The sequence below is a fragment of the Manis javanica genome, chromosome 5 (assembly GCF_040802235.1).
Source record: "Manis javanica isolate MJ-LG chromosome 5, MJ_LKY, whole genome shotgun sequence".
Lineage (NCBI taxonomy): Eukaryota > Metazoa > Chordata > Mammalia > Pholidota > Manidae > Manis > Manis javanica.
The window spans coordinates 31,155,577-31,443,934 of NC_133160.1; the positions used below are offsets into that span (position 1 = coordinate 31,155,577).

The 288,358-nt window shown below is 41.1% G+C and overlaps 4 protein-coding genes, 1 long non-coding RNA gene and 1 other non-coding gene across 31 annotated transcripts in view; 3 read left to right on the forward strand and 3 right to left on the reverse strand.

Moving 5' to 3' along the window:
* Nucleotides 1-6,474, reverse strand: part of LOC108392436 (uncharacterized) — a 16,386-nt gene extending 9,912 nt beyond the window's left edge. Inside the window, exons 1-3 of the long non-coding RNA XR_001852007.3 lie at nucleotides 6,395-6,474; nucleotides 5,162-5,360; nucleotides 4,714-4,799 (exon numbers count right to left, since the gene is read on the reverse strand). This is a non-coding gene — a long non-coding RNA (uncharacterized lncRNA). The remainder of the gene's footprint in view (nucleotides 1-4,713; nucleotides 4,800-5,161; nucleotides 5,361-6,394) is intronic.
* Nucleotides 6,475-42,991: 36,517 nt separating this feature from the next.
* Nucleotides 42,992-165,139, forward strand: SHLD1 (shieldin complex subunit 1). 21 transcript variants are annotated; one of them, XM_073236895.1, is made up of 6 exons: nucleotides 42,992-43,105; nucleotides 48,535-48,716; nucleotides 145,976-148,742; nucleotides 155,474-155,725; nucleotides 159,549-159,679; nucleotides 162,929-165,139. In XM_073236895.1, exons 1-3 carry the CDS (start codon nucleotides 43,017-43,019, stop codon nucleotides 146,416-146,418), a joined length of 714 nt encoding a protein of 237 aa, XP_073092996.1. In that variant the 5' UTR covers nucleotides 42,992-43,016; the 3' UTR covers nucleotides 146,419-148,742; nucleotides 155,474-155,725; nucleotides 159,549-159,679; nucleotides 162,929-165,139. The 21 variants fall into 21 exon arrangements, with proteins under 21 accessions (XP_073092996.1, XP_073092997.1, XP_073092998.1 ...); XM_073236896.1 differs by having other exon boundaries at nucleotides 145,976-146,915; nucleotides 148,594-155,725; XM_073236897.1 differs by having other exon boundaries at nucleotides 145,976-146,915.
* A 4,440-nt stretch (nucleotides 165,140-169,579) lies between these two features.
* Nucleotides 169,580-181,958, forward strand: CHGB (chromogranin B). The gene is made up of 5 exons (XM_037017529.2): nucleotides 169,580-169,826; nucleotides 174,082-174,128; nucleotides 174,610-174,703; nucleotides 179,143-180,704; nucleotides 181,566-181,958. The coding sequence occupies exons 1-5, from the start codon at nucleotides 169,778-169,780 to the stop codon at nucleotides 181,647-181,649; spliced, it is 1,836 nt and encodes a 611-aa protein (XP_036873424.2). The 5' UTR covers nucleotides 169,580-169,777; the 3' UTR covers nucleotides 181,650-181,958.
* An 11,628-nt stretch (nucleotides 181,959-193,586) lies between these two features.
* Nucleotides 193,587-204,962, reverse strand: TRMT6 (tRNA methyltransferase 6 non-catalytic subunit). Of its 2 annotated transcripts, XM_017643054.3 has the most exons (11): nucleotides 204,643-204,960; nucleotides 201,887-202,014; nucleotides 200,105-200,214; nucleotides 199,473-199,564; nucleotides 199,256-199,339; nucleotides 198,871-198,995; nucleotides 197,812-198,170; nucleotides 197,341-197,426; nucleotides 196,609-196,711; nucleotides 196,402-196,488; nucleotides 193,587-195,077 (listed from the first exon to the last, which is right to left on the reverse strand). In XM_017643054.3, the coding sequence occupies exons 1-11, from the start codon at nucleotides 204,768-204,770 to the stop codon at nucleotides 194,886-194,888; spliced, it is 1,494 nt and encodes a 497-aa protein (XP_017498543.1). In that variant the 5' UTR covers nucleotides 204,771-204,960; the 3' UTR covers nucleotides 193,587-194,885. The 2 variants fall into 2 exon arrangements, 1 of the variants encoding a protein (XP_017498543.1); XR_005061154.2 differs by lacking the exon at nucleotides 193,587-195,077 and having other exon boundaries at nucleotides 196,457-196,488; nucleotides 197,234-197,426; nucleotides 204,643-204,962.
* Nucleotides 204,963-205,051: 89 nt separating this feature from the next.
* On the forward strand, nucleotides 205,052-265,788 carry MCM8 (minichromosome maintenance 8 homologous recombination repair factor). 5 transcript variants are annotated; one of them, XM_037017593.2, is made up of 19 exons: nucleotides 205,052-205,384; nucleotides 206,864-207,016; nucleotides 207,280-207,363; nucleotides 209,238-209,320; nucleotides 209,776-209,925; nucleotides 211,538-211,641; nucleotides 212,436-212,634; nucleotides 226,907-226,992; nucleotides 230,858-231,009; nucleotides 231,251-231,446; nucleotides 234,981-235,011; nucleotides 235,584-235,724; nucleotides 238,234-238,375; nucleotides 256,373-256,568; nucleotides 258,096-258,315; nucleotides 258,786-258,995; nucleotides 259,819-259,895; nucleotides 264,328-264,517; nucleotides 265,185-265,788. In XM_037017593.2, exons 2-19 carry the CDS (start codon nucleotides 206,869-206,871, stop codon nucleotides 265,275-265,277), a joined length of 2,502 nt encoding a protein of 833 aa, XP_036873488.1. In that variant the 5' UTR covers nucleotides 205,052-205,384; nucleotides 206,864-206,868; the 3' UTR covers nucleotides 265,278-265,788. The 5 variants fall into 5 exon arrangements, with proteins under 5 accessions (XP_036873488.1, XP_036873487.1, XP_036873490.1 ...); XM_037017592.2 differs by having other exon boundaries at nucleotides 205,052-205,346; XM_037017595.2 differs by having other exon boundaries at nucleotides 205,052-205,346; nucleotides 206,864-206,995.
* On the reverse strand, nucleotides 215,183-215,289 carry LOC118972296 (U6 spliceosomal RNA). The gene has a single exon (XR_005061194.1). It is a non-coding gene; the product is annotated as a U6 spliceosomal RNA (small nuclear RNA).
* Nucleotides 265,789-288,358: the final 22,570 nt, after the last annotated feature.

Below are 288,358 nucleotides of genomic sequence, written 5' to 3' on the forward strand. Positions count from 1 at the left end.
GACAGTCTCTGCGGGGACAGCCCTGCCAGTGCGAACCAGGATGGCTAGTTTACAGGCATCTGTTCTGACCGCATCCTGTCACACAAGCCACCTCCCACCTACAGGGTCTGTCAGCACCATAATATAAATGACTGTCCCTGACTTGTCCTTGCGGGCTGGCTCTGAGGCTCTAGTTCAAGATAAGTAGTGTAGGGAACATAAATATCTTAAGATGAAATCCTACTGGGCCGTGTGCTAAAAGGTCTTTGTACCTAACATGGGAAGAAAGGGTTATCTGAGGTTATGTTTTTTCTCTCTTCAGTTCACGCTAAGCTCAGGGTTGTTTATTTGAATTCTGGCAATAACCCTGGGAATTTATTTAGGTGCCAAGGGAAACATGAGGGTAGAGGGCTCCCAAAAGATTGTGTTCCAAGGCACACAAGACGGTAGGCATGAACCCAGAGGAAGATACCGGGGCCCTGCTGTAGACAAAACAAATGCCTGGTGTCTTTTGAGGGAGATCATGCATTCTTTGTCAGTAAATGTGGACATAATTCAACATATGTACTTTAGGCAGATGAGGGAGAAGGTGAAGATATAGTCTTCAAGAAGACCTTGATTTTCTGTGGTACAACACAGCCCTCTCCTTGAGATGCAGCCCTTCTCATGAAACCTTGCCCTCTCCCCCAGGTGCTGAGCTGAGATTGGTGTCTAGCCCTCCTGGAACCCCTGACAGCCCTTTCCCAGTGTCAGGGAAACAGACACTGAGATGAAGAGCCACATGCAGGAAGTCTGCAAGGAAGTGCTTTTGAGACAATATCTTTGAGGGAGTAAGGAAGGGAGCTTTGGGCAGATGGGGACATGGGGCTGTGATACTGTCTCTATAGGTCTCAATTTATCCCCTGGGAGCTCTGGAGCTGGGGTAGCCCTTCCAGGTTGTTCTGAACTGAATTCACCATTTTTTGGATGCAGGCTACCTCCAGGAAGGGCGTGTAGGCTTGGACAAGGCAGCCACCAGGGCCCAAACCTCCTGGGAGCTAGATGTGTGTCCTGGTCCTGAAGTGGGGATCTGGGTAAGGTGCCAGAGCATCCATTACAGTCACCCTGTACTGCTGCCCCCTTGTTTCAAAGGCCCACCCCATCTTGGGGAAACTTTAGCCTTCCTTGGAGATAGGAAGAGCTGTGCATCTTGCAGAAGCTGAGGGCTGGCTTCCCACAGTAAATAAAATACAAATTTACATTACAATAAATTATCCTGGTCTTCAAGTGGAGCATTTTAAAGCCTTCAAAACACTCTCATAGACATAGTCTTATTTGATCTTCGAATGAATGTTACCGTTAACAGTTAACATTACAGTGAAATTGTTCCCATTTTACAGATGAAAAAACTGAGGTTCAGAGAAGGTGAATGCCCATATGGCTCGGAGAGGAATCAAGCCTAGAGCCCAGGCCTTCCAACCTTCCTTCTAGCAGCATTTCCATCCTGAAAGAAAACAAATACCCTGAGTTGTCCCTACACTGGGTGGGGAGGCCCCCCACGATCCTGGCCTCTCTTCAGGGTTGCCAGAAAGAATGGCAACTTAAAAAACATTTTCTTTATGAAGAGGAGAGCTTTCTAAAGGCCCCATTTAAATCCAAATGCCCCAGGGAGGAAGGACTGGTACAAGATCTCTTTCCTCTGGGACAGCAGGGAGTTCTGTGGAGGGGGGACACCAGGGAAGGACAAGCATGAAGGTCCAGGAAAACTGGGCAGAAACAACCTGCATCTCCACTTGCTTCTTAAAGAGGCAGAGTGTCTATTTGTTGGGTGTCCTGTCTTCTGCATGCTCTCTGCACCCTGAATCCAGAGAGCATTACCATTAGAGAGGCTGTGGTTAGTACCTGTGTAGAGGGAGATGATTCAGGAGGGGGAACCCTGAAGCAGACTAGTGTGGGTGGGGGACATGGGTCAAGACCCCTGGCCTCTCTGTGCTTCTCTTTCCTTATCTCAGAGGCATACAGTGCTGGGAGAATCAGGCATTGGGATAACTGGGTGAATGGGAAGTTCTTTGAAGGGGTTAAGAGGGCAGGATGGGGACTCAACAGACATCCTTTGCTGGGTGTTGCAGGCTGGACCCTTTAAAGCAAAAACATGGACCTGAAAACCCTTAAGTATGTTGATAGATGGATATTGAAATGATGATGAAATGAGGCCTGGCAATTATGTCTGCCTGAGTGTCCCCCGAAACAGCTGTATTATACTGGCTGCTCCAAAAGCCATTGTTGCAGTGTGTCCGGTCCCGCTCCCGCAGCCACCTCCCCACCACCACACACGTCCACAGCGCTGCCACGGGAGTCCCCAGCCTCACGCAGCTGCATGGGATGCCCTGTCCACTGTGTCGGCTCAGAGATCGCCACTCAGGGCTGAGAGGAGAAGGAAGCTGATGGAGGCGACACTCCTGCTGGTGGGAATGCTAAGGAGGGATGCGGGGAGCCCCAGAGGAAGAGGCAGCCATGGCGGGAGGAGGATGGATAAAAGGAAAGGAGGCGGCTGCGGGCAAATGAGGAGGACTGAACGGCAAAAACGGAGAAGTTCAGCATGAGAAAGAGAAGGCTGCTCTGACCCATTCACCTGCTCGCCTTCCCCTTCGGCCTCAGAACCTAACCCGGGTCACCTTGGGGGAGAGGCCCGCTGCGGCAGCGCCACCCGCAGGTGACACTCGCCCTTCACCACCAACCAGAACCACAGCTTGAATTTGCAGCAGAGAAGAAAAGAGAACCAAAGATTCCAGGGCCCTGATTTTTCCTTAAAAGTACTTTGAAAATGAATTTTGGGGGTAATTCAAATGTACACGTTGTATTTTGTAACATATGTAACACTTTATATTTATTAGCATATCAACATGTTTTAACATGTATACTGAACGTATTGTTAGGGGTACGCCATGCTGTGATCTCAGGGGACCCAACCAGCCATCAGAGCATTCTCTGTCCTGCTTTTGATTTTACTTGTCGTGTGACCATAACCATTATAATCTCCAAGGAGAATTAAAAAAAAAAAAAGCCTTGTAAAAAGAACAGCAAAACAACAACAAAAAGTCTTATTCAGAGCATTCCACTAAGCTTTTTGTGTGTACGTTGTGGAGACCCATATGTACTCCAGAATGAGCGTAAAGATTATTTTAAGCTGAAGACATTTGAGATTCAACAGATGCAGAAAAAAGCTTCCTCAAGCCTCCCTTATCTGACTAAAAGCAGCAATTTCTGGGAAATGAAGCTACCATAAATCTCCTAGGACAGGGGAGTTTTCTGGCCCAGAAAAAGACAACAATACCACTCATACCTGTATAGACAAACTTTATCACAAACTTTCTTATCTCCCAACTGTTTTAAAAATCTGTTTGTCTTTCTTAAAGAGACCTATTTGTTTTTCCCATGGAAGCTTTTCTCTTCATTCTATTTCTCCAGAAAGTTAGGTATATAAGCCTTCAACTTTATCATTTCATAAGCCAGCTATTTTTTTCTTTTTGGCTCTGTTATGCATATGAGATAAACCTTTTTTTTTAAACTGTAAACTGGTTTTTATTAATTTAATTCAAAGTCACCAGATACTGAACATAAGAGGGTAGAAGAAGCTTTTTCTCCCCTACAATGTCCTTAGCTGTACTATAAGTAGTTGGTTTGTACAAGATGGTTAAAAGGACAAAGATCAAAGATCTTTTCACTCCATTTTTGTCAGTGAAGTTGCAGTTTATTCATTTGTTTGGCCTGACTGATATATGAGTGAAATAATGTTGTCTGACAATTAGCTGGAATTTTATTTTGCCGTATTATTGTTCTAACAACAACTGAAAGCTATAATAATAGATACTAATTATAGTAATAATTACTATGCACCAGGCATCATTCTAGGCCTTTTACAGGTATTGATTCATTTATCCTAACAATTTCATTATGTATATAGATACAAAAATGGAGGCACAGAGAGATCAAGTAACTTAACCAAGGCCACCCAGCCAGGAGGCATCTCTATGTCCAGTTGAGAAACCATGACCTTATCCAGAAGCCTCTCAGAACCAGCCCCTCAGATATCAGAGACCCCTGGATTCTAAAAACCACAGAAGCCTCTTCTCTTTTCATTGTGACCTTCCCAAATTGCAGATGTACAGTCTTTTCTGGAGTTCTGTTTTTGAATATATTTTCTTATTCTGAGTTTACAGAGAAAGCTGTTTTCTCTTCCCCTGTCAATTCCAAGTTAATCCTTTGCCCTGTAGAATTTCTTTACTCTCAATTATCTCATTCTATTGTTTTGCTCTCCTCCTTTTCTTTGTTAGGCCTGTATCCCTTATTCTTAGAGAGTCTTTCTACTTGCCCTGAGAGTGGTTTACCTGTGAAGGCAAGAATGCATGAAGTGGTCGGGAACGTAACTGTCACTTGGTTACTGGGGTTGAACTATTTCGTGCAGGTTGTGGACTGCATAAAGGTGAGGGCATTGCTATTCTTTTCTTTAGCATCTCCATCAGAGCACAAGAAACACTTATTGAATTGTACTGCAATGACTAAGTAGGGAATGAAGTCACCAAAACAGGGCTGGCTGTGCACGTGTCCTGAGGAAGGCTGGGTAAGGCACAGGTTTTATAGCCTTACCTTCATTTATATTTGATAAACGATCGCTGAGCTCACTTAGCCTTTGCACTGGGCATTCAGCTACAACCTGGAATGATTTAACACTGATAAAGTATGAACTTTACTCACTCGTGTATGAATGTATACAGTTAGTCAACTTGCATTACATTCAGAGAGTGCTCAGTGCCTTCTATGTGTCTGGAATTGCCTGAGATCTGTAGAAACAAAGATAAAGAAGGTTAGGGGCTTTCGCAGAGGAATTTACAGCCAAAAAAGGAAGACAGACCTTACAAGGGTAGGAAGCTGATGCAATAATTCAGATGAGAGTTCAAGATTCAAGAGGCTGAATCTTCTGTAAGACTCATGGAAGATACAAAGTCAAACAAACCTTTGTTTCCCTCTTAACAGTGTTGATAAGCTGTACCTTACAGTCTTGGCTAAATGACTTTCCTGTTAACAAATGATCATTGTTTCTTAAATGAAATGATAGCCCAGTTGCCCTTTCCCCTTTATATGAAATAAATGGGAAACAAAGGGAGAGAAAGACAGAGAAAACCTAATATAATAGCATACTGACCTGCAAGTTAATAGAGATTCTTTCTCCAAACTCCTAGAATTTTCCCAGAATACAAAAACTTTGTTATATTCATGGTAATTTTATATTCACATCAATACAGTCACTGGCCTAGAGTCTCTGGTGGATTTTCCTGCTGACGCAGCATTAGTGAGGGAGGAACTTCATGCTGCAAAAATCCAAAGCCCAAATCTAGCTTTCCCTGCAGAGAGAAGAGGAGAGATTCCAGGAATGTCATATCACTGATGTTTCCATTACTTCAGGCTAGAAACTTCATCACCAGAGATGATGAAGGTAGGATTTTAGTCCAAGCTTCAACTTCGGCAGTGAAAATACCATGGAACCTTCCTTCAAACAAGTCAATGACTATCCTAAGAGCAAACTGTAAAGGATAAGAAGCATCCATTGGTAATCAGGGGGCCTTAAAGGGGCCTAGACCAATTTTTATTCAACCCACTTGAAGTGGAACCGTGTCAGCCTTCACTTCTTTGTTGGCAAAGAGAGGAAACTTCTTCCATGAGAAGTTTTCTAGAAAAGATTTGGCTATATGCATAAGGAAACCGTAATGACAAAATTAAAGCTTTTTATCAGTCAGCTATAGAAAAGCAGAGGTAGAAAAGGACATTCAGTATGGCAAAATGGCTTAAAGTCCAGATAGCAAATACACCCACAGTTGGTTTAAGGATTAAAGGAGTTAAGATACTCAAGGGCATAGTGCTGGCTCGTGTTAGCTGTTCTTATTCCTAGTATCCCTTCTGTACTGGTTTCCTATGGCTGCTGTGATCATTACAAGCTGTGGTTTAAAACAACACAAATTTATTATCTTAAAGTTCTTCAGGTCAGAACTGTTCTAAGATAAACTGAGGCATTTATTTTAAAGTTCAGAGTTTATTTGAGCAAACCCTGAGTTGAGTCAGGCAACGCCCACCCGGAAGTGTTTGGGGGCACCCCATCACCAGGAACTAGGAGACACTATCACGGAGAAGAGGTGGAACAAAGCCAAACAGTGACTTGATTGGCTACAGCTTAAACTTGCCTTAGGCGGGAAAACCTCATCAGTTTTTGAGATTGGCCATCCTTAGGTTTCAATTTCTTAATCGAGGTATTTACATGTTTAGGTTTGGGTGTGCTTAAGTAGGTTGCTGAGATATTAAAGCCACCTTGGTCTAATGGCCACCTTGTTTAATTCATTTAACGGAAGTTCACAAGGGGTTTTTCCACTCCTTAGAGCCATACCTTCAGAAAAAGCCTTTGCCTTGTGGGGTTTATGTATTCACATTGTGTTTCAAACCCTTTAGTCTCTGCAGAAGAACTCCCTGAAAAACAGAGTTACATTAACATTCAGAAAATGAAAAAAAAAAAACCAACAGTCCTAGTCAGAATATTGCAAGCTCGCCAGTTCACAGAAGATGTGTCTGGCACAGCCCTCCTGAGTGCTACATGCCACTTGGTTTGAATCCTGGTTTTGTTATCTACTCACCATGTAAAACCTTAGGTGAGCTGCTTAGCCTCTCTATCAGCTGCCTGATCCATGAAACAAAGATGGTATTACATTTGTTGGCTGCATTCTTGCTGGAAAGTATGCAGAATGGTTTGTGCTGGAACATTCTTGGTGGGTTAATCCACCTCCGCAGCTGGACCACCTCAAGAAGACTAAGAGATATGAAGGCTTAAGAAATTGCCACATTATTGACTTTTTCTCTCTTTGGCATCTTGTCATTCCTTAATTTTGGCTTTCTCTTCTATTATTGGTTTATGACCTGTAAGCTCTGAAGCTACCATTAACAACTTTATATTGCATATCATATATTATATTAAATATCACAATAAATATTACACATGTTATTAATGCCATGTCAAGTGCACAGAATTTATTACAAAACTGTACACAGAGGCTGACCAAGGAAGAAAGAAAAAATCTGAACAGACTAATTACCAGCAACAAAATCGAACTCATAATCAAAAAACTACCTAAGAACAAAATCCCTGGACCAGATGGCTTCACAGCTGAATTTTATCAAACATTTATTGAAGACCTAATACCCATTCTCCTTAAAGTTTTCCAAAGACTAGAAGAAGAAGGAATACTTACAAACTCATTCCATCATGCCAGCGTCATTGTAATACCAAAACCAGGCAAAGACACCACAAAAAAAGAAAACTACAGACCAATATCCCTAATGAACATAGATGCAAAAACACTCAACAAATGTTAGCAAACTGAGTTCAAAAATACATCAAAAAGATCATCCATCAGGATCAAGTAGGATTTATTCCAGGGATGCAAGGATGGTACAACATTTGAAAATCCATCAACATCATCCAACACATCAACAAAAAGAAGGACAAAAACCACATGATCTTCTTCATAGATGCTGAAAAAGCATTTGACAAAATTCAACATCCATTCATGATAAAAACTCTCAACAAAATGGGTTTAGAGGGCAAGTAACTCAACATAATAAAGGCCATATATGACAAACCCACAGCCAACATCATACTTAACAGAGAGAAACTGAAAGCTTTTCCTTTAAGATTGGGAACGAGACAAGGATATCCACTTTCCCCACTTCTATTCAACGTAGTACTGGAGGTCCTAGCCATGGCAATCAGACAACGCAAAGAAAAAAAGGCATCCAGATTGGCAAGGAAGAAGTCAAGCTGTCCCTGTTTGCAGATGACATGACATTGTACATAAAAAACCCTAAAGAATCCACCCCTAAACTACTAGATCTAATATCTGAATTCAGCAAAGTTGCAGGATACAAAATTATTACGCAGAAATTGTGGCATTTCTATGCACTAACAATGAACTAGCAGAAAGAGAAATCAGGAAAACAATTCCATTCACAGTTGTATCAAAAAGAATAAAATACCTAGGAATAAACCTAACCAAGGAAGTGAAAGACCTATACGCTGAAAACTACAAGACACTCTTAAGACAAATTAAAGAAGATACCAATAAATGGAAACACATCCTGTGCTCATAGATAGGAGGAATTAATATTGTCAAAATGGCCATCCTGCCTAAAGCAATCTATAGATTCAATGCAATTCCTATCAAAATACCAACAGTATTCTTCAGTGAAGTAGAGAAAATTGTTCTAAAATTCATATGGAACCACAAAAGACCTCGAATAGCCAAAGCAATTCTGAGAAGGAAGAATAAAGCTGGAGGGATTATGCTCCCCAACTTCAAGCTCTACTACAAAGACACAGTAATCAAGACAATTCAGTACTGGCACAAGAACAGAGCCACAGACCAGTGGAACAGACTAAAGAGCCCTGATATAAACCCAACCATATATAGTCAATTAATATATGATAAAGGAGCCATGGACATACAATGGGGAAATGACAGCCTCCTCAATAGCTGGTGTTGACAAAACTGGACAGCTACATGCAAGAGAATGAAACTGGATTATTGTTTAAACCCAAACACAAAAGTAAACTTGAAATGGATCAGAGACCTGAATGTAAGTCATGAAACCATAAAACTCTTAAAAGACAACATAGGCAAACATCTCCTGAATATAAGCATGAGCAACTTCTTCCTGAATGCATCTCCTCGAGCAAGGGAAACAAAAGCAAAAATGACCTCATGGGACTACATCAAACTAAAAAGTTTCTGTACAGCAAAGGACACCATCAACACAACAAAAAGGCATCCTACAGTATAGAATATATTTGTAAATGACATATCTGACAAGGGGTTAACATCCAAAATATATAGAGAACTTACACATCTCAACACCCAAAAGGCAAATAATCCGATTAAAAAATCGGCAGAGGATATGAACAGACAGTTCTCCAAAGAAGAAATTCAGATGGCCAACAGACACATGAAAAGATGCTCCACATCACTAATCATCAGGGGAATGCAAATTAAAACCACAATGAGATATCACCTCACACCAGTAAGGATGGCCAGCATCGGAAAGACTAAGAACAGCCAATGCTGGTGAGGATGCAGAGAATGGGGAACCCTCCTACACTGCTGGTGGGAATGTAAGGTAGTTCAACCATTGTGGAAAGCACTATGGAGGTTCCTCAAAAACTAAAAATAGAAATACCGTTTGACCCGGGAATCCCACTCCTTGGAATTTACCCAAAGTATACAACTTCTCAGATTAAAAAAGACATATGCTCCCCTATGTTTATCACAGCACTTTTTACAATAGCCAAGATATGGAAGCAACCTAAGTGTCCATCAGTAGATGAATGGATAAAGAAGAGGTGGTACATATACACAATGGAATACTATTCGGCAGTAAGAAAGAGACAGATTCTACCATTTGCAAACACATGGTAGGAGCTGGAGGACATTAAGGTCAGTGAAATAAGCCAGGCAGAGAAAGACAAATGCCAAATGATTTCCCTCATTTGTGGAGTATAACAATGAAGCAAAATTGAAGGAACAAAATACCAGCAGACTGAGAGACTCCAAGAATGAACTAGTGGTTACCAAAGAGGAGGTGTGTGGGAGGGCCGGTGGGGAGGGAGGAAGAAGGGGATTGAGGGGTATTATGTTTAGTACACATGGTGTGGGGGATCACGTGGAGAACAGTGTAGCACAGAGAAGGCACATAGTGGATCTGTGACATCTTACTACACTGATTGACAGTGACTGCATTGGAGTATGGGTGGAGACTTGTGAAAACTTCATAAGAGTGTATATCAATCATACCTTAATAAAAAAGAAAAGAAAAGAAAAGAAAAAACTGTACACAGACAGATTTTATTCACAGTGTGGTTGAATCAACTTATTGGTGCTGTTAGCAATTTGGCAATACCAGTATTATTCAGTGACAACCAAGAGATATAAAGTCAATGCCACATTACCTGACCAGACTCTTCCTGACTTCTAATCCTAAGTGATTTGTACAGTGAGAGAATAAATTATTCTCAGAGAAGATGAAAAATCTTACTGCTTACTGTACTTTCAAGGAAGCAAAAAGTCTTGGACTATTTTTCCAAAAAGTTGGTCTTGGTCTTGACCAAATAGTTTGGGACTAAATTTTGTAAAAATTTACTCTCCCAAAAATTTTAAAAATTTTTTAGGATTTATGTGGGGAAGAGAACAACACAGGACACTTTGCTGAATGAATCCCCTTCCCACCTCTTCTCAAGTTGCTGTTTTCATGGAAATCTGTAAACCTGACTAAGTGCTAAAACTTGCTCCTGGGAAACCAGGGTGGCAGAAGGTGGCAGAAGATGAAGAGCAGGTGGATGGCATGGTACACACAGAGTGCTTAGAGCACAGTGGTGGAAAGGCAAAGCGAAGGAGAAACAGTGGGGCCAATGGTCCTAAGACTGCCAAGGGAAGCTCCAGAAGGCTTGTGAATTAGAGGGCTCCACTCCCTCATGGGGCTGAGCTGCCAAAGGAGCTCAATCCTTTCTTTACTGCAGTTACTTCCAGCTAGATATTTGCCTGGAATCAACTTAGTAAATTGAAAAGGGAAATGTGCATGTTGACTACAGCATGTGCAGGTTTTGGGGGACGTAGGTGTGTTGTGCACAGGCTAAGACATAGCTGCCTTTCCTGAAAAGAGAGGGGTCTTTACAGCTTTCCCAGTATACACTGCAGTAGGTGTTCTTTTGACAGCCTGCCCCATTGATGAAGCAAATAAATCAAAAGGCCTGCTGTAAGCAAACCCATAGTACAATTCCGTATTAGCAAAAGAACCCAACGCATTCAAGGTTGGCCTAAAATAGAACACCCCAGTAACGTGATCAGCATGGAAAAAAGACTGCATCAGAGAAGGGAGCACAGAGAGAAAAAGACACCTCTGGCTGGCAGCCCTGCAGAGACTTCCAGGAATAAGCAGGCAGCAGGCTCAGAAGTGCTGCCTGATACCTGGCATGGGAGCTCTCTCCCAGGCTTCCTGTGGCTCTCTCCTGCATTTTTGTATCCTTAAAAACAGACTCTTTGTAGCACAAGTTTCTGAAGAGAAGTTGGATATAATCTCTTTAATTAATATGGGGACTTGAGTTGCCATCTGTAGAATGTGAACTCAAAGAATAATTGGCATCTGGAGGAAGCAATGGGGGTGGGGGAGTAAGGCCAGCAGCGGTGCCCATAGTTGCTTGTCCACTAGGATGCTGAGTTGGCTTTTATTCTTTTGTTTGTCTTTAGTGGTCATGAATGAGGCTATAATTTATACTGATCTTCTGGGTTATTATTAAAAATTTTTTTTATTTGCCTATTTTCCCCTGTATTCTTAATAATATATATGTATACTCTGCCTTGGGTACACAATTATTTTGCTAGGCTTCATCAAAGACATTAATATTCCTCTGAAAGAGAGAAGGACCACCATTTCAAGCAGTGTATATAACAAGCCTATGTTTAAGACAGGACCCTCACTTTCAGGAGAATGCTTCCTGTAATCAAACACTGGGTTTCCCCATTGACTTTTAGGTATGATACCCTTACAGCTACAAAAACATTATTACTTAAAAAAAAAACCCTGAATTTTAAATGACTTAACTTTGTTACTGCAAATGTGAAATCCTTGGAACTTGAATCCCCATCATCCTATTAAAGCAACTGTTTCCCTGTTTATTTTAATTTTAAGACCTTATGTGACATTACTATCCTTGTTTTGTACACTGAATGCTTATGTATATGTAGCATACATATGTAGCACTTCTTTGCTCTTCATTCCTTGGGTGGGATCTGGGCCTTCACATTTATTCCCCTCACCCTTTGAGAACATCAAAATCACAGCTAAGTTCTATAATTGTTACTTGCAAATCAACAAATTATCTTCAAGGTTCATAGTTGTTTCTTTCAGATTAACAAATGATCTACGGGTGAAAGCAGTTCAGAGCACCATACTTACCTCTCTAGATTCTTTCTTATCTTAGAGTTTGGCTCAGTAAACTTAACTCTGTTGTTTACTCATCAATGATTTAAAGACATTTTATATTTCACTCAGTTTTTAAGTTGTCTTCAATAGGAGAGTTAGCTTGAATTATGTGGCCACCACTATCAGAAGCAAACATCAAATAATTTTTAATATAAATTTTTATCAATGTGAGAATTTTGGAAATTAACATTTTTTACACAGGAACTCTCATTGTGAATCTCTATCCATATACAACTCCATAGCTACAGGTCCCAGACCAGTTTCTTCAAATTTTCTCACTGCAACCTCCTTTATCACTTCTCTGCAGCACTCCACACAATCACCCCGTTTCTGATTTGTCCATAGGAAGAGTGGACATGACAGCAAATAATGTCTTCAACTGCTTGAAATGATGGTCCTTCTCTCTTTCAGAGGAATATTGGTGTCTTTGATGAAGCCTAGCAAAATAATTGTGGACCCAAGGCAGAAATAAGAATACAGAAACACTGTAATAGCAACATGGCTTTTCTCTGTCTGATCCCATCTCTTCTGGGAGTGGGCAGAAGTAACCTTAGGTTAGCTCACAAACATAGTTACCATGCAGCATGTACAGTTACCACCCCAACCCCACCTTCACTGTGGTTTCCTGGACTTTAATCTGCTCCAAGGTGTTCAACCTTGAAACTACTTCTGCTGCCTCTGTGGCTGCTGGCATTGTTACCATGGATACCCCTTAAACAGCTGATACCCAGCCCAGATTACCCTGAAGGAGATTTCCTTCCTGCCCCAGCCAGGCCAAAGACAGCGCAATCTGTGGGGTTGCCGGTGTATCCACACCCTCGGTGAAGAATAGATGTGTGAGCTGAGGTTGCCAGTGAAGCAAGAAAACTTCCTTCCAAAATACCTGCCCCCCCCTTTTATCTCATGCTCTCTTACAACGATTCAAAAGAAGTTTACAAAAGTACACAGTAAGACACTGTGTTCTACCTCTGGGCTGGCAAGATCACAATGTCTGATGGCCTGTCAGAAAGGTGGGGCAGAAGCAGACAGTGCAGATGAGTCTAAGCTGATACAGTCCTTTGGGAGAACAATTTGGTCATGTCTATGACAACTTTCAATGCTCCTACCTGACTGAGCAAATTCACCCCTTGTTTATTCTCCAACAGGTACAATATGGCACTGTATGACGATAATCAATGTGGCAGGGGTTGTTCAGTCAAAGATTGGAAACAGTGGTAGAGCAGACACTGTACGGCTTTTCCATATTCCCTTGGCTCACCTCTGAGTTCACCTGCAGCCAGGGTGGAGTGTTCTGTATGTACTGACAAAACTTCCTACCTCAGGCCACCGGCAATGCCCTCGATCACTGAGAAGAAAAGGTAGTGCATCATGGTCTGCTTAGGCTCTTGTAACAAAATACCATGGACTGTGTGGCTGGAAAAGCAGAAATGTCAATGCAAGCAAATTTGTGTGGCTCTCATTAAACAAAACAACCTCCCATGAAACAAAAGCAAAATTTTGTTCCCTCACAGTTCTGGACACTAGAAGTCAAGGCTCATGGTTCTGGCCAATACTGTTTCTGGTGAGGGCTCTCCTCACTTGTAGATAGTTACTTTCTTGCTGTGCTCTCTCACCTGATCTTTCCTCCAGGAAGACCTTTCCATGCAGAGGGAGAAGCAGTTCAGTATTACCTGTTGGTTAAATCTTTTTTTGGCTTCCACCCTGTCAATCAACCTGCCATTTAGGTATTTCTGTCCCTCAGTCATAAAGAAGCTTCAGGGAAACTAAAAACTTTCTGCACAGCTCAGGAAATCACCAACATTTTGTGATGATGAAAAGGCCACCTTCTAAATGGGAGAAAATTTTTGCAAAGCATGTATTTTATAAGGAGTTAAAATCCAAACTATATAAAGAACTCATACAACTCTGTAACAACAACAAATAAAAAGAACGAACCCATTAAAAAATGGACAGAGGATCTGAATAAACATTTTCTCAAAGAAGACGTGCAGATGAACAACAGATAAATGAAAAGGGAGCCAGGAGGAACATGGAAATCCAGATCTTCAACACTATGTTTAAAGGGGGAAAAGATGTAAATGTGATTTCAATATTATATAACTGATTTTGCTTTATAGGAGGCATCCTAATTTAAGCACACATTGTGTGTGTGTGTATAGTGTCTAAAAAGTGGGTTTTAGAATTCAATGGTCAGCAGCAATTCCCTTCTGCCACTTTCTCTTTGAGCAAGTTCTTTACCCTCTTTGCCTCTGTTTGCTCATCTGTAAAATGGGAGAACTACCATTATCTTTCAGAGTTGCTGAGGTTAAAAGAAATGGTTATTTTTAAGGTTCTTTGGGCAGGTTGCAAGTAAATACAATGGTTGCCTTGAGTTGCTGAATTTTGAGATACAATTTTTATGCAGTAACAGTAATTGCTATGGCAAGATATGACACATAGCTATAGAAATTAACTCTTTTCTTCTCTTCTGTTTCTGATAACCCTGAAAAACTTCCTGAGGTGCCAGAGAAAGCATCTGATAATGTTGGAGATCTATAAGGACAACATATTTGAAAGTAACTGTAAGAAATATTATGTCATATAAATGCTGCAGAGAGACGTAGGGTAGCAGGAGCCAGAGAGACAGTCATCCTTGGCAAAGCTGCAGCAGATTTTATGCCAGCAGGGCAGGTGCCCAGAGTTCAGAGCTGGGCAAAGCTGACCCAGGAAAGGACGGGTCATTCAGGGCCAATATGTCAGAACTCAGCAGGGAACTGATCCCTGGTGCTTACCAGCTTCAGTATCATTCTGCACTTGGGTAAAGAGAAGGACCAGTTTTGGCTAGTCCTGGGACTTGGAGAGTTGAGATGCAATGGTGAGTAGTAAGAATAAGAAGGAGAATCAATCACAGGATTCAATTCAAGGTGGAGTCACACCAGAGACTATTCATTATCCAAAGGAACATGGGGCATTCAGCTTGCTTAAGGTTGTGAGAATCTAAGACGAGCAAAGCCCATGGATGAGACAAGGCATCAGGTCTTTATAGAGGGTGTCTTCCTTGAAATAAAGCAAATGGCAGGCTTATTAATTCCCAAATGTATTTCCCAGAAGGAAACTCCTTTCACCTGCAAATGGGTAATTGAGGAGAATTTCATAGACTATTTACAAAGGTGTGGGCAGGTTAAGGGAGACCCAAATTGGATGGTGCAGTGCATCAAGGATAGCAAGAGAGTAGGGCCACTCAGACCCCTAGGCCTGAAGGGTCAACAGGCAGTAGCAGCTACTGTGAGGAGAGCAGCAACCTCTTGGTAGGTGCTCTGGCTTTTAGCAAAAAGATGTAGCGAACCTATGACCACTAGCAGAGTGGAACCCAGAAAAATATGCTCTCCAGCCTTATTCTCCTTCTGTCGTCACTCAAGATTGGACCTGGAGGGGCAAATTTAAGATACCCAAGGTGCCATGTCTCCTGCATATCCAATTCAGGATAAGTCACTGAGGCTGAAGCGGGAGGACAGTGGGGCCCCTGGAGGAGGTGTCTGGTTAGGGCTATGCGTGGGCTACCAGTCCTGCTTCTTGTCCCAGAGTTATTGGCTGGAAAACAGGGGCAATTTAACTGGGATAATGCCGACAAGATGAGGAAATCTGTGGTTCAGTAAGTTCCCAATAGACTAGGCTATGACACAATCAGTTTTATATCCAGTTCCTTCATTTGGGTTTCTTAAGCTTAGCACTATGAACATTATGGGTCAAATAATTATTTATTGTGCGGACATGTCCTGGATACTGTAGGATGTTTAGTGGCACCCAGGGACTCCACACTCAAGATGCCAGTATCAAAACTCTGTCCACTTGTGTCTCCAGGCTTTTCCAACTGTTCCCTTGGGGAAAAATCACCTTTAGTTAAGAATCCCTGCATTCATTCATTCAAGAAATATTTAAGGCTTCACTGCTGAATTTAATCAAACATTTGGTGAAGACCTAATACCCATCCTCCTTAAAGTTTTCCAAAGAGTAGAAGAAGAAGGAATACTTTCAAACTCATTCTATGAGGCCGGCATCACTCTAATACCAAAACGAGGCAAAGACGCCAGCAAAAAAGAAAATTACAGACCAATATCCCTGATGAACATAGATGCAAAAATACTCAACAAAATATTAGCAAACTGAGTTCAAAATACATCAAAAAGATCATCCATCAAGATCAAATAGGATTTATTCCAGGGATGCAAGGATGGTTCAACATTTGAAAATCCATCAACATCATCCAACACATCAACAAAAAGAAGGACAAAAACCACATGATCATCTCCATAGATGCTGAAAAAGCATTTGACAAAATTCAACATCCATTCATGATAAAAACTCTCAACAAAATGGGTTTAGAGGGCAAGTACCTCAACATAATAAAGGCCTTATATGACAAACCCACAGCCAACATCATAATTAACAGCAAGAAGCTGAAAGCTTTTCCTTTAAGTTCAGGAACAAGACAAGGATGCCCACTCTCCCCATGTCTATTCAACATAGTACTGGAGGTCTTAACCATGGCAATCAGACACCACAAAGAAATAAAAGGCATCCAAGTTGGCAAGGAAGAAGTTAAACTGTCCTTGTTTGCAGATGACATGATATTGTACATAAAAATCCCTAAAGAATCCACTCCTAAATGACTAGATCTAATATCTGAATTCAGCAAAGTGACAGGATACAAAATTAACATGCAGAAATCTGTTGCATTTCTATATACTAACAATGAACTAGCAGAGAGAGAAATCAGGAAAACAATTCCATTCACAGGTGCATCAAAAAGAATAAAATACCTCGGTATAAACCTAACTAAGGGAGTAAAAGACCTATACTCTGAAAACCACAAGACACTCATGAGAGAAATTAAAGAAGATACCAATAAATGGAAACACATTCCGTGCTCATGGATAGGAAGAAATAATATTGTCAAAATGGCCATCCTGCCTAAAGCAATCTACAGATTCAATGCAATTCCTATCAAAATACCAACAGCATTCTTCAACAAACTAGAGAAAATCATTCTAAAATTCATATGGAACCATAAAAGACCCCAAATAGTCAAAGCACTCCTGAGAAGGAAGAATAAAGCTGGAGGGATTATGCTCCCCAACTTCAAGCTCTACTACACAGCCACAGTAATCAAGACAATTCGGTACTGGCACAAGAACAGAGCCACAGACCAGTGGAACAGACTAAAGAGCCCTGATATAAACCCAACCATATATAGTCAATTAATATATGATAAAGGAGCCATGGACATACAATGGGGAAATGACAGCCTCCTCAATAGCTGGTGTTGACAAAACTGGACAGCTACATGCAAGAGAATGAAACTGGATTATTGTTTAAACCCAAACACAAAAGTAAACTTGAAATGGATCAGAGACCTGAATGTAAGTCATGAAACCATAAAACTCTTAAAAGACAACATAGGCAAACATCTCCTGAATATAAGCATGAGCAACTTCTTCCTGAATGCATCTCCTCGAGCAAGGGAAACAAAAGCAAAAATGACCTCATGGGACTACATCAAACTAAAAAGTTTCTGTACGGGAAAGGACACCATCAACACAACAAAAAGGCATCCTACAGTATAGAATATATTTGTAAATGACATATCTGACAAGGGGTTAACATCCAAAATATATAGAGAACTTACACATCTCAACACCCAAAAGGCAAATAATCCGATTAAAAAATCGGCAGAGGATATGAACAGACAGTTCTCCAAAGAAGAAATTCAGATGGCCAACAGACACATGAAAAGTTGCTCATCATCACTAATCATCAGGGAAATGCAAATTAAAACCACAATGAGATATCACCTCACACCAGTAAGGATGGCCAGAATCCAAAAGACTAACAACAACAAATGCTGGCAAGGATGTATAGGGGAACCCTCCTGCACTGCTGGTGGGAATGTAAGCTAGTTCAACCATTGTGGAATACAGTATGAAGGTCCCTCAAAAAACTAAAAATAGAAATACCATTTGACCCAGGAATCCCACTCCTTGGAATTTACCCAAAGAATACAACTTCTCAGATTAAAAAAGGCGTATGCACCCCTATGTTTATTGCAGCACTTTTTACAACAGCCAAGATATGGAAGCAACCTAAGTGTCCATCAGTAGATGAATGGATAAAGAAGAGGTGGTACATATACACAATGGAATACTATTCAGCCATAAGAAATAAACAAATCCTACCATTTACAACATCAGGGATGGAGCTGGAGGATATTATGCTCAGTGAATTAAGCCAGGCAGAGAAAGACAAGTGCCAAATGATTTCCCTCATTTGTTGAGTATAGCAACAAAGCAAAACTGAAGGAACAAAACAGCAGCAGACTCACAGACTCCTAGAAGGAAATAGTGGTTACCAAAGAGGAGGGGTGTGGGAGGGTGTGTGGGGAGGGAGGAAGAAGGGCATTGAGGGGTATTATGTTTAGTACACATGGTGTGGGGGATCACGGGGAAAACAGTGTAGCACAGAGAAGGCAAATAGTGAATCTGTGGCATCTTACTATGCTGATGGACAGTGACTGCATTGGGATAGGGGTGGGGACTTGATAATATGCATAAATGTAGTAACCACATTGTTTTTTCATGTGAAACCTTCAAAAGAGTGTATATCAATAATACCTTAATAAAAAAATAAGGAAATATTTAAGGAACATTCGTCCTGTGGCAGATACCATCCCACTCCTTCTGGTAGACACAGGAGAGACACACTGTGCCAGCATCCTTGCTCTCTCAAACTCTCATCTAGTGGGGGAGGCTAACATTCAATATGTAATTACACAAATAACTTCCTTTTTTGGGAAAAGTTATAATTAATAGAAAAATCTAAGTGCCCTTTTCAAGCAGGTGCCTATTCTAGAATAAAATCCATAGACACAGGAATACTAGGCTTAGAAGGAATTATTTTTATTGGCCTTTACGTTTTTTTAAGGTTTAGGTTTTCTTATACCTGGAATCTCTAAATACCACACACCTTGAAACCGAAATGTAAATAATGTCCGTTGAAATCCAAAAGTTATTGTGGTAGGTTAAAATGACTACAATTTCTTTGCCATTTTTATTATTAAGAAGTAAGGGTCTAATTTCATTTCTTGGAAACTGGAATGACCTCGTACCCGGCTTGACCTATAGAATGCAATGGAAGTGATGCTGTGTGACTCCCAGACCGGGCTCATAAAGAGATTTGCTCTCTGAGCACATGTTCAGGGGATCCCTGAACCACCATGTAAGTGGTCCAAGCTGTCCTGCTGGAAAGAGAGAAAGTATGGACAGGCTCTGAGTGATGTGGAGATAAAGGCCAGGTAGAGGAACCCTGAAGTGTAAGTAGAGAAGTGATTTTGAGTGTTCCAGATAATTGAGCCTTCAGCCTCCACATTGTTGTGCCCCAGCCACCATCTGACCCCCAGGGAAACCAGTGGAAGAATGACCCAGCTGATTCCAACAAACAGATCCATGAGAGATGATAAAATTAAAATTTTGTTTTCAGCTGCTAATCTTGGGGTGATTTGTGATAGAGCAGTAGGTACCCATGACAATCTCTAAAGTTCTACTGAAACATGAGGATGGAAATAGTCATCAATCTGTTTATTATGTAAATAATAGTTGTGTATGCAAATGAATATGATGTATCAATCAGAATTTTGCAGGGAGCTAGCAATACAGACCCAATTCAAAATGCTTAGGGAAAAGGTGGAAAGCTTTGGCTCATGAAACTCAATGAAGAGTTAACTCATCTGACTGCAAGAGTATCAGGGATGGTGTTTAAGTATTTAAATGCTACCAAGCCATTTTCTCTCCATCTCTCATTTTAACTTTCTTCTCTGTGTTGGCTTCATCCCTATTCACTGCAGATTCAAATTGTCTACCTGGTAGGAAACATAGTCAAGAACAAATCCCCAGTTTCACATCTTACAGATTCTACTATTGGAAAGAGACAATTTCTTTTTCTTAGATGCAGTCTGCACTTCCCAGGGATGAAATCTGTTTGGCCAGATTTGGTCCAGTCACTATCTCTGAGCCAATCAGTTGTGGCTGAGGGAAAAGGGAGAATCCTGTAAGAAAAAGCAGGTTCCCAAATAGTCATGTGGGTAGAGAAGGTTGAGTGTCAGATTAAGTTTTCCTATATTATAAAACCATCTCCCCGAATGATCATTTGCATACAATGCTGCTGACCAAATAGGCATCTTGTCTGCCTGGGCCCACTGAGCTTGGGAAGATGGTCTACAATGGCCTCACTCAATTGGCAGTTGGTAGGCTGTTTGGTTTGGGGGTGGGGCTAGTAGGGTGAGGCAGTTCACTCACCCGTCTGGCACTTGGTTTGATATGAGCTGGGGTGGCAGACTGAACTGGCCACATGTCATTCATCATCCAGCAGACTACCCTGGGCTTGTTCACATGATGGTATAAGAGCTCCCAGCAACAAGGTAAACCCCAGTGCCATCAAGTCTCTGTTTGCATCCTATTCACTAATGTTCCATTGGGTAAAGCACGTTATATAGGCAAGTCCAGATTCAAGTCACCAAAAAATTGATTCCACCTCTAGAGAGAATCTGTGGTATATTTAACTTTTCTTCACCTTGGTCTATCACATTGTGCGTGTGTGTGCGTGTGTGCTCGTAGGGGTGAGTGGTGGTAAGGTGAAGGTAGAGATTTTCATGGGAAGTGCTGCAGTTCAGGCAACTAATGCTGACAGTATAAATAAACTGAACTTATCCTGTAATTATCTTGAACCTCCCACTTGGCCTTAAGCACTCAATGCCCAACCACAAGGATAGTGGTATGTAAGCTTATAAACAGAGATATGATGGAATGGTAGATTCTATGTAAGCAATCCAGTAAGCCCTTTCAGTTCTCCTCAGATGTTAGTGAGAAGTAAGCCATTTCCCGGCCTTTGCATATTTCTGGTATGATCATTGTCCCAGGTTTATTTTAGAAGCCTTGGCAGCATCTGAAAACAGATTGTTTCACTGGAAAATGTTGTGCAAACCAGATCCTGCTGTCTGCTAGTCATAAACATGTCCTTTCCAAGAATGAGCTCGCCAAAACAGTATGTCCTAATGCTCCTTAGGTCAAAATTAACTACAAAAGATTAAAATTGTTTCTAACTATTGATCAGTAGATAGGTGACTCTAGAACAAAGACCTAATGCATCAGCAATTTGGCCTCTTGGAATTTTTAGTTTTAATAGAGCAGGTTATAAACACTCAATAGCACCATTGTGTAATAGCTAAGACCATGGACTCTGGAGCCAGAGATCAGAGTTCAAATTCTGACTTTTCCTCTCACTGTGACCTTGGACAATTTACTTAACCTGTCTGTGTCTCAGTTTCTTTGTCTTTAAAATGGGGCTAACAGTAGTATCTATCCCTAATAACTGTTACAAGGACTAAATGAGTTCATCATTCTGAAATTCTGACCCCTGCGTAGGATAGAACCAGACACACAACCTGAAGCATTCTTAAAGATATCAGTGTGTTAAGGAGTATGACTTCTTATGCTCCTAGTCATCATCTAAAAGGCCATCACCTTTTTCTTGCTGATTAACAGCAGCAGAAGCACTCAGAGAGAGGACGGTAGCGAAACAGTATTCAGCCTATTTGCAAATCACTGTCTGGTGCATAAGGCTGAGGGGAGGAGGTAAATGGTGTTAGTACCAAGATTTAAAGAATGTCAGAGGATTTCAATCACCCATGCTTTCTCAGTATCCTCTTTCCTTAAATTGTGATTTAAGTGAAATCAAGTGTTAATAAACTGTTATGAAAATCGCAATCTGTATCCATCAATCCTCACATGTAAAAACAGCCTTGGCTTTCCTAAGCTATCCTTCAAAAAAGCAGTGACATTCAAGAGAATAAATAACTGACATTAAAAAGAATAAGTATCTGATGTGATTATTCAAAAGGCATTATTAAATAAGCCAGTTGTCTAGTTCTCATTCTCTAAAAGAATTTCAAAGAACACAAGGTAAGGTTAAGTGACTATACAAAGGAATGAGTACACCTTGGTGTCAAGGTTGGAGCACTTAATTAAAACACAAGAGTTTGGTTTAGGTTGACTGAATCATTCATCCGCCTCACCCCAAATGCCATCTCAGCCACCATCTCTCCTTATCATCCCTCCCACTCACAGAGCCAAAACAAATATTTGTTGAATGAAAGAAGCAATAACTTCCTCCATATAACTGGCCTCACAAACACCTTATCAAGAAACAATTACTCCCTGAACTGGGCCTACAGATATTTCTGAAGGGCAGACAGAGAATTGGAGATTTAACCTAACAAAATAGATCATAAAACTATCTCAGAAAAAGGCTCTACAACAGATCCTATAGTCGCTAGTATTCTATGGATGTGAAAACCCCAGAGAAGTGAAAAATAAGGATTATTTTTTCTCCTGATTGGGTATCATCATTTGCGACCTCCCTCTCACCCTTGTCATCAGGTTCTGACCCCTCCCTCAGTCTCCCCTCATCAACAAAAAGGGGGTTCCCCTCTTGCTTTGTTGCTTCACTGACCACATTTTACAAAAAGAAATTTTAAGACAAAGACTAAGTCTATCCTTTCAATTGGGATTTGTTTCCGAGTTCTATGAGGACTCATGAAATCCGTAGATCACTGAACTCTGATCACATGAATTGCTTGGAAAAGATGAGTTGCACTGGAGGAAGAAGGATTCTTCTGGATTAGATTAACAGGGTTGAAACATTTGTTATTCTTAAGAAACAAGCTGGAAAAAAAAGCAGTAAGATCCAAGCATCTATTTTTGAGTTTGCCGGCAAGTACGCCTACCTCCTTCTACATCTGTTTCTACCTGAGCATTTCAATTCTTGTCACTGAAATACAAATTGTACCAGGTTTAGTAGCATAAAACAACAATCATTTTATTATGACTATGGATCCTGTAGGTCAGGAATTCAGAAAGGGCACAGCAAGGACATCTCATCTCTGCTATGCAATGCCTGGGGCATCATCTAGGAAGACTCAAATAGCAGGGGGTGACTTGACAGCTGGAGGCTGACATCACCTGAAGGTTTACTTACTCACAAGTCTGGTGGTACTTGCCGACTGTTGGCTGGGACTCCAACACATGGCCTCTCCATGTGAGGGTTTCCTTACACCAAGGTGGCCTGGTTCTAAGAGTACCCCAGGAGAACCTGGGTGAAGCTGTGCTATTATGATCTCAGCCCTGGAAGTCACACATAGCATCAATTCCACCCTAATCACAAACCCATCCAGTTCAAGGGGAAGGAACACAGGCTACAATCCTCAAATGTTAAGTTACATGGAGTGTCAGTTACTTTGCAAGAAGAGGGGAAAGGGAGAGATTCTTGTGTCCATCTTTGGAAATTACAAGGTGCCACACTGGGCATAAAATACATTAGCATTTTTCTCATCTGGCAGTGTGGAGAGGGAAATATCTCTAGCCTTTGAATTCACTTGCTTACTTTGAACAAAATGAGTGAATATTCTTTTCTCTGTAGACTGGTGAGGTGGAAAAATAACTCTTTGTTTATTAACACAGACACAAAACAGAGAAAGTGAGAATGATAGGTATGTACACATACTTTGATAATAATGACTCCTTTTTGAAACCTGATACTATATTAAATCTAAACAAGAAGTGAGTGGGAGAAAAATGCTCGGTCAATTCATTGGCAGCCCCTCAGAGAAGCTCGGGAAAAATCAAATTTGGCAAAGCCAAGTATTAGTGAAACAGGAAGTCTCTCTGGAGAAACTGACAAATGAGTCCTTGGGTTTAATGTAACACTAATGTCTAACATCCATTTTTCCCTTCTAGAGCCAAATTTTGTACATAGAAGGTTGAATGCAACTGCTCTTTGCAGCTAGCCTAAGCAATTTCTCTGCCCTGACTTCAACTCCTTTTTCTTCTGCTTCCTCTGGCACCCAACTTTATCCCAAGTTCAGTCTCAACTCCAAAAGGGCAGGTACTTCTGGTAAATTGCTAGGAGAGAGTACTCTTCCATTCCATTGCATTTCCCACAAATTTCTGCTGGTAGACTTGAGAGCCTTCCCTGAACACTATAGGGGGGACCCTACCATCACCTGGAAACGTGTACAGTGATAGAGATCCTCCTTCTTAAAGATTTTTGGGTGTTTATAAATTGTGGTATCAAAGGGATGACCCTGGTGACAATGTGGTAGGCAGAAGTATGGCCCCTCAGAGATACAATACCCTTAGTCCTGAGGCCTCTGACTATGTTATCTTATATGGCAAAAGGGACTTTGCAGAGGTGATTAAATGAAAGATTTTGAGATGGAAAGATTTTCCTGGATTACTTGGGTGGGACTGATACAATCACAAGGGTCCTTACAAGAGGGAGGCAGGAGGGTCAGAGTCAGAGCAGATGTGATGATAAAGGAAGAGATCAGAGAGAGAGAGAGAGAGAGAGAGAGAGAGAGAGAGAGAGAGACAGAGAGAGAGAGACAGAGAGCTGCAGATCTTACACTGCTGGCTTTGAAGGAAGGCCAAGGAATGTAGGCAGCCTCTTGAGGCTGAAAAGGTAAGGAAACAGGTTCTTCCCTAGAGCCTGCAGAAGGAATCTTGACCCATTTTAGACTTCTTACATCCAAAACTAAGATAATACATTTGTGTTGTTTTAAGCCCCTAAGTTTATGATAATTTGTCTTAGCAGCAATAAGAAACTAATACAAACAACTTATTTTTGTTGTTTCAGAAACAACAATGAAGCTTTTGTTAAAAGCTGTTTGGGGAGGAATTATTTCTACAAATCTTTATAGACTGAGATTGGATTGATGTGACAAGAGTTTAAATGAAGCCCTGGATGGTGACTTCCAGAAGCAACACATGAAGATATGGAGAAGAACAAAATCTGAGACATCTCGGTTCTAAAATCAACTTTCCTTCTGCTCAACTACTCATAACTACTCACGTGAAATATGACAGAAACATTTTACATTTGATGCTTGAACTGGTTGCATTTGTTATACTAGGCCCCAATCACATTTTTGGAAACCAAAATATGCTAAAAATTTATCCAGGAATGAATTGATACTTCTGACCCCAGGTTGTAAGAAACAGTGGTGAATGCCAAGTGCTGATAGACTATTTGAATCTCATGAGTAATGCTGTGAAATTGGTAGGCCTAAATGATACAACTACCTATAACTAAACAAATGGAATAATTTATTTTTTCTTATCTGTGTTAGGATAGAAAAATTATGAGATTCTCTTGAGAACTGTCTGAACCATGTCTTCATTTATCCCCTCAGATTTACTTGCTACCCTTCTCCACCCTGGTCTCTGCCCTGGGAGGCTGGCATAACATGGGTCAATCCAATAGGCTTCTTGGGCTTCCTTGTCCTCTGGATTGAGGGTTTGGCAGAGATCCCCTGCCGGGGACCAAAGGGCCCTCACCCACAAAATGGCGTACTTCCCGCTTCTCTTCCGGGACCTCTGCTCCCGCCGGCGCCAACCAAAGCCCAATCACCCCTCTACACGTTCCCGCCGGCGCCACCTAAAGTCCAATTATCTCCTGACCCACCCTTTACTTGCTAACCTGTATAAATTGAGCCTGCAAACAATAAACTGTGCCAGCTTGATCAGACACCCTGTTTTGCTGGTCGTTCTTTGTGTCCCTTGCTTGTTTCATTTCTGCAGGCGTCTCCGGCTATACCCCACGTTCGTCCCGCGGGACGGGACAATCCCCAGCAGGTGACCACAGAGAGTAAGAAGGGAGAGGTGGGAGTATATGTTCTTCCAGATTCCTCCTAAATAAGCTAGTACTCAAACCCTTGATTCGGAGTCTGTGTCTGGGGAAATCCAGTCTGTGACAGCATGTCTGGGAATTGCTCGTGCCTTCAGGACAGGCCCCTGCAGCCTTGTTTGAACTTCCCGTTGTTGGCTAGGTCCAAATGCACCCATCAGATTCTCCTTCCCTAGAATTTTTTTTTTTTAATTTTTAAAAATTTCTTTAAATCAAAGTATAGTTGATATACAATATACAATATTATATTGGTTTCAAGTATACAGCATAGTGATTCAACAGGTATATATAGTATTCTAGAATCTTGTACTGGAACATAGAGAATGTTGATCAGTGTCTGCAGGAGGCTGGGGCTCCCACATGTGAACTCAGGAGCTTTGCAAGGTCATAGAGCACCCATGGGTAGAAGCAGAGAAAGCCAGTCAGGACAGGGCAGGGGGGTCTGCAGGGAAGACACATGCAAAGAGAGTCAGAGGAATGGAGGATGGCTCAGAGAATCAGAGAAGAGAGATGGCTTCCTTTTCCAGGGTCCCTCACTTCCAAAAGCCCTTCTACATCCAGCTCCTGGTCTATGAATTATGCCAATACCGGTACAAATTGCCCCTTGTCTCTGAAACTAGCTCAAGTAACATCTATAATACCCTATCAAAGAGTCAATCAATCCAGAAAAGTATCATAAAATTGCACTCCCAGTCTCAGTGAACCAAAAAGTTCTGCTCCACTACACTCATGAGGATTTCCTTCTCACAACCATGTGAACAAGGACAATGATTGTTAATCTCCCCACAGGTGAATGAACAAACCTCAACTACCCTCCGGCATTCACAAAACCTGGCCTGAAGGCCTGGTCAGCACACAGAACACAGTGTTTGTGGCCCAAGACAACCCAAAATGGAACTATTTATTCCCTAATTAATCCAGCAGAAGTGGAGAAAGCTCACCATGCCACCCAGATTTACAGATATGGGGCAGTAGGAGGGCATCAGAGGAAGTCAAATATGCAGGAGCAGGAACAGACAGACACCATTCTGCAAGCTGCCCGAGTCCTACTTGCTGCCTGGCAGGGCTTGGAACTCACGGCCTGGCTACTCACATGTGAGGGTGTCACAGGCAGTTCCCTGCATGATGGTGCTACTAGGGAGCAGCACTGCTCTGACCAAAAGTAGCCTCTCTCTACCAGCCTGCTGCATGCATAAATTCTCATTATTGAGTTGTTCTTTTGGTTGAGGTATTATTTCCAGAATGTCACTGCTAAAGCACAGATGTACTATAACAATACTTTAAAAAGACTGGATACACAGTCATTACCGATTGGGCTCTGCCCCTTTGGGTGGGTTGTGGAGCAGCTCAGCGACCTCAGGTTTAGTGACCAAGACCCTCACTGCTACCCCTGCGTCCAGATATCCATTCACACAGACCTTTCCTGGTGAGGTCCTGCCACCTCCTAGGAAGTCTTACAGGGGCAGGGCTGGATCTACCTCCACTTCTCCCTGCAAGAAAGTGGGGTAAATGTGGCCAGGGTAGGGAATCCAGCATCACCTTCCACCTTATCCTGGAAAGAGAAAATTTCCTTCTCTTCCCTCTCTGGGACAATCAGTATCATTCCTCTGATGGGCTAGCCCTTCTAAACAAAGACAGGAGAACCTGGAATGTCTTCAGCTCCTATGTTCCTGGCCAAAGGGACCTGGAAGCCTGTCCTTGCTGTTCAGGGCAGGGTGGCAGCAGGAAGATTTCTCTCAGGCTTTTTTTGGTAATCAGAGAGAGGATATAAGAAAGGGGCTGGGGACAGAAGCATGAAAGGACCTTAAACTGTTGGTATTAGATTTATTTGTTGAACAAATGTCTGTTGACTGCCTACCCTAAGAATCGGGTGCACAAAGACAGACTCCTCCTTTTATGAAACTTAGAGATTAAAGAAAAGGATGGATAAAGATCAATTTGTCACTGCATAGTGTTTCTGAACTAAGGACTATTTTGCCTTCCAGGGACATTTGAGAATGTCTGGAGACATTTTTTCCACAACTGGAGGTGTTGCTACTAGCATCTACTGAGTAGAGGCCAGGGATGTTGTTTGACCTCCTACAATACACAGAATGACCTCTCCACGGTAAAGGATTATCTGGCCCAAGATGTCCACAGGGCCGTTGTCAAGAAACCCTGTGCAAAGGCTGTGGTTCTCAAAGTGAAGTCCCTGACAGGCATCAGCATCATCTAGGAACTTGGTAGATGTGTAAACTCTAAGCCCACTGAATCAGAAATTTTGGGGGTAGCCACCAGCATTCCATTTTTAATTAGCCCTGAAGGGGATTCCGATGCCCACTAATGCTTGAGACCTACTGAATTGAGGAATGAAGGAATCTATCCTTACAAATGGAGGCACATGCCCTGAGAGAAAAGAACTCTACGGATGCTCTCAGTAAGCCATCTGCCCACCCAACAGCATCAGCAGCATCAGGGAGCTCGTTAGAAACACAAATTCCTGGGTCCCACCCTAGGTCTACTGAATCATCGGGAAGGATGCGGGGGCCAGATCAAGAAAACTGCTGGAGACCAGTCTTAGCCATCAAGGCCTTACTTGAAGGGTCATTGGAAATCTCTGAATGATTCAGGTTCTGGCAATCAACAGGGATTAGGTTGGATTTAAACAGGATTAGAGGTAGGGAAGCCAGTTGGAGCTTGTTGAGGTAGCTCCATGGGCATGTGAACTAAGGTGGAGACACCAGGGATAGAATGAAGGAAGCACATGTGAGGAGAAAGAGTGTACAGGATGTGACGTCTGATTAGATTAGGGAATGAAGGTATGTCAGGAAATCTTTTGACTGCAAGTTAAAAAGAAAAAAAATAACACTTTAGAGTGGCTTAAACAAAAAGCGGTTTATTTTTCTCCCATGGTAAGAAGTCTAGACTAAGGCAACTGGTGCCTTTGCTTCAGTGATTCCACAGTATCAAGGCTGGTGTCTCTGTGATTCTCTTGGCCTTTCCTTAATATTTGTCACCTCATGGTTACAAGATGGCTGCTGCAGCTCCAGATCTCTTGTCTGTGTTCAGGGAAGAAGGAGGAAATAAGAAAAACAGGGTCTGTTCCTTTTAATGAGAAAGCAAAAGTTTTTGCAAGACCACACTCAGACTTCTACTTATTGGCCAGAACTGTATCACATGACCACGTAAAGCTACAAAGCAGTGTGAGAAAGCATTTATCATCACTATCTCAACAGTAGAGAAAGAATTGGACATTGGTATTAAGCCATCCAACCTAGAGTATCTGTAAGGAGAAAGGAGTAAACTAGAATGACTCTGGCTTGAATGAATGGGGCATACTGGCACCATTCTCTAGAATAGGAAAGATACAAGAAGAACCCAGTTTGGAATAGGAAGAATATTGTGGTAATTGTCTACTCAATAATTCTGTCCATCATTGTGTATATGACCCTTTTCTGTGTGACTCTGTTGTGCCTTCCATCAAGAAGTAGAATTTATTTATTCACCCTTTGAACTGGGGTTTGGCTAGGTGATTTGGTTTGGCCAATGGGACGTTAGTAAGGGTGACCAAGCAGAGCCTGGAAATGCACTTGTATATTGAGGCTTGCTCTCTTTCAGCCAGAGTTGGAACACTAGAAGATGACATGCATAAACCTGATGAGCTATAAAGAGGAGAGTTGAGATGCCCCTGCCAGGACCCAGCACCAAGCCCCAGATATGTGAATGAGGCCATTTCAAACCTTTGAGCCCCAAATGAGCCACCACCTGACTGGAGCTGCATCAGCAAACTCCTATGAGATCAGTAGAACTGCTTGAGTCAGCCCAAATTGCTCCTCTCAGAAATATCCCAGTGGAAATGCCCAGCAGCTAACCTTTTTGACCTGAAGCTGGAGATAGTTAGGAGTTATCAAGCACATAGGGAGCATCTGAAGTTGTGAAAAGTGGTGAGGTTGCCTTGGGGACAATCTCAGGAACACCAGTGAGGGGCGGAAAGTATAATGGAGAAGAAATAGGCAGAGAGTTCATAAGAGGCCAGGAGAGGAATTTCCAGAAGAAAATGTTTCAACAGTGTCATGTGCCAAGGAAGTGTTAGGAAAGATGAAGAATGAAAAGAGAACATTGGATTTGGCAACTAGTAGGGCATGGGTGATCTTGGCCAGAGCAGTTTCAGGAGACAATAAATAGGAACCAGAGGTCAGGTTGCAATGAGATTACAATGGGTTGAAGAGTAAGCAAGAGAAGGGAAATTGACTATTTTCCCTAGGAGTTTGGGCTGTGAAGGCAAATGAAGAAAGAACCTGGTAGCTTGATGAAAGCACATAGGCAAGGGAGGTCTGAACCTCCATTTTTTCTGTTAAGATAGGGGAGGCTTGAAGGTGGTTAGCAGTGTTAAGACAAAGAAGATATTAAGAAAAGTCATAATAATCATTGGGGCTTGTTTCCTGCGAGGCAGGATTTATCTTAACCAGGAGAAAGGGCACCATGAAACAAAGAAAGAAAACAAACAAAAAACCTAGAGAATAGGTGGTGTTGGGGTGGATGATGGAGATAAGGTTGCAGATGTGGGGAATGGGAAGCTGAGGTGCCCATGCGCAAAAGCTTCCATTTCCTCTGAGTTGTCAGAAATCAGAGAGCCAGGACAGTGGCTTCAGAAGAGTAGTGAAGGCTTGGAACAGCCTCTACAGAAGTGGAGGAGGCACCAGTGCAGGTTTAACTGGGGTACTGAGGTCCACCTGAGGCTCGATGACCACTAATTTGACCACTGCCTGTGCAAGCTGTGTGATGCTTGGCAGTCTGTGTACAGGGACTGGAAATGTGAATCCTGGCTCAACCCATGGATTTTCTTCTAATTTCATTCCCTGCCACACAAATTCTTCTTTGAATTCTTCTGATGATATGCTGTGGCAGAGACTGCTGTCTGACCTCCTTTGTTCATTCTCCCTCTTAACTGTGCTCAAGGCTTTCTTGAGCAAAGATTACATTTTCAAGCTTCCCTTATAGCTGGATGTGACCATGTGACTAAGTTCTCAGCAATGGGATGAGTGCCAGTAAGTATCCTTAAAGGATTGGGCGTGGCCATCCTTCTCTCTTTCTGCTTCTTCCTGGCTGGAATGCAAATACAATGTCTTGAACCTGAACAAGTATTTTGGATGATGAGGGAGAAGCCATGTGTTTAAATGGCAAAGCAACAAGATAGAGGAAGTCTTGATCCCAGATGATCATGGACCTAAAATGTCAGCACTGGACTAGCTGCCACTGAACTTCCATTTACATGAAGAAAAAATCTTCCTTTATGCTTAAGTAAAATTTCTGTTCTGACTGAAGCTAATTCTAAATGTCCATACTCACTGCTCTCTTGGAAAGTCTCACGTACATTGATAGTCTGTCAATTCCATGTGCCTGTATCTTCCTCAACATCCTGTTTACGCTTCCTCTAAGGTCTTTTTGAACACCTACCTCATGGTTTGACTCGACATCAGCTCTGCTTGTTTAAATCTCTGACCTAAGTCTTATCACATTTGAGGCACTTCTGCTTATATTTTACTTCTGATTAAATTTCAGTGGAAAGCCCCTCAGTTCTTCTGACTGACCTAAGTCTTATCACATTTGGGGCACTTCTGCTTATATTTTACTTCTGATTAAATCTCAGTGGAAAGCCCCTCAGTTCTTCCTCAGCTATTTTTAGTATTGTACCATTTTCACAATGCTATTAATAACCATGCCATCGTATTTTGCACATTTGCTAACTCATTTATTTAACTTTAATCAACTTATTGATTGATCATCTTCAATGTGCTTTGAAGTGATGGACATATGGAGACACAAAGATCAGTAAAGCATAGGGTCTTCCATCACAAATTTGACAATCTAGTAGAAGAGGAATATGAAAGCAACTAGCATAATGAAAATAGAAGGGAGGAAGCCATATTTTGCATGTTTGGGGCAAGTGTGCCGCATATGAAATCCTTTTCTGAAATCACCGCTGTAGTCTGTAATAGTGGAATTACAGCTAGAGTTTCCTGATGCCCAATATTCCAGCCATAATATCAGATTCCATCCCGTGTTTCATAAAAACAGCTTGAAAATCAAAACCTTATGTATTTAAAAGTTTAAAGTACAGAAAATAAGAGCTTTGAAAGAAATAAGAGTTAGGTTTATTCCTGTATTTACTATGTGTCAGGCTCAGAGGTAGATGGTGAGATAAAATGGAAACAAAATAGATGTAGTCCTGTCTTCCTCGATATTTTTTTTTAAATCTCCCATGTAAACATCATATGCTAACTGTGATTAAAATATTTCTGAGGGGAGGTGAATGGTAGCCAGAGAGGATGAAACAGAAGCATTGGTTTTAGTTAGGGAAAGCATGGAAGGGGCTGGGCTGTGGAGGGAAGGCAGTTGTAGACTAGCCAAGGGCAAAGCAGGAGGGAGGTCCTGAGCAGGGGGGACTCCCAGAGGGACTGAAAGTCAGTTTGACCTGCCATCAGCTCTGCGTGTTCAAATCTCTGGCCCAAGTCTCATCACATTTGGGGCACTCTGCTTATATTTTACTTCTGATTAAATTTCAGTGGAAAGCCCCTCAATTCTTCCTTAGCTATTTTTAGTATGACAGTGGTGGGGATGACACCTAAGTGTGCAATCTGATATTATGACCAGAATATTGGACATCAGGAAACGCTAGTTATAATTCCACTGTTATAGACTATAGTGATACAGTGAGTGGTGATCTCAGAAAAGGATTTCACATGCGGCACACTTCCTCCAAGCATGCAAAATATGGCTTCCTCGCTTCTATTTTCATTATTCTAGTTGCTTTCATATTCCTCTTCTATTAGATTGTCAAATTTGTGATGGAAGACCTATGCTTTACTGATCTTTGTGTCTCCATGGTGTCCATCACTTCAAAGTGCATTGAAGATTATCAATCATTCAGTGGAGCTCAGAGAGCAAGGGACAGAGGAGGTGGGAGAGGTAAATGAGAGTTGGGCTCAGGCGGCAGAGGGTCTTACAGACCATGTTACAATTTTGGCTTGTTTTAAGAGCAACAGGAGGCAAGTGAAATAGTGATTTCAAATAGATCGCTCAGGCTGCTGAGTGAAGACTAGAAAATAGGGGGTGGAGGTGAGAGTGGGAAGCAGGGAGACCAGTTTGCTGGCTATGGCAGGAGCCCAGCTATGGTGCGGATAGCCCAGATTAGGGTGTGTGGTGGGGAGAACAGACTGACAGAAGAAGTCTTTAGGAGGCCTTGGTAATAGCTCACATCTGGGATGTGAGGAAAGAAATATGAAGATAGACAGTTGGGGGCCTGGATGTCTGGATTTCTCTACCTGATAGAAGGTGATACTATTTGGTGAGCAGGAAGAAGACTACTCAGATTGGGGGATGAGAGTAAAATGACATAGGTCTTTCTTGAGTCCAGTTTTAGACATGTTGACTTTGAGAAGCCTCTGAAACACCCGTGTGAAAATATCATAAAAGGGGTCGGAAGAAGGGGTCTACATTCACTTAGATGTGAGAACTGGGCGGGAGATCGGTGTTTGTGAGGCATCTGTGGGCAGGTTAGAACTGAAACTGTGGGCAGGGAGAAAGAGTGCAGATGGGTTAAGAAGTGAGCCAGGGAATCACGGTGCTGAACGGCCTGCCTGGGTAGCACAGGCAACGGCCAGGGTGGCTAGGGAAGGAGGAAGAGGACCAGGAGGTGGGAGAGACTGGAGGCCCAGCAGGACAGCATTTCCAAGAGTGTCCAACAGTGTCAAAAGCTGCTGGGGTGAAAACTGCCTGTGGAATTTAGTGCCACGGAGGTGACCCAGGTTCAAAATGTACTGATAGAACCACAAGGGAGAAAGCCAGGCTGGAGGGGATGGAGGAGTGAATGGAGGTAAGAAATGCAAGCAGAATGTAAATAACTTTTTTGAAAAGTTTCACTGTAAGGAGGGGGAGAGAGCTAGGGCAAAAGCTAGAGAAGGATATGAGATTGAGGGAAGGCATCCTTTTTTCCTTTATGGCAGATACATGAATAGAAAGAGCAAACAGAAAATACACAGACTCAAATACACATGGAAATTTAGGATATTAAAAGGTGGTATCTCAAATTCCTGAGGCTAAAACTTTCTAATAAACAGTGTTAGGATGCCTAAGTGGCCATTTGGAAATTATTAAATTGAATCCAAACCTCACATCATATATAAAAATAAATTCCAAGTCTAGATGTAAAAAAATGAAACCATACAAACTCTAGAAGAAAACGTGTGAATTCCTTCATGTCTTGAGGATGCGGAAAGGCATTTCTAACTCAAAATCTAGGTGCCACAAAAGAAAGATTAATAAGTGTTAATATTTAAAAAGGAACTTTTGCATGGTAAAAAAACATAATAAGCTAGCAAAGAAAAAACATCATAAACAGAGTCAAAAGACAAATGACAAATAGGAAGTATTTGTGATATGTATTATATATATTATATGTGTTATAAGTAAAGGAACGAATATATAGATACAGATATAGAAAAATCAGTTGGGAGGAAGCAATTGGCTGGAGAAGATAAAGGCAGGGAAGGGAAGAGCAATAGTGTGAGTGCCCTTTAAGCCAGGGCAGGGGATAGGGCACAGAAAGACAAAAGGGACTGTTAGCAACTTCTGTGTCACATGGAGGAGAAAGAGGAGCAGGTGGGCCAAAAATTTGGATGGGTTTGGATGTTTAATCATTAGGAAGCAAGTCAACAGCTGAGAGAGAGAGGAGAGAAATTTGGAATAATCCTGGTGGAGGGGAAGGCCTGCATTAACCAGAGAAATGTCTGGAAAGCTGAGAGCCTGTTGAGTGAGTGCATTTGGTAAGAGTGAATTTACAAAGGAGCCAATTGTGCCCATGAGTGACTGTTCCCTGCCAGTTCTTGAGAACTGAGTTATTTGACCTTTTTATTGTCCTGTTGGGGAAGGGGGTTCCTTCTAATTCAATTCTATCATCATGGGACATTTTTTCCCACAGATCCAGGAGGAGAGAGGGAATGAAGGGACAGTCAACAAGAAGCAGTTTATATATTCAAAATATCATGTCCAATTCATTAGGTTTGTCCAGTAAAACAGGTGAGCAATGTCAGACACAGAGAGAAGCAGAGGAACTCAGAAGATTACGAGAAGAAAGTTAGGGATAACTGTTAGGAAAAGGGTGGTGATAAGTTTATCTTATCACCTTAATTCGGAGCATCTTCTCAGTGCCTTTGGAACATGGTCAGGTGAATAACCCCTTGCTCAGAGTGCGAAGTTCTACTGCTTCTTACTGCTATTAATCTCTGAGATGATTCTCTGAAGGGGCTGTACATGGGGTGTCCTGTCTCTTGACTGACTGTGGGTGCAACAGACATCTAAACATTTGCAATTTGCTAGTTCCTTGCCTACCTCACCCCCTAGTCCCATACTGTCTGCTGATTAAATATGCATTAATACTTTTCTGTTATGAAAACTTCATCATGCCCAGGGCTGGGGGGAATAGTCCTTAGATTCACATTGTTGGAGTTTAGGGGGGTTAGATAATATGCTAGTGAGTTCTTTTTGCAGAGGGGTAAAGGCATTCCTGTTTAGGACCCTGGGATCAGAGCAGAATACTGACTCATTCTCCATGGAAAGGATTAGAAAACCCATAATGACAATATAAAAAATGAAAAAACAAAAACAAAAAACAGCCTTCTGGGGTCCAGAGGAAGGAAAAGTCTCCAGGTATCCTGCCCAGAAAGCTCCTATCTACATCTAAGCACAGCCAGAGTCCAGCTCTATGGATCTTACAGGGTCTCAAACCAGAAGAAATGATGCCAGCAAGTCACCAGTCTGCTTTCTTGGTGGCCATTTGTGGGGAAACTGCTGTTCCCAGGTGGGGAGAAAGTGACTTCAGAGGGAACCAGCCAAAGCTCGAGGTTCCTTTCAGTTGGGAAGTGGGCTGCCAGCCTGGCTTTGCTTACGTGGGACATGCTGACTTGGAAGACTGAGAACCCTCAGCATCCTAGGGTTGGTCAAGGCAAGATGGTCTGTATCTCTCTCCTGGGAAGTCTTCTCAAACTTCCTGACCTGAAGGCTGGAGGACCTTCTAGGCATTACTCCCAGCAACCCATGTTTAAACTCACTTGCCCATATACAGAGCTGATCTGAAGGTATTTTCATTCTAAGGGAGGCTGCCTCACAATTCAAAGAAATGCATTTCTAATGGTGGCATTTCAAGTACATAGCATGACAAAAGATATCTTGGAGCAGAATGTTCTACCTTGTGCTGTTCAACCAACCTATTAGGTAACTTCCCTTTTTACCCTCTTGAGAGGTTGGCTCTGCTCTTTGGAACTTCAGAAATATCATTGTTTTCCTTGGGGGTCAGTGGATTTAAGTCTGTTCCAGGGACATACTGATTATGGGCATTTATAACCCAGTGTTATCAGTGGACAGTAGGTAATTGCTTCTATCTTTCAGAGAAAAGGGATTGAGCTGTGACAATCGCTTCAATAGAGAAAGGAGAGGACAAGCACTTGGGGGAAGATAGTTTTACCTCCTTTTTGTAGAACAGGAAGGTCACAAACCCCAGAAGCTGTGAGGCTGCTGACTCCTGAGTGTCACCACAGATATGAAACGAGTCCTCTGCCCATCCATAACAAAAGAGGGGGCCAATTTAAGATAATAAGCCCAATGAAAGGGATGTCTTTACATTTTTATTTTCTACATCAATCAGTTTGCAGTAGTATTTGAGCTTTGTAATTACACACTTCTCCTCATTTGTGCTTTTGTTAGTGGTTTTCCCTCTAGTGGCCTTTGAACAAGCCTCTTTGACGGGCTTTTATAGCACACACACTTTGACGGGTTTTTATAGCACACACGACGGATGTTTCTAAAACACAAAGGATTTGGGTCACAGATATCCAGTACAGGGCTGTGTCTTCTCTGTTTATTTCAGTAATGTTTTTAAAAAATAATTTCCAATAATGTGTTCCAGTTTAATTCTTTTTTACATGAAAACTTACTTTCAAATCATTTTCTAAAGCTGGGAATAGTAACTGATTCTTTTTAGGACAGACTCTTTGTAGTTTATATATTTTAATATCTTGTTAGCTAGCCACTTACGAGCTCTGTCAAAGGTTACCTACATTCTCTGGGTGTTGGTTTCCCCCTCTATAAAATGGGCATGATAGTCATACCTTACTTACAGCATTGTTATGAAAATTAAATGACCAAATCCATGTCTTTAATGCCTTTAGCACACCCCAGAGTATGCCCGCAAGCTTAGTTATCACTAGCATGTTATAATTGTTTTGAATTGCCAAAGTAACACGTGCTTGGTATAGAAACAAACAAACAATATAGAAGTTTACAAAGTAAAAAATTATAGTATCTGCTCTTCATCCAGCTCTACGCAAATTAATCCTAATTTCTGGAGATAACCACTGTTTACTGATGCAATTTTCCTATGTACATTCATGCACCTGTCTTAGAACCTTTGGTGCCTCACCTAACAACTGACCATGGACCTCCTTCCAGAGCACGTCTCCTGGAGCCACCTTGTCATATAATATGGATATTAGCTCCGTGTCTGATTTGCTGTGGCTCCAATATGCATGTAGGGGTTTTTCACATTTCTGTGTAGTCAAATCTTCACTCTTTCCTTATACCCTATGCCTCTGGGGTTTGTATAATCCATAGGAAAACCTTCTCAGAAGCCAGCATTTAGAAATAAACTTCTCAGGATTGGAAGATGAAGACTTGCACAACTCTAGAGAACTTTTGGAACATACATCATTAAAGTTGGTGATTCATGTGTGAATGTATTTTGCTTGGAGGTATTGAACTGGAGGAGTTCAAAGGGCTGAAATCCTTTTAAATGTCATGGAGAATGCTACCTCCAGCTAAAGATGAGAAATGCAGGCTTGAGGACATCCCATAATCTACATAGGCCTCTTCATTGCAACCCACAGGCTTCCTGTAGGTCATGGTGTGCGTTGTAGGGGAGGGGAAAGAAGGTCAGTAATTTAGTGCTTAAGGTAGTTAAGTTGTGATTTAACCAGCATGGAATGTAAAAAGGTCATTTTACCCGATTTCCTTGTTTCAGAAGGTCACTGTTGAAGATAACAGCAAAATCATTTGGAAACTCAAAAGTTACTGATAAAGCCAGTAGAAGCCAATAGTCCTTAGCAAGTTCTATCAAATTCTCTGCATACTTACATCTAGGCATTGAGACACACTTAAAGGTAGTTGTTAAAAAGACAAAAGGGTATTTAAAAAGAAAAAAATTTAGTGACTGCTATATCTTTGACAGTGAGGTATATCTATGAATATCTTATTACTCATGCTTTTTCCTACATTATTCTTTTTTCTCAAAGAACACATACCATGTCTATGTAAAGTCAGTACAATTAATTGAAAAATAAATAAATCATGTATAATATTTGGCTTTTAGACTGCCAAAAAATTTGATGGTGCAGTTGCAAAAGAAAGGGTTATTTTGAGGCCTTATAGACAATACTACATATATATATGTATATATACATATATGTATATATACACATTTAAAAATCCAACAAAAATTTATTTAATGCCTACTACTTCAAAATAATTTTGTTAGGAGTTATGGCAGTTTTTGAAGATAAAGATAGTCTCCACTTACAATCTAGTTATACTTTATTGTTTCCTAGCCGTTTTCAGGAATAATTTAGAAGAATACCAAGCAATTAGGAACAGGTTATTTTATATTTTATGGCAAGGACAATTCTGTGTGTGGTCTGTCATGTGAGTCAATCTGTAGGCTTCTAAGAGACTGTTATTATTTGCTATTATTTTTAAAGCACTGCATAGCAGTCAGCCTCCAGGGTGGCCTCCCATGATCACTGCCTGTGGTATTGTCTTCGAACCCCCCCCACAATGAATCAAGCCCTATAAGATCAATAGAATGCAGTGGAAGAGACAGTGTGTGACTTCTCATGCTAGGTCTTTTCCACTAGACGCTTTTCCCCAGTGTCATGAAATGGCCACCGAACAGTATTTTTAAATCTTTACCATTGGCTAGTACTAATTTTAGAAATAAGGTCTGGGCTTATGTTCATTATAAGTATATACTTCCAAGTGAAGTAGGGCAAGGACATGGGATGAGCATCATGATAAATTTTCCTGCCTATGATGAAAAATACTGAGATATAAATAGCATAGTAAGAACAGGAGGGACTCCCTCTTAAGGCTAAGATTCTATTTTAAAAACCACAGAGTTACAAGGTAAGGTTCCTAACATGTTTTATGGTAATCAGCCAATAACTGACCCTATCTTAAGGCAGGGCAAGCAGTCCTAAATGATATGTCCCCACTACCTGAGGGTAACCACTATCTTGGAGAAGAACAGGATCAAGAAATTCTTTGTGTTAAGTTTATCTTACAGAATATCTAGAGGAAAGACTGTGGATGATGACAAAATATCCCTTACTAGAGACAGACATCATGAGACCACATGTCAGCCTATGCAACCCTCCTCTCCTCCACCCTCTGCCCCACTGTTGAAAGCCTTAAAGGACAGAATCTTAAGCCCTTAAATGTGCCTCCTCTGAGGTTACCCAAACTCCCCTTTCTCTGAGTGTGTACTTTTTGCCTGGAGTAAAGATTCCTCACTGCTCAACTTACTGCATTTTGTCTCCATGCTCTTACAGTGATAAATGTTTTTGTTACTTCACTACTTCATTCAGTGTTCTAGACTTAAGCACAAATCTTCTCTTCCTGTGTCTTACTTCAGACAAGCAGGGAAGGGCTACTGAGATTCTTTGATTTGGGCTTGCAAGTCCCATTGCCTGGGTGATCCAGGCTGGACTGCAGCTGTATGATCATACTCCTTAGTAGCCTGCCTGAAAATCTCCACTCTTTGCTTTGAGGAAGTTCTCAGGACATAACCCATTCCATCCAGCACTCTGCAGCTCCCCTCAAATCCTGGGGTGATAGGTATGGGCTTAGTTCCCATGCCATGCAGATTCAAGCAGACACTAGATGCCAGGTGACCCTGGCTTCAGGAGTAGGCAAGGGATTTGCTCTATGCTAAGCAGGAGTTGGCTGAATTGTCCCTTCCTTCTCCACTCTTCCTTGTGCTGTACAGCCTGCACAGTTGCTGCCATTTACTACTACTCTTGCCCGAATGAATTCTTTCCTTACCTACACTCATCCAGCCTGTTTGTGAATGCTTTCTTGATCAAAGTCAAGAACACTCTCCTGGGTTGAGGTCTAACCAAGCACTCAGGGAGACCTCCCTGGATTGGATTGCTGGACAACACAAGTACTGGGTATTCATTGGCAAATAAAATCCACACCTCCACTTTCACAGATCTCAAGTCTAGTCAGGAGCTTACAGTCTGATATATTTTCCCTTGGTTATCTACTTATTGTTGAATTATGGCTTTAGAATATTGCATGAATGAAAAATAATAAGCTTCCTGAGACTCATCAATTACCTAACTCTTGAACTTTTGTACAAGTTTCTTTTCTTCTTTCTTAAAAATTAAATCCCCAGATGAGTAATTAGATCAAGGTTCAGAATAATGAAGACAGATAAAGTAATTGCAAACAATTTCACCCCACTTTGAAAGAGATATTTGGGTCTTTCACCTAAAGTGACTTCTTTCTGCTGAAAGAGATTTGATTGAAGTAGCTGGTTTAGCCAATGGAAGAAAAACCAACCATGAAATATATGGGTTTCATATGATTGTGACATAACCCAATGTATACAGCCATTATATAATCAATGGCAAAACAGCAGGGGCTCTAAAATAATTTTGTATTTCACTTTTGGGATGCAATAAACTTTACTTCGCTGTCTCTGCAGATTTAAGTTCCAAATTATGACAATTTTGTTTTGATAATGACTCTAGTTCTCATTTCTTGTGCACTGACAACTGAAAGTGGTAAGGACAGTCAGAGGCATGCTATGTAGCAAAGTTACTCCAGACATCAGAAATTTCCTCCAGGAAGCACTTCAGAAAGATAAGCTTTATCATGGAAAGGCCACAAGAGAACAAATGAGGGTTAGTTTGTAAGCAAAAAAACTTGCTTTTCAAGGAAAGGGTAACAATGGCAAAAAGGCTCCAGGGTTTGTTTCACTGATAACAGAGCAGGAAGAAGTTAGGTTTTTGATATTTCTCAGCCGGCTCTAAAGGTTGAGCTGTGTGGGGGAGGAGAATGCGGGGGTGGGGTGGGGTGGGGTGAACCTGGGAAAAGATTTATCTATTCATGCATGTAACAGTGCTTTTTAAACATGTATATGTGAGTCACTGGGCTGAGATCTGGACTACAAGTATACAAGTATAAAATAGACATGGTCCTTGCCCTCAAGGTACTTATGGTCTAGTTGGGGAAACAGAAAAGGCAAAGGAATTTAATCAGAGCAAATGTAGGAATCTGAACATTTCTGACTAATTTGACAAGTCAGAGGTTTCTTGGGAGAATCTCCTGAAGCTGAGATCTGAAGGATGAGGAAAATCAAAGATGTGAGAAGAGTACTCCTAAGGGAGGAAATTGTATGGGTAAAAAGCTTAGAAGTGAGCAAGCATGGAGTATTTAAGGAGAAGAAAATAGTGTCCAGGTCCATGGAGAGTAATGGGAGACAAGGGGTAGGGGTCCTTTAAGTCTGGTTAAGAAGTTTGAACTTTAGCCTGAGTGCAAGGGAATGGTACGATCAATTTTCCTTTTAAAAAGAAAACTGGCCACAGTGGACTTGGAAAACTGTTGTCATCCAGGTGGCAGATAATAGTGGGCTATCCTCAGGAAGTTGCAGTAAGGATGGAGAGAATGAAGAGATGATCAACAGATTCTTAAGAGAAAGAAAGAATCAGCAGAAGAGAATATGAGGGTGGGACAAAGAAGGAAAAAAAGTTTCTGACTTTGGCAACTAAATAGTACAATTCACTGAAACAGGAGACTCTAGTGTAGGAACAGGTTGATTGAGAGGTGGGAAGAGGTTGAATTAATAGTGGATGTTGACTTGAATCTCAGGAGGAGACTAGGTTTAGAGGTTTGGGAATCATCTGCACAGAAGGGAGAAGAAAAGATTCAAGACAGAATCCTGAGACAGGCCCACACTGAAGAAGAAGAAGAGCTTGTAAGCAAGATTTACATGGACTTTTGAGAGAGGAAATAGAAAAACCAGATGAAGGGATTATCAGGGAAACCCAAGAACAAGAGCTTTCCAGAGGGAGGGAGTGATCAACAATGTATGGTGCCATTGAGAACCAGGTGGAGGTTATCAGACAACTCAAATTGAGGGATATTCTACAAAATAATTGACCTGTATTCTTCGAAGATGTCAACACCAAGAAATAAAAAGACTGAGAAATGGAGATTAAAAGAAACCAAAGAAAGAGATATGAAAACTGAGAGTGCAGTGCATGATCTGGAATTTCCTTTTGCTATATCATTTATCATTTTTAACAGTTATGTAATAATTTAGTCTGTCATTTATTTAATTTGTATTTGAGTTTATCATTTTCTGGAACAAACAGTAAAGTAATGTAATGTCATTCTAGGCTTTCTCTAACCACAGTCTATCATGTTATTTTGGAATAGAGTTTTTATGAGATAAATTACATGAAAAAAAGTGAAAATTGAAATTATATGCTTTATCAGTGTACAAAGCTGGAAGAAAAAGTGAAATTTACTGTTGATGTACTAGGCTTGTTTGTGAAGAAAGGTTAGTTTTACTTCTAATTGTATCTTTAAAGTGTGCCTTCAAAAGGTCACCACATCTCCCAGGGAATCTTAAACGCACAGTGTCTGGCACGTGGTTGTCCAAACATCAGCTAGTGTTTTTTAAAATATTTAATCTCAAGTGCAGGACTCCTCATTTATGGGGTCCTATGCCAATATAGGTTATTTAGGAGGTTGTGAGTATACAGAACTCTTTTAAGAAGATGGTAAAATGGGACAATAACATTTAGTCTCTTTCCCGTGGTCCTGCAGGTCTGGCAGTTGTGTACAGCTGAGTTGCACAGAACATATTAAAATATTGTCATTCTCCTTGTTAATCTCTCTCTACTTTGCGTAGTGTTTTCTCAAACGTACACATTAAAATTTCTAAAGATTTTAAATGTTTTTCCCGTTCCCTTTAGAGTCCACCAAGCGCATTTACCAATAAGCCTCCTCCAGAAATTGCCCAAACTAGCCGTGTGCAGAAAGTTTCACTGACGGAACGAATGCCCTCAGTCAAAATGGCTGCGATTACCTTCCATTGCCCTTGCTTGCCCACAGCAAAGATGGTTCTGGTCACTTCCTTTCCAACAGCCTTTTCCCATAACAAATATGGCGCTTCTGCTTCCGGATTCTGGGCTGCTGTTGCGCGGCGGTGAGTGTAATGGGGCCTTTCGTTGTTTCTCGGCCGGTTACCTCCATCGACTGAGGAATGTCTTGGAACTGGGAGAAGAGGGGTCGCCGCAATGCATCACATAGTGATCTCACAATTGGGAAGTTATGGCGTCTTCCCCTAACGCACGCCCAACTTCCCCTCCTCCACCGCAACACGCGGCCTCTGCAGCATCGGCTGTGGAGAATCCCCTGAAACTGCAGGCTTTTCGTGTAGATAAGGTACGGGTCCCTTCCTCCTCCGTAAGATCTTAGGTTCCCCGCCCCTCCGCCTATTAAGGTATAATTCACAAACCACAAAACTCTCGTGTTTGAAGTAAAATTCAGTGATTTAAAAAATATATCCAGAATTATGCATCCATTGCCACAGTATAATTTTGGGACATTTTCATACCCTGTACCCATTACCAGATGTGGGAGCCTTTGTTATCTTTGATAGGGCAGTTGAAGAAGTTCCTTTCTGCTGGATTCTGTTTCTTTTGTCAATTAGGAAATGGTGATCTTTTGAAAAGAGGAAGGTGTGTTAGTGATCACGAAGGACTGAAATGGAAAATGGAGAAAACATGAATGAGTCGAGGAGAGAGGGAGAGGGACTAGACATCTCAAGATTGATTTGGCCAGAATGCCCATTCCAGGTTGGCCTTAATTCATTGGGACAAGTCAGTCTGCCCTATTTGGGGACTCTTGCAATCTAGCACATGCAGAGTGGGTAGATAGTTGGGTTCATCTAGGCTGGGGTTTTGCCAAAGGGACATGATAGAAAGACAGAATGAGCAAAGAAGGGACGTTTAGAATACTAATGAGGTCATAGACCATAGAATATATTGGTTCAGGATGAAAGAAGCAAGATGGCTATTGGGTGCGAAATTGAGAGGCAAATGATGGGAGGTAGTCTAGGGAAATAGGAGCCTATGAATTGTCTTTTATCATTACTATTTCACTTATTAGAGTTAGTCACTATCAAGCACAGATACAGTCCTAAGTATTTTACAAGCATTCATGTAATTCTTAACAACAATCCTCTGAGGTAAGCATAGTCATCAAGCTATTTTTATGGATGAGAAAACTGAGGTTAAGTGACTTGCTCAGGGTGACACTGCTAAAATCTGAGAGCAAACGTTCAAAGCTGAGTCTGTTCAACTCCAGAGACCCAGCACAGTCCTGGACATTTCTGCAGGGTTTCCCAGATGGGCTCCCTGCTTCACGTGCATCCAAATCAGGTCCATGCTTCATTCAGCTAACAGAGTGAGCATTTGAAAATGCAAATTGACCATATCCTACACCAGCTTGGAAGCTTTTATTATATTGAAATTTAAATGGAAATATATATAAAAATAAGATGAACCGATGGATGAAGAGAGAGTTGGATAGATGGGTAGTTATGTGTTAAAAGAAAATCATAGTAAAATGTTAATTGTAAAATCTAGGCAGTAGCTATGTGGATGTTCATTGGATTAATTCCATTTTTCTTTAGTCTGAAAATCTTTATCTAATATACTGGGAGGGAAGAGGCTTAATTGAAAAAAAAAAAGTAAATGAAGTTAAACAGCTATTAATACCAAAAACCTGACTGACTTGGTTGGATTTGTAGGTCTGTAAAACTGTAGAGTAGTAGAAGAATGTCTGTCTTCTCTCAGTAAGCAGGCTTTGATGTACTGCAAGACTTCTTATGCCTGCAATCCCTGGGCAGACAATACTTTCCAGTACTGGAAAAGAATGGTTAGATTGTGTAATTAAAGTACTTTTAAGAGGAAAATAAGCACTTCTGGAGAAGGAAGTTGAACCACATACCAAAGGGTTTGGGGTCCATTGTATTCTACTTGCCAGCTTCCTCACTGGTTTCAGACCATAGGAAGAGTCTCATCTGTCCCTAATACTTGCTTTCTCCTGTACAAATTAACTGAGTCCCAAATAATGTTTTACAGGCACAGGTACTTGGTAATGAACAGGATACTGCCTCTCAGTAGCCATTTTTTCTTCTTTTTTTTTATTTGAATGCTCAGTTTGGAATGTAATTGACATTTAATGTAAGTGATTTCAAAAAACAAAAGATAAATACCACATCAATGTGCTGTTTTCAAAAAGGATTCCTTTAATTTGCATCACTGACACCCTCCACTGATTTTTGATTTCAAGGCACTTGCAGGCAGTCAGGATATGTAGATGTCCTTCACTGACCTATTTGTTCCCTTCCAGAAGCCTCCAGAGCAGTGATTGGTAACACGAGAGGAGAAGGAAGAGACACAGATGCCTGTAGCAGAGGTGTTTGCTGAAACCTCAGGCTTGGTTGGCTCATGTAACGTGTGAAAACACAGGATGTTCTTGCTTCTTTGGGAACCTTGATCTCCCCACTCCCTTCAGAAGCAATCAGCTGATGTCTTGGCTTACTCTCTGCCTAGTGAATGTCCACGACAGCATGTGACCAGGTGTCCTCAAACAAGAATGATCTTGCCAGGCTTCTCTGTTGATTTGTTTTAATGTATCTCCTATCTTTGCCTGGTCAGGTGGTTTTGGGGCTGCAGAACTTGGAGGCTGTGCATGTGGGAGGATGAGAGGTCATGGATCTGGGTTCATCCTAGGTTGATACTTTCTAGATGCATTTCCTTGAGCAGATTACTCTACTTTTCTGTGTCTGGGTTTGACTGACTATAAATGAGGGTAGTAATAGGATTACCTGCTTCATAGAGCTATTGTCAATAAAATTCTTAGCACAATGCCTGGCATCAAATAAGTGCTTGATAGATGTTAACTATTTTTATTATACTGTTCATGTTATTCTGAAATTGCTTCTTTCATTTAAACATACATCCCTGAGATCTTTCAAGTTCCAACTGTCATTTTTTTTTAAATTTTGGTAACATTAATCTACAGTTACAATGAGAAACATTATGTTTACTAGGCTCCCTCCTTCACCAAGTCCCCCCACACAAACCCCATTACAGTCACTGTCCATCAGCATAGTAAGATGCTGTAGAGTCACTACTTGTCTTCTCTGTGTTGCACAGCCCTCCACGTGCCTTCCCCCACCTTATACATGCTAATCGTAGTGCCTCCTTTCTTTCCCCACCCCCTTATCCCTCCCTTCCCACCCATCCTCCCCAGTCCCTTTCCCTTTGGTAACTGTTAGTCCATTCTTGGGTTCTGTGATTCTGCTGCTGTTTTGTTCCTTCAGTTTTTTCTTTGTTCTTATACTCCACATATGAGTGAAATCATTTGGTACTTGTCTTTCTCTGCCTGGCCTGTTTCACTGAGCTTAATACCCTCTAGCTCCATCCATGTTGTTGCAAATGGTAGGATTTGTTTTCTTCTTATGGCTGAATAATATTCCATTCTGTATATGTACCACCTCTTCTTTATCCATTCATCTACTGATGGATACTTAGGTTGCTTCCATTTCTTGGCTATTGTAAATAGTGCTGCGATAAACATAGGGGTGCATCTGTCTTTTTCAAACTGGGCTGCTGTATTCTTAGGGTAAGTTCCTAGAAGTGGAATTCCTGGGTCAAATGGTATTTCTATTTTGAGCTTTTTGAGGAACCTCCATACTGCTTTTCACAATGGTTGAACTAATTTACATTACCACCAGCAGTGTCGGAGGGTTCCCCTTTCTCCACAACCTTGCCAACATTTGTTGTTGTTTGTCTTTTGGATGATGGTGATCCTTACTGGCGTGAGGTGATATCTCATTGTGGTTTTAATTTGCATTTCTCTGATGCCAACTGTCATTTTTAATAGCTATGTAGTAATCCATAATTTAGACTATGCCTTCTCCCAAACCTGTTCCTTCTCTTGTCTTCTCTGACTCAGTCGCTATAACCCAGCCACCAAAGCTGCTACTCCTGGTTGACTCAGTTCCTCATTAGCCCCTGTATCCACTCAGCTCTTAAGTTCCACTCTCGTTTTGCCTCCTCAATATTTTTTTAACCGGCTCCCTCCTTTTGACCAGTAGTGCCCTGCCCTCGTTCATGTGCTCTTTCTCTCTCACCAGGACTGCTGCAGGTGAATGAATTCCTGTTGCTTCTGAGATTGCCTGCCACTGGGCTTAGACCCTGCAAATCCACTTTTCATCCAACTGCCAAATCTGTTGCTCTGTGTAACTCCTCTGCATGGTACATGGTGATCCATGGCTCTGCATGGTACCTGGTGACCCATGGCAGTTATGACACATGGTGTTGGCTAATATAAGATTTAGATGACAACTTACAAGGCAGAGAATAGCAGAGGATCCAAAATCTCCCCAGGCTTGCAGTTCTTTTATAGGGAGATGGGCAGGCTGGTTGTGCCGCAAAGAGCCCCCCAATAGAGAACCCATTGCCCTGAGAAGACATAGACCCTGGAAGGGTAAGGGACCATCTGATTTTTAACAAGAAATGTCCAAATGCTGAACCTAATAAACCACCAGGTAGAGTTTGTGTATCCAAGTTGCTGACAGCAGCCAAGCCTTTCTGTCCCTCCCAGAGCTGGCACAGGAAGAGGAGAGTGCCCCACAGCCATCTGCCTGAGAGCGCAGGGTCTGTCCCTCCTGTTACTTAGTACATGACTGTGCCTTGCTTGACTCTGGCTTTAAACTCCCAGCACCTCATGTGACTCATGGTTGTCCAAGCTGGCTCCTCTCTGGTGTTTGTGCTGTTCCCCAGCCCTGGCCTGGCCTGGGGATAACCTCCTCCAGAAAGCCGCCTCCCCTTTCTGGACTCTTCTCCATCTTGTCGTTGTGTTAACATGGTATATCTCTGTGTTTGGATCATCCCAAACTGAGCAACTTGAAGGAAAGGTCTATCACACCCACCTTTGTGGCCCCAGGGCCTGGCATGTTAAGTCACTGACTGACTGCAAGTTTGAGTAGGCCGCAGAAGAAAATGCGAATCTGTAATCTTATTCCCCAGTGGTTAAACCACTGAATTCATTACCACTGAAATTAATTTGGGATATACCCTTCCAGACTTGTTTTTTTCTCTGTATTTCACACAAACAAACACAACGCACACACACCACATCTCTCACACATGCTATTTTATTTTATAAAATGTATACCAAACCCTACCTATTGTTATAAAAAATGTTTCCATTTCATATAACATGAACCGTTTCCCTTCTCACTGCATATTCTCAGCCCTTGGATCGTGGTACTGCACAGTATTTCGTTCTTATCAGACACGCAGCTTGTTTCCATCTGATTTTATTAATGGTTTTCTGTGTAGAGAGTATTTGTTTCCCATGATGAAGAAACATGGTAAACTCATGCTGGGCCTAAAGTAGAGACAAGGAAGATGACTAATAATGGGCAAGTAAATAATGCTACTGTTGTTTGGCCTTTAAAATGCTAGAACTTGAGTCCTTCAAGCCGTGACTGTCATGGAAGCTCCTCTTACGCAATGCCTTTTGTATTGAATTGTTTTATTTTCTCTGTGGCAGGACTATGGCAACAGAGGAAGCCACTCCAGGCAGCCAGTCAGAGGAGAGCAATGCTCTGGACCTGCCATCTGCTTTTGACTTGAGGGATTATGTGCTGCAGAGACCCAACCAGGAGGTCAACAGTGAGGCTTTTAGTTCTGTGGAAGCCCCTTCATTTCCCTGCTCTTCTGATGTGGATCCAGGTAAGAAGCGGAGTTTAAACCAAACTAACGTTAAAAAAGCCCACACAGTTGACATATACAGGCATGTGATTGTTTCTCCTCTAATAGCAGATCTCTGAGGAATGATTCATTGTCCTGGATAGAAAAAATTCTAAGCAAAACTGTGGGGAGAGACTTCAAAGGTCAGCCTCCTGGGTGGAACCAGGACAAGGAGCTGTTTCCTGGAGACCTTTTTTGTTTGAGTTCCTTTCTGATCTGCATCCAGATGCCTTCAGGGACAGGGGAACACTTAACTCAGTAGGGAGAGAGTGGAATTATTTTTGTTTTGTTTTGTTCTTCCAAATCTTTGGAAAATAGCAGTGTGGGCCTGTTATGTTTTATAGATAATAGTAATTGGGACTTTGGTATTTGTTCTTTGAAGGATAGTCTGGAATCAGGTAACAACTTTTCTACAAGTCTCCCTGACTGAATTGCCAAAAAGTGTATGATTTGAGCTTAATGATAATTCTTTCACATGGTTAGTAACCAGCTCTTGTTGTAAAGCCCATCTGGTCCTTGTTCATTTGCCTAATCCAGACCTGGAGGTCCACACACATGGATTCATACCTCTGCCACTTACTGGCTGTGTGACTTGGGGTGTGTTTCTTAACCCATCTGAGCTCTGTGTAATTGACATCATCACTTAGATTTCTATCAGACTTCTTAAATGTGATATATCCTAAATCAGATTTCTAATTCCTATGCCCCCTCCCAGCTGCCTTCTCCTTCACATACACACACCTCCTCTTTGAGGCTTTCTCATTTCAAAAAAGTGCTTCTGTCCTTCTGTTTACTTAGGCAAAAACCTAGGCATTGTCCTCAACTTCTCTCTCTCTCTCAAATCTGACATCCAGTCCATCAGCAAGTCCTGTCAATTCTACCTTCAGAATAAATCTAGAATCGAAACAGTTTTGCCATCTTCTCTGCTGCCACCCCGGACTGAGCCACCATCATGTGCCTCCTAGATGATGGTAACAGCCTCCTAACAGGCTTTTTCCACAGCTGCCCTCATCCTCCTACAATCTCTTTTCAACCCAATGACCAGAAGGATCCTTTAAAAATATCAATCAGATCATGTTAGTCCTTGCTGCAAAATGCCCTTGGCTTCTCATCTGACTCAGAACAAAAGCCAAAGTCCTGCCCTGCCCTCAGGGCCCTGGACATGCCAGCAGCTCTGACCTCACCCCCTGCCAGGCTGCTGGCCCTCACTGGGCTGGCCTTCCGCCACCCCGTGTGTGTGCTGCCCTGCGGGAGGCTCCTCTTGCCTCCTGTGTCTTAGAGCCAGCCACCCACCCTCCGACGTTCCTTCCTTGTACCCATCCCTGGCTTTATTCTTCTCCACAGCACCAGTGCCCTTTGGCACCCTGAGTATTTGATTGTTTATTTGTTTGTCTCCCCGACTGGAATATAAATTCCAGGATAGCAGGTATGCAATAAATACTTGGGTGAGGAATGATTGAGAAAATGTTAGCTGTCATTATTATTTCATTAAGAGGCACGCCTGAATGGGTTTAGGACTAAAGTTGAACACAGCATAAAACCTCTCCATGCCACTCCCTGCTTCCCACACGCACACGTAGCTTAGGGATGGATCGCTTTGGAAAGGTCCGTGTGTAAGGAAGGAGTGGGAGTCATGGGCAGCACTGAATTAGGTAAGGCCTGAATCGGCCCCATGGCATGATCAGGGGAGGAGGAGATTGTCAGATTTCCTCTGCCTCCCAGAGTAAGTCAAAATGTGTAACTGATCGATCCACAGCAGAACATTTAAGGTACACAGAGTAAGTTATAAATTATGGTGCAGCAGTGTAAACTCTGTGCCATTACCGACAAGACAGAGCACAAGAGGCACGTGAGGTTGTCTTAGACCCTGTGAGTCCCTCCATGCTTGTGCCCTTTGGAAACCTGTTTCTTCTCACTTTCTCTCCTCCCTGCTTGGGCCTTGGCACCATTCCTCAGGTGCCCAGGGCCTTCCTGTGTCATCCATCAAAACTTCTGAAAAAACAGTTCAAAACTTAGGTAGACTAAAACACAAATGACTGATTGTAGCTGCAAGTATTTGCTTTTCCAGGAAGGTCTTTGCTTAAAAGTACTTCGCCTTAACCTGAAATAATGATTTAATTCCAGGAATCAAGGATAGGTAGGAGAGAGATTTGGGGGGTATGCCTCTTTGATGTCCCTGAAATGCATCCTATTTTGCTCCCACCCCCACAGAGTCTCACACTCCCTCTACACCCCACCCTCCAACTTGAACCTTAGCGTCCAATCTCATCTCCTACTTCTTTCCTGTGGCTGTGTCTGATTATCCTCTGCAGCATGTGTTTAAAACACTCAAGTTAGTTTGTACCTGTGTATGATCATTTTTTTCTGCATAGATGCTGGAAAGTCCTAGAATACTTGAATAATGATCACTCCCATTTATGGAGGACTTGCTCCCTGTCAGGTTTTGTGTATCTGGCTCCATGCTACGTGTTTCACAAAGGTTGCCGCTTTTAACTCTTAACAAACCAGAGAAATGGCTATCAGCTCTTTTTTATAATGGAGGCTTAGAGAAGGTAAGAGACTTGCCAAATGTCACTTAGTAAGTGGCAGAGCTGGGGTGAATCCAAAGGCAGCTTTTAAAACAAATTTTTACTGAAAAAAGCACTTTTTCTAACCTGGAAAATAACCAAGTAGATGACACCATTGAGAGAAGGAACTTCTGGAAATAAATTTTGGCAAATTTGTTAGAGTGATAGAGCAGACAACTCATTTGGGGACGGGGTAATTTTAGGGCAGAATAATTTTTTATAGTATTCAGATTTAAATATTTAAAAACAATTTTATTTTGTTGTGTACTCTTCCATTCTGTAGTACTTTTGTATGTGTTATGTCATTTATTATTCACAGTACTCATTACAGTTGTTTTAAAAATGGACCAGGTTCCAGAACTAAGTGAAAATGGTATCTTTCAGCCATCATGGGAGCAAGGATTAGGCTGGGATCAAAGGGAAGACAGGCATCCTGTTTACTTACTAGTGCTCTATCTGATGGTTTATGCTGAGCAGAAATAAATGCACTGTTTATCCACCAGAAAGGGAACTTCATTCTGATATGACTAGAAGTTTACGTAGCATGGAAGGCTATTTATTTTGTTTTCACATTCCAGAGCTGCCTTTGTGAGAAAGAGATTTTCTACAGAGTGAATTTAGGAAAAGTTGTCACTGGTAATGTAGCCATCACCAAGCAACGAACGTGAGGTGAACAGCCCTGAACTCTCAGGGAAGTCACGGCCCTAAATGCCCCACTGATTTGTTCTGCTCTGACCATCTTGCAACTCCAGTTTCTCAGAAGGGGCTAGGGGCCTGAGGTTCACATTTTCTCTTTGTAAGTCAGGTCTTCATTCCTTCCCCTCCACTGAATGTTCATAGGTATTTGTAGTTACACATTTTCTCCCTAACAGTCTTTCAGCAGACCATTGCCCACATTTTAATGGGGTTCTGATAACCCTGGATCCGTTGTTTGCTCAGAGACACAGCCTACCTTTACATTGTTATCTTGGTTTTCTTATAGTTACTGTTCTAGCTCAGATTCTTTTTTTTTTTGATATCATTAATCTATAATTACAGAAAGAACATTATGTTTACTAGGTTCCCCCCTTCACCAAGTCCCCCCAACATACCCCTTCACAGTCACTGTCCATCTGCGTAGTAAGATGTTGTAAAATCACTACTTGTCTTCTCTGTGTTGCGCAGCCCTCCCTGTGCCCCCCATGCAGTATACATGCTAATCGTAATGTCCCCTTTCTTTTTCCCCCCTTATGCCTCCCTACCCTCCCATCCTCCCCAGTCCCTTTCCCTTTGGTAACTATTAGTCCATCCTTGGGTTCTGTGATTCTGCTGCTGTTTTGTTCCTTCAGTTTTCCTTTGTTCTTACACTCCACATATAAGTGAAATCATTTGGTACTTGTCCTTCTCTGCTTGGCTTATTTCACTGAGCATAATACCCTCTAGCTCCATCCATGTTGTCGCGAATGGTAGGATCTGTTTTTTTCTTATGGCTGTGTAATATTCCATTGTGTATATGGACCACATCTTCTTTATGCATTCATCTCCTGATGGACATTTAGGTTACTTCCATATCTTGGCTATGTAAACAGTGCAGCAATAAACATAGGGGTGCATCTGTCTTTTTCAAACTGGAGTGCTGCATTCTTAGGGTAAATTCCTAGAAGTGGAATTCCTGGGTCAAATGGTATTTCTATTTTGAGCATTCTGAGGAACCTCCATACTGCTTTCCACAATGGTTGAACTAATTTACATTCCCACCAGCAGTGTAGGAGGGTTCCCCTTTCTCCACAACCTCGCCAACATTTGTTGCTGTTTGTCTTTTCAATGATGGCGATCCTTACTGGTGTGAGGTGATATCTCATTGTGGTTTTAATTCGCATTTCTCTGATGATTAGTGATGAGGAGCATCTTTTCATGTGCCTGTTGGCCATCTGGATTTCTTCTTTAGAGAACTGTCTATTCAGCTCCTCGGCCCATTTTTTAATTGGAATATTTGCTTTTTGTTTGTTGAGGCATGTGAGCTCTTTATATATTTTGGATGTCAATCCTTTATCTGATCTGTCATTTATGAATATGTTCTCCCATACTGTAGGATACCTTTTTGTTCTATTGATGGTGTCCTTTGCTGTACAGAAGCTTTTTAGCTTGATATAGTCCCACTTGTTCATTTTTGCCTTTGTTTCCCTTGCCTGGGGAGATAAGTTCATGAAGAAGTCACTCATGTTTATGTCCATGAGATTTTTGCCTATATTTTTTTCTAAGAGTTTTATGGTTTCATGACTTACATTCAGGTCTTTGATCCATTTGGAGTTTACTTTTGTGTATGGGGTTAGACAGTGATCCAGTTTCATTCTCTTACATGTAGCTGTCCAGTTTTGCTAGCACCATCTATTGAAGAGACTGTCCTTTCCCCATTGTATGTCCATGGCTCCTTTATCGTATATTAATTGGCCATATATGTTTGGGTTAATGTCTGGAGTCTCTATTCTGTTCCACTGGTCTGTGGCTTGTTCCTGTGTCAGTACCAAATTGTCTTGATTACTGTGGCTTTGTAGTACAGCTTGAAGTTGGGGAGCGAGATCCCCCCCACTTTATTCTTCCTTCTCAGGATTGCTTTGGCTACTCGGGGTCTTTGGTGGTTCCATATGAATTTTTGAACTGTTTGTTCCAGTTCATTGAAGAATGCTGTTGGTAATTTGATAGGGATTGCATCGAATCTGTATATTGCTTTGGGCAGGATGGCCATTTTGATGATATTAATTCTTCCTAGCCAGGAGCATGGGATGAGTTTCCATTTGTTAGTGACCTCTTTAATTTCTCTTAAGAGTGTCTTGTAGTTTTCAGGGTATAGGTCTTTCACTTCCTTGGTTAGGTTTATTCCTAGGTATTTTATTCTTTTTGATGCTATTGTGAATGGAATTGTTTTCCTGATTTCTCTTTCTATTAGTTCATTGTTAGTGTATAGGAAAGCCACAGATTTGTGTGTATTAATTTTATATACTGCAACTTTGCTGAATTCCGATATTAGTTGTAGTAGTTTTGGAGTGGAGTCTTTAGGGTTTTTTATGTACAATATCATGTCATCTGCAAATAGTGACAGTTTGACTTCTTCTTTACCAATCTGGATTCCTTGTATTTCTTTGTTTTGTCTGATTGCTGTGGCTAGGACCTCCAGTACCACGTTGGATAACAGTGGGGAGAGTGGGCATCCCTCTCTTGTTCCCAATCTCAGAGGAAAAGCTTTCAGCCTCTTGCTGTTCAGTATGATGTTAGCTGTGGGTTTATCATATATGGCCTTTATTATGTTGAGGTACTTGCCCTCTATGCCCATTTTGTTGAGAGTTTTTATCATGAATGGATGTTGAATTTTGTCAAATGCTTTTTCAGCATCTATGGAGATGGTCATGTGGTTTTTGTCCTTCTTTTTGTTGATGTGGTGGATGATGTTGATGGATTTTTGAATGTTGTACCATCCTTGCATCCCTGGAATGAATCCCACTTGGTCATGGTGTGTGATCCTCTTGATGTATTTTTGAATTTGGTTTGCTAATATTTTGTTGAGTATTTTTGCATCTATGTTCATCAGGGATATTGGTCTGTAGTTTTCTTTTTTGCTGGGGTCTTTGCCTGGTTTTGGTATTAGGGTGATGTTGGCTTCATAGAATGAGTTTGGGAGTATTCCCTCCTCTTCTATTTTTTGGAAAACTTTAAGGAGAATGGGTGTTATATCTTCTCTGTATGTCTGATAAAATTCCGAGGTAAATCCATCTGGCCTGGGGTTTTTGTTCTTGGATAGTTTTTTAATTACCGATTCAATTTCGTTGCTGGTAATTGGTCTGTTTAGATTATCTGTTTCTTTCTGGGTCAGTCTTGGAAGGTTGTATTTTTCTAAGAAGTTGTCCATTTCTCCTAGGTTTTCCAGCTTGTTAGCATATAGGTTTTCATAGTATTCTCTAATAATTCTTTGTATTTCTGTGGGGTCCATTGTGATTTTTCCTTTCTCGTTTCTAATTCTGTTGATGTGTGTTGACTCTCTTTTTCTCTTAATAAGTCTGGCTAGAGGCTTATCTATTTTGTTTATTCTCTCGAAGAACCAGCTCTTGGTTCCATTGATTTTTTCTATTGTTTTATTCTTCTCAATTTTATTTATTTCTTCTCTGATCTTTATTATGTCCCTCCTTCTGCTGACCTTAGGCCCCATTTGTTCTTCCTTTTCCAATTTAGATAATTGTGACATTAGACTATTCATTTGGGATTGTTCTTCCTTCTTTAAATATGCCTGGATTGCTATATACTTTCCTCTTAAGACTGCTTTTGCTGCGTCCCACAGAAGTTGGGGCTTTGTGTTATTGTTGTCATTTGTTTCCATATATTGCTGTATCTTCATTTTAATTTGGTCATTGATCCATTGATTATTTAGGAGCATGTTGTTAAGCTTGTGAGCCTTTTTGCTTTCTTTGTACAATTTATTTCTAGTTTTATACCTTTGTGGTCTGACAAGTTGGCTGGTAGGATTTCAATCTTTTGGAATTTACTGAGGTTCTTTTTGTGGCCTAGTATGTGGTCTATTCTGGAGAATGTTTCATGTGCACTTGAGAAGAATGTATATCCTGTTGCTTTTGGATGTAGAGTTCTATAGATGTCTATTAGGTCCATCTGTTCTAGTGTGTTGTTCAGTGCCTCTGTGTCCTAACTTATTTTCTGTCTGGTGGATCTGTCCTTTGCGGTGAGTGGTGTGTTAAAGTCTTCCCAAATGAATGCATCACATTCTATTTCCTCCTTTAATTCTGTTAGTATTTGTTTCACATATATTGGTACTCCTGTATTGGGTGCATATATGTTTATATTGCTTATATCCTCTTTTTTGACTGAGCCCTTTATCATTATGTAATGTCCTTCTTTATCTCTTGTACTTTCTTTATTTTGAAGTCTATTTTGTCTGATACTAGTATTGCAACACCTGCTTTTTTCTCTCTGTTGTTTGCATGAAATATCTTTCTCCAACCCTTGACTTTTAATCTGTGCATGTCTTTGAGTTTGAGGTGAGTCTCTTGTAAGCACCATATAGATGGGTCTTGCTTTTTTATCCATTCTATTACTCTGTGTCTTTTGATTGGTGCATTCAGTCCATTTACATTTAAGGTGATTATTGAAAGATATGTACTTATTGCCATTGCATGCTTTAGATTTGTGCTAGCTCAGATTCTTAACATGTCCAGCTCCCAACCCAACAAGCATTCTTAATTTATGTGTTTACTGCTGTGTATTGTCAGGACATTGATCTTCTAGAGGTTGGTGAAGACAGCCAAAGGTTTGCAGTTGGGTAGTCATCCAAGGCATTGGACTGTAATCACCCTTGTACTCACCCACCATTGGCTGAACTCATATAACTTGTGCTTGGCTTAAAATAAAGTTGACTATCTGAAGAACTGGCAGAACATAGCAGGTTGCTTACAGGGTAATGAAGGTCTAAGGGTGAACCTAGGACTTGGCTACCCCAGCTAGTGGGTGAAATAGGAGCCAGGAGCTGATCACTAGGATTCAGTCAAATTACCCCAATTGTCAAAACCTCCAGTCCAAATCCAGACATACAGTTGGCAAGTGATGGTATGGAATAGAAACCCAGGCAGGTGGCATGCAGTGGGCAGGTGGCTTATCAGCAGGTAGCAGGGTGCCATCTTCAAGGTTGGAGTCAGTGTCATAGTTCTAACCCTTGGAAGAATAGCAGTGAGAGTGTCCTCAGTTTTAGGAGGTGGCAGGGACCACTGCCAAAGCCAGGTTATAAGGACATGGGCCCAGGCTTAATTAAGCTAACTTTTGTAAAGCATTCCCCATTTCACCTTGCAGCTGCCTCTGTCTGTGGGCCTGTCACTAACTGCACTGGTCTTCCCAGCCGGGCTTTTGGAAGGGGTTGCCTTCATTCCACTTCCTCTCGCTGTGGTCCCTCATTCCCAGCAGGTGACCTCCACCTCTGCTGTGCACTTAACTAAGCCTGCCCTAGCTCAGAGGCCAGTCATCTTCCCCAGGAGCTAAACCTGATGGACCCTTCTCTGCACTTATTAAGCCCAATGGCCATATCACTGTCCATGCCCTAGAGGAGGATTTTAGTAACAAGGAACATGAGATTTAAGAACACTTTCCAAGAAACTAAAGAGTTGATAAGAATCCAAGAGTGCTAGTCAGAAAAACCTCAAAGCCTTCGTGATTTCCATACGGGTACCCAAAGGCAATCAAGGCCGGGCTTTATCTATATATAAACAGAGCTCATCTGTGTTGAAGTGACCAGCCACTTCTCATGACATGCTGGTGGAGCAAACTATTTGTCACCTAAGCCAGGCACAGGATTATGAAACTCCCTCCTGCCCTTCTTGGTGAGATTGGGCAGAAGACCAACATGGCCAAAAACATCTTCCCGAAATACCATTTCCATCGCGTTCCTCTGAGTCCCCTTGAAATGTTGTACATTTCCACTTCTCTGACAACTTCAGTCAAAGCTCCCATGCCTCATTTTCAGGACTCTGTGTATCCTGGTGTGCGAGGTATTTGTTCAAAATATTCAACAACCAGTTCAGCATTAATGCAATATTTTAACAACTGGCAAGGCTGTATGGGTGCATGCCAGCTGAATACAGGCCCATGCTGGTGGCTAACTACTCATTAACACAGGCCTGTCACTCCTGTTGGGCCTGTTTTTTGTGCTGAGTCAGGCCACAAAGTCTCAGCTCCATTGTTCTCGTCCTTGATATGTGCTCCCTCCTCCCTGGTCAACTCTGCCACACTCCAGAGACTGCTGAATCGAATCTGGTGTTTACTCCCTGCCTCTTCAATACTTGTTTCCTCTTTCTTTTGTTTCTGGGCTCAAGGAAAGCACAGAGTAAACAGAATAGAAGTGCCCAGCAAAGTGGCAAATGGTCTTGGATGAACCTCTCAAAAGCAAGGTCACAAAGGTTTCCTGGAGGTGAAGTCCTACTTGTACTACTGCTGCTTGATAAAATCTTGGTAGCTCGTGTGGCACATCTCTTCTGAGCAACTCTGTAACCTTTGTCCTGGAAGGCAGCCACGGTGCATCCTAATAAGGAACAAAGAGTTTCTCTGAAGCTATTGCTTAGACATTGCAATATGGAGGTGGGAAATCTTAGCCCTTTCCTCAAACTAACTTCTAAGAGCTGTTGGAGAAATTGGTTGAATGTATACAGCCAATTGAATGTTACACACAGTAAGTCTTGGATGAGTAAAGGCACTGGCTGATAAGTGGCTATAAGTGTAAAGAAAGCAGTGGTCTAATGTCCCCCTTATTCTCCTTTTGGAATCTGTCAGTATCCCAATCTTCAATGGCCATTTTATAATCTGCATATTTAAGTATTTTATCCAAGTAATTTAATATTTAAAGGCATATAAACAGGTCTTTTTTTCCTTCCCTTGACTCATGTGGTCCCTATTTGTTATTCTCGAAATTTTTATTTCCATAAGATTAAGCTTTGAAATCTAAAATCTCCAAACAGAATTTATATCATAATTATGGAATTCTGAATGTGGAATTATTGTTTTAAATAGGAGTCAGGGTATATTTTAGACATGTAAATGCTAAAGACATTTTCTTTATAGGTGCATTAAATGATGCCCAACCTGTGGCTCATGACCCAGCACCTTCTAAGCACACTGGACCTAAGATACAGTGGTGAAGGGACAGAGGGAGATTGAGGAGCCAGTTCTCTGATAAATCGTAGAACAAAATCTGTACTTCCCAACACATAGCAAGTTGATGGGGCTTAATTTGGAAAGTTTGCATGTTCTGTGGCTCCACGTTTGTTTCCAGTTCCTGGATTGACTTATGGAGATTTAGACATCAGACTGTTTTCAGGTCCAAGGTGGCGTTTTGAACTCTTTGCTTCTTACTGTTGGAAGACACCATTGTGTCTTCATTGTGTGGCCCAAGTAGTGAAGGCTAAACCATAAGTTTATATGACCGAGGCCCACAGATTTAGGGAATGTTACAGCTTTTGGGCCAGTGGTTTTCAAACTGTGCTCTAGGCAGCCCTTTAGGAGCTATAGGGTCGGGACTGGGAAGAAGAGTGAGGGGGGTGGGGGTGGTCCCTGGCCTCCCCAGTCTTGCTCTCCATAACAGCTTATTTATCTGTGGGCTTCTAGATAAGCATTCATTGGAAGAAAGGATGTCAGGGCTAAAAAGGGTTTGAAGACCAGCAAGCTTACTTAGTTGTCTCATTTTCTACCAGGGCAAGTCAAACCCCACGGTAATAAAGAAAATCACCGGAAGTCACATAGCAACCTGGCAACTCGTTTCCTCCATGGCCCTCTGTACAGACTACTTTCCATGGCGACTTTTCCATTCCCTTTTTTAAAAATCAAAAATTATAGCTAAGATTTAGACTACTAAATTTTAGATTTCTATAATAATATAGATAACATTATGTAGACATTAGAGATGATATAGTTGAAGAGTATAAATATTTTTAGAGGCTCAAGACTGTTATTTGCCATCTGTGACATCTTTCCTTGCTCCTCACTCTCAAATTGAAGAATTTGGCAGAAGAGACTGGCTGACTGCTGTGTATTTTGCCTGCAGTTACTGTTTTAAAAGGAAATCCCAACTGAGTTGAAAACCAGACTGAGTTCTTGTGGAGAGCCACACCTCCAGGCATTTATCTTTTCAGTCTGCGTGTACAGCAGCGACCCTGGTCTGACCCGATACTGTCCTCAAGGGCTTCTCCAAGTGAAGATTCATGACTTGTCACCCAGTTGTGTCTTCTCAAGATATGAGAAAATAACTTGATCAAAATAGTCAAATATTAACACCATCACTAGTATCTTTCACTGTAGGTATTCATAGGACAGGGGAAACTATACACAATTGAGAAGATGTGAGAAGACAGAAGAATTAATAGTTTATCACTTAATATACACGTATATTCCAAACACTGTGCTGTGCATTTTATATGCATAGTTCCTTCTGATTCTCATCTCCACCTCCAATAAATAAATACTGTTATAATCCATGTTACCCATGAGGAAATAGAGCCTTAGAGAGGTGACATACTAATATGTTACCCAAAGAATGGTGGAAAACAGACTTGTGGATCAGTCTGACTTCAAAGGTAGAACTTTAAAGAAATACAAACATCCAGGGATAAATGAGTACTAAGTAGTAAATATAAGTCTTAAATATTTGCAGTTTTTCCATTTGGTCTCTGTTAACTTCCTACCAACTCTACTAACTGAATCTTTTCAACATCAGCACCCTCCCTTTCTGGGATGACAAGGACTCTGGTTCATTTGACCAGTGTTGTGCCTACTGCCCACTGGGCTCCCTTTTGAACCTCTTGTCCTCTCATTGTTGAAGAAGCTCCAACTACCTGCAGACTAATTGGGAAGAAGGCAGTGCCTTCTCAGTTAAATTTCTCACACCAGGTAGGATCCAACTTCCTGTAAAAACCAAGGGAAGAAAACAAGTTAGCAGTTTTAACTCTGCTGGAATACATCAACCCTTGATAGCTTTTTCTCTCTGGAAGAAATTTTCTCATCTGGCTCAGGGAACTCTTCTTATTCTTGGCTCTCTGCCCTTTGAAGTTTTAAATCATGCTCTTTGCCAAGTGGTTGCCCTTTATGACCTACACGCTCCCTGGAGTTTTTGGTAGAGCTGGGTTTTGCTAACCTGCTTGAAGTTACAAAAACCCAGCTTATTGGAACAGAACTTTTAAGGTAAGTGCTTTATAGTTCATCCCTGGGCCCCCCATCCCCCATGCTTGCTTGTAAGGATTCATATTCTGCCCACTGCCTGGTCTGATCACACAGTGCCTGCCTGCAGCTGCTGCCTTCTAAAACTGACCTGTGAGCAGACAGTAGGGGTAGGGCCTGTCACATAGGGCCTGACTGACTAAAGGCTGGTTGAATGAATAAATGAAAAGCATATATATAAGTGAAATTTGATGAAATTTAAAAATAGATATAAAGTATTACAGTACCTTGATCACCAGTTTATAATTTTGGGACCACATTTAAGCTGCGAATGATCTTATGTGTACTATAGGCCAAGAAAGTTTCTAACTTGAACAGTATATAAGCCCTTGCATAATATTATATAAGCCTCTTACATAAACGCTGCAGCTTTGCTTAACTCCCATTTGGAAAGTCTTCAGATCAGCCCATACTGGCCTGTCTCCAAGGCCCTGGCTTTTTCCCTTATAAGAAAACAGCAGAGAAATGAACATCTATGAGGAGATACAATGTTCCTGAGAGTAGAAAATTATCACTAAATTTCCTCATTATGAAGAAACTGTGCTCCAAATAGAGTTGTTTCTTTAATTAATTTTTTCAGCAAATAATTTCTCAAATTACAGTGCATGAGATTATGGCTTTAAAGATACCCCTAAAGACTGCTTTTAAAAACTGTTTTCTTAAGCAAACTATATTCTCATTACATTTTGTAGTATTGAGAGTTTTTTTCCTGCTTACAGAGTAATACAGTTGAGGGGAAATTTTAAGTCAATTCTAAAAACAAGCCAAGAGATTTAGTTCCATTTCTTCAGAATATGTTCAGCAGTTGTCCAGAATTTTCTTCTACAAAGAACTCTTGGAAAATATTAGGGAATGTTAGGCACAGTATAAATAAAAGGATGAGGAAGTTGCCCATGGGCCAACACCATTTTAGAATTAGAGTTTGGTGGAGAACGGGTTAAAATAATATCCCGTTTCTACCTAGTAAATACTTAAGCTGCTGCTCTGCGTCTCCAACCTCGAGGTGGTGCCAGGCAGTCACTTGTTACGGAGTAGTGTTTATATCTACTGCCCTCTAGTGACTACTTTTTATATATTCTTGAGCCTAACCAAGAAAAAGAATTTAAATGCATCATATGTAAGTAAGCCTTTGTAATTCACTGTTCGCAGTTTTGTGCCTATTAGAGACGGAATTTAAAGTTGTTAGAGGATTATTTTACTCAGCTGAAAACTTAGAAGCTAATTTGTCTTAAGGCTACCAGTGTTAGATCTAGTTATTGCATTGATGTAACTTAAGGATACCTTTTCATTTATCTTACTTTATTGATTGCAGACTGGAATACAAAGAATGATAGCTGATTTTTCTGTGCACAGTTGCCAAGTAAGAGTTGTGCTTTCTCTGTAAAGATAAGACCAAAGGATTTAAATTTGCCTTGTTTGATGAAGTAATAGTAGCATTAAAGGGTAATGAGATTTTTTAAATCTTTTGGGATTTCTAATCTGACAAGACCCATTTCTCCCTGTTAAGTATGACTGTAAACCCTGGAAATCCAAGAGGCAATCAAAGGAAAACCCTGAGCTGTGGTAAGAAGAACAAATTGGTTTGGGGCCCCAGAGCTGAAGAAACGATATAGAGGTGGGGTATCTTCTATCCTCCCATGCAAAAGAAGAAGGTGACTGGGACCTGGTATATCCTGATCTGTAACCTAGCAACCAGAAGGGGCCCCAGGAAGGCTCATTTCTCCCCAGGACTGAGCAGCTGTCCACCCAGCATCACCAGAAGAGCTTAGCACTCAGCAAGGGGAATCTGTAGGATACCCTTAACAACAAATAAGTGGCTGAGGGAAGAGCCCTCCTCCACTGAACCTGAAACTCTGCTCCTCTGCTAAGCCAGACCTAAGTGGCCAGGAGACACAGCAAGTTGGCAGGGTTCTACCAACACAGTAAGTGACCTGGGCTGGGAAGTCCTGTCGTCCCCATGGACCTGAGACCCTATGCCTCCTCCTTACACTCACTGGGGCTGCTGGGGAGCAAGTGGAGGGTTCTGGAAAAGGTGCACCCCACCATAACAGGCAGCCCACCTGAGAGTCCTCGTTTGCCCAGGGGGGCCTGAGATCTGCCCTCAACCAAGAGATATTGAGGTCAGGCCAGTCCCTCAATACCAGCTGGGACCTGTAGAACATGGCCTTAGCATATGAGGTAGATGAAGCAGACAAAATAAAGAGCAAAGGCTCTGAAAAATCACACTGCCATTGGAACTGCAGCACACACCGTCAGGACATGACCTGCCCACAGAACCTCAGCTGGATAACTGCAGGCTGAAAGAAAGGACTTCAGTAGGACCAAGGTTCTCTAAACACAATCAACAGAATGCTCAGGATACAACTAAAGATCGCCCATCACACCAAGAGCTGAAAAATCACAACTTGAATGAGAAAACAGGCACAGATGCCAACACTAAGGCAACTCACACACTGGAATTATGTGATTAGGGTGTTAGAGGCGCCACCGTGCGAGTGCCTCAGCCGTCAGCTACAACTTCTGTTGAAACAAGTGAAAAAAGAGAAAACCTCAGTGAAGAAAAAAAGTTATAAAAAGAAGCAAATAGAAATGGTTGAAATGAAAAAGACATAGCCAAAAACTGATGAACAGGACCTCATCAAAATTAAAACCTTTTTGCTCCCTGGAAGCCCACGTGAAGAGCATGAAAAGACTGTGGACACACACACGGAGAAGGTAGTTGCAAATCTGATATCTGACAAAGGACTAGTGTCTACATTATATGAAGAACTGTCCAAACTCAGCAGTAAAAAAATAAGCAATCCAATTAGAAAATGAACAAAAGACACAAAGAGACATTTCTCTGAAGAGGCTACCCCAGATGGCAAATTAGCATGAGAACATGTTCAACATCACTGGGAAAAATACAGATTAAACCTATACAAACTACAAATGAAAATCATAATGAAACCTGTAAAAATGGACACCGCAAAATGCTGGTCAAGAGATAGAGAAACTGGATCACTCATACATTGTTGGGGGGCATGTAAAATGGTACAGTTGTTCTGGAAAACAGTTTGGCAGTTTCTTATGAAACTAAACATGCAATTACCGTATTAACCAGCAAATTGTATTCCCGGATATTTGTCTGAGGAAATGAAAACATATGTTTGTGCAGAAACCTGTTCACAGCAGGTTCAGAATGGCAGAAACTTGAACAGTCCAGATTGCCTTCAACAGGAGGATGCTTAAACAAATGTGGTGCCTCCTTACTGTGGATGAACGAACTAGTAGTATGAACACCAGCTTGGATGGATAATCTCCCAGGGAATTATGCTGCATGGAAAAAGGAAAAAAAAGCTAAATCCCAAAGGTTACATACTGTATTCCACTTAAATAATATTTTGAAGTGACAATATTTTTAGAAATTGGAGAACAGATTAGAGGATGCCAGGGGTGGGGTGGCGAGGCAGGAGGAAGGTGGGTGCTTGTGGATGGGTGAAGCCACACGTGTGATGAATTGTACATACACACAAATGAGTACAAGTAAAACTGGGGAAATCTGTATAAGATTGTTGGATTTATCAATGTCAGCATACATTGAAGTACATTGGAGGAAAGTGTGTACACAGGATTTGTCTGTATTATTTCTTAATACTGCATGTGAACCTCAATTATTTAAATAAAACTTTCGATTAAAAATACCTGTCAGGTACCAAATAATATTGATCCCTTTTCTTTTGGAATGCTTGCCAGATCACTTTTCCTTGTTCCTTATTTTTCTCTGAACTTTAAAAATCATTATACAAATAAAGAGTTTCCTGTCTTCGATCATTTTCATTGTCAAATGTTTTGCTGTTGTAAAGGGCTGTGTTCAACATCAACATCCTGGCTGAGCCCTTGTATGTATCTGAAATTCCTCTTCAAGCTAAATCCCTATAAGAAAAGTTGCTATGAAACATGGAAAAAATTTTGGTTATACTGTTAGTTTGTCCATAAGAAAAGGGTGAAAATCACTTTTCCCAAGACACTTCTCATCACAACTCTATTAGTATAATTTTTTAAAACTTTGTTAATTATAGGCAGAATATTTTTATTTTAATATGCATTTCTCTGATTTCAGTGTAAAGAAACATTGTGTTTTTTGAACATGGTTTTTCCCCCCCATGAATGGCCTGCTTTCTATTAGAATTTTCCATCTTACCACTTTGTAAGGGTTCCTTTTTTCTACATAAAGAACACTAACTCGTTATCTTTTTTTTGCAATTATTTTTCCCAGTTTCGCATTCTCTGATTAAAACTTGTTTTCACTAAAGGGACCAAAGTAATATGTATGCTTTTTAAAGAAGTAAAAGACTACAGACTGAAAGGAAGCAGAGAGAACGCTCTGTATTTTCACCCTCCCTTTCTACTTCCTGGTGATAATCAGTAGTGTTGTGTATATCTTTACCCATAAATATATCTCATTGTGGGTAAGTGTGTGCATATAAATGTATCTATTTTTAGTACAGTTGTATATGCACACCTTTTAACTTGTCAAAAGCTCAGGAAGAAAACAGAAGTAAAACCAATGAATTAATGACGTAGTACTCAGTAAAAGTTTACTGTGTACACACCAAAAAGACAGTTTGCAAACCCAGAGAACTCAAACCAAAATGTGGGATGAGGCTCAGGGGTACATAACAATATAAAGCAGTTTATATAGTGTAGAGGTAGTGATTGTTCATTCTTCCCAGTCATTGGTTACAATATTAGAATTTTCTTAAGTGAAAGGGAATTGATTAGTGGTTACATCATATCTGCTTTGGGGAACAAGTTTTGCTTGTGATTTTCAGAGGTATATGCAAGAAGAGACTCATCTCAAATTAACCCACTCATTCTGCAAAATAAACTAAATTAAGCTTTGCTTGTACAACTAAACTGGTTTTGTCTGCTCAGGGAATTTTCAAGTCTGGTCTCCATTTACATTTGATTTTTTTTTTGGTACCATTAATGTACAGTTACTTGAACAACATTATGGTTTTTTTGTTAATTTTAGGCAGAAAATTCCCCCCCACATACCCCATTATAGTCACTGTCCATCAGCATAGTAAGAGGCTATAGAATCATTACTTGTCTTTTCTGTATATACTGCTGTTCCCGTGTTCCCCGACCCCGCTACATCATGTTTGCTAATTGTAATGCTCCATTTCCCCCCTTATCCCTCCCTTCCCACCCATCCTCCCCAGTCCGTTTCCCTTTGGTAACTGTTAGTCCCTTCTTGGGTTCTGTGATTCTGCTGCTGTTTTGTTCCTTCAGTGTTTGCTTTGTCTTATACTCCACAGATGAGTGAAATCATTTGATACTTGTCTTTTTCCACCTGGCTTATTTCACCGAGCATAATACCCTCTAGCTCCATCCATGTTGTTGCGAATGGTAAGATTTCTTTTCTTCTTATGGCTGAATAATATTCCATTGTGTGTAAGTACCACATCTTCTTTATCCATTCATCTACTGATGGATACTTAGGTTGCTTCCATTTCTTGGCTATTGTAAATAGTGCTGTGATAAACATAGGGGTGCATATGTCTTTTTCAAACTTCAAATCCTGCATTCTTAGGGTAAATTCCTAGAAGTGGAATTCCTGGGTCAAATGGTATTTCTATTTTGAGTTTTTTGAGGAACCTCCATACTGCTTTCCACAATGGTTGAACTAGTTTAGATTCCCACCAGCAGTATAGGAGGGTTCCCCTTTCTCTGCATCCTCACCAACATTTGTTGTTTGTCTTTTGGATGTTGGTCATCCTAACTGGTGTGAGATGATATATCATTGTGCTTTTAATTTGCATTTCTCTGATGATTAGCGATGTGAAGCATCTTTTCATGTGCCTGTTGGCCATCTGAATTTCTTCTTTGAAGAAGTGTCTGTTCAGCTCCTCTACCCATTTTTTAATTAGCTTATTTGCTTTTTGTTTATTGAGGTGAGCTCTTTATATAATTTGGATGTCAACCCCTTACTGGATATGTCATTTATGAATACATTCTCCCATATTGTAGGGTGTTGTTTTGTTCTACTGATGGTGTCCTTTACTGTACAGAAGCTTTTTAGTTTGATATAGTTCCACTTGTTCATTTTTGCTTTTGTTTCCCTTGCCTGGGGAGATATGTTCATGAAGAAGTTGTTCATGTTTATGTCCAAGAGATTTTTGCCTATATTTTTTTCTAAGAGTTTTCTGGTTTCATGACTTACATTCAGGTCTTTAATCCATTTTGAGTTTACTTTTGTGTATGGGGTTAGACAATAATCCAGTTTTATTCTCTTACATGTAGCTGTCCAGTTTTGCCAACACCAGCTATTGAAGAGGCTGTCATTTCCCCATTGTATATCTATGGCTCCTTTATCATATATTAATTGACCATATGTGCTTGGGTTTGTATCTGGGCTCTCTAGACTGTTCCACTGGTCTATGGGTCTGTTCTTGTGCCAGTACCAAATTGTCTTGATTACTGTGGCTTTGTAGTAGATCTTGAAGTCAGGGAGCATAATTCCCCCTGCTTTATTCTTCCTTCTCAGGATTACTTTGGCTATTCAGGGTCTTTTGTCATTCCATATGAATTTTAGAACTATTTGCTCTAGTTCATTGAAGAATGCTGTTGGTATTTTGATAGGGATTGCATTGAATCTGTATTCAGATTGCTTTAGGCAGGATGGCCATTCTGACAATATTAATTCTTCCTAACCAAGACCATGGGATGAATTTCCATTTATTAGTGTCCTCTTTAATTTCTCTTAAGAGTGTCTTGTAGTTTTCAGGGTATAGATCTTTCACTTCCTTGGTTAGGTTTATTCCTAGGTATTTTATTCTTTTTGCAATTGTGAATGGAATTGTTTTCCTGATTTCTCTTTCTGCTAGTTCATCATTAATGTATAGGAATGCAACAGATCTCTGTGTATTAATTTTGTATCGCACAACTTTGCTGAATTCAGATATTAGATCTAGTAGTTTTGGAGTGGATTCTTTAGGGATTTTTATGTACAATATCATGTCATCTGCAAGCAGAGACAGTTTAACTTCTTCCTTGCCAATCTGGATGCCTTTTATTTCTTTGTGGTACCTGATTGCCATGGCTAGGTCCTCCAGAACTATGTTGAATAAAAGTGGGGAGAGTGGGCATCCTTGTCTTGTTCCTGAACTTAGAGGAAAAGCTTCTCACTGTTAAGTATAATGTTGGCTATGGGTTTGTCCTATATGGCCTTTATTATGTTGAGGTACTTGCCCTCTATACCCATTTTGTTGAGAGTTTTTATCATGAATGGATGTTGAATTTTGTAAAATGCTTTTTCAGCATCTATGGAGATGATTATGTGGTTTTTGTCCTTCTTTTTGTTGATATGGTGGATGATGTTGATGGATTTTTGAATGTTGTACCACCCTTGCATCCCTGGGATGAATCCCACTTGGTCATGGTGGATGATCTTTTTGATGTATTTTTGAATTTGGTTTGCTAATATTTTGTTGAGTATTTTTGCATCTATGTTCATCAGGAATATTGGTCTGTAATTTTCTTTTTTTGTGATGTCTTTGCCTGGTTTTGGTCTTAGAGTGATGCTGGCCTCATAGAATGAGTTTGGGAGTATTCCCTCCTCTTATATGTTTTGGAAAACTTTAAGGAGGATGGGTATTAGGTCTTCACTAAATATTTGACAAAATTCAGCAGTGTAACCATCTGGTACCGGTGTTTTGTTCTTAGGAAGTTTTTTGATTACCAGTTCAATTTCTTTGCTGGTAATTGATCTATTCAGATTTTCTATTTCTTCCTGGGTCAGCCTTGGAAGGTTATATTTTTCTAGAAAGTTGTCCATTTTGTCTAGGTTTTCCAGTTTGTTACCATATGATTGTTCATAGTATTCACTCAATTCTTTGTATTTCTGTGGTGTCTGTAGTGATTTTTCCTTTCTCATTTCTGATTCTGTTTATTTGTGTAGACTCTCTTTTTTTCTTGATAAGTCTAGCTAGGGGTTTATCTATTTTGCTTATTTTCTCGAAGAACCAGCTCTTGCTTTCATTGATTCTTTCTATTGTTTTATTCTTCTCAGTTTTATTTATTTATGTTTTAATCTGTATTATGTCCCTCCTTCTGCTGACTTTGGGCCTCATTTGTTCTTACTTTTCTAGTTTCATTAATTGTGAGTTTAGACTGTTCATTTGGGATTGTTCTTCTTTCCTGAGGTAGGCCTTTATTGCAATATATTTCCCTCTTAGCATGGCCTTCGCTGCATCCACAGATTTTTGTGTTGTTGAATTGTTGTAATTTGTCTCCATATATTGCTTGATCTCTGTTTTTATTTGGTCATTGATCCATTGATTATTTAGGAGCATGTTATTAAGCCTCCATGTATTTGTTGGCTTTTTCATTTTTTGTGTGTAATTTATTTCTAGTTTCATACCTTTGAGATCTGAGAAGCTGGTTGGTACAATTTCAGTAGTTTTTAATTCATTGAGATTCTTTCTGTGGCCTAGTATATGATCTATTCTTGAAAATGTTCCATGTGCACTTGTGAAGAATGTGTATCCTGTTGCTTTTAGATGGAGTGTTCTGTAGATGTCTTTTAGGTCCATCTGTTCTAATATGTTGTTCAGTGCCTCTGTCTCTTATTTTCTGTCTGGTTGATCTGTCCTTTGGAGTGAGTGGTGTGTTAAGTCTCCCAAAATGAATGCATTGCATTCTATTTCCTCCTTTAATTCTGTTAGTATTTGTTTCACATTTGTAGGTGATCCTGTGTTGGGTGCATAGATATTTATAATAGTTACATCCTCTTGTTGGATTGACCCTTTTATCATTATGTAGTGTCCTTCTTTGTCTCTTGTTACTTTCTTTGTTTTGAAGTCTATTTTGTCTTATACAAGTACTGCAACTCCTGCTTTTTTCTCCCTGATAGTTGCATGAAATATCTTTTTCCATCCCTTTACTTTCAGTCTGTGTATGTCTTTGGGTTTGAAGTGAGTTTCTTGTAGGCAGCATATAGATGGGTCTTGTTTCTTTATCCATTCAGTAACTCTGTGTCTTTTGATTGGTGCATTCAAACCATTTACATTTAGGGTGATTATCAATAGGTATGTACTTATTGCCATTGCAGGCTTTAGATTTGTGGTTACCAAAGGTTCAAGGGTAATTGCTGTACTATCTAAACATTCTAATTTAACTCCCTTAGTATGCTATTACAACACAACCTGAAGGTTCTCTTTTTTTATTATTATTCCCCTCCTTTTTCTTCCTCCTCCTCCATTCTTTGTATGTTATGAATTATATTCTGTACTCTTTGTCTATCCCTTGGGTGACATCTATTTAGCCTTAGGAATACTTCCATCTATAGGAGTCCCTCCAAAATGCACTGTAGAGGTGATTTTCAGGAGGTAAATTCTCTCAGCTTTTTCTTATCTGAAAATTGTTTAATCCCTCCTTCAAATTTAAATGATAACCTTGCCATATAGAGTATTCTTGGTTCAACACCCTTCTGCTTCATTGCATTAAACATGCCACTCCCTTCTGGCCTGTAAGGTTTCTGTAGAGAAGTCTGATGATAGCCTGATGGGTTTTCCTTTGTATATGATCTTTTTTCTCTTTCTAGCTTCTTTTAAAAGTCTGTCTTTATCCTTGATCTTTGCCATTTTAATTATTATATGTCTTGGTGTTGTCTTCCTTGGGTCCCTTGTGTTGGGAGATCTGTGGATCTCCATGGCCTAAGAGACTATTTCCTTCCCCAGATTGGGGAAGTTTTCTGCAATTACTTCCTCAAAGACACTTTCTATCCCTTTTTCTCTCTCTTCTTCTTCTGGTACCCCTATAATGTGAATATTGTTCCGTTTGGATTGGTCACACAATTCTCTCAATGTTCTTTCATTCTTAGATCTCATTCTTTCTCTCTGTGCCTCAGCTTCTTTTTATTCCTCTTCTCTAATTTCTATTCCATTTACCATCTCTTCTACTACATCTAATCTGCTTTTAAATCTCTCTATTGTATGTTTCATTTCAGACATGGAATTTCTTAATGATTCAATCTCCGACTTAAATTCATACCTGACTTCTTGAATATTTTTCTATACCTCCATAAGCATGTTTATAATTTTTATTTTGAAGTCTCTTTCAGGAAGATTGGTGAGTTCAGTTTCATTTGGTCCTTTTTTTTGGGTTTGTGAGATTTTGGTCTGAACCATGTTCTTTTGACATTTCATATTTCTGAGTGGTGCCCACTAGTGCCCAGAAGCTCCAGGCTCTGGAGCTCCTCAGCCCCTAGAGTGAGATTGGGGGTCATAGGGGAGCGGAGCTGGTGCCTGCGGGCAGGAAAGAGCTGTTTCCCGATTCCCGTCTGTGGTGAGTGTCTCCAGTATCAGAGCCACTGGGCCGAGGATACAGGTGGAAGCCTCTATGCTTGGAGTCTCTAGCTGTTGTAGGCTGAGCCTCCCTCTGGCTGGCCTGACGCAAGCACAGTGACTGCCAGTTTGCGAGTCAGTGCCATCAGGCTAGGAGGGAGGCTCAGCAGGCTGTGTGTCATAGTGGGGGGCCTCAGAGCTGAGTAGGCAGCCAGGGGGATGGAGCACCTGAAGCTCTGCAAAGCTCCCAACCAACTGGGCAGAACACGCCCAGACAACCTTGTCCAGCTCTCCCTTCTCCTGTGCAGCAAGCTTCATGCAAACCTCGCCCCTTCAGCAGCCCTCTCACTGACTGCTAGGATGCCTCTCAGACCGCCTGCCTTTCCTCTGTCACAGAGCAGCAGAATGTGGATCCTGTCCTCCACAAACAGCTGGAGTCTCAGTCTCTCAAGCACTCCGCCTGTCCGAGCTCCCCAACGTCTAGAGCACCACACAGTATAGGTTTCTGCTCACAAAGCAGACCTCCAGGGCTATATGTTCAGCAGTACCAGGCTTCCACCCCCTCCCCGCTCCGTTTCTCTTCCTACCGCCAGTGAGCTGGGGTCGGGGAGGGGCTTGTTTCCCGCCAGATCAAGGCTTTCGTAAGTTACCCTGTTTTGTGAGGTCTGCTCTGTTGGTGAGGTCTGTGTGCAGTCTGGTTCAGCCTTCTTTCTTGTTACTGCTTTAGGGTTAGTTGTATTAATTAACTATATTTTTGTACTATTTGTGGTTTTGGGAGGAGTTCTCCATCTCACCTCTCACGCTGCCATCTTGAATTCTCCTCTCTGTCCATTTGCATTTGATTTTAACAAACCAAAAAATCCTAACAGAAACATATTGTTCTGTAACTTGCCTTTTAAAATTCCACATTCTATCACAACCATCCTTTAGATGGTAGTATCTTAGTCCTTCTAAGGTCTTCATAATATTCGAGAGTACAAATACACTATAATCTTTCTAATTATCCCCCTTATTAAGGATCATTAGTTTGTCTCCATGCTTTGGCAATTATAAGTAAATATGTTGTGTTTTTTTTTAATGTATAGTGATTTTAGGTTCTTATGTAGTCAATTTTATCAATCAGTGCTTCTGCTTTCATATAATATTTAGAAAATCATTCTCACTTCCAAGATCATATAATCAGTCACTACCTTATATTTTTACTTTTTTTTACTTCATAATCATAATTTTGGTGTGAGGTGTGAGGCAAGGTGATAGCTTTATTATTTTCCAAATGGCAGCCAGTTGTCTTTTTTTTTTTTTTTTTTCAGTTGGAAAACAGTTATAGTGATCCCTCTGCAAAATCCATGGGAAACTCTCAAAAGTTTATAGGGACAAACTATCCCCCTACCCCTGCCATCACCATGTCCCTCAAGGTAGAGTATCACAAGCCAGAACTTTCCAGTTGTTTCAGCTCCCTAAAATCAGGTGTAAGAAACAACCAAAGTCATAGCAACTTGAGGCTTCAGTGTGAAACCATCGGAGCTCTCTTAGAAGGTTTTCTCTCTGAAAACAGCTCCCCTGGCCAGAAGAAGGCTGGTGCACCTTTCTTCCAACTAGTTAAGAGGCAGTTAAATGCCTCAGAATGCCCGATGAGGACCCAATATTCAGTCAAGGAAGCATGAAACAGGCTGGATACCTTCTTCTAGGTGTGATGAATATCTGAGTGTTGATAAAGACATTGAACTCATCATGGAACCCGTGGAGAACAGAGAGAGTAAAGCATGCAGAAAGTCTCATGCAATAGGAAGTCTGAAACCAGCACTTCCTCCCATACCAGTCCTTTCTAGGCTTTGTTAGAAGAAGGTGTTTTTCTGTGTGTTTCAAGTTGGGGATTTGCCCCATTGACTTTAACCTCTGAGCAGCTTCCTTCAGATGTTTGGGTTGTAGTGGTGGTCTTTCTCCCCACTTCTCACACACATCCAGTGCTGCTGCTACCACCTCCCTGAGGGAAACCTTGGAAATACCAGGCATAACAATAACAACATCCTGAGACACACAGGTGCCACTGATGGACTGACTCAGCCTGTTCATGGCTGCCTTAGGGAAAGCCGACCAATGGTACATTTCATAATGGATCAGCTGCTCAGGAAAAGAAGAAACTGGGGTTTGCATCTTTTCAATCTCATCTTCATCCACTTTCTGCTGCTTTTTTTGTTTTCTATGGTATCTGTTTTCATTGTTTGGCAGCCAGTTGTTCTAATGCTGTTTATTGTATCATTTTTCTCTCTGGTCTTAAATGTTGCCCTCGCTTTTTTGAAAAATGTTGCATTATTTTTGTTTTGTTTTGGAGCCAGACTAGTTTGGGTTAGACCTTGATTGAACATCTCTAGCTTTCTGCTCTTGGCCATGTTGCTACACTTTGCATTGCTCAGTTTCCTCATCTGTAGTATGGAAATGATAAAATTGCCTGCTTCCTGGACTGTCATGAGGATGGTGAGGCACCTGGAGCTTACGACACTTAGTCAAGACTAGCTGGCATTATGCTGCTGTTAAAACTCCTAGCGCCATTGGGTTGTTTCTAGGCTTCCACTTTTTTGTTGAATTCTTTTCAGGAAGAGAGCAAGCCTTCTAATTATGTTCTGGAAGTATGTACTGGGCAAAAAAGTGATCTGTGATGTTGGCAGCCGCGCTCAGAAAATAGCGCCCAATGCAGGGCAGCCGGAAGGCCCCGAACTTCCTAATGACAAATCATCCCACACCACTAAACTACATGCTAATTGCGCCTTGGCATAAGGACCAATGAGACCCACCAAATGGTTATGCTAATAAGGCATATGGAGCCGCACCAACCAGGTCAGAGCATGAGAACTATATAAGCAAGCCTCTCCTTCCCCTCTGGGTCCTGCCCAACTCATTTGTTTCACAAAGAGCTGAAGAATAAAGCTTTCTGCAGAAGAATCCTGCTGTTGTTGCGTGCTGTTCTTGCCGGCGAGGACAGGGCGCGCGACACTGTACTGGGACAGAGCCTTTACAGAGAAGTTATTCTGATTACTACCCAAATTATAGAATTGCTTCCTAGCATTTGCTATTAATACACGTTTTCTGCTAATTTGGGGTATCATTTTAAGAAAACTATCTAATCCTACTCTCATCTAATCACTTGTTGCAATTGTGCTTGTCAACAGCTGCCTTCTCATTTGCAAAGTACTTTGATTTGCATTTGAAGATTTCCTATGTATTCTCTACAAATAGTCCTGTATGAAAGATCCCAATTAATCTGAGGTGGCTTTAAGCAGAGTCATGTCTGTGAGAATGTATTATATAGCATGTTTGTTAGAGGTCTAACCAGTCAAATGAAACAGTTGTTTTGATTGTCTTCTTTGCATCAAGGACTATGCTATAGTCTGAGGGTGATATTAAACAGTGGGAATACATGATTCCTGTGTGAAAAGAGTGAATGGTCTAGTTGGGAAAATAATATATGCAAACTTAAAATAAGAGGGGCAAAGTCAGGCAGTGTAAGTTTCATAGCTAGACAAAACAAACATAAATGAACAAACTAATTCAAGAAAAGACCATCTATCCAGGAAGGAGCAGATAACTTATTTTCCCATGTCAGAATTCTCTGTGAAAAGAGTAGCTATTGAAGCTATTACATTCTGGGTGATGCTACAAAATATTACTTAAGGAATAGAAATTAGCATGTTATTTTACATTTACCAATCTCTCAGAGGAGAGCAATAACTCAAAATTTAATCAGATCTTAGAGGAAACATTTTTATAACTTTATTATTAGACCTTAGAGTTTTCTTATTGTGAATACTTTCAAATTGCCTGTGTTTTAAATCATCTTTAAAAATTGCCCTCTTGGCCATAGTTATTAATATGACTGGTATGTTTTAATAAGGTATAGAGAAATAGTTATAATAAAGAACAGGTTTAAGGCAGTCCTAGTGAAGTTTTTCCTTTCATGGTACATCTGGGAAGTATCTTACAGTTTCCCACTGCCTCATCTCTCTCTGTAAACTCAGCTAAATCCCTAAATTTGGATTTGAAGTACTTTCTGAAAATGAGAAGATCACTGATCTTTGTGGCCAAGTCAGTAGCTAATTGTGCATTCTTCCTTCAAAGTATAGGTTGATTGAAATGTGCTGTCTCCCAAACTTGGACCTCATGATTATAGATTATGTGATAACTTCCTGTAAACTCCGAAGACAATAACAGTCTGAGCAAAAATAGGAATTAGCAGGATTGAGAAATTGGGAAAAACAAATTTGGAATTGGATGCATATTGATATATATATATATATAAATGAATTTTGTGGGGTCAGTATGAACTAATGATATCAGATAATCACTTACGTATTGTTTACAATGAACACAGCTATTTTATTTCCACACATGCACACTGCTATCTACTTAATGATTTTTATTCATCCAGTAAGCCCTGAATAAGTGCATACTCTGTATTGAATCCTGTGCCTGGTGTTGAATGTCTAGGAACCTTACGGAGTGGTAGGAAGTAAGTGTTTTTCCTTGTGACTAGATTGTGGCCACAATCCCTGCCACTGCCTGAAGGGTTTATGTCCATCCAGATCGAATCTTCCCCCTTGTCATCTGTTTCCTGGTTCCATCTACTGAAGAGGTGGTATGGTGTATACCCACATGGTAGGCACTCAGCAAATATTTGCAGGGTGAGTCAGAACATGGGAAGTGGGTTGAAGGATACTTGATCTCTTCCAGTATTAGACTGCAAACCTACATATCACTCTCAAATATTAACTCAACCCTCAACCAGGCACAGCAGAGAAGCTGACGCTATTTGCAGCTAACCAGGAGACTAAGGATTATTTAGTGACTTTCAGCATATTCAGAAATGTGAGGGAAAACAAAAACAGAGCTCTGGATTCTAGTTTTTGCTCAGACTAATGGCAGGAAGCGTCTTTCCATCTCACAATGTACAATGCGATTTAGAAAAAAATGTGAACTACCCTTCTTGATGAAAGAAGGCTAAAAGGAAATAAGGAAGCAAAAAAGGAGGGAGGGAAGGGGAGAGGGGAGAGGGAAAGAGGGAGAGGTAAGTATGCTTATCTCCAAAGACTATTTCAAGGATTAAAGATAATGTATGTAAAGTACACAGCACAGAGTTCACACATACTAGAAGCACAATTAATAGTCTGCCACGATGATGATCATGCAAAGTTGTATACTCTGGGGAATAGTATTTGACTGAAGTCATGTCTACATTTGTTTAGTAAGTCATATGATAATGACTCCCCCCAAACTCCTTGAATCTGAGCTGCTCTATGACTGCTTTGACCAATAGAACACACAGAAGTGAGACAAGCTTTTAAGGAGACTGAGTTTCTGCTTTGCTTCTCTGAGAAGGCTCCCTCTTGGGATTCTCCCTCTACAAACTCAGGTGCCATGTTGTGAGAAGCACAAGCCAGGTGGGTACTCCAGCTGAGCTCCTGGCTGATGACTGGCATCACCTGTCAGCTGGGTGAATGAGCAATCTTGAACATTCCAGGCCATTCAAGCTCCCAGGCACCTGCAGCCCTGGCCAACAATTAGAGTACTGTAATAGGAGGAGCTGGGAGATTGAGAGCCACCCATATGCCAGAGACAGGAGAATTAACAGTGTGCTCTATTTTAAAATTCAGAAATTGTTTAATGCTTAAAAAGTATTTAGTGTACAATGGCAATGACATAGTCTTCTCTATAAAGTGCTGTGTTCAAGATTGCTGTGCCTGGAACAGTACCTGGTGCACAGTGTGCATGCAGCAATGCTTATCTAATGGAGTGGCTGCTCTGCACTTACTGTAGGAAAAAAGCAAGCACTGTTGTTGTTTATATTATCATCCTGTTATCCTAGCTCACAGATGAGGTTGGTTTTGGAAACAAGTCAATGTCCCGAACCCTTGTAAGGTCCCTTTAAACAGTTTCTCTTGCCCAGCATGCTGGCAGCATCCAAATAATAGGCATGCCCAGCACAGGGATTCAGATCCTGAGCTTCCTTGCTGCCCAGCTGAGTCCTTATTTTTCCTTGCAACGTCCGTGACCCACCACTACGCCCTCTCAGCTTTGTGAAATTATATCCCTGGTCCACGAGGCCCTGCTGTCCTATGGATGGGTGGATGGCCTCTGTCTGCACTGGGTCTCTGGAGGCGGTTAGGAGTGCGCTCTGCAGTCAGACTGCCTCCATCCAAATCAGCCCCCACTCACTCTATAACTTAGGGCAAGTTAACTTCACCTTTTGGGCCTCATTTGTCCCATTTGCAAAATTTGAACACTACTGCCTGCATTTTAAGGCACTGTGGTGAGTAGTCAATGAGGTGGTGCTGAAAGTTCTGAGATGGGTGCCTGGCACTGTAAGCACTGATTACTGCTGTGGCTCATCACTATTGCCGTCAGCACCACCTCCCCTCCAAGCTCTGTCCTCCTCCAGCTCCTGGGACGTCTCTGGGAGGAAGCCCCATGTCCCTGCCCCATCTTCACTGGCTTGGATGGTGGGCTCTTTAAATTGGATTTTGTTCTAAGTCAATTTTCCAATATGCCAGAGTCCCAGGATATCATTTTTAGGGCTGGCTTAGTCTGAGGTTATTTCTAGCTTTTAACCCACATTGCTTCACAAAGCATTTAGTCACTGTGTGCCCTAGTTTTCTTCTCTGTTAAGTAAGAATAATGCCTTCCCATCTCCCAGGGATTTGGGTTTTCTTTCTTTCTTGGCTCTATATTTTATGCCATGTTGTCAACTTTTGTATGTCCCTTAAGCCCCCTTTGTCCTTGACAGGAAAAGGTAGGAGTTTGTTCTAAACAAACACTGAGAGTAGTGGTATAAGCACTGCAGGAGGGCCACAGCATTACAGGTATACAAGGCAGTTTTAGCCAGTTGCTGCTTTCACTGGCAGAGGACAGAAAATCCACAGCCATTTATTCTGTTCTGCTTAGAGGTGTTCAAATCATTGTATACGACACATGATTTCTATGGAAAACAATATAAGGAAAACATGGAGGAGAAAAATTTGTTTCAGTGCTTTGAAGATAGATCTCCTGAAATAGTTAAAGTAGCAGAGCTAAGCTTTTAAAACAGCTGGCTGCAAGTTTTTAAAGAGTGGAATTAACATGGATCGTAATAAATCTCTCCCCCTCAGGAAGTGCTACTGTGAAAGGTCACATGAAAAAAATGATTATAAAAGGAGTGTAAAGTCTGCAGATAGTAATCATGATTGCTGACATTTATTGAGTGTTTACTTGGCCTTATCCCAATAAGCAAAGGATAGATACTCTTTTTATCCTCATCTTACTGAGAAAACTGAGGCCCCACTAGATTATTCAACCCGGGCTGTGTGGACCTGGCGTCTAACCTCAGAGCTCTGGAGGGACCGCCGCCCTGCCCCTGAGCTCAGTGGTTCCTTCAAACCACACCCTTGTGGTGCAGCTGCGAACTTGTTACTCCTTATGCGCTTACACCTTCACAGGCTTTCCCCCCAGTCACCTGATGTGCTCCACGACCTTGCAGGGATCATTAACCTTGTCCTTTGTCCTCTCCCCTGATGCTGGTTACAGGAGGGGGTGCGGGGATGTGAGTTGATATCATCTGTGTTGCAGAACTGATTCCATATGTGGGGTCACATGAACCAAGACCCCTTGGGTGGCTCTGGGAAAACGGGGTGGGCACATAACTGCAAGAAGTTTCGAGGCCCTTCCAGGTTCTGCCCTAACCCCTACATTCCTTTGCCAACAGTATATAACGGATCCCTTGGCCTATTGGGTAAGGCAGATTTGGGAAAGGTCCCCTGCCTTCTCGTTGGACTGCCCTCTGATAATAAAGCTTTCTCTTCTCAGTAAACAGTGACTCAGAGACTGGATTACTGCACATCGGGCACGTGAATCTGGATTTGGGGGGTCAATAACATTTTTGAGGTTTCTTCTAACAGTTATACAATAAAATTCTCTGTCACAATGCTACAGGGCCAGGGCCTGGTTACATTTTGCTGTGGCTTCTACATGGCATTGTTACCAGCCCTGCCCTTCCCTTCTCACTGTCCTAGGCTCATTCTTGCCCTCAGTATACACTCAACACTTGGAATTCAAGAGGGGTTGTATTTCAATACAACGTTCTTGAAAGCTTAAAAACATTGTTCTTCATCTTGTCTGATTGCAGATCCCTTTGACAATCTGACAGAAGGAAAGAAAGCTTTCCCCAGAAAATAAAAGGGCTTCAAATGTGTCGTATGTTTTGGGGATTGGTAGGCCTTCAATTGAACATTTAAATGAATAAAACAAGAATGATGAGAGTCAGTGGTGGCAGGCTTGCCGTTTGGTAGTTGGGAGCCTGTCTGCTGCCTCCTTGATCAAGAGGAAGCTGCCTGCTCCTATGGCTGAATCAGCTGAATCAATGCAAACCATTAGTACAGAGCTAGAAAAAAAAAATAATCCAGTATACACTGTCTGCTGTGTGTTTTTTATGTGATTTTATAGTCCCTGCAAGCCAGTTTTGTTTGCCATATCCTATAATCTTTAACTGTCTTAGAACTGTTGATCTATGATGTACAAGAACATTCCAATTCCAGCCTGACATGAGGGGTACCCCAGGAGTTCCGTCACAGAAGGCGCCCTTGATCAAGGTGTCCATCAGCTGTTTCTGTCACCTAATTGTGTGTCCCCAGACCACTTGACATTTCGTGACTGGCATGGAAACACATGCTGCGAATCAAACAAGAATCTGTGTTAAGAAGCAGGATCGTATTCAATTTTGCATGAGACGTTTGCTATTGAATTGGAAACAAGTGTTTGAGGGTGGGAAAAAATAATGACAGACAACTCAGGGTGCTACATATTCAAAGACTCCTTAGCAGTTTGTGTACTGAAAACAGGGCCATGTGCTGGTGACATAATACCTTTACCCTGCCTGGGAAATCTCGGTGTCGAGTCCAGGAGGCAGGAGCCCTGGCCACATCCCATGGTGGTCAGCTGAGGGAGAAACAAAAATCTTCCATCACTAATCCCAAATGCCCTTTTCCCCTCCCAGACAATAGTATTGTCTTTGCTGAGGAAAGCTGTACCTTAATTTAATGCCCAACACTTGGCCATGAAGTTGCACCAACATGATTGTGTTGCCCCCTCAGTCTCCTTTAACAGCCCCAAACTCCCAAATTAAGAAATTAGGCCTTTCTGCAGCAGTACTTCTTTTTAAAACTTATTTAGTGTGTAATAGTTTTTTTGAGAATTTGACATAAAGCATTATATTAGCTTTAGGATTACAGCGTAGTGATTTAATATATGTATATACTACAAAGTAATTATCACAATAAGTCTGGATAACATCCATTTGATGTCTTAAAAAGGGTAAAAAGAAGATTGTTTGGGGCAGACAACAAAATAGGAATGTAAATGCTTGAACTCTCTGCTAATTTGTGATCAGACAGAGGTGAGCCTAACATAAAGGATGGACAGCTGGGCCTGGTGACCTCTGTTTCTCTTTTGAATGAAGAGAAAGTACAGCCTCTGGGGCTCAAAGAGCTTAATCACTTTTTACTCAGTGTCCTTAGTCATGTTAAAAAAAACTTCTCTGAGCCTCAGTTTTTGTCATGTGATTTATGGGGATAATCTACCTACCTAATGGGGTTGGATACACAGCAGGTGTCACAAATAATGGTTCCCACCACCACACTTTTACCTCTTGTTTAAGCGGGCTCCCCAGTCTATAATGTATGGATTTATGGATTGTACCTTCCTCCCTGTTGAAAATTAGAATATTTGCTTGTCTCCTTTTTTCCTACCATATATTCCATCCCTTGTGATGGTTAAGAACCACTGACCATTTTCCTATATCACTGTGAAGAAGCAGATTTCTACTCTTAACAGTCCAGCACATACATCTATTTGTTAGAAATACAAGTGGGATTCTACTATACATACCATTTGTATCTTACTTTTTTTCACTTACTGCTATATATCAAGGCTCTTGCCATGTAGAACTCATTTTTAGTGGCTGCATAGTATTCCATTGTATGGTTGCACCATAATTATTTAACATGATATCTGTTGATGAATGTTTAGGTTTTCCCTACTTTTTTACTCTTACAAATCCTGTAGTGGATTTGGTGAATGAATACTCTCATTAGTTGAATCATATCTTGAGAACTATATTGCTGTATTTTAAGTACAGGTTTCCCCCTGCTATCCAAAAGTAGAGTGTTCCTATGAAATCTTTCATAAGCCAAAATGGCATAAAGTGAGGAAGCAGTTACCATTACCTTACATGGAAAAAGTTTTTAACATTCTCATACCCCAAAAAATAACCTCTCTTAGGCTTTTATGATACCTTAGGACTTGTGCTAGAGGATGTACAGAATAAATCAAGATAAAGCACAGCTGCTCACAGACACAGTTCAAAGCTTGGCAGCTCCACTTGCTGCTGGGGGTGTACACTGCCTCTATAATAGCTCGCTGCAACAACAGTGAGCACAGTTTTCACTCTGCCTTCTTCAGAAAAGCAAAAATCGACTTCGGATTTCTTTTAGTTAGTGAGAAAACATACTAATGTAGGTCTTTCAAAAAAGCGAAGTGGCATAGCATGAACTTTTGAAAAGTGGGGGAATACCCAGATTAGTGATTTACTGGATTTTCTCAGAGAATATTTATAATAATAGCTGATGACTAACAAAAGATCTTTTAAAAAATATACAAAAAATACATTTACAGATGGTGGAAGTGTTATGGAAGCCTGTTTAGTTGGGTTAATCTTATTTGCTGTGAGTTAATTCATGGTAGAATATCTGTTTTAGAACATCAGATTAATCCACCATAAAGAAATTTAAGGGGGTGGCATTTCTAAGTGAGTTACCATAGTGGCAGATACAGAGCTTATGGCATGTACATCATTAGAATCTACTTCCAGAGGTGGAACTGAAAAAGAATAATTTTTCATAAGAAGAGGTGAGAAATGTTGGGGGTGGATTTTTCTTTCTAAAACGGTGCTCATAGGTGATTAAAATGACAGGTTTTAAAAAATCCCCAAGGAACTAGATATATGACTAAATAGTAGAAAGGATCTGAATGTTCATGTTTGTGCAGAAATAGGCAACTCATTTTAAGTTCTATGAAATCAGCCCTAACTACTGTTTAGAGTAAATCTTGTTCGATCAACAGATATGGCTGTCCTTCAGTAGATCCTTGGAATTAGATTCATTTGCTCTGAGTCCACACTGAAACCTCTACTTCTCTTTGTGGGCCCATCCCTGTAGTCAGGTGTCTGAACAGCAGCATCATGTAGGAAAAACTGTCCTGCTGGAGGTGGGTCCCCGGGACTATGTTCAGGTTGCTCCCAGGGGACTGTCACTCAGCCACCAGAAACGCCTCAGTGCACTAGGCCCTTGGCTGCCCCAAGCTACGGCCCAGGACAAGCTCTCTTCCTACTCCTCATATCCCATATCTTAAAACACCTGCATCCTTTGTCCCTTACTCACGTGGATGACTCGGGTATTCATAACACTGCTCCTCAGCCAGGGGCAGTTCGTCCCCCAGAGGGCACCGGACCGTGTTTGCATGCATTTCGGGTTCTCCTTTCCTCTCCTCCCTCTCCTCCTTTTTTTGAGGACCAGCATAGATTGGCCGAACTTTTTATTTTGCCAAGGAAAGATCTTTAAAAGAGCCTATACCACTAACTCCACAAACCTATTATCATTTCATAAAAGAAAGGTTGTTTTAATATCCAAAACACAAGAAGGACCTAATCCCAAAATAAAGATCAACCTTCCATGGTGATTAGTTTTCTCACTCAGCCACGGATGGGTGAGAACTTCATCGTGGCCTCACCTGAGTCCATAGGCCAGGGCTTGGAGAAATTTGGCATACGTAGTGCATAATGCAACTCTTACTGTGCCCTGGGGCTTAGTGGGCAACTGGAAAGGGGTAATAAGTAGTATTTATAACTACTGCTTAGAGATTATGAAACGTGAAATCCCAGAGGCTTCCTTCTATTTCTAAAAGTGTGGGTATCTTTGAACAAATGAATGGGTGGCCTTTTGTGACACAACAGGGCCGTTCTTTTCTGTGGATTAAGTTTTCTCTGGTAGAGAGATTTCTATAAAGTTTGTGGAGCATATTTTCAGTAGATTCTACCAAGCATCATGCTCAGTTAAATGGCTTGTCTCTGCCTTACAGAGTAAGTCATGACAGGAAGGAGTAACTTTGCCATGCATTTCACTCTCACCAGGTATGATGCCTCACCAGCAAGCTGAGTTCTGTTCTGTTTTTTCCCGTTGTATTGGATCGTTTACCTAAACCCCTGATGACTGAATTGTTTAAAATGTAGTGGATGTTGTTCATTTATCTATTCATGAAATGAGTATTGATTACATCTCCCAGGCTTGTCCCTGGGGATACACAGTGACCAGTACTGATAAAGACCTTGCCTTTAAGGAGCTTTTATTCTAGTTGCCAGGGTATCTTGCCAATGGTTTTTAGCCCCAGAGAAGTTCACTATGGATTCAGTGTGACCAAAGAAATGATAGTAGAACATTCTTGGGGTGAAAGGGTTATACCCAACTTTATTTCCACAGTGACAGGTCAATCACTAGAATCCTGTCAATTAGAGTGAGTCTGCATGCAGCAAGCCAGTCTCTACCTCTGGGCCTCTCTAACCGCACAGCCGTCTCAGTCTCTGTCCTTGGTGCTGCCACCACTCCAGCCTCTGCTCTGCTCTGTTCTCCTGCCGCCTTGCAGCCATGCAGCCATGCCACCATGTCACCATGTCACCCAGAACACTGGGCAGAGCTCTTTATATAGAGTCAATAACGATGCATTGCCCACACATGTGTAGTGAGCTAGCCAACCAGGGCCAGGTGAGAATCCTGGCCACAGGAACCTTCACTTTATCCACATAGGGTCACAGGTCGGAGGAGGTACAGAAGAGGTAAATAGACAATAAAACAAGTGAAAAGTATAGGCTGGTGTTATGAAGAAAAGGAATGCAGTGTAAGAGGTGGGGATGTGGCTTAAACACCATGACCAGGAAAGGCCTCCCTGATGGGTGATATGTAAGTAGTCTGGAAGAATTTTAGTATTAATGAGGTAAATAAATACCTTTTCTTTTTGTTTTACTTGTAAAGTTAATTATGTGATTAAAAAACCTCTTCTATACTTGTCTATGGAGAAGGAGAAAATGAAAATATTGGAAAAGAGCAATTGAAGAACTTGTCATATGATTTGCAGCACTATTTTCATAAATTACAAAGCAAAAAGAACCAAAAACAACTAAGGTAAGTAGTTCTTTGGGACTTTATACCAAGAAATGAGCCAAATTTTCAAGACGTCTGTTCCTGCTGTTCCGTGGCAGGCTGGTGCAGATCAGTCACCCAGGTGTTTTATGTTTTCCTTTAAAAAATTGAGGTTATTTATAACAGCTCCTTTCAGGTTTGTGTTTGCTCATTCCATCATCTCTGTCCTTTCAAGATCTGTTTACTGACTGATTTTCTCCTGGGTGGGGCATATTTGTTGCTTCCTCACACATCCACTAGGTTTTACTGGATGCTGGACTTCATGATCTATTCCGTTGTTGAGTGTCTGGATTTTGCTGCCTTTAAAATGAAGTTTGTTTTGGCAGGCAGTTAAGTTACTTGCTGATCAGCTCGATCCTTTCAAGGCTTGCTTTTACAAAGCTCATTAGGAGGTTTTTAGGAAGCCTTTACTCGCTGGCTGCGTAGCTTACCACCAAACGTGTGGCCTTTTTGGTCCCTACTGCATACCCCACGTGCCCACTCTGGCTGCCAGCACATGCATGTCTCCAAGCCTTCTGCAAGCTCTGGGAGTTGTTCAGCTCACAGCTGCCCTGGTTGTGCCTTGCTTTATAGAGTTTGACCCTAAATATGCACGGGTTAGTGTCCAGCAAAAGACTCAGAAGAATAATCCCTATGCTGATTTCTGGGGTTCTCTCTCTGTGGTGCATTCCCTCTCCAAGACTTGCCTTCACAGAGGCCAGGCCCTCAAACTCCAGTCTTTGTCTCCTCAGTGTGTCTTGCTTAGAATCTCCCTCCTTGCACTGTCATCCAGAAAGTGCCTCCAAGCCGGAAGTTGGGGCAATCATAGGCACAATTACTTGTTTCCTTTATCTCAGGGATCAAAGTCCTAGACTACCTGTCATTGTGTATATACTGACAGTCCTATGCTAACAGTTGTTTCATATATTTTGTCCAGTTTTCTTATTGTTTACAGCAGGAGGACAAGTCTAGTACCAATTACTCTGTCATTGCAGGGGGGCTGTTTCCTTAAGTTTTTTTCTTCTAATATTTTTCTGTAGTATATAAAGGCAGGGATCCTGTCCCCATTTTATAGGTTAGATGACACAGAGCTGCCAAGAGGGAATAAGAGTTTGAAGTCATATACCAATGTTGGTAGGATGGCAGGAATCCCAGGTCACATGGCCCTGCCTCACTATACCAGATCCCCCTTACAGAGCTAAGCATACCAGTGGGTGTTACTCATTAACACTGGCAGAGACAAAAAGCAGTGGAGAAAAAAGGAAAGAGTAAAAAAGGAAGGTGGTCAAAGAATGGGTTGGGAGAAAGCTTTACAGCTAGCTGGGTATCAGGCAAGGAATTTGGGGCTGCTGCAGTAACCCGAAGATCTGCATCAGAATTCATCCACTCACTACCCGCAATCATACAGAAATTAGGCCACACCACTTTCTTCACCCTTACCACTGTGCTGAGAGTCTTCAAAATATTCTCATTTATTCTTCAATCTCTAAAGCAGACACTATAATCCCTATTTTACACATCAGGAAACTGAGGCTCAGAAGGGTGAAGTCATGTGCCCAGAGATGCAGCTAATACTGCAGCAGTGCTGGGTCTGAGCCCGGAGCTGCGGACTCCAAAGCTTGTGCTCTTCAGCTTTGTGGTTTACCGTCAGAGGTTGCCTTTTCCGACTCATTTTTGTTGACTTGCCTAATATCTTTCCCCCTTCCACCTCATTCCACTCCTTTGGGAGTACTGTTTATTTTCTTCTGATATTAAACCAATACATGCCAGTTGTAGGAAATACTGAAACAGGACATGAAAAGGAAAAAGTAATCTGTACTCTCACTGTCATTCATTATTCCTAATCCCAAACTTTGCTTATGAACTATAATGCTCACCTTTCAACTGCTTTGCCTTCAGCAGCTATAGTAAGTGCTCAGTGAAGCTTTATTGATTCAGGCACCATAGGTACTATATAGAATATTGAAAACACCATCTAAGTTGCTAAAAATGTCACATCTTTGTGTTTATGGCTAAAGAACTAGTGGATTGAGTGGATACACAACGAAGACTTGATAGTTTTTCTAAGTGCTCCCAGCGTACACTTTGTTAGCTTGCATGGCATGAATGGCTCCTTGCACTGTCCTATACCCAGGGGCACTCAACAGATACCTTTGATTGACTGATAGGCCTTCAGAGATGGGAAGTCAATTCAATGCATTTATTTGTCAAGTATTCAATAAGCGCATATTATGTGCCAGGCACTATGCTAGCTCTTGGGGATAAAGTGTGAGTGAGATGCCATCTCTTTTGTCTTGGAATTCACCCTCCAGGGACAGCAAGCCCAAGAAACCAGCCTCTGAAACGTTCAAATTAGAAGGCATTCTCCCACAGTGATATTTTTACCTGGCAAGCCCAAATTTGTCATGGGTAGGTTTTAAAAAAGAACCATTGTGTACCTTTGCAAACAATATGGCTTCTCTCTCACTTACCAACTTTACATTTCCCTGTATGGCCCCGGAAGATGACTGGTTAGCCAGAGACGGGTAAGATTCCTCAAGGGAGGAACAACCTAAGACAGGCACAGTCGCAGGGGGGCCATCAGGTGAGAATTTGGGGATCAACAGAGGTGAGGCTCAGAACCTCACCCCCCCTGCTTTGAGAGAAATCTTCTGCATCCGTGGATGTCTTGCTGCCCTTGTCTAGCCTGGATTAATACTTAGTCCATAGGCACACACCTGATCATCTGATCATCTACATTTGCCTTCTTACAGCACTAAACTATGTTTTCTACCTTTATCTTGCATCTACCTACCACTTCAGCATTTTATTAAAAATAAAAATAATAATAATAATAGGAGAAATGTGGGATCAACATATAAATCAAGTACAAAAATCAAATGAATATTCATATTTGACCTGATGGTTTATAGGTCATATTGCATGATCAAAACCGAAAGTTTCTGTGATGACTGCCCTTGTACTGTTCACCATGTAAGAATTTATTCACTCTGTAAGAATTCGTTCACCATGTAAGAACTTGTTCGTTATGCTTCAGAAGATTGGAGACTGACGAGAATTAGGCTTGAGATGGATTAATGATTGTACATTGAGCATTGACCCCCCTATACTGAATTTTATTGTTGTTAACAACCATTTGATCAATAAATATGAGAGATGCCCTCTCAAAAAAAAAAAAAAAAAAAAAAAACATGAGGTGAGGGCCTAGCTTACTGCAGAACCCAAGAGTTGCCTGTACAGCTTTGGGGTTGCTTAAGGTTGTTGAATCTTAAAGTTTCCTATTATTCCCGATGATGATTTATTCAGTATAAGCTACATTATAAGTGAAATAAAATTTTTTAACATTATAAATTACCAAAAATTTGGAAAATAAAAAGCCCCACTAATTCTAAAAAAAAAAAAAAAAAAAAAAAAGAACCATTGTGGAAGACCAGGTTAAGTTCATAAAACAAAGAAGGGCAAGTGTTGCTTCAAGCTGATACTAAATGATAGCTTAGCCTACTGCCATACTGTCTCATGGGGAAAAGTTTTATTTATGTCTCCTTTGGTCTCATCTTCTTTTCATCTCCAGGTTTGATGTATAAGCTTTAGCCTGGGCTTTCAATTTACAGTGTTACAGAGAAAAAGACCAGGGGTGACAAAGCCAGCCAGGCCGCACCTAGGAGCCCAGTGTATTGTCCTAGATCCGGACCGGAGTGTCTGAGAGCTACATGGAGGATGTCAGCAGACTGCTCGGTAGAGCCTGCTGGGAAGGCAGCTCCTCTAAAGCCCCATATAATAATATCCCAGTCCTTCCTTAAAAATACACAGTTTATTTTAGTATTGCATGTTATGGCACCAATTTGTAGTCTTTTGGAAAATCTCTTACTATGTGAATTTAATCAGCTGAGAAAATAAAAATTATAGATCCATCATTTATAAATCTTTTAAATAAGGGGCTTTAAAAAATTCTTTGGGAGTCTGTGACCAACATTTTTGTATCCTCTAAAATACAGCTTAGTAAAAACTTTGTTGAAACATATAGGGTTTTGAGGAACAGGGAACTCAGTCATCTATTGGGAATAATAACAAATTATCCCAAAACTCTTTGGCTTAAAACACTTACTACCTAACAGTTCCTGGGGGGCAGAGATCTGAAAGTGGTGTGGCTGTTGGGTTCTGGCTCAGGGACTTTCTTGAGGTTACAGCCACGCTGAAGCTTTGACTGGAGCTAAGGGATCTCCTTCCAAGAAGGGTCACTCATGTGACTTGGCTGGGTCTTCAGCCCTCCACATGGGCCTTGCTCCACGGGGCTGCTGAGTGTCTCCAAGACATGGTAGTTGACTTCTCCCTGATTGAGGTGAGGGGGGATGGGCTCAAAACAGAAGACACAGGGCCTTTCATAACCTAATATCAAAAATGACAGGTCACCACTTCCACTGTATTCTGTGGGTCACACACAGGAGCCCTGTGGTAGCACAGAAGGAAACTAAAAGGAGCATGAACACTGGGCAAAGTGGGCCCGTGGGGGCCGTGTTGGAGGGTGACCACTGCACGGGTTATTCATCAGGCAAAGTTTCATTTAAAAGTCCATCCTGTTGGCTCAGGGGAATTGCTGCTTACTGCAATCATCTTGGGAGATATACACACCCATGGGGCTGTGTATGTGGGTGTGTCCCTAAGTCCCAGCAATGAGGCCACTTGTGTACTTCCTTATTATATTAGGGCTGACACCTGAGAGGCAGGGATTAATCACCAGAAAGGCTCTTGAGGGTGAACAGATTTCAACCTGAGCAAGAACAGAGATCCAGTACAAAGGAAAAGCCTCTCCTCGTTCATACACTGAAGGGGGCACTGACCAGGCTTATGTTGTGGGAAATCTGAGGAGGGAGCCTTTTTTCAGTGGAACATACTGGAAACACCTCAGAGCCATGATCTGGCTCCTTTTAGTCCTTGTTTTCCAGAAAGGGAAAAAAAAGGATCCCAGGCCTGGCTGCTGGTAGAGGCCTTCCTTTATTCTCCCTCATGTCAGGCCTGGGGTCTGCTCTTGGTCAAGTCCCCTTAAATTCCTCAACAGTAACAAAGCGGGGGGACTGTAAAGAGGTGATCAGCCCAGTCCTTGCTGCCGGTTCAGTCACGTTGCGACTGCTAGTTCACCAAGTATGGGTCCCTTGAAGAGTTACCTGGGCATTCAAAGGGAAAAGCTACTGCTTCCCAAATGGCACTTTATTCCGACTCAGAGCCCTCCAGGTAGCCAGTCCTACGGCGTCAAGTGGAGGGACCTGACGGTGCAAGTTTCTCCAATAACAAGTGGTCAGAGGGAATTACCAGAGGGCCCCCCCAACACACACTGAGCAGTGTGCAAATGACTTGCTTGTTTACAGTCAATGCTGCTTTTCAAAAGGCTTGTGATTGTTATAGGCATAATAGGTCTTAATTGTGAAGTATAGAAAACTTTAAAGAAGAAAGCTTAGAAAAAAGAAACTCTAGGAGGAAAACGGTGGAAGAAGTCAGAATGGCCTTCACATATATGTAGTGATATGTTTTCTTATACCTGGTAACATGAGTTAACTATGGTTGGTGGGTTCTTGGAGGTTTGCTCTATTTGTATGTTTCCTGCCTCTTTGAATACTTCTATATTTTTAAAAAGCAATGCTGAGAAAACATTCTCCTTTTTAAAACCTGGAGATTATCATGAATCATTGTTACTAGTTTTGTGATTTACTTGTGGCTTTTTATTTTTCACTAAATAGGGATCATACTCTATGTAAAAATTTGAATGCTGCTTTTTTTCCACTCTGTAGAATAGGTTTCTAGAAGTGGAATTGCTGTACCAAAGAGCATGCACATTTCCGAAATTGTCAGATAGCTGCAAAAGGCTGTACCAAAAACGTCTCAAAGTGTCTATTTTCCCACATCCTTGCTAACATGAATGAAAAACAAGAATTCATTGTTCTAATTTGCCTTTCTCTGGTCACTAATAAGGTTGACCATTGCCCTGTACACATTTATTAGACATATTTGTTAAGAAGTGCGTTTACCTGCCCTTATCATTGGCTCTTTTCTGCTGGGTTACTTGCTTTTCTAAAAAATTTTGCCCTCCATCCACATTCTCCCATTGTTAACATTTTACCACATTTGCTTTATCATTCTCTGTATATTATTATTTTCTCTTAATCATTTGAGAATAAGTGTAGATATGATGCTTTATGCATAAATACTTTAGTGCCATGTGCATTTTCTAAAAACAGGGATGCTCTCTTATGTAAGTGCAGTACAAGTATCAAAATCAGGAAAATCATCATTTATACAGCACTGTTATCTACTCCAATTCACAGACCTGATTCAATTTTTGCCAATTATCTCAATTTTCTTTAAACATTGTACTGTGAGCATTTCCTTATTTTATTTAATTAAAAAATCAATTTTAATGGCCGAAAGACATTCTGTTATGTAGATGTGCCATAATTGATTAACTGTTTTTGCTGACTATGATTTTTACTGTTACGAATAATGCTACTGTGGGCATAAACATTCCATGTGTTTTGTGTTGTATACTGCTGACACACACACCAGAGGTGGCAACTCTGAGAAGAGGTATGTTTATGGTGTTGGAGGGCACCTGGCTCACTGTCCTAATCCCCTTAAATAATATCTAGACAGACCTCCTCCACCTCCTTCCTCTACTTTCTCCTTCTGCTGGGAAACTCATTCTTCATGAGCCATCTTCTTTCAGCTGGTTGGGTGTGGTGCCTGGCTCTGTTGGGCTTCATGCTCTATCTTGCCCATCCCGCCTTATATCTTCCAGACATTCCTCCAGTTGTCATCCACTGGTGGTGCCCTGGTGCCTTCCAGCATGAAGTGGATTGATACGAACACACTTAGATATTCTGAGCCTGGTTGCAGATCCTTTCTTTAGAATAGACTCCTGAAGATGAATTACAGGGTCAGAGCATTTGACTCCCCTGGCCCTCTCATAACATGACACCTGTTTATCCTCCACCCAGCAGGCTGGTAGGAGAAAGGGGCTCCTCCTGTCCCCACATCCTGGTAGCATCCATTCATTCCAAGGTTTGGTACCCACTGTGTGTCCTCACTGAGCATAGAGCATGGGCACAAAGTGTCGTCTCATTGTTTGAATTTGCATTTCTTCACCAATGAAATGTGCTGTTTTAAAATTTGTGATGAAATACACATAACATAAAATGTGCTGTATTAGCCTTTAAGTGTATAGTTCAGTGGCATAAAGTACATTTACATTAGCATGTCACCATCACCACCATGCATCTCCAGAACTTGTAACTCTGCACCCACTAAACACTAACTCCCACCCCCTCTTCCCTCAGCCCCTCGCAACCACATTCTTCCTTCTACCTCTGGATGAAATGCAGTGGTTTTTTTTTTGTATGGGTCATTCACATTTCTTTACCTATGAATCCTTTGTAAATATCCTTAGCCTATTTTTCCTGTTGGGAGATTAGTAGTTTTCTCAATGAATAGGAAGACTTCACTAGGAAAACTGACAGTGAACAGATCAAGGATTTTAACTTTTTTATGTGGTAAAGGATTTAGGGTCTTTCTCTGCCTGGTCTCAATTCCTGAGACATTTGCCTTCTTTTATCCCCTCCTGGCTAAGCCAAGTTCTCCCAACTGTTTCCTCTCCTTAGAAATGGGCTCAACAATTTTTTATAGTCTTACTGAGGACTAAATGGCAAATATAATTGTATATAGTGAAAGTATACAATGTGATAATTTGAATGGCATATAGGTAGTAAAATGATTACAAGATAAAAATAATTAACTCATCTATCATCTCACATAATTAACGTGTGTGTGTGTGTGTGTGTGTGTGTCTGTGTGTGTCTGTGTGTGTGTGGTAAGAATGCTTAAGTTCAAATGCCTTGGGCTATGGTGCTTACACAATTATAAAACCCAAACGATAAATAACAAAACTAATAAATTAACAGCATTTTTAAATGTTATGCACTATATTGTTTTGCTGAAACTAACTTGCAGCTCAAACAATGAATATGACCCTGCAATTGGAATAAATAAAGAAATACATTTTTAAGAAGAGAGAAGGAGAAAAGAACAACTGGGCCGGGCAGCCCGGGTGGGCATTGGCACCCAGCCCTGGTCCAGCCTGAGGCTGGTTGTCATCAGCGTCTACAGGAAGCTGGGTCATTTCTTCCTCTTCTACGGATCACATTATGAGCCCATAAGCTTGCCTCTGGCTTCTTGTTTTACTGAGAAAATTCAAGCAACAGAAAAAGAATTTTCTCACCGCCCTACCACCTGCCCCTGTATACACAGGCACCCGTCTGCTGGAGTGAGGGAATTGTCTGTGCTCTGTCCTATCTGAGGCCAGTCCCCCAACAGCAGGCAGTCTCTCTCTCTTTCCTAGCCAGGGACATCACACCTCCACTTATCTCCTCTCTCCTGCATCATTGATTTGTCCCTCTTGACTGGCTTATTCTTAGCAACATGAATGCTCCTGTAATATCTCCCATCTTAAAAATAAGAAATCCTCCCTTGACCCAAAGCACTCTTTGGCTACTGCCCATCATCCTGTTCCTTTTTACAGCAATGGGTGATGTGAAACATGTGTCTAATCTGTCCATGCTCGCATTCTCCATTCTCCCCATCGTGATTTCTCTCCAACCCGTTCCAGCCGGGCTTCTGCCTCTCCTCCAGTGCTCCTGTCCACTCCCCCACCTCCATGCTCTCCACCACTGCTATTGCTATGGACTTGGTTCTGGGCCACATTTGGCCACAAAGGGGGTGGCGGTTGGGAGAGTGGGGTCGGGGCGGGGGAGGAGTGAGGCGGGGCTGGCAAATGCAACCTAGCTGTGTGCTCAGGGAAGGGGAGATCAGATTAGCGGGGACAGGTAGTGCAACATGAAGGGAAAAGGGGGAACTGTTTGAAAGCTACTATTACTTGCAGTAGGATGGAGCGGAGTGTGAATATCCCCTCTCCTCCATGTCAACTATAACTGAAGAAGGGCAGGGCACCTTTTGTTTACTTGGAACCTGGAGAAGCAGGCCCGAAAATGGGCTTCCTGCAGGCAGCCCCTTCCAACCTTAACTTAAGGAGATGAAGGTTGCTTTTTTGTTTTTTCATGTGAAGAACTGAATTCTTTATTTGTATATCCATAAATCTTGATGTTCTCTATTCCTATCCAGGAAGGCAGTTCTATACTATATCATTGTTCTGTATTTTTATAAACAACAACTTGAATTCTAATTGCATGAAAGGGCTACACACAAAAAATTTTTAATTAAGCAGAATACACAGGTGTTTTGCTTTACAACTTGCACCTAAGTACCAGTACAGCTGGTTCACTGGATGTCATGAAGATTGTTTTTTTTAAGGAAAAACATACCCGGGGAAAAATTTTATGATTAAATCTCTGATTTTCTACACTGTGGATTAAAGTTTGTGTCTTCCCGATTTTATTTGAAGATCCTACAATTTAGATTGCCTTTTCCAAATCCGAATGTTCAGATAGTATTTTTTCAAATCTCAGGTTGTGGATCAATTCCTGCGGCCCATATACGTACCTTGACCTTCATGGCCATCGTTGACCTTAGCTTCCTTTTCAAAACCACTGGGTGATTTAGGAGTAGTAAGTCCCCCTGGTGGGGTCTTTAAGGACAATCCTAACACAGCCACAAAAATTTCAGTCGGAGAAGCATATGAGATGAAAAGGTTCATGATACTCACAGGTGCCAGAGGACGGAGGCGTGGCAGGCCCAGAGCGGCCCGTGGGAGGAGCACACAGAGCCAACTCACCGAAGCAGAGGAGAGGCTGGGAGAGAGTGCCCAGGCGGGGGCCAGGGGGAACATACACAAGCGAGAGGCGTGAGGGGATTTTAGCAGTGTATTTGAGTGACACTCGGTTACAGTGAGGGGAGGGCAAGAAAAGGAACTGTAATAGGGGCCAACCTTCTCACACCCGTGCCTGGGAGCTGGTGCTCTCAGCCTGTTTGTGGGGACTTTGAGGTATCAGGAAAATAGGAAGTTTTAAAATTGACAATACACTTGGCTAAATACATCCCTTCCGAAGTACTTCACTGAATCTCTCCTGTTTACCCAGAAAAGAGGGTGTACTCCTTAAAAGGAATCTTCTCCTTTCATATGCTTCTCTGACGGTAACTTTCGCGTTTGTGTTGAATCATCTTGAAGGACCCCCCCAGGGGACTTGCTACTCCTAAGTCACCCAGCGATTCTGAAAAGGAAACTAAGGCCAGTCCTGACCATGAAGGTCAAGGTATGTATATGGGCTGCAGAAAGATAAATAAAAACCTAGAAGGATAAATAGTCACAATTGTGTCAGCTTTTCTTGGCTCCTGTTAATATGAATGTAAGGAACATCACTAATAAACAAATGTCATCTGCCGGCTGCCCCCTCTTGCACGGAAAACCCGAGGTTCACATAGTCACAGCAACCTGCCTCTGATGTCAAGTGAACTGCAGAAATGGACCATTACAACCCATCTTTACTGGGCACAGGCCCCGGCACGAGGACACTCAGGAAGAGCAGAACAAGGCAGAGGCCAGTCAGTGCGGTCACTAGCTATTCTCCAGCTCCCACGACGTCGCTGCAGGCTCCCAGCCGACGTCCCGAAGAGCTCGGTATCGGTATCGGGTTCCTCATTACAGCCTCGGCTGCGCTTGGCATGCCCGGCAGCCCACAGTGCAGAAGAAAAATACATGAGCCTGACCAAGGAGCATTTTCCCTTCCTCTCTTTCTCCTGAAGGAAAGGAAAGTGATTGCTGTGGAAGTTATTTCTGATATTAAAAGGCACATGTTGGCGTGGCTCTGCTGGCCCAAAGAAGAAGACAGCGGGAGGTGTCGTTTTAACCTGTGGTGGTGAGAGGCCGTGGAAAATAAGTAACAGGACGTGCCTGCCGTGCTGCTTGCAGCACACCTCGTTTTCCGGAGCACCATTGCTTTCACGGTCTAATCTGCTCCAAGAGACCTTAAAGGAACATTGCCGATGAACATTTCCCTTCCGGTATAAGCTTTCATTCCAAGAACCTGTGGTTCTGCCTCTATGTGGGAAGCACAGTTTACATCTTCCAGATCATTAGTGGTTGTGGTGTGTGATCCCTCGGAGAGAACCTTTGTGGTTGGGTGTGAACTTGGCAGGAGCTTATTTTCCTGTGCTATTCAGGTTTTGCCTTTGTTCTCTTTCTTTAGTCTGTGATCAAGGTGTTTACTGTTTTTAGATGGCAACAAAATATAATTGAACTCTTTATTGTCAAAAGTCCTACAGGAAAAGATTATCTAGTTTTATCAGCTCTCTAACCATAATCCTCCTTTTTCTGCATGGAAATAACTATTTATATGATATGTTTTTTAATAATGCAAGGTTCCTTAGGACATAATTACAGTTCTATAGCAGAACCACTGTCATTTATTTGGATGTGGTCATTATTTTAAAACGATTTCTGCCATTCTGATGCCTGTACCAGGTTCTGCATTGTCATTCAGGCAGAGTTTGGATGGGCAGCAAGATTTTCTTCAAAAAGCTCTACTCCAGCAATCTAGACAGATGGCTTTCCTCAGAGTTGTCACCAGTGCCTTGCCTCCTCCGAGACCTTGAATTGTGAAGTTCCTGCTCTGCCCCAGCCAGAGTGGTCAGTCTAGCACAGCGGCTGAAAGCATGACTCTGGTGCTAGACTCCTCTGGGTTTGAGTCTGACCTTCTCCCGCATACTAGCTTGGGACCTTGAACAAGTCACTCAGCCTCTCTGTGCCTCAGTTTCCCCATCTATTAAATGGGATGCCTCTCTACCTACCACTTCAGCATTTTATTTAAAAAAAATAATAATAAAGGGAGAAATGTGGGATTCACATATAAATCAAGTATAAAAATCAAACGAATATTCATATTTGACCTGATTGTTTATAGTTCATAATGAGTGATCAAAACTGAAAGTTTTTGTGATGAATGCCCTTGTACTGTTCACCATGTAAGAACTTATTCACTATGTAAGAATTTGTTCGCCATGTAAGAACTTGTTCGTTATGCTTCAGAAGATTGGAGACTGACGAGAATTAGGCTGGGGGTGGATTAATGATTGTGCATTGAGCATTGACTCCCCTATACAGAATTTTATTGTTGTTAACAACCATTTGATCAATAAATATGAGAGATGCCCTCTCAAAAAAAAAAAAAGGCCGACAAAAAAAAAAATTAATAAATAATAAAAATAAAAATGACGGTGCTGCGCCACATCAGGGCTGCAGCCATTGTCAAAAAAAAAAAAAAAAAGTAAATGGGATGCCTCACAGGAAGCTGTAGGAGTTAAATGTGTTCTGTAAAAGCCTGCGGAATAGTGCCTGGCACATGGTCAGTGTCACATTAGTGCTGTGGTCTGTGGCTAGTCGGTCATTCCTCCTCTGCCATCCCCCAACTCATCACCATCATCACTACCTTCTGTCTCCCACAGGCATCTCTGACTGTGCATTGCCTCTCACACCTTTATCTCCCCCTCCTCTCCCCTGCTTCCCCACCCTCTGCCACCTCCACTTTCCTTGTACAGGGCTATGTCCATTCAGGTCCTGGGGGGGGGACAGATAACACAGTCCAACCAGGTAATTTGAGGAAAGCTTAATAAGGATGTTAAAGGTGTGGGTAGGAGTCAGGAAACCACCTGGGGAAGCCCAGTGCCGGTGCCTGGAAACCCGGAGAGAGCATGCTCACAGTGTAGAGAGGGCTGCCTGACCGGAGCTGGAGCCGCTCAGAGGGATGCGGAGAAAGGTGGAGGGAGGCAGGCAGCTCAGGGCAAGGGCCAGGAAGGGAGCCAGGCAAGTAAGTAATCCGATCTCACCTTTCTCCCTCCTTGCATCTCTTGCCAGACCTCCCCATGGTTCTCAACTCCAAGGATGCCATTGATACAGTCTGTGTGGGCAGCTTCCCGGGGCGGAGCAGTGGGGAGCCAGGTGGAGTGTGGATGTAGAACAGAGGGGAGGTGGGAATGTCTGTGTAGTGCCGCATGGTACCCCTGGTCTGCAACCCCCCATTCAGCCTGGAGTCCTGGGCCTTACAGTCTGGCCCACACCCATCCCTCCACCCAGAGGCCCCCATTTGCCTCCATACCCACAGCTCTGGCCTCCTCCCCAGCCACTCAGCCAGTCTGCAGGCCACTCATCAAGCACACCATGACCTTTGCACCTCTTTCCAACTTTTCATGCCCCTTCCCTTTCCTGGGAGTGTTCTTCCCTCCTCCTAGGCCTAGAGAAATGATACATATAGGATCCAGCCCAAATACCCTGTTCCCTGCAGTCTTCCCTGCCTCCAGCTAGGCTCCCTTATGGTTAAGTCTGCATGTACTTCAAGATGCTTCATTTGGTGTTGGGGGCCGGAGGGTTATTTGTAAGACTGATTCCTCTATAGACTAGATCATCCACTCTTTGAAGAGATACCATATGATACTCTTCCTTCCTTTGTGTGGCCTCCAAGTGGTTAAAATAAAAATGAAAGTTCCAAAAAATTAATTGTATGGAAATGATAGGTGGAAAGATGCAATAAATATCACTTACCTGGCCAAAGATGGTGTTAGTTATGAATAATGGACTCAACACATTTAACACTGGTGGCTCTATCACATGTTCTACACAACCAAGTTACTCCTTAACCCCCTCCCCCACCCCACATCCAGATTTAGTTACTATCATATTCTCTGGGGCACCTTATATGTCACCTATTAGAATTTATCTGTGTAGTTAATTATTCCTTGTTTTACCTCCTCTTCTAGAGCTTTAGCTCCATGAGAACAGGAACCGTATCTGTGCTGTACACCAAAGAATCTCCAGACCTTAGAACAGTGTACATAGTAGATGTACAATGGTATATAATAGCTTCACAATAGTACACAATGGCTTCACAAATATTTGTTGAATGAATAAACATATTGGTCATAGTACTCTGTGACATGTCATAACCTCTGGATGCCAGTAGAGTGGGGATTCTAGCTGTGGAAGAGCCCACGGAGTTCCTTTCCATACCTGTCAAATCATTCCTTACTGCTTGAGAAGATCTATGAGCCTACTCTCCCATCATTACAGCAGCCACCCTTTCCACTTGTATGGGAGCAGGTCGCAGGTCTTTTTTTTTTTAATAGTATCACTGATATACAATCTTATGAAGGTTTCACATGAACAACATTGTGGTTTCAACATTCACACAGATTATCAAGTTCTCACCACCATCTGCCCCCATTGCAGTCACTGTCTATCAGTGAAGTAAGATGCTATCAAATCATTACTTGTCTTGGAAGCAGGTCTTATACTAAGAACAAATTCCCTTTTCCTTCAACCTCCATAGGGAATTCAGTATTAACGGAACTGTTTCTCTAAAGTTATTCTATTTCTCATTTCTCTTCCCTAATTGTGTTTATTTGAGCTTTTTTAATCTGATGGTGCCAAGCAAAATATATTTGATTGTTACTTGGACTGAAACCTCTTCACTAATTTTGAAGATGTGTAATAGGCATTATCAGGACTTATAACTGAAAATCGGCATCATTTTATATTATTCATGATTGTGATAGCCTCACCAGATCTTATTATGAATGAATGACTTCAGGAAGTTCTTTTTAAAGGTCACAAATGATGTTTAATATCCTCAAAAAGATTACTTTTTGGAAACAGGAAGTAGTGGCACAGCCTGGAAGCCTTAATTTATTTAAGCCCTTCTATTGCTCAATAATCTCTTGATCTGCTGTTTTTCTGAAGTTTAATATTCTGAAAAAAAAATGTTCTAGGAAGGAAATTAAACTTGGTGTTTGAGATAAGAAAGCTCTTATGAAGCTTAAATCCTGGATATACTAGAAAAATATCCTGATTTTTAAAAAGTAAAAAGCAATTAGTTTAGAGGGACTATAAATAGGATTGTCTAAAGTGAAAACCTAGAAAAATTGGACAGATGGATTTCATAAACTTGGGGAATATTAATTCTGGGGCTGTGTGGCAACAGGGTTTTACTGATGCATCTGTTGCAGACTAATTCTTATTTTCAGTGCAGTAACTGAAGTTTAAGTTTGGGGGTTTTGCAATAGAAACAATTAATTATAATTGTATTACAAGCTGTGTTTTACTAGACAGCTTGTCCTTTATAATATAATTTACCTTTAACTGCAGTATAATTTATTCTGCCCTTCTGGTTAACAGCCTCTTCTTTACAAAGAAAATAAGCTTTAACAATATCCATGGTGGTAATACTTTTACAGTAGTTGAAAATAGAATGGTTTGGGGGCTCTCAATCTTGGATGAAAGAAGATCAGGTTTGGACTGAGTCTGGTAGGGTACACCATCGTTAGAACTAGGGACTGGCAAAAGCAGAGATGGGCCCTTAATTCCCAGATAAACTTTACACCTATTTGTAGTTTCTCCAGAAACTACGTTCCAGCAGAACATTTGTATACCCTGAGGCCCAGTGGTTCCACTCTTAGACACGCACCTAACAGAAATACATCCTCATGTTCATGGAAGGACATGCCCTCAAACAGTCCTAGCAATTCCAGTTATAACAGCCATAACTAGAAGCTTCCCAAATGCCCAGCACCAGTAAAATGGATAAATAAATGGTTGCGTATAGGTAATGGTAAGCAGTGGACAAGAGAAGTCTGGGTGATGGATCATGTTACACTATCCGATAGCCAGACACGAAAGCCCAGTTCCTCATTCGCCGAAGTTACATCTCCAAACATGGAGAGTAAAGGAACCAAGGCAGGAACACAGGCAGTTTCCATGCTACTCATGAATCTTTTTAATATGTGGAGTGTTTCTCTCCTAGACTCACTTCTATTACTCTTAAGAATTGGAAAAAAAGGTAAGGAGCAGGGGGTGAATGAAGAGAGGAGGGCAGGGAGCATGAAAGCAGTGGCATATGATACGTCATCAGAAATAAGTGGACTGCTGCTCTGCATAACAACATGGATGAGTCTCACAGCACAAGGTTGAGTGAAAGAAGCCAGATACTGAAGAATACCTGAGGTGTAATACCTTTTGTATACAGTATAAAGAAGGCAAAGCAATCTAGGTGTCAGAAGCCAAAATGACAGTAACCTTTGGGAGGGCAGTAACTAGAAGGGGGTGCAAGAAGGGCTCGTGGTCCTGGTGCTGTTCTGCTTCTTGATCTGGGTGCTGGTTACATTGGGTATATTCAGTTTGTGAAAATAGAGCTGATATTTAGAGCTGAAAATAGAGCTATTATTTAGGCACTTTCATATACATATACTATAATTTAATAAAAAGTTAAAAATACATTAGTTTGAAAATAGGACGTGACTGTAATTTTCGAGCCAGCTTATCAGAAATGCAGAAGGTTACAGTGACACTTTGACAAATGGTTAAGGGCACACAAGAACTGCATTGTCTTTAAGCAGAATCATATTACAGAGTCTCCCCAAAGAAGCCATTGAGACACTCCATCCTAGCTGCGATCTTTCTGTGGAGAACCATGGGAGTTTATCCAAATCCCCATTTCCGTTAGCAGCCAGCTCTGGCTTCTTGGTTCAGTGAAGTCTTTCTGGGAACTCTGACCTCTGTTCTCTGCAAGTTCTGATTACAGCTGTCATCAGAAGAAGTTATTAGCAGTTAATAACTTCTTATTAATTTATTATTATTATTATTATTAGCAGTTAATAATGCTCTAGGAATTATATTTCTTTTGATTCTTTCTTTACTGCCAAGTTTGGCAAGGCCAACAGCCCTACTTTTTCATTTCTCTGCTCAGGGTCAGGCATTTGGTGGACATTTAATAAATGACTGACAGCTGACCATTGCCCTTGAAGACACAGGAGGAGGAACTGGGGCCCTGTGTGAGACAGAGCAAGCATTTGCTTTGAAGTGGCAATATTTGTGTTGCTTTGTGACTCTGGGGAAAGGAAATACCAGGGCAAAATATCTCTAAAACCAAAATCAGTCAAAGGGTGAAATAAAGCTTAAAACCCATTTTATTGCTTACAAACTGCAGTCCTGGGTCATTTCTCTGTCTTGCTCCAGCAGAAGCAAACCAGCCCTCCCCCTAACCTCTCAGGTTCAGATAAGCCCTTAGTCACCCAGGTAATTACCCAATGATATGGAGATGAACTATGCCTATCCAGCCCTGAGGAATGCCTATTGAAATGCAGATGCACTAAAGCCAGGTGAGATATTCTGGAAATATTACAGTTTTACCCACATACTTCCTGTGTATTGTCTCAACTTGATTTCTCTGATCCCTTTGATATCTCTCTCCTTTAAAATTTTTTTGTGTTTACTGTTGAGGATTGAGAGATATGAAAAGACACAAAGAAGTATGAGATAAACAACTATACTTCTTGCATTCAGAGACTCTTACTATTTTGCTGTTTTCTTTTGCCTTTCCTATAATGCCACTGCTTTCATGCTCCCTGCCCTCCTCTCTTCATTCACCCCCTGCTCCTTACCTTTTTTTCCAATTCTTAAGAGTAATAGAAGTGAGTCTAGGAGAGAAACACTCCACATATTAAAAAGATTCATGAGTAGCATGGAAACTGCCTGTGTTCCTGCCTTGGTTCCTTTACTCTCCATGTTTGGAGATGTAACTTCGGCGAATGAGGAACTGGGCTTTTGTGTCTGGCTATCGGATAGTGTAACATGATCCATCACCCAGACTTCTCTTGTCCACTGCTAACATTTTTTAGGTTGGCTTGGCTAGGGTATACATTGTATTCCAAATCACTAAAAGGGACTTAGAGTTATTCTGGAATGGAACCATTCCTTTTACCAATACTATTGTATCCTCAGTCTCACCCTAAAAGCAAGATGAAATCTTTTTATTTCTTTAGACTTCAACATCTTTTAGACCTTAAAATCCCATTAACCCTAATTCTGTGCCTGAGAATCTTAACAGAAGATTTGCCTCTCCAGGTAGAGATTTCTGGGCAGTTGTCCCAGGCCACACTGTTCTGTATGTTTCTGGAACCATCCGACATCACCTGCTGTGGGTAAAATTGTAATATTTCCAGAATATCTCGCCTGGCTTTAGTACATCTGTGTATCAGTAGGCGTTCAGAGGTGGAAAGAAGTATGACTTAAGTGCATTTGCATATCCTCAGGGGTGGAGAGATGTTCATCTCCATATCAGTGGGTGATTACCTGGGCAACAGAGGGCTTATCTATACCTGAGAGGTGAGGAGTAGTGCTGCTTTTGTTTCTGCTGGAGCAGGAAAGAGAGAGGCCCTAGACTACAGTTTGTAAACAACAAATGGGTTTTAAAGTTTATTTCTCCGTTTAACTGATTTCAGTTTTTAGAGGTATTTTGCCCTGGTATTTCCTTTCCATGGACTTACATCTGGCACAGTTGGCAGGATTCCTCTGAACCCAAAATCTGTCAAAATAGGTGCGACCTTTGGGAGGGCCACCCCTAGAAATGATGGGGAGAAGTGGCACTTACACCAAGGGACGTGTGTTTACACTTGTGTGGTCATGGAGTCACCACTACCACTGTTGGCCACATTGACCCTGGTCCGTGACCCAGGCCTAAGGCTACTGCTTCTACCACTGCTGCTCTCTTGTTGCTGGCCACAGCCTGGTCACAACTATGGAAAAGAGCAGAGGTCTGGGTCACCTTGACAGAGAAGCAGCTGGCTGCTGTGTACCACACCTTGCTGGCTACAGAGCCCATTGCCAGAACAGCTCCAACCAAGGTATTTTACCACCTATCCCATCGTGGGGTGGGTGCGAGACTGGACCCAAAGGGCATGGAGTGGTGTGGCCCAGACACCTGCTGTATATCATGTGACTGGCCACTTGCCTTTGGCATCCCCAGGGAATGATGAAGCAGATACATTGGCCCAGATGCACTGGCTAGAAAGAAAGCCTGCCTCTGATGTGACCCAATGGCTACATCAGCATTTGTTGCATGCAGGGCAAAAGACAATGTGGGCCTGTTGGTGGGGCTTGCCATTGAGCTTTGAAGAAGTCAGCCAAGCCTGGAAGGAGTGCCCTGCATGTTGTGCAGATCAGCAAACCACCAAGAGGGGCCTAGAGCATCTCTTTGCAGTCTATGGCTGGTTGCCCATAATTGAGAGCAGTCAAGGCACCCACTTTATTGGACATGCGTTGCAAGGATGTGTGCAGCAATTAAGAATAAAATGGACGTGGCCCTGGACATTTTGACACATGGACTGGAGATGGCTGGCTCTTCTGGCACCTTGGGGAAAAGGCCTGGAAGCTGGCCTCTTGTGTATTCCTGGAATAACAGCAAAGTGGCCCCCCATGATCATGGTTATTTGCTTCTACAGTCCTTGTGTCCTAGATGCACCACTTGGCTGTAGCTGCCACGTGATGGCTGGAATGGACGAGTTTTGAATTTGATCTGCATGGGACTTTGAACCTAGCTAAATCCTCTGGCTTGAGAATTATCATGATTGTATTGCTGTTGTCAAGAAAAAAATGCTTAAAGAGAGGCTTGACTTCGTCTAATGTTTGGTAAAAGTTTTGTGAGTAACCTAGCTTAATTGTTAGGAATGAGTAAACAAGTATAGAAACATATTTTGTGTTTAGTGAGAGATTGTGCTGTACAGTACATTTACTTAATTTGCATAGGCTGGATCCTCTGGCTTGATGATTATCATAATTTTATTGCTATTGCTGCTGTATGTCATTAGTTTGCTTGGAAGATGGGGAATGAGTAAGTTTTAAGGTGAGATTTCTGGAGGGGTGGTCTGTGTGTAAAATTGTAATTTTTCCAGAATATCTCACCTGGCTTTAGTACATCTGCATATCAGTAGGCATTCAGAGGTGGAAAGAAGTATGGCTTTAGTGCATTTGCATATCCTCAGGGGTGGAGAGAAGTTCATCTCCCTATCAGTGGGTAACAGAGGGCTTATCTGTACCTGAGAGGTGAGGAGTAGTGCCGCTTTTGCTTCTGCTGGAGCAGGAAAGAGAGAAGGCCCTGGGCTGCAGTTTGTAAGCAATAAACGGGTTTTAAACTTTATTTCTCCCTTTGACTGATTTTGGTTTTTAGAGGTATTCTGCCCTCTCCCCAGACTTACACCTTCCCTGCCCCAGTGTTGTGTGGCTGACATGCCTGTTTCCCTTGTCATGACAGGAGCTCCCCATCTGTCGTGCTCCAGGCTGCAAATGCCATACAGTGTTTGCCCTACGGCTTTCTCCTCCTAAAATAGCCTCTTATGGGTCTCTTTGTGACTTTCAGGAGTTTTTTTCTCCAGGCTCCTCTGAGCTTTGTCCCTAGTTTCTCTTGGGTTCCTGAAATATTTATTTGATATTAATTTAAAAGAGATTATTTGTTGGTTAGAAGAAGAAGCGCCCCTGTAACATTGAGAGACTGTTTCCCTTGCCCTTTAAAATCCCTTAATGGGGGCATTGTTTTGTTTGCTCAGCTCAGCTCTGACTGGGGGCTACATGACATTTGCAGTATCTCTAGGCCTCTGTTTAATCGTGTTGCTATAAATGATAATCCATTCTGAACAGAGTCCATTGAAAGTGAATCACCTGCTATGGGGTACGTGAGGAGGGGACAGCAGGGGAAGGTGAGTGACAGAGACAGAATAGTTACAGAAAAACTAGTTATCCACATAGTTATAGAAAAGAGAAAAGGGGTATATGTAGTTCGGATTTGCATCTTTATCATTTCCTTTTTGTCTAACCCTATGTTCAGTCAGCTGAAGTGGCCCCATAATTCTCTCTCCTGGAATCCCATTCATCTAAGACACACCTGCTGTCTTTGGCATTGAAGGGACAAAACTTGACATGTGTTTACATTTGATTCCCTTCAACTTTGTGACCCAAGGGTGAGTTTATAGACGTGATGTTTTTGTGTTATCATTTTCAGAAAGGCAGTGCTCAGTTTTGGGGAAAGCAAATGGGGAACTCCCATTCAGGTCTGAGCCTTCTCCTGGAGGCTGGAAACAGTGCTGCCTACCAGAAAGGAGGTTAATGGTAAAGCCCTTCTGCTCAGAGTGAGTGGTTCTCATAACCTGTGAGTCCTTTTCTTCAAATATAGCTTTCCAACATAAAAAAACAATTTTTTTTGATAGAGACATTAACACCGTGTAACGTTTATGGAGAGGAAGAACTAGGTAGGGAAGGGATGGTTTCTGTTACGATTCAGGAAAAAAAATATGACAAACCCTTCTAGCTAAGTTATTATTTAACCAATTCTTGAGTAAAACAGCTTTCTTTGTTAAAAATTGAAAGCCATTTATAATCCTTATGAAAAAAATCTACCGCATATGGATGGATGAGAAGCATAATAAAAATGGAAAAAAACAGCTAGCATTCATGGTGCACTCAGTAGCACTTTCCTGGATTGCATCATTCCATCCTCCTCCAGCTCTGTGGGTGAGATGCTTTTGTGCCACAGTCTACAGCGAAAAGACCTGGGAAATGTTTTTAACCCCACCATCTTGAACTCCATGGAAAATCAAGTCCCCATTTTTGTGGCGCACCTGGTACCATCCCTCAGGACACAGATGGTATTCTGCAGACAGTTTGGAAAAGGAGAGCAGTTCAGTAGTCTCATCAGCTAGGGCCTGAGTCGGGACCAGACACAGATGCCTCCCTCTAGCTTCCCAGATTCTTCCCTCTAGTTGTGTTGTGATGATTCGAAATTGTCCTTCTGCATTAAAAGCTAGAGCAGTACATTGATTCATATTGCCTCATTCACTAAAACCAGTTACTGTGGTTTGTGTGTAGCAGTTTCTCTCCTAGACTCAGGTCCATTGAAACCAGCACTGTCCGAGGCATTGGCATCTCACTACACAGGCAGGACAGGCTGCCTGTCTATAGGACAGAAGAGTTGCTGAATATTGTCCACTGAACACTGTGGGAGCTGGGCTGGGACCAGCCAGCTCTGCCTGGGGAACTGGGAAGCTTCATGGAGGAGGGGTGCAGGCATGGGTCCCCAAGGAGCAGTGGGTTCTCCTGGTGGAGAAAGCTGGTGAGGGGAGAGTCAGGACATGTTTGGCAGCATGCAAGTGGCAGGGCTCTTAGCAGGGTGGCTGGTGGAGGAGCGCAGATGGTGTTTAGAGTCAGCTCTGACTCACTCTTGGAAATTACAGAAATTCAAGGAGAAGGATTTGGAAACCCTCCAGCAAATTATATGACCTTCTAGTCTCTCAATAACCATTTGGTATCTAGCTCCTAAGTGGAAATTCTCTGCAATATAGTGGTGTATGGGAAAAGTTGGAGAATAATTTCAAGTAAAGTAAATAGCCTTGTGCTTCATCCTGTGAATCCTTGGATTTACTGTCACTGTCTTAAAGAGCATTTTATTAGAGAGTTGCCCCACTCCAACAAAGGCCCCAGGCCTTGTCCCATCTCCAGAAATGACTGGAGAAAGGTTAAATAAGACTTCCAAAGCAGGGCCAGAAGATATTCAGCTTCTGAATGTGATCATGCTTGAGATGGAAACTATATTTTCTGTCTAATGATTTTCTTGTTGCCATGGCAACTGGATGGGTTTTTTTTTTTTAAGCTTTTGATTTTTCTCAACAACATGAGCTTCCTTTGATTTACCTCAGACATGTGTACAGATTTATATCTTATTCAGAGAGTCCCTAGTGTAAGTGTTTATGAGGTATAAATTTTTTATTTTCACAATCTTCACCAGGTCAAACAGGGATAAATAATTTCACAGAACTGTTAGCCTGCCTGATTAAACAGACACGTCATGGTGCATTTTTTTTTGCCTGATGTCAAATACTGTACGAATTATTCAGATTCATTTTTACAAACTATCACTAAATATTTTAATATTAGGCTTTTTAATGTCTCTGACAAGGTCTATGTGAAATTGTTTCCATAAATTATAAATGCACATTGTTCCTCCTGTCTCCTCCTTGCTCACTCTGCTCTGACATTGTGGATGGTCCTCACCCTTGCTAAAGCCCTCTCAGGCCCTTTGCATTTGCCATCTGGACCCTGTCTGCCTCAGGTATTCACACTGCCTCCTCCCTCATTGTATTTAGAGCTCCAATTAAATGCCACCTCCTCAAAGAGGATTTTCTGAACCTTCCTGTCTAAAACAGCATCCTCAACCATGACTCTCTGGCCAGTTCCAGAGACAAGAGGGTCCATTGTTGGAAAACCTGAATGAATATCAGTCACCCTATTATGAAGTCCAGTGGTCTGTAAGTCCTACGCATGGCAAGAACTTCCAATTAGCTTTTTAATGCCTCACCCTCAAATTATGAACTCACAGCCAAATATCACCAGGTATTTGTAAAAATCCTCCATCACAAAATATAAAGACTAATAAGAAATAAAGAACTTGAAGAAATAGACAATGATAGAGCAAAAGAAGTTATCAGAAAACAAAACAGAAAATGTAGCAGAGGAAATCATCATGAAAATAATACAAGAAATTTAGGAGACCAACAGAGGGGAGACCACAGTCAACAGCCATGGGGCAGGCCTGGAGAGCAACCAGACTGACTGCTACAGGAGGTTCAAGGGCTCTCAGAGGTTAGCAACCTGGAGAAAGAAGAGGCTATCTGTCAGTTTGACACATGGAAAATTATACTGAGAGGCTCTTGGAGGATGTGGGTAGAGTTAGAGATATTGCCAAAGCATAGCAAGCAAATGCAAAAAAGAAATAACTATTAACCACAGAAGCAATAATATTGTGCAATAAAGGAAACCTTCTTTGTACATTTAGCAGAAATCAACTTTATATAGTTACATAAACACTGAATAATGATTTAATAAAAAAACTACATAACTGTATTTAGACGCTGGGGGAAGACCTCTGAGGCCATGTGCCCATATGAGCATATGTGCCTGAGACCTAAGGATACCAACATAAATGTCTAAAGCTGATAGATTTTCATATATGTTCACATAAAAATATAAGATTAAAAAAACTAGAAGGAACAGCAAGTTGAAATGCAGACTCAGGAATAGGAAGGGGGCTGGAGAGGCAGGGAACTATTGTTCATTGTAAGACTTTAAGCCTCATCTGACTTTTAAAGCTATGAGCATATATTACTTTGAAAAACAAAAATTAGTTAGGAACTAAAATATAAGTTTGACATAGCCCTTCTTCTGTGCACATGTCAATGATATAGTTTGATCAGTTTGATGTACATTTGATTAATAAGAAATTTAGTCCAGCATGTGGCTGATGTCCTTGGCTGGCAGGCTTATTGGTTTAACCAAATCCATTTTCACTTGCACACGGAGTAATTAATTTAGACTCATTATGCTGGAAGTCACGCTGAAAACATTTATTATTTCCTTCTACACCATGGAGATAGATAGATTGGACTAGGCTCGTGGTTATTGGGGCTGTATGCTCATTAAGAATGGAATAAGTACACTTGATACTAAATTGATCTTTTTAATTACTTTAGATTTAATGATGTCCTTTTGCCATGTACTTAATCTTCAGCAAATATTTACCTGTTCCAAACTGGCAGATTTGCAATTTATAACTTGTCATGTCAAATGAAGCACTTTCTTTTTCCCCTGCCCCCAGAAAGATCTCTGTTCAAATTACAGGCTTTTAAAAATAGCTGACACTTTCTCCTTTGTGGGGAACTTTCAACATTTCCATCCTAGGATTTGAAACTGGTCCTTGTCACTTCTCTTAGCCTTGGTCTGTACTTACTGATATACTTATTGTGGATACAGTTTAATGTTTTTATTCTTCTATCTGGGTCATTCTTACGGGTGCAGGGGGTGAATGGTTGGATGGATGGACAGATGGAGATAGGTAGGTAGGTGGATAAACACATCTGTGGTATAGATAGATAGTTAGACAAGCAGACTAAGAGACCAAACTGTACTAAGGATGTGTGGAAATACAGTTTCAGATAACAGAGGATACACAACAAGCTTTGGCTTCACGATTTCCAGTCCCTAAGAGCTGAATAATGGTCAGCTTTCCAAAGGAGAGTCTAAATAACCATCATCCTACTGCATACAACATAGTTTCCCCAACTTTTTGATGCAAGTGGAATCAGTAAGTTGTTCCATTAGAAAGTCCTAAAATAAATTCAGGCTACTTTTAAATGTTCTTTTAGGTTGTACCATGGAATTAATATGAAGAGCTGGGGTTGGAGGTGATTACTGAAGCCTGAGTATGTATGTCCTCAATCACTGTTTCATGAGAGAACCTTTTCAAACACACCATCACCGCCTCCACTGCCAAAATACTTGAGAACATTTTCTACACCAAAAATAATATGGTCAAATAAATTAGTAATACCTTTTTGAATTTTGAAGATGTGAAATTATGAGACTTAAAATTTTAGAGGTGATGCCAGGATTAGTGAGCACAGTAAATTGGAAGTTGCTTTTTATGAGTACAGAAGTTTGTGTGTTAGAACTGGACACCTCACTCCCATGACCTCGCCTGTGCGCTGTATTAGTATTCTCTTACATGCCTCATTAGTCTTTGGGGCCATAGCACCTGCCTTTGAATCTTGGACCTGCCACTTGGTTGCTGCGTGTTTTTGACCAAGTTTCTTAATTTCTGTGCCTCAGTTTCATTATCTGTGAGTCTATCAGTTAACCCATTCAGTGCCTATTCCAACCTTCTCCTAGCATGATTTTTTTTATCTTACAGAGGGTGGAAGTTCCCATTTCCAGAATTACTTGCAGCTAGTGTTCGGGATGTGAATTAGATCTTTTTAATCAAATGCACTCCCATAAACCTTTGAATTCAGACCTAGATTATGTGGGAAGAGAGATGGGGCACAGGACATTCATATTTTGCTGGTGTGGATAATGGCATCTGGTACTAGCCACTGTAGTGATAGCTTCCTGATTGAACAGACAGCTTCCTGATTGGGAAGCTTCCAGATTGTAGCAGAGACTGTGTTAATTTGGAGCAGCATCTGTAGTAATAACCTCCCAAATCTTTGTGTTTCTAATAGCTATAGAGCCAGCAGTCCCTTTGGCTGTTCTGTTCTGCGTATTGATTTGAGGAGTAATTCCTAAAAGCCTAGCCTACAGTCTGTTTCTGCAGCTCTCCCAAAAATAATGTGAACTGTTATACTTCTGAATATCTTTTTCTGCTTAAAGTAGCCAAAGTAACTTATATTGGCTACTCCTAAAGACCAAGAACAGTTAACTTACCTCATACGGGTGTTGTGAGAATTAATAAGGTAAGGCGTTTAAAATGTTTAGAGCGAGGGGGTCCTGGGGAAGGCAGTATATACACAGAAGACAAGTAATGATTCTACAGCATCATACTATGCTGATGGACAGTGACTGTAATGGGGTATGTGGGGGGCACATGATAATGGGGGGAGTCTAGTAACCATAATGTTGTTCAAGTAATTATACATTAATGATATCAAAATAAAAAATTATAAATAAATAAATAAAATGCTTAGTGAAGGGTCCCCACCAGTAAGATGGCAAGCTTCCGGCTTCTCTTCGGGGTCCTCAGTTCCCACCGGCGCCACCTGAAGCCCAATCACCTCTCGCCCCCCTCCCAATCCCAGCACCTAGCCAACAGCCACCAGCCACATAGAAGTGACACCTCAATCAATTCATGCCCCTTCCTATATAACCCAGCACCTTTCCCTAATAAAGCGGAACTCTCCAGTGAATTGCTGCTATGTGTCGCTCCTTTCCTTTCATTGGTGCCGAAACCCGGGAGACGGGACACCCCAACTGGGCCCTGTCTTCCCCCCGACACCAGCAGCAGCTTGCCCTCGTCCTCTTTTTCCGGTGCTGGCTCCTCACACTCACCACTCCTCTCTGGCCTTTAGGTAAGTTTTCCCCCCGGAGTGGGCCACTCTTCCCCGAGCTATTGCAGTGCCATTGACCGTGATCGTCCGGCAAGGCCCTGACGCTCGGGGATGAGGAGGGAACTCTCCCCGCCTCAGGCCTTCACGGCTGCGGCGGACCCTCAGGCCCCTCCTCCGACAGCCATAAATCCCTGCCTCAAGCCTTTATGGCTGCGGTGGACGCTCAGGCCCCTCCTCCGATAGTCATAAATCCCCGCCTCAAGTCTTTACGGCTGCGACGGACGCTCAGGCCCCTCCTCCGACAGTCATAAACGCATTCACCGTCCCTTCAATCAGTGCTGAAACTTTTTAAGCAAAATTTCCCCGGGTGGGCCGCTCTTCCCCGAGCTATCGCAGTGCCATTGCCCGTGATCGTCCGGCAAGGCCCTGATGCTCGGAGATGAGGAGGGAACTCTCCCCGCCTCAGGCCTTCACGGCTGCAGCAGACTCTCAGGCCCCCCCCCCTCCAACAGCCATAAACGAGGTGACTCCTTTGCGGATGAGAACGCTCCCTTTCCCTGCCCCCTCCTCCTTCTGTTCCATCCTCCGAAATCTGTTATGTCTGCCGAAAACGCCTAGCGCTAGGTACCTCGTGACTCCGGCACTCTGCCTTCTTAGGGAAGTCTGGGTGACAACCCACACTTCCCAAGAAATTCCGACTCATATACGAGTTTCTGCAGACCACCAAGGATCATCGGGGACGCCCTTTGTCTCCTTGCCGTCTGCCTCCGGTCCGAGGATCTCCGTTCGTCTTCCCCTGTTTGTCTCCTTCTCTGTCCTTTAGCCATGGGAGCCTCCTCATCCCTCCCGGAAAGTTCACCTCTTGAATGCCTGCTTAAGCATCTGGCTACCCTCTCCCTGACGCCTGATATAAAACCAAAACTTCTCCATAAATATTGCTCCCAAGATTGGCCGACATACCCCCTAGACAATAACAACCAATGGCCCGCAGGGGGAACTCTTGACCCTAACATCACTCGCGATCTTTTTAACTACTGCCAGTGCCTGAAAAAATGGAAGGAGATTCCCTATATCGAAGCTTTCTGCCTCCTCCTCTCCCCGCCCCCTCCCAAGTTCTCCTAGCCTGCAAGCCGCCGCCCCCGCAGAAGCCTCCCGTTCACTCCCTTCCCCTTCTTCTCCTACAACAGCCCTTCTCCCTTCCTCCCCCACCATCTCCTCCCCCATCTCACCTCCTCCACCTTCATTCCCTGCAGATTAAGCCTGAGCCTTTCAGCCCCCCTTTAACTAGGTCCCGGGGGCCTCCTCCGTCTTTGCCCTCATCACCTGTTTCTCCCCTGGTAAGGACCGCCTTTGTCTTCTCACATGTTTGTAGAGAGAATGGGAAAGCACCTTCCCCCATGTCTGAACGCAGCATGGGAAAGCACAAGCTAGAGAACAACCGGTGCAGTCCTTAGAAGTTATCTGTCCACAGAAACATATCTTGCCAAGACTCCTCACTCTGAAAATAGGGAGACCTTGAAGATGTGTAGAAACACCGCCCCTGCTTCTAAATATGCCCTTCCCCCACTTGCGGATGTGGCAGGAATGGAGAACAAAGAATATTCTGTTTACGCATTCCATAAGCAATTAACTAGAGCCCTGCTGCAGCTCAGTTAGTAGAGCATGGGACTCTTAATTCAGAGTCATGAGTTCAAGCCCAACTAGAGCGGCAGAAGTAAGCAGCTGAGCTGCTAGCTGGCGACATGTGGGTCCGATTCTATCTTTCTTTATTTTCTTTGCCCCCCATCTGCACTTCAGGACCTGCTCGACTAGGCACGGCTAGACCGCGTCACTCCCCCACAGACTGAGCCAGAACCCTTCAGTCCCCCTCAGACTCAGTCCCGAGAGCCTCCCAAAATTATCGCCCCCCTCCTGGAGGTAGCAGGATCCGAAGGCATCGTGCGCGTTCACGTCCCTTTCTCCTTAAGAGATTTAGCCCAACTAGAGAAACGCCTAAGTTCCTTTTCCACTGATCCCATGACATACATCAGGGAGTTTCAATAGACACTCCAGTCTTACAGCCTCACACATCATGACATTTTCATGCTCCTGGCCAATACTCTCCTCCCTGAAGAGCGTAGACGAGTTTGAGACTTTGCCCAAACGCAGGCTACCGAAACCCACAGGACTGACCCTACCTATCGCCCCGGCCCCACTGCTGTCCCCGAACAAGACCCACACTGAGATTATAACACCGCCATGAGTCTCCGCTCTCGAGATATTTTTGCCTCCTGCTTAATAGCAGGTCTGAAAAAGGCAGCTTGTAAAGTAGTCAATTTTCAAAAGCTCCAAGACATAATTCAAAAGAGAGACGAAATCCCCTCCAAGTTCTTAGACAGACTCACTCAAGCCCTATTACAGTATACCAGCCTAGACCCAGAAACACCTGAAGGAAGACATGTCCTTATGACATACTTCCTAGCTCAAGGCTACCCGACATTAAAGGTAAACTCAAAAAGTTAGAACAGGGCCCCGCTACCCCACAGACTGAGATCCTAACAGTGGCCTTTAAAGTCTTCCATAACCGGGAAGAGGAGAAAGACCGCCGTAAACAAAAGGCTAATCAGGTCAATTTCCAGATGTTGGCCCAGCTGATAAAACCACAACCTGGGCGCCCCTCTACAAACAAGCCCCCCCAGGAGCTTGTTTCAAGTGCGGAAAAGAGGGACATTGGTCAAGGGCGTGCCCCTCCCCCAGATCTCCTACCACCCCATGCCCCAGATGCCACAAAAAAGGCCACTGGGAGTCTGATTGCCCAACCACCTGAAGGGGAGGCTGGACGAACAACCCCCATCCTAAGCCTGCCTTAGTGGGGCTGGCAGAAGAAGATTGACGGGCCCGGGGGCTTCTCGCCCGACCATTTCCATCACCAAACAGGAGCCCAGGGTTACTTTAACAGTAGACGGTCGCCCCATCTCCTTCCTCCTAGATACAGGAGCCACCTTCTCAGTCTTGTGAGAATACCGGGGCCCTACCATGCCTGCCATTACTCCTATAGTCGGGGTAGGAGGGAAACAGATTTTCCCATTAAACCCCCCCCCTTTTTATGCACAATCCTAGACAATCCCATACCTTTCTCCCACTCCTTCCTGGTTATGCCCCAGTGTCCCATCCCTTTACTAAGACGAGTCATCCTTTCCCTCCTCCACGTTTCCATAACTATATCCACTCCCACAGCCCCCAGTACTCCCTTTCTGATGGCCCTCATAGCTGACGACCCCCCTCTACCCAATGAAAGCTCCAGTTCTGCCCTCATACACCCTGTAAATCCCAAAGTTTAGGACATTACAAGCCCCTCCGTGGCCCTATGTCCCCCTGCCTCTATCAAATTACGTGACCCGTCTCAGTATATCTGTCAAGCCCAATACCCCCTAACCACTTCAGCCCTCATAGGCCTCCAACCCATCACTCAAGATCTCTTAAACATAAATTACCTCAGACCCACTCACTCCCCATTTAATACCCCCATATTAGCTGTTAAAAAAACCAACGGATCTTTCCACCTTGTCCAAGACCTTCGCCTCATCAACATAGCCATTGTCCCTATCCATCCCTTAGTTCCAAATCCATACAGTCTTTTATTGCAGATCCCTGCCTCAGCATCCCACTTCTCAGTCCTAGATCTCAAGGACCCATTTTTCTATCCCTCTAGACCCCTGCACCTGGACGGACCCATACACAAGACATTCTGAACAACTCACTTGGACAGTTTTGCCACAAAGCTTCCGAGATAGTCCCCATAATTTTAGACAGGTCCTAGCTCAGGACCTCAAGCAGTTTCATCATGATCACTCCAAGTCCACCTTATTATAATACATGGACAATCTTCTACTCTGCAGTCTCTCGTGGGAACAGTCTCAACTTGACACTGCCTCCCTACTTAACCTTCTAGCTTCCAGAAGTTACTGAGTATCCCCCGTCAAAGCTCAAATCTCTTCCCCTCCTGTCACTTAACTCAGATTCTTTCTATCTCAACAAAGAAAGTCCATTACCTTAGACAGAAAATAGCTCCTCTCTGACCTGCCCATTCCCAAAACCAAGACAGAAATCCTTTCCTTTCTAGGCCTGGCTAGATATTTTAGAGCGTAGATCCCTAACTTCTCCCTGTTGGCAAGACCCCTATGCAACCTCAGCAAGAGCCCCCCTAAAAAACCATTATCCTCCTCACCCCAACACTCCTTCATTAAGCTCCGTCAAGCCCTTGTAGAAGCCCCAGCTCTCCATCTTCCTGATTTGTGGAAGCCCTTCTCATTATACATTCGTGAGAAGTCCAGTCAAGCTCTAGGAGTCCTAGGCCAATATTATGGCCCATCCTTTGCCCCAGTAGCTTATCTCTCCAAGCAATTAGACCCCACAGTTCGGGGATGAGCCCCCTGCCTACGAGCATTAGCCACTAGACAGCTCTTACAGAAAGAAGCTCATAAACTGACATTCAGGGTGCCCCTTACCATTCTGTCCCCATATCACCTAAAAGATCTCTTAACCTACAAAAGTTTACAGACTCTCCTTCCCTCCAGACTCCTGACCTTACTGTCCTCTTTCCTCCAAAATCCCGTTCACCCCCTTTGCCATCCATACCCGAATCATGACTTTTTCCTCCTTTACCGCTCTCTCACTTTTTTTCCTCATTCCTATTGTCTTCCCCACCACCCCAGCCTCCTTTGTATGGCAATTCAAAGTCAGAGAGACTTACACACAGCATCAAACAAAAGTTACTGCCCTCATTGCCACACCAGGCTGCCCTCTGAAAAGCTGCTCTGAGCCTTTATACCTCCACTTTCCTCCCTCCACCGAAGTGTTCACCAACAGCTACCCTTATTCTCCCTACCTCTGCTTCCTCTATGACCAAAAACAAGCCTATTGCAGTCAATAACCAGACACCTACAGGAGATGTCCCTACTGGTCTTGTGCCATTCACTACATGAGTAACTCCTGGTACCCACAGTATTACTCCTCCAACCGTTTCATGAAATATCCCAATGGCTCATTCTCCTTATCAATCCCAGATCCCTGGGACTCTCGATGAGCTGCCAGAGTCACAGCCTCAGTTTACTATGGGGGGGTCCTCGACCCCCACGGTACCCTTCATATCTCTCAAAAGTATGTTCCCTCTCATTCCCAGATCTCTCAAGTTGCATCAGATATCAGACATTCTGAAAAAGTCATTATCCAAACTCTTGACGGCGCCTCTTCATCTTCTTATCCCCGCCCCTCTTCCCATTACAGCTCATTCAGGACACCGCCATCTTTCTCAACCACACCCTTAACACAGCCAATTGTTTCTTGTGCGCATCACTACAGCGCCCACTGCTGGCCGCCGTGCCCCTTAATATTTCCAACTACTCCTTCCATGCAGAAAGACAACCCCTCTGCCCCCTGGCAGACATACCCCTATGGGAACCAGAATACGCAGATAATTTCACCATCCACCACTGTGTAGGCGCAACTCCATCCCCCTCTAGCGCACTTCACTGCCTCTCTATCTACACCCCTACCTCCGGCTCTAAGACTTTTACGCAACCAGGACACTTCTTTTAGTGTAATGGCAGTCTTTTCAACTCAGTGCCTCTCAACTCCGATACACCCTGCATTCTCGTCACCCTAATCCCACAGTTTACACTTTACAGCATGGCAGAATTTCTTAAGCTCCAACCTCCCTTGCCCTTGTGCACAAAAAGGGCTGCTTTCCTTCCCATCATGGTCGGTATCTCTTTAACCACCTCAGCCATTGGGGCAGGGTTTTCGGGAGAAGCCTTTGGTCACTCTCTATAGGCAGTTAGAGATCTCAACGCCAAACTTGAGGGAGCCCTGACATCCACTGCCGATTCCCTAGCCTCTCTTCAAAGACAGGTCACTTCGCTAGCTAAAGTCACCCTTCAAAACCGGCAGGCCCTAGATCTGCTTACAGCCGAGAAGGGCAGCACCTGCGTCTTCCTCCGGTAAGAGTGCTGCTATTACATCAACGAATCGGGCATTGTAGAAACTGACATTACCAAACTCACTGACCTTGCCTCCAGTCTCCACTCTGCTTCCAATTCCAACCCATTCTCGTCAATACTAACGAACCCCCTCCTCACCTGGCTCTGGCCCATCGCAGGCACCATAATAATCATTCTTCTCGCCTGTCTCTTCTTACCCTGTATAATAAAGTTCATCAAATCCCAAGTCAGAGAAATCTCTAATCAAGCTTTCAACCAGTTTTTACTCAGGAACTACCAGCTTCTGGCTACAGAAGATCCCTCAGCCTCACGTGACCTCCTTACCATATGCTGAGAGGGACCTCTCTCTCCACTGGAAACTGTTCCTGGAAACAATGGCCGCAGACGCCTGGCTCCTGACACCCATATCCTCTTAGCACCATTAGAATCAACAGGTCCTCGACCTATAGTTACAAAGAACCTTCATTAATTTCCAACCTGAAGAAGTCCACATCTACTCATCCTTACTGTGGGGAATCCTATCAACCCTTTCCTCCCAATCCTCAAACCCTCACTCCCTTCTTCGCCCCTGTTCAGCAAGAAGCAGTCAGAGAGAAAGCAACGTCCACAAACCCATAGAGGAGAAAGTGGGGAATGAAGGGTCCCCACCAGTAAGATGGCAAACTTCCGGCTTCTCTTCGGGGTCCTCAGTTCCCGCCGGCGCCACCTGAAGCCCAATCACCTCTCGCCCCCTCCCAATCCCAGCACCTAGCCAACAGCCACCAGCCACATAGAAGTGACACCTCAATCAATTCATGCCCCTTCCTATATAACCCAGCACCTTTCCCTAATAAAGCGGAACTCTCCGGTGAATTGCTGCTATGTGTCGCTCCTTTCCTTTCACTTAGAGCATCTGGCATTCTTTTTTTTTCTTTAATAGGCTTAGGGCTTTCTCTGGCCTTACTCAGTGGTACATGTACAACTGTGAATAACATAGGTACTTATTAGTTTGCTGGTTCACTCATTCATTCACCCACCCATTCATTGAAACAAATATTTGCTGAATGTCTCTTCTAATCAAGACATGTTCCAGCTGCTGTGGGCCAGTGGTTATCAACCTGGACATTAGAACCACCTGGGAATATTTGTTTAGAAACTTAATTTCTATGTCATATCTGAGATTTATTGAAGACAGGGAGTGTGTGTGTTTAGCTATGTTTTAAACTGAGATACAATTTCATACAGCAAAGTATACAAATCTTACATGTTACAGCTGGGTGAATTTTTACATATGTATACATCCAATTAACCACTATCCAATCAAGATATAGAAAAACAGAAATGCACATGAAAGATTTGTTGTCAGCATGGGTTTTTTTTGGCTCCTTTTAGGAGATAAAATTTCAAATGCATTTGAGATTTTGCCATTCAGAAGTTAAAAAAAAACAACTTAGTCACTGAGGATAGCTAGAATAAGTAGGTCGTTTTTCTCTTTTTTCTTCTTCATAGTCCTCTACAAGTTTGTATTCCTTTCTAGATTGATGCAAGAAAACTGTTAAATTTACATATGAAATGAAATGAATTTAAGGAGGATCTCAGGTAACAGAAAATCCCAAGTTTAACTGCTTTCTTAAAACTAAACTCTACAGCTTCTTTTGTGTGATCTCTTCAAAGAGAGTGAATATCATGAGAGAATGACAATAATTCATTTCCCTTTTTGCCAAAAGAGTGTTTAGAGCAGATAGATATCTTTGCTTGTGGACCAGTGGCTGCACAAAGAGTATTGTAGTGTTGAGGCCACTAAAGCAGCAGATGTGAGTTGAGTTAGGAAGATAAAATTAGTAATTATTTGAAAAGTAAATGAAATAGTTGATTACAAAGAGAGAAAATTTCATGTGCAAAACATTAAGAGCATCTACGTTTTTTATAAAACCAACTAGAACAGTTTTGAAGTTGAATGATTTTGAATAATTGGTTTATTACAAATGAAACTTTCAGAAACAAAATGTAGTGTGGACACAAACTACATTTTTAAGATGATCGTGTGATTTGGAATCAAAGTCTAGCATTGGAACACTGTTTAAGGATTGAAAGGAAAGGAGTGACACATAGCAGCAATTCACCGGAGAGTTCCGCTTTATTAGGGAAAGGTGCTGGGTTATATAGGAGGGGGCATGAATTGATTGAGGTGTCACTTCTACGGGGCTGGTGGCTGTTGGCTAGGTGCTGGTATTGGGAGGGGGGCGAGAGGTGATTGGGCTTCAGGTGGCGCCGGCGGGAACTGAGGACCCCGAAGAGAAGCCGGAAGTTCGCCATCTTACTGGTGGGGACCCTTCATTCCCCCCTTTCTCCTCTATGGGTTTGTGGACGTTGCTTTCTCTCTGGCTGCTTCCTGCTGAACAGGGACGGAGAAGGGAGTGAGGGCTTGAGGATTGGGAGGAAAGGGTTGATAGGACTCCCCGCAGTAAGGACGAGTAGATGTGGACTTCTTCAGGTTTGGAAATTAATGAAGGTTCCCTGTAACCATAGGTTGGCCAAGAGGATATGGGTGTCAGGAGCCAGGCGTCTGCGGCTATTGTTTCCAGGAACAGTTTCCAGTGGAGAGAGGGGTCCATCTCAGCGTGTGGTGAGAAGGTCACGTGAGGGTGAGGGATCTTCTGTGGCCAGAAGCTGGTAGTTCCTGAGTAAAAGCTGGTTGAAAGCTTGATTAGAGATTTTTCCGACTTGGGATTTGATGAACTTTATTATACAGGGTAAGAAGAGACAGGCGAGAAGAATGATTATTATGGGGCCTGCAATGGGCCAGAGCCAGGTGAGGAGGGGGTTTGTTAGTATTGACGAGAATGGGTTGGAATTGGAAGCAGAGTGGAGACTGGAGGCAAGGTCGGTGAGTTTGGTAATGTCAGTTTCTACAATGCCGGATTCGTTGATGTAATAGCAGCACTCTTCCCAGAGGAAGACGCAGGTGCCGCCCTTCTCGGCTGTAAGCAGATCTAGGGCCCGCTGGTTTTGAAGGGTGACTTTAGCTAGCGAAGTGACCTGTCTTTGGAGAGAGGTTAGAGAATCGGCAGTGGATGTCAGGGCTCCCTCAAGTTTGGCGTTGAGATCTCTAACTGCCTATAGAGAGTGACCCAAGGCTTCTCCCGAAAACCCTGCCCCAATGGCTGAGGTGATCAAAGAGCTACTGACTATGATGGGAAGGAAAGCAGCTCTTTTTGTGCGTGAGGGCAAGGGAGGTTGGAGCTCAAGGAATTCTGCCATGCTGTAAAGTGTTAACTGTGGGATTAGGGTGACGAGAATGCAGGGTGTATCGGAGTTGAGAGGCAGTGAGTTGAAAAGACTGCCATTACACTAAAAGAAGTGTCCCGGTTGCATAAAAGTCTTAGAGCCGGAGGTAGGGGTGTAGATAGAGAGGCAGTGAAGTGCGCTGGAGGGGGGTGGAGTTGGGCTTACACAGTGGTGGATAGTGAGATTATCTGCGTATTCTGGTTCCCATAGGGGTATGTCTGCCAGGGGGCAGAAGGGTTGTCTTTCTGAATGGAAGGAGTAGTTGGAAATATTAAGGGGCACGGCGGCCAGCAGTGGGCGCTGTAGTGATGCGCACAAGAAACAATTGGCTGTGTTAAGGGTGTGGTTGAGAAAGATGGTGGTGTCCTGAATGAGCTGTAATGAAGAGTAGGATAAATGGGAAGAGGGGTGGGGATAAGAAGATGAAGAGGCGCCATCAAGAGTTTGGATAATGACTTTTTCGGAATGTCTGCTATCTGATGCAACTTGAGAGATCTGGGAATGAGAGGGAACATACTTTTGAGAGATATGAAGGGTACTGTGGAGGGTCGAGGACCCCCCATAGTAAACTGAGGCTGTGACTCTGGCAGCCCATCGAGAGTCCCAGGGATCTGGGATTGATAAGGAGAATGAGCCGTTGGGATATTTCATGAAACGGTTGGAGGAGTAATACTGTGGGTACTGGAATTTACCTATGTAGTGAATTGTGCAAGACTAGTAGGGACATCTCCTGTAGGTATCTGGCCATCGCCTGCAATAGGCTTGTTTTTGGTCATAGAGGAAGCAGAGGTAGGGAGAATAAGGGTAGCTGCTAGTGAACACTTCAGTGGAGGGAGGAAAGTGGAGGTATAAAGGCTCAGAGCAGCTTTTCAGAGGGAAGTCTGGTGTGGCAATGAGGGCAGTAACTTTTGTTTGATGCTGTGTGTAAGTCTGTCTGACTTTGAATCGCCATACAAAGGAGGCTGGGGTGGCGGGGAAGACAATAGGAATGAGGAGAAAAAGCAAGAGAGCAGTAAAGGAGGAAAAAGTCATGATTCGGGTATGGATGGCAAAGGGGGTGAACGGGATTTTGGAGGAAAGAGGACAGTAAGGTCAGGAGTCTGGAGGGAGGGAGAGTCTGTAAACTTTTGTAGGTTAAGAGATCTTTTAGGTGATGTGGGGAGAGAATGGTAAGGGGCGCCCTGAATGTCAGTTTATGAGCTTCTTTCTGCAAGAGCTGTCCAGTGGCTAATGCTCGTAGGCAGGGGGCTCATCCCTGAACTGTGGGGTCTAATTGCTTGGAGAGATAAGCTACTGGGGCAAAGGATGGGCCATAATATTGGCCTAGGACTCTTAGAGCTTGACTGGACCTCTCATGAATGTATAGTGAGAAGGGCTTCGACAAATCAGGAAGATGGAGAGCTGGGGCTTCCACAAGGGCTTGACAGAGCTTAATGAAGGAGTGTCGCGGCGAGGAGGATAATGGTTTTTTAGGGGGGGCTCTTGCTGAGGTCGTATAGGGGTCTTGCCAACAGGGATCAGGGAGAAGTTAGGGATTTACGCTCTAAAATATCTAGCCAGGCTTAGAAAGGAAAGGATTTCTGTCTTGGTTTTGGGAATGGGCAGGTCAGAGAGGAGCCATTTTCTGTCTAAGGTAATGGACTTTCTTTGTTGAGATAGAAGGAATCTGAGGTAAGTGACAGGAGGGGAAGAGATTTGAGCTTTGACGGGGGATACTCGGTAACTTCTGGAAGCTAGAAGGTTAAGTAGGGAGGCAGTGTCAAGTTGAGACTGTTCTCACGAGAGACTGCAGAGTAGAAGATTGTCCATGTATTATAATAAGGTGGACTTGGAGTGATCACGATGAAACTGTTTGAGGTCCTGAGCTAGGACCTGTCTAAAAATATGGGGACTATCTCGGAAGCTTTGTGGCAAAACTGACCAAGTGAGTTGTTTAGAATGTCTTGTGTATGGGTCCGTCCAAGTGAAGATGAAAAAATCTTGGGAGCAGGGGTCTAGAGGGATAGAAAAATGGGTCTTTGAGATCTAGGACTGAGAAGTGGGATGCTGAGCCTGTATGGATTTGGAACTAAGGGATGTATAGGGACAATGGCTATGTTGATGAGGCGAAGGTCTTGGACAAGGCGGCAAAATCCGTTGGTTTTTTTAACAGCTAATATGGGGGTATTAAATGGGAAGTGAGTGGGTCTGCTTGAATGATGGGTTGGAGGCCTATGAGGGCTGAAGTGGTTAGGGGGTATTGGGCCTGACAGATATACTGAGAGGGGTCACATAATTTGATAGAGGCAGGGGGACATAGGGCCACGGAGGGGCTTGTAATGTCCCAAACTTTGGAATTTACAGGGTGTATGAGGGCAGAACCGGAGCTTTCATTGGGTAGAGGGGGGTCGTCGGCTATGAGGGCCATCAGAAAGGGAGTACTGGGGGCTGTGGGAGTGGATATAGTTATGGAAACGTGGAGGAGGGAAAGGATGTCTCGTCCTAGTAAAGGGATGGGACACTGGGGCATAACCAGGAAGGAGTGGGAGAAAGGTATGGGATTGTCTTGGATTGTGCATAAAAGGGTGGGTGGGGGGTTTAATGGGAAAATCTGTTTACCTCCTACTCTGACTATAGGAGTAATGGCTGGTGTGGTAGGCCCCCGGTATTCTCACAAGACTGAGAAGGTGGCTCCTGTATCTAGGAGGAAGGAGATGGGGTGACCGTCTACTGTTAAAGTAACCCTGGGCTCCTGTTTGGTGATGGAAATGGTCGGGCGAGAAGCCCCCGGGCCCCATCAATCTTCTTCTGCCAGCCCCACTACGGCGGGCTTAGGATGGGGGTTGTTCGTCCAGCCTCCCCTTCGGGTGGTTGGGCAATCAGACCCCCAGTGGCCCTTTTTGTGGCATCTGGGGCATGGGGTGGTAGGAGATCTGGGGGAGGGGCACGCCCTTGACCAATGTCCCTCTTTTCTGCACTTGAAACAAGCTCTTGGGGGAGCTTGTTTGTAGAGGGGCGCCCAGGTTGTGGTTTTATCAGCTGGGCCAACATCTGGAAATTGGCCTGATCAGCCTTTTGTTTACGGCATTCTTTCTCCTCCTCCCACTTATGGAAGACTTTAAAGGCCACTGTTAGGATCTCAGTCTGTGGGGTAGCGGGGCCCTGTTCTAACTTTTGAGTTTAGCTTTAATGTCGGGGTAGCCTTGAGCTAGGAAGTATGTCATAAGGACATGTCTTCCTTCAGGTGTTTCTGGGTACAGGCTGGTGTACTGTAATAGGGCTTGAGTGACTCTAAGAACTCAGAGGGGATTTCATCTCTTTTGAATTATGTCTTGGAGCTTTTGAAAATTGACTACTTTACAAGCTGCCCTTTTTCAGACCTGCTATTAAGCAGGAGGCAAAAATATCTTGAGAGCGGAGACTCATGGCGGTGTTATAATTTCAGTGTGGGTCTTGTTCGGGGACAGCAGTGGGGCCAGGGGGACAGGTGGGGTCAGTCCTGTGGGTTTCAGTAGCCTGCATTTGGGCGAAGTCCTAAACTCGTCTACGCTCTTCAGGGAGGAGAGTATTGGCCAGGAGCATGAAAATGTCATGATGTGTGAGGCTGTAAGACTGGAGGGTCCATTGAAACTCCCTGATGTATGTCATGGGATCAGTGGAAAAGGAACTTAGGCGTTTCTGTAGTTGGGCTAAATCTCTTAAGGAGAAAGGGATGTGAACGCGCATGCTGCGTTCGGATCCTGCTACCTCCCGGAGGGGGGCGATAATTTTGGGAGGCTCTCGGGACTGAGTCTGAGGGGGACTGAAGGGTTCTGGCTCAGTCTGTGGGGGAGTGACGCGGTCTAGCCGTGCCTAGTTGAGCAGGTCCTGAAGTGCAGAAGGGGGGCAAAGAAAATAAAGAAAGATAGAATCGGACCCACATGTCGCCAGCTAGCAGCCCAACTGCTTACTTCTGCCGCTCTAGTTGGGCTTGAACTCATGACTCTGAATTAAGAGTCCCATGCTCTACTGAGCTACAGCAGGGCTCCAGTTAATTGCTTATGGAATGCGTTGTTTTCTATTCCTGCCACATCGGCAAGTGGGGGAAGCGCATAGCTAGAAGCAGGGGCGGTGTTTCTACACATCTTCAAGGTCTCCCTATTTTCAGAGTGAGGAGTCTTGTCAAGATATGTTTTTGTGGACAGATAACTTCTAAGGACTGCACCGGTTGTTCTCTAGCTTGTGCTTTCCCATGCTGCGTTCAGACATGGGGGGAGGTGCTTTCCCATTCTCTCTACAAACATGTGAGAAGACAAAGGCGGTCCCTAACAGGGGAGAAACAGGTGATCAGGGCAAAGACGGAGGAGGCCCCTGGGACCTAGTTAAAGGGGGGCTGAAAGGCTCAGGCTTAATCTGCAGGGAATGAAGGTGGAGGAGGTGAGATGGGGGAGGAGATGGTTGGGGAGGAAGGGAGAAGGGCTGTTGTAGGAGAAGAAGGGGAAGGGAGTGAACAGGAGGCTTCTGCGGGGGGCGGCGGCTTGCAGGCTAGGAGAACTTGGGAGGGGGCGGGGAGAGGAGGAGGTGGAAAGCTTCGATATAGGGAATCTCCTTCCATTTTTTCAGGCGCTGGCAGTAGTTAAAAAGATCGCGAGTGATGTTAGGATCAAGAGTTCCCCCTGCGGGCCATTGGTTTTTATTGTCTAGGGGGTATGTCGGCCAATCTTGGGAGCAATATTTACGGAGAAGTTTTGGTTTTATATCAGGCATCAGGTAGAGGGTAGCCAGATGCTTAAGCAGGCATTCAAGAGGTGAACTTTCAGGGAGGGATGAGGAGGCTCCCATGGCTAAAGGACAGAGAAGGAGACAAACAGGGGAAGAGGAACGGAGATCCTCGGACTGGAAGCAGACCACAAGGAGACAAAGGGCGTCCCCGATGATCCTTGGTGGTCTGCAGAAACTCGTATACGAGTCGGAATTTCTTGGAAAGTGTGGGTCGTCACCCAGACTTCCCTAAGAAGGCAGAGTGCCGGAGTCTCGAGGTACCTAGCGCTAGGCGTTTTCGGCGGACGGAACAGATGGAGGAGGGGGGGAAAAGGGAGCGTTCTCATCTACAAAGGAGTCACCTCGTTTATGGCTGTTGGAGGGGGGTGCCTGAGAGTCAGCCGCAGCCATGAAGGCCTGAGGCGGGGATTTATGACTGTCGGAGGAGGGGCCTGAGCATCCGCCGCAGCTGTGAAGGCTTGAGGCGGGGATTTATGGCTGTTTGTGGAGGGGCCTGAGGGTCCGCCGCAGCCGTGAAGGCCTGAGGTGGGGAGAGTTCCCTCCTCATCCCCGAGCGTCAGGGCCTTGCCGGACGATCACGGTCAATGGCACTGCGATAGCTTGGGGAAGAGTGGCCCACCCCGGGGAAATTTTGCTTAAAAACTTTCAGCACTGATGGAAGGGATGGTGAATGCGTTTGACTGTCGGAGGAGGGGCCTGAGCGTCTGCCTCAGCCGTAAAGGCTTTGAGGCGGGGATTTATGGCTTTTGGAGGAGGGGCCTGAGGGTCCGCCGCAGCCGTGAAGGCCTGAGGTGGGGAGAGTTCCCTCCTCATCCCCGAGCGTCAGGGCCTTGCCGGACGATCACGGTCAATGGCACTGCGATAGCTTGGGGAAGAGTGGCCCACCCCGGGGAAATTTTGCTTAAAAACTTTCAGCACTGATGGAAGGGATGGTGAATGCGTTTGACTGTCGGAGGAGGGGCCTGAGCGTCTGCCTCAGCCGTAAAGGCTTTGAGGCGGGGATTTATGGCTTTTGGAGGAGGGGCCTGAGGGTCCGCCGCAGCCGTGAAGGCCTGAGGCGGGGAGCGTTCCCTCCTCATCCCCGAGCGTCAGGGCCTTGCCGGACGATCACGGTCAATGGCACTGCGATAGCTCGGGGAAGAGTGGCCCACTCCGGGGGGAAAACTTACCTAAAGGCCAGAGAGGAGTGGTGAGTGTGATGAGCCAGCGCCGGAAAAAGAGGACGAGGGCAAGCTGCTGCTGGTGTCGGGGGAAGACGGGGCCCAGTTGGGGTGTCCCGTCTCCCGGGTTTCGGCACCAATGAAAGGAAAGGAGTGACACATAGCAGCAATTCACCGGAGAGTTCCGCTTTATTAGGGAAAGGTGCTGGGTTATATAGGAGGGGGCATGAATTGATTGAGGTGTCACTTCTACGGGGCTGGTGGCTGTTGGCTAGGTGCTGGTATTGGGAGGGGGGCGAGAGGTGATTGGGCTTCAGGTGGCGCCGGCGGGAACTGAGGACCCTGAAGAGAAGCCGAAAGTTCGCCATCTTACTGGTGGGGACCCTTCAAGGATAGCTGGGGTATCTTAGTGAATTAAACAGACTCACATCACCAAAGGAATAGAAAGCATGAAAATTCTATGCAGTTCGTTCCTCTGCCTTCAGGCAAAAATCTCCATAAATCGACCTAGGTGGTATGAACATTGCCCATTTTAGTAACTCTTAAAGAATGAACTTTGGATATGAGGACAATCTAGCTATGACATTTATCATTTTGTTCATTTGGCAAGTTAAATGACTGATATCTTAATTTCCTCTTTCTGAAATTCCAATTAGATGCATATTAGACTGTCTCACTTTGACTTACATCTCTCTCTTTTTTTTTGTTTTTTTCCACCTTTTTATCTTTCTATGCTAAATTCTAAGTAATATCTTCAAATCTGATTTCTATTTTCTGTCTTTCCAGTGGTGTCTAATTTTCTGTTTTATCCATCTACTGTGGCATAAATACCTATTATTACAGTTTTGCATTTTTTCCGTTATTTTTATTTATTTTTCTAACTTACCTGTTCATTTTTTATAGTCTCTCGTTCCTTACTCAAACTTTTTATTTCTTATTTTATCTCCTTGGCTTATTAAGCATATATGTTTCATATTCTGTGACCATTAACTCCAATGTCTAAGGTTCCTGTGATTCTCATTCTGAGGCTTGCTCTTTTTGTTTACTCCCTCTCAATAAAGATGCCTTCCTTGTTTCAGGGTGTATTTTGTGAGTATTGTTAAAGGAAGGGCAGGTTTTCTTCTGAAGCTGGGTTGACAGTACATTCCTCTAAAGAGAATTTGCATTTGCTTTCTTTTAACATATGAGGTCACATCAATCTGGAACCATATTAAAATAAAAACCTGGCTTGAGGTTTTTTAGACCACAAAAATAGTCTTAACTCAGGCCACAAACACATATGAAATATGACTCATGTTAAATCTCAGGAGAGAGACTTCTTTTTTTCTCTCCACCCAGAGCCAAAGGCAAGACTCTTTGCTAGGTTTTTTTTCTTTTTTCGAATTCACCTCTCTCTAATAGGACTCTTAGCTTTATTCAGTGATATCCTTTTGAAAGAGCAAGCTCCCAGATTCTATTTCAGCCAATTGGGACCCGGATCCTACCTCAGCCAATCGGGACCTGGATCCTATTTCAGCCAATGGGACCCAGATTCTATTTCACCCAATCGGAGCTTAGTCTCTCTCCTCTCCAGTCAGCAAGGAGCTCACCCACCACCCTTAGACCCTACCAATTGACCAGAGCCACGACCTATCACCCCACCAACTACCCCTAGATCCAGCCAATCAGCCAGAGCCACGACCATCGCCCCACCAACTGCCCTAGAACCCCATAAAACCTTTGTGGTATTGAAACTCACTCTCTTTCTCTGGCATCTTGCCACTGCGTTGGTGTAGATGAGAGATTGAGCTCGAGCTAGCTCGAATAAAGGCTCTTTGCTTTTGCATCGGTGTTGGCTCCTTGGTGGTCTTCTGGGATTCGTGACTTTGGGCACAACACTTTCAAGCAGTCTCTCTTGCCATGACCCTAGACTTTGTGTCCTGAACCCTGTGTAGCCATTAAAGCCGATGTGGTAGGTCTGGACAACAGCTCAGGATTCCACTACCCTTTGGAATGTCCACTCTTTTTTGCTTTTGGTTTCTAAGGTGTTTGTTTACTTTATTCCAGCTCAGTCATGCATTTTTAAAGATTCTTAAAAAATATTTTACCCCTCATTTTTAGATATTTTGTAACAGGGAAGATTTTCATAATATCTACCATATTCTTTTGTCAGAAATACAAATCTATCTTTGCAATCCTACTAGATATATCCTTGTAAAGGTGGAAATTCAATTCCATTTGCACCCACTTCCAGCCCTTAATAATCCATGTTAGGAACATTTTCAACACTAGTACATCCTAAACTCCCTATGTCCCATATATTCTGTCATTCAGTCAGCCCAGCTTTTACTTCTTTGCCATCTATAGGCCTTTTCTGCATAGGTTATATTATATTATGCTATTTTTAAATTTGTGGCTTTTTTCCAGTTTCTCTGAGTTTTCTGCATTTCTGAAGTTATTTGCTTCAGAGAAAAGAAGTCTCAATACTTTGCCTTTCTTCAGATTCAGCTGTAAATGGAGTGGGGTGAGAGGGAGAGAAGGAGATTGAGAATTATCCCCAATAACGATTCTCATCCTATTACCCAGTGTCATCTTGCCCTTTAAAGTTTAGCCCAGCACTGCAGTTTTGACTCAGCCAGCGCTATTCTGTGAACCCTAGATATTTTCTGCCTAATTTACAGTCTTTTTTAAAAATGTAGTCTTTCTCCTTCTTCAATGTATTTAGTGATCTAAACTTTAACCTGAAGCTCTTTGCTTGATTTATAGTTTCCATCACCTTCCAAAAACCACCACTGCCACTGGGCTCCCTGGAGGATGAGTTATTTCAATTCCACCCACGCTGTGGTGCTGGTTCGCCGTGGGAGGACATGCTGGGGGACAGTTGGAGGGCTCCACCAGCCTGGGCTTCTGTGTGTGACACTCCCACACGTCGAAGCACCTGCTGTTCCCACCCACGCTGGGATCAGGCTTGCTCTGTTGGAGCATTCACTTGGAACCTCTCCATAGTCACCGTCCTGCTGGTGTGAGATGGGTAATGTTCACCATGACTCATCTCTGCAGCTCTGAGGCCAGGATATGGGGCAGTAGCTGTTGGTAAGGTGATGTTCCTTCCAGTCAGGAATGAATGCTCGTCCATCTGGACTTTCCTTGTGTTATGCATCTATCATTGCATACTAGATATACTGGAACATTTACAACTTTCTCAAAATCCCAGGTGTTAAATGACAAATACTTTAATACAGTTGACTTCAAGGGAATTATGTAGGTTTGAACTGCCCAGGTCCATTATATGCAGATTTTTTAAATAAATGCTATATAGTACTATAAATGTATTTCCTCTTCCTTGTGATTTCCTTAATAATGTTTTCTTTTCTCTAGCTTTATTGTAAGAACACAGTATATAATACATATAACATACAAAATGCATGTCAATTGACTGTTTATGTTATCAGTAAGTCTTCTGCCAACAGTAAGCTATTAGTTAAGTTCTACGTGAATTTTTGACTACATGGGGTTGGGGGGCCCTATACCTCTCATTGTTCAAGGGTCATCTGTCTATGCAACACCTCTGCTATTGGTGCCACTCTTGTCACTATGATAACAATTATAAAGTAGCTTTTATTTATTGAGTACTGTGTGGGCTAGGCTTCATGCTAATAAATTATTTAATTCTTAAAACAGTCCTACCATGTAGGAGCTATAATTATCCCCATTTTACAGATGAGGACATGGAGATTCAGAGATGTTAAATAACTTGCCCCAAGGTCACACAGCCACTAAAGAGTCATGCTAGGACTCAAACACAAGCCTGCTAAATCCAAAGCCCATGCTTACAATTGTCTTGTCTGTCAGGACTGAACCTTTCAGATGTCTGATCCATGACTATAAGCTTTTTGACAGAGGCCAAAACTTAAATCTACATTAGTGCTGCCCTTTAAGGTTACAAATTTGAAAGCATACACACATTGAAACCATGCTGCTGCCATTGCACAGAACTGATTTTGGAATTCATTTGTGAAAACTGCTTTCAGAACTAGTATATTAAATAAAAGAGAGGCAATCTTCTTTGAGAAATAAGCCTTGCTTTTTACCCCATGCCATGTTACCCTGCTTGCTTACCTACATTATTTATAATTTCACTCCTAATGCACCTTGACAGTTTCCAAAATAGTTCTGTTCTCTGAGGATAGAGATTTGCCACCAATCAGGACATTCAGAAGCTTCCAGAGGGAGTGAAGACCCTCCTAAGAAGTTCCAATGTGTTGTCACCAATGTCAGCATTTCAAAAATAAGATCTTGACTCACAGGGTGGTTACAGTAAAGGGGGAGCACTCAGCTACCTTTTTGCATTCTGGTGCATTTTTCTATTATAATTCAATCTGTTACTTCATTGATATATTTAAAATCAATTTGATGTGGAGTGAAATCTCTTTACACAAATATGCATCTAACAAAACTACTACTGTGTTTAGAAAAACATCAGACTTTCCTTGTCTCTCAGAGTTTCAAAAAGTCTTACTGTGATGTTAACACTGGAATTGGCTCTGTTTTGATAGGAATTCTGTTCTGTTCTGTTCCTCTTTTCATCTTAAAATGAGGAAATACTTTCTTAGGGATTTGCACAGACTGTGAGTAAGCCCCTTTCCTCTTCCAGAACAAGGATGCGATTTCTGCTTCCCCAGCAAAGGGGGATGATCTCCCTGCTAAATATGTCTCCAGTAACACTTCAAGCATAATTTTTCAAGTGCTTATTTTTTGTCTTACAGGGAAGGTTAGGTTAAAGTTTCAAGCATCATTTTAATTGGCTGCTCACATTTAACTTCACTCTGCGGAGGTAAACAGTCGTATTCAAAATAGCTATGTTGCCGTGGCAACCTAGATCCCAATCATTTGCTTTTCCTTTCTGCTCACAGATGTTCCTTAACTATCTAGGCCAGGGTATGAAACAAATCTGCTGCAACAACCCGTGTGCAACCATTTGGGGGAAAAGATTTTTAAATGATTGCATTAAGTGCTACAGTGAAACTCCTAATCCCAAATGGCTATTTGAAGGAGACTGTCTCTTGGGTTCCCTTGTCCAACAGCCTGACCTTGTGGTTCCCTCGCAGAGCCGCTCCAGGTGTAGAAGCACCTGGACAGCATCAGGGGATGGTAGTCCTTGTTTCAGCTCTCACTGTCAGGTTATGATCTGGGAAGTGAGCAGGTTGAACCCGAAAATCCCCCATTGGCATTTCTGGATATAAAAGGGTTAGGTTCTGATCCTTAAACGTGGTTATTAACTTAACAAAATGCATGTGGCTTGAAATCAAGCCACATGCTAATAAGCCTCAGTCTCATGGTAAAGAAGAGAATCGGTAAGCATTTTTAGGATCCAAGCCTGTGGTTCCTAAACTTAATTTATCTGAATCATCTAGGGAGGCTCTCAAACTCACCTACCTGGCTCATCTTAGCCAACATGTAAAGCTGTCGTTGGTCCTAATTATGCTTAGAAGATCACCTTAACCACAGAAGATCAAAAAGCAGAGTAGTCTTTTCATGTTCTGTTTGCCATCCATCCTTTCAACAAGTGATTCTGGAGAGTTAGGCTACAGTCTCAATTTTCTTGTTTGGTAAATGGGACTGAGTAAGCCAGATGTTCTCCCCTTCACTGGATGTAGCTTGGTGCATGGAGTAGAAACACAGTTATCACTCTTTAGAAGGAATAAGCTCACACTGTGAAGGTTATTTTGCCTGGGAAGATTTATCACTAAAATAGAAACAAAGCTCAAGGCCTCTCATGAAGTTTTCTGTTCACTCACATGTTCTTATCCCCTTCAGACTGGAATAATCCAGTCATGAGATTAATGCAGGAAAAGTCAGACAAAGATATTATTTTCTTTGTCATTCCCTTTGTATGCCATTAAAAAAGAAGATAGGAAAGAGACAGAACTCAATAAAAAATAGTGAAGAATATGAATAGACAGTTCACAGTATAGGAAACTGTAAGTTCGGGGAGAGGAAATCCCGGGGCAAAATAACTCTAAAAACCAAAATCAGTCAAGGGTAGAAATAAAGTTTAAAATCCATTTATGGCTTACAAAACTGCAGTCCGGCCCATCTCTCTTTCTTGCTCAAGCAGCCACTACACTGGCCCTCCCCCTCATCTCTCAGGTACAGATAAGCCCTCTGTTGCCCAGGTAATTACCCATTGACATGGAGATGAACTTCTCCACCCCTGAGGAAAGATGCAAATGCACTAAAGCCTACTTGTTTACACCTCTGAATGCCTGTTGATATGCAGATGCACCAAAACCAGGCGAGAAATTCTGGAAATGTTTCAATTTTACCCACAGAAACCCACATGGCCACTAAGTATATGAAAAGCAACTCAGCCATACAAGTAATATGAACCCAAATAAGGAGATGCTGTTTGAAACGTCTGACAATATCAGGGTTTGGCAAAACTGGAGATACAGGAAAACCCAGACGATTCTGGTGGAAGTGTAAATGCCACAACTGCTTTGGAGAGCAATTTGGCAGGATTTAGCGAAATTCAAAATACACATTCCCTTTGATTTAGCAATTCTACTTCTGGATGTACTTCCAGAGAAAGTCTTGTACAAGTGCACAAAGAGGTTTTACCAGGGGACTCACTGAAGGCTCATTTGTGATAGTGAAAATTAGACACAACCTATATGTTCATCAGCAAGAGAATCAATGACAAATAATACAGTATGTTCCTGTATTAGAATAGGATAAAGCAGACTCACATATATTAACAATGGCTGGAATGAAAAAAATCAGCAGGTTGAGTGAAAAAAAGCAAAACTTTGTATATTGAAGATAAAATGACCATATGCACAAAACAACACTGTATTGCTTATGGGTACATATACCTGTAAGGTATAAAAAGGGGTTGGAAGAAATATATTTCTGTGTAGATGTGGTCAACTTTAATTGAAATGTTTAATTTTCCCTTAATAAGAAAAAAAGACCCACAACAAATATGACACTATGTCAATTGTCAATTTGGAGTGGTGTGAATTTGGATATTATAGTCCTCTGTAATTTTCAGAACATTTTAATTTCTTAAGAAAAATATAAAATGCCAAGGAAAAAGAAAGCAAGCTTACAAATCCGACAGTAGAAATTGGCCTTACTGCCCTGGGCACCTAATTTTAGGACTTTTCACCGATCACACACATTTCTGTTTTTTTCCAGCAGTCATTTCATTTCCCAGCAGTTGCCTTTTAAAAGACCCTGTCCTCTGCCCGTGGCATCTGTTCATCATTAGGATGAAAGGTGACGGCATATGCCACCTCGCCTCCGGGTGATTCATCCAGTTTTAGCTTTCAGATGTAAACAAGTACAGACCTAGACTGTGGTTTCAAAAGCGCCTGACCAGACCACCCATCCTTTGAAGTGTTAATTAGAATTAAGTATCTTGATATCCATGCCCTGTGCCTCCTTTTTGAGTATGTGGTTTTTAACTTTAAAGGAACACTTGCAAATTCTAAAGTGTATGAACCATGGATGGCCAGGTTGCTATCAAGCAAAAGGAGATTTAGGCTTATTGATTTGATTTTTTTTGTGTCATTCGTTTTATGTTAATAAGATAGAAAGTAAGGTGCTTTAGAACTCCAAAGCTGGTGTTATTATGCCATGGGAAAAAGCCAGATGAAACTAAAAAGAGGAAGGGAAGTGCATTGCTGATGGGGTAAAGTGAATTGAGGAACCCAAAGGAGAAATAACAGTTGTAAAAAGAGGGGACAGGAGTGAAAGATCATCTCAAAAGACAGTAGAATAGATGATTTAGCAAAAAACAAATATCTGTAGACACCTTACTATTTAAACCACAGACTGGGATTCTTTTCAACATCAAAACTCAGGCCCCTAGCACATAGGGCTATGTGGTGGGATTTTCCTAGTTAACCCAGTTGTATCTGCCCCACTCCTCCAATTATCAGTTTATCTATGTGTGTATCATGGTACATGTATATATGTATGAATCATCTGATCCAGGGCCCTTTTGAGAGTGAAAAAGGGTGATGTTAAGAAGTAATTGAGACAATACATAACTAGGGTTGTCCAGGGCAAACCTCCCAGTCACCCTAGTGAGTACTGGTTATCCTAGTAATAACATACATTTATATGTTCATTTAAAATGAAAATCATCAAATAAAACATCAAAAAAATTTTAATATACCTACTGTATGCTAGCCCTGATTTAGGCCCTGGGGATACAGCAGGTAGCAAGAGAGACAAAAATCCATGAGTAAGAGAAGATGGACAATAAAAAATAAATCATGTATATTATTAGCTGCTATTAGGTTTATACAGAAATATAAAGCAGACAAGGAGATAAGGACAGCCAGTGTCTAGGAGAGTGAGGGAAATGCAATTTTAAATAGTGTGACAGGGAGGGTGTGATGGACTGAATTATTGTTCACCAATACTCTCTGCCTCCCCTGCAGGAGAATTGTTCAACTCCTTCATTTGAAATCAGGCTTGGCCATATGACTTAGCATTGGCCAATGATAGTGAACAGAGATGACAGCTTTCTCAATCACCTTGTTCTTTTCCCTCTGCTGCATTCACCAAGTAATGTTGAGATTGCAGCTGTCCCTTTGGCCTGGGCTCCAGGATAAAGGCAAGGATGATACAGATGTAATTGTAGTATGACACAGAGCTGCAAGTAGTGAGAAATAATGCTTTGTTGTTTTATGCCCCTGAGACTTGGGGCTTGCTCGTTATGTAGCATAACCTAGCCCATCCTGACTAATACAGAGGGCCTCACTGAAAACCTAACATCTGAGGAGAGACTTGAGGTGAGGGAACTAATCATGCAGATATGTGGAGAAAGCATGTTCCATGCAGAGGAACAGCAAGTGCAAAGGTTCTGAAGAGGCAGCTTGCTTGGTGTATTCAGGGATCAGAAAAGAAGCCATATTTCTCAAGGCAATGATGCAGAGCTATTGCTCCAGTCTGACTTTCATGGGGCCTGTGGGGCTGGATGTAGGACTTAATGTTTCTCATCCAGTGATCCTATTCACCCCTAGTTTCATCCACAGAGTATGGAGTCAGGTGGCAGGAGTTAGAAGAATAGAAGAGGGTATTAAGGAAAAGGAAATGAGATTTGGAGCAGGAAAGTATAGATGGGCACAGTGGGGTTCCAGACTTAAGGCCCCAGCCCCTAATAAACTAAAATTGGTAGTGTCACCCATGTAGAGAACTTATAGGGCCTCTGAAGCCTGACCACCATCATAAAGATGAGTTAGTGCATCTAAAGTGTGCTAATAAGTGACCATTGAGGCCCAGGACATGCACCCTCCCCATTCCCTTGTTCCATATCCATGACTTTCTTAGAGCCACATCAACCCAGGGAGCCTCCATCAGACAAGCCAACACAGCAGGGCCACACTTAGGAGTGTGCCATACAGTGCCTGGAAAGGGGGCAGCTTCTCCTCTGAACAACATAGGTATGAACCACATATTTCTTTTTCCTTGAATTCTGATAATCCTTCATATTTTTTAAAAGTAAGTCTTAGATATCTTTCTGCTCTGTGCAGCCCTGAAGCCACAGATCCTCCTAATTAGCAATTGCTAGTAAAAGACACTCTGGACAAACAAGGCCGAGTGAGCAGCTATTGATGCTGATGCATAAAGGAGACGGTTCTAAATATCAAATCCATTTAGGGGAAACTTGTTAAAGTTGGAGGCTAAACTGTTTTACAGAGATGAAATCCTGCTGTGCATTTATCAACCACAGAAGTAGTCCTGGAAGATCTTCTGGAAGAAACCCCTACACTCAAAATGCAATCATTAGTCTCAGAGGCTCCCTGCTAACTGCTTGTCTTGCATTACTGAACTCAAATTAGCGTCAATAACTCCTAAGGATATAAAAATATTTTTAGGTTTATAAAAACCTCAAACAGGGGGCGGAGCCAAGATGGCGGCGTGAGTAGAGCAGTGGAAATCTCCTCCCAAAAACACATAGAGCTATGAAAATATAACAAAGAAAAATCTTCCTAAAATAGAGACCACAGGACACAGGACAACATCCAGACCACATCCACACCTGCAAGAACCCAGCGCCTTGCGAAGGTGGTGAGGAAGGCCACAAACCAACAAGAAGGGAAGCTCTTCCAGCGGTCACTTGTACCAGCTCTGCACACTATCTCTATCACCATGAAAAGACAAAACTACAGGCAGACAAAGATCACAGAGACAACACCTGAGAAGGAGACAGACCTAACCAGTCCTCCTGAAAAAGAATTCAAAATAAAAATCATGAACATGCTGACAGAGATGCAGAGAAAAATGCAAGAGCAATGGGATGAAGTCCAGAGGGAGATCACAGGTGTCAGGAAGGAGATCACAGAAGTGAAACAATCCCTGGAAGGGTTTATAAGCAGAATGGATAAGATGCAAGAGGCCATTGAAGGAATAGAAGCCAGAGAACAGGAATGTATAGAAGCTGACATAGAGAGAGATAAAAGGATCTCCAAGAATGAAACAACACTAAGAGAACTATGTGACCAAGCCAAAAGGAATAATATTCGTATTATAGGGATACCAGAAGAAGAAGAAACAGGAAAAGGGATAGAAAATCTCTTTGAAGAAATAATTGCTGAAAACTTCCCCAAACTGGGGGAGGAAATAATCGAACAGACCATGGAATTACACAGAACCCCCAACAGAAAGGATCCAAGGAGGACAACACCAAGACACATAATAATTAAAATGGCAAGGATCAAGGACAAGGAAAGAGTTTTAAAGGCAGCTAGAGAGAAAAAGGTCACCTATAAAGGAAAACCCATCAGGCTAACATCAGACTTCTCGACAGAAACACTACAGGCCAGAAGAGAATGGCATGATATACTTAATGCAATGAAACAGAAGGGCCTTGAACCAAGGATACTATATCCAGCACGACTATCATTTAAATATGATGGCGGGATTAAACAATTCCCAGACAAGCAAAAGCTGAGGGAATTTGCTTCCCACAAACCACCTCTACAGGGCATCCTACAGGGACTGCTCTAGATGGGAGCACCCCTAAAAAGAGCACAGAACAAAACACACAACATATGAAGAATGGAGGAGGAGGAATAAGAAGGGAGAGAAGAAAAGAATCTCCAGACAGTGTATATAACAGCTCAATAAGCAAGCTAAGTTAGGCAGTAAGATACTAAAGAAGCTAACCTTGAACCTTTGGTAACCACGAATCTAAAGCCTGCAATGGCAATAAGTACATATCTCTCAATAGTCACCCTAAATGTAAATGGACTTAATGCACCAAACAAAAGACACGGAGTAATAGAATGGATAAAAAAGCAAGACCCATCTATATGCTGCTTACAAGAAACTCACCTTAAACCCAAAGATAAGCATAGACTAAAAGTCAAGGGATGGAAAAACATATTTCAGGCAAACAACAGTGAGAAGAAAGCAGGGGTTGCAGTACTAATATCAGACAAAATAGACTTCAAAACAAAGAAAGTAACAAGAGATAAAGAAGGACACTACATAATGATAAAGGGCTCAGTCCAACAAGAGGATATAACCATTCTAAATATATATGCACCCAATACAGGAGCACCAGCATATGTGAAGCAAATACTAACAGAAGTAAAGAGGGAAATAGACTGCAATGCATTCATTTTAGGAGACTTCAACACACCACTCACCCCGAAGGATAGATCCACCAGGCAGAAAATAAGTAAGGACACAGAGGCACTGAACAACACCCTAGAACAGATGGACCTAATAGACATCTATAGAACTCTACATCCAAAAGCAACAGGATATACTTTCTTCTCAAGTGCACATGGAACATTCTCCAGAATAGACCACATACTAGCTCACAAAAAGAGCCTCAGTAAACTCCAAAATATTGAAATTCTACCAACCAATTTTTCAGACCACAAAGGTATAAAACTAGAAATAAATTCTACAAAGAAAACAAAAAGGCTCACAAACACATGGAGGCTTAACAACATGCTACTAAATAATCAATGGATCAATGAACAAATCAAAATAGAGATCAAGGAATATATAGAAACAAATGACAACAACAACACTAAGCCCCAACTTCTGTGGGACGCAGCAAAAGCAGTCTTAAGAGGAAAGTATATAGCAATCCAGGCACACTTGAAGAAGGAAGAACAATCACAAATGAATAGTCTAACATCACAATTATCAAAACTGGAAAAAGAAGAACAAATGAGGCCTAAAGTCAGCAGAAGGAGGGACATAATAAAGATTAGAGAAGAAATAAACAAAATTGAGAAGAATAAAACAATAGCAAAAATCAACGAAACCAAGAGCTGCTTCTTTGAGAAAATAAACAAAATAGATAAGCCTCTAGCCCAACTTATTAAGAGAAAAAGAGAATCAACACAAATCAACATAATCAGAAATGAGAATGGAAAAATCACGACAGACTCCATAGAAAGACAAAGAATTATTAAAGACTACAATGAAAACCTATATGCCAACAAGCTGGAAAACCTGGAAGAAATGGACAACTTCCTAGAAAAATACAACCTCCCAAGACTGACCAAAGAAGAAACACAAAAGTTAAACAAACCAATTACGAGCAAAGAAATTGAAACGGTAATCAAAAAACTACCCAAGAACAAAACCCTGGGGCAGGACACATTTACCTCGGAATTTTATCAGACACACAGAGAAGACATAATACCCATTCTCCTTAAAGTGTTCCAAAAAATAGAAGAAGAGGGAATACTCCCAAACTCATTCTATGAAGCCAACATCACCCTAATACCAAAACCAGGCAAAGACCCCACCAAAAAAGAAAATTACAGACCAATATCCCTGATGAATGTAGATGCAAAAATACTCAATAAAATATTAGCAAACAGAATTCAACAGTATATCAAAAGGATCATACACCATGACCAAGTGGGATTCATCCCAGGGATGCAAGGATGTTACAACATTCGAAAATCCATCAACATCATCCACCACATCAACAAAAAGAAAGACAAAAACCACATGATCATCTCCATAGATGCTGAAAAAGCATTTGACAAAATTCAACATCCATTTATGATAAAAACTCTCATCAAAATGGGAATAGAGGGCACGTACCTCAACATAATAAAGGCCATATATGATAAACCCACAGCCAGCATTATACTGAACAGCAAGAAGCTGAAAGCATTTCCTCTGAGATTGGGAACCAGACAGGGATGCCCACTCTCCCCACTGTTATTTAACATAGTACTTGAGGTCCTAGCCACGGCAATCAGACAAAACAAAGAAATACAAGGAATCCAGATTGGTAAAGAAGAAGTTAAACTGTCACTATTTGCAGATGATATGATACTGTACATAAAAAACCCTAAAGACTCCACTCCAAAACTACTAGAACTGATATCGGAATACAGCAAAGTTGCAGGATACAAAATTAACACACAGAAATCTGTAGCTTTCCTATACACTAACAATGAATCAATAGAAAGAGAAATCAGGAAAACAATTCCATTCACCATTGCATCAAAAAGAATAAAATACCTAGGAATAAACCTAACTAAAGAAGGGAAAGACTTATACTCTGAAAACTACAAGTCACTCTTAAGAGAAATTAAAGGGGACACTAACAAATGGAAACTCATCGTCAAAATGGCCATCCTGCCCAAAGCAATATACAGATTTGATGCAATCCCTCTCAAATTACCAGCAACATTCTTCAATGAATTGGAACAAATAATTCAAAAATTCATATGGAAACACCAAAGACCCCGAATAGCCAAAGCAATCCTGAAAAAGAAGAATAAAGTAGGGGGGATCTCACTCCCCAACTTCAAGCTCTACTACAAAGCCATAGTAATCAAGACAATTTGGTACTGGCACAAGAACAGAGCCACAGACCAGTGGAACAGATTAGAGACTCCAGACATTAACCCAAACATATATGGTCAATTAATATTTGATAAAGGAGCCATGGACATACAATGGCAAAATGACAGTCTCTTCAACAGATGGTGCTGGCAAAACTGGACAGCTACATGTAAGAGAATGAAACTGGACCATTGTCTAACCCCATATACAAAGGTAAACTCAAAATGGATCAAAGACCTGAATGTAAGTCATGAAACCATTCAACTCTTGGAAAAAAACATAGGCAAAAACCTCTTAGACATAAACATGAGTGACCTCTTCTTGAACATATCTCCCCGGGCAAGGAAAACAACAGCAAAAATGAGCAAGTGGGACTACATTAAGCTGAAAAGCTTCTGTACAGCGAAAGACACCATCAATAGAACAAAAAGGAACCCTACAGTGTGGGAGAATATATTTGAAAATGACACATCCGATAAAGGCTTGACGTCCAGAATATATAAAGAGCTCACACGCCTCAACAAACAAAAAACAAATAACCCAATTAAAAAATGGGCAGAGGAACTGAACAGACAGTTCTCTAAAATAGAAATACAGATGGCCAAGAGACACATGAAAAGATGCTCCACATCGCTAATTATCAGAGAAATGCAAATTAAAACTACAATGAGGTATCACCTCACACCAGTAAGGATAGCTGCCATCCAAAAGACAAACAACAACAAATGTTGGCAAGGCTGTGGAGAAAGGGGAACCCTCCTACACTGCTGGTGGGAATGTAAATTAGTTCAACCATTGTGGAAAGCAGTATGGAGGTTCATCAAAATGCTCAAAACAGACCTACCATTTGACCCAGGAATTCCACTCCTAGGAATTTACCCTAAGAATGCAGCAATCAAGTTTGAGAAAGACAGATGCACCCCTATGTTTATCGCAGCACTATTTACAATAGCCAAGAATTGGAAGCAACCTAAATGTCCATCGGTAGATGAATGGATAAAGAAGATGTGGTACATATACACAATGGAATACTACTCAGCCATAAGAAGTGGAAAAATCCAACCATTTGCAGCAACATGGATGGAGCTGGAGAGTATTATGCTCAGTGAAATAAGCCAAGCGGAGAAAGAGAAATACCAAATGATTTCACTCATCTGAGGAGTATAGGAACAAAGGAAAAACTGAAGGAACAAAACAGCAGCGGAATTACAGAACCCAAAAATGGACTAACAGGTACCAAAGGTAAAGGAACTGGGGAGGATGGGTGGGCAGGGAGGGATAAGTGGGGGGAAGAAGAAGGGGGGTATTAAGATTAGCATGCATGGGGGGGAGGGAGAAAGGGGAGGGTGGGCTGCACAACACAGAGAGGACAAGTAGTGACTCTACAACATTTTTCTAAGCTGATGGACAGTAACCGTAATGTGGTTGTTAGGGGGGACCTGATATGGGGGAGAGCATAGTAAACATAGTATTCTTCATGTAAGTGTAGATTAAAAATTTAAAAAAAAAAGAAAAAAGAAAAAAAAAAGAAAGAAAGAAAGAAAGAAAAGGGGGATTACTCCTTGACAGGATAAAACTATTGGTAAATCAAAGATCAACGCATGCTTTAAATATCCTTAATGTTGATCACTTAAAGGGTGTCAGATGATCAGCTATGGAGGTACTCTTTTCTGATAATATTCCTTTCTCTTAATTAAAAAAAAAAAAAGCAGTTACTGTGTGCTGACCTCCAATGAGTTCTGCACAGTGGTATAGAGGGCATGTCAAAGTGTGGGCAAAGGGTCTGTTTGTTTCTATGCAGAAGATCAAGGCCTAGCTTGGATAACCAGAAAGTGAACTAAGATACGATATGAGGAGGAGCTTCCAGCATCAGCACTCTCTGGAGGACTTGTGCCGGGGGATGATCATCAAAAAGCCTCCACAGGGATCCGGACAATGCTGCGGTTGTGGCTGCATCCAGCCCACCATCTCCTGGACTTGCCATAGGAATGAGGAGGGAGATGTCTAGGCTGGCATGTGCATACATGAGACAACGAATTTGACCGGATCTGTACTGTTGGAACTCAACCAGGAGTTGGGAGGGGTGCAAGGTGTAGCACTCCAAAATCTTATGACTATAGACTACCTACGGTTAAAAGAACATATGGGATGTGAACAGATCCCAGAAATGGGCTGCTTTAATTTGTCTGATTTCTCTCAGACTGTTCAAGTACAGTTGAACAATATCCATCATATCATAGACAAATTTTCACAAATGCCTAGGGTGCCTAAATGGTTTTCTTGGCTTCACTGGAGATGGCTGGTAATTATAGATTTGCTTTGTTTATGTCACCGTATTCCTATTATGTTAATATGTGTGTGCAAATTAGTTAGTAGTTTAAAACCTATACATACTTAAGGTACTCTACAAGAAGATATGTCAAAGAAATAATCAATCCTCCCATGTTTCCTTCCATATGCTACATCTGTAGCTTTTCTTCTTTCTTCCTAATTATAACCCTTAAATAGAATTCGTGCCTCATATCGAATTTGCCGAGTATCGTAATTCCTCCAGGTGGTAAAGATACCTCAAGACAAGTGCTGGGCATAGAAGCCACAGGGCATAAATCTGCAAAGAAGTAAAAAGCTAACCTTTTCAAACAATATGGCTTCTCTCTCACTTACCAACTTTACATTTCCCTGTATGGCCCCGGAAGATGACTGGTTAGCCAGAGATGGGTAAGATTTCTCAAGGGAGGAACAACCTAAGACAGGCACAGTTGCAGGGGGGCCATCAGGTGAGAATTTGGGGATCAACAGAGGTGAGGCTCAGAACCTCACCCCCCCTGCTTTGAGAGAAATCTTCTGCATCCGTGGATGTTTTGCTGCCCTTGTCTAGCCTGGATTAATATTTAGTCCATAGGCACACACCTGATCATCTGATCATCTACATTTGCCCTCTTACAGCACTAAACTATGTTTTCTACCTTTATCTTGCATCTACCTACCACTTCAGTATTTTATTAAAAATAATAATAATAATAATAATAAAGGGAGAAATGTGGGATCCACATATAAATCAAGTACAAAAATCAAACGAATATTCATATTTGACCTGATTGTTTATAGGTCATAATGCGTGATCAAAACCGAAAGTTTCTGTGATGAATGCCCTTGTACTGTTCACCATGTAAGAATTTATTCACTATGTAAGAATTCGTTCACCATGTAAGAACTTGTTTGTTATGCTTCAGAAGATTGGAGACTGACGAGAATTAGACTTGAGATGGATTAATGATTGTACATTGAGCATTGACCCCCCTATACTGAATTTTATTGTTGTTAACAACCATTTGATCAATAAATATAAGAGATGCCCTCTCAAAAAAAAAAAAAGAAACAGTGCACACAGATGCACAGCCATCTCAGGCCCCTTCCTCTTCCTTTGCTTTTTGTCATTTCCTAAAGAAATTCTGTTCATGTGTAAAGCATATTGAAATAAAAAGGGAAATTCCACCCAATTTAGATAAATCACCAGGACTGCACCTTTGATAAGAAAAAAAAAGTCATCTCAAGGTCTGAGAAGGGAGGCACACATGGCTCAAATGGGTAGCAGCAAGAAGCACATCAGCCAGGGATCAACAGCAAAAGTGCTTTGGGAGTTCAAGGCAAATGGGTATATTAGAATGCAGTGGGGTTCAGCATTCACTGCCCCCTCCTTCAGAGTCCATCCATTAAGGCAGTGGGGATGGGAGGCACTATTGGCATTTTAGGGAAGAATTATGTTGTACAGAACTGTCCTGTGCATTATAGGGTGTTTACATCCTTGACCCTGCTCACTAAATGCAAGTAGCACTTTCCAATCACTGACACAAAAGTGTCCCCAGGCTGTCCCTAGGGAAGCCATTACTGTCTCCAGTTAGGAAGTCTGTAAGCCTGGGCTGTAATAACAGGAGAACAGGGTTTGAGGTTTGAACATAGCTGTGAGGCTGCACCACTGAGAAGGAATGACCGAGTTATCAAAGATCCATCATTCCAAAGACAGATACCAAATGATTTCACTCATTGTGGACTATAACAATAAAGCAAAACTGAAGGAACAAAACAACAGCAGACTCACAGAGAAGGGACTAGGGGTTACCAAAGGGAAGGGGGTGGAAGGGAGGGAGAGGGGGATTGAGGGGCACTATAATTGCAGTCACAATATAGATAGGTCACAGAGAATGCAGCACAGCATGGAGAAGACAAGTAGTGACTCTGGGGCATCTTACTACGCTGATGGACAGTGACTGCAATGGGGTGAGGGAGGACTTGATAATATGGGTGAATGTTGAAATCACAATGTTGTTCATGTGAAACATTCATAAGATTGTATATCAATGATACTTTATTTAAAAACAAATAAAAAAACTGAAGGCAAAATAAAGACCTTTACAGGTATGTAAAAAAAAAAAAAAGATCCATCATTCCATCCCCACATAGGTGCATCAGGAAAAGAGATACAACTAGCTTTATTTGCTGGCAGAGGATTCCAAGGTATCTGCAAGTACCTAACAGACACATGATTAGTGAGATGGCTTTGTAGTTGGTAGTAAAGCAATTTTAAAAGGAAATCAAAGACTGAAATGAACTGGAAGCAGAATTCAAAAGAACTGATGTAATAAATAATTCAATTGTCATTGCTCTACTGGAAAAGGGAAGGAGGGTTTCTTTGAAGATGAGTTGTAGTCTGCTTGATATTTACATGAAAAATAGAGGAGACAGGCTAGTTTTTTAGGTCCTTTTGTGGACACTGAGTTTCAAGAGTTAAATACAAAAATGAAATTCTGTGGTAACAACTGTAGTAATTTCAGAGTAGTGTGTCTTAGTCTATTATGGCTGCCATAACAAAATACCATAAACTGGATGGCTTGAACAGCTGAAATCCATTTTCCCACATGTATGAAAGCTAGAAGTCCAAGATTAGAGTGCCTGCCAGTGGTTGAGTTCCGAGGAGAGCTTCCTGGCTCGGAGGGGGCCACCTTCCCATACTGTCCTCACACGGCCATTCCTCGGCTCCTGCACATGGAGGGAGAGAAAAGAGAGAGGGAGAGAAAAGAGAAGATCTCTTCCTCTTCTTAGAAGTCCATCAGTCCTCTCAGATTAGGGCCTCACCCTTATGACCTCACTTAACCTTAATAACCTTCTAAAAGCTCCATCTTCAAGTAAAGTCCTATTAGGGATTGGGGCTTCCAAACTTGAATTTTGGAGGAACACAATTCACAATTCAGTCCACAGCACAATGATAGGCATAAATGATATTTCAAAACATGTTTAGGAAACTATAATGTGATTGAAAACAGCTGTGGTCTCTTGGTGACAGTCACAGGTCCTGCTGCTAATAGGTTTGTTGCTCACAGTTATCATGGAAGGAAATGCTTCATTTCAGGTAGAGGTTAGTGAAAACAAAGACAGGATTTTTTTCCTCATCCAAGCTCACAACCACCCTGAACTTCTCTGCTGTTTTAGATCAAGAACCCCTGACACATGCAATAAGATGTCCTTGTTTTGAGCAAACAAGTGGCATAACCCCAGGATGGAGGGGACAGATTCTCAAATCAGCTGACCCTGCCCATTGCCAGTTACCCAGGAGCAGTGAATGTAGGGAATTGAAGTAAGACATCTGCTCTTGGCTTCCTGTCTGATATTTTGGGATGTGTGTTCTAGTATTGGAATGTGTTTTGTCTTGCAGACACCAGTAACCTAAATACTGAACAAAATGATTCCTGGACCTCAGAGAACTTCTGGCTTGACCCTTCCGTGAAAGGCCACCCAGAGACCAAGACAGAGGATGATGGACTTCGGAAATCCCTGGACAGATTCTATGAAATGTATGGCCACCCACAGCCAGCCTCTGGAAATCCACTCTGTGCATCTGTCTACCAGTGCCTATCTCAGAAAATCAATGAACTAGAGGGCCAGGAGAGCCAGAAGTACGCCCTCCGCAGTTTTCAAATGGCCCGAGTTGTCTTCAACCGAGATGGCTGTTCAGTCTTACAGAGGCATTCCAGGGATGCCCATTTCTACCCACCGGAAGAAGGAAGTGTGTCTCTGGATGATGAAAAGCCAACCCCAGGACTTTCAAAAGATATTATTCATTTCCTCTTGCAACAGAATGTGATGAAAGACCTATAATTGGTGCCTGGTGGTGACATCAGGCAACATGGAGGATAGCCCTGTGGCCACTGCTGTTAACGTACCGCCCAGGTCCCCTTGGGTCTCGCTTGCTGGCTCTGTGGTACTGGAGCCAGTTCAGCCCACCTGGGGAGCCTGCACTGTCCGGACGTCTTACAGCTCCCATGGCTACCACCTCCCATCCCATCCTACCATTCATTTTGACTTAAGGTCAGTGACTGACCGTCTTGGGAATCCAAAGCCCCAGCTTTCTTGCCTCAAGACAGGACGTTCTGTGAGGCATAATTTACTGTGCGGCGCTCCCCTCCGGTCAGGCTAAGGCTGGGACTTCACACTCCATCACGCCTTGCTCACTCCTTCCCTTTCCCTGCACCTCTTCTCCCATTCACTTACTGGGGCTCCCAGAAGCCTTTCCTCAATGAATCTCTTGTCCCTGAATCCTTGACTCAGAGTCTGCTTCTGGGAGAACCCAACCTAAGAGAACAGGCATCCATTAGGTGAGTTTTCCGAAGGGCACAAAGCCCTGTGTTCAATCAAGCATGACTATCATACGAAATTGTAAAACTGAGACCACGTGATTGAGAATGCATGTCCCAAAATGATAAAAAGATTTAAATGCAGTTCCGAAAACCATATCACATCTTAATCATACCCTTGTCTTTCCAAAGTTCTGACTTTCACTGTGGGGTGAGGAGGGAACACTTACACCATCTAAAAAACAGCAAAGATTTGCAAAAAAAAAGTCTCTACCAGATTGCAAATGTGAAAGGCATAGAGAAAACAAATGTGCACCACCTAGCAATTGAGTGTAAGCTCAATTATGACACCTTAGGCTGACCCAATGCTGCCTCGCCAATTCGTAGTGGAAGAGAAAAAGGAATCCTTTGCCCAAGTTGCCTTCTTCCTTTCGCTGTTTTTGCCTGCTGCCTGCCTGCTGTCCCATCCTTGCTTTGCCAGGTAGCGGCTGTAAATAGCCAGGGCAGGCTTGAGCTGGCAGGTGCTCTGCTCGGCAGCCACGTCCTGAACCCCAGTTTGAGAGTTGGTTGGGAGAATGACATCACCTGGCACCATGCTCTCTGAAGCTGTTATTGGAGGCCTCACACGCATCCCTCCCTCAACAGTCCTTCAAACCAATTTCGTTGACAGGAAGGATTATAGCATTTTGTAGGGAACAACAAGAGAAGCTGGCAACACTGGGCAATTCGATTTTGAGAAGCTGTAGGTGAAACGTAATTGGCAGAATTGTCCATAAGCTTTCTGGAAAGCTGGTTTTACAAATAGATGAGCCTAACGTCATACATGAAGTGTGAGGGTGCCCTCTCAGGCAGGGCTCCTGGGGACTGCTGGCTGGCGAGGGAATTACATAATAAGGCTTCCAGTTCTGGGAAAATCAGAGGTAAGAAATAGCATCGCACATTGAAGTGCAGAGCTGCGTGGAGGCCTAACTGGTAGGAAATAGAAAATGAATAGGTCTTTGAGAGATACTTGAGGAAACTAGATTCTAGATTTTTCTCCAACAAGCAATCATCTGCATCTTTCTCCATGGGCTTCTCTTATTCAACTGGCCCCCAAATAATCGTGAAAACAGTGGGTCTTATAATTGAAAATTTAGATTGAATTTTAAGGGCACTAGTTTTATTGGTTTTTAATGTGAAGCAAATTAATAGACACCATGAAGAATGCAGTAGGTTTTAGTAGTATTTAGTCACTGAAAGATTGGAAATTGGTTTCCATGGCTACCAACAGAAGGAAGCTGGATTATTTTATGCCGTTTGTAAAGGACAAAAGATACAAACTACTTGAATCTCCCTGCGAAGCAGCAGCTTTTATTTGGCAATGATATTGTAGTATCATTAATTTTGTGGCCTTTATTAATATCATTTCTGGGGCTGCTCAGCAAGAGGTAGACTCTGAAACCACAGAATTTAGAAGTCTAAAAGCCAGAATCACCCAGGGTAAAAAAAGGAGTATGATGTGTGCTTGCTTGTATCTGAGTAAGTGCTTGTGACAGGTCAGTACAAGATATTTGATTCCCTGCAATCTCACTCCTTAATTTGATCTTCATAAGGTTAGGATGGCATTTTCCATTTATCTCTGCTTACCTTTAATAAAGACTAAGAGATAACAATATTGAGGCTCTGGCCTTTGACATTATGGTCTAATTCTGCCCTATAGAACCCTTCACCAACATCTTATCATCCCGTGAAAGTTCTGACTGGTCTATGATATTGGCTGTGCCCTTTTCAGAGGTCTCTGTGAGGATGGATTTGCTTACAGGACCGTCAGAACACTAAAGAGAGCTGCTACCAGTATTTTAAGTTTGTGTGAGTATTATTCACTTCCTTAGTTTACTTCTTTGTATGACCTCTGTCAGGGCACATGTAATGACCAGAAGGTAACACAAAGTAATACAGCCATATTTTCTAAAGGTTTCTTTTAAAACCTCCACACAGAAAAAATGTTTACAAGTGAACATCTTAATGATTTTCAGAAATGGAACCCACCTATGCGACCAGAATTCAACTCAAGCAACAGACACTATCAGCCAGCCTGGGCAACCCCCTTCTGAGGGGAGATTTTCATCGGCTAGTACACAAAATAATTTTAGGCACTACATGGACAGATGATGTTTATTTTCATTGTTATCTATGCAGTTGAATGTGTTAGAAAAATATATAACTACTACATCTAATCCATGCTTTTACAGATATTACATAGGTTTTTACAATTGAAAAATGAATTTGAGGAAATATTAAATTAATAATAGCACAGGCCATACACAGATATGCCAAAAATTTTTAAAGTGGTATACCAGAAAACGCGAAATCTGGAATACAGTGAGATGGATGTTCTGTCATCCCTTGTGGTCTCCCAGCATCTCTCCCCGAGATACTACGAGAGACTCCCACCACGTTGATTCACATCTGCCTTTGCCTCTCTTTACCCTGCAGCTATAGTGCAAATCCTTTTAAAAAGCAGAGCATATGTGAATAGTCAGCAAATTAAAGAGAAAGGACTAGTTGTCAAATAAGAAAACATTTTTGACTCTGTAGTAATTAAAGCAACAAAACAGAAGTAGGCAAATTGATGTGAATGAGTTCAGTCCATAATTAGATATAAATGCACATGGAAAATGAGTATTTAATGAAGGTAGCATCAAATCTATAAAGAAATGTGCAATTTACAGCAAATGTTCTTAGAGTAACTGGCACCTCACACTGGGAAAGGAGAAAAAAAGAGACTAGTTTTTTTTAAAGTATCATTGATAGACAGTCTTATGAAGATTTCACATGAACAACATTGTGGTTACAACATTCACCCATATTATCAAGTCCTCACCCTCCTCATTGCAGTCACTGAAGAGACTAGATTCTTCACCTCATTCCTTATATCATTATTAATTCTAGATGGATTAAAGAGTTTGAAGTAAAAAAATTCATAAAAATGCTAGAATAAAAAATTAGTGCTATAGACACATACATAGAGATAGTGAGGTATCTTGGATTAGGGGAGATCTTTCTAAGTAGGACACAAGACCTAAAAATGGTAAAAGAAAAATTCGATAAAATTGAGAGAAAGAAAGAGAAAAAGATAAAGAAAAAGAAAGAGAAAGAAGGAAAGAAGAGGAAAGAAAGAAGAAAAAAGAAGAGAGGAAGGGAGGGAGGAAGGCAGGCAGGAAGGCAGAAAGGAAAGAAGGGCCTGCTCTCTCTGGCCGAAGGACCAGGAAAGACGAAGTCTGGCAGAGTTTAGTGGGAAGACTCATACGCAGTGACAGCACCAGGCCCAACGTGCTCACAGCAGCAGCAAGAAGTAATAGTGAGTTTTCAGTCCATTCTCCACCCCACAGTCACAGACAGCAGAAGATCTGCCCATAGCAGTGTTAACAGTGACATGCAGGTGAGCCAACCTACCCAACATCACCCCCCCACCAATCTGCCCACATCAGTGATAACAGAGAAACCCAGGAGCCATGCTCATGCACTGGGCCATTCCAAGGGACAGTAAGCAGCCCCCTCCACCCTCAGTGGTAGTGCCAGAGGGCCTGGTGTCTCCCAGACCTCTATGCAGTGGCAGAAGGTGACCCAGGGCCTCCCCCTACAGCTGCCTAATGGCACCAGGCAGCCCAGGGAAGCACCTTCACCCAGATAGGCATCACATGTGGGATTCCAGTGGGAGTTTGAGCAGAGCCAGGACAAAGTCGACTCAAACAGCATTGCAAGGTCTCAGGAAACTGAACTGTCATTGCAACTATGGCCTATAAAAGTAAACTTTTAAAAGAACAACAGAAACCCTAAATTGGTGACTGCCTACTAAAATAGAAGATTTATATAAGATCTGGGATCTCCTAACATAATATACAAAATGTCCAGGACACAACAAAATCCCCCAAGGTCCTTAACACCAACAGGGGGATGCAAGAACCCAGGTCCACGCCATTCCACCCTAGGTGGTCTGCCCTCTCCTCAGTCCGTGGACTTTACACCCAAGGTCTTTGGCCTCCAAACATCTCATCCCTTCTCCAGCCCCCACGGCTCTACCAACTACTCATTTATGCTGTAATCCTACACAACAGGACCATCCTCTAACTATGAACATGTGTACATCTTCCTTCCCCAAACAGATGGAAAGTTCTTGAAGGCCAGAGAGCTTACCTTAGCCAGGCTAGGCACAGATCAGCACTGGGTAAAGACTGACCATGACACGAACTGGTTCTCTAGCTATGCCTTTCGTTCAGCTGCCTGGTGTAGTCAGTTTGACAACTTCTTTCTCTTTTCCTACAACTGCACCATGTAATCTTAAACCAGGAGCAAGGGGCAGTGGGGCTTGGAGATAGCTTTGCACCTTCTGAGAGACAGCATAACAGAAGGAAGTGTCCAAATGCGGATTTCAGAGGGAACAATGCTGCCATTAACAAGCAGGCTGCCCAGGGAGGCTAGAATGACTCCTCCAGGCCCCATTTCCATCTGCAAAACAAGAATATTAGCAATGCTCCAAGTCCCCCTCAGCCTAAAATGTTCTGTGACAAATCTCCATGAGGGTGGATTCAGGAAACTAATTTTCAAATTGATTGAGTGGTGTGGCTTTATTGCTTGGAGAATTAAGCTACTGTTCATAACAATTCATTTCCTGAGTTTAGCCTAGCAGCCAGTGTTTATTAAGCATCATTTACCCTGCAGTACCCTGGGTTGAGTGCTGTGGAGACACAGAAGTAGTATCTTGCAGGATCCTTGGCCTCCAGTTTATTATATAATCAGAAGTTGCTGTATAATAAAAGCTCACCAAGCTTATGATCCAGCAAATTACTTTTTCTGTTTACCTTAGACTTCTATAAAATAAAGTTTTACTTGGGCCATTACATATAATTCCATGTGACATAACATATTTCTCTTTGTAATTTCTGTATTATTTTCTATGTATTTATATATATAATACAATATAGATTATTTTTTCTTTGGTATCATTAATATACAATTACATGAGCAACATTGTGGTTACTAGATTTCCCCCATTATCAAGCCCCCACCACATTACCACATTATAGTCACTGTCCGTCAGTGTAGTAAGATGCTATAGAATCACTACTTGTCTTCTCTGTGCTATACTGCCTTCCCCGTGGCCCCACCCTACATTATCAATATAGATTTATATTTAGATAAAATATATGCATTGAAAATGTTTATGTATTTAAAATTTCTACATGGATGGGCTGGGTTGGTTTGTTTTTTAATGTTTTAGTAAATAAGATGATGTATATTTTCAAACTTTAACGAAGGTAGAGAGAATTCTTTTTCCCCATTATCAAGCCCCCACCACATACCGCTATGCGTCCAGTATCCAGCTTCAACAGTACCCAACTTTGTATGTGTGTGCTAAAGCATTGTTTCCTAAGCTGTCAGTGGCGAAGGGCCCTTTCAGTTGATTCCCAGTCTTCAAGGACCAATGCCAGCCCACAGCTCATGCTCATGCCACACAGAACTCACCAGGCAAGTTGAGCAACACCCAGACTGGGCTGTATCCTGGTCAGTGAGACAAGTCCTCCTCACTGCTCAGGTCTCATGCCATTGTGAAGTGCTATGACAGTTTCTGAAACACGTACTGTCAATATCTGCACTTATCACAGACCAAAGGAACACCACTTTGCCAACAGGCACTAAGCCACAGACCATCCTTTGAATAGTACTGTGCTAGAGTGTCCTAAAGCAGATCCAAAGCATTCTTTTATTTGACCCATAAATTCAGCATGTATCTCTAATGGATAAGGACTTGAAAAAAATAAAAAAACACTACCCCAAAGATAATTATTGATGATTCCTTAAAATCATTAAATACTCAGTCTATGTTCATTTTTCCCTGACTGTCTAAAAAATGCCTTCTTACAGTTGTTTTGTTTGAATCAGGATTTAAACAAGGATCTACAGCTGCATTTGGTTGATGCACCCCTTAAGCCTCTTTCGATCTATAACAGTCTCCCTCTCCTTTAAAAATTGTTTTGAACCACTCCCAAAATAGATAGGTTCACCATTAATTATAAAAGTTTTCCTGACCTGTTCCAAGCAGGTTTTTCCTGCATTTGATATAGGATGACCATGGGAAGGGCTTGGAAATAAAATGACCTCTCCTTTGCCTGCAAAATCTATGTTCCATGCATGTTATGACCACATTTCCTCCTCCCCAGACTTGTTTCCATGGCCTCAAAATTACTTAGATTACTGAGTATGTAACAATGGCAGTCACACTCACTGTCTTATCAACTGATTCTGTTTGTCTCCAAGGAACCATTCATAGAGCAGACACCTGTGAACACTGTTAAATGAACTATGGATTTTTCTTGGCCCTGGCATGCCCCGAACAGGGCTTACCAGACACATTCACCTCTTAGGGGACCTATGCACATGTACAGTGACTTGAGACACTCTATGATTATTTAATTTGGATCAGGTCCATTTGTGGGCTTCATACAATGACATCTTTTTCCAAAACCCCTGTCCCCTACCAAAAAGGACACAGAAACTCAAGTAGTTCTCAGTCTTCACTGGCCAACACTTCATGCAGAATCACAGACTTTAGCACAGGAAAGGAAACTTAGCAAATCATGCAGTCAAGCTCTCTGCAGGCAAGGAGATAAAGACCTCTCTGTCTAGTTGTCTAGTTATCTAGATACCTTCTGGGCAAGAGTCCAGTCTCTGACCTCCAAGAGAGACTCTGTACACCGGGGATATCACTTTCTGTGCCAGACAGAGTTCTGAATTGCACACAACAGAAGTGGACACTTGCTGACTTTAGTAGAAAGCTAATGAGTGGCTCACAGAATCTGTCAGAAGGCTAGATAGCTAGATTTTGAAACCAGGCAGTATCTGAGGGAGGCTGGTCAACATGGACACAGCTGAGGTCATGTTGAAGGGACAGTTTGGTTAGAATGTCCCTAACTCTGGCCCTGCTGCCATTCTGGCTGTTGAACATCCCCATAACAGAGGCCAGGAGCCCAAGTGCTGCTGCTGCCAGGGAGTTTTAAACTGTCATTGAGTAAATTAGAAGTCCTAGGTGAGAACATCTCATTTGCTGAGGTTGGATCATGTGACTCTCCTCTAGCAGCCAGGGATCAGAGAAAGGACCATCTGACTTGGCTTCCTCCTAGTAGGAGGTGAGTCCTGCTTCCCCCCATGACCTGCTGCACAGAAGGATGCGTGTTAGGATGCTAAACATCCCCCTATAATGGCAAATGACCAATCCATCTCTCCACGTGAACTTCTATTGTTAGCACATAGATGTAGATAATAGTAATTATTTTATTTCTGCAAAACATGGAAGTATTTAATACCACCCACAAAAATGGTTTACAGCCTCAGATAAACAGCAGTACCATAAGCTTGTACAGCTTTAACCTCATTGTGTTGAGCTTGCACAGCTTTAACCTCATTGAAGGGGAAACAGCTTCTTCTGTGTCTTGGTGGTCCAGTGATTGCCTCCTGGCCTACTTTCTGGAGGAAAACTAAACATCAGTCTGTCGCCCTGACTTTCACTCAGATGCTCAGGGTGAGCTCAGTGGCTTCCCGGGGCATTAAAACTTCTCTCCTAGCATTCCATTAATGATTAGACTTGCACTTGAAATTATTCCATGCTGCTATGTATCCAATTGGTACAGAGATGAGCTGGAACATAGGAGATCTGTAGAGACACAGCCAGGATTCTGCCCCTATCCTCTCCATGTATTTCTGATGGCTCTCAGTTTCCATAAAGGGAGGTGGTGTTATGTGGTTAGGTAATAAGAAACCAGAACTGACACTGTGATAGCTGTCCCCAAAGGCATAGAATTTCTTTGTAACCAGGAAAAGATGCCCTTGAGTTCTCTGGGCTGAGGTAAGAATGTTTGGCATTTCTTTCTCTGCTCTCTGATTGCCTTAGCAGATTATGAGATGGAAAATAATAAGCCAGAGAGATCCTCAAAGCATTTGTCAATGGTCTGTCTGTCTTCATTTAGGTTTTCTTAGAGGCACAAATTCAAGTGCAAGGGGTATATTAGAGTAAGGAATTGGGAACTGAAATGGGGAGGAAAAGAAGCCAAGAAAGTGCATTATCAAGCAAGTTGCCATTGTGAACAGCTAAAACTCAGCCCTACTGGGAACTCTGGGGCCAGGGCAGAGTGTAAGCCTCAGTGCCATCCTGCACAAAGGGTGAGGGAGCTGGGGTATGTAAGCACCAATTCCCACCAGTCTTTGGCTGAAGACCGCAGCTGGGAGGGCAGCAATTCCCCAGAACTTCTGGCCTGCTGTCTTTGGACCCTGGCCTCAGACAAAGCCCTCAGGTAACGAGTAGGTGGGGGCAGCTGGACGCCAGGCTGGTGTGCAGAGAACCAAGGCCCAAGGTGATACAGGAAGGGCACCTGCTACACTGTGTTCTCTTATCCTCCAGACTTGTGCACAGATTTTTCCGTTCCCCACCCATCCAAAGCCCAGAGTAAATGTTCCTAGAATCAAACAGGAGGTGTACCTCCTCTGCCACCCCCAAACCACTATCTAACTGGTACAGATTGCTTATTTCACTCTTTACTGTTCAGGAGCTCTCCGCCCACGTTACAGGGTCTCTGCGATCTAGTGCTCATTCATCCCTGCCTGGTAACATGCAGCCACTCCGAATCTGACTGCAGCCCTGGAAGTACTGAACAAATCTCACTGACTGGCTCCCACTTCCTTCCATTCAACAATCGTCCTGTTGAATAATTGGGAATGTCACAGTCTACAGATAATGCACTTTCGCCAGGTCCTCATCAGCTTTGATATTTGGAGAGATTTACAATGTACTAAACATGGTAAGTTTTGGGTGTGTAAGAACTACAACCCTGAATGGGTATAGTACTTCTCATCTCTGGGGAAAGAGGTCAGGTTCCTTCAGGACTATGGATGGCATATACCTAAACTGCCTGTCAGCTGTGGTCAGCCAGCTGTGAGGTGGCAACTTGGCAACATCTGTGAGAAAGGGTAGGACCTTGGTGAAAGCAGAAACACTTACTCGGTTGTTGTCTGATATATAAAATCCTACAGATTTACTGAATGAGTTGAAAGACCACCTAAGACTTGCCATGCCATCTAATTAATATTAATAAAGGAATATCTGGAAATCTGATGCTTTGCTGGTTTTCATCACTTACTTTAAAGAAGTTTTTTTCAACCTGAGTATCAGCCTTTAGCAGGGACTGAATATCCCAGAATCAGTTGGCTCTACCAGAAAAGACCTTAATAAATCACCTGGGCAATTCTTCTGCCTTCAGGCAACACCACTCTTAAAGCATTCCTGACAGGACACTGTTTACCTATGGTCTGAAAACTCTCCCAAAAGAGAGGTAAGAAAAATGCCACAGCCTGTTTATTCTCAGTGTCTCTCCTTAATAAACTCTGGGCTTATCCTTGCTTGAATTTCAGCTTTAAGTTTTTAACAGATTATGCATTATGACCTCCGAAATTTCAAAGATTTATTCTGCAGAATGTCTCAAGTGACCTATTACTATCATAAGCAAGATGATAGTGTGCAATTATATGAAGTCAAAGTAGTATTGGGGGTAATTTAGTCTTTTAGGGAATCAGTTAAGATCATATGTAGGACTTGCTTTAAAATGCAACAATTAAGATGGAGTGATGAATGGATAGATGGTGGATAGGTGGATAGACATGAGGTAAACAAGTAAAGTAAATATTAATGGTAATGTCCAAGTGGTGGGTTTGAAGGTCTTATTTGTTGATTTTTATCAAGTTTTCTGTATGTTGGATATTTTTCATAGTAAAATATTGGGAAAATATATGCAAGATATGTTTTAAATATTTAAATGTATACCCACAGACATTTTTTTTGTAACTTGGAGTTTAAATTACCACAAACTTTCCTGAAGACAATCTCTTTTCCTCATAGAACACATACTTGAATATGAAGGATAACTTTATTGGCTCTTGAGTGGTAGAACTAATTAAACAATTAATAGGTCATTGATGAGTACCTCCTAATTGCTCTGGGAGATACCGTCACCACTTTCAAAGAACTTAATTCATGTTGGGAAAATTCTTTCTATATTGATCCATCTAGATTTCAAACTTGTCTTCTATACCTAATCTATGTCATCAGCACCTATGTTTTATTGCCCAGATCATAAAACTTACATTTCTACCACCAACATTATCTATATCAAATTTCATCTACATCTAAGTTTAGAGCAATATAATTTGTATCTACTCTTAGACCACCTTCTACATCTGTATTGACATACACTCTACCCACATCTGTGTTTACATCTATATCAGTATGTCCCTCAACATTTACAGCTACATTGTCTACTTCAGTGGTCCTCAACTGGGCCAGCTTTTTACCCAAGGGTATTTGGCAACATCCAGAAACACTTCTGACTGTTGCAGCTCTGGATCAGGGAAGGGAGGGCCCCTGGAATCTTGTGAGTAGAGGCCATAGGTGCTGTATAACATCCTATAATACCCAGGGCAGTCCCTGACAACAAAGAGTTATTCAGCCCAAAATGTCAATAGAGCTGAGGTTGAGAAATCCTAATCTACATCATGCCCATCAACTACATCCATGTTTACAGCTATGCCAATCACACATGCATCCATGTTGACATCTACCCTATCTGCGCCTGTGTTTATGTCTACATCATGTATATCTGCATTGACATCTAGGTCATTGCAGCTACACTGACAACCTCTATAATTTCTGCATTAACTACATCATCTATTTTAACATCTACATCTATGTGATTTACATCTTTCACATCCACATCTACCTATATATCTAATTGGCAGCTGTGGGTAAAATCGTAATATTTCCAGAATATCTCACCTGGCTTTTGTACATCTGCATATCAATAGGCATTCAGAGGTGGAAAGAAGTTTGGCTTTAGTTCATTTGCATACAGGGATTGAGAGAAGTTCTTCTCCATATTAGTGGGTAATTACCTGGGCAACAGGGGGCTTATCTGTACCTGAGAGGTGAGGGGGAGGGCCAGTTTTGCTTCTTCGGGAGCAGAGGAGAGAGACAGTCCTGGACTGCAGTTTGTAAGCAATAAACGGGTTTTAAAGTTTATTTCTCCCTTTGACTGATTTTGGTTTTTAGAAGTATTTTGCCCTGGAACTTCCTCTCCCCAGACCTACAGCAGCCCATAGGATATTTATGTCAGAATGAGCAGCCCATTAAATCTAAAATTACAATTTAATTTTAATTCTCCCCTCCTCTGGCCAGATATGAAAAAATGTGAGTGGAATGGAGGGGAACCATTGTCAATCACACTCCCTAAAGTCTAAGGAAGCATGAACTCTTAGCTGGCTTTGTCCTGGCTTCAAAGGATAACTGTGATTCCTGCTAATAGAAGCCAAAGAAGCTTCCATTTTGACTTGGGTTGAAGTGAGAAATGAAGCGTGTGCCTGATGAATTTTATTCATGCTCTCTCTTTGCTTGCCAGCCCCTGAGCACCAGAAAGCATCTGGTGCAAACACAGGTGTCTCTAATATGGTGATAAGGAGTAATTTCTTCTCAAAAGAACAATCACTGCATTTTGAGAACTTGATTATGATTTGATCATATCTTGTTCCACCTGAACATGTCTGGGCTGGAAAACATGCAGTTGGCACATGGGAAGCCAGAGATCCTGCTATTTTACCCTGGGTACTTTGGGCCTGAGAGTAGTTAAAAGACCTCTGATTCCATAACCAAACAGCATCCCAGGTCGCCACATTCACTTAAGCCTCCTTAGGCATATGAGCCGGCTTGTCAGCCAAGACAAAAGTGAAATGATGTTTCTAGATTTAAACAGAGACATGGGAGATAAGACAAATAAGAGCAAATCCCTGTGGCTTCTTTCACCTGTGACATTTACTAAGTAACTTTGCTTCCCTGTGGAACTGTACCTTCTGGAGACCAGTATTTTTCTTCCAGGACCAAAATTGGCCCTAGGCAAAGTTTCAAAACAAGCTCTTACTCACCTTTTTCTATCCTCCCTCATTGTTGTGTTTAAATTTAAAAAATTAATCTCTCAGATTTGGAAGGGAGAATAAGAAATTCTTTACTCATTATTATGGATTTATTAAAATACACAACTTAGTAGTATTTACAAAAGACTGTAGCCTGTGCCAAATATCCAAACATTGTAAAATGCCAGTGAACATAACGAGTAATTCCTTAATAACCTAACACTTGAATCTAACCCAGCAAGGTAAACAGCATTATGTGACATTGTTTGATGTGATCTTCTCTGGAATCATTTTTATTTTTAAGTCAAAGCTTGCCTTATGTGTACAAATGTGTAAAATGTTGTGTGACTATTGCCTGATATTCTAGTTGCTAGATCTTTATTCCTTTAACTTCAGACTGTGATGCCAAATAAAAGAAACAATTTGAGGTGTGGGGGTGGGAAAGGATTCTGACCAATATACATGTCAGCTGCTTGGATCTCTTCTGAGTGAGATGGTAGTTTCTCTCCACATTAAGGATGTCAGTTGCCTTATCACGTTTTTCTTAGCATGTCTGTGATGATTTAAACATCTGCATCTTTGTACCAGATCACAGTGATTTTTGCAATGCAAAAGGTGTTGAATTCTACTCAGGTCCTCAAATTTCCTTGTCTTGCTTCCTTGATGTAGGTATTAAGGGCTTTACTATCTTATCACTGTCTCCATCATTTGAAATTGATGAGATGGGTTTTGCCTACCTTGGAAAGAACATCAGAGAAGCACAATGTCACAGGGGCAGGAAAGTGAGCGTTGAAAACCAGGTAAGCTTGTTTGAAGTCTCAGTCCTTTCATTAATAGCTGTGTGACTTTGAGCAAGTCAATTAACTTCTCTGAAAGTCAGTATTCTTATCTTCAAAATGAGGATCATGAACTGATAATGAACCCTACCTCATAGGACTGTTTGAAGATTTAACAGAAATGATGTTTACAACACAGAAAGCCCCTAGCAGGAATGGATGAGGTGGATAAAGACTCAATGAGTGACCAACAGTCTTATTTTCCCCTCTCCATCAGCCCATACACGTCCCCACCTCATTGTCTTAATTCATGCACTTCAGCACTAGTTCCCTAGTGCTGTGGTAGCTTAAAACAACAGACATCTACTCTCTCACAGTTCTGGAGCTAGAAATCCAAAATCAGGGTGTCAGTAAGGCCATGCTCCCTCTGAATCCTGTAGGGAAGAAAGAATCCTTCCTCGCCTCTTCCAACTTTCAGGTGGTGGACAGCAGTCCTTCGTGTTCTTGGCTTACGGCTGCACCACTCTAATCTCTGCGGCCATCTTCACATGGCCTTCTTCCCTGGGTCTCCTCTGTGTCTGTATCCAAATCTTCCTTTCTCTTCTACAGACACCACTCATTGGATTTAGGGTCCACCCTAGCCCAATATGACCTCACCTTCAGTTAACTGCAGATTACATCTGCAAAGACCCTATTTCCAAAATAAGGTTACATTTTGAGGTTCATGAATTTAGAAGGGGACATTGTTTTACCTATAATGTCCCATGCATTCACTTTGGCACATCCCAATCTCTGCCACTGTGAAATAGAAGCCTACCTCATGTTCCATCATCTGTGTTGTCCCTGACTGTGACAGTCACTAACACCATCCAGTCATATGAACTGATAGGAGCTGATGGTGACCTTAGCAGTGGTGGTCGAAGTTAGAGTTGGATATCAGCAGGTAGATTCTGGACATATTTTAAAGTTTAAGTCTCTAGGATTTCCTACAAGATTAACTTCTGGATGTGAGAGAATAGAGGAGTTAAGGATGGCTCCAAGATTTGTGAATAAGCACCTGAAAGTATGGAGACACCATTTACTGGGATGAGATCCCGAAGTCTTAATCATACATTATATAATCTTGGGCGACAGCAGAGGTGGCTGAGAATAGGTCAGAGATGAGTCAGAAATCAGACTAAGTACAAGAAATGAGGCTCCAGATTAGGCCCAACCACCTAGAAATGCAGTTTGATGCTGTAATCTGTGAATTTCTCCTAACAGAAGTTAAGGCAGTCCTAAGACTCAGGCAAGGTTTGCCCATAGGCACAGGGTAAAGTGTGTTAATATGGGCAAATGAGAATGGCTTTGGCAGTCAAGTGATACTTCAAGATCAATACCTTTTTAACCCACTGAGGTTGGGCCAAATGATGTCAGAGTACAGAGATAAAAAAAAAAAAAGACCTGCATCCTCCTCCCAGGAGTTCTGGAAGGTGTTCCAACCCAACACCCACTTTACAGTGGTCACAGAAATGTTTGCGTCAGCAGCACCCACCCCCACCCCAAGTCATCATGGGAGTTGCTGTTTCCATGTGGAGCAAGAGCAGAGTTGGTCCACTGAGTGGGCCATGTCTCACAGGTCATGAACTGAGGGATCCTGGGAAGAGTCTTAACTGAAGTGGATCCCTGGGGAACCTCTGCACTGCATTTGAAATTCCACTCATGGACCCTCTCCCCTTGGATATCTTGAGGGACAAGTTGTTCTGAAACGGCCCCAGGGGTAATATTGGTTTGGAACCCCCCAGCACTCATTAGTGCCTTGTTAAAGCATATTTTGTGCAATTATTCCTTCAGTTTTAGATCTGGTGTGGTGGGATGTTAATCAGGTGCTTCAAGGACAGGCAGGTAATAGAAGCTGGATGATTCAGATGCTTACTCTAGAGAAGAATGACAAGAAGACAGAGCTTCATCCCTGAGTACTTAGTCCTCACCTTCCAAAGCTCTTGGTGTTTCCCCTTTGTCTGGAGAGATGAGGAGAAATGGAAAAGAAGGTATGCAGAGGGGAAGATTGAAGGTCCATTGGTTGACTTAGCATTTCAGTGTCTGCTTTGAGGCTCGCATTACCTTTTGTGTACCCTTTCCTCTCATATCACAAAGTGATAGCTTCCAGACATACTACTGGTGGGTTTACTTAGAGAAAAGGGTATGACACTCTGCCTCTTATACACTCTTGTTTTCTTTCTCTCTCCACATCCCCACTGTCAAAACAGTCTTCAGAGTATCACAATAAAGCACTGAATTACTAGCAAACAAGCCATTGCTCTAACTTTTGAAGATGCTGTCTATCCATTTCCTGGAGTCAGTGGGTGAATTCATGGACTGGGGGATACAGGTTCACTTTTCAGTGACTAAACTATTTTCCTTAATAAGGCAACTCCCATCCCTCCTGCTGCCCTGCCCTTTTTTCAATCTCTCCTTCAGCTCTACATTCAGTGAGGGTCTTTTGGGTGCCCCTTTACTTCCTTTTGCACCTCTGAGATGGAAACTGGCCCATGTTCCAGGGTCTGATGAGCCTCTGGGGCTTTTGTCTGCAGGACCTGGGGCACTACTTTGCCCATACGGTCATATTCCTGCAAAGGTTCTCTCTCTTTTCCTAAGTTAACTATGAAGTCGGCCTGCATTGTACTTCTGGTGGGGAAATGACCAAATGCAGCAAGTCTTCAAATACTTATTTTCATACTTGATAGGGTAATAAGTCTTCTAAAAGAAAAAAAGATTGAGCTGAGACTGGTTTATCCATTGGTATTTTATAGTTTCAGGCAGTCCCACATTTATATGGCAGTATATTATTTCATGCTCTTTCTTAGCTTTGTGTGTGCATGTAAAAGAAAGGAAAGTTAGCTGGGTAGAGAGAGGAAGAGACAGAGTAATCCTTTAATAAAACTTATGAGAAGTGGTCCTATATTTATAAATATCTTTGTCACCCAGAGCAAAAATGTGGGCAATTACATCTTGAGATGTTTCAGACTATGCATATTTACTTAACAATAATGGCTACTTGAGAACCATTATGAATTATTGGGAAATAAAATATTCATAGGTGTAAAGCTGAAATTAGCCTACATGGAGTTTTCCCAGAGTTTATATCTACAGAATACATTTTTGTTGAGGAGTGAACTGCCTGGGAGTTGGTATGTTCTCATATTCACCATAAATAATTTAAAACTCAGCATCAGCACAAGGCTGCCTCCTCTCAGAGCAAAGAGGGCTTATTAAATCTTCTTGTTCTCTCAGAATCACAGAGGCAGAACCAACTTATATTTCATGACTCCTGAGGATGAGCACAGAGAGGAGGGCCAGAGAATTCAGCAGAACACAAGGGGGAGACCTCAAAACCAGCAGAACAGGACTGCTTTTGATTTCCAGTATCAGCCATGTTAGTCTGAAGGTGGTATAATTTCAGGGTTATGACCACCATATCTGGCTTGGTGCTGGAAATTCCACAATTTGAAATACGTATTTTGTAATGAGACCAGACTTCAGAAATCTCTACAAAGACGGCTTTTAAAGGGAAAGAGGAGAAAGAGGCTGTGGACATCAAGGCATCAGAGACGAAGAGAAATTGCTACTAAGTGGAAAGAACCCAATAGTCAGGATGCGGTATCTGATCTCTGTTACCTGCTGCTGCTTGGCACAAGTGCTGGAGGAAGCCTGGGCCGTTCCACCTGTGTGCTTCCACCAGGGACCGCACTCAAACTCAGCAGTTACCCCTGGTTTCCCTCCCAGTTCTGGGCATGGAGGAACCCCAAAGTTTCTCTAATATTTTGCATTCATCCTAATCAGAGGTTGTCATTTTTCTCCTTCACTCTGAACCCATTTACTTCTATCTTTTGAGGATTCTTCATGATTCCTGAAGCAATCAGAGCATTCCCTCTTATATTGCAGCACTCGTATGTATAAACAATGTGCAAGCATTTTTCCATCCTGTATTATACATATATTGTGTATTATACATACATCCTTTTGAACATGCTGAACTTGGAAGGTATGCTCAAGAAACAGCTTCAATCTTATCTCCCAACTGCCTTCAAGCATGTTCTGTCAAACCTCCCTTCCTGATCCTTGAACAGTATCTCAAGTAGAAATGACAGCTTTTCATTAACTCTGGCCCATTACAACAGTCCAAACCTCTATTTTTCACCCAATTCAAAGTTCCTTCATCTCCCAGCTACTACATGACCCAGAACAAGTCACGGTGAAGAGGGAAGGATTGACCCATTCTTTTGTTCCCTCATTTCTTTCCTTCCTATCCTCCCCTTACCTTCCCCTAGCTTCTTCTAGTTTGGAACAAGGTGGAGGATCAGAAAAGATGAGAAGGGATCAGAGATTGCCATTGCCAGTGTCCTCTGTACCACTCTCTTGGATATTCAATGCCATCCATCTGTAGAGGCTGCCTTGCCCTTTCACAGGGGATTTTTGTTGTTGCTGTTGTTGATTATTTGGAGTCCTCCAGGGCAGCCTCCTCATTCCATCAATCCCTGACAGGAGTGATACTCTCTGACCTCTCACAATGGCTGTCAGCTACCATCATCAGCTCCCCAAGGTTCCCTTGCTGCATCAAAGGGGGACCTTTTAGGAAGACTTGAGACCAGTAACATTCCATTGAGTGAACTTGACCCAGGGAAAATCTTTGGGCATGGAGACACTTGAGCCACTGTCCTTTGTCCCCAACTTGTCATTGCAGGATGCTCCAGCTGACCTCCTGCCCACCTCTACCTTCTTCACTTGACTCTCAAATTCTCAAATTAAATTGCCATATGGCCTCCTTCCCTTATTACAGGGAATCCTTGGGTTTCTGCAGCTCAGCAAGCAATCAGCTAGGAAATGAAATGTCAGTCTCCCTTCCTGCAGGAAACTCCACTTTTTATGAACTGTTCTCCTTGGGCTCCTCACTTGGCTGAGGAAGAAGCATCAAGAAACAGTACAGGGCTCCCTACAACTTCCCTTCAAATAAATTATTTCCCCAACCAGTCTCCTTTATTTGGAAAAAAACCCTTAAAGTTAGAGGAGATTAATGCTTGTCCTATTGGCCACAAACACAGAAATCCTGTAGATGTACACTTGCAGGGGAGCCGTTTCCATGATAGTGCCATTTTCCTGGCATGCCATGCTTTCTTGTCCTTCTCTGTGGAGTCTACCCTACCCCTCTCCCACCTTTACTCCCTAACTGGCTGGTGAACTCTGCCATTAATGTTGGGAATGACCGTGTTGGGTAAAATTATAATATTTCCAGAATATCTCGTCTGGCTTTAGTGCATTTGCATATCATAGGCGTTCCTCAGGGGTGGAGTAAGTTCATCATATCAATGGGTAATTACCTGGACAACCCAGGGCTTATGTGAACCTGAGAGGTGAGGGGGAGGGTTGGTTTTGCTTCTGCTGGAGCAGGAAAGAGAGATGGCCCCAGACTGCAGTTTGTAAGTAATAAATGGATTTTAAACTTTATTTCTCCCTTTGACTGATTTCGGTTTTAGAGGTATTTGTCCCAGAATTTCCTCTCCTGGGAGTTACACCATGTAATTTACTGTAGCCAAAGGAATATGCATGTACTCCAGTGCTTGACACACAGTAAGCATGTATATATGCAAATGAAATGAAAATGAGTTTTGAGAGAAAAATCTAAATATAGTACCTGTACTGCTAGGTGATTTTGATCTATATGCCATCTGTTTGCTTGCTTTATAATTCCTTTCTCTGTTCTGTATCACAGGAAGGATGGCCCTTGCAAACTCTATTTCCCAGGCTTCATTTTTGGTCATTCCCAGGTATGACTGGGTTCAGCCATCAAGAGACACTGGTACTAAAAGAAAGGAGATTTATCTATTTTCTGGAAGAGTTGAGAAACATGCTCATGCACAGACTCTAGATTTTTTTTCATAGTAATATTTACTACAGAGCAGGTGGGAAAGGATGGTCACTTCAATAAAAAATTCCCAGAACAATTAGGTGGTGATATGGTTTAAAAAAAAAAAAGACTATATCCCTGTTTCATACCATGTTTATTCTAAGCTCTGGTTCCTAAGGAAAACACTGGCTTTCCTCTGCCATCCTGCTTGGAGAGAATTACTGAGAAATGCTCCTCTCAAAGCCCCCCAACCCCTCACATTTTTTGCTGTTGTTGTTACATAGAGATCTAAGTGTGAAAGGAAAAATGTAAAAGTTTGTAAAATAATGAGGGAAAAAGAAAGGTAAGTCCAAATATAGGAACTGGCTGTGTACCAATGGACAATAATGGAAAGGTTTCTTAATGAGTAATAAACTCAGCCCCAGCCAAGTCTGAGAAGCCACAAGATGACATTAACATTTTTAACCCTCTGCTTTTTAAGGGACCAAGAAAAGAGGGAAATTGCTGGGAAACTGGAATGCAGATGCTCCTGGAAGGTGGTGATTTCAAAGCACTATTGACAGTCCATGCATTTAAAAGAGGGGTTGGCCAGGAATTCCACTTCTAGGAATTTACCCTAAGAATGCAGCACTCCAGTTTGAAAAAGACATATGCACCCCTATGTTTATCACTGCACTATTTACAATAGCCAAGATATGAAAGCAACCTAAATGTCCATCAGTAGATGAATGGATAAAGATGTGGTACATATACACAATGGAATATTACTCAGCCATAAGAAGAAAACAAATCCTACAATTTGCAACAACATGGATGGAGCTAGAGGGTATTATGCTCAGTGAAATAAGCCAGGCGGAGAAAGACAAGTACCAAATGATTTCACTCATACGTGGAGTATAAGAACAAGGGAAAACAGAAGGAACAAAACAGCAGCAGAATCACAGAACCCAAGAATGGACTAGCAGTTACCAAAGGGAAAGGGACTGGGGAGGATGGGTGGGAAGGGAGGGATAAGGGCGGGAAGAAAAGAAAGGGGGCATTACGATTAGCATATATAGTGTGGGGGGGGCACGGGGAGGAGTGTGCAACACAGAGAAGACAAGTAGTGACTCTACAGCATTTTACTATGCTGATGGACAGTGACTGTGAAGGGGTATGTGGGGGGGACTTGGTGAAGGGGGGAGCCTAGTAAACATAATGTTCTACATGTAATTGTAGATTAATGACACCAAAATAAAATAAAATAAAATAAAAATAAATAAAAGATGTGCACACAGTAAAACAACAAATTTGACTGGATCTATACTGTCGGAACTCAAACAAGAATTAGGAGAAGTGCAAGTTGCAGTGCTCCAAAATCGTGCGACTATAGACTATCTACTGTTAAAAGAACATATGGGATGTGAACAGTTCCCAGGAATGTGTTGTTTTAATTTGTCTGATTTTTCTCAAACTATTCAAATTCAGTTAGACAATATCCATCATATCATTGATAAGTTTTCACAAATGCCTAGGGTACCTAACTGGTTTTCTTGGTTACACTGGAGATGGCTGGTAATTGTAGGTCTGCTTTTGTTATGTAGCTGTATTCCTATTATGTTAATGTGTGTACACAATTTAATTAGTAGTTTGTTAAAACCTGTACATGCTTATGTTACTCTACAAGAAGATATGTCAAAGAAATAATCAATCTTCCCAAGTTTTCTTCCGTCTGCTACTTCTATAGCTTTTCTTCTTCCTTCCTAATTACAACCCTTTTTAGAATTCGTGTCTCATATAGAAAATTACCGAGTATCATAATTCTTCCAAGTGGGAAAGAAATCTCAAGACAAATACTGGGCATAGAAGCCACAGGGCATAAATCTGCAAAGAAGTAAAAAGCTAACCTTTTCAAAGAGAATATTGCTTCTCTCTCACTTACCAACTTTACATTTCCCTGTATGGCCCCAGAAGATGACTGGTTAGCCAGAGACGGATAAGATTCCTCAAGGGAGGAACAACCTAAGACCGGCACAGTCGCAGGGGGGCCATCAGGTGAGAAATTGGGGATCAACAGAGGTGAGGCTTAGAACCTCACCGCCCCCCCCGTTTTGAGAGAAATCTTCTGCATCTGTGGATGTTTTGCTGTCCTTGTCTAGCTTGGATTAATACTTAGTCTATAGGCACAGACCTGATCATCTACATTTGCCCTCTTACAGCACTAAATTATGTTTTCTACCTTTATCTTGCATCTACCTACCACTTCAGCATTTTATTAAAAAAATAATAATAATAATAAGGGAGAAATGTGGGATTCACATATAAATCAAGTATAAAAAATCAAACGAATAATCATATCTGACTTGATTGTTTATAGTTCATGATGCGTGATCAAAACTGAAAATTTCTGTGATATGACTGCCCTTGCACTGTTCACCATGTAAGAACTTATTCACTACGTAAGAACTTGTTCACCATGTAAGAACTTGTTCGTTATGCTTCAGACTGTTGAGAATTAGGCTTGGGGTTGATGAATGATTGTGCGTTGAGTCCCCTATACAGAATTTTATTGTTGTTAACAACCATTTGATCAATAAATATGAGAGATGCCCTCTCAAAAATAAATAAATAAATAAATGAATGAATGAATGAATAAATAAAAGAGGGGTTGGAACCCTTATGTAATTTCAACAGTAGAGGAAGAACTTCTCCTAAATCAGCACCCAGAGAAGGGCCCTCATTCAACACCTTTTTTTCTGTAGATAACAAAACCTGTGTTAACAGAGATGATTCTGGAATGTTTCTCTTCAGTGCAGGGCACTTGCTTGCTTTTTTTCCTGATTCTTCATTAGACTGAGAGAACCCACATCAAAAATACACTGCAAGATGTTTTCACCTTCCTCTCACATGCAATAACAAAATACTTCCCTATTTAAATTTTAAAGCAAGAGAGGATGCATAGAGCATATGGAATGAATGGGATCCAACAAGCAGGTTATTCCATTTCCTGCCCCTGACACTAGCACTCTGTGTAAAGGAGTAATTAGAATCCTGAAGGTAACAATCTAAATAAGTGCCCATCAGAAAGGGTACTGGTTAAATAAATTCTGGTTAACACAGTCAATATAAGTACTGTGCAGCCATTCAAAAGAAGAGGCAACTGTGCCTGTTACAAAGTAAATTAAGCTTAAACAACAGAAAGTGGCTAAGTCATGTTGACTGCAGAGAGGAAATGGGGAATTTGGGCAGACAGAGGTGGAAGGGAGACATTTATAATAAACCCTTTTTAAAAAATAATAATAAACCCTTTTTTACCATCTGAGTTTTTAATTTTTTTACTGCGTACATGTTATATGATATGCGGGAGAGTCACCTATGGTACAAAGGTAGATAGGTAGGTAGATAATATAGATAGATGACAATAGATATATGGTAGATAATAGATACATAGGTAGACAGATGATTGATAGATGATAGGATAGATAGATAGATAGATAGATAGATAGATAGATAGATAGATAGATAGATAGATATAGATAGATGATAGGATAATGGGTAGGTAGATAGATTTAAGACCAGAAGTATAAAGGAACGGCAGGTTCTAAATTCTCCAACTGCACCTTTTATTTTTAAAGCCATCATTCCCTTTTCCATTACCCTCCACCTTTTAGTCCTCTCTAGCTAGTAGGAGTCTTATCCTTGGTTGGGTAGTGGAAACAAAACAGACACAGTCATAGACACACTCTCAACAGAACCGCACAGCACACACAGCTTCAAACATACGCTTTTGGATTTGGAGGTGTGTGCGCGTTTGTGTGTGTTGCGGTTCGGGTCAGGGGTCGTTGAGGAACGAGCTTGGGCAATTGAGCCGGACCTCCCCACCTCCCGCTGTCTCGTGTTCGCACTACCTCCCCTCACTCTTCTATTCCTCGGTCCGCCTTACTCCTCACCCCAGCTCCGGGCCCAGAGCACCCAGGCTACTTGGCCGCCGTAAATTCCCTCCCACTTGCGCCGCCACTCCCCGCGCCGCCTCGTGACGTCAAGGCTGCGCGCGGGGCGCCGCCTCCTGGGTGCCCGCCTCTCCCGGCCCTGCGGCCCCGGCTTGCCCTTTAAAAGAGCGGGGCCTGCGCCAACCGCGCCACACCGCGGGGACCGGGAAGCACAGCTGCTTTCCCCGAGCATCTTCAACTCCCCTTCCGGCCGCATCTCAAACCAGTCCTGTCGCCGTCCTCTTCTGGCAGAGTCGAGTGAGCAGGGCCATGCAGCCCGCAGCACTTCTCGGCCTCCTGGGAGCGGTGCTGGTGGCCGGTGAGTGGACGCGGCGCGCCTTTCAGCACCGCGGACAGCGCCAGCCTCCTCCTTCCCGGAGGGCGTCTCGACGGGCGGGAGAGAGGGAGGAGGGTTGGATGGAAGGTTTCTCCCTCTTGCTTGAGGTTCTTCAATTTCTTCTCTTCCCTGGGCGTTTTCCTTCAACTCCCCACCCCATTGTCTGATGTGCAAAAGGCCAGAGGGCTTCGCAGCTCAGTCTCTTCATATCTGAGTTTTCCTGTAAATAGAAAGAAAATAAGGAAACCTCACGTTCTGTGCTCACTTCCAAAATGTCATGCTCTCTGTACTCATCTTGAGGGCTTAACATGTACGTATATAATATGTGTATGTAGGTTCATGAGTATGTATGTACAGGTTTAATGTAACTTTTTTGTACCTTCTGTCTCTGGGGAGAGATTATTTCACACACAATCCATTTTAAACGTATTAATGGTACCTGCGGTAGATGTTTTGACTTTAGTGCTCAGAAAACATGAGTAGTATAAAATAACCACAAAAATATCCTTGGAGTAGTAAGAAAGAACATTTTAGTCAACTTGGAAGGATGAAATTTTAAGTAGTAGACATTTGACAGTGTTTATGTGTGGAAAGTTGTGGGATTAATCTTTCAAACTACTCTGAATCTCAAAGAAATGATCTCTAGAGATGTGAAAAATTTGTGTGTGTGTGTGTGTGTTGCGATCATTGAGAAGTAACTATGCCACCACCAGATTAAACAGGTTTTATTTGACTGTTTATTAACTTCATAGAATATTCTTCTTTTCTGAGATTGAGATTCGCAACTAGAATGGAGGAGGTATTGCCATCCGTGAAAATGAAGCTTTCATTCAAATGTAGAGACAAAATGTAAGCCAGTGGTAATTTGTGTTATTGCAAGCTACATGCATTCAGAATTTTCTAAAATTCTTGTCATTGTTAAAAATTGCCTATAAATATTCTTAATTTAATTAAAGAAAACCAAATGAATATTTAGAGTCCTTTCTGGTCAAAATATTTTCAGAAAGAAATTGTTTAAAAGAATATGCTCTACATTGTGCTATAGACCACAAAACCATGTCATTTATGAGATTCATTTAATGACAGTGGTAAAATACTTATAGCTCTCTTACACAAGAGAATATTTTAAGAGTTCATATTTTAATATCAACTAAAATGGAGACATTCCATTCTTTTCAAAAATTCTTTTGAATTTTTATATAGTTCACACACCATAAAAATCAACCTTTTTAAAGTACATATTTCAGTGATTTTTAGTATATTCATTTTGTGTGACTACTATCAAATTTCAGAACTCTTTTGTCACCCCAGAAAGAAATTCCATACCTATTAGCAGTCATTGCCCATTCCTGCCTCCCAACAATGCCTGGAAATGAGACATGGTAGTCTTCAAGCAGAGTGTGTAATTTAGCAAAATCGCAGGGCTGAGGAAAACCTCAGGAAACCATCTCATTCATCTCCTGCCCCTAAGAGCTTCTGGGGAGAGATCCGCACCTTGCTACAGAAGCTATTGTACACTTTAAAAATTAATATGAATGATGTAGCTAAATTATATTCCACATTATACTAGGTAAGATGGTTCCTGCATTCAGCAGAGCTTCTTTAACTTGTTATTTTATATCTGTTATTGTATAACTTGTTTTAAATGTTTTTTATATTTTATAGCTTTTTATAACTTGTTATTTTATATACAAACAGTTTGAGAGTCTTATGAGATATTAATATTTTGGAAGTTATTTCCAGATCTATCAGATGATATTGTTTGAAAATTTTTCTACCATTTGACTGCTTCACTTTTATCATAATCAGTGGGCTTTCCTTTGTGCCTTCTGGATCTTATTTCTTACAAAAATAAGTTAAACTAAGGGAATAATGTATCTTTCATTATTAGTTGGCTGTCACAGTTTCTATTGGAAGAAATGCAATGGAACTTAGATATCTCACCAAGATGTAAAATGTACTTTTATAAGGAAATCTAGTTCCTTTTCATCAAAAACATGTCTGAAGAGCCTCAATCAGAGAAATAGGATAGTTCTGTAATAAACATGAGCTACTGACTGTTTTGAGTAACAAAAGAAAAATATTTCTCCCCTCCCAAATTTGATGACTTAATATTTTGGCAATATCAGTTATTAATAAAAACAGTTATTTTACATTTGTGAAAAAAAGAGAAAAGTTATTAGATAGATAGCAACTGTGTTACAAAGAAGTTTTAGTAAAGCTACATTTTTAGACACCTTCCAGTTAATTAGAGGACTGATAAACTCATTATTTCTTTCCAGAGGATTTTACAGATTTCAGGTGGAAATAGAGCCAAAGTGGGAATGTTCCCAAATAACAGCCATTTGGATGGGTAAAAATAATGTCCCAGTATATTGGACCCTGGGTGCTAACGGTGGGCCATCTGGATCTTATCTGAACTACATTTCAGGAAGACAGTGGGGTCTTCAGATCTTGTTAGCCACTTCTCAAACACTTTACAAATGATTTTAACATCCTAGATAACTTTGGGTCTCTTGAAATAATTGTAGATCCCATGCCATGCTTTAAAAGGAAAATTCAGTAAGGTGGACAAATAAAATAGATTATTTTATTTCTAAATTGAGCCCTCTGCTGCGTAATTGATTAGAGAGAAGAGACTTGGGGAGCAAACGTTTGGGGAGGAAACATATTGAGAGGAAGAGTCAGGTTGCTGGTTGTAAATAAGCTGCATTTTAGTAGCTTCCATATCTGATGTCTGAGAGTTTTGCTTTTGCTCTAGCTAGCTCCTCACCTGTCTCAGAGATCTAGAAGTTTCTCACACTGAGCTTCTCCAGTCATAATAGCAGTTGGCTTTTCTAGTGAGTGCCAGGAGAACTGCGCAGATGGGCTTGTATGTAAAAGCTTTGAGCTTCTCCAATGGAAAGCACTTGGACAGAACAAAGTCAAAGTGAGAGATAAAAGAATCAAAGCAGATTTGAAAGAGAAAAAAAAAACACTGAAAAATTAAAAGCAACTCAAGCATTTCCTAAGCAGAAAAAAAAAACCCACTTCAATTGCTGGTTTAAAATAAGCAGAATCTCATAAATATAATTTAAATAAATTTAATTTGAATAATTTCATATAAATTAAATATAAATAAATTAAAATTAATCCTTTTAATATATCTTCATGAACCAGTTGTTAAGCACTTATTTGCATATGATGTTATGAACTTGATGCTGTACTAGTAGAATTAGATACAGACTAGTAGAATTAAGCTGCAGGCAATGTGGGGAAAGGAAACGAAATACTGATTCAGAAGTATAAGAAAACTTGTTGAGGCAAAGGAGGTAAAAACAAAATAATTATGTGAGATAATTACAGCCATGTTTTTGTAAAGGAAGTTAGTTTTGAGCAGTGTATGTTCTTGGGGACAGGAATAGGCAAAGGGAATCACAAATCTTTATCGATTTCGGATAGGCAGACTGGGTTGAGGACTGTACCCTGGTTTCATTTAAAGTAGGTTTGTTTTAAACTTTTTATTGATGTATAATATGCATGTAGAAAACTGCACAGATCATAAGTACACAGTTTAATCAAGTTTTCGCTCATTGAGCATACCTATGTAACCAGCATTGTGATCAAGAAACAATGTTGTCAGTATCCCAGAAGCTCCTCTTGTCTGTGGTCTGGATTTGATTCATACTGAATATGAGATAGCATTCATCGCTAGGGAAAACGGCTGTGTGTGTGTGTGTGTGTGTGTGTGTGTGTGTGTGTGTGTGTAACAACTGGGGGAATTATGGCTCCTGGAGTAATCATCCCCAAGTGTGTGTGTGTGTGTGTGTGTGTGTGTGTGTGTGTGTGTGTGTGTGTAACAACTGGGGGAATTCTGGCTACTGGAGTAATCATCTCCAACTGTGTGTGTGTGTGTGTGTGTAACAACTGGGGGAATTATGGCTCCTGGAGTAAACATCCCCAACTGTGTGTGTGTGTGTGTGTGTAACAACTGGGGGAATTATGGCTCCTGGAGTAATCATCCCCAACTGTGTGTGTGTGTGTGTGTGTGTGTGTGTGTGTGTGTGTGTGTGTGTGTGTGTAACAACTGGGGGAATTATGGCTCCTGGAGTAATCATCCCCAACTATCTCCACTGTGCTCAGCTCTGACTCTGCCCTCTCTCCAAGTAATATGTGGACGGAGGGGTTGATTTTGTGAGTTTAGGGTCACACAGTTCTCCAAAACCAATTTGTTTCCCATTCTTTTTTTCCTTCAAAGCGGTCAGTTCTATTCCAGTGGATAACAAGAACCACAATGAAGAAATGGTAAGTTAAAATGGAAGTCTAGAATCTATACTTACATTTAGACTCTAGATTCTCCCACTCCTTATTATACCAAACCAAACAAAATAAAAAAGACAACATCGTTTTCCAAAGCCAGGTTTTCATTCCCGGGGAATGGAGGGAATGGAGGGAATGGAGGCATGGAATGTCCCTTCTGCCCTGGGCACTGTCCTCTCTCCTGCATGTTTTAATGCCCCTGAGAATAGCTGTCATCACACCATCTTCCCTCCAGCTCATTCAGAAGTGGGTGTTAATTTCACTTCTCTGGGTAACCTTGACACAGGCCACCCGCACCTGGCCCCTTGTATTGTTCTGTGGGAAGCCTGGGAGGTTTCATTATGCTCCTGTAAATCTGCATTCCTGCCCCAAAGACCCTGCAAGGCCAAGCCTCTCTCAAGAGCAGCTCAGGGTGGAGCAGGCTGTGGTCTCAGGGACACTAATCTGCTTTCGGGCTCTCCTGCAGGTGACTCGCTGCATCATTGAGGTCCTCTCAAACGCTCTGTCGGAGGCCAACGCCCCGCCTGTCACCCCCGGGTGCCGCCAAGTCCTGAAGAAGAGTGAGTGGCCTGCACTGCAGGAGATCTTTGTCCCTGAAATGGCCCTTTTCCTTGCTCCCTCTGTGTCACCTTCCATGTTACCTTCAAGTGAATGGGGATGGGGGCATAACGCAATGGGAAGAGCACAGATCGGCCTAGTATCTGGGGAGATAGAAGATACGACTTCTAGTCCTTGCTCTGCCCCTTAATAACTGTGTGACCATGGAGAAAGACTCCTTGCCTCTCCAGGCTTATTTACTCAGAGTAAAATGAGGGAGTTGAGTTCAGTGACGGTCTTTGAAATTTCTATCAGTCCTTAAATTCCTTGGTTCTAGGCTTTCTTTGGATGGAGGGAGGTGTGGGGAGTGCTTGCTTGTGATGAGATGGTTAAGTGCTCTGGGAGTGTTGGAAGATGAAAGGATAGGAGGAGATTTTAAAATAATTCTTCTCTTTGCCTTGTATTTTTCTGACAGTGAGATGTTAGAAGCTTGTAAAGGTGACTCAGAAACTTCTGGCCTCTTTGCATGACAGATTGTTTAAGCTGTTTTAATGCAGAGCTTATTAGAATGGGAGGTAGCACCAAATGGCACCAGGAATTTCAGGCATGAGATCTCAATAGGGGGAGGGTAGAAACAGCATCCTGTGAGTCAGAGAAATGACTTTCTGAATCTAGACTGTGATGTTTTCTCTATACAAATTATCTTCTGTTGAAAACAAAATTTGAACAGTGATATAGGCTGTCTCCATTGGGAGTTGACATTAAGAGATCAATTTTATAAAACTAGTCAGTCTTTTTTATGTATGAAGTCAAACTGATTCAAACAAATTAAAAAAATTTGGTCTGCTCAACGTCTTTCCCTGCTTTTAAATTTTTAGGTACGCTTGAAATAGAGGATTTTGTTTCACCTTCAAAATCTCTCATTGAAAACAATACTCTCTTGCTATTGCTGCACATGACCCCTCGTGCATAAAACGGTAAAAACAATATTAGTGATTGGCCAGAAGAGTAACCTGGCAGGATTCAATCCATGTTGGGGACTTCAAGGTAACCATAGCAGGTGTGGGTGCCTAAGCCTGTAGAGGCCCCATGAGCAGTGGAAGAAAGACTGCTCCCAGTCTACAAACTTCCTTCTTAATTTCTCCCCAACTTTCTTTTCCAGCCACTACAGGGAATGAGTAACAGGGACTAAATAAAGGCTGCTCCTTTGGGCAAACTCATCTTTCCATTTCTTTGTTTACTAGATAGATGCAAACTTCTGGGGTCTGTAATACTAAAGTCTTAAAAGAACCGTGATTGCTTAGGAAAAGCTGTTGAAAGTAGGGCTCTGCTTGCCTGCCAAGATCAAATTCTCAGCCTTTAGGCTGTGGCCATAGCGATCTAGCCTCTGTTCATCATCAGTTGTGCCCTGAGGTCCTTTGATGTCTGTTAAGAGAGCCTCAAGGAAACTGACAAAAATCAAATGACCCAGGTCCATCAGGGCCCTGGTGACATCATACCCAAAGACGCACACAATGCTGAGATCAGGAGAGTTTAAGAGCTCTTCCATTAAAATAGAAGTTAAAATGGAAGTCTAGCATCTATACTTATATTTAGACTCTAGATTCTCCCACTCCTTATCATACCAAGCCAAACAAAATAAAAAACACAAAGAACAAAAACCACAACATAGTTTTCCAAAGCCAGGTTTTCATCCCCGGGGAATGGAGGGAATGGAGGCATGGAATGTCCCTTCTGCCCTGGGCACCGTCCTCTCTCCTGCATGTTTTAATGCCCCTGAGAATAGCTGTCATCACACCATCTTCCCTCCAGCTCATTCAGAAGTGGGTGTTAATTTCTCTTCTCTGGGTAATCTTGACCCAGGCCACCACCAAACAGACTCAAACACCAGCCAGGGCCAGACAGACAGATAACAAAGGAGTAAGGCAGAATAGCAAGTGACAGGAGGATGCTTGCCCCTTCTGAGGGGAAGCAGATATTTCTCAGTTTCAACCCTGTTAACGGAGAAATACAAACTTTGTTATCAGATTTGGGATTTTTCAAAAGAAGTTCAGATTTGGATTTTTAAGCAGTATCTCCCAGTATTTAAGTATTGCCTCTGAATTTGAATTTACTAAAAATGTTATTTAGGCCAAACATAACCCGCCTCTGGGATGCTTGTTTGTAGCTTCTGCCCCATTCCAATTTTCTGTCTCCTGCTGATTATGTCTTAAGCTGATAAGAAGACTGGTGGAGCTTTCCGCCCATTGGATGGATGCATTCATTCCTTCACGCATTCATTCCTTCACGCAGACGGAATCCCACCTGTAGCCCATTTCCATCTCCACTCCACTCTCTCTGGCATGTCTCTGGAGCCAGCATACATTTTATTGACCAAATGAGCATTTGGAGAGTAGGGAAGATTATTGTTTTATGGCTTGAAGATGCCTTAGGGAATACGGAGTCCAATTTCTTAACAAAATCACTTTGACCCGGTTAAATTGGCCATCCTTACAACATGAGAATTAGAAATGGAAAATGCATTTCCCTCTTTTTACTTGAAAGTAAGGATGAATTTCACATCTTGATTCTACAGATTGACAATGACTTGGTGCTACTAATCACAGCCCTCCTCTGATCTCACCTGCGGGGGCTGAAAGCTAAATTTAGGAGGAAGTGCTAGGCCTCAGGCACAAGCTGCTACAGGCAACACACATTTAACTGGGAAAAATAAAAATACTTGTTTCTCACCAGGAGGCAGTAGGAAAGGGGCCACAGAGCCCCTGCCCTGGGAAGCTGAGATCCTGTCTCTTCAGGGCTATTTCAGCTGACTCAGAGTGGCATCAGTATCTGCTCAAAGCCTCCCTGCCTCCTGGTACCTAACTGGCCAGCGCCACCATCCCAGTGCCACACTGGCTCCTAAAAGACAAAGGCACTTGTGAGGGGTTGGCCCTCAGGGGACTGGATGGGAAAGCTTAGGGACATTTCAGTTGCCTCATAAAATATGAGAGTGTTATTATGCCAGGCTAGGTATAGGCCATCCACTCGTTCTTGGACATTTTTACAAAATAGGCCAATTTTCTCCATTTTGCAAATGTCACTTCAAAATGATTCATCAGTGACTTTCAATAGAAATATAATGTGAACCACAAATATTATTTCAAAGTTTTTAGTCATTCTATTTAAAAAGTAAAAAGAGACAAGTTAATTTTAATAAAATATTTTATTTTCACCCAATATTTTTATGTAATATGTAATTTTTATACATCCAATATATTTATGATATATATTATTCAATAAAATCCAAAATATTTCAATATATTACCGATGTAAAAAACTGGTCTATTTTACATTCTTCTTTTTATACCAAGTCTTCAAAGTCTTATAGGTATCTTATAGCACATCTCAGTTTGGATCAGATACATTTCAAGTGCTCAACAGCCACCGAGGTGGTGGCTTCCAAGATGAACAGCACAGGTGTTGTCCCAGAGCTGTGAGCAGCCTTGGCTTCTGGAGCTCTATCTGCACTCAGTGACTTAAGTTGAGATCCATGCCCTTTCCAGCTAATGATCAGAAGTGTTAACTGAATATCTCCTTCCATGGGATATCCTTGAATTAAAGAGGATTTATTAAAAGAGCTATTGACGTTTGGGAAAGATAGGAGGGAATAGCATTCAATTAAAATATCAGTTATTCTATCTACTGTTGGCTCATGCAACACAAAGATAACTCAGTACACTGATCTTCATCTTCCCCATCTAAGAATATGTGGGGGCAGATGGGACCTTAGTGAAGGAAGAAATGGTCCCTTCTACTGTTGAGCAGTTTCCTCAAGGAAGAAATACACACCCTTTTTATCACAAGTGCCTAAGTTATATTGTCACTTACTTCTATATTGAATCTAACCAGCTGGTTAGATAAAAGTCTGATAAACTAAAAATTAAAAAATTTTTCATTCCCCTTTGAATAGTGGTACTTCCCATTTTTGCTATTTAACTTTCTTTAGCTGGATTCTAGTTAGAACTAACTACACAATGCCAACTTTTTAACCCCAACCTAGAGCAATTATAGAAAGAATGGTCCCAAATTATGCCTCTCTGAAGCTCAAAGAACCACAAAGATTCTTTTTCTGCAAAAGGAGGAGGTTGAACTAGATGAACTCTAAGGTTTCTTCTGGTTCTAAATTCTAATATTTCATAAATCTATATTTGGGTTTCAATTTCATCATTGATAGTACCAAGGAGACATGCTGGTTGGGTGTAATGAAAAAAATTATTAGTGTATTACTAGATTTAAACACAGCCAAAGGACTTTCATACCATTTGCTTTTAAAGGAACCTAAGTTTATTCTTAATTAACTTAAAAAATCATCCAAGTGATATTTCTTGGTCCTTCGGATTTGTAGTGATCACTGAGGCTCTAGTGCTTGTGGATATATAAGCAATTCTGAAGCTATACTTACTCTTTTCAATTTTCATTATAGGTGGAAAAGAGGTCAAAGATGAAGAGAAAAGTGAAAATGAAAACACAAGGTTTGAAGTAAGATTGTTAAGAGGCCCAGCGGATGGCTCGGAAGCCCCCAGGCCCTCCGGTAGGGAGGAGTCAGGAGCCCTGGAGGAGGACCCCCGAGGGCTGACCATGGCAGACACAGAGGGGGGCGAGCCCCGGGGGAGCCTCTACGCCTCTGACAGCCGAGTCTCCAAAGGAGCAAAAGCAGCCAGGTCTGAGGAGCATGAGCGGGGGGACAGGGAGGACGAAGAAGGAGGGAGATACCAGGAAAGGGCGCGCTTGGAAGATGGCAGTGAAGAGAAGCAACTGGAAGAGCCGGGAGAGACACAAAATGCATTTTTCAACAAAAGAAACCAGGCTACAACTAAGAAAAGAGAGGGGTTAGTATCCAGGTACGATTTGCAATCTGCTGGGCCCCCTGAGGAGAAGACACACAGCCGGGAGAGGAGCAGCCAGGAGAGTGAAGAGGACACCAGGAGCCGGGAGGACCATCCCCAGGGGTCTAAAAGCCAGTCTGGGAGTTGGGAAGAATCCGAGGGAAGTGAGGAAGACGGCAGCCCGGAGGTGGACAAACGGCGCTTGAGGCCAAGACACCACCACGGGAGGACCAGGCCTGACAGGTCCTCTCAGGACGGGAGACCTCCCTCCGAGGAAAGGGGGCAGCCTCGAGAGCAGCCTGAGGACTCCCACGTGGGCACCGACGGCTTCGGGGAGGAGAGGGACCGCCGTCCAGCCCACCACGGGGCTTCAGAGGAAGAACCTGAATACGGGGAGGAAGTAAGGGGCTACCCACCCGTCCAGGCTCCCGAGGACCTGGAGGGGGGATGGCATGGTGGCAGGGGAAGTGAGGAGTTCGGGGCTCCGAGGCCTCCCGGTGACGAGAGCCGGGAGGAGGAGGAGAGCAGGAGAAACCACCCCAGGCCAGAGCCTGACAGCATGGCGCACGGACACAGCGAGGCAAGTGAGGAAGAGAGGGGCCGTGAGGGGGCACGCCACCACAGAGCCAGGGCGGGGCAGCCAGGGGCCCGCTCCAGTCCAGACGAGGAGGAGGAGAAGAGGTTCTTGGGTGAGGGATACCGCCGCGCCCACGGAAGCCAGGCAGAGAGGGCGAGGAGGCGCCCACAAGGCGAGTGGGAAGACCAGGACAAAAATTACCTCGATGACGACCCTCCCCAGTGGAAGAGCAGCCGTTTTGAGAGAAAAAACAACTTGGATGACAATTTCCCTGAGGGTGAAGAGGAAAATGGGCTGGCCTTGAATGAGAAGAATTTCTTCCCGGAATACAGCTATGACTGGTGGGAGAAGAGGCCCTTCGAGGAGGAGGTGAACTGGGGATACGAGAAGAGAAACCTCGCCCCCAAACTGGACCTGAAAAGGCAGTATGACAGAGTGGCCGAACTGGATCAGCTCCTTCACTACAGGAAGAAGTCGGCCGAATTCCCAGGCTTCTACGACTCTGAGGAGCACACGAGCCCACGCCATGCAGCAGAGAATGGAAAGGACAGGGCTGGCCAGGGAGTTCTGACCGAGGAGGAGGTACAGTGTGGGGCTTTTGTTTAACACTGACTTAAGATGGTTAATGTTAAAATGTTCAAGACTATCTGATATTAATGGGGAGAAATTGGTGGGATTTAATCATCATGAGAGAGTACCCCTAGTAACAGGTAGAGACAACCTCTGAGTTCGATTTCCTCCTACCATCTAGCCACTGTTCACATTCCTGCCCATTGCCTCCTATTGCCGAGCTTCTCAACCGTCAGTGCACACTGCAATCACTGGGAGGGCTTGAAAAATGACTGCCCTCTGAGACCCAGCCCGGGGACTCTGTGTGTGTGGTGCTGCATTGCTGCCCAGCCATCAGGACATTTTAGAGCTCCCAGGTGGCTTCAGTGTTCAGCCAAGGGTGACAACCTTGAAGACACTGTTCTGGTGTCTTAGTTAACTTTTCATCACTGTTTCCCAGGGTAAGAAGGAACAGGTGACACAGAAATGAGTTGCTTTGGGCCATCTTCATCAGCTATTGGACTACAACAGTCAGTTTACATCTAGGAGAGGAAACGTTATCAGAGCTGTACCTGCCTCAATAATGATTTTTCCTAATATTGATTATGTAGGTTGATGTTTCTCAAACTTGAATGTGCATCAGAATCATGAGGGATCTACCCTCAGAGTTTCTTAGTAGGTCCCCGGCAGGGCACAAGACTTTGCATTTATGACAAGTTGCCTGATGATGCTGATTATGCTGGTCAGGGGACCACACTTTGAGAACCACCGATGTAGGGTGTCTCATACAGCCTTTAACATATCAAAAAGCCCCCTTTCTGTTCAGACTCCCTCAAACAGCAACAAAATAAGTTCACCAGGGACCTGATGACTCCACTTCTCTTTATTTTGTAGGAAAAAGAGCTGGAAAACTTGGCTGCCATGGATTTGGAACTACAGAAAATAGCTGAGAAGTTCAGTGGTAACCGAAGAGGCTGATGGTCGTTGGGGCAAAGGGCAGTTTGAAGAAGCAGCCGTCATATTATCTATTTTTTACCACTTCACTGAAAGACATCATTTACTTACCCAAAGCCAGGAAGTAGAATTTACTCATTAAATGTTTGACACAACTGGAAGTGTCTTTAATTTTTGCCAGAATGCTATTGAAAATACGAATAGCCTCACTTGTAGCACATGCTTTCTTGCAACATAGACATACTAACATGCTTGTGACAATGAGTGTGCACCCATCCTTGAAAAAATGTTTGTCTTGTTTTGAAATAATAAAAGATTCACCCGAGGCCCAAAGCTTCATGTTCTCAGCTTCCTTTGGGCTAACAGGGAGGAGTGTGATTTTTAAATCCACCTTTTAAATTCTAAAAGATAGCACTAGGATTTGTTGGTCTTTGGGTGCTTAATTGTTGTGGGTGGGGTGGGGTGTGGAGGCAAACCTTAGAAGTAAAAGTATGCAGGAAATAAAGGGAAAGAGATCAGGAAGACATCTGTTCCCCTAAGCTGGAGAAAGATTAAATTGGCTTAAGTACCTGTTTCAAAAAAGATCCTAAGATACCACTTTTAAAATCCTATTATCTGGAGAGCTCTGGGAGCAGCTGGTCATGGGTACTTTTTGAGGGTTGTGGAGAAAGCCTGGATACTATGAACTCAGGACTGGGAATCACTACATCTGGGCTGGTGGAGAGAGATGGCTTGTCCGATTTCTGCTTGAGGAAGACGGGTGCTCTGACTCTGTTACTAAGTAGCTTTGGGCAAGTTATTTTCACTCCCTGGGTGGCAGGATCATCTATTTTGTTTCATTGAGTGGTTATGGGGATTTTAAAGAGTCTATACAAAACAATTAAGAATAGTGCTTATGGGGACTTGATGATAGGGGGAGTCTTGTAACCATAATGTTGCTCATGTAATTGTAGATTAATGATACCAAAAAGAAAAAAAATAGTGCCTAGCCTATGGCATGGTATGAAAAATGCTGGCTGCCGACATTAACTGCAGCTTCCTACAGCAAGACAGGTGGGCAATTTCCTCTTTTCCCTTTTACCTGTCATTTCATTCCTTGCCAATGGTGGCTTCTATGCCATTGGTTTCTACTATTTTGACAGGTAAATAGTGTTCTTGGGGAGGAAGCAAAAATAAGTGTGGGGATCTCATGTCTTTTATTCATCGGGAAGACCTGGTTTTCCTCGTAGCTAAGGCAAGAATTGGCCTGTGCTAATTTAACCAGACTCTCTTCAAGTTAACTTTCAGTTATATACTTTAACAGGAGATTATCAGCTTTGTCAAACAGGGAGCAAGTCAACCAGTGCTGGGAATTTGATGGCTAATGGTTTTAAATCTAAGTAATAGAAGCTCCCAATGGCTGAACATTGAAACCACCTGGAAGCATGTTTCTAGAAGGCTGCTGTATCACTCTGCCTGGGGTCTTATTTTTCTAGCCTTGGGATCCTGATGGGCTGCACGCAAAGGCAAGTGAGAAGTGCTAGAGGGGATAATGGCTGCTAAAGGCAGTCCTCACTGCGGACAAGGAGTTCATATATAAATATTGTACTGGTTTCCTTGTTGCTTCCATAACAAAATACCATAAACTAGGTGGCTTAAAACAACAGATTTACTCTCTCACAGTTCTGGAGGCCAGAAGTCCAAAATGCAGGTGCTGGCAAGGCCGTGCTCCCTCTGAAGCTTGTAAGGGAGGATGCTTCCCTGCCACTTCCAGCTTCTGATGGCCCCACGCAGTCTTTGGCTTGTGGCAGCATAACTCCAGTCTGCCTCCGTCTGCACATGCCGTCTTCTCTCTACAAGTCTCTGTTCACATGACATTTTTATAAGAACACCAGTCACGTGGGGACTAAGGGCCCACCCTACTGCAGTATGACCTCATGTAACTAATTACAGCTACACTGACCCTGTTTACAAAAAGGTCATGTTTTGAAGTACTGGAGTTTGGGATTTCAACGTATCTTTTTCTGGGGAAAAAAATCAGCCTATAACAAGGCAGGCCAGCTCCCATACCACTCAGGTGGAATAGCTCTGAGTCACATATTCTATATGGCCTCCCAGGCAGGGCATTGAGCCCTAGGTGCCACAACAGGAGGAGTAATAATGCACCCTTTATAGGCTGTGTTTTCCTTGTTCCACTTTCTACTGGTGACCCTACACGTGTTTCCTGGGATCACCTTCCAAATAAACTGTCCTCACCTTATCGCAGGGTTTGCTTCTGGGGGACCCCTACCTAAGAAACCATCCCAAGCTAAGCCTGTTTTATGGCAAATAATGTTGCAATTGTAATTCTATGTTGCTGCATCTTGGTACCAGATACTGGGAAATACTGAGGTTTATGGGAAATGTTGCAGTACACACAGGCATTATGGCTGTCCTTTTTTCTATTGCAGTCCAGTAGAAACAAATCATATGCTAAATAAAGAGAATTCAAAACACTGCAGTGCACCAAATGCCAGCCTGGCAAGCCACCCCTCTCCCCCCCCACACACACACATGCAGAATGCACACTGCTCATGAGGAGAAGCTGCTGGCAGATGGAGCACAGCACTGCATGGCATCCCCAGTTTGGAGACAGTTCACACAGCTTCCTGCTGGCCCACTGCCTTATCAATGCCTTTTGCCATAGCACATTCTTTTGTTTTAATTTTCAATCACTTCAGGGCAGGGGAATGTGAGGGCACGCATAACTTATCCAGGATGCAGAAGACATCCAAGAGAATCCTACCTGAACCATGGTGCCAAACACAGTGCAATTAGGATCTCTGGGGATGACATCATTTCTTGAAGAAGTCAAGGACCACCTGGGCCACTGTTTTTAACTCTTTTAATAAAAATAATATAAGTTGATGGTAAAAACATCAAGTAGTCCTGAAAGTCTTATATCGAATGTGATGGGTTGAATTTTGTGCTCCAAAATGATGCACACAAGTCCTATCCCCTGGCACTTGGGAACATGACCTCATTTGGAAACAGTCTGTGCAGATGCAATCAGGTTTCAGTGAAGTCATTAAGGTGGGCCCATATCTAATATGGTTGGTGTCCTTATAAAAAAGAGGGAAATCTGGATCAGACACACACAGGAGAATGCCATGTAAAGACAGAAGCATAAAGGGAAGACGGCCAGGAGAAGATGGTGATGGAAGTTGAATTAGGCTGCCACCAGACAAGAAATGCCTGAAAGAGGCAAAGAAGGATTCTCCTTTAGAACTGGCAGAATGGCCCTGCTGATGCCTTGATTCTTGGAGGACTTCTGGCCTCCAGAACTGTCAGAAAATCAGTTTCTGTTGTTTTAATGAACTCAGTCTTTGTACTTTGTTAAGGCAGCCTGAGTATCTAATACAGTGAAAAACAAATGGCCTCTGCTCTCTCCTCCCAAATCCTCCTGCACATGCAGTCACCTGTACTTTGGAATTCTTATTTGAATATTTTAATGGTCTCTAATATTTGATCTAGGAGGATACAGCACAGTGATGGTACAGGAGAGGAAACAAGGTCCTATCATTACAAAATGAAAATACACAACATACCATTGTAAAACATAGTATAATTGAAGAGCTCGGGAGCAAAAAAACTACAATAATTACAATTCTTGTCACACAGAAACCAGACACTTGAACATAAAGAGGCCTGAGAAGAGACCCAGAGAAGCCATCTGGTCCTGGATTTTGTAAGGGATTTATCCGAAGAAAATAAAAACACTAACTCAAAAAGATGCATTCCCATTTTCATGGCAGCATTGTTTGCTATAGCCAAGAAGTAGAAACAACATAAGTGATCATCGATGGATAAATAGATCAAGAAGATGTTGTACATATGTATACAATGGAATACAAATCAGCCATAAAAAAAGAATGAACAACATGGATGGACCTTGAGGACGTTAAGCTAAGTGAAATAAGTCAAGGGAAGACAAATACCATTGGATTTCATTTATATGTAGAATCTAAAAAACAGAGCAAATGAATCAAAACAATAACAAAAAACCAATGTTACAGAGAACAGAGGGGAGTAATGGTGGGAGGTGGATGAAATGGGTAAAGTGGTGGGGGAGTCAAAAGACACTAACTTCCAGTTATAAAATAACTAAGTCCTGGAGATGTAATGTACAGCATGGTCACTACAGGTAATGCCATGCCGCATATTTGCAAGTTGCTAAGAGAGTAATCTTGAAGTTCTCTTCACGAGAAAAAATATTCTCTATGTATGGTGGTGGATGGTAAGTAGCTTTGTGTGATCATTTCACACTATATAAAATATCTAATCATTATGCCGTACACCTGACACAAATATAATGTTATATGTCACTTGTACTTCAAGAAAGAAAGAAAGCCAGCCTTAAAATTGGGTAAGATTGTCTAGTGCTATGTAAATGAGCCAAAGATGGTCTCTGTATTGGCCCCTAGGTGGTTATTTCTCCACCAAAGGTTGAGAATTGTTAGCTCAAAGCCTGCTGGTGCCAGACTCAAGTTTGGCACATCCAATTATTCTACACTGAGCCCAAATAAGCATATATTTAAACATTTAGGACCCGCCTGCTTCACATATCCTGGCCAAACTACATCCAGCATCTGCTGGCCATTGATAAGATAGAGCCTTGTGTTTATAAGACCCCAAGCCTCATAAGACACCTGCCCCTCAAAGCTCTTAGACCCAGAGACTCCCCAACATACCCTGCCTGTGCCCTGACAGATCTGTCAGACACCACCATCACCAATAAAGCACGTGTGTGCTACTACCACCTCATGGCTGTCGACAGAAATCAACATGCCTATTATATATATTAAGAAGGAGTTTAAGGAGGATCATGGTCCAAAAACAGTTAATCAGAGAAAGAAGTGTTTGTTCATCTTTTATTTTCAGAGAGAGTTCTGATCAGATTGTTTATCAGCTCTTGGTCTAAGAACAGTTTATATTCCTTTGCACAACAGGGAGGACATTAATCCACACGTCAGAGCAACGTGTCAAAGATACATTTGGTTAGTGTCTTAAAAGAACACACTGTACACATTCTGGTGCTGTGTGTGAAGGGAAGAAAGATTCAGGATTGTTACTCATTCTCCTGAAGATTTCAACCAAGGATGTGAGAACCAGGCTCCTGTTCAGTCTTGTTTTCTTTCTTGGAACATTCAAGGCAGCTTCTCTTCTCACCATGGGTGAGGCTGTGACAATCTTGCTGACACAGGTGAGAACGGTATATGGCATCATCACAGCACAGTGTGAGTTGTCCTGGCTGACTTAGGGCCTCTACAGCTTGCACAGCTTTCTGGTCTTTGGGGTCACCAGGGGGACCATGAAATTTTCATTTTCTTTCACCTGGCCCTATCTTTTTCTTTGATCAGTCCCCCAATTCCCTCAAACACCCTACATCTAGGAGTGAATGTAGACAAAAAAGGGAAAAGGTGTACCTGCTTAGCCTGGGGCATGCCAGTGCTGTTCGTAAACATCAGTCTCAGACATGAAGAGGAACCAGCAACAGAGATGGAGGAAGGCAGCCCCGAAGGTAGGAAGGATGCCAGGAGAATGGTGTCCTAGAAGCCATGTGAGGAAAGCTGTTGTGAGGAGAGGGGCCAACGATGTCAAATACCACCAGTAAGTCTAGATGACCGAGGAGGAGCTCTGGATTTCACATTACACCTTTTGCTGCTGCTTGCTCCAAAGTACTGCTCCCCTGTTCTGTTTACCCCGCCATCCCCCTCACTGCTTCACTTAAATCCATGGCTGACACTTTTTCTCAGGCCAGAGGGCACATATTTTAGACTTTGAGGGTCACATGGTTTGTCACAACTATTCAACTCTGCCACATTGCAAAAGCAGCCACAGACGATACATAAATGAATTATTGTGGCTGTGTTCCAATAAAACTTTCTTGGGCACTGCAATTTAAATTTCATGTGATTCTCACATGTCACAAAATTATTCTTTTGCTTCCCCTACACCCTTTTAAAAATGTAAAAGCCATTTTTTAGCTTGCAGACTGTACAAGACCCTGATAGGGAGCCAGATTGGGCCTGTGGGCTGTCATTTGCTGACCCCTGCTTTAAATCAATCATATTTTTATTTTTGACTCTGTGGGGACCGCCTGCTTGTAACATTTTGTCCTAGAATAACCATGTGCTATTTCTCTTTCTGGCAGAATACTAAGTGTTTGATGGCCTTGGGGCTGGCCAAATACAGGCCTGCTTTACTGATGGACACATGTTCGGGGAATGCAGACCCCTCTGTCAAAGGTTTCACTCCTTGGGGTGCGAGTTGCACAAGAAGGATTCCTTCTGGTATAACATGTAGTATAGTCATAAAGCGTGTACTCTGGCACGCACATAATCTCTGTCCCTTCACCCGACAGTCAGTTCCCTCCCTGTCCACGAGAGCTGTGCCCAACCTTGTCCAGCTGCCACTTCTGGACTCCCTGTACGTAAGTTCCAATGAACTCTCATGTCTCCTATGCCATCTCTGGGTCTTGCCTCTGGTCTCTTGAGCGCTTTCCCATTGCAACTCACCCACCTGCGCATAGGATTGGGCTTGAGATCACACAGCCTCCTATCTACCTGGAGTTTATGAAGCTTCAGTTACTTTGTATCACTTGCAGATAATGGAAAAGAAAGAGCTGTGAGGTCACTTTACCTACTTCTCTCTTGGGGAGAGCATTCCCAGGAGGCAAGGACCTTCTGCCCTCATTTCCTCCATCTTCTGGATTAATTTCCCTACTTTTTAAACCTTGCTGGTTTACAGTAACAACACTGAGTAGACCAAACATTCAACAGATGGAGCCTACTCACATTTTGAAACAAAATTTCTCAGTGCCTTGTTACCTTCCTGCCACTGTGAAAACGAAATGTTAAAGTCTACCTTGTTTTAAGGGTATCTCAGACAAATGCCAAAAGTCCAGGTTATTAATGGTACTGTGGAAGAGGCCAAAAAGGGGATGTGGGTGTTTTTAAGTACATGATACTAATTTCCTATGCTTCAAAGATTTTGCCTTTCCTCATAAAGGATCAAAAAGCAGTGGGTACCTAATAAATGTTAATGGGGGTAGTTAAGACCCTATCAGTTACTCTTTAGCAATTCAGGGGACTCACATATCTTGTCATCTGACTGTGCAACATAGTTAAGTCCAAGAAAAATCTGTAATCTATTTTATGAAAATCAATACTAGCCTAGAGGCCATATTATATTTCAAGTAAAGATACTAGAATACAGTAGGGTCCTTTCTAGCATACACTTAATCCATTCCAAAATCAGCAACACTTAGAGCAACATGAATGTGAATGACAAGATTTTTAGGACATGCTTTTTAGTATTTAGTATTGTTCTTGGAATATTTACAATTAGAGTTTTAAACCAAAATGCACACCCCTTTTTTCAAAATTTTATGAATATTAAAAAAGAGTATGTCTTTGGTTTTTCCATACACAATCAGTAATGAACGACTGCCCATTAAAGATAAGCCCCATACGAGAGGGAACAAGATGGCCACATGGGAGGCTCCTAAACTTCCCTCTTCCTATGGACACTCCAAATGTACAGCTACGCAGAGTAATTCTGAGAGAAAACCAGAAACTAGCTGAGTGACTCCTTCACACCAGATGAATGAAAAAATACCCACAATCAAAGCAGGTAGGAAAGGCTGAGACACTCTCTCACCCTAGACCAGTGTAATACAATCAGGAGGGAACCCCAAACCCTGATTCCCAGATTCTCCCTGAGGAGTGAAGAGTTTGGACCACACATCTAACACTACAATTTTTAAGATTGTCTCTCAAGGAACAGGCCCCCAAAACACCTATCTGAAAACCAGTGGGGCTTGGGTCCATGAGATCCACAGGACTGTAGCAAATAAAAATACAGTCTTAATGAATGTTATATAAGCAGTTAACACTGTGGCTATCCCCTCAGGGCTCCTGCAGGGGTAGCAAGCAGAAACACCCAGCTCCAAGTCTCTCCTTGAGGGGTGTGTTTGCATAGTTCACAAGTTGCTGCCTGAGGGTTCAGCTTGATTCAGCACACCTTTACAGGCTGTCTGCAATCCTCCCCAAAGGCCAGTGGGGCTGGTAGGCACTACCCCTACCACATTTCTGGTTCACTCCAATGCAAACAGACCCCCAGTGTCTCTCTGGAAGGAGCTTGTACGCCTCTAGTGCCCCAGCTCTTGTGGCTGCCACCTGAGGTACAGGGTCCTGGATCACCGGGCTCTCATAGCGGGTGAGAATTGTATTCATGAGTCCCAAGTACTATAGCAACCAAAGCAGCAGTTTTTAAATGGGTGCAGCAACAACACCTCTGTGCCCACAGCCAGACACCTGGGCTTAGTGTGAAGGGAGCAAGCAAAGATGCCTGTGGTTTCTCCCTGGAAGGGGCTTAACTGCACACCTTCCCACCTGCTGCCTAAGAATCTAACTTCTAATCAGCCTGCATCTGGGTGTTGACAGCAATTCTCCCCTTTGGGATATTGATGGGCCTTGGCACACCCTCGATTACATGGGAGCCACAAAGTTATCAAGATGGCAGTATGGACAATAACAAAGGTTTGAGAGACAAGCAGGAGCTCAGACTGGGCTGATTGGCAAGGTTCATCTTCTATAAGGGACCAACCTGTCAAGACTGGGAGAGGTGGCTATTATATTTCATGTGTAGGCACCAACACAGAGAGTGAAGGAAAATGAAGAAACAGAGGAGTATGTTCCAAGCATTAGGAAAATCTCCAGAAACAGACCTTAACAAGAGAGAGATAAGTAATTTATCTGAGAGTTCAAAACAACAGTCATAAAGATGCTCACCAAGGTCAAGAAAGTAACTCAGGAACAAAGAATTTCAACAGACAGAAAATTGTAAGTACCAAACAAAAATCACAGAGCTAAATAATACAATTACTGTGCTGAAAAACTCAATAGAGGTGTTAGGAATGTTAGGTAGAAAGACAGACTAGAACAGCTGGAAAAGGGAAAGATAAGGCTCAAAGAAAAAGCCACCCAAACTCTGCCCAGGTGGGGGTCCCATGTGAAGAGAACAAAGGCTTCATAGGCAGATAACTTCCTCCCGAACCAGATCCCAAAGGAAAGAACTAAGAACTGCCCACATCACACCTCAGCTGGGAAAAGGACATCCTGAGAGGGATGACTAAAAAGATCTGTAAATCAAGTAACTCCACCGTGTCTGTCAAAGAGGTGCTTTCTAACCAGAATGTAACATATAAGCCTCCCACCTAACAGATCAAGGCTTTTGTCTACCTTGACTCTGGCCCACTCCTCTCTTGGAGTGTATTCAAATAAAACTTTCCTCTGCTTTGCTGTTTTGTCTCTGCCTTTCAATTCTTTGTTGCAGTGGAGACAAGAACCAAGGAGAATGAACACAACCCCCATCAGAGGGGTTCAACAGCAAACTAAATCAAACAGAAGGAAGAATCCATGAACTCAAAGACTAGGCAGTGAGATTCATCCACTCAGAAGAGCAAAGGAAAAAAAAAAAGAGTGAAAAATAGAGAAAATAGCTGAATGGACTTATGAGACACCACCAAGTGGACCAATATATGCATTACAGGGGGTCCCAGAAAAAGAAGAGCGAAAGGGAAAGAAAGCTTATTCAAAGAATGGCTGAAAACTTCCCTCACCTCAAGAAACAGACATCGGATGTGTCTGGTCTTTATCCCAAAGGGGAGAATTGCTGTCAGCAGGGAGAAGCAGGATGATTAGAAGTCAGATTCTTAGGCAGCAGGTGGAAAAGTATGTAGTTAAGCCCCTTCCAGGAAGAAACTGAGCTCAGACAGAAACAGATCCAAAAAACCAATATACATTGTAACTGAATTGTGGAAAGGACAAAGAGAAACTCTTAAGAGCAGCAGGAGAAAAGCAACTTGTTAGGTGTGAGGGAATCCCATAAGACTACCTGTGGATTTTTCAGCAGAAACTACAGGCCAGAAGGAAATAGGTTGAGATGTTCAAAGTATTGAAAGAAAAAACAGCCAAGCAAGAATACTCTACTGAACTCTGCCTGAAGCTGGCTTTCAGAAGTGAATGAGAATTTCCAGACAGAAGTTGAACAAAGCTAATCACCGTAAGACTGGCTTTAGAAGAAATGCTAAAGGGAGTTCTTCAAGCCAAAATGAAAGCTACTGATCAGCTAATAACATGAAAAGATTTGGAAGTATAAAACTCACCGACATAAATACATAAACTCAGAATTCTCTAATATTTTAATGGTGGTGGGTAAATCACTTATAATTCTATAGAATTATAGAAAAAAGCACTTATAATTCTAATATAAAGGTTAAAAGAAAAAAGAAAAAAAGTTAATGGCTACACAATGAAAAAAGATGCAGACTATGACATTAAGAACACAAAATGTAGGGCAAGTATAAAAATGTATACTTTTTATATGTAGATATAACTGAAGAAATGAAATTAGTATCTCAATGAGACAAAGAGATAATCTGCACTTCCATGTCCACAATAGCCAAGATATGGAAACAGCCTGTGTCTGTCAATAGATGAACAGATAAAGAATGATATATATACATAACAGTGGAATATTATTCAGCCATGAGAAAGGAAATCCTGCCATTAGTGACAACATCGATAAACCTTGAGGCAATTATGCTAAGTGAAGTCAGACAGAGAAAGAAAAATAATATATGTTCTCACTTATACGTGGAATCGAATAAAACCAAACTCACAGAAACAGAGCGCAATGCTGATTGCCAGGGGTTGGGATTGGGGTTGGGGTAAGGCCAATGAGATAATGCTCAAAGGGTACAAACTTCCAGTTATAAGATGATTATGTTCTGGGGATTTGATATACAGCATGGTGACTATAGTTAACAAAATTATATACTTGAGAGTTGCTAAGAGAGTAGATATTAAATGTTTTTTACTCTTAAGAAATGGTAATTACATGATGGGATACAGTTGTTAACCAATGCTATGGTGGTAATAATTTTGCAACATATAAATGTATCAACACATTGTATGCCTTTAACAATGCTATGTCGATAATTCAATAAAGCTAGAAAAAAACTTGCATCATACAATTTTAGTATGACACTGATAATAAGCTAAAAAATCCTCTAATTGGCACCACTGCATACTTCCAAGTACCCATATCCAATGGAGAAACAAGATGGACATGACAAAATGATTTGTCTTTAACTTTTAATTACCACTCATTAAAGTGCAGTTCACATAACTCTCTTGGTGGCTGGATATCCAGAAGTCATAGAATTATCCACTCATCTGTTCTAAAGGTAGATGTCCACTTTAAAAACAAGGTGAAAACATCATGTATTTAGCTCACTATGTTGATGTCTACCCAGGTGTGTTTCTTGTGTTTCCTGGGCTATCAGCACCAAGATCACCTGGGAATTTATTAGAAACTCAATTTTTCTGTACCACCCTAGACCTACTGGATCAGAAACGTGGGGATGGGGGCCCAACAATGTGTTTAATAAGCCCTCTGGGGGATTATGGTCACACTAAATTTCAAGCCACTAAATTAAATCAGCAGTCCTCAAAAGTGAAGTAAATTATAGGAATGACAAAAAAGTAACACAGCTTAAGGATAAGACACAGTTTACGGCTCACACAGCTGCTGGTGTGTGAAATGAGTCCACACATAAACTCCAGGGCAGCTACATGGGCACACACACAAGGAATTGCAGTACAGACCCCCAGACTGAACGGACCGGGGTAGGACATGGAAAGTGGCCGAGTCCCAAGTAAATGGTCTTACCAACAGTGACCAGTGGAAACCAGCCACCACGGAATCCAGCTGTGCACATATTATGTCCTTGTCCAAACTTGACTGGCTGTATATAGGCAGCACTTTGCAAGAACACGTTCAATGAGGCACAAGTCTGGGCATGTTTTCTGACACAGACCATGTGTTACAAGCAACATGGTGTCACTGACGGTACTATTAATGTTAAGTCAGACATATCGTAGTAGGAAACACTTTTATTCTTTAAAAGCAATTGTTTTAAGAAAAAGGAATCAAACTGTACTTGTTGGTAATCACACTGGCCATTATCAGAATAGTACATGCTATTAAGAAAAAAGTTTTATTTTTCTTAGATGCTCCTCACTGGATGATGTGCATCTCTTCTATAATAATGTGAACAATACACATGGTGAGCATGTTTTGTGAGGAAGACTCATACTCTCAAATGAGTAAGAGCCTTGGCTTACTCTAAACACGTTTCTTGGCTGCAGCAGATGTCCAAATAATTTGATCATATTTTTCCAGAGCTTAGAAAAGTTAACCACCTAATCATGCCAGAGCTCAACAAACCAGCATTAATCATCACCAAAAAAGGCACTTTAAAATACATTTGACAAGGAGTGACACTAATGCAATGAGAACTGGTCTAAGCCCTGCACTAAACTTTGTCATAGTTCATATACACATTGCATTCTGTCTCCATATGTATGTGTGTGTATACATATAAGTATGTACCAACACCTATATACATTTACATATACATACATATATGTGTGTATCCACCCAAAAGTCTCTGGGTAAGGAAAAAACCCTTCCTCTTTCCTTTAATTGAATAGTACACAAAAACTCCAGTCTTTATTTGGAACAAAGAATGAAAGAATTGGCAAATTAATGCAAAAAAGTACCCTATTACACCTTTCTATCAGCAAAAAATGGCAGTAAAATAAATACGCATTAACTTTCCTAGGTCATCAACCATTAAAATAATAAAATCTAGCATTTGTGAAAAGTTTATTCTGCTGTCTGAGGGAACAGGGTAGACATTTTTGGTACTGTAAATCTCATACACGCACACATCCATACTGCTTAGGCTGAAGAGAGCAGAATGAACAGTAGAAATTTCTTCCACAGATTCCTTCTTTTCAGTACCCAAGGTTTAGCTCTGGTGTTATTTTGCTTAGTTTAACATATAAATCAAGTTCTGTATAAATATATTCTTAAATTCTCAAGATATTTGCACAGAGTACCAAAAGTACTTACAGGATTTTTGTGAAATAAACAGAATTAGCCATATAGCAGTCCACTGCATAACCCAGGCTTGGGTATTTTGGTTCAAGGTTTTGACAGACTATCTGTGTCAGTGGTGGACAAAAGGCTTACTCGTCCTTTCCAGGAGCAGGTATATAGACACGTTCTTATTCTTAGGATATGAAAAAACAATTAGTAATGGAATTTAAAGTTTAATTACTAACTGTAAAATGCCTGAGAACAAAACTTAAAGCAATTTTCAAAAGGTTAAGAGTCAGACCCTGGGCATTTCCGTTTTTTAGCTGCTGGCTCTTGAGTCTTGTGTACTTCCAGAGTGCTCATGTTGGATTTAAGACTGGGGTCTGCTTTAAAGTTGTCAGTGGCAACAGTGAAGCCTGAGAGAAGGTATCCCCCACCTCCGCTCATCAGTAGTTTAGGATGACTTCGATCTGGCAAAACCTAATCAAGTCAGAAAGACAGACATTCATGTTTGCCTGAGCAGATAAAGCACATGCTAACAATACACATGCCAGAAACCAGAATTTAAATGACACAGACTCTCTTGATGATTTAATGAGACCAATTCCTAAAATGCATCTCCCTTCACATGGCAGTGCAGATGCAAGTGTAGAAATTGATTTAAGAGATTTTTCTTTTGAAAAATAAAACTGAACCCGTTTCTGTTAAACCTGAAGCAAGTTTCTGGTGGTAAATACATTTGACAAGCAGTGACACTAATGCAATGAGAACTGATCTAAGCCAACGGGTCAAGAAAAACTCTTGGCTCCAGACATTTCATGGTCAACAGTGGAGTTTGACTCAACAGAGAAGCAGCTACAGGGCTTAGAGCTAGAGCCTCCCTTCCCCAATACGCTGTTAACTCTGACAAGACTTCTCTTCTGTGACCATAGCTCAGCCTGATGACCATCACGAAGGGCAGCGTTCCCCAGGGTTGTAGAATGCCCTGGATTATGTATGATGTCCAAGCAGCAGGGCAGGGCCTGTGGTGGCCACGGAGGTGCTCCCTCAGACCTCTCATCAAGACAGAACTGGCTGTGAGTTCAGGCAGTAGAAAGCCTCGAGCTGCTGCTCCTTTGGGATCTGCTCTGGCATTCACACCCTGGGGGCTACGGGCTGCTTCAAGTTGGTAACTGGGCACGAGCACCAGACTGGGCTATTTTGCCAGGAGGGCTTCTTTAATGGGCAAGCTTTGCTCTGGGGGTCCCCATCATGCTGAGGCTTTCGCGGAGCAGCACCACAGGTTCTTCCTCCCCCTCCTTTCACAGGCATTGGATCTGCAACATGACCTGATGGCTCTCCTGTCTAATTCTGCTCCCTCTCCCCTTATCTTCCAGAGGCTTTCTCCAGATAAATCTCTTACACTTCTGATCTTTTATTTGCCTTCAGAAGACCTAACTGGAAGACAGTCCTACCAGTAAATCCTGAGAACTTGCTGCGGAGACATCCCAGCAGAGAGGACAGGATCAGTTTCTTGTCAACCTAGAGACTGCGCTACTATTGGTTATTGTGATCTCAAGGCCTTGGGGAAACAGGAACCACAGCTTTTTGTATTTCAAGTTTCTCTGGAGTGGAATTACAGAGTAATGGACCCTAACATAAAGAGGGTCAGGAAAGGTCAGGGAATTTTCTGAGATACAGGCATGAGACTCTCATCTCTGCAGATAACAACAGGGATATATCTATTTATCAGTTTTTGACACAACTGCAAAGAACCAGAAATTTAGGAGGGCAGCTCCCCAGGACTGGCTGTAAGAACACGTACCTGGTAATTTCTCAGCCAGGTTTCAGACAGCCTGAGGTTGATGACCCCTCCTCTTTCCCGAAGTTTTGTGTAGCATTCCAACAGAGGCTAAAGGCATAAACAGAGTTCTATTAAGAATTACCTCATTGGCCGCAATTTGAGAATCAACATGTAAGCATTCCCAATCAGATGTAAGAATTCCCACCCACTCTGTTTCAATATTATTACCTCTTTATACTGACAGTAGACCACAAATGGCCTTGAAGGGGCCACGAAGTCCAGCAAAGACAGTAGCAATGGAGTAGGATGGAAACGACTAGCTACAATTAAACTGCAAGGGAAATGTTAGACAAATTATTTCTCTTCATACCCAAAGCACAGCAGGTTTCAAAATGCATTTAAAATGATCATGTATCTATTTGCATAACTCACACAAGGAAGATCTTTAAATATAACATTCTTGAAAATCCAAACAATAAAATCATGAGCTATTACTTTCCAGGAAACACAAACTGGATTAAAAGCTCTTAGGATGCTTAGCAACTCTAAGTAATATTTAATGACATTCTTGATCATTTGGAAACAAACCCAACACTGCAGTACTGCTTTGCACGTATCTGAATCTTTCTCTCCTGTCAAGTTTTCCTTAGCTTTGCCATTAACCAGTATTGCATCAAATTGAATGCCCCACAACCAGCATGTAGTGGGACAATGCAGCTCCACTTGATGCACCATTATTTGAGAAATTTCAAGTTTTTTCTACAACTCTGAAACCAGCACAATTTCCCACCTTCACCAGATGCGGCCTCCTTTCTTAAAAAAAAAAAAACAAAAAAGACCCCAGAGTCATCACCTCTGTTTCCACTTATAATCAAAGCAGACAAGCAGACACAGATGCTGATGTGTTTGAAGCAGAGTCCATGAGCACCAAGCCGTTTCTGGCATTTTTCATCAACGTACCCATCTGCATTTCTTTCACTCAGCAGAGCAGCAGCCTCTAAATGTCTTTTCCTCTGTTCTTCTTGTCTCCTCTGTTTTTCCTGAATCTTAAAAAGAAAAACAAGAAACCAATGTATACTGAGGTCAGTCAGGTTCATGGAAACCTTCATCAGTCAAAACATTTCAGCAGTATTTACCAATCTAGACTAAGGCAACAGAAGGAGGTCACTTACAAGGAAGCTGAAAACACAGAAGGAAGCAAGCCCATATGTTATAAGACAATCATTAAGGTACCTATACAATACTTGTGTCCTAAAACCTCCACCCAAAGCTTAGATCACGCACATGTACACACACTCTCCATCTGTTTTGATATTTATTATCTTGGAAGCTGCTGCTCCAAAGTCAAACCAAATCCCAGTGCTTAAATGAAATTGACTGGAGCCCTGAAGGGAATATTATGAGGGTAGTGGGGACTCTTAGCATTCTTACATAATCCTTTTTGCTTTCTCTCTCTTTAGGCTCCTTATATTCCGGGTCTTGCAAGACAATGTCCATTGTTTCTTGTTCCTCTGGGTGATTACTCTCCGGCACCTCTGCCATGCTGTCTTCGTTCTCTTGTTCTGAAGTCGGTTTCTCCTCCAGTGCGCCATTACATTCTTCAGCCGAAGCACTGTCTCTTGGCTCTGAAGATAACATCTCAGCACAAAATGTGCCATTTAGGAGACTGTCCACTTTGTTGAGGGGGAATTCATAAAGACCACTGAGGAAAGATTTAGGAAATCCAAAACATGCTGTTGCTGCCCGAACTGGTCCAGCTCCAGGGTACAGCTGAATAATGGAGCCAAAACCTGAACAGATAAAAAACACATATCCACTCGATGGGTGACTCAAGACAATGGAAACCCTTAGGGTCCTCTACAGTGAAGAGTGAAGGCCTCTCTACTCTCCTCAGAAGCTGAAGGATGATGCAGCTCCTCTGGAGTCTATGAATATTCCCAATTAGGGCAATATAATTTCAAAATAAGTAAACAGGAAGTCTTAAAAAGGATTACTCCCAACAAACCCTACAGTAAAACCCTATGATCATGCAAATTTGGATGTTACATGTTGGTGACTGGCTCTTAGCTTCCCCTTAGCCGCAACCTAAAACAGGTCAGTTAAAAGTTCTTATCTCCTACGGGATCAGAGAAAAGGCAGGACAGTCAGGTGGTGCTGCATTCTTCACATCCAATCCCCTTAATGCAGCCAATAAAATGAGCATCTGCTATCCAAGTTCACTGTCCCCAAGTTCCAAGCCAGCCATGAGCTTCAGAGCCATCCTCACTGGTACTGAAGTTGGAAAGGAAGAAAGGGCCACTGCTACCTGGGCCACTGGCAGGCTGGAAGCTGTGGACAGTGCAGGAAGGTCCAGGGGGCTTAAGCTACATGGGCCTACCAAGTCACTTCATTAACCTCACAGTAACTTAACCTCATTTTCCATGAGTTTGAATTTTTTAGATCCCTCTCATATGGTGGGTGTTTAATGGACTTGTAAATGTTAAATCTTACCTCCCATTCGTTCCATCATTGCACCCAGCACCAAGCCTGCACACGTTTCCATTACAATCATTTTATTGCCAGCACGGATATTTCCCAATGTCAACATCTGGGCTAGTGTATCATATCTCATATGGCTGAGGGGAAAAGAATAATTCATTTATTTTTAGCTAAGCAAAGCTTTCTTATTAATCATTTTTCAAGTTTCATTTGTTTCATAAAAATTATGTTGGTAAGATTATTGATTGTTTTGGAAACAACAGTAAAAAGGACTTACAATTTATGAGGTAGGAGGACACTTTATGCAGGTGAGCAAGTGTTTTCATTTTACTTAAAATCATATTTCTTAAAGATATATTTTCCCCCAATTACACGTTTGAAAGGAAACAAAGCGTACTTAATTTTTCCAGGTTCTCTTGCATAATACATAATTGAAAGAATGCGGGTGGATGGCTTCACAACAGTAATGATGGCTTCATATCTGGGGGAAGAAGAAAAAAGAACATCAGTTTTCAAAAATTGATTAAAAATTGTTCATTTTTAATAATATACACATCTTACAAATTTATAAAAAGATTTAATATTTTTATCCTTTTCAAACAAAAACTACTTACTTCTTTTTCTTCTTTTTTATGTATTTATCTTGAGCAAATTCTGTCTTGTCTCGGAATGTTGTACTATTTTCAATTAACTGCTGAACTATTTCCTATAAGAAAAGGAGCAGATTTCCTGAAACTTCATTTTCACAAAAAAGATAACTTCAAAGGTTTCTTACCCCAGAATGTATCCACAGGTCTGATTCTCCAGTCCCTTTTCTCAGAAATCCAAATGGATGAATTTTGCATTTTTAAAAATTCTATCTAGAATTTGTGTTAAAATACAAGGGACTTTGTAACTTCATTTGATTCAAAGATAAAGAGATACACAACAAAGGGAGAAGAGAGGCCAAGGAAACTGTCACTCCTGTGGCTGGCTGAAAACATTACTGAAAATGAACAAAGTTAAGCTCTGATATGCACTACGTTATTAAATTCTCTTTTGCTAATAATATTAATGTCATTCACTTATATTTCTGTATATAAGAAACAAAATCTTTGATATACTCAATTGCACATAACACTTCAAATTATTTCTAAGAGAAGTACACAGTATTTTTACATTTTACCTTGGGTAAAATCTGTTTTCAACATGAAGCAATTTCCTACATAACAAACAAAAACAAAACACAACATCCTTTGAATATTACCTCTCCTTTAATGCCCTTGTCCTTTAACGCTTTTATGTCATCTTGAGTAAGTTTCTGAGATTTCCCGTCATCAATTATATTTCGATTATCAGTGCCTGCTTCCTTGGTCTCTAAGGAAGGAAATTGCTTTATGACATTGATGATCTGAATCCACAGACAGCCCATCAGCCACTCACATTTGGCCTTCCAGTTCGACTGCCATCCCCAGTCCTGCCACTACCTCTTCCTGCCAAGACTATTCCAAGTCTCTAACTCATCTTCTGCTCCCACTCTTGCCCCCTTACAGTCCACAGTTCTTTTTACATGCAAGTTGGCTCATCCATTCTGACACACAAAATGACAGTGGCTTCCGACAGCAACTGGAATATATTCCCAAAATAACCTGTGAGGTTGTACATGATCTGGCCCCTGCCTACTTTTTCTGCCCCACATTTTTTTAGCAATTGAAGTATAGCTGATATACAATATTATATTGGTTTCAGATGTATGACATAGTGATTCGATAGCTATCTACTTATTAATGCTCATCCCTGTAAGTGCAGTTACCATCTGTCAAATACAAAGATATTACAATATTACTGACCATATTCCGTATGCTGTACTTTCATCCCTACGACTAACTTGCATTATAATTAGAATTTTGTGCCTCTTTTTCCCCTTCACGTATTTCACCCTCTCTGCTCCACCTACCTCCTGTTTTCTGCCCTCTTCTGACCCCTGCATATCAGCCACATTGTCCTTCTTCCTGTTCCTTAAACACACTAAGCACAGTCTCACTGCAGGCTTTGGCACTTGCTGCTTCCTTTACCTGGAATGCTCTCCTGACACATCTGAGTTGCTGGATCCTGTCCATCACTAAGGGCTGATCATTATCTCAGCCAAGTCTCACCTCATCCAATCAGCCTCCAGTACACCTCCCTGCCTTACCATCTTCACAGCACACATCACCGTCTGAAATTATGTTGCTGCTTTTCTACTTGGTATTCCCACTGCTGAGGAAATTTTATGAGATGGTGTATCTCATGAAGTGCTATCATTGCAATGCCTGATTATGTCTGGAACATATTTGGTGTTTACTATAAATATGGGTGTTAATTTAAAAGTATTTGATTAACTGGCTTGAACCACAACATTGATAGTATTTCAATTACTCAATTTTAATAATTATTTAAGCATTTTTACTTTATTAATAAAATATTTTAAGTATATTTATATTAACAAATATCTAAGAATTTAATTCTAATTAATAATAGTAGCTAAACTTATGGGGCTTCTCCTACTGGCAAGGCTCCCTAGGAGCTTCCTACATGATACGATTGAACACTGACTACAGCGCAGGCATTCAATGTATTTATGGCTCCATGTTAGACTTAGAAACCAAACCAAATAACCTGCCCACCGTTATAAGGCAAGTGATGGAGCCAGAACTTAAAGCTAGTCAGTTAAATTCAAAGCCAGACCTCTTAACCTCTACTTTATCGTCAATCGCTTTTCAGCTGTGACTTAACTGGGGCTCTGCACTTGCTCTTGCACTGAAGCAGGAAGGACTCCTGGGATTAAATGCCTGGTCCAAGGTCAGAGAGCCAGTTAATAATGGGCTGGAGCGAGAATCCAGGTTTCAGAAAGCCAGAAGCAGGCCTTGGTTCATTCTACCAAGCTACAGTTTCTAGATTATGAGTTTAGATTTCTCTGGGAAAAGAAAAGGTGCCTGGGTAGCAGTTTAGAATTATGGGCGTAGACAGGTTTCTGACTAACTGGCTCAAGAGAATCTATTTCATACACCTGAAGTAGGCGCCTCCTTCCTCTTCTTGGGCTGAAGACTTCCTCCATTGGTCACTTCAAATGTGGTTCCATAACTATGGCCAATGACGTTATCCAGATAGAACCACTGTTTTTCGAAAGTTACTTTTCTGTGGAAGAAAATGCAATCAATTAGCTAAATCTCATTTGCATTCAGTATCAAAAAGATATGTTGAATCTAGTTTATTTTCAATTGTCTCCACAAAGGATGATCAGCAGCATTATATCTGAAGACGAACTGACAAATGAACTGGAGTGAATAGGGCTAGGACAGAGATATAAAATTAATAAAGAAGCCACAAAAAAGTTGCATTTGAAACAAGACACAAGGACAGAAGACATTCCTCTTCTGAGGCACTGGTCTGACTCCAATTTCCACTGACTGGATGTCCAACCTCACAGCCTTTGCAAATACCATGAAGAGCAATAAGGGGTCACTGAGATCACTGCCCCGCTGGACACACACTGTGAAACCCTTTGCAGTTCATACAAGAAAATCTCAACATTGAACACCTGTTGAGATGACGGATTTAACAAAATTCCCTGGTCTAACTGGTCATTTTCCTTGAACATCATCTAGTAAAAGCAAATTATATTTACAAATAAACATACTGACAATTACACACTTGGAAATGTGCCCAACAGTAGCAATGTTGTACTGAGGATCATGCAACTTTAGATTTTCCCATTACCCAGATTTTCATCTCATCACAATTTACAAAAGTCCCACAAAAACAAAAACCTTCCTTTCAAAAGAAAAAAACATCCACTGAGCATTGACCAAGGGTTAGGCAGTGTGGTAGGTGTGTTTCATACTTTTTAATTTTCACAGTAACACTGGCACACAGCTCCTTTTGGATGAGCAATCTGAAGCTTAGGGAAAAGAACCTTGTCTAAGATATGTAGTTACAAAGTGGGAGCTGAGATTCAAAGGCAGGTCTGTCTGACCCCAAAGCCTGGTTCTTTCCATTATACCACTGTCTGTCCCAACAAAGACCAATGGATCTCAGGAAGCCCTGCCTGGCGTCAGAACATGGCCCACTTCCAGAGAACTCTGCATCCTGGTAGGCATGTACTGGTTCGTCCTGTATGTGACCCCGTCCCATACCTTCTCTTCCTTTTTCTCTGACCCAGGAGGCTGACCATGACAGGAGGCACAGACCGCATCACCCAGGCTCCTTTGCCAGCACCCCAGGGCTACTAAAACACTGGGTTTGAGCTGGGTTGGGTTTACCCCTCTGGCAGCTGAGGACTCTGATGCACTGTTATCTCTCAGTTAAAAAGCTTAAATAATTAGCATTGGCACTTCCCAAAAATAATCTGCTCAGACACACACATTTCTAATCAGAAATTATGAAAAGAAAAGAAGTACTGGGTTCAAGAATACAAAGTATAACAGTGATGAGAGTCACAAATTTCTAATTTCAACCACCAAGATAAAATACTTTATTAACGGAAAATTTTTAAATGCATAAAAGTTGGTGCAGATATTACATTTCTGGACTAAAAGAAATCCTTCCCCCTTGTATATTTTTTTGTTCCTTTACTGAATTGGTGCTTCTGCCAAAAAGCTTGTTGTCACCAGCTTGGTGCTTTGGGGACTGTTACTTGACTGTTTTCTGACACCTGTTTCACTTTAAACGTCAGTCAACAGTTTGACTCACACAGGAGTAAAATAATTCATTGAAAGTGAGCACTTCTCAGAAATTCCAGGTCTCACAATACCTAGCCTTATGGTCTGTAGAAATCTTCTGATACTGCATTCAACTTAACTTCTTTGACAAAAGTACTATAATAACCCACCTCAAAAGAAAGCTTGGTTGCATTTTTCAAATGATTAGCTGAAACATCCTAACTCATTTTCACCTTTAATAAGCTACTGGGATTTAACAACCTCACTACCACCACCACCATCCCACCCCAGCCAAAAAGTTATCAGAATTCCCACTTCTCTTGCTAAAACAGAACACTAAAACAGTGGTAACGAATCCACAGGTTCAACAAACCAACCTAATTTCAAGTTTTGAGTCCTTGAGCAAACTGCTTTTGGGCAATTTAACTTCCTCAGACCTCACACCCCTTGGTGTTAAATAAGGGAACCCCCTAGAATCATCCCATATTTCATGGGAAGTTGTTTCCTAACGTTATTCCACATAGACGAGTATTCCCAGTGGGCAGAGAGAGGAGCCAGAAGGCCAGACAAGGTCGGACAGATTTCATACCTGTGGGATTGAGACTGGCTGAGTGAGGGATTAATGAGGAAAAAGGATCTATACAGAAAAGGTGGGGGAGGTTAGGGGAAGCTCTGAGAGGCAAGGATAAGATCAGAGGGTGAAGAGTGCGTTCTGTGAGAAAACAGGACTGAAGATCCCAGGAACCTAGGGGCAGAATCCCAGGACAAGGGATGGTGGGGTGGGGAGCGGGGGCGGCCACTGGGCCAAGAATGGGAAAGGGACTCTGCGGAGACTGAAAGGCATGTTGAAAAGGCCAGGTACGAGACCTTGGAAGGGGGGGTGTTCAGGGAGACAGCAGGGGTAAGGGAGACCCCAAGTGCCCAGGATGGGATCTTGGAGGAAAAGGCCTCAAAGGGCAGACCGGGGGGAGATAACGAGCGAGGAGGCTGGGGATCTTGAGAGCCAAGAATGGGACCTGGTGGGGGGCTATATAGGAAGATGTGTAGGAAGGAATTATCTACAAGATGGGGGCGGGGAATTCCAAAGGTCGACGACCTGACTTACTTTCTCCTTTGGACTTGCACGGCTTTGAACACATCTTCCCGTTTCAACACCACGAAGTCGCCGTCGCGGATGCAGTGGTCCCCGGGGCGCGGTGGCTGTGGGCCTGGCTGCTTCCCTGAGCCCTCCATGACGCTCAGCCGGTCTCCCTGCTTTGCAGCGACCCTCCAGGGCCCCGAGCCCCGCCCCTCCTCCGCTGTCGCGGAGGCCAGCCTCTCGTCCCACTAGCAGAGAAGACGCCGAAACCTCCGACCGGCGGCGCCCCCACGTGCTGCGCACGGCTTCCGCTTTCTAGCTGTGGCCTCTGCACAGCTTCCGGGCGCCTCGCGGCTTCCGCCTGGACGAACTCCTTGATTGGCTGCTATCCGTCCCGCCCCTCCTGATCCTCGGACGGAAGTTGCGTCACATAAGCGCCAAAAAAGAAATTGGAAAAAGACAGGCGTCTTGACTGAGGCGTTGGAACTCGCCTTTCCCCTGGTATTTTAGGTGTCGGTAGAGAGACTTGAGGTTTCCGTACTGCACTGTCGAGTGAGGCGAGGCCTGTCGGGGACACGTCGGGAGAGCTGCAGCCGAAGGGAACGGCTGGACTTGGGCAGGGGTTACCTGAGGAGTTCGGACCTCGGAGTCTCCTCCCTGCCCCACCGTGCTTCCCCCGGGAGGAAGTGAGCCAGGCGGGGTAGATCTGCTACCCAGGAGCCTGCTTGGCGGTAAAGTAGGGGAGCTTTGGGACCTCTGTCTTTTGCAAGTAAGAGCTTAGCCTGAGGAAACGTAAATGAAGTAAGGTATTAAAAGCACAGCGGGCTACGGGTGGCTCCTTACTCGTTCTCAAGGCCTACCTCTTGAATTTGTGTTGGAAGTTTTGCTAGTTCTCACCAAATTATCTCGTTTGAAAAAGCTATGACATACAGGGTTGTCGAAGGAACGCTCTACACGTTAAATTCCTTTAAACAAAGATTCGGATATGATCTCGTAACGAATTGCACTACCGTGTACGGTTATAGTCTTATTTTTATACTTAGGATATGAACTATTTTTAAAAATAGACTTTAATTTTAGAATAGTTTTAGGTTTACAGAATAATTGCACAAAGTACAGAGAGTTCTCATGTATCTCCTCTTCCCTCCCCCTACCCCCAGTTCCCCTATTAATATCCTGCATTAGTGTGGTACAGTTGTTGCAACTGGTGGACCAATATTGATACATTATTGTTAGCTAAAGTCCACAGTTTACAATTAGCGTTCATTCTTTCTGTAGTACAGTTCCATGGATTTTGACAAATGTGTAATGTCACATATCCACCATTACTGTTTCATACAGAATAGTCTCAGTGCCCTGAAACTGCCCTGTGCTCCACCTATATGTTGTTTTAAAACCCATTTTTAAAGGTCACTTGTATTTTGGATAATTTGATACGCAGCCAGGAACTATCTTTATGGATTAGAGTTTAATAAAAATGAGTATTTCGCTATGTACAAAAAAAAATATGGAGGGATAATTAGCCTCCCAAAATTGCATTAACAAATAAGAATATGCTTTTAAGAAAGTCTTAACTGCATTTCAACGATTTATCGAGAAACTGCAAGTAATCTGTCTTATCAGTATTGGCTTAGAAATTATCTTTCTTCCATTGTCTTTTTAAGGCAGTTGTAAATCTTCTGGAAATTAACTTCTTTCCCATTTTGGCCCCTATGAAAAAAGAAAGACTGAAACGTATGTACCCTGTCCGAGTCCTGTGCTTCCCCAGAAAGGTGTGCCTCAGATGCCTGTGTGAAAATAGCCATGTGTCTCTGTAGCTATGACACTGCAGGATAGCTGGTATATAAGGAGCTATGGTGATGTATTCCTAGTGTCATAGTTCAGGATTATGTTCAGCTAGTGCTGCCCTAAAATAATTCTCAAACACTACAAACAAGCTATCTTATGGCTAATTATCTGTCTCATTTTAATTTCTATTGTGGAAGCTCTTTAAAAACAGGTGGAGTGCCTTTTCCTATTTTTATCCCATGAGCATCCAGTATACCTGGTTAAACACCTATGATATATCTCAGAAAGAGGACTGCAGAGTGTTGGAGGCTTGTTCTGTGGTGTACAATGTTGCAGCCTGTTTACTAGTCTTTCCAACTGGAATACATTGATTTTCCTTTACTTACTGTGTTAATATATTTTTTGGAACACTGTTTCCCCTGTAGTTGTGATGAAGACTTTTCTAATCTTTATCTTTTAGAAGACATGAGTGGAGAATATAGAGGGAGAGGATTTGGACGAGGAAGATTTCAAAGTTGGAAAAGAAGAAGAGATGGTGGGAGCTTCTCAGGAAAATGGAGAGAAAGAGAACACAGACCTGACCTGAGTAAAAGTAGGGGAAAACATTCTTCTGGTAGGGGAGGTCCACGATTGTTCAATTTTTTTTTCTTCATGAAGGAAGTTATTTATGTCTGTCATACAAAGAAGTTTATTTCAAATTTCAGTCTGACTTTATCCCTTAGAGTAATACTTGAATGTTAATATCCAGCATTTTTACCAAAACCTGTAATTTAAATATTCTGATATCATGTCAGGTTTTCATTTTTGGAAGGAGAAGCAAATTGGAAAACAATATTCTATTTCTACTAATCTAGTATTCTTCCCCCCACCGCCCAGAACAAAACCCACAGTCTTTGCTACTGCAGTCAACATTAGATCAACTCATACCATATAAAGGCTGGAAGCTTTATTTCTCTGAAGGTAAAAATGCAAAAAGTACTATAAATTATGTTTTCTTGACTTGTCTTTGGATGCTACATCTCATATTATTATAATTCATTTGGCTTACGTTATATATATATATATATATATATATATACCCCCTTTTTTAATTTTAGTTCACTCAAACAGTTATACCATATTTATCTTTCAAGGGCATCATTTTTAGGTTTTTTATCAGTTAGGAGGACAGAAACCTTGCTAAGGTTTTCAAAAGTGGATTTAACATGGGGAATTGGATATACAGATGGAAGACTCAAAGAGAACATTGAAGTGAGGCAAGTAGTAACTTCAGAAAGCAGAACACATCCTATGGCTGAGGGAATGGAAGATAAGAGGTTCTGAGGTTACCAGAACCTCAGAATTCCAAGGAAGGGCCACAGCATAACTATTGTTTCAAACTCTGAAGGGCCCCCTACAAAGCTGGCTCAGACTGCTGAAGAGCCCCCTTCAGAGTTGTGCTTAGACCACTGAGGGAAATGAAGTTCGTTGCTACTGCTAACTGATATGAGGATAGCAGGGTTGGCGCTCAGACCTGGTGGCTGAAACTGTATTGTATTCTGCAACTGGAAAGATGCTGAAAAGACAGAAACAACAATAAATTCCTTTCTCCTTTCCCACTATCTTTCAGCCTCTAAAGTGTCTCCAATTGGCAGAACCTAAAGAGATTCTGGGAAATGCACTGTGTAGATCTTGATCATAGCACCACAGAGCAGAAAATGGAAGGATAGTTTAGAATCAAGAGACAGTAATCAATTTGTATAGAATTCTCTCTTTTATAATCAAGAACACCAGCTAGCATCTTACATCTGTCTATATAGGTTTGGAGAATTGTCTTTTGGTTTTCTCAAACTATATTTTATCTTTTTGAGGGATAGTTTTATATATATATATAAATACACATGTTATATGTAATATATATAAATGTATGTGTATATATATATTGCATATATAATTTGTGTGTGTGTATATATATATATATATATATATAAAATATATTTGCACATGTTGTGTATATGTAATCTTTGTTCCCCCCACCGCCACTAGGCTGTTCACTGCTTAAAGGCAAGGATCTTGCCCCATACAAGGCACTCAGCATTCATTTAGTGAATGAATAAGTCCTTTTCAAATGTTTTCTGTATTGAGAGTATGGTTTTTTTTCTATTATATAGACAGATATGTTTAATAGGTGATACATTTTTTATTGCATTAGGATATATTAACCACCAACACCCACAATATTTCTGTAGCAGTTGGCTCGGAACAACAGAAGTGTTCATTGGACTGGTCTAAAGATGGAGTTCAGGAGGTCCCTTAGGTTTAACCAACTTTACTTCTAAACAACTTCTTTGTATTCTCTGTGGAAGGTCAATTAAAAAATGTTTTCAAACTTTACAGTGTAAAAGATAGTGTTGGGGCCAGAGACCAATAGTGATCTGTCTCTTCCCTGATCTCAGGAAGGTATTTGACAAGTGGCAGTTTGGACTAGTAGAATTTACTTTGCAAACACTGATTGTCTTCAGTGCTTTCAGTAAGAGTTTAGTTCATGTTTGGTTTTATTATAATTTTTCTTTTAAGCTTGATTATGTAAGCTCTTTGAACAAATAGGCTCTATTAGGTGTCAGAGGTACAAAACAAAGATTCCCAGATGTGGTGCATTAGAGACAGGCACTTTCTATCTCATTTCAGATTATGCAGTACTAAACTTGTTCTAGAATCTCTATACCAGTTACCTAAATGTAATCAGAATGCAAAACAGTTGGAAAAAGTTATTGTATATATAGTGTTTCTCTGTCTCATGAAAAATGTGCTTGCTCTTGTGATTATCATTGCTAATGTCATATTTGTCGGATTAGTTTACAGTGATAGTTCTCCTTTTATTGAGAAGATTCAAGCATTTGAACATTTTTTCACACGGCATATTGATTTATATGATAAGGTAAGACTTCCATACAACAAAGCTACTAGTCTACCTTTATTTGTCACCTTGTTGAGTGATGTGTTTGAGGTGCTAGTGATTGTCATCATAGACACTGGAGTCAGGTAGCCTTGGCCCAGATCCCAGCTCTACCACTTAACTTAGGTGAGTTACTTACCTTCTTTGTGCCTCAAGTTTCTCATCTGTCTTTACAATAGTAGTAACTATAATCTAACTTACATTAATGTTAGTATTATAGTCTATCTCTTATAATAGTACTAATACCTACCAAAAAGGATTGTTGAGAGGCATAAATAAGTTAATATATTTTAAATATTAGAACCATGCTAAGCACAAAATTTACTGTTTATTATCACTATATAGACCTCTGCTTTCTCAAAGTGTAATTGAATGCTGAGTTGTGATAGTTAACACTGAAAAAGCAATCATTGTTTTCATACCTTAATATTTTATAGGATGAAATAGAAAGAAAGGGAAGTATTTTGGTGGATTTTAAAGAACTGACAGAAGATGATGAAATAACTAAACTAATACCAAATATAGCAAATGAATTAAGGGATACACCTGAGAAAACTTTGGCTTGCATGGGTTTGGCAATACATCAGGTAAGCATGTTGTGCAGGCTTTTGTAAAAGTCAAGATTCATAGTTTTTACCTATAGGTCTTAGCTTGAACTAAAAAGTTGCAATCTTGTCCTAAAAGATAACTATTCATTTTATGTACAACAACTTAACTAAATATATCATTTATTTCTAATTTATTTGAATTAGTTTAATCTCATTAAAGATTGTACAGGATTAAACCTTAAGGAAGATAAGGCAAGAAATCAGTGTTACCAGCCATGAGCTTGGAACAGAAAGACCAACCTCAGATCTAGGTTTTTTGGCATGAGGCAAGTCACTTAATCTCCCTGAATGTCCTGTATATAAACTGAAAATAGCAGTATGTGTTGTGCCTGCCTGAGTTTGTCTCAGTGTCAGATGACAGTATATATGAAAGCATTTTTTAGACTGGCAAAACAGGTAAATGCTTCAAGATAAAGAGTAGGAAATCTCAGGACAGGCACAGGTAAAGTGTTGGGTGCATTCAGAGATAAAGATAAGACCCTGAACTTTGGGGAAGAATGGGGAGCATTGAGAGGAAGACATTGTAGAGGTGGTGGGGTATATAATGGGTCTTAAAGGGGTATGAGGTTTGGACATAGAGCAGTGGAGATGAGGAATAGTTCCTTACAAAGATGTGTACACCACAGTAACCCACACGAAACTGTGACTGTTGTCTTCAGGTTCATCTCACTCAGTGGTTCTCTGCATCCAAGTCACCACATCCTTTCATATCTATTTCTAGATTGTCTCTGATATCCACCTCTTTTCCATCTTTACTTCCTGTCCTAAGCCTTCATTATCTTTCCTAAACGGTTGCTGTACAAGGTAAAACATATTCTGTCCTTGGAAATTGGTGACTGTTTTCTACCAAATGATATATCCAAATCCTTTAGGCCGCATTGAAGGCCTTCCATGATCTGGTTCAACTTCTCTCCACCACTCTCCTTCACTCACTACCATCCACTGAGCTCTCTCCAGGATTCTCTAAATAACTCCTCCCTCTTGCACATCTTGTCCATTCAGCATAAAATGTCCCTTGATTTGTATATTCAGATTTTAGGGGCTTTAACTCAGTTGTCTGTCTGAAACTTTTCACATGACCCTTTTTAAAACTGCATAGTATTTTGTCTCTAAATCTTTGTGGTTCTTATAACAATTATAGCTATATATGTGCATCTCATTTTCTCTGCTTTGTACAGAAGGAGTCATTAAATATTTGTTTAATGTTAAATGCCAAGGTGTGAGTATTGGGTTTTTCAAAAGTCATTTTTAGTTTTTTCTATCTTAATTTTTCAGTGAATATGGAGAAGTAGAAAATATTTTTTTTTCACCAGAACTTGTCTAGGAGGTACTAGCTTTGGGGACTACTATAAGGAATTTCAGGTTTAGTTGGGACAAAAGGTAAAAGACAGGGATGCTGGAGTTTTCCAGACCTGGGAAACAAAATCCCAGGTAAAATATAATCCACTATAAAAAGAAGTCACAATTAAATATCAAAGTTTAAAAGGGCTGTTAGAATTCAGATAACATTCTGTTCTGAACTGTTTATATTCATGTACTTCAAGAGGATGTTCTGTTTTCCAAGTTTTGAGTAAGTGTCTATCCTGTTTAGGTATTAACTAAGGACCTTGAGAGACATGCAGCTGAATTACAAGCTCAAGAAGGATTATCTAGAGATGGGGAAACAATAGTCAATGTGCCGCATATTCATGCAAGGTGAGGAATATGCTGGTATTAAAGTATTATTTAGTATCAGGCATTGAAGGCTATGTACAAATGAGAACCTCATTTTAAGAGACAAAGAAATCAGTAAAAGGGTATGAGTTCTTCTCTGGTCATCACTCCCAAGTGAAACCACTGATAATTCTTCAGACATAACAGAAATAAACCTTTTCTCACCAAATAAGTTGATTTCCCATCCTGCATAATTTTTTAAATGTTGATTTTGGATGTGTACTTACCAAGACCTTGCTGTTTAAATTAGTAATTAAATTAATAATTTAGACTTAAGTTAGTGTAGTGCATTAGCTGGTGTGATTATATTTTGTTAAAATTACTTATTTTTTACTAGATACAGAGAACAAATTGGAATTTTATTTTTCTTTAATTCTTCTTTATTTTATTTTAAAGATTTAAAAATCTCGTTAGAATAGATGAATAAATCATCAGGGTTTTGTTTTTCTTTCCTAGAATTTGTAGAAGACACTTCCTAGCAGTTCTTGAAAAGGAAGTTTAAAAACTTAAAAGTTGCTGGACCTGTTGGCTTTCCTTTTGGCGTTACCTTTTTCCTTTTCACCTAGAGAACAGCCAACGGGACAAGACGAAAAGGGAAGATACAGCATTTTTATTTTTAGAATGATGTAATTATTGTGAAATTTCTGAGATGTAGAGATGACATGGTTTAAGATTCATAAATTGTTCCCAAAGGGAACTGGTGAAAATACAGACAACCTCAATTTCTTGTTCATTGTAAATTCAGTGATAAATATGTTCCTTTTTTTTGTTTCTAGGGTGTATAACTATGAGCCCTTGACACAACTCAAGAATGTCCGAGCAAATTACTATGGAAAATACATTGCTCTGAGAGGGACTGTGGTTCGTGTCAGTAATATAAAGCCTCTCTGCACCAAGATGGCTTTTCTTTGTGCTGCCTGTGGAGAAGTTCAGAGCTTTTCTCTTCCAGATGGAAAATACAATCTTCCCACAAAGGTGATATCAGATTCTTTAACCACTTCTTTATTTATCTTAGTAAAGAAGGCAAGTCAGTTTATGGAAAACATTTCCCAAAGTTTCTGAGCCCAGAACTTACTTTTACTTTCAATTTTTTAACAATGAAATACTTCAGGGTACAGAAAATAAATAAATAAAACATTCCTCTGCCCACCACTCAAAAATTATGTTTTGTCAGCTGCAGATATATTTTTAAAGATACAAAGCATTACTGTCTCTTTTTTACTACTTGTTTCTACTATTACAAGAGAGGATCATTATCCTGAAGTTAATGTGTATCTTTTCCATTCATTTTTTCATATTTGACTGCATAGATACACATAGCAAGTTTTTTCTTTTTCTGTTAGCAAGTGATGTGTTCCTCATTTATTTATAAACTTATTTTAAACTATAGATTTTAAAACCTATCTGTACACCCACCATCATAGGTTGACAAATGGTAATATTTTGTGATTTTAGCTTAATTTTTTTTTAAATTTTCTATTAAGGTATGATTGATATACACTCTTATGAAGGTTTCACATGAAAAAACAGTGTGGTTACTACATTTACCCATATTTTAAGTCCCCACCCATACCCCAATGCAGTCACTGTCCATCAGTGTAGTAAGATGCCTTCCTTCTCTGTGCTACACCGTTCTCTCTGTGATCCCCCACACCATGTGTACTAAACATAATACCCCTCAATCCCCTTCTCCTTCCCTCCCCACCCACCCTCCCACACCCCTCCCCTTTGGTAACCACTAGTTCCTTCTTGGAGTCTGTGAGTCTGCTGCTATTTTGTTCCTTCAGTTTTGCTTCATTGTTATACTCCACAAATAAGGGAAATCATTTGGCACTTGTCTTTCTCCGCCTAGCTTATTTCACTGAGCATAGTGTCCTCCAGTTCCATCCATGTTGTTGCAAATTGTAGGATTTGTTTCTTTCTTATGACTGAATAGTATTCCATTGTGTGTATGTACCACCTCTTCTTTATCCATTCATCTACTGATGGATACTTAGGTTGCTTCCATATCTTGGCTATTGTAAAAAGTGCTGCGATAAACATAGGTGTGCATATGTCTTTTAGAATCTGAGAAGTTGTATTCTTTGGGTAATTCCAAGGAGTGGGATTTCCAGGTCAAATGTTATTACTGTTTTTAGTTTTTTGAGGAACCTCCATATCGCTTTCCACAATGGTTAAATAGCTTATATTCCCACCAGAATGTAGGAGGGTTCCCCTTTCTCTGCATCCTCACCAGCATTTGTTGTTGTTAGTCTTTTCGATGCTGGCCGTCCTTACTGGTGTGAGGTGCTATCTCATTGTGGTTTTAGTTTGCATTTCCCTGATGATCAGTGATATGGAGCATCTTTTCGCATGTCTGTTGGCCATCTGAATTTCTTCTTTGGAGAACTGTCTCTTCATATCCTCTGCCCATTTGTTAATTGGGTTATTTGCTTTTTGGGTGTTGAGGTGTTTAAGTTCTTTATATATTTTGTATTTAACCCCTTGTCAGATATGTCATTTACAAATACATTCTCCCATACTGTAGGATGCCTTTTTGTTCTGTTGATGGTGTCCTTTCCCACACAGAAACTTTTTAGTTTGATGTAGTCCCATGTGTTCATTTTTCCTTTTATTTCCCTTGCTTGAGGAGCTGCATTCAGAAGAAGTTGCTCATGCTTATATTCAGGAGATTTTTGACTATGTTGTCTTCCAAGAGTTTTATGGTTTCATGACTTATATTCAGGTCTTTGTTCCATTTTGAGTTTACTTTTATGTATGGGGTTATACAATAATCCAGTTTCATTCTCTTGCATGTAGCTGTCTAGTTTTGTCTACAGCAGCTGTTGGAGAGGCTGTCATTTCCCCATTGTATGTCCATGGCTTCTTTATCATGTATTAAATTAACCATATATGTTTGGGTTTATATCAGGGCTCTCTAGTCTGTTCCACTGGTCTATGGGTCTGTTCTTGTGTCAGTACCAAATTGTCTTGATTACTGTGGCTTTGTAGTAGAGCTTGAAGTTGGGGAGCATAATCCCCCCATCTTTTTTCTTCCTTCTCAGGATTGTTTTGGCTATTCGGGGTCTTTTGTGGTTCCATATGAATTTTAGAACGATTTTCAATAGTTCATTGAAGAATGCTGTTGATATTTTGATAGGAATTGCATTGAATCTGTAGATTGCTTTAGGCAGGATGGCCATTTTGACAATATTAATTCCTCCTATCCATGAGCACAGGATGTGTTTCCATTTATTGGTATCTTCTTTAATTTCTCTCATGAGTGTCTTGTAGTTTTCAGAGTACAGGTCTTTCACTTGATTAGATTTATTCCTAGCTATTTTATTGTCTTTGATGCAGCTGTGAATGGAATTGTTTTCCTGATTTCTCTCTGCTAGTTCATTGTTAGTGTACAGGAATGCCACAGATTTCTGTGTATTAATTTTGTATCCTGCAACTTTGCTGAATTCAGATACTAGATCTAGTAGTTTTGGAGTAGATTCTTTAGGGTTTTTCAAAGCTTAATTTTTTTTTCTTTTTTTTTAAAAATATGGAACGCTTCACGAATTTGCGTGTCATCCTTGCGCAGGGGCCATACTAATCTTCTCGGTATCGTTCCAATTTTAGTATATGTGCTGCCAAAGCGAGCACAAAGCTTAATTTTTTTTAACAAAGAACAGTAAGGATTAAAGTTGAAGTCTCTGTCTTCTCTCCTAAGTTCCAGCAGGGGACAGGTGTACGTATACTTAGTAACACACAAATATGATTGTTGGTAAACTTTGAAAGTCTACACAGTCATATAACAAGGCACACCCATTTGGTTTACAAGAAATTGACTTTGAAACCTATATTTCACCACATTAGGCTCTCCTTCATTTTTTTGAGGACTAGTGTGAGGAATTTAATGGCTAGTTCCCTTTTTTTTTAAATTGAGTTATCACTGATATACAATTTTATATTGGTTTCAAGTATACAGCACAGTGGTTCAATAGTTATCCATGTTATATCCTCACCCCTACTTGTGCAGTTACTATCTGTCATCATAGGAAGATGTTACAGAATCATTGGCTATACTCTCCATGCTGTACTACTATCCCTGTGATTAACATATATTATGATTGAGAATTTTTGTGCCATTTTATCCCCCTCACCCACCAACCTCAGCCCCACCCCAGTGGTATCCACCAGTCCCTTCTCTGTCTATGAGTCTACTGCTATTTTGTTCATTTTATTTTGCTTTCTTTCATATTCTACAAGTAAGTGAAATCATGTGGTATATTTCTTTCTCTGCCTGGCTTATTTCATTTCATAATACCCTGTAGATTCATCCATATTGTTGCAAATGGCAGGATTTTTTCTTTCTATTTTAATGGCTGAATAATATTACATTTTGTATATGTACCACATCTTCTTTATCCATTCATCTATTGATGGACACCTAGGGTGCTTCTGTAACTTGACTCTTGTAAATAATGCAGCACTACACGTAGGGGTGCATATGTCTTTTCAAATCAGAGATTTTGTTTTCTGAAGGTAAATTCCTCAAAGTGGATTTCCTGGGTCATACTTTTTCTATTTTTGGTTTTTTGAAGAACCTCCATATTGCTTTCCACAGCGACTGCACTAATTTACATTCCCACCAATATTGTAGGAGGGTTCCCTTTTCTCCATATTCTTGCCAGCACTTGTTATTTCTTGTCCTTTGGATAGTGCCCATTCTACCTGGTGTGAGGTGATATCTCATTGTAGTTTTGGTTTGCATTTCCCTGATGATTAGTAATGTGGAGCATCTTTTCATGTGCCTATTGGCCACCTGTATTTATTCCTTAGAAAATGTCTATTCATGTTCACCTATTATTTAATCGACATATTTGTTTTTTGGTTGTTGAAGCTTATGAGGTTTTTTTAATATATTTTGGATGTTAACTCCTTATTTGATAAATCATTTATGAATATAATTCTCCCATGTTATAGGTTGCTTTTTGTTCTGCTGACAGTTTTCCTTCCTGTACAGAGCTTTTTAGTTTCGTGTAGTCCCACTTGGTCATTTTTTATTTTATTCCCCTTGCCTGAGGAAATGTATCCAGGAAAAATTGCTCATGCTTGTGTTCAATAAATTTTTGCCAATGTTTTCTTCTCAGTTTTATGGTTTCATTATGTACATTCAGGTCTTTGATCCATTTTGTGTTTACTTTTGTATTTCCAGTTTCATTCTTGTGCATGTAGCTATTCAGTTTTCCCAACACCATTAGTTTGAAGAGACTGTCTTTTCCCCATTGTATATTCATGATTCCTTTATTGTATATTAATTGACCATATATGCGTGAGTTTATATCTAGACTCTCTATTGTGTTCTATTGATCTGTGGATCTGTTCTTGTGCCAGTACCAAACTGTTTTGATTACTGTAGTTTTGTAGTATAGCTTAAAGCCAGGGAGTATAATCCCCCCAGCTTGTTCTTTCTGAGGATTGCTTTGGCTACTCTGGGTCTTTTGTGGTTCAATATGAATTTTAGAACTATTTGCTCTAGTTCATAGAAAAATGCCATTGGTATTTTGATAGAGGTTGCATTAAATCTGTAAATTGCTTTGGGCAGGATAGTCATTTTGACAATATTAATTCTTCTTATCCATGAGCTTGGAATAGATTTCTATTTATTGGTGTTTTCTTTAATTTCTCTCATGAGTGTCTTAAGAGTACAGGTCTTTCACTGACTTGGTTAGGTTTTATTCCTAGTTATTTTTTTCTTTTTGATGCAATTGTAAATGGGATTGTTTTCCTAGTTTCTCATTCTCTTAGTGTGTTGTTAGTGTACAGTTACAAAACAGATTTCAGTGTATTAATTTTGTGTCCTGCAACTTTGCTGAATGCAGTTATTAGTTCTGATAGTTCTTTGATGCAGTCTTTAGGGTTTTCTATGTATAAGGTCATGTCATCTGCAAATAGTTAGTTTAGCTTCTTCCTTACCAATTTGGATTTCTTTTATCTCTGTATTGTCTGATTGCTGTTGCTAGGACCTCCAGTACTATGTTGAATGGAAGTGGTGAGAATGGGCATCCTTGTCTTGTTCCTAATCCTGGAGGAAACCTTTCAGCCTTTTACCATTACGTATGATGTTACCTGTGTGATTGTCATAAATGGCCCTTCTTATGTTAAATATGTACCCTCTTTACCCATTTTGTTGAGAGTTTCTATCATAAATGGATGCTGAATTTGATCAAATGCTTTTTCCTCATCTGTTGAGATGATCATGTGGTTTTTAACCTTTTTGTTAATGTGGCATATTATTTTGATTGATTTACGAATGTTGTACCATCCTGCATCTCTGAAATAAATTCGACTTGGTTGTGATGGATGATCCTTTTGATGTGTTTTTAAATTAGTTTTGCTAATATTTTGTTGAGAATTTTTGTATCTACGTTCATCAGAGATACTGGTCCATATTTCCTTTTTTTGTAGTGCCTTTGTCTGGTTTTGGTATTAAAGTGTTGCTGGTCTCATAAAATGAGTTTGGAAGTATTCCCTCTTCAACTTTTTGGAATACTTTAGGAGGGATGGGTATTAGCTCTTCTTTAAATGTTTAGAAGAGTTCACCTATGATGCCATCTGGTTCGGGAGTTTTGTTTGTTTGGAGTTTTTGGTTACCAGTTCAATTTCATTACTGATAATTGGTCTGTTCAGACTTTTTATTTCTTCCTGGTCAGTCTTGGAAGGTTGTATTTTTCTAAGAATTTGTACATTTCTTCAAGGTTGTGCAACTTATTGGCATATAATTTTTCACAGAATTTTCTAATAATTCTTTGTATTTCTGTGGTATCCATGTGACTATTCCTTTTTCATTTCTGATTTTGTTTGTGTCCTCTCTTTTTTTCTTGGTAAGTCTGGCTATGGGTTTGTCCATTTTGTTTATCTTCTCAAAGAACCAGCTCTTGGTTTTATTGATTTTTTTCTATTATTTTATTCTTCTTTATACTTTCCATTGTGATCTTCATAATTTTCCTCCTTCAGGTAACTTTGGCTTTCATTTGTATTTCTTTTTCTAGTTTTTTTTTTATTAAGGTATCATTGATATATAATCTTATGCTCAGATTTCACATGAGCAACATTGTGATTACTACATTGTTCCCTATTATCAAGTCTCTACCTCACCCCATTATAGTCTGTCCATCAGCATAGTAAGATGCTATAGAGTCACTACTTGCCTTCTCTGTGCTCTATTTCCTTCCCTGTGCCCCCCCTATATTATGTGTGTTGATCATAATACCCCCTAATCCCCTTCTCCCTCCCTTCCCACCCACTCTCCCCACTCCCTTCCCTTTGCTAACCGCTAGTCCCTTCTTGGAGTCTCTGAGTCTGCTGCTGTTTTGTTCCTTCAGTTTTGCTTTGTTCTTATACTCCACATGTGAGTGAAATCATTTGGTACTTGTCTTTCTCTGCTTGGCTTATTTCACTGAGCATAATACCCTCTAGCTCCATCCATGTTGTTGCAATGGTAGGATTTGTTTTTTCCTTATGGCTGAATAATATTCCATTGTGTATATGTACCACCTCTTCTTTATCCATTCATCTATTGTTGGACACTTAGGTTGCTTCCATATCTTGGCTTTTGTAAAAAGTGCTGCAATAAACATAGGGATGCATATGTCTTTTTGAATCTGGGATCTTGTTATTCTTTGGGGAAATTCCTAGAGGTGGAATTCCTGGGTCAAATGGTATTTCTATTTTTAGTTTTTTGAGGAACCTCCATATTGCTTTCCACAATGGTTGAACTACTGTACATTCCTACGAGCAGTGTAGGAGGCTTCCCCTTCTTCCGCATCCTTGCCAGCATTTGTTGTTGTTTGTCTTTTGGTGTGAGGTGATATCTATCTCATTGTGGTTATAATCTGCATTTCCCTGATAATTAGTGATGTGGATCATCTTTTCTTGTGCTTGTTTGGCCATCTGAATTTCTTCTTCAGAGAAGTGTCTGTTCAGATCCTCTGCCCATTTTTCAATCAGGTTATTTGCTTTTTGGGTGTTGAGGCATGTGAGCTCTTTATATATTTTGGATGCCAAACCCTTACCAGATATGTTATTTATGAATATATTCTCCCATACTGTTGGATGCCTTTTTGTTCTGTTGATGGTGTCCTTTGCTGTATTTCCATTTATGAGTGTGCTCTTTAATTTCTCTCAGGAGTGTCTTGTAGTTTTCAGGGTATAGGTCTTTCACTTCCTTGGTTACATTTATTCCAGGTATTTTATTCTTTTTGATGCAATTGTGAATGGAATTGTTTTCCTGATTTTTCTTTCTGCTGTTTCATCATTAGTATATAGGAATGCAACAGATTCCTGTGTATTAATTTTGTGTCCTGCAACTTTGCTGAATTCAGATATTAGTTCTAGATTGGGGAAGTTTTCAGCAATTATTTCTTCAAAGATACTTTCCCTTTTTCTCTTCTTCTTCTGGTACCACTATAATGCAAATATTGCTCTGTTTGAATTCGTCACACAGTTCTCTTAATATTCTTTCATTCCTAGAGATCCTTTTTTTCTGACTCTGCCTCCGCTTCTTTATATTCCTGTTCTCTAATTTCTATTCCATTTACTGTCTCCCTTACCTCACCTAATCTGCTTTTAAATCCCTTTTAAAAACATACAGTTTTTTAAATTGTGTGTTTCATTTCAGCAGCTTTATTTTTCAAGGTGTCGGTCTCCCTCCTGAATTCATCCCTTAGCTCTTGAATATTTTTCTGCAGCTCCATTAGCATGCTTATGACTTGTTTTGAATTCCTTTTCGGGAAGATTGGTGATTTCAGTTTCACTGAGCCCTCTTTCTCGTGTTTGGGTAATTTTGGATTAAACAAGGTTCTTCCACCTAATGGATAGTGAAAAATATTAGGTTTGTGTAGGCAGTGCCTTTTAGTGCCCAGAAGCTCTGCTTTTCGGAGCTGCCTAGCACCTGGAGTGATGATGGTGGTCACAGGTGAGGGTGCTGGTGCCTACCCTAAAGAACGAGCTCTTTGCTGCTTCTCGACCACAGTGCCTGCCTCTGCTGTCAGGGTCAATGAGCCACGTGCAGGAAGCATCCTCTGGTTAATCCCTTAAACTGCCATGGGTGGGGCTGGCCTGGAGCAATGGCATGGGTCACAGGCAAGCAGTGCCAATGCCTGCTGGGAGGACAAAGCCCTTTCCTCCTTCTGAGCTGAAAGTGCCTGCCTCTGCTGTCAGGACCCTGTGAGCCACTCGCAGGGAGCAGCCTCTGCATTAAGCCACTGTTGTTGCTGTAGGCAGGGCTACCCTCTGGCTGATCTGGAGCAATGGCGGTGGCAGTGGTGTTGTGCACAGGTTCCCATGGGGAGGCAGAAGTGGCAGGCTATTGGTGGGTGTCCTTGGGGCTGCGTTGCCATCTAGGGGAATGGAGCACCTGAAGCTCCTGAAAGTTCGCAACCTGCTGGGCTGAGTGTGCCAGAACGATTTTGTCCACCTGTTCCTTCTCCTGAATCCTTGCCTTTTTAGCAGTCCTGTCACTGTTGGGAAGTCTTTCAAAGCACCTTTGTTTCTTTTATCCCAGAGCAGCTGGTTGTGGGAACTCTTTTGCCACAAGTGGCTGGAATCTCAGTCTCTGACTTTGTTTCAACCCCTCTAATCTCCAGAGCACCATGCAATATGGGTTTATGATCCCAGCATAGATTTCTAGGGCTGGGTATTTAGCTGTCCTGGGCTTCTACTCCCTTCTCGCTCTGATTCTCTTCCTTCTGCCGATGACTGGGGTGGAGGGGAGTCCTCAGGTCCCACCAGGTCGCGGCTTTATTACTTTACCATTTCCATGAGATGTTCTTTGTTCCCAGATGTAGACTGGCTGGTGCTATATTATTTGTGGTCACTTTTTTAGGAATAGTTGTATTTGCTGTATTTTCATATTATGTGCAGTTTGGGGAGATATCTGCCTCACTTCTCACACCGCCATTTCCCCCCCGCTTTTTTCTAGTTTCTTTAAATGTGAGTTTACACTGTTTATTAGGGCTTGTTCTTGTTTCCTAAAGTAGGCCTGTATTACTATGTACTTCCCTCTTAGAACTGCTTTTGCAGCGTCTCACAAATTTTGGACTGTTGTATTTTTGTTTTCATTTGTCTCCATATATTGTTTTAATTTGGTCATTGATCCATTGATTATTTAGAAGCATGTTGTTTAGCTTCCATGTGTTTGTGGGCTTTTTTGTTTTCTGTGTGTAATTTATTTCTAGTTTCATACCATTGTGGTCTGAGAAGCTGCATGATACAGTTTCAATCTTTTTGAATTTATTGAGCCTCTTTTGTGGCCCAGTATGTGATCAGTTTTAGAGAACATTCCATGTACACTTGAGATGTGTGTCCTGCTGCTTTTGGGTGAAATATTCTTTAGATATCTGTTAAGTCCATCTGATGTAGTGTATTGTTCAGTGCCTCTGTTTCCTTATTTATTTTCTGTCTTTTTGATCTATTGATTTAAGTCATGTGTTGAAGTCTCCTAGTATGAATGAGTTGCTATTTTCCCCTTTAATTTTGTTAGTTTTTTTTTTGTTACATATTTAGGTTCTCCTATGTTGAGCTCTCAGATGTTCATAATTGTTACATCCTCTTGCTGGACTGACCCCTTTATCATTATGTAATGTCCTTCTTTGTCTTTTGTTACTTTGTTTTGAAGTCTATTTTGTCTGGTATAAGTACTGCTAATCTTGTTTTTTCTCCCTATTATTTGCATGAATTATCATTTTCCATCACTTCAGTTTTAGTCTGTGTATATCTTTAGATCTGAAATGAGTCTCTATATAGGTGGGACTTGTTTCCTTATTCATTCTGCCATTCTGTGTCTTGATTGGTGCATTCAGTCCATTTACATTTAAGGTAATTGATAGGTATGTAATTGCTACCATTTTATCAATTGTTTTCTGGTTGTTTTTATAGTTCCTCTGTGTTCTTTTCTTACTCTTTTATAATCTCCTGTTTGAGATGTTTATTTTTAGTATTGTGATTGGATTTCTGTTTTTAAACTTTTTGTCTATCTATTACAGGCTTCAGGTTTGTGGTTACCATAAGGTTCGTGAATAGCCTCCTAATTATTTAACAGCCTATATTAAGTTGATGATTGCTTTATTTCAAGCACAATTTAAAAGTAGTCCTTTTTATTCTTACTCCTCCTGCACACTTTATGCATTAGATAGCATAATCTGCATTTTTTTGTGTGTCCTGACCAATTTTTGTATAGGTGGTTTTACTACTTCTGTGATGTTTTAATTTTGTACTGTTTGATAAGCATGGTCTACTGCCTTTATTGTCAGTTTATTTTGACTGGTGAAAATTATTTAGGCTTAACATTTCCATCTACAGAAATCCCTTTAACATATCCTGTAATGCCAATTTAGTGGTTATAAATTCCTTCAGGCTTCATTTATCTGGGAAATGTTTAATCTCTCCTTCCTTCAAATTTGAACAATAATCTTGGTGGCTAGAGGATTCTTGGTTGAAGTTCCTTCTGTCTCAGATTTATTAAATACTTCATGCCACTCCTGGGCTGTAAAGTTTCTGCTGAGAAGTCTGCTGATAACCTGGTGGGGTTTCTCTTATAAGTAACCTTTTTTCTCTGGCTGCTTTTGATACCCTCTCCTTAACCTTAGTCCTTGTTATTTTAATTATTATATGTCTTGGTGTTGTCTTCCTGATGTTCCTTTTGTTAGGGGCTCTCTGTGCTTCCATGGACCTGGGTGTCTATATCCTTCCCCAAATTGGTGAAGTTTTCAATTATTTCCTTTGTCTCTCTTCTCCTTCTGGTAGCCCTGTTAATGCAAATATTGTTCCATTTGGAGTTGTCACATAGTTCTCTTAGCATTCTTTCATTTCTAGAGATTCTTTTTTCTCTCTGTTCCTCAGCTCCTTTGTTTTCCTGTTCTTTAATTTGTATCTCACTGTCTCCTCTATTTGCAGTAATCTATTATTCATTTCCTCCATTGTATATTTCATTTCAGTTACTGCATTCTTCAGCTCTGAGTGGCTCTTTCTCAGTTCTTCTTTCTCTTTGTTGAAGTCCTCTCTGAGATCTTCAATACTTTTCTGCAGATCAGTGAGCCTTTTTATGACTGTTACTTTGAAATCTTTATCAAGAAGATTGGTGACTGCTGTTTCATTTCACTTAGTCCTCTTTCTGGTATCTTACCCTGTAATTTTGTTTGAAGCATATTCCTCTCCCTCATCATTTTGTCAGGGTTTCTGTGTTTTTTCCTTTTTATTAGATGGATCTGGTATGCTTCCTGGTTTAGAGAATAATGGCTTTATGAAGTCCTGTGTTGCCCAGAAGCTCAAAACTCTTTCCTCTCCTGTGCCTGGTTCTCCTTTGTAGTGGAGCCCCAGTTGGTGTTGGTGGGCTATGGGAGGGCCCACCTTTCTGTCCATCTGCCAGCAGTGGTCTGTCTGAGTCCTGTCCACTGATGGCAGTTTGCCTCAGCCAGCCTTTGTGATCAGAGCAGTGGGGTTTTTGCTGGGATCATTGTGGGTGGGACCACCCTCTGCCTGCCATGCAGTAATGGCAGCACTGCTGGGCTAATGCCGTGGGTGATGCAGGTGCGTGGCACCAGGCTGGGTTGCTCACCAGGAGGACTGAGTGCTCAGAGCTAGCTCCTGCATTTGCCTCTAATTGGGCTGAGACAGGGCTGAGAGAGCTGGGAAAGCCTTCCTCTTCTCACCAGGCAGTGCAGTAGGGAAGCACTAGGGGCTTAGCGGCCAACGAGGGGGATGGAGTGGTTGAGGCTCCTGAGAGTGCCCAACTTGTTGGGCTGAGGGAGGGCTCAGGAAGTGTCGTCTATGTGCCCTTTCTCCTGCAGAGAGAGCTCCATCCAGCCCCACTAATCACCAAACTCCAATGCAGTTTGAGATTTCCAGGGCCAGGTGTGCAGAGTTCCTGAATGCTTATCCCCTCCCTGCTCTGTTCTCTCTCCTGCTTGTGGGCTGGGATGGGGGAAGGGCTTGGGTCCAGCTTGCACCTCTATTATCTTACCCTTCTCTTTGTGGTCTTTCTTCACCAGGTGTACGTGGTCTACTCTTCAGTGTTCAGGTTGTTTTCAGGGTTAGTTGTATTTGCTGTAGTTGTTTCCTTGGTTTGTATGTGGGAGGAGGTTTCCAACTTGTCTTCCTACTCTGCCATTCCTGTTCACCTTGCCAGTTTCCTTTGTGGATTTTCTGTTTATGTCTTCTGCTCATTTTCTGTTATGTTACTGATAGGAGTTTTTTATGTATTCTAGACACTAAAGATTGATTATATACATAACAGATATCTTCTCCCAGTCTTTTAACTCTGTGGTGTTTTGTGGGGTTTTTTTTGTCTTACAATCTTCCATTTTGACATGGTTAAGGTGATCTGTATTTTCCCTTTTGACTTTTACTTTTTATGCCCTGATTAAGAAGGCCTTCCTCACTTGAGCATTATCAACACCTCTCTTAATATTTTCTTTTACTACTTAAGTCTTGTTTTCTCTATTTAGATATTTTTCCATCTGGAATCTAATTTCATGAATGGCATAAAGCTAAGGATCTAATTTTATTATTTTAGGTGGAAAGCTAGTTGTCACTACTTATTAATTAAGCTCTCTATTCCTTTTGATATGTAATGCTTCCTCTGTAGTTACTACATTGTGCTGCTGTAGACATGTGAGTTTGTTTGATTTCACTCGTCTTGTATGAGCTCCATATGATGTTACTTATATTGATCTTAATAAATTTTCAGTAAGGTAGGGAGACTTTCCATGTCTATCCTTTTCCAGAGTTGCCTTTATTATCTATGGACTTTAACAAATTTAAGATTTATTACATTTTTACTCAAATTGAAATTTATAAAGCTTCTTTCTTTTAGAGGAAGAACAGGGTGTGTTAGATTCAGCTGTTGGTCATGAATAATCAGTAGTGTTGATAAGTGGGTGTCACCTGTTATAATACACAAATCTATTATTTGTCTGGGCTTAAGTTTCAAGCACTGTCTTCAGCTCAGAGGCCAGAATTTAAATCCTGATTTAAACTGGATATTTTCTGTAAACAGTATTTGGTCAAGATATTTCCATGCTCTCTAATATAGTGGGTTATAAAGCTGACTCATAAGATGAGCCATGGTGTGAAGAGATCCTGGATTGAAGTGAACAGAAAGTGGTGATTCCAAGTGAACTTTGTTCCATTCACTATTGCTTCATAACAAGTCACCACCAAACTTAATGACTAAAAATAGCAAGAATCATGTTATTATTCCTCCTGGTTTCTTTTGGCAGGAGTTAAGAAGAATTGCTTGGCTGAGTAGTTCTGGCTCTAGGTCTCCTAAGGAGTTGTGGTCAAATGGTGGCTGGGGCTGGATCAGCAAGGGGCTGGAGTGGAGAGGGGCTGGCCAGGCATGTCTTAGAGGAGACATGTGGTCTTTCTGTGTGGGCTGGTTTTGGCTTCTGATACACAGTATGGCAGCTCAGGACACTCAGTCAGTGCAGATGGCTGCTGATAGCTTCAGAAGACAGAGGTCCAGCTGACAGGCAGAAATGGCTTTGCCTCTTTTGAGCTAGCCTTATAAGTCAGGTGGCATCACTTCCATCACATTCTGTTGGTTACAAACTGAGTCACAAGCCTGTCCAGATTCCAGAAGGGAGAAATTAGACTCCATCTCTCAATGGCAGGTGGCAAGGTTCATTGAGGAGTGTTGCAAGTGTATTGAAAAATACAGTCTGCCACAATCTCTGAATTTATAAATGCATCTTGAGGTCCAAACAACAGACAAGTGACTTAATAAACCTTGAACACAACTTACTTACATGTTGAAGACTGCCTGTGTGGTACAATAACTATTATACAAACAGTGCAAAAGAAGGCTAGATAGGAGGGCTGAGGATTAAAAGAAGACCCAGGAAAGGCTTTTGAAAAGGAGAGAATGGGGTTGGGTATGTCAGACTGGATGCGAGGGGGCATTCAGGGATCAAGAGACTGCATGGGCACAAAGGAAAATAGGTGCTTGGTGTGAGGGGCAAGTAAGGAGCTTTACATACCCACAGCAGAGAGGATAAGGCAATAATCTAGAGGGACAGCTGAAAAGGCACCTCAAAAGCTTGTGGTGCAGAATTGACACAGAAGGAAATAGAAGGTCATTGCATGTCTCAGTGCCTTTTACTTTGATAACATTTTGAGATGAGTTTTTGAAACAGTATTAAATGAAGCTTTTTAACTTGAATTTTTCTTAGATGTGATTGTAGTTATCAAATCTGAACATGAATTGATCTTGTTGCAGTGTCCTGTGCCCATGTGTCGAGGGAAGTCATTTACTGCTCTTCGTAGCTCTCCTCTCACAGTTACAATGGACTGGCAGTCAATCAAGTAAGCAGACTATTCAGTAAAAGGCAGGTTTTAGATCTCTCATACCACTGAGTAAATCTATAATATTTTCCTGTATTATACTGTGATACTTATCTGTAGACAGTGATAAAGTACGTAATAAAAGGTTTCCTTGATTAAGAGTTTATGTGTTGGAAAAATGGTAATTGTCTTTATTTGAAATCTATGTCAGATTCCAGAAAATATTTAATTTGCAAGTATTAATGTATTAATTACATGTATGTATTAGTAGTATATTAGTTATATATATATATGTTATTCAGTGTTCTTTTACTACTGAGAAATAGATCATTTTATATCTTATTTATGTGACTCATTGACCTGGATGTAGAACCCTCTCTAGGAAACCTGACTGAAACAGAAGAGTCTAGGGAAAAGTGAGGTAGGCTGCTACCAAGCCCTGTCCTTGCTTGACCACCTTCTGCCTGGTAAAAACCAAGACCAACATATATAATAATTAACTGTGCACTATCCTGAGACCTGTACAAAACACTCCATTTTATAAAAGAGGAAATGTTTAAGACCCAAGTGTGATCTGTGCTGTCTTAGTAGGGCAGCCTGGTTTCCACCTCATGTCTGTAGGACTTTCCCCACTGAAGGGGGACATGAGGGCCTCAGAGGTGCAGTAAGGTTCACAATAGGATAGATGTGTAGATGATCCAGGGCAGTTTAATTATTTGAACAAAATTTCTTTGCTTTTGGGTAAAAATAGCAGACAAGAAAATAGCTTAAATATTTACATTGGATTTGAAGGATGATCTACTGATACTAGGAAATGAAACTGAGGGGTAGACTATTGAGAAAGGCCATTTAAGTATTTTCTTGAATCTTTAAAAGTAAGGTATTTTTCAAGTTCATTTTAAATGAGTTATAGTAAAATTTTAACACAGTATTAGCTTACATAAGAATTGTTTTTGTCTATCTGTATATACACACAAGACTGTTTGCCCTAGATGAAAAATCTCCTTCCTCCCATATAGAATAGGTTGAATATAGATTTTTTTCCTGAGGCTTAGCTTGGGATGGCCATAAGGAATTAAATTACTGTTTCTTAACTAGTGCATTGAAACATTGGGATGCTTGAAGGAGACAGCTTTTCAGTGGATATCAGAAACTTCAGAGTTGCAACAGTCCCAGTTCTAGCAGTTCATCTGATGAAAACAATCATGATAGGTACAGAAATAGCTTGTTGAAAGTATATTACCACAGTGTGGATATCAAAATATTGGGAACAGCCTATAGACATCTGAACAAAATATTATAAGGAAAATGGATTATTGTGTAGGTACTAAATAATATGTTGCAGGAGAATATTTTGAAATGACATCAAAAAGTGTTCACAGTGTATTTACTGATAAAGCAGGGCACAGAATGTTACCTGCTGCAATATTCTGACTTTATTATTTTTTTAATAGCAAGAAATATAGAAACATGTTGAGAATATACTGTTGGGGAGGTGAGGTTAATTATTTTTTTCTTTCTTTTTACCTCATTAATTTTTTCCAAGGGGAACATAGAAATTCATACCCTTTTAATAAGAAAAGTCTACAAATCTGATTTTTTAAAACAAGGCAATCTTAGCATGTTGTAGCTTTCTGAGACTTCTCCTTGCAGTCCACCACATGTGCATTGAGGGTGAGAATGTTGGCAACTCTGGAGCAGGATTAGAAGTAGTGCAGGTTAAATGGGTGCTGGTGCCTGCCCATGATCTGAAAAGAATGGGAGGCTAATCTAGATGTGTAATGAACGTCTTCCAAAGTTGTTATTTGAATGGTTACTGATTGTACAGATATTCATTATTTAAGTGATTAAATAAAGCTTTAAAATAATACATGTAAATGCTTTTAAAAATGCCATCAGTATAGAAAGCCACAATTCCCACAGCTTATTGTTGCCCTAATATTAGATAACATTCTTAAGCCTCTTTCCTTTGGTTTTACTCATCCACTCTGCATAAGGTGAGGATGAGGACATTGGAGGACATTAGTACGTGCTTTCACTTCTCCCTTCTCCCTCTAGACTTTTTTCAACTATGATGTTACTTTTTATAATGTCAAGGTTTACTTCTGTTTTCCAATCATAATTCTCTCCCCTATTTTTATAGGTCATATCTAACAAAAACAATAAATAGCATTTAAATTTTTATGATAATATGTAAATATTGCTCAACAAAGAACCAAAGAAGGTGATCAAATGCCAAGAAAAGGAAATTGAGTTTTTGTCACTAGGTTGTTTTTTTGTTTTGTGCCCTTTAAAGGAAAATGATCAAAATCATTTAAAAAAGCATCAAAATCAAAATGGATTATTTTTTCTTATACCCCACTGAATTGTCCCATATTTTAATGTGCTTCATATTTGGACTATAATTTCTTATTTAGCACTTTTCCCACCCTTTGCAGTCTGTTTATGTTGTTTTGAAACAGTGAGACTACATCTAATTTCATCTTCATCAAGCTTGACACTGATAGGTCCCTTACTCCTGGAGCTGTCTTTGATTGTAGAGTACCTCTCTTCTCTGTTTTCTCTCTTTGGGCTTCCTATCAGATGTATCCAATTGGATTGTTACCTGTCTTTTACCTTTCTGTGTGCCCTCTATCTTTGTGATGTTTTCTAGATTTCTTTGGCTTTTTCTTGTATCCATTCTAAGGGTTTCATTTTTATATACAGTTTTTAATTTTCCTGATCTCACACTTGTTTACCAATAGTTCATTTTTTTTGTATTATGAATTTTGTTGTTGTTATCATTAATCTACAATCACATAAAGAACATTATGCCTACTAGGCACCCCCTCACCAAGTCTCCTCCACAAACCCCACTACAGTCATTGTCCATCAGCGTAGTAAGATGTTGCAGAATCACTACTTGTCTAATAGTTCATTTTTATAGTAGTTTATTCTTGCTTTATGATGGTAACATTTTCTCAAAACTCTCTGGCAATTGTTTGTTTTTAAGGTTCTTTCCCTACTCAAGTTGTATGCATTTCAGCCTCAAATATCTGATGAAGAATGATAAATTATTTGGTGTGGGTAGGATAGGTGTCCTTTGCTCTTTTGTAGGTAGGAGTTTTTCCTCATGAGGCCTCACCCCTGGAAAGAAGGTAGGGGCTTTGACTATCAGATTTTGCTTTGTAAATTGGGTTCCTCAAATGCCAGAAAGAGGAGGCTTTATTTTGAAGCAGTGATGTCCTTACTGGATACTGTAGGGCCCCTCACAGAGTAGATGGGTCCATTTCCTTAAAACAGTGCTCTGGCTTTTGCCAGGTGGTAAAGCCTGGGTGGCTTTGCTGGGATTCTTCCCTACTGACCTGTCCACTCACCTTCCAAAAAATTCCTGAACAGCTATCCTATGACTGGTCATTTAGTTGGTTATCCTATTTTCTTTCAGCTATCCATTCCTGCTCTCAATTTCCTGCCAACTCCAATGTAGAAGCCTCTCAAGAGCTCTGCTTAGAACATTGGCTTCTATTTCTCTTGTCCCTTGTACCTTTTTCCTGTGTATTCTGACTTCATTTTCTTTTACTGATCAGTACTTTCCCATTTGCTATTTTCTAAAATCCCATTGTCTCTTGTTTACTGATGATACCTCTGCATATCAAAAAACTTCTCTCTTTTAGTGACTGTCAGAATAGTGGTCATTTGAAGGGGAGGTAGGCAAAGGCATATAGTCATCCTGTCATTCTTAACTGGAAACTGATGAAGTAATTCTAGATACACTGTTGAAAAAAGTTTTTCTAACTAATGTGCCCTTTGTCTTACTTAGCACTTTGTCAATGCTGAATAGTTAATATGTTGGAGAAATAACCAAAAGTCAGTATATATACTGACTGAAAATTGTTTAACTTTTCAGAATCCAGGAGCTGATGTCTGATGATCAGCGAGAAGCAGGTCGGATTCCACGAACAATAGAATGTGAGCTCATGCACAATCTTGTGGATAGCTGTGTCCCTGGAGACACAGTGACTATTACTGGGGTTGTCAAAGTCTCAAATGCTGAGGAAGGTATGGTTTAACTCTTTTCTCATTCTGATTGTCCCTCAGTAATTTATCAGTATTTGTCTTTTCTCTTTTTAAGATACTTCTAAATCTCCACTAATTGAGGGAGTCCTTGTTTCTTACACAGTTGAAACTGTCCTCTAAAGTAAAGGTTTATTTGTAGCTCACTATGCCTTTGCATTCTATTTGAATCTTTGTAGGAAAATGAAAATACCAAGAATCATATTTCATATGTTGAAATTTATAGGTTCTCGCAGTAAGAATGACAAATGCATGTTCCTTTTGTACATCGAAACAAATTCTGTTAGCAATAGCAAAGGACAGAAAACAAAGACTTCTGAGGATGGGAGTAAGCATGGAACATTGATGGAGTTCTCACTCAAAGACCTTTATGCCATCCAAGAGATTCAAGCTGAAGAAAACCTGTTTAAACTCATTGTCAAGTATGTATGAGGTTATTTGAAGTTCTATTACCTATGTGCATGTTAGGGTACTCTTGGCGACAAGTAACAAAAAACTAGTCAAAAAAAGGTGCAAATTATAGTTCATGGGCCAAATCTAGCTAACTGCCCTTTTTTTTTTGTGAGGGCATCTCTCATATTTATTGATCAAATGGTTAACAACAATAAAATTCTGTATAGGGGAGTCAATGTTCAATGCACAATCATTAATCCACCCCAAGCCTAATTCTCGTCAGTCTCCAATCTTCTGAAGCATAACAAACAAGTTCTTACATGGTGAACAAATTCTTACATAGTGAATAAGTTCTTACATGGTGAACAGTACAAGGGCAGTCATCACAGAAACTTTCGGTTTTAATCACACATTATGAACTATAAACAATCAGGTCAAATATGAATATTTGTTTGATTTTTATACTTGATTTATATGTGGATCCCACATTTCTCCCTTTGTTATTATTTTTATTTTTAATAAAATGCTGAAGTGGTAGGTAGATGCAAGATAAAGGTAGAAAACATAGTTTAGTGTTGTAAGAGAGCAAATGTAGATGATCAGGTGTGTGCCTGTAGACCATGTGTTAATCCAAGCTAGACAAGGGCATTAAAACATCCACGGATGCAGAAGATTTCTCTCAAAACAGGCGGGGGTGAGGTTCTAAGCCTCACCACTGTTGATCTCCAATTTGTCACCTGATGGCCCCCCTGCGACTGTGCCTGTCTTAGGTTGTTCCTCCCTTGAGGAATCTTACCCGTCTCTGGCTAACCAGTCATCTTCTGGGGCCATACAGGGAGATGTAAAGTTGGTAAGTCAGAGAGAAGCCATATTGTTTGAAAAGGTTAGCTTTTTACTTCTTTGCATATTTATGCTCTGTGGCTTCTATGCCCAGCATTTGTCTTGAGGTATCTTTACCACTTGGAGGAATCATGATACTCGGTAAATTCGATATGAGGCACAACTGCCCATTTTTATATGCCCCTGAGCTTAGTTTTTACATTTTTAATGGTTGAAAAAAAAATAAAAAGTATATTAACTGATTGCACAAAATTGTATGAAATTCTGATTTCACTGTCCATAAATTAACTTCTATTGGAGCACAGCCACATTCATTCATTTGTATAGTATCTGGCTACTTTCAAATTACAGTGGCAGGGTTGAGTAGTTGTGACAGAAAATAGCTCACAGATATTTCTGTCTGGTTCTTTACAGAAAAGTTTGCTGGCCTCTAATTTAAACAATAAGAAAAATTTACTATCTCACAGAAGAAGTTTGTTATTCAACAAAAGATTAATGGAACAGCGAATTCCAGGCATTTCAATTAGTTATGTGTAGGGGGTTGTTTGTTTACTTTTATGAAGCAAGAGATTCACATAGAATTCTCATTCAATAAATACGTAATAATATTCTTTTATTTCCATGTTATTGTCATGCAGTAGAGAAGAAGCACAAAGTAAAGGCATTTTTGCTTTAGTGGTTAAGAGCTTGTTCTGGAGATAAACTGAAGTTAGAATCCCTCTTCAGCCACTGCTAGTATGATCTGGGGCATGTTAACTTAATATCCCCTTCGTTTTGATCATCTTAAAACGGAAATAATACCTCAAGGTTGTTCTGAAGATTAACTGAAATTTTCTAATAATATTTCTAATTCTATTGTAATTAATACAAAGTACTGTTACTTTTAAACTTTTTGGACAGTTTTTTGGATAAATTGGCAGAAATAGGGGGAAATGATACAGACTGAATAGTAGGTGTACTTCAGAGAGGTAAAGAACTGAGGTTTTGAAATGCATTGTATTGGGAAAATTTACCTTTTCTTGCTCTGTTTTCACCTAGACTTAGGGCTCCAGGAACATTTTGATACTTTCTCTTTGCTTTTAGTATGTTAATTAGCCAGTGGAGGCTGTAGAGTTCCTTGGGGGTTCTCTGTCCTTAAACCTTCAGAGATTCCCCCTCAATAGCCATCCAAGCCCACCCTGGGACAGAGAGTGCTCTGGGCTAGCGTGGGACTGTGATCTGGTGGTAAGTGACAGTGGTGAGTGGTCTCTGAGCAGGTGACAGAGGAGTAGCTTGGTTGGGATCAAAACTTCTCTTTGTTTGCTCTAAACCAAAAGTAAACATTTGCAGTGGTCTTCCTGCCATACTTACAGAAGACGAGTTAGTAGGAAAAACTTGGATTTTCTTCCCACAGTTTGCTTTTACCTTTAATTCTAAGTTTGTGATTTCAGAATCAAAACTAGAATTTTTCATGGTCTTCCATTTGTTAATCTTAATCTTGCAGGGGTTGCAGACTAGGTAGCTGCCTGTTTTTGTAAATAAATTTTAGAACACAGCCCAGCCCATTCATTTATATATTGTCAATGGTTGCTTTCACACAACTTGAGTAGTTGTGACTCAAACAGTAAAACTGAAAATACTTACTTTCTGGCCCTTTAAGAAAAAATTTGTGAACCCTTGCTAGATAAACAGATGGAGGACTGTGAAAGGAGAATGGAGAAGACAATGGAAGGTTATGTTTAGTTTAGGTTCCTTTCAAAGCAATGATTTGAGTAAGTGTAGTTTATTGGGGAATGGGGAAGTAAGGCATAAGGTCAGTGTATGGTGTGTCCATGAATAGGTTACTTGTAGCATCTGGGGCTTAATAGATAACTTTTATAGATACTTAGTAGTATTGCGGCTGGGGTACTAGACTGTGTAGACCTAGCCTCTGTCTTTTTTCCATTCAAGGACCTAGACTTGGGGCTACTTCTGGGAATGTCAGATAACCTAGCATTTTTAGCCTGCCTGCTGATGATGCTTCTGCAGCTGTAGAAAGCCTTTCAGCAGACAGGTGCAGGTGTCTGTTAGAAAACTAGTAGCAATTATGCAGAGCATGCTGGACCATGAGTGCTAAGGGGATATGCAGGACACTGACCTCTGTGTTTACATATATTAAAAGGGTTAGTGACTCAGTTTACTCTTGATTCTCTGTCTTCCATTCTGTCCATTTTTGTTAGTTCCTTGTTTATATAATGGATAATTATAAATATACTCCTTTATATTCATATATGGTCTTATTGATGCTGATCCTTTGAATTGAACTGAAAAATGAAATTTTACCCCATCTTAAAATACTGTTTACTCAATTCACCCTTCAGTGTCCTTTCAGTGACTTGGCTATATATATCTAAAGCTATCTCCTCATGTAAGATACAACATAATTCTGTATCTTAAGGTGGAAGACCATGATTATGATGCATTTTAAAGGCTAGTAATGTAAAAAGGTCAGTATGTTTGATTTATTTAAAATGCTTTATAAGTATCCTGTCTCCCTTATATAGACATTTTTAAAGCTTTCTTCCCTTTATAGGTAAACAAAGAATTTTGAGAAATTTACTAGAATAAAATTTCTTGAGTTTGGGGATATAAAGTTTTTTTGTTGTTTCTTGATTCTGAATAAAGCAAGTTAGGTTATAAAGTAGATCTACTAATGGATCAGTGAAGTGTAAATTAGAATTTATAAGTTTTATTCTGTTTTTCAGCTCACTTTGTCCTGTCATTTTTGGTCATGAAGTAAGTATTTTACTTAATCTTTACTCAAAAATGTATAAAGTTGTCAAAAAATAAAATATAAAGACTTCATAAAAAATAGATAATTTCTGTTGACCAGTTATTCATATTTTAATATGAATCACTATTTTCCATAAGTGAATGAATGATGTGAGATGCAAACTACAGCTTCTTGTAAGAAAAAGCTGCTTACCAATTAGAGTTAATAGGAATGAGCTTCTTTTAAAGTTAAAGTGACTCCAGACACTAAATAAATGTTAAAACAGAAACTAACAAATGTTTCTCAGTTTTGTGGAATGGATTCATTCCTTACAAGTAGGTCTTCACTCAGTGATTTTTAAAGATACCTCTCTGGTTTTATTGGCATTTTAGTTTTTGCTTTTTAAACATTTACATTATAGAAGTTTGTATTTTTAGACTTAATTATCTTAGGAAAAAAAGTAAAGTTCAATCAAGTTTTTAAAAAATCCCGAAATAAATGTGGCAAACATAGGAGGAGCACCCCTTTTGTTAGTTATCTTTATGTTTCCCCTCACATCCTCACCCACCGACGCACCTTTTCTTTCATACTTGAGCTTGTTAAAGCAGGCTTGGCATTAGCACTGTTTGGAGGAACCCAGAAATATGCAGATGACAAAAACAGAATTCCAATTCGAGGAGACCCACATGTTCTTGTTGTTGGAGATCCAGGCTTGGGAAAGAGTCAGATGCTGCAGGTAGGAAATCAATCATCTAGTATTTAACGTTGTGTGACTAATTTACAAGTGAATTTTCTCAAAGCATGTGGTGTTTGTGTCCTAGAGATTATAGTTTATCTAGTGGTATAAGTGAATTGGGGTTTGAATAACAGGTCACTTGTATGTGACCATGCTTTCAAATCGAGCCAGTCTTGTGTTACACAGGCTGTGCAGACATGCTGGTCCATTGAGATGCCCACTATTGTGGAATGATAACTATGTCCCTAACCCCCTTTTTTTCTATCAGCTTTACTAGTCTTTATTGTTGTGACTTCACCTATGAACAGAATAGTTCAAGAAAGTAAAGCAGGATAACTTATGCTCTTTTTATACAACTATGTAGACACTTCAGGGCTTTAGGAAGAGTCTGATAAAGTTAAGAGATTTATCTGTTTACATCCCCACTGCTGTTCTCTTGAGTCTAAACCAAGGCAACTTCTACAACCAATATCTGGTTGATCCCCAAGAAGATCCTGTCTCTGTCAGTCAGAGCCTAGTGGTTCTCCCCTCTACGGCTTATGGTGGTCCTAGAAGATTCTGTTTGTTGGAATGTTTGTGGTTTCTTTGGAGTGACATCTGATAAGATGGCCATAATGTCCTTTCTAGGAATGCGCATGTCCCTCAACCCCTTCTTCCAGCGATGTAGAAAAATATGACCAGTCCAGGGGTCTCTTTGATAAGTGTAGTCCTTTGGCTACTGAATCTTTGTCCAGGGTTGGGAACCCTGGTTGCATATCATAATCACCTTTGAAGTTTTTTGAAAATCCTGGGGCCCACCCAGGCAATTGAATTAAGAGTCTCTGGGTTAGGGTCCTGTTGTCTGCATGTATATAATCCTCCACATGGGTGATTCTCATGTGCAGCCATGATTGAGAACTGCTTTGATCTCATCATTGCATTATAAACCCACTATCCTTCATGTCAAGAGATTCACTATGGTTGAGTGTTAAACCAATTACCATTTTCATTCCTAATCTGACATTTCATCCAGGTTTCTGTGCTCCTTTTAACTAGCTTGGCCTACTTCTTTTTAAGTTCAGTTCTGAGCCCCTGATATAAGCTTGGTAACAGAGGTACAATTTACCCTTTGTAGGTGAAACAAAATTGATAAAAAAAAGAAAACAGGATACCTAAGCAGTATGTATGTAAAAGGTGCACGTGGAGATCTGAATTATTAGAGCTTTCTTTTGTGTCTTTTTATCATTGTGTATGTGTGTAACTTTTGGATTAGTGTATTACGTGTGAGTCTGGCTTTACCTCCCCAGTGTTTGATTATCTGTGCAAATAAATGTTATGAGTAATTTATACATGCAATATATGAAACTTCCATTTTTCTCTTTTACTCCTTTTTTGCTTAAGAAATACCTCTTTGCAGGTAATGGTTCCAAAATACATTGGGTACTGAAAAAGTTTTAATACCAAGAAATGAAGTTGGTAGGTTTTCATGTTTTTTATACCTGGAATAATATCTTTAAAACTCTTGACTCAATTTAAAAATAGAAGCTCTAATATTACGGAAATTAAATGCTGTAAACAGTGGAGGGTATTGCATTTAATCTGATAGCCCTGCTAAGTCAGGGTTTTTAAAAATCAGGCCAACACTAACAGTTATGAGTTGCTTACTTTGTATTTTTAATCCCATTTTCCTCTGACCACTTAGTAAACCATCATACTCTCAGACTAACAAATACGAAGTTACAAGTGAGAAAAATAATGATAGCCACTGTGTATATGCTAGGCACCATAGGATCACTTGGATCATGCACTGCACAAGTCCAGAATGCATCATCAACATAGGTAACAGGATGGGCTCTGTCTCCTTGCTCTGGGCACTTCCTATGTGCTAGGTACCAGGGTAAGTGCCTTACATACACAATTTCATTCGTTCCTCAAGGCTGTATGTCATAAAACATAAGGAAGCTGAGGCTCAAGAGAGGCACTAGTTCTAGAACAGCACAGCTGGTACATGGTAGAGCCAGGGTTTAAACAGGTCTGCCTGACTCTGGAGGTCCATGCTTTTAACTGTTGTGCTGTTTAACTATTTTACTGACCTGCCATAGTTTGTTTACTCAGAAGGTTAGCTTATTGAGCCATTTTATTACTTGATATTTAAGGAAGCATTGGAGCCTTCAAAATTAAAATCAGTGCTCACATTTTTGCTATTTGAACTTGAAAATGAAGCACAAAGTGGAATTGTGTAGAGTATTCACATGACCACAGGCAGCAGAGTCAGGCCATCTGTGTTTGACTGAATCCTGACTTCACACCTTCATATTTATCTGAGTTACCCACTCTCTGCAGGCCTTGATCTCTACAGTAGTAAATGGGGATGTAATAGGACTTTCCTCTGAACTGTGGTGGTGAAGACTGTACAGTAAGGCTCTTAAGAGAATAACTAGCATATGGGTAACATTTCTGAGCAATTACTATTAGCTATTATATATTTCCCTTTTACTTGAGCTGATTCTCTTAAACTTTGTTTCTTTAGGCAGCATGCAATGTTGCTCCACGCGGCGTTTATGTTTGTGGTAATACCACAACCACCTCTGGTTTGACTGTAACTCTTTCAAAAGATAGTTCCTCTGGAGATTTTGCTTTGGAAGCTGGTGCTTTGGTACTTGGTGATCAAGGTAAGATGACCAAAGGGAATAATAATTAGTAATTTGGAGGCAGTTTTTTTTTAAGCTTTCCTTTTCAGTTAATTTCTTTACATTATGTTCAAAAGGCAATTGGACAGCATTTCTTCAATGACTGAGTTGAGAATGAGTGCTAGAAAAAGTTAACTGAAAATATAGCATATTATTTTTATTTACACAGTTGACCCTTGAACAACATAGGAGTCCCCACCCACTGCACAGGTGAAAATTCATGTATAACATTTGACTCCCGCAAAAATTTAACTACTAATAGCCTACTGTTAATCAGAAGCCTTACTGATTACATAAATAGCTAACACGTATTTTGTAAGTTATATGTATTATATATTCTCACAATAAGCTAGAGAAAAAATATGTCACAAATCTCAAAAAAATTTCCGATGTTTATTGAAAAAAATGTGCATATAAGTTGACCCATGCAGTTAAAATCCATGTTGTTCTAAGGTCAACTGTACTGTAAAATTGGAACGGGTACTTAATGTCATTCATTTTCAGAATCTTGAAGCAGATACAATTAGTGTAAAAATCAGGTCAAATAGGTACAGCTCCCTTCACTTTCCATGATATCAACCATCACATTGTGATCACCTGTTTCAAAGCCTGTTTTGAAGTTTTATATTAAGCTCTGTGTAGGATGGGATTTGGTTTTCTTGTTAACTGCTGCATTCCTACTGCCTAGTACCCAGATGTACAGTAAATACTTACTGAATTCATTATTATTACTTAGCTCAGTATAATTCTACATGGGTTGGAAATGAAAATAAGGTGAATGCCATCTTTTGCTCTCAAAGACAACAACAATTTAGAACTGTTACTTTAGAATTAGAAGTTTTGCTGTAATTTTAACCTATCTCATTGAGTCTCTTAAGGATTTAACTGCTAGTTTCTAAGCAGTTCATTTGAAGGGCTTAGTAAGAAAGAATCTCCAATGCGGCTTTGCTGCTCAAGTTTCTCTCTGTGAGGCTTTAATTCTATTTGAGAACATGTCCCTGTGCATGTGCAGGCAGTGCCCAGGCTCCAGTCCAGTTGAGGCTGTCATTCCTTCCAGTTTGCCAGTGAGCTCCACATTTCTACATCCAGTTCCTTCCATCCAGGTTTGACAAGCTGATCACTGTTCCTTCCTTGGAATACTTTATCTCCTTGGTTCCCAGGACACTACACTCTTCAGATTTTCTTAACTTCATTCATTATTCCTTCTCAGTCTTGATTTGTTCTTAATCTCCTCAACCTCTTAACTGGTTGGCACCTCAGGGTGCTTAGTTTTTGTACCTTTTTTCTTCTTGGTCTATGCTTACCTCCTTGGTAATCTTATTAGACTCATGGCTTTATCTGCCTATATGCTGAAAACTTCCAAATTTTTCTCTCTTCTTCCTTGAATTACAGGCACATATTTCTTGTTGCCTCTGATTGTAGTATCTCCATAACTTTCTCAGACTTAACATGTCCAAAACCAAAATCCTGATCTTCCCCTTCAAACCTGTTCTAATTACAATCTTTCCTGTCTGATAAATGACAAACCCATCCTTCTACTTGCTCAAATCAGAAAATATGAAATCATCCTTCATTTTTTCTCATACCCTACATCCAATCTGTCTGCAAATCTTGTTGGCTCTCCCTTCCACATATATCCAGTATCCAACCTCTTCTCAACACTGCTCTACCTTGATCCAAGACACTGTCATCTCCCATGGATTATTACTGTGATCTCCTGGCTGGCATGCTTCTGACCACCTTTGTCCTTCCTATTGTTTTTGATAGAGCAGAACAATCCCATTCAAATTTAATCAGATTATTATTCTGCTGAAAACTCTCCTGGGGCTCCCATGTCACTCAGAGTGCTCAAATCTTGATACTGGCCCAAGGCTGTTCACATTCTGGCCTTTAATCACCTCTTTTGCCTCATTACCTACCACTTCCCTCTTAGTTCCTCTCCAGCTACACTGACCTTGATATACCTTGAATGCCACCAGCGCTCCAGGCACATCACATTACTGCATCACAGCCTTTGTGCTTGCTATTCTCTTTGCCAGGAATGTTCTTATCCAGATATGTCTGCAAGACTTGTTCCCTTTCTTAATCCTAGTTTTTTCCTCAGATGTCCTGACTACAGCAAGGCCTCCCCTAAACACCATATTTTAAATTGTAATCCTCATCTGCCAGTAGACACTATTCTCCTTACTCTACTTTTCAGCTGCACAACACTTATTACCTTCTAATACACTATGTAGTTTATTTTGTCTGCTTTCCTACACCAGGTAGAACAAGCTTTACAAGGGTAGAGAATTTTGTCTTTTCAGTGCTATATACCACATGCCTAGAACATGGTACTCAGTAAATATTTGCTGAATGAATAAGTTCAACAAACATTTATCTGGTCATTTTATATATAGCTCAATTGAACTGACATATTTTTGCTAAGTTACCAGGTGAAGAAAATAATAAAAAGAAGATACTCATTGTCAAACTGTCAAATTTTCCATTAATTAGAATTTGAGGGTAATGTGGAGGTTTAGCTATACAGATAGCTAATGGGATTTAAGATGCAAATTGTTGAGCCCATCTTCAAAATACAGGTGTAGATAGGCGACACACTATGATAGTACAAGTAACACTGTTAAAATACAAAGGGCCATTATTCAATCAAGATCAGTTCTAGAAACAAATACAGGCTCCTGCTAAAATTCTTACTGAAAACTTACAGAGAAAAAAGAAATAGAGCTGTTTTGTGTTTCCTTTCTTCAAAGTCTGATGAAATGACCAAAAGATGGAATAAAAAAAAACAAAGACTTCCCATTTGTAGCCAAACAACATAAAGAGTTTACAATTTTCAGAGTTTTGATAATGGAAAAAAGATGGTGGCATGAGAAGTGAGGCAGAAACCTCCTTCTCCCCAAATCACAGAAAACACGAAAATACAGCAAACACAACTAATCCTGAAAAAGCGACCTGAAGAGTGCAGAACAGACTTGCCTACCTCTGGGGAAAAAGAGAAGACCTCACAGAAAAGGGTAAAGTAGCAAAACTGCAATGTGGCAGGACCCAAGCCCTCCCCAACCCCAGTCTACAGGTGGGAGGAAGAGAAATGGAGCAGGCAGGGAATAGAAGCTCAGGTTTGCTGAATGCCCAGCTGTGGAGATCTGCTCTGAGAACACGAACCCACATTACCTGGTGCTCTGGAGATTAGTGGGATTGAAAAGCAAAGACAAGTAAAATACCCAGAGAGACTGAGATTACAGCTGCTGTGGAGAACAGGTATGCACAACTGGCCCCCACAGGACAAAAGAAAGGCAGGCAGTTTGAAGAACTTTCCAGCAGTGAGGGGGAAGGGGCAAAGATTACACATAGGTCTCTACGCAGGTGAAAGGGCAGGTGGACAAGACCTTTCTGGCATGCTTAGCCCAGCAGGTTGGGAACTCTCAGGAGCTTGAGACGCTCCATTCCCCTTGGCAGTGCAGCCCCAAGGACCCCCAACAGCAGTACACTGCCTGCTGCTCCTTCCTCATGGCAGATGCTGGCCCTCCTCATCTGCTGCTCTGCCATCGTACCAGGCCTGCCAGAGGGTGGCCCTGCCTACAACAGCTATAGGGGTTTAACACCAAGGCTTCTCCCTGTGTGCGAGACCCACTGGCCCGGCAGTAGATGCAGGCTTACAGCCAGCAAGGCAGGAAACCCTCCCAGCTGAGCTCTTTTCTTCCCGACAAGTGCCAGTTGTGCTCACTTGCAACCCCCACCATTGCTACAGGTGCACAGCAGCTTCAGAGAATATTTTCCCTGTTCAAGCAATCAGCTGATAGCCCACACAACTCACTACAAACAAGGCAAAAAGAGGCATGCACCCACTGCTCACCAACAGCTGACACTCTGGCACAGGAAATTGACCTTCTGGGCACTAGATGGTGCCACCTATGCAAAGTTGTTATTCCATAGGAAACTGAAAAAATGAAGTGGCAAACAAATTTGGTCCAAACAAAATTACAAGAAAAAATGCCAGAAAGAGGGCTTAGTGAAACTCAAATCAACAATCTTGGTAATGATTTCAAAATAGAAACCATAAACATGCTCACAGAGCTACAGGCAAATGTTCAAGAGCTCAGGGAGGACTTCAAGAAAGATAGAAACTTTACAAAATACAGTATCTGAGATGAAACATACAGTGGAGATATTTAAAAGTAGATTAGATGAGGTAGAGAAGATGGTAAATGAAATGGAAATTAGAGAACAGGGAAACAAAGAAGCTGAGGCACAGAGAGGAAAAAGGATCTCTGGGAATGGAAGAATAATAAGACAGCTGTATGACAAATCCAAACGGAACAATATTCATAGTATAGGGGAACCAGATGAAGAACAGAGAAAAAGGGACAGAAAGATTCTCTGAGGAAATAATTGCTGAAAACTTCACTAAGCTGGGGAAGGAAATAGTCACTCAGGTCATGGAAGTGCAAATCTGTCTGCACAAAGAACCCTAGGAAGACAACACCACAACATAATAATTAAAATGGCAAAGATCAAGGACAAGGAGAGAGTACTGAAAGAAGCCAGAGAGAAAAAAGATCACTTATAAAGAAAACCGCATCAGACTTCTCAGCAGAAACTGTACAAGCCAGAAGGGAGTGGCAAGATATATTTAATGTAATGAAGCAGAAGGGCCTCCAACCAAGATTACGTCACCTGGCAAGATTATCATTTAAATTTGAAGCAGGGATTAAACCATTTCCAGATAAGCAAAAGTTGAGGGAATTCACTACAACCAAGCCATCTCTACAAGATGGAAGGGCTCTAGATGGAAAGGCTCCTAGGGCTAAATACTTGTCGCCAGAGAAAATAAACCCACAGTGAAGATAGTAGACCAGTTAATAACTAAGCAATTAAAATACTAAATCAACTGCTCACAAAGTTGCACAAGGGTTACACAAAGAGTACAGAATATGACATCTAATATATAAACAGTGGAGGAAGAAGAGGAGGAGAAAAAAGCCTTTAGATTGTGTTTAAAATAGAGTAATAAGCGATTTAAGATAGACTGTTAGATACTAACAAAGTGACCCTTGAACCTTTGGTAACCACAAATCTAAAGCCTGTAGTGGCAATAAGTACATCTCTATTGATAAACACCCTAAATATAAATGGACTTAATGCACCAATCAAAAGACATAGAGTTGAAGAATGGGTATGAAAACAAGACCCATCTGTATGCTGCCTACAATAGACTTCAAACCCAAGGACATACATGAAATAAAAGTGAAATGATGGAAAAAGATATTTCATGCAAGTAATAAGGAGAAAAAAGCAGGAGTAGCAGCACTTTTATCAGACAAAATAGATATCAAAAAGTAATAGGAGACGAAGAAAGAGATTACATGATAAAGAGATCAATCCAACAAGAGAATATAACTATTATAAATATCTGTGGACTCGGATTAAAGATGGTGGTGTGAGAGGTGAGACAGAGGCCTCCTCCCAAAACCACATATACTACAAAAATATAATTAATACAGCTAATCCTGAAAGAGCAACAGGGAAGAAGGCTGCACTAGACTGAATACACCTGGAGAAAAGACCTTACAGAACAGGGTAATGTACCAATGCCATGATCTGGCAGGACACAAACCCTGCCCCCACCCCAGATCACCAGCAGGAGGAAGAGAAATGGAGCTGGGAGGAGTGGAGGCCTAGGACTACTGAACACTCTGCCCTGGAGATCTGCTTTGGGAACACGAACCTACATTGCATGGTGCTCTAGAGATTAGTGCGGTTGGAAAGCTAAAACAGGCAGAATACCTGGAGAGACTGAGATTCCAGCCGCTTGTGGAAATCAGGGATCCACATCCAGCTGCTCTGGGACAAAAGAAAGGCAGGCAGTCTGAAAGACTTCCTAAAAGTGAGAGGGCTGCTAACGGGGCAAGAATTGCACAGAACTTACTATTCAGGAGAAACGACAGGTGGACAAAATTGTCCAGGTACACTCTGCCCAGGAGGTTGGGAAATTTCAGGATCTTCAGGTGCCCCATCACCCTGGCTGACTGCAGCTCCAAGGCCCCCCTATGATACGCAGCCTGGTGCGCCTTCCAGCCAGCTGACAGCGGGTCACAAACTGGCAGCCCCTTCCCTGGCATTAGGCCAGCCAGAGGAAAGCCTTGCCTATGGCTTACAAATGGAAAGCATAGAGGCTTACACCTGTGTGCTCGGCCCACTAGTTCTGGCAGTGGAGACAGGCATAGTAGCTGGGAAGCAGGAAGCAGATCTTTCCTCCCCTCAGGCACCAGCGCCGCTCCCCTGTGACCCCAGACATCACTCCAGGGGCTGAGCAGCTCCAGAGAGTAATGCTTCTGTGCACTAGAGGGTGCCACATACAAATATGAAACATCAAAGGAAGCTGGTTCAAACCCAAATCCCACAAATACTAGAAAAAAGGTCAGGTGAAACTGAACTCATCAATCTTCTTAAAAAAGATTTCAAAATAAAAATCATAACCATGCTCATGGAGGTACAGAAAAATATTCAAGAACTCAGGCAGGATTTCCAAATGGAGATTCAATCATTATTGAATACAGTATCAGAAATGAAACATACAATGGAGGGATTCAAAAGCAGATTAGATATAGTGGAAACATACAATGGAGGGATTCAAAAGCAGATTAGATATAGTGGAGAAATGGTAAATGGAATAGAAATTAGAGAAGAGGGATACAAAAAAGCTGAGGCACAGAGAGAAAAAAGGATCTATAGGAATAAAAGAATATTGAAGAGAACTGTGTGACCAATACAAATGGAACAATATTTGGATTATAGGAGTACCAGAAGAAGAAGAGAGAAAAAGGGATAGAAAGTGTCTTTGAAGAGGTAATTGCTGAAAACTTCCCCAATCTGGGGAAGAAGATAGTCTCTCAGGCCATGGAGGTGCACATCTCCCAACACAAGGGACTCAAGCAAGAAAACACCAAGACATATAATAATTAAAATGGCAAAGATCAAGGATAAGGACCAACTATTAAAAGCATCCAGAGACAGAAAAAAGATCACATACAAAGGAAAACCCATCAGGCTATCATCATACTTCTCAACCGAAACCTCACAGGCCAGAAGGGAGTGGCATGATGTATTTAATGTAATGAAGCAGAAGGGCCTTGAACCAAGAATACTCTACCCAGCAAGATTATCATTTAAGTTTGAATGAGGGATTAAACAACAATTTCCAATTAAGGAAAGGCTGAGAGAATTTACCTCCCACAAACTGTCTCTTCAGTGTATTTTGGAGGGAGATATTGATGGAAGTGTTCCTAAGGTTAAATAGCTATCACGAGAGGAAATAAAACCACAGTGAAAAAAGTAGAACAGTTAATTACTAAGCAGATGCAAAATTCAATCAACTACCCCAAAGTCAATCAAGGGATAGACAAAGAATACAGAATATGACACTTAATATATAAAGAATGTAGGAGGAAGAAAAAGGAGGGGGAAAAAGAACCTTTGGATTGTGCTTGTAATAGCATACTAAGTGAGTTAAGTTAGACTGTTACATACTAAGGAAGTTACCCTTGAACCTTTGGTAATCACAAATCTAAAGCCTGCAATGGCAATAAATACGTGACTGTCAATAATCACCTTAAATGTAAATGATCTGAATGCACCAAACAAAAGACATAGAGATACTGAATGGATAAAAAAATAAGACCTGTCTATCTATATGCTTCCTACAAGAGACTCACTTCAAACCGAAAGACTAAAAGTGAAGAGATGGAAAAAGATACTTCATGCAACTAATAGGAAGAAAAAAGGAGTTGCAGTACTTGTATCAGACAAAATAGACTTCAAAACAAAGAAAGTCACAAGAGACAAAGAAGGACATTACATAATCAAATGGGTCAGTCCAACAAGAGGATATAACCATTATAAATATCTATGCACACAACACAGGAGCACCTACATATGTGAAACAAATACTAACAAAATTAAAGGGGAAAATAGAATGCAATGCATTCATTTTAGGGGACTTCAACACTCCAGTAACTCCAAAGGACATATCAACCAGTCAGAAAATAAGTAGACAGAGGCACTGAGCAACACATTAGAACAGATGGACCTAAAAGTCATATACAGAACACTCCATCCAAAAGCAGCAGGATACACAGTCTTCTCAAGTGCACATTGAACATTTTCCAGAGTAGATCACATACTAGGCCACTAAAAGAGCATCAGTAAATTCAGAAGGATTGAAATTGTATTAACCAGCTTTTCAGATCACAAAGGTATGAAACTAGAAATAAATTACACAAAGAAAACAAAAAATCCCACAAACACATGGAGGTTTAACAACATGCCCCTAAATAATCAGTGGATCACTGACCAAATAAAAACAGAGATCAAGCAATATATGGAGACAAATGACAACAAAAATTCAACACTGCAAAATTTGTGGGATGCAGCAAAGGCTGTGCTAAGAGGGAAGTATATTGCAATACAGGACTAACTCAGGGAAGAAAAACAATCGCATATGAACAGTCTAAACTCACAGTCAATGAAACTAGTAAATGAGGCCAAAAGTCAGTAGGAGGAGGGATATAATAAAGATTAGAGCATAAATAAATAAAACTGAGAAGAATAAAACAATAGAATCAATGAAAGCAAGAGCTGGTTCTTTGAGAAAATAAAGTAGATAAAGCCCTAGCCAGACTTACCAAGGGAGAAAGAGGGTCTACCCACATAAACAGAATCAGAAATGAGAAAGGAAAAAAAGGTTTCTAGGGACACCTCAGAAATAAGAAGAATTAAGAAACAATACTATGAAAAATTATATGCTAACAAATTGGATAACCTAGAAGAAATCAACAACTTTCTAGAAAAATACAACCTTCCAAGGCTGACCCAGGAAAAAACAGAAAATCTGAGCAGGAACAAAATTGAATTGGTAAACAAAAACTACCAAAGAACAAAATCACTGGACCAGATGGCTTCACCACTGAATTTTACCAAGCATTTAGTGAAAACCTAATACCCATCCTCCTTAAAGTTTTCCAAAAAGTAGAAGAGAAGGGAATACTTCTGAACTTATTCTGTGAGGCCAACATCACTCGAATACCAAAACCAGGCAAAGCCACACTACAAAAAAAATTACAGACCAATATCCCTGATGAACATTTGTGTAAAAATCCTCAACATAAAATATTAGCAAACAGAATTTAAAAATATATCAAAAAGATCATCCAACAACAAATGTTGGCAAGGTTGTGGAGAAAAGGGAACCCTCCTACACTGTTGGTGGGAATGTAAATTAGATCAACCATTGTGGAAAGCAATATGGAGGTTCCTCAAAAAGCTCAAAATAGAAATACAATTTGACCTAGGAATTCCACTTCTAGGAATTTACCCTAAGAATGCAGCAGCCCAGTTTGAAAAAGACAGATGCACCCCTATGTTTATCGCTGCACTATTTACCATAGCCAAGAAATGGAAGCAACCTAAGTGTCCATCAGTAGATGAATGGATAAGGAAGATGTGGTACATATACACAATGGAATATCATTCAGCCATAAGAAGAAAACAAATCCTACCATTTTCAACAACATGGATGGAGCTAGAGGGTATTATGCTCAGTGAAATAAGCCAGGCAGAGAAAGACAAGTATCAGATGATTTCACTCATATGTGGAGTATAAGAACAAAGAAAAACTGAAGGAACAAAACAGCAGCAGAATCACAGAACCCAAGAATGTACTAACAGTTACCCAAGGGAAAGGAACTGAGGAGATGGGTGGGAAGGGAGGGATAAGGGCAGGGAAAAAAAGGGGGGGCATTACAATTAGCATGTATAATGTGGAGGGGGGCACGGGGATGATGGCTGGGCAACACAGAGAAGACAAGTAGTGATTCTACAGCATCTTACAATGCTGATGGACAGTGATTGTAATGGGGTTTGTGGGGGGGACTTGGTGAAGGGGGGAATCCTAGTAAACATAATGTTCTTCATGTAATTGTAGATTAATGATACCCAAAGAAAAAAAAAGATCATACATTATTATCAAGCAGGATTTATTCCAGGGATGCAAGGATGGTACAGTATTTGAAAGTCCATCAATATCATCCACTACATCAACAAAAAGAATGACAAAAACCACATGATCATCTATATAGACGCCAAAAAAGCATTCGACAAAATTCAACATCCATTCATGATAAAAACTCTTTTAACAAAATGGGTATAGAGGACAAGTACCTCAACATAATAAGGGCCATATATGACAAACTCACAGCCAACATCATACATAACAGCTAGAAGCTTGAAGCATTTCCTTTAAGATTGGAAAGAAGACAAGGAGGCCCACTCTCCCTGCTTTTATTCAACATGATACTGGAGGTCCTGGCCACAGCAATCAGACAACACAAAGAAATAAAAGGCATACAGATTGGTAAAGAAGTTAAACTGTCACTGTTTGCAGATGACATGATATTATACATAAGAAACCCTAAAGAATCGACTCCAAAACTACTAGATCTAATATCTGAATTCAGCAAAGTTGCAGGGTACAAAATTAATACACAAAAATGTTTTGCATTCCTATACACTAATGTTGAACTAGCAGAAAGAAATCAGGAAAACAATTCCATTCACAATTGCATCAAAAAGAATAAAATACCTAGGAATACACCTAACTAAGGAAATGAAAGACCTATACCCTAAAAACTACAAGACACTCATTAGGGGAATTAAAGAAGACACCAATAAATGGAAATACATCCCGCACTCATGGATAGGAAGAATTAATATTGTCAAAATGGCCATCTTGCCTAAAACAATCTACAAATTCAATGCAATCCCTATCAAAATACCAACAGCATTCTTAAAGGAACTGGAACAAATAGTTCCCTCCTAATGGCCCCACTGCGACTGTGCCTGTCTTAGGTTGTTCCTCGCTTGAGGAATCTTACCCATCTTTCGCTAACCAGTCATCCTCCAGGGCCAATCAGAGCAATGTGAGGTATGAGAGTGAGAAAGAGGCTCCATCAGTTTTTTATCTTGCTCTTTATGTCTCTATGGCCTCCGAGCTCAGTACCTGCTTTAGGGTTTCCCTGCCAGCCAGCAGGGCCTTAACTCAGGCTATTTTTTATAATGTAAGATATTTCTTCTGAAATAACAGGTTAGTGAGGTCTTGGAAAATGTTTGGTTGAAAATGAAGGAGAAAGTTGCAACACCAGCAGATAGAAAAAGGAGGTGAAAAAAAATTTCAGAGGGTTGAAAATTTTTCCTTCTTATTCTCAAATTGAAGTCATAGTTGGTGTAGATTCAGTTGTCTGCATCACTTCTTTTCTTGAAGATTCGCCAGCTTACTAATATTAAGCAAAACAAAACAATTATCACAAATATCTAAGCAAGTAAATACCAGAGGGTATGTTTCAGCATATTGAAAGGATTGAAACCTTTAAGATGCTCCAAAACTTGTTCTGCTAGATCTTGAGGATCTAGTATATCTAATCAAGCATTTTGAATATTTAAAATTTCATGATGTAAATCAAGGCTAAGATTCATATTATGCTATCCTACTAGGAGATGGCTACAGATTTTATGTCATTCCCACCGAGAACTATTATAAGGTAGATTAATAGCACAAATGCTTTTAAATGCAGCATGGCATCAAAGCCGTAACCGCCACTGAAGGGAAAGTTAGCATTGTACGTTCTAAGACAGCAAGTCAGTTCTCTATTTTTACATCAATATCTTCTTGTGTTTTTAAAGCTTGGGAGGTGTTAAGAGCCAATTAACAAATTGGGTAGTTTGTATAGATTGTGAGAGAGCCATTGCTGAGGGTAACAGCGGTGACGAGGATGGAAGTAGCTGCCACTAACTCAGCAATTACAAGTTCAACGTACTATTTCCGAAGAATGACTTAAGTTTATGCTTGGCAGTTATAGGATGAAAACAGTTTACCCAACTAACAAATTTTTTCAACTTTTCACTAGTAGTATTTGCACAGTAAGGCAATGGAGGATGAGTTGGGGCTATAACAGTACTAGTGGGAGATAGGCCTACAAAATAAACAGTAAAAATATATTTAGCAAGGTCCCAAGGCCCAGCAATAGCAGCTTCCTCAGCACCCCTTGCAGCAGTTTTAGTTATATATTCTAATAACAACCATCCATCCATGGGTTGGTGGGCTTCACATAAAGGAGGATCCACCATCTGTCCAGAATAGTTAAGTAATGTTGATTGCTGCCCATGCTGTCCTTCTAGTCTTGGGTGTCCTCCCAGGATCCGGGAGTCATTTACAGACACTAGGACCAACGGGAATGCCTGTAACAGAAAATGCATATAAACAATGATAAATAACATGTTTACTGGCCTCTCCTGATCGAGGGGAAGCACATATGAAGCCAGAGTAAGTATCAAGGGAAACATGAACAAAAGATGTATTTTTAAAAGAAGGGATGTGAGGAACGTCCATTTGCCAAATTTTATTTGGAAGTAGACCTTGAGGATTAACTCCAAGAGGTGCCGTAGGCAGCAAAGAGTGACAATTTTGACATGTATAAACTGTCTAGCTTGCTCTCGGGTAATCCCAAACTGTATTTTAAGAGTCCGAGAGTTTTGATGAAACAACTGATGAGAATGTTGAGTGGCTGAGAGTGAAGATTCTGAAACAAAAGTTAAACCTTATATAGGAAACTTATGGGCAGCGGCATCAGCAGTTGCATTATCAGTAGCTAAAGGTCCAGAAAGACCAGTATGTGCACATAAGTGTCCAACATATACTGGATGGTTTCTCCGCTTAAGAATCATTTGAGCTTTATGAAAAAGATGGAAAATTTCTTCAGCAGTAGTATGAGAAATAACAGCTGTTTCTATAGTATGAAATACTGTAAACACATATTTACTATTAGTATAGATGATAAGAGAATGTTTTGGGTATGACTTAAGTGCCCAGAGCACAGCTTCCAGCTCTACGTTTTGGGTGGAGCAATGTAAGTGTGATGGGAGTGAGTGCCGTAGTCAGGGGTGTGAATAGCAGCAGTACTTGAATTAGATCTAGATCCATCTGTATAAATGGTGATTGCATCTGGGATAGTTGTACTATGCATAATTCTAGGAAAAGTTAAAGGAGTGTCTTTAAGAAATTGTAAAAGTTTATTAGATGGTTAATGGGAACCAATTTTTCCAGGGAAATTAGCAAAAGCTAATTGCCATTCCTCAGAAGGAGCCCACAGCCAAGCCTGTTTCTGGGCTCTGTAATAACAATGAAAGAAGATTCAGCAGCCAAAAGGTGTCTAAGTTGAGTTCTAGCTTTACAAACCACTTTACACTCCAAAACATGGTAAGAAGTAAGGTGTTGAGAAGGAGAATTTGAAAGATGAATCCATTCAAGTGGTCCCAAAGGTTGCCATAAAACACCTGTAGGAGTCGGACTGGTGGTACAAACAGGTGCTTGGGGATCAAGATGAAATACCTGAATAGCATTCTCACCAAGCTGTAAAGCTTGTGTGACAGCTGGTGGTAAATGCCTAGAAGAAGAAGGATTAGAGTTGCCTTGAAGTATTTGAAAAAGAAGTTGTAATTGTCCTGTGGTAAGTCTCAAGAAAGGTCTTAACCAATTAATGTCTCCAAGCAATTTTTGGAAATCGTTCAGGGTATGCAGATGCCTAGTTCTTATTTCTATCTTGTGGCTGAACAGTTCTCTGTAAAATACAATTTCCCAAATAAGAGAATGGAGCTTGCATTTGTACCTTTTCAGGGGCAATATGAAGTCCATGGACAGTCAATTGTATCTTAAGTAGTCCATAAAGTTGAGATAAAATTGGTGGATCTGAGTGAGAACAAAGAATATCATCCATATAATGGATAATATATGCTTCTGGATATTTGTCACATACGTGCCACTTGCATGGCTCGTGCTACAAATGTTTGACACAAGGTGGGACTGTTTGCCATCTCCTGTGGCAGCACTTTCCAGTGATATCTTTTCATGGGCTTTTTAAAAGTTAACTGAAGGTAAGCTAAAGGCAAAGCGCTCTTTGTCTTCTGGATGTGCAGGGATAGAAAATAAACAATTTTTCAAGTTAATAACAATAAGGGAGTGTTTCCAAGGGAACATAGTGGGGGAAGGTAGTCCTGGTTATGACACTCCCATGGTAACCATGATTGCATTAACCTTGCGGAGGTCCTGCAAAAGCCTCCAATGACCAGAATGTTTCTTCCTTATCACAAAAATGGGAGTGTTCCAAGGACTAAGGGATTCTTTAATATGTCCAGCTTCTAGATTTCAGACACAAGCTGTTGGGCAATTTGCAGTTTTTCCTGAGTTAGGGGCCAGTGGTCCACCCAGATGGGCTTCTCAGTTAAACACTGTATTTTAGAGGCCATCAATATTGGATATGCTGGAGATACCAAGGCCCCTAGGGCAAATTTGAATTGTATCCTAGATCAGATCAATCTTGTTGAGGCTGAGGAGAAAGTGGGAGTAATTGACCTTGATTTTCTGTCCTAAACCAGTACTGGGCATATATCCTTGACTTACCATCATTTGGGTAACTTGAGGACTGGGACTATAAAGTAAAATCAACATTTGAGATAAAATATCTCATCCCCATAAGTTAACAGGAAGATGATCGGGAATGTATGGTTGAAAAGTTCCTGTATGTCCCTTTTTGTCTGACCACGTTAATGTTCGAGAACTTTGTAAAGGACCATGTGCCAATACCTTGCAAATCAGTCAGAGCCTCTAGTGGGCCAAGTCGTGGGCCAATGCCGTGATGTTACAATAGATATGTTGGCTCCAGTATCTACTAAATCTCCAGAATATTTTTTATCAATCCAAAGTATTAAAGTAGGTCATTCGAGTCCTACTCATTGGACCCAAAAGGCATCAGAGGAACCAAAGCCTCGGTTCCCTCTCATCTGAGAAGTTTGACAACGGTTGGGTTTTACAAGAGGCAGCACAACTAGCTGAGCTACATGGTCAGTAGGTAACATTTGTATAATTTTGAAAGGTGAACAACAAATATAGTCTCGCCCATATAATCAGTCATAACTCCAGGTACCACTTGTAATCCTTTTAAGTTCCAGCTGCTACTTCCCAGAATAGGGCCCACTGTACCGGGAGGTAAAGGGCCATACATTCCGGTCCCATATCAGGAGTTAATATGAATTTGGAGGTGGGACTGAGGTCCAATCCTACTCTCCCTGAGGTTTCTTGACAGAGTTGGATTGTTGTGCATTGGGGAGAGTAAATGAGGAAGTCGTGGATAGGGCCCCCATTATTTGCCTAGGCCGGGGCTGGTCCCTTCAGAAGTTTCCTGGTAATGGAGACCCTTGAATATCAATTTGTAACTTACAGTCACTAGCCCAGTGTTTGCCTCGGTGACACAGTGGGCAAAAACCAGGCTGTTTGTTCAGTCTTTCCTGAGGTGAATTAATAGGAGATATCTTTTGATAATCTGCAGGGCAAGTGCATTCTTGAGCAAAATGGCCGAATTGTCCACAGCAAAAGCATTTGCCTCTAAAATGGTGCTTCATTCCTAATTGGGGGCATGGTTGCTCTGTCAGGCTTAAGGTTTTATTTAATACAGCTGCATCTTGCATATAGAAGGTCCCACATCTGCATAGAATTTAATAAAATCAGAAAGATTCCATTTTTTTCTAAAAGGCCAAATGAGACCCTGGCAAGTGCTGTTTGCATATTCAAAAGCCAATTGTCTAGCAAGGATATTTCCAGCTTCAGAATCAGGAACCACTCGAGATACCACTTGAAACAAACGAGAAACAAATTCCCGAAATGGCTCGTCCAGACCTTGCCAAATGCTATTAAGTTCTTCAGTTTTTGCTCCTGCAGTAGCAGAGTTCTCCGAGCCTTAACCCCTCAAATATTAATTTGCTGATATGCTTGTATAGGAAACTGGAGTTGATCTACTAAGAATACTGCCCTCCAGTTAGCATATCCAGGCTGATAGGAACGTTATGCATTCAGTTTCTTTTGACCTGTTGTGTACACAAGTCTACAAATTTAGTTTTCCATAGCAAATAATCACCTCCAGAAAGACACACTTTAGAAAACATTTTCCAGTCATTTGGAGCCAGAGCATCAGTGGATATTCCTTCCAAGAGAGCAAGAGTAAAAGAAGCATATTGAGAACAAGAATTTTTAAGCTCTTAAAGTTTTAAAAGGAATAGGACTATGTCGTCTAACATTTCCATCCCTATCTTGCACTTTAATAACTGGCAGACAAATAGAGTGGAACCCAGATATATCCTCTCCTTGCCTTTGAGCTTCCTGAGTGCTCTGCTGTAAAGCTGAGTAACAAATAGGATTAGAAGCCGTTTTAGCAACAGGAATAGAAGGTCTGCGGATTGGGTGACCACTAGGGGGACACAAAGGCACGGGAGGGTTCCCTGATTGCAATATATTATTTTGAGATTTGTCAGAACAAGTAAATGGTTAGTTGCAGGGGCTTAGGAGAAGACATATGATTTTAATAAGAAGTTAAAACATCTAGTAGGACGTTCACTGGAAGGCCTTGTGGGGCCCTCTCTTTCCAATTCAAACTCTAGGGAAGCAAGTTCCTCCTGATCGCCATTTTGAACACTACAGATACCATGGGCGCCATGTTGGACGCCATGTTGCTTATTCTCATAAAAATCTTTCTCACAATACTGTTTCTCTTCCAGTAACCCCTGTTCATATTTAAGATGTAATAATTCAGTATTTTGGTCATATTTAGGAGGTAAAGGTTCACAGTTCACGGGGGCTGTGGCATTAGCCAAAGCCTCATAGCCAGTGACTGCTTGTTGCAATTGTGCAACTACAGAGCTTTCTTCCCGTGGTATGTCTGGCAAACGATTGATCTTGGGGGTTGAATCCAAACTTTCTTTTATTAAATTCCACAAAGTAAACGTATGCACAGGAAAGTCCTGAGGTCCTTGAAGGGTATAGTGCTGTTTAAGTTATTGCCCACCTTTTGCCAGAGCTGTTCATTTATGGTTCCTCCTTCAGGGAACCAGGGGCGAGTATCTTGCCCAAAAATAAGAAAAGCATCTAATTGCTGGGCACGTACAGCAATACTGCGACCACAAAGAGTAGTTTTAAGCATATGCACAAAAAGTGACTGGTCCTTTGATCCAGACTGACCCATAGCTATAGCTTTGCACACACAAAAAATTTTAAGGGTCTGACAGTCCTTTGACCCTTGCTATCCCAAGTTTTACACCTGATTCTACACCTCCTGTACTACTTCTAGGACTTCACCAAGTTCGTACCTTATAGACGCACATCTATTCACCAGCGGGAGCCGCTCCTCACCGAAAGTACTGGCCATGCACACGAGACCTGATTCTTCTCAGGTCCACTTCACTCCATACTCAGGTTCCTGTTTGGGCGCCACCTGTGGAGACCATCTCCACAAACCAGCTGAACCTGAGTGGAGTGGAAATGAGAAGCTTAAGGAAAGCACAGAGAAAGATACAAGACACGGAAACCAAAGCTGGGATCAGTAGGTTCACTGCCTTGCTGATGACAGACAAGTGACGCAGTTTATTTTCTGAGCACCACTTATATACACAAGTTCATAATGATGTCACTTCCATTTCTGATGATATCACTTCCAAGTGCCCTGATCTGGTGATGTCACTTCTGGTGTGACATTACATCTGGCCCTCCACTTATCTTGAATATGTATATATCTTATTTCACATGTGAATTGAAGTCTTTAAGCTTTTTGAGGGTTACTCTCATATCCTTTTCACTTTTGTAACTTTCACAATATAGTGCCTTACCTATGGAAAGTGCTGAATGAGTAAACAGTATATAAAATTTAGTTAAATAAGGCAAGTTATTTGCTATAAAACAAGCAGAAATTCTCTACTGAGTGACATTTTATAACTTTAACTGCTGGAAACAAATAGAAATAAATATTGTGGAACGATTTCCATCCCATAAGATATGGAACCTGCCAAAGGAAAATTTTTGTCAATATTATTTTACTGTGATTGTAGGTATTTGCGGTATAGATGAATTTGATAAGATGGGGAATCAACATCAAGCCTTGTTAGAAGCCATGGAACAGCAGAGTATTAGCCTTGCTAAGGCTGGCATAGTTTGTAGCCTCCCTGCAAGAACTTCCATTATTGCTGCCGCAAATCCAGTTGGAGGACACTACAATAAAGCCAAAACAGTTTCTGAGAACTTAAAGTAAGTCTCTTCAAATATTTATGCCTTTACTATATGGAATCCTTATAAACCAATAAAAAGATAACTGAGGACATAATAGGTAGTTCACAGAAGTTGCAAGTTCCAATAAAAGTACAAAAATGTGTTTGAGCATTACACACCAGTGGTATCTACAAGATTGGCAAACAAATATTAATAATCATTGACAAAGAGGTGGGGAAATGGGTTCTTACATCCTCAGTTTTGAATGTTGAAGGACAGCTTGGCATGTTTATCACTATTTTAAATGTATTCCATTTGTGCCAGCCAATTTTACTTTTAGGAATCATACTCACAGAAGTAGTTAACACAAGTACACAGATATGTTTACAGGGTAGGTATTGTGGCATCGTTTATCACTGACAAAAATCGGAAACAATTTAAAGTGCCAGTTGATAAGCAAGGCTCTACAGTGAAAAGTAGCAATTACAAAAATGAAAGTAGCTCTGATAGGGGAACATGTCTGTGTTTTACTATTAAGTGAAAAGAGCACATTGTGTACTTATATATGAAGTATAATCCCAGTTTTTTCTAAAACAATATTTATATCTGTGTATATATATATATATTCACTAATTTATATATATATATTATATATATATATATATACAATATATATATATATTCTCTAATTTGTTCTGTACAGGTTGGACAAAGTGTATGGCAAGGGAAAAATAGATTGAAGTGATACAAAAGTGAGAACAAAAGAATGCCTTAAAAATGTGAAAAATTGGAACCTTAAATTCTACTGCAGAAAAAAAAACTTATTTTCCTAATGTACAGTATTGTATACCCTTAATGTAGAAATGGTACATAATAAACTATTCAAAGTACTATATTGGAAAGATCCTATTCAACAGGGATCCAGGGGACTTGGATTCTGGATTTTAGTGGTACCACAAGCTGATTTGGGACCTTGCCAAATTCTTTAATCACTCTGGATTTCTGTTTTCTTGTCTCACATAGAGGAATTATCTGATTGGTGGACTCAGGAAGATGACTAAGTTTTTATTATAATGACTAATAGATCTATAATGTCCCATTAAGAAAAAGTGGGCATTTTTCTTCTAAATGGTTATAGGTACATTGAAATACTCAGTGTTTTGGTGAGACAAATGATACAAAAAACTAAGAACTACACACCCAACTAGATAACCTCTGATGTATCATGTAGCATTCTAACTTAAAAATTCAGTGACTTTAGGTCATTGTCAAGCTTACTGTCAGATAGTGATACAGAACATAGAGAAGAAATTAGAGGTTTTGATGATGTGAGAAAAGGCCTTGTCCTTAACCTACCGAAGGTATATTTATGGTTTGTTCACACATTGAAGGGCATGTAGCCTGGTGTCTCTGGAGTTGGTGGTTGTAATGAATCCAAAAGCTATTGCTCATTTCTTTAAAGTAAAACTTGATGTTTTAAAAATTCTACATGGAACTTGAATAGTAAACAAGCAAGTAATAGTTTTGTTTGATTCCAATCAGTGTTTCTTCTTTCTTGCCTCTTAGAATGGGGAGTGCCCTGCTGTCCAGATTTGATTTGGTCTTTATCCTGTTAGACACCCCAAATGAGGATCATGATCATTTACTCTCTGAACATGTGATTGCAATAAGAGCTGGAAAGCAGAGAACTGTTAGCAGTGCCACAGTGGCTCGTATGAATAGTCAAGCTTCAACTACTTCTGTACTTGAAGTGATTTCTGATAAACCATTATCAGAAAGACTAAAGGTATGTTTCTTCTTAGTCATTCAGTTGAGTTCTGTTAGAGTTCAGTGTGTTCTTGTAGAGCAGTAGCATATAAACTTTCATACCAAAACCTTTTATAATAGTAGAGCTTATGTAACCTTAATTTGAAATAATTTTAGTTAACCAGAGAGCTGTAACTACAGTGTTTGATTTATTTGGAGAGTCTTTTAGAAATATGTGTCTGAAGAAGTTATACTAACAGTTTATTTACTACTCATCTTTTTTTTTTTTTTGAGAGGGCATCTCTCATATTTATTGATCAAATGGTTGTTAACAATAATAAAATTCTGTATAGGGGATTGTGTGTAATGCACAATCATTAATCAACCCCAAGCCTAATTCTCAACAGTCTCCAATCTTCTGAAGCATAACCAACAAGTTCTTACATGGTGAACAAGTTCTTACATTTACTACTTATCTTTGTAATCCTGGGCCTTTTTATCATGCTTTAGGTGGTTCCTGGAGAAACAATAGATCCAGTTCCCCACCAGCTGTTGAGAAAGTACATTGGTTATGCTCGGCAATATGTCTATCCAAGGCTATCCTCAGAAGCTGCTCAAATTCTACAAGATTTTTACCTTGAGCTCCGGAAGCAGAGTCAGCGCTTAAATAGCTCACCAATTACTACTAGGCAGCTGGAATCTCTGATTCGTCTAACAGAGGTTTAAGTTAATGCTTTTTTTTTGGCTTAAAACTGGGGGTGGGAGGTAGTATGATTTCTCTCAGTTTCCTGCTTAATGGACTTGATTTATCTTCCAGCTGAAAGATACTAGAAAAGAATCAAAAAAGTTTTTGAAAGGTTTGGTCATATCTGTAACACAAGATATGACGAAAGTAAAGCCACTTCATTTTGGGCACAAGACTAGTTACTATGCAACTTTTTTTTGTTTGTTTTAATGACACTCGTATAGGGTGAAAAGTAATTAGGTTAATTGAGGATTATGAGATTGATGTTAATGAAAGGTGTTAATATTTTATTTGATACACTACAGGTCTATAAGAGTAGTACCTGTTTTTCTAACAGTGGTAACATCTATTCACAGGTATGGAATGCTGAGAGAACTCTGGCAGTTAAAATTAGTTGGGTCAGAGTTTGGGCTTTTTGCTTCTAAATCTGATTATTTTTGTTTTAAGTTTAAATATAAAATTTGTCATCTTAACAAATTAGTTAGGCATGATTTACTGAAAATGAAAGGCAAGGAAAAAACAAGTGTATTTCATAATCAAATCTTCTGAAATGAACACTCAGAAAGATATGTTAGTATAGTAGATAAAAATAGATTTTAATGCATATTTTAAATGAGTGATCATTTTCATACTCAAGTTTTCAGGTACTTTTTAAAAATGCTGACTTTTCACATTACAATTCCTCTTCCCCCAAAATCAGTTTTTGTGTAAAATGAATAAATGAAATAAGGTTAGATATACTATACCAGCACAATGTTAAATACGTATTTATTTAAAAATGGTTGTTTTCTTTCAAAGGCACGAGCAAGGTTGGAATTAAGAGAGGAAGCAACCAAAGAAGATGCCGAGGACATAGTTGAAATTATGAAATACAGGTAAAATTAAAATTTTAAGTGCTATTTTAAATGAAAGCTGTCATCTTTCTATCTCAGGTTTTCACTGGATCACTTCTTTTCCTGTGAACAAATTACTTTTTTGTTTTAAAATATTTCTATATAAATAATCTTTACATTTTAAAAAATTGCCCTTGAATGATAATACATTCACATAGTTCTAAAAATCACCTCATAGTACACACTCTGAGAAGACTTGGCTCCATCCTGCTTATCACCACCCTTCGTCTCCACCAGAACACCCATTACTTTCATGTAAATAGCATATGACTTAACACTGTTTTGTACTTTTTTAAAAATTTGACAATATATACAGAAACCCCTTATTTGGAGAGAATTCTTTTTTTTTTTTTTTACAGCTACATAGTATGCTATTTCTTAAATGCACCGTAGTTTATTTAACCAGTCCCCCATTGCTAGACATGTGAGTGTTTCCCATTCTTTTGCTATTACAAACAATGCTATAATGAGCAATGTCTGTAAGTAACTTCATATGTGGGTAAGTGTATACCTGTATGAGAAATTCTCAGTAATTATATATCTGGGCCCAAGCATAAATAAATACCTTGGGATTTTGACAGTATTGCTAAACTGTGTCCTCTGTATTTTATAGCATTTGGTAAACCATGATTCCTAGAAGGTAGGAAAGAAAAAAAAAATCTGTAATTTAGTTGATCATAGATGTCTACCTTAGACATAGACTTTTTTTAGTTAATAAAAGCAAAAGCTGATTATTTTAGGTAGGGTTTTTTCAGTTAAAATTTTTTTTCAGTAGGTTCACACAGAGGCTTCAAAATTCAAAAGTTCAAGAAGTACATAGTAGAGGTTTCCTCCTACCCTGTTTACTGGCTACCTAGTTCTTCCTCCTCTTGCCCCAAGGGCAACAAATAATCAATTTTTTGTGTGAATTTCAGATATAAAATACCCGTCACAACTCTCTATATTCTTTCCCCCTTGTGTGGAGGAGTGGCAGCCTGCCATACACGTTCTACCCCCTTGCTTTTCTCACTTTCAGTGCATCTTGGAAGTCATTCCATGTCAGTGCTAAAGAGCTTCCTTTCACTTGTCACAACTATATAGCATTACATTGTGTGAGTGCATCATAATTTAGAAATTAGCTCTTTTTAATATGCTCTACAGCAATTAAAATATAAATCTGTTAGGAATCTACTTTCCCAAGGCCAAAAAATATATTGAAGATGAAATTATTTTGTTACTTTGTCAGGTAATTTCTGTTTCTTCAAAAGTAGATACATTTTTCTTTTCCTGATAGGTATTCTGGGAACTGTTAGGAATCAGAACCAGGTGGCTCTGCCCAGTTTTTCTCATTTGGCTCTGAGCCAGAGTCATACAGCATAGCTGCAAGAGCGAGGGCTTTAGAACTTGACCTGGAGCTACCATGGCAAGTTACACTCTGCCTCTAGTCTCCTTTTGTGCTCTAAGGGATCACACACAGTGCTCCCTGCTGTACAAAGTGACAGATATGGTTCTGAGACTGAGCAGATTGCGTTTTCTCTGACTCCTATTGTTAAGTAACAGCTTCAAAAACTGGCAGTATTTACAACACAGATCAGAAGTTTCCAAAATTATCCTTTTCAAAGAATTTCTTAGGTCTAGTCTTCAAAGTTTTCCATCTGAGTTTTCTAGTACTTCAGAGCTGCAGATCCTTTCTCTATTTCCCTACAGAGAGACTTTACCTAGTTGTCTCTTCATCTCCAGGCTGATACTGGCCTATCTCTGGAGGCACTCTGCCCTCTCTGCTGCCTCTAGAAGCATGCTGTGTGGTTAGAAGGGGAGCCATGTTGCCTCCTTAAGGTCTAAGCTTTAATCTATAACTTATGTCTTGCCCTTATAGGCAGCCCATAAAGAAGGGCCTTTCTTTCTGACTCAATATGTCAGCAACAATGAAGGCTATACTTGTGGTCTCTGAAAGCTTTAAAAATTCAAGAATTGACAGCTCTTAATTTTTTATTGCTGACCCTAAAGCAACAGCCTCATAATGAGTAAAATCATTAATTACTAATGATTGCCAACCCTTTCAACTAATTTCTAACATATTACCTTCTATCTAAATGTCTTATAATTAAGCATCATACAGTACTTGAACTGTCAGTTTTCTCTTTCACATGATATAGTGCTAGGGTTAGAGGGATCTTGTAGATGAAGATTTTACTAAGCTGGTTTCATTCCTTCTGCAATTGACTTCATTGTGTTGAAAATCTCTACTTGCCATTTATAAGCAACCAGATCGTCTAAGAATTACTAGACTTTCTTAGAACATTCTGCCAGGGGCTCGGTGTACCACAATACAAAATAAAGGAATGGCCACAAATACCAGTTGTCTGCCTAATTCTGGTGGGCCTAGGTTCCTGGGAGACTAGACCAATAAGAAACCTAGAGACTGCTATAAGAGAGATCCTTTTTTTCACAAGAAAAATAAGTCACTGACCATAACCAAAATTCCAGAAAACTTACATTCTACCTTTTTTTCTCACTTAAAAACAAGGACCAACAATAGGGACTCTTATTTGATGATAAGAAGCTACCTGTTTGCTTATAAGCTAGAGTGCATCTTTCTTTCTGTGCATCCTGCACTTAAACTCACCACCTTTTGTGGTGGAACTAAGATTGCCACTCCTAACTTCCTTTTTGTCTCCTGCTTTGGGTCTTCTGGTGCGTGGCTCTGCTGAAGATTGTCAAATGCATCTACTGTATAGGTTGTTGGCTATCAAGCAAATCAAGGGTCAAACTACCCTGATAATCCTTTTACCTGTAATGTCTCTTTATGAGGCTTTACCCTTACTCAGTTTACTTAGGCCTCAGACCCCAGATCTTGCCTCAAGCAGTCTGGTATTTCTCCACAGGATGGAGTCAAGATTGCAGGTTAGAGCTTCAGGAAAGGATGGAAGGATAGCAGATGGGTAAGAATCCTGGTAATTGTTAAAGTGGGAAGAAGGGAGGTGACAGACTCTTGGTTGGTGACCTTGGAATTTTGAATTTTCCACAGTGCCTAGCATGCAACCTAACATTGAGTGGCCGTCGGTCTATTTTTAAATTTTATTTTGAAAGGCACTCAGTATATAAAGGTATATAAAGGAGTTTGCTTTCAAACTCCAGAACGTGTGCCTTCACACAAGCCCTGTGTGACAGGGAAGGGCCTGGATAGTCTTATTCCCACTACACAGCTGGGAAATTGTGGCCATGGGAGGGTCAGTGACTGTCCTGAGGTCACCAAGCCAGGGGCATCCCCAGCTCGCGCTGGAACCCAGGCCTCTGCCTATATCTTTCTCGCCTGGCAGCTGCCTGAGAACCACAAACTGTGGGGACTGGGTTTTCCACCCAAGAGTTTGCTGTTTATGTTGGCTGCAGAGGGACTCCAGTTATCTTTGTCAAATCAAAACACGATGTGAGAGGTCTCTGGTTTTGCGATACCTGCGTCCACGCGCAAGGGTTGCAGTTCTGCGCCAGACTGAGCTTCTGTTGGAATGTGGGGAAAGGTGGGAGCCAGAAAGAGAGTCAGTGGGCATTTCTGCCAGGTGCCTGGGCCTCAGGGGGACCAGAGTTGAATGGAGGGGAGGACACCAGAGGTGGTCTTTGTGGCCCCTGTCCTTTCTTGGAGCCCCATCCCCCCTCTGCCTCCTTCTTCACAAACATCCTCTGATTGACTGTTCCCCAGGGCCTATACTGCCTAGTAGGTAACCAATTTATGTTTAATTAATTGCTGATTAAATAACAACTTTGCCTTTGAGCCTTGCAGTAAAATTATATCTGTCCTATTGTACAGGGAGGAAGTCAGCAATAGGGCTGGATCAGGGAGGGTGGCTAATTGTGTTCAACTAGTGTTTTCAGACCTCTGGCTTAAATTCACTGTCAAGTAGATACTTCTTTTATTGATGATACTGTGAAAATAAGAGTAAGTAACAGAGAACTGGAGGTAATCGGTATATCCCTTGCTATCTAAGCATCATTACTGCAAGTCAACAGAACCCTTACAGTTCATTCCCAGATGTTTTTAAACACCTTTTATTTGCCAGATGCTGCACTAGGAGCTGGGAACACATCTTTACCCAGTAGATACTAGATTTACTATGTTTAGAATTTCTTTTTTTCTTGAATCACAAAGAATGTCCCAGGTATTTATATTGTAGTCTTATCAACTTTGTGTATTTTTATGCATTTCTCTTCTCAAATTTAGAAGTATCTTAAAAGTGGTAACTGCATCCAAAATACTTTTAATCCAAACAGCCCATACCATAGTGAATTTCACAGTGGCTACTTCATAAATACATGTTTATACCTTTGCTGCATGAGAGTCTTGATTACTTCCACATTTTTCTTCTAACCTGAAGGCCTGAAACAAAAATTTCAGTAGCCATGCCATATTGGGTAACTTTGTTTTTCTTCTTCCATTAAGCATGCTAGGAACTTACTCTGATGAATTTGGGAACCTAGATTTTGAGCGATCCCAGCATGGTTCTGGAATGAGCAACAGGTCAGCAGCAAAAAGATTTATTTCTGCTCTTAACAACATTGCTGAAAGAACTTATAATAATTTGTTTCAATTTCATCAACTTCGGCAGATTACCAAAGAACTAAACATTCAGGTATGAGAAATCAAATACTTAATAAATCCTTCTAACATTTTCAGGAGGTCTTAATTTATAGTAGCACTTTTAAACATCAAAAGATTTGGATTAAAAGAATGGAATAGGCATTTTTGGAATATTTAAAAATACAAGCTTGTTCAAGCAATGAAATTAGCTTCTCAGAGCTTAGAGAAGTTTTTATCTAAAATCCACCTCTTTTTGAAAGATTTTTCAGCATCTTGATATTGAAGGGGAAACACTGTAGCAAGACATAGTTTCCATGTTTTTCTGCCAATCCCTTGTGGGCAGGTGGGCCTAACTTCTTTGAATTTCAGTTTCCTCATTTGTTAAATGTTAAGATTCTACTTGTTCCACCTACTTAAAAGTTTTGGTAAAAGTGGATGTAATAGGACTTTAAACATGTAAAACTGTTATATGGAAAATTGCCCACTAATTTAAAAATTGAAGCTAGTCTAATGTTAAGAGTATCTACATATTGGAGTTTTTGTTTTTTATTAGCTCAGCATTATAGAACCCAAAGCTTATGTAAGCAATTTTCTCTATAAGAAATACATATAATTTCATTTGCCCAAGAAACCTGACAATTATATATTACTATTGAGAGATTAATTTTAAAACTCACATTTTTGCATATTACTTAATGGACTGTTTTGATGTCTTCCAGGTTGCTGATTTTGAAAATTTTATTGGATCACTAAATGACCAAGGTTACCTCTTAAAAAAAGGCCCAAAGGTTTACCAACTTCAAACTATGTGAAAGGGCTACTAAGTCAGAACCTCCTGGTTATTAGCAGTTTAAAGCCATCTCAATAATAAAGAATATGCAAAAAAATTACTGTTCTCTGAAAAATTATATCCCAAAAATAATGTAATAGGAAAAGAAATTAAACTAATTTAAGAAATGATAAAGTCATGTTAGTTTTTTACAACTTCTCCAAAATGTTAAATATAGTTTGCATTTTTTAACCTAAATGATGTAATTATAAATTATAGTCTTTTATTCTTGTAAATATTTCATGGTTTTTGCATATCAAATTCTACCTGGGTAAGCATTCACAAAGTTGCATTTTATGTTTAAATATTTTGACAAAAATGAATGGATGTCTTTCAGAAATAAATTGAAACCAACTTTCAACTCCAGAAAAACTTCAAAAGATTTTGTATTTATATATTTATCTTAACATCTTAGCCATTAAATATTTTTTTCACACAGTGTTTATTACCAATGTTAAACATATATCTATTCTAAATAAATAGCTGTGCAATTATCCATCCTTGCATATTACCTAATTTTCTGCTCAATTTCAATTATTCTCCCATTTATCTCCATTTTTCTAAAGGACATACTAGTAATGCTAACCCTTGAGTTTTCAGTTTTAAAAACTTAACTACTTACTACAGAAGGTGAGAGTGTTCTCTTAAACCCTTACCTACTACGTACATACACAATTTCACATTTCAATTTGTCATAATTTTTAATCTGTAGTCTACATTATTATGACTGTTGAATATTATTTATTCCTTTCTTGTACAACTTTTTGTTTTCCCTAGAGTTAATAATTTGTTTTACAACTACTTAGATTTCTAGGTATCTACCACCAATTTGACCCTAAGGCTCCAGTGTAAGTCTGTCTCCTCTCAGAACATGCAGACAAATCAAACAGTGTATTTTAACTTCTTGGGTACCTATTTCCTGGAATTCTCTGACCTTTCCAGTCTGAACTACACAGCTGTCATCTTGGGACTTCTCAGTCTCTCTTCCATTTCCTATCTCCTATGTCGTCTTCTTTTCTGGTTTTACTCCTTATTTTGGGTGGAATCCATCTAGTAGCTTCCTGAGAAAGAGTTCCTAAGGCAAATTCTACATTCACCCCAGAACTGGTAGTTTGGACATCGAATTTTAGTTTGGAAATCATTTTTATGCAGAATTTTAGATGTGTGTCTATTGTTTTTAATTTTCAGTGTTGCTGTTTAGAAATCCAAAGCCATTCTGATTTTTATTCCTGGCATATGACATTTTCTTTTTCCTCTTGAGAAGCTATTCAAATCTTCCCTTTTCCTGTGGTATTCAGAAATTTTATAGTGTATAATAACTATCCTGCTGGTTTCTTATGCCCAAAATGTTGGAGTTATTGTTACCTCTTCTTTCTCATACTTCATGTCACTCCATCAACAGATCCTTTCAGCACTATCTTCAAAATATCTGGAATATGATCATTTTAAGTTATTTCCCGTTCTGCTACTAGAGCTAGATCCACCCTCTCTTGTCCAGCTTTGTAGAGACAAAGACTTCGCTTTATGCACTATAGTTTCCCTGGCGAGTAGGACAGATTTTGACACATACCTGTGAGATAGATACACAAAAAGTGGGTGATTATACCTCTAGTAATTGAGGATGCAGAATGGTACAGAACTGAAGTGGTTAAGCAACTTGATTTAAGAATACAGAAAAATAACAAAACAAAGCAAGAGTTTTTAGTAACAAGATCGAGGCATATCCCCCATTCTCTTTGGAGAAATTTCTCAAAAGCAATAAGGAAACTGGGAAACAAAAACTGTGTAGTCCATCTTCTGTAAACTAGGAGACAGCTGTAAACCCACATCCGAACCCACTAAAAAGAGCTACCAAAGCTGTCAGGATCAGGCAGCCTGGCATGAGGGAAGAGGCAGAGATGATGCCTGTGGCTGAAGCTTTTAGAAGGAACCAACAAAGTATATTTCTCAAAGTATATTTTCCACACCTTTTGGAGCAAAAAGTAAAATCCCATGTTTTCAGTAGTGTGAATTTGACATGCTGCTTGGCAGCGGCAGCTTCTCAGGACCTTGCCGGATTACAAGAAGTAAAAGAAGAGATGTTAAATGAGAAGTCACAGATAAGCCACTTTGATGGAAAAAAAAAAGTTGACCTCAAATTTCTTCAAAATATTATTCATCACTGAAACAATGGAGCAATGCCCACAAGACTTTTTAAGAAAAAATTGTATACCCGCATGTTTCAGTCATGTTTCTTAGTTGAAAACCAGGAGTCAACAAACCTTTTCTATAAAGGGCTAGTTAGTAAAAATTTTAGATTTTCTGGGCTGTCACAAATACTCAACTTTTGTTTTAGCTCTAAAACAGCCACAGATAATACATAAATGAGTGTTTTCCAGGCGGGAGCCAAGATGGCGGCGTGAGTAGAGCAGTGGAAATCTCCTCCCAAAAACACATAGAGCTATGAAAATATAACAAAGAAAAATCTTCCTAAAATAGAGACCACAGGACACAGGACAACATCCAGACCACATCCACACCTGCAAGAACCCAGCGCCTTGTGAAGGGGGTAAGATACAAGCCCCAGCCCGGCGGGACCCGAGCGCCCCTCCCCCCGGCTCCCGGCGGGTGGAGAGAAACCGGAGCAGTTTTTTTTTTTGGCGAGCGCTTTTTGGAAGCCTTAGAGGGACGGGCCCCCGTTGCTGGGGAGGCAGGGTGGCGGGACCGGTGAGGAGGTGCCTGGGAACGGCGCCGGAGGACAAAGAATATCCCGCGTTTCTCCCTGCGAGACCTGGGGGCGGGTGCCTGAGACCGGTGCCTGAGGACGGAGGAGGTCGCGCGTTTTTCCCCTTTTTTTTTTTTCTCTTTTTGGCAAGCGCTTTTTGGAAGCCTTGAAGGGACGGGGACCCCAGTGCTAGGGAGGCACGGTGGCGGGACTGGTGAGCGGGTGGCTGGGACCGGCGCCTGAGGACAAAGAATATCCCCCGTTTTTCCCTGCGGGACCGGTGGGCGAGTGCCTGAGACCGGCACTTGAGGACAGAGGAAATCGCGCGTTTTTCCCCTTTTTTTTTTCTCTTTTCTGCGAGTGCTTTTTGGAAGCCTAAAAGGGACAGGGACCCCGGTGCTAGGGAGGCAGGGCGGCGGGACTGGTGAGCGGGTGCCTGGGACCGGCACCTGAGGACAAAGAATATCCCGCATTTTTCCCTGTGGGACCGGTGGGTGGGTGCCTGAGACCAGCACCTGAGGACGGAAGAAATCGCGCGTTTTTCCCCTTTTTTTTTTCTCTCTTTTTGCCAAGTGCTTTTTGGAAGCCTTGAAGGGACAGGGACCCCGGTGCTAGGGAGGCAGGGCGGCGGGACTGGTGAGCGGGTGCGTGGGACCAGTGCCTGAGGACCAAGAATATTGAGCGTTCCTTCCCTGCGGGACCAGTGGGTGGGTGCTTTTTGGAAGCCTTGAAAGGACAGGGACCCTGGTGCTAGGGAGACAGGGCAGCAGGACCAGTGCGCGGGTGCCTGGGACCGGCACCTGAGGAAAAAAAAAAAAAATCGCGTGTTTTTTCTTTTTTTTTTCCTTTCTGTTCCCTCTCTCATTGTTGCTGTTGTTGTTTTGGTTTGGAGAGTGCTTTTTGGAAATCTTAAAGGGGCAGGACAGGTCACTTAGACCAGAAGCAGGGAATCTGGGGATCTCTGGGCACTCTAACCCCCTGGGCAGCAGGGAGCACAGAGGCCCCTTACGGAGATAAATAGTCTCCTGGCTGCTCCCCCTCTAACGGGGCTCCACCATTTTGGAGGAACAGCCCCAGCCAGGCCAAGCCCACAGCAACAGTGGAGATAAACCCCAAAGCAACTGGGCAGGAAGCAGAAGCCCTGTCTGCGCACAGCTGCCCAGCACAAGCCACTAGAGGTCGCTATTCTCCCAGGAAAAGGCTACAAACCAACAAGAAGGGAAGCTCTTCCAGCGGTCACTTGTACCAGCTCTGCAGACTATCTCTATCACCATGAAAAGGCAAAACTACAGGCAGACAAAGATCACAGAGACAACACCTGAGAAGGAGACAGACCTAACTAGTCCTCCTGAAAAAGAATTCAAAATAAAAATCATGAACATGCTGACAGAGATGCAGAAAAAAATGCAAGAGCAATGGGATGAGATGCAGAGAAAAATGCAAGAGCAATGGGATGAGATGCAGAGAAAAATGCAAGAGCAGTGGGATGAAGTCTGGAAGGAGATCACAGATGTTAGGAAAGAGATCACAGAAGTGAAACAATCCCTGGAAGGATTTATAAGCAGAATGGATAAGATGCAAGAGGCCATTGAAGGAATAGAAGCCAGAGAACAGGAACGTATAGAAGCTGACATAGAGAGAGATAAAAGGATCTCCAGGAATGAAACAACACTAAGAGAAATATGTGACCAATACAAAAGGAAAAACATTCGTATTATAGGGATACCAGAAGAGGAAGAAAGAGGAAAAGGGATAGAAAGTGTCTTTGAAGAAATAATTGCTGAAAACTTCCCCAAACTGGGGGAGGAAATAATCGAACAGACCATGGAATTATACAGAACCCCCAACAGAAAGGATCCAAGGAGGACAACACCAAGACACATAATAATTAAAATGGCAAGGATCAAGGACAAGGAAAGAGTTTTAAAGGCAGCTAGAGAGAAAAAGGTCACCTATAAAGGAAAACCAATCAGGCTAACATCAGACTTCTCAACAGAAACCCTACAGGCCAGAAGAGAATGGCATGATATACTTAATGCAATGAAACAGAAGGGCCTTGAACCAAGGATACTGTATCCAGCACGACTATCATTTAAATATGATGGTGGGATCAAACAATTCCCAGATAAGCAAAAGCTGAGGGAATTTGCTTCCCACAAACCACCTCTACAGGGCATCCTACAGGGACTGCTCTAGATGGGAGCACCCCTAAAAAGAGCACAGAACAAAACACACAACATATGAAGAAGGGAGGAGGAGGAATAAGAAGGGAGAGAAGAAAAGACTCTCCAGACAGTGTATATAACAGCTCAATAAGCGAGCTAAGTTAGGCAGTAAGATACTAAAGAAGCTAACCTTGAACCTTTGGTAACCACAAATCTAAAGCCTGCAATGGCAATAAGTACATATCTTTCAATAGTCACCCTAAATGTAAATGGACTTAATGCACCAATCAAAAGACATAGAGTAATAGAATGGATAAAAAAGCAAGACCCATCTATATGCTGCTTACAAGAAACTCACCTTAAACCCAAAGATAAGCATGGACTAAAAGTCAAGGGATGGAAAAACATATTTCAGGCAAACAACAGTGAGAAGAAAGCAGGGGTTGCAGTACTAATATCAGACAAAATAGACTTCAAAACAAAGAAAGTAACAAGAGATAAAGAAGGCCACTACATAATGATAAAGGGCTTAATCCAACAAGAGGATATAACCATTCTAAATATATATGCACCCAATACAGGAGCACCAGCATATGTGAAGCAAATACTAACAGAACTAAAGAGGGAAATAGACTGCAATGCATTCATTGTAGGAGACTTCAACACACCACTCACCCCAAAGGATAGATCCACCGGGCAGAAAATAAGTAAAGACACACAGGCACTGAACAACACACTAGAACAGATGGACCTAATAGACATCTATAGAACTTTACATCCAAAAGCAACAGGATATACATTCTTCTCAAGTGCACATGGAACATTCTCCAGAATAGACCACATACTAGCTCACAAAAAGAGCCTCAGTAAATTCCACAATATTGAAATTCTACCAACCAATTTTTCAGACCACAAAGGTATGAAAGTAGAAATAAATTCTACAAAGAAAACAAAAAGGCTCACAAACACATGGAGGCTTAACAACATGCTACTAAATAATCAATGGATCAATGAACAAATCAAAATAGAGATCAAGGAATATATAGAAACAAATGAAAACAACACTAAGCCCCAACTTCTGTGGGATGCAGCGAAAGCAGTCTTAAGAGGAAAGTATATAGCAATCCAGGCACACTTGAAGAAGGAAGAACAATCCCAAATGAATAGTCTAACATCACAATTATTAAAACTGGAAAAAGAAGAACAAATGAGGCCTAAAGTCAGCAGAAGGAGGGACATAATAAAGATCAGAGAAGAAATAAACAAAATTGAGAAGAATAAAACAATAGCAAAAATCAACGAAACCAAGAGCTGGTTCTTTGAGAAAATAAACAAAATAGATAAGCCTCTAGCCCAACTTATTAAGAGAAAAAGAGAGTCAACACAAATCAACATAATCAGAAATGAGAATGGAAAAATCACGACAGACTCCACAGAAATACAAAGAATTATTAAAGACTACTATGAAAACCTATATGCCAACAAGCTGGAAAACCTAGAAGAAATGGACAACTTCCTAGAAAAATACAACCTCCCAAGACTGACCAAGGAAGAAACACAAAAGTTAAACAAACCAATTACAAGCAAAGAAATTGAAACAGTAATCAAAAAACTACCCAAGAACAAAACCCCGGGGACGGACGGATTTACCTCGGAATTTTATCAGACACACAGAGAAGACATAATACCCATTCTCCTTAAAGTGTTCCACAAAATAGAAGAAGAGGGAATACTCCCAAACTCATTCTATGAAGCCAACATCACCCTAATACCAAAACCAGGCAAAGACCCCACCAAAAAAGAAAATTACAGACCAATATCCCTGATGAACGTAGATGCAAAAATACTCAATAAAATATTAGCAAACAGAATTCAACAGTATATCAAAAGGATCATACACCATGACCAAGTGGGGTTCATCCCAGGGATGCAAGGATGGTACAACATTCGAAAATCCATCAACATCATCCACCACATCAACAAAAAGAAAGACAAAAACCACATGATCATCTCCATAGATGCTGAAAAAGCATTTGACAAAATTCAACATCCATTCATGATAAAAACTCTCAGCAAAATGGAAATAGAGGGCAAGTACCTCAACATAATAAAGGCCATATATGATAAACCCACAGCCAGCATTATACTGAACAGCGAGAAGCTGAAAGCATTTCCACTGAGATCGGGAACCAGACAGGGATGCCCACTCTCCCCACTGTTATTTAACATAGTACTGGAGGTCCTAGCCACGGCAATCAGACAAAACAAAGAAATACAAGGAATCCAGATTGGTAAAGAAGAAGTTAAACTGTCACTATTTGCAGATGATATGATACTGTACATAAAAAACCCTAAAGACTCCACTCCAAAACTACTAGAACTGATATCGGAATACAGCAAAGTTGCAGGATACAAAATCAACACACAGAAATCTGTAGCTTTCCTATACACTAACAACGAATCAATAGAAAGAGAAATCAGGAAAACAATTCCATTCACCATTGCATCAAAAAGAATAAAATACCTAGGAATAAACCTAACCAAGGAAGTGAAAGACTTATACTCTGAAAACTACAAGTCACTCTTAAGAGAAATTAAAGGGGACACTAATAAATGGAAAATCATCCCATGCTCATGGCTAGGAAGAATTAATATCGTCAAAATGGCCATCCTGCCGAAAGCAATATACAAATTTGATGCAATCCCTCTCAAATTACCAGCAACATTCTTCAATGAATTGGAACAAATAATTCAAAAATTCATATGGAAACACCAAAGACCCCGAATAGCCAAAGCAATCCTGAAAAAGAAGAATAAAGTAGGGGGGATCTCACTCCCCAACTTCAAGCTCTACTACAAAGCCATAGTAATCAAGACAATTTGGTACTGGCACAAGAACAGAGCCACAGACCAGTGGAACAGATTAGAGACCCCAGAAATTAACCCAAACATATATGGTCAATTAATATTTGATAAAGGAGCCATGGACATACAATGGCAAAATGACAGTCTCTTCAACAGATGGTGCTGGCAAAACTGGACAGCTACATGTAGGAGAATGAAACTGGACCATTGTCTAACCCCATATACAAAGGTAAACTCAAAATGGATCAAAGACCTGAATGTAAGTCACGAAACCATTAAACTCTTGGAAAAAAACATAGGCAAAAACCTCTTAGACATAAACATGAGTGATCTCTTCTTGAACATATCTCCCCGGGCAAGGAAAACAACAGCAAAAATGAGCAAGTGGGACTACATTAAGCTGAAAAGCTTCTGTACAGCGAAAGACACCATCAATAGAACAAAAAGGAACCCTACAGTATGGGAGAATATATTTGAAAATGACAGATCTGATAAAGGCTTGACGTCCAGAATATATAAAGAGCTCACACGCCTCAACAAACAAAAAACAAATAACCCAATTAAAAAATGGGCAGAGGAACTGAACAGAAAGTTCTCCAAAAAAGAAATACAGATGGCCAAGAGACACATGAAAAGATGCTCCACATCGCTAATTATCAGAGAAATGCAAATTAAAACTACAATGAGGTATCACCTCACACCAGTAAGGATAGCTGCCATCCAAAAGACAAACAACAACAAATGTTGGCGAGGCTGTGGAGAAAGGGGAACCCTCCTACACTGCTGGTGGGAATGTAAATTAGTTCAACCATTGTGGAAAGCAGTATGGAGGTGCATCAAAATGCTCAAAACAGACCTACCATTTGACCCAGGAATTCCACTCCTAGGAATTTGCCCTAAGAACGCAGCAATCAAGTTTGAGAAAGACAGATGCACTCCTATGTTTATCGCAGCACTATTTACAATAGCCAAGAATTGGAAGCAACCTAAATGTCCATCTGTAGATGAATGGATAAAGAAGATGTGGTACATATACACAATGGAATACTACTCAGCCATAAGAAGTGGAAAAATCCAACCATTTGCAGCAACATGGATGGAGCTGGAGAGTATTATGCTCAGTGAAATAAGCCAGGCAGAGAAAGAGAAATACCAAATGATTTCACTCATCTGAGGAGTATAGGAACAAAGGAAAAACTGAAGGAACAAAACAGCAGCAGAATTACAGAACCCAAAAATGGACTAACAGGTACCAAAGGGAAAGGAACTGGGGAGGATGGGTGGGCAGGGAGGGATAAGGGGGGGAAGAAGAAGGGGGGTATTAAGATTAGCATGCATGGGGGGGAGGGAGAAAGGGGAGGGTGGGCTGCACAACACAGAGAGGACAAGTAGTGACTCTACAACATTTTGCTAAGCTGATGGACAGTAACCGTAATGTGGTTGTTAGGGGGGACCTGATATAGGGGAGAGCATAGTAAACATAGTATTCTTCAGGTAAGTGTAGATTAAAAATTTAAAAAAAAAAAAAAAAGAAAGAAAGAAAGAAAAGGGGGATTACTCCTTAACAGGATAAAACTATTGGTAAATCAAAGATCAACGCATGCTTTAAATATCCTTAATGTTGATCACTTAAAGGGTGTCAGATGATCAGCTATGGAGGTACTCTTTTCTGATAATATTCCTTTCTCTTAATTAAAAAAAAAAAAAAAAAGCAGTTACTGTGTGCTGACCTCCAATGAGTTCTGCACAGTGGTATAGAGGGCATGTCAAAGTGTGGGCAAAGGGTCTGTTTGTTTCTACGCAGAAGATCAAGGCCTAGCTTGGATACCCAGAAATTGAACTAAGATACGATATGAGGAGGAGCTTCCGGCATCAGCACTCTCTGGAGGACTCGTGCCGGGGGATGATCATCAAAAAGCCTCCACAGGGATCCGGACGATGCTGCGGTTGTGGCTGCATCCAGCCCACCGTCTCCTGGACTTGCCATAAGAAGGAGGAGGGAGATGTCCAGGCTGGCATGTGCATACAGTGAGACAACGAATTTGACTGGATGTGTACTGTTGGAACTCAACCAGGAGTTGGGAGGGGTGCAAGTTGTAGCACCCCAAAATCTCATGACTATAGACTATCTATGGTTAAAAGAACATATGGGATGTGAACAGATCCCAGAAATGGGCTGCTTTAATTTGTCTGATGGTTCAAGTACAGTTGGAAAATATCCATCATATCATAGATAAATTTTCACAAATGCCTAGGGTGCCTAAATGGTTTTCTTGGCTTCACTGGAGATGGCTGGTAATTATAGATTTGCTTTGTTTATGTCACCGTATTCCTATTATGTTAATATGTGTGTGCAAATTAGTTAGTAGTTTAAAACCTATACATACTTAAGGTACTATACAAGAAGATATGTCAAAGAAATAATCAATCCTCCCAAGTTTCCTTCATATGCTACATCTATAGCTTTTCTTCTTCCTTCCTAATTACAAACCTTAAATAGAATTCGTGCCTCATATCGAATTTACCGAGTATCATAATTCCTCCAGGTGGTAAAGATACCTCGAGACAAGTGCTGGGCATAGAAGCCACAGGGCATAAATCTGCAAAGAAGTAAAAAGCTAATCTTTGCAAACAATATGGCTTCTCTCTCACTTACCAACTTTACATTTCCCTGTATGGCCCCGGAAGATGACTGGTTAGCCAGAGACGGGTAAGATTCCTCAAGGGAGGAACAACCTAAGACAGGCACAGTCGCAGGGGGGCCATCAGGTGAGAATTTGGGGATCAACAGAGGTGAGGCTCAGAACCTCACCCCCCCTGCTTTGAGAGAAATCTTCTGCATCCGTGGATGTCTTGCTGCCCTTGTCTAGCCTGGATTAATACTTAGTCCATAGGCACACACCTGATCATCTGATCATCTACATTTGCCTTCTTACAGCACTAAACTATGTTTTCTACCTTTATCTTGCATCTACCTACCACTTCAGCATTTTATTAAAAATAAAAATAATAATAATAATAGGAGAAATGTGGGATCAACATATAAATCAAGTACAAAAATCAAATGAATATTCATATTTGACCTGATGGTTTATAGGTCATATTGCATGATCAAAACCGAAAGTTTCTGTGATGAATGCCCTTGTACTGTTCACCATGTAAGAATTTATTCACTCTGTAAGAATTCGTTCACCATGTAAGAACTTGTTCGTTATGCTTCAGAAGATTGGAGACTGACGAGAATTAGGCTTGAGATGGATTAATGATTGTACATTGAGCATTGACCCCCCTATACTGAATTTTATTGTTGTTAACAACCATTTGATCAATAAATATGAGAGATGCCCTCTCAAAAAAAAAAAAAAAAAAAAAGATTACCTCCTAAAGCAAGAGAGGGAAATAAAAAAAAAAAAAAAAAAAAATTATAGGGAGAAAAGATGATACAGACCTAACAACAGAAGAAATTTGTGTTTTCTTAGATTCTATGTTGTCTGCTTGGCATCCATCAATCACAAGGCCAAACTAATGACTGAAGTTGTTCACACCTCCCCTATGATCCAGTTTGGTGGATTACAAACCCTCCCACCACAAACCTCAAGGTCTGTGTTTCACTTCCTGCCCATAAGGGACATTCCCACCTAACAGCTTCTCACCACTATGGCAGTTAACATGGCCTAGGGCTTCCCCTTCCTCCTGCATCCCATGTGGCCCTTCCTGGTGTGTGATGCCCCCTTCTTGTGGGAACTATAATAAATTCTTTCAAAGGCAATAATCTAATGTCTGTCAACTTACCATGAGTGAATAAAACAAATTTCAGAGCAGAAAAATCAGAAAATATCACATCATAAAGTTTTTAAAGTGATAAAAGATCCTAATTGTCTCGCCTGAGAGTTTCAGCCCTGGGCAAATTCACTCTGGATTTGGTGAGACTGAAAAATGACAACGAATGTTGTGGGTAAAGGATTTATACCCAGCTTTATTCTCATGGTCACAGGTCAAGGGCTAGAACCCTGTCTGTTTCAGGGCAGGTCTGCTTGCCCCAAGCCTGATTCTGCTGCCTCCAGGCTTCTCTGCCACCTCACAGCCCCAGTGCAGTGGGCAGAGTTCTTTATAGAGAGTCAATGATAGCACATTACCCACACGTGTGTAAGCCTGTGCCTGTGAGCATCGCATGTGTGCAGTGGGCAAGCAGACCAGGGTCAGGTGAAAATCCTGGCCAAGAAACTTCCATTTTCTCTACTAATATAGTCATGAAGTAAACCTAAACCAAGATATGTTGTATTAATGCAAATGGGCTGAACTCACCTATTGAAACAAAAAGATTTTCAGATGGATTCATGAACTCTTCTATCCAAAATACACCTACAAAAAGTTAGGAAGTTGAAAATAAAAGTACAAAGGAGAGCCAGGGAAATACAAAAGGAAAATGAGGGTATGATCTTAATATAAAAAGAGACTGAAGTCAGGGCAAAGCTTATTAAACAAAGGATATTTATAACACGAGAGGGAGCAATTCTTACAAATTATGTAATAATTATGTGCACCAAGTGGCATTAGGAAGCAGAAAGTACAGAAGGTAGTAGGAGACAGAAACCCATTCATAAAAAATTTTGTAGTCAAATGGACAAAAAGAATACAGAATCATGAATAATTAATTAAATGGATCTAATCAGTAAATACCAAAGTCTGCACCCTGGAAAACTGAATACACCTTTCCAAATACTCAAGGAAGTTGAAAATGTTAACCATAAAATAAACCTTAACAAATTCCAAAGAGTAAGTATAGACAGTCATCACATCACAAACCAATAAAATGAGAAATTCATAATTATGTAAAGTAGCTTTTGAATATAGACATCAAAACCAAAAAGTTCATATATTGCCTAAGAGCAAACACTAATTCTGGGAAACTCAGAATATCTCTGTAGATTAGGTTGGGTGGAGTGGTGGTGGGGCTGTGGGGAATCAGATAATAAATGGAGTCTGTACCCAGGTTCATTTTGCAGTGGCCCAGTGGATCCCTGAACCTACCCTCAGCTTCTGAGTGCATTACTGGGATAGACTACTTATCAACTTGCAGAATCTCCACTCGGTTCCCTAATTCATGGGTCAGTTATTATAATGAGAAAGCCAAATATGATAGAAGGGTCAAAACGCAATGCTGTATTCTTGCAAGAATCAGAGATTACTGCCATCGTCTCTTTTGGAAGATGAAGAGATCGCACTGTTTAACTCACTTTTTTCTGGATGTCTTAGAAAAATAGCAGAGGTGTATCTTAAATTATTCTAATTGCAGCTGCACATCCAAATGTAGTCTCTTCTTTATTACAGCAAATCAACATAGCCCCTAGAACTTGGTAGGAAGCTATAAATCCGGCAAATGCTATTTCTCAATCCCAATAATGAGAGAACAGGGGAAGCAGGTTGCTTTCACCTGCCAAGGAGAACAGTACTTAGGATCTCTGACAACTAAATCTCAGTTATGATTTAGTGTATGGAAACTTCATCTCACCATGCCCACAGGATGCCATTCTGGCCCATTCATCGATGACATCACACTGATAGGATGATGGGTGAGCAGACTGTATCAGATACCCTAGATGCCTTGGCAAGTCATTCATACCATAAGCTTAGGGGAAAAACCCACAATAACCAGTGATCTGTCTCCTCAGGGAAGCTTCTGGGGTCCAGCAGTCTGCTGCATATTAGAACATACCCTGCAAAGTGAAAGCCAGCTTGCCATACTTTGTCAACCCTTCCACTCTGAAAGAGAATGCTTAGTCTTGCTGCTTTCAATTTTGGAAGTAAGATATAATATACTGGGTGTGTTTCTCTGACCCATTTATTATGTTACCCATAACACTTCTGGTTCTGAGTGGTGCTCAGAGCAAGAGAGGGCTCATCAGCTGGTCCAGGCTGCAATGCAAACATCTTTGAGGTGGTGGTGCTATAAGTGTTTGTGCCAGATTCGAGTGCAGAGTGTGGTCCAGGCAGCTACTGATAGAACAGTCAAGACACATGCCTCTAGGATTCAAATAAGGCCAGGTTCTTTTCTGCAAATAACCATTCCTCTTTTTCACAAAGAGCTCCAGGCTTTCTAATGAGCCCTCATGAACTGACCACAGAACACCAAAAGGTATTCTCTGATCCACCATCCATCATAAAGTGAAAGTGGTATATGTAAGAACAGGCTTCATTCAGTTGGTCCCAAAGACCCAGTATGTTTTCAGGAACATGGCTTGCACTCCCAGTCTGTCTGATCCTTCTACATGGCCCTCTTCTTTTTGTATCTGGGGTGTCATGGAGATGTTCCCTGAGTTTAGCTGAGCAAGAAATATTGAGCCTAGTTTGCAGTTAGTTCTGCATAACGTGCTGGCACTAGTCAAGGGGCCTGCTGCAGATTCTCTTAAGAATGGCTCTGAAGAACAGTGGGAAAGGATTTCTCTCCAGTGGGCACAATTTCAAGCAAACTGTGGTTTAGACAGTCAGGACTTAGAAGAAATAAGATGGGAGGATTGGTGAAGTAAATTAGATGTCACATCCAGGCTTATCTTTCTCAGAGTAAAAGTTCAGAATGGCTTACAAGGCCTTTCATATCTTGCCCTATGTCCACACTCTAACCTCAACTCCTACTGCTCTCATTTCCCTCACTCATTCTGGTTCTTGAACATGCCAGACCCATTGCTATTCGAGGGCCTTTGCACATGCCATTTCTTCTATTTGGTATGCTTTTGCACCACATGGCTCATCCCCCCAGCTCCTTTCGGTCATTACTCAAATGTCACCTTAGCAACATCTTCCCTGGACATTAACATTGCACCGTCCTTATCCTATCTTCCTTCTCTGCTTTGTTCTCTGTAGCAATCAACACAATCTAATATTCCATGTAGTTTATTTATCTTGTTTATGTTTGTTTTCTCATTCCTACTAGAATATAAGCTCCATTGGGATAGGGACTTTTTTTACTATTATCATCCCTGTTAAATCCCTGTTCCTATAACAGTACCTGGCACATGAAAGCACTCAGTAAATATTTGCTAGATGAATGAAAGTCCAGAGAAGAGGCATGTGAATGAACTTCTCAGAATGTGTCCTGAGTATGAGGATATCTGTGTCCACGTGAATGCTCACCAAAGGAGTTTCACATTGACTAGATGTCACCTATTCCTTCGATGTCCGCCAGTCTTTTCTCGAGCCACCCCACTCCATGCTCAGTGAGTTCATGAACACGGTGACCATGGGGCTGAGGGTGGCAGTTAGACATGTGCTCAACAAGGTAAAATCCCCCTCACTGAGGCTGACTTACACTATTACTGCTGGTAGTATTTGACTTGCCAGCGGAGCAGACCATCCTGAAACAACAGGGCACCAACACTTCAGGGGGTCCAATTTGCCAGCTGGTGGCAGATCACTTACCCTGGGCCCTAATGGGGCAGTAATTTGTTCTCCACCGGCAGCAAGAAGTGAGTTCATTTTGGATATGTCTGCCCTTCCTGCTTTGCTTCTTTCAGCAATGCCTTATGTGAATTTATTAAGCTCGTTCACTATCATGATATCTCACATAATATTACTTCTGACTAAGGAAGTCATTTTACAACTGAAGAAGTAAGGCAATGGGTTGAAGTTCATGGGCCACTGCCTTTATCATGTACTCCATCACCCAAAAGCATCTGTTCTTGCACACATTGGAACGGACAGTGCAGTCAGGTATGGCACCAACTAGGTAACAATACCTTGCGCGTCTGGGGTAGCGTCCTAAGGGTGTTTTATCTTGTCCAATCTAGTGACCACTTTATGGTGCTATTTCTCCCACAGCCAGAATAAATGGGTCTAGGAACCGAGGTGTGAGAGTAATACTTTATTACTGTTACTTTCAATGGCCCTTTCATAAAGTGTTTGTTTTGCCTCCCCATAAAATTGGACTTTACTAGCCAGATGTCTTACAATCCAAAGGAGGAATACAGCAGAATCAGAGGACACAGCAGTGGCTCCACTGAATTGGAAGCTGAGACTGCTGCCTACACACCCCAGACTCTAAAGCCTGTGAAGCAGAAAACAAAAAGAGGATTAATGGGTTTGTACCTGATAATGAGAGGAAAATTCGGTACTTGCTATAAAAATGGGGGCACAGAGGATATTTCTGGAACTTAGCGGATCTTCCAGTACAGCATCCACTAGTAAAGGTGATGGAAGCCTCCAGAACAACCACTAAGTGTTCAGACTCCTCAGGAATGCAGACTCCTCAGGAATGCTACCAGGTAAAGAATCCAGACCAGCTGAGATGCTGACTGAGCAGAAAAGGCAACAGGGATTAGGAATGGAAGAGGATAGTTCCAAATATTAGCTAGAACCTCATGACTAGTAGCAGAAAGAAGGTCTGCATTTGTACATTAACCAAATTACCTTCCTCCCCTCTTACTTTCTTCTAATATTTTAAATAAAATGTATTGGTAGTAACCAAATAATTTAGTCCTTAGGAGAGTTGCCAAGGTGAACCAGAAGAGGAATAAACATTACAGTGAGTGGTGGATCTTTGTAACTCCCTTTTTATAAAGAAGGGAAATATGGTTCTTGCATTAATATGTACAGTTGCTATTGTTATACCGAAATTTATGAATAGGTAGAATTTTGTATATGTATATTGACTAGACAAAGAGAGGAATGGTAGTAAACAGTGATTTCATTCCCAACATTCATTCCTTCCTCTCATGCCATCCTATAATGCAGAGACTGGGAAGCAAAGAAACTACATTTCCCAAACTCCCTTTGCACCTTTCTGAGGGTGAGTTGGGTTCCACTGACTCAATGTCCTGTGTGAGATTTGGAAAGGGGGATTGCAGAAAGAGCCATTTTCCTTGCTTGTTTTCCCGTGGCATGTACAGTCAAGGAGACATTCAGTTTTGCTGCAGCAGAATTCTAGCAGCTGTTAAGAAGAGAGAGGCAGCTGTGGTGTGATGGTGACAGCCCAATACTTCACATTTCTCCTTGTGGAGGTAGCAGCTCCTGTGGCAAAGCCAGACCTGCAGTGTCTGATAATAATTTCAAGGGCTTCATCCAGATATATTGAAAACACTGGATAGCCTGAAAACTTCTCTTCCTTAGAGATTGTGTGTTATCTTTAGTATTAAAAAATGGCTCTTTTCATCCTGGGATTGTCTTAGCACACTATAGTCACATCTTTGATGAGCAGAATAATAACCCTGCCCAAACATGTCCACATCTTAGTCCCCTGAACCTATGAGTATGTTAAGTGACATGGCTAAGGAGAATTAAAGTTCTAGTCACCTGACCTTAAAAATTGGGAAATTATCTTGGATTATTTAGCTGAGCTCATTATAATCAGAAGGAACTTTAAAAGTGGAAGACAGAGGCAGAAGGAGTCAGAGAAAGATGTGGTCACAGAAGAAAGGCAGACAGATGCAACACTATTGGCTTTTTAGATGGAGGAAGCGGGCCTCAGACAAGGAATGCAGGAAGCCTCTACAATCTGGAAAAGGCAAGGGAACAGGTTGCCCAGACTGCCCAGAGCCTCCAGAAAGGAACATGGCCCTGCCAATGCCTTGACTTTAGCCCAGTGAACCCCATATCAGACTTCTGACCTACAGAATGGGAAGGTAATGTGTGTTAAGGCACTAAGTTTGTGGGAATGTGTTGCAATACAATTGGACACCAATACAACATCTTATAAACAGTATTCTAACAGAAGTGAAGATCCAGTCATGACAGCAAAACCAGCTGTTAAAAAAGGTAAGTTGTGTCATTCTGTTGTCTCTTGCTCTCTGAATTTTGGATAATCTCTCAATGAAAAAGACTCAGCTAAAATTTCAGTGGTGCAAGTTTTTTTTTAAATTTTGTTATTAACACGTCCCATGTGAGACCATAAGAAAGAAAGATGTTCTTTTTGCTGTAGTTGCTGCATGACCCATGGTTACCCAAACAGCAGCTGGGCTATGAGAGGTTCTGGGTGAGGGATCAGACACCTTTCTGGAAGTTCTGAGATGAAGGCCACATACCTTCACTAAGGCCACAATTAAGGAAGAGGGAGGAACTGAATTTCTGGGTTGCTGGATTATTATCTCTAAAGGAAAATCTGAGGTAATGTCCCCTTATCTTCTCCATTTAATATGTCAACTGAGGGGCCACAGAGAACATGCACAAGACCTGACCATCATGTGCACATGGCCAAGAGCCCATAATACCACAGAGGTATGAGCAAGTGCTGCCCTCAGTGGTTATTAGGTTGGGGGTGCTGAGTAGGTCTGGACTACAGGAATCACTGAAAGTTTTACACAAAACTTGGATTGCATATTTTTTGTAGGTTTCATCTGATTCTATAGGAGGTCTGAAAAACATTCTGTGGGAGATGTTTTTGAGCTTTTAGGGGCTGGAGTCTAGTTTGCAATAGTGTTCTCTGAGAATAGAGACATGTGCAGATTGCCTAGGATCTCGTACATGACTGGTAGAAAAGAATTTTCTAAGTATTTGGGGAAGAAAGGAAATAATTCATTTGGTCTAGTTTGCCTCCTAGGAAATGGGCTTGGAATGGACAAGAGTGGAAGAGGTGGGGGCAGCCAAATGTCAGGGGGTGGTTTTAGTATCAGAAAATCCATCCCAAACATTGGTTGACATCTACACAAGTTGTCTTTACTAATGGTAAGAGCTAGTTTTACTGGGTAAAATCAGTTTTAATGAGTGTGAAAAGAGTGAAAAATATTTCAAAAGAGATTTAGCCCTGCACTTTGCTTATTAATATTGGAAGGGGCATAGTCTAACTCCAGTTTTGCCAAGAATCACAATGGTTTTTATGCTATCAGTACTAAGCTGCCCCACCCTGTCTCCCCCTATCCTATATATCAGCATGTGCACCAAAATTAAGGTTATTAAACAATCCCACTCAACTGAAAAAAGTATTAATGATGAGTTGAGTGGAGATGTGGTTTGTAAAATTATAAACAGTAATGATCCTGTTCAATTCTTAAGGAATATGATGTATGTACAGGAAATTAACAGTTGAGGAATATTTACCACATTCAAAAACACTTTAAAAAACAAAATTCTCATCATATTTGTATTCCATTTTACATAAACTCCTTTAAAATTAACTGAAGCACTTAGGATTCTGTAGAGGTGAAAAAGTACCTTGTGCTCACATTTGAAAGTTTCTCTCAGAAGTAAACCACTGAAGGAGTCCACAGTATTGATTAAAATTTTTTTTCTGGTGGGGAGGAGTGTGCAAAGATTTGTATCTTTCAAAATTCAGCCACTTGTCCTGAAATGGAGGATAGTTAGATGGTAACATTAAAACAGGGCTCTCTAAGCTATGAGAAGGAAGACAAAATAGTTACATTTTTTATAGGAAGGAGGAATGGAATGGAAAATAAAGCAAGTCATACACTAGATAATGGTAAAAACTCCTTTATTTTAAAAATATTTTATTACTAAGAGAAGAGGGAATAAAACTATTCAAGTAAACCTTTTTACTTCCTTGTCTGTAGATAATGCTGGCCTATATGTTACTTTGTTTAAAGGTTCCTTCAGGAATGAACCGTATAAACTCTTCGGTGAAGATGTACTTGTTTGTGTGGTCTAGTAACATCAGTACTTTCTCAGGAAGGAATGGCACTAGAAGCTGGCACTAGAAAGCTGGCATGAGAAACTGACAAAAGAGTTAGTTTAGATCTCTTAATAATTTAAAGAGTAATCTACATTATAGAGTTTAGCTGGAGTTAATCTTTGCAAGTCCTGAGGCCCTCTCATGTGTTTCAAAACTATATATAATCATTTTATTTCTTCTTATTTAGACTGTTGGTTGATTTATTTATTATAGTGGTTTAAACCTGTGCTTTATTTGGGTTACTTACTATCAAAATACTATTGCATTTAATGTCAGTAATTATAGCTCACTCCTGCAAGACTTAACTCTCCTTGATTCCTAGAGAAATATTTTCGTTTTCCATGTTTGCTTTAACTTCTGATCATTAATATTTATATAAAAATCCATTTGCAGCAGTGGACTCATAGACTGTGAGAAGGGACTACTGGTTACCAAGGGGATGGGGTTGGGTGGGTGGTGGGGGAGGATGAAGGGTATAAAGGGACACAATAATTCACAATCACAATGTAAATTGGTCACAGGGACTGCAGTACAACATGGAGAATATAGTAAGTAATTCTGTAACATCTTACTGTGTTGATAGATAGTAACCACACTAGAGGGGGTGAGGATTTAATAATATGGGTAACTGTTGGACCACTTTTGTATATTTGAAACCAACATAAGGTTGTACATTGATGATACTTAAATTTAAAAAAAATCCACTTGTACAGCTACTTTTTTTGCATTGTCATTATTTTCTTCTGATCCTAGGAAACAAAGTGGCTTGTTTAATGTGTCTGAGACTGAGCAACTTAATACAAGTAGCAAACACTATACCTCACTGTATGTCTGATAGAAGGGGAGGGCAAATGTATTTCTGGTTGGTCAATTTACCAAGAGACAGAAAATATGAATAATAGATTTTGGAGTTTTCAAAAGCCTTATGCTTCAAATTGAAGTGAAAAGAAAGAATGATTGGGTTGCAGAATTTTCAAAAACTTAAACACAGGCTCCAAAAATTTTTAGCAAAGAGGTAAGATGTACCTATAGTCAACACTAGCAGACCTTCAGTGCACTGTGACTCACCAAAGAAAGCATGCAAGTGGCAAGACAACTCTCTAGGGGCAGAATTTTTATTTTTATAATTTCCTCAGCAAAGGATCAATTAAAGGATAAGGAGTTAGACACAGTATACCTACACTGATTGCCCAACAGGTATTAGTACCTACCATTATTAATAATTATGCTTTCAAAGCACTAACTTAAGACCACTGTCAACTAGCTACTATTCAAGATTATTTACAATCTTTTCTCTCATACTCTATTATTCTCTTACTATTAGCACATGACTGACTATGGATGTCAGGACAAGACACCCATGCAGTGCTTTTTGTTTTTGTTTTTGTTTTTTTTATTTTGGTATTAATCTACAATTACATGAGGAACATTATGCTCACTAGACTCCCCATCACCAAGTCCCCCCAACATATCCCATTACAGTCTCTTCCCATCAGCGTAGTAAGATGCTACAGAGTCACTACTTGTCTTCTCTGTGTTGTACAGCCCTCTCTGTGCCACCTCTCATTATACATGCTAATCATAATGCCCCCTTTCTCCCCCCCCCACCTTTTCTCTCCCTTCCCACCCATCCTCCCCAGTCCCTTTCCCTGTGGTAACTGTTAGTCCATTCTTGGGTTCTGTGAGTCTGCTGCTGTTTTGCTCCTTCAGTTTTCCTTTCTTCTTATACTCCACATATGAGTGAAATCGTTTGACACTTGTCTTTCTCCACCTGGCTTATTTCACTGAGCATAATACCCTCTAGCTCCATCAATGTTGTTGCAAATGGTAGGATTTGTTTTCTTCTTATGGCTGAATAATATTCCATTGTGTATATGTACCACATCTTCTTTATCCATTCATCTACTGATGGACACTTAGGTTGCTTCCATATCTTGGCTATTGTGAATAGTGCTGCGATAAACATAGGGGTGCATCTGTCTTTTTCAAACTGGAGTGCTGCATTCTTAGGGTAAATTCCTAGCAGTGGAATTCCTGGGTCAAATGGTATTTCAATTTTGAGCTTTTTGAGGAACCTCCATACTGCTTTCCACTATGATTGAATTGATTTACATTCCCACCAACAGTGTAGGACGGTTCCCCTTTCTCCACAACCTCACCAACATTTGTTGTTGTTTGTCTTTTGGATGGTGGCAATCCTTACTAGTGTAAGGTGATATCTCATTGTGGTTTTAATTTGCATTTCTCTGATGACTAGCGATGTGGAGCATCTTTTCATGTATCTGTTGGCCATCTGAATTCCTCCTTTGGAGAACTGTCTGTTCAGCTCTTCAACCATTTTTTTATTGGATTATTTGCTTTTTGCCTCACCTCTGTTGATCCCCAAATTCTCACCTGATGGCCCCCCTGCGACTGTGCCTGTCTTAGGTTGTTCCTCCCTTGAGGAATCTTACCCGTCTCTGGCTAACCAGTCATCTTCCGGGGCCATACAGGGAAATGTAAAGTTGGTAAGTGAGAGAGAAGCCATATTGTTTGCAAAGGTTAGCTTTTAACTTCTTTGCAGATTTATGCCCTGTGGCTTCTATGCCCAGCACTTGTCTCGAGGTATCTTTACCACCTGGAGGAATTATGATACTCGGTAAATTCGATATGAGGCACGAATTCTATTTAAGGTTTGTAATTAGGAAGGAAGAAGAAAAGCTATAGATGTAGCATATGAAGGAAACTTGGGAGGATTGATTATTTCTTTGACATATCTTCTTGTATAGTACCTTAAGTATGTACAGTCAACCATTTTTTTTTATTGGATTATTTGCTTTTTGTTTGTTGAGGTGTGTGATCTCTTTATATATTTTGGATGTCAACCCTTTATTGGATCTGTCATTTATGAATATATTGTCCCATACTGTAGGATGCCTTTTTGTTCTATTGATGCTGTCCTTTTCAGCTTGATATGGTCCCACTTGTTCATATTTGCATTTGTTTCCCTTGCCCAGCGAGATATGTTCATGAAGAAGTTGTTCATGTTTATGTCCAAGAGATTTTTGCCTATGTTTTTTTCTAAGAGTTTTATGGTTTCATGACTTACATTCAGGTCTTTAATCCATTTCAAATTTACTTTTGCTTATGGGGTTAGACAATGATCCAGTTTCATTCTCTTACATGTAGCTGTCCAGTTTTGTCAACACCAGCTGTTGAAGAGGCTGTCATTTCCCCATTGTATGCCCATGGCTCTTTTATGGTATATTAACTGACCATATATATTTGGGTTAATGTCTGGACTTTCTATCCTGTTCCACTGGTCTGTGAGTCTATTCTTGTGCCAGTACCAAATTGTCTTGATTACTGTGGCTTTGTAGTAGAGTTTGAAGTTGGGAAGCGAGATACCCCCTGCTTTATTCTTCCTTCTCAGGATTGCTTTGGCTATTCAGGGTCTTTTTTGGTTCCATGTGAATTTTTAAACTATTTGTTCCAGTTTGTTGAAGAATGCTGTTGGTATTTTGATAGGGCTTGCATCGAATCTGTAGATTGCTTTAGACAGGGTGGTCATTTTGACAACATTAATTCTTCCTAGCCAAGAGTATGGGACGAGCTTCCATTTGTTAGTATCTTCTCTAATTTCTGTTAAGAGGGTCTTGTAGTTTTCAGGGTATTGGTCTTTCACATCCTTGTTTAGGTTTATTCCTAGGTATTTTATTCTTTTTGATGCAATTGTT

What these genes read in the sequence shown, in the direction of transcription:
- SHLD1 (XM_073236894.1), top strand. Translation starts at nt 43,017, where the DNA reads ATGGTTCTGGTCACTTCCTTTCCAACAGCCTTTTCCCATAACAAATAT. An exon ending in TGGGCTGCTGTTGCGCGGCG is followed by an intron (nt 43,106 to 48,534) that starts GTGAGTGTAATG and finishes TCTCTGTGGCAG; the next exon opens with GACTATGGCAACAGAGGAAG. An exon ending in CTCTTCTGATGTGGATCCAG is followed by an intron (nt 48,717 to 145,975) that starts GTAAGAAGCGGA and finishes TTTGTCTTGCAG; the next exon opens with ACACCAGTAACCTAAATACT.
- CHGB (XM_037017529.2), top strand. Translation starts at nt 169,778, where the DNA reads ATGCAGCCCGCAGCACTTCTCGGCCTCCTGGGAGCGGTGCTGGTGGCC. An exon ending in CCGCCAAGTCCTGAAGAAGA is followed by an intron (nt 174,704 to 179,142) that starts GTGAGTGGCCTG and finishes TTTTCATTATAG; the next exon opens with GTGGAAAAGAGGTCAAAGAT. An exon ending in GAGTTCTGACCGAGGAGGAG is followed by an intron (nt 180,705 to 181,565) that starts GTACAGTGTGGG and finishes TTTATTTTGTAG; the next exon opens with GAAAAAGAGCTGGAAAACTT.
- TRMT6 (XM_017643054.3), bottom strand. Translation starts at nt 204,770, where the DNA reads ATGGAGGGCTCAGGGAAGCAGCCAGGCCCACAGCCACCGCGCCCCGGG. An exon ending in GTGCAAGTCCAAAGGAGAAA is followed by an intron (nt 202,015 to 204,642) that starts GTAAGTCAGGTC and finishes TTTCTTCCACAG; the next exon opens with AAAAGTAACTTTCGAAAAAC. An exon ending in AGAGAACCTGGAAAAATTAA is followed by an intron (nt 198,996 to 199,255) that starts GTACGCTTTGTT and finishes TTTTCCCCTCAG; the next exon opens with CCATATGAGATATGATACAC.
- MCM8 (XM_037017593.2), top strand. Translation starts at nt 206,869, where the DNA reads ATGAGTGGAGAATATAGAGGGAGAGGATTTGGACGAGGAAGATTTCAA. An exon ending in TGGGTTTGGCAATACATCAG is followed by an intron (nt 209,926 to 211,537) that starts GTAAGCATGTTG and finishes TATCCTGTTTAG; the next exon opens with GTATTAACTAAGGACCTTGA. An exon ending in CCAAAGAACTAAACATTCAG is followed by an intron (nt 264,518 to 265,184) that starts GTATGAGAAATC and finishes GATGTCTTCCAG; the next exon opens with GTTGCTGATTTTGAAAATTT.